The 288,358-nt window shown below is 43.3% G+C and overlaps 1 protein-coding gene and 1 non-coding gene across 2 annotated transcripts; one reads left to right on the top strand and one right to left on the bottom strand.

The window, feature by feature from the left end:
- The first annotated feature begins 166,359 nt into the window (after window positions 1-166,359).
- LOC126154146 (cysteine-rich motor neuron 1 protein-like) lies at window positions 166,360-282,577 on the top strand. Its single transcript, XM_049916117.1, has 15 exons — window positions 166,360-166,430; window positions 167,356-167,542; window positions 176,386-176,607; window positions 198,579-198,855; window positions 207,296-207,474; window positions 218,263-218,449; window positions 236,989-237,201; window positions 248,883-249,074; window positions 255,700-255,885; window positions 257,661-257,774; window positions 263,322-263,498; window positions 265,195-265,353; window positions 273,691-274,101; window positions 274,328-274,510; window positions 279,823-282,577. The coding sequence occupies exons 1-15, from the start codon at window positions 166,360-166,362 to the stop codon at window positions 280,179-280,181; spliced, it is 3,117 nt and encodes a 1,038-aa protein (XP_049772074.1). The 3' UTR covers window positions 280,182-282,577.
- On the bottom strand, window positions 240,536-240,609 carry Trnat-ugu (transfer RNA threonine (anticodon UGU)). The gene has a single exon. It is a non-coding gene; the product is annotated as a tRNA-Thr (tRNA).
- Window positions 282,578-288,358: the final 5,781 nt, after the last annotated feature.

The following is a 288,358-nucleotide window of genomic DNA, read 5'->3' as shown; positions in this document are numbered from 1 at the left end:
AAAACCACGAATTGCTTTGAGGGCTCTGCCCATAATGCCTCAGAGGTTCTCAGTTGGGGAGAGATGTACTGGCCAAGGTAGGGTTTGGGAAGCGTGAAGACAAGCCGTAGAAACTCCCGCCGTGTGCGGTCGGAATTGCCTAGCTGACATGTAAGCCCCGAAAGGCATGCCACGACGGGCAATAAAACGGGGCTTAGAATATCGTCGACTAACTGCTGTGCTGTAAGCGTGCCGGGAATAACAACTAAAGGGGTCGTGTTATAAAAAGAAATGGTATCCCAAACCATAACTCCAGTTGGGCCATATGGCAGAACACATTGAGACTGATATCTCACCGGTGTCTGGCGTATCCCGAGACACGCCTTCGGCTTAGAATCTCATTGGAGTATAACTGTCTTCACTGATGAGTCCGGCTTCGAACTGAGCCCCCTCCCGAGACAGCGACACGTTCTCAAACTGACTGTCGCCCGCCATACGGCGTGAAAACCAGGAGTGATTTCATAATAAGACCCCTTTAGTTCTCATCTGTTTAGTTGTCAAAACCAAGAGTGATTTCACAGCAGGACCCCTTCGGTTGTTATTCGCGACACACTTGCAGCACAGCGGTACGTCGACGATGTTCTAGCCCCCTTTTGTTGCCTTCGTGACGAGCAACCTGGCCTTACATTTCAGAAACAAAGTGCCCGCTCGCACTCGGCTTCAGCTGGGGTCATTACCAATCGATACCGCCAATTGCTCAGAATTTGTCACGATATTCCTCAGGAGCACTACTCTATAAATCAATGAAAAGGCGAATTACTTGCTTGCATAAAGACCAGAGTTTACCAACTCTTTATTGATCTGCTCAATTTGTGAAGCTATTGTTTTTGCGTAAATCATCTAATTTTTCTGAAACTGTAATCATTTGTTAGTCTGTACATCACATCTAGCGATTTCCGTCCTATTAGGATAATTCCTTCATGGTGCATCGTCCTTTTTCTCCTCTCAGAGTGTATTTATTTGCAACATTTATTCGGGAATATAACCCTTTTTTCGTTTCTTTTCTTCGTTGTATCAGGCTTCTGCCTGCTTACATGCGGTCCAGCACGAATTTAGACTACGCCAACGTCTCTACTTAATTACTGCGTCCTCAATTACATTTTTTATTTATTTATACGTCAAGTTCCGTAGGACCAAATTGAGGAGCAAATCTGCAAGGTCATGGAACGTGTCAGTACATGAAATTACAACATAAAAGTAATAAGAGATAAAAATAAAATGTTTATGGAAACGAAAAAAGCCAAGCCATAAATTTAAGTAAACGCAATCAACAATACAACAAGAAACAGCTTAATTTTTCAAGAAAGTCCTCGACAGAATGGAGGGAGTGACCGATGAGGAAACTCCTCAGTTTCGATTTGAAAGCGCTTGGATTACTGCTAAGATTTTGTAATTCGAGCGGTAGCTTACTGAAAACGGATGCAGCACCAGAGTTAAGGAAGTCCGATCCAAATGCAGGTTTGATTTCTGCCGAGTATTAACTGACTGAAAACTGCTTATTCTTGGGAATAAGCTAATATTGTTAACAAGAAATGACAGTAAGGAATGCATATATTGAGAGGCCAATGTCAAAATACCTAGACTGGTGAACAGGCGTCGACAAGAGGTTCGTGAACTTACACCATTTATTGCCCGAACTGGCCGTTTCTGAGCCAAAAATATCCTTTTAGAACGAGAAGATTTACCACAAAATATAATACCATATGACATAAGCGAATGAAAATGAGGAAAGTAGACTAATTCTTGAGTCGAATGATCACTCGCTTCAGTTACCGTTCGAATAATAAAAATGGCAGCATTAAGTCTCTGAACAAGATCTTGAACGTGGGCTTTCCACGACAGGTTACTATCTACCTGAACACCTAGAAATTTGAACTGTTCAGTTTCGCTAATCATATGCCCATTCTGTGAAATTAAAACGTCAGGTTTTGTTGAATTGTTTGTTAGAAACTGTAAAAACTGAGTTTTAATGTGATTTAGCATTACTTTATTTTCTAGGAGCCATGAACTTAGATCATGAACTGAGCTATTTGAAACCGAGCCATTGTTGCACACAACATCCTTTACTACCAAGCTAGTGTCGTCAGCAAACAGAAATAGTTTAGAGATACTCGAAATGCTAGAGGGCATATCATTTATGTAAATAAGGAACAGGAGCGGCCCCAACACTGCATCCTGGGGGCATCCCCCCCCCCCCCCCCACTTGACCGTACCTCACTCAGACCCCACATCACAGCCATTCTCAACATTATGAATAATGTTAAAGTACAAATTAAATGTGCTCTCTTCTTACGTAAAATTTCCAGGCGTCTTGACTGATTTTGAGAACTGCAATTCTCAAAATCAGTCAGATTATGAATAATAACCTTTTGCTGTCTGTTGCTAAAGTAAGAGGTGAACCAATTGTGAGCTATTCCCCATATTCCGTAATTGTCCAACTTCTGGAGCAGTATTTTGTGATCAACATATTCAAACGCCATAGTTAAATCAAAAAATATGCCTAGCCTTCGAAACCTTTTGTTTAACCCATCCAGTACCCCACAGAGAAAAGAGAATATAGCATTTTCAGTTGTTAGATGACTTCTAAAGCCGAAATGTAAATTTGATAGCAAATCGTGTGATATAAAATGATCAATTATCCTTACATGTCCAGCTTCGTAAATAACTTTAGCAAACATTGATGGCATTGAAATAGGTCTAAAATTGTCTACATTATCCCTTTCTCCCTTTTTATAAAGCCGCTTTACTATTGAGTACTTTAATCGTTCAGGAAACATCATTCCTAAACGAAAAATCACAAATGTGGCTAAATACAGGACTAACAAGTGCAGCACAGTATTTAAATATTCTGCTAGGCACTCCATCATAACCATGAGAGTCCTTAGTCTTCAGTGATTTAATTATTCACTCAATCTCCCCCTTGTCTGCATCGCAGAGGAATATTTCAGTCATCAATCTCGGAAAGGCATTTACCAAGAAAGTTACATGATTCCGTGTAGAAACTAAATTTTTATTTAATTCGTCAGCAGTGCTCAGAAAATAATTGTTAAATACTGTACATATATCTGATTTATCAGTAACAGAAATATTTTTACTACGAACTGACTTCATGTCGTCGACGTTGTGCTGCAGACCAAACACTACATGTTAGATGTATTCCACTCTCTCTCTTCCCCTACAGCCTTTACCCTCACATGTCCGTCTGGTAGCATGGAGGTTCCTGATGCGTTAGCACATGTCCTAATATCCGGTCCCTTCTTCTTGTCCGTGTTTTCGAAATGTTCCTTTCTCCACCGATTCTGCTGAAAACCCCCTCATTCTTTATCTTATCACTCCACCTAATTTTCGATATTCTTCTGTAGCACCACATCTTAAAGGCTTCACTTTAATTCCCTTCTGTTCCGCTACTCCCACGTCCACGTTTCAGTACCAGACAGTGCTGTGCTCCAAACGTGTATCCTCATCAATTTCTTCCGCAAATTCCTATGTTTAATACTAGCAGACTTTTCTTGACCAGGAATGCCCGTTTTACCTGTGCTAACCTGATTATTATGACCTCCTTGCTTCATCCGTCATATTTTGTTTTGCTTCCAAGATAGCAGAATTCCTTAACTTCTCCTAATTCTCTCATTCCTAATTTCTACTGCTCCTCATTGCTTCCGTCTACCTTCGGTTTATTCTCAGTCCATACTCTTTATCCATTAAAATGTTCATTTCATTCAACTCGTCCAGTAATTGTTGTTTACTTTCACTGAGGACAGCAATGTCATCGGTGAATCTTGTCATTGATATCCTTTTTCACTTAATTTTAATCCCACTCGGAGACCTTTTCACGTTATTGCTTCTTCAATTTACAGAGTCTGTCTTACACGCTCTTCAATCCGAGGACTTCATTCTTTGTCTTCCTTTCTTGTTCTTCCTTCCTGATTCTTGTACATAGAACATATTTCCCATCTTTCCCTATAGCTTTCTCTTATTTTTCAGAGAATTTTAACATTTTGCGCCATATTACAGACATTTCCGTTTCGGGATGGGAGGAGTAGTTGTGACGACAGGAAAGGCATCGAGCTACCCTCTACCACTAACATGCCGATCTCGCGAAGATACGGGGTAAGGCCAAGAAAAAGAAGCAAGAAGCTATGGGTGACAGACACTACGGGGTAAAATTTAAAAAAATACATAGTTCATCCATGCCGTGAACTGAGGATCTCGGCGCCGGCCGGAGTGGCCGAGCGGTTCTAGGCGCTACAGGCTGGAACCGCGAGACCGCTACGGTCGCAGGTTCGAATCCTGCCTCGGGCATGGATCTGTGTGATGTCCTTAGGTTAGTTAGGTTTAAGTAGTTCTAAGTTCTAGGGGACTGATGACCTCAGTAGTTAAGTCCCATAGTGCTCAGAGCCATTTTTTGAGGATCTCTGCGATTTTTGCCTATTATCGATATCGATACTTAACAGACGGGCAGACTGACAGACGGATAACAAATGTCCAGAAACAATTTTTTCCGTGTGGTAGAATTACAGATTAACAATTTTCTCTATTAGTTGTATTGTAAAACCAACCTTCTCCTCAAATTTCAGGGACTGCAAGTTTTGACAAATGAGTTTACGAGTATCGAAATATGTGACATAAATGGTCGTATCTTTTGATTGTATTGACTTTTAGAAGATTAAATATTTTACACCCGCCATGGGGTCATACAATTTCGTACGTGACTTAAATTTCAACCTGATACGTCCATCTGTTCCTGAAACAATCGGGGTCTTATCGAACAGAGAGACAGAAAGACATCTAACGGCAAACAAATATTTTCTTCGTGTGATACAACATTACAAATTAACAATTTTAGGATTTTTTTCTGTTATTTGTACTGTGAAACCACATTTCTTGCCAAATTTCATGATTCTAAGTCAACGGAAAGTGTCCTGTAGGGTCTAATGATTGATTCTGCGAGTATCAAAATATGTGACATAAATGGCCGCATCTATTGAGTGCACTGACTGAGAAACTTTTCCGTATCGCCAAGGGACCATATGCCTTAGTATGTAACATAAATTTTAATTTGATGCCTGTAGCATTCCTGAGAAATTGTGGTCTTATCAGTCGGACCGAGGTACAACAAAGTGCTACTATAGGTTATTTGAACGCATGGTGACCGTTCTTTCGGACATATCCGAATGAACAGACACCAAGCGGAATCCACAGCTGCGGTAAATATCATGTAAACTGAAGGTGGAGGGGTGGGAGGGGGGGTGGGGGAAGGAGAAAGGAAAGGAAAGGAAACGGAAGGAGCTGTTGATGTGAGCTGCATCGAGACTTTTTGCGGAATCAGTGGCGAGGAATGAAAATGTGGGCCGAATCGGGACTCGAACCCGGGATATCCTAGTTACCAGGCAGTTTCGTTAACCAGTGCACCATCGAGAGACAGTGTTCATCGCAATCGCGCGGACTATGTCGGCACGCCTCTCAGCTGCCTCTCACTCCCACTTAGTGCCACCTATCCGCTGTCTCCGTTCATGTTCTCCACGCTCGCCACTTTTGAGATTCCCGCAGGGGTTAGAATGTAAACGTACATCCGCACTGCAGGTTGTAGATTCATTCCCCATCGAGGCGAATCAATTACATGAATGCTTGGTGTCCGTGCATTTGCGATGAATACTGTATCCGGATGGTGTAGTGGTGAACGCAAGTATCTAGTAAGCAAGAGATCCCTGGTTCGAGTTCCAGTCTGGCATACATTTTCACTCGTCGTCGCTTGTTCTGCGTAATGTCCCGATCCAGCTGACATCACTAGTTCCTTCCCTTTCCTTTCCATCTTTAAATTACATCTATATCTACATATCTACATACATACTCCGCAATCCACCATACGGTGCGTGGCGGAGGGTACCTCGTACCACAACTAGCATCTTCTCTCCCTGTTCCACTCCCAAACAGAACGAGGGAAAAATGACTGCCTATATGCCTCTGTACGAGCCCTAATCTCTCTTATCTTATCTTTGTGGTCTTTCCGCGAAATGTAAGTTGGCGGCAGTAAAATTGTACTGCAGTCAGCCTCAAATGCTGGTTCTCTTAATGTTGTGGTTGGCAGGAGAGCCAACACCGTGTTACTAGAGGAGGCCAAAATGCACGCGTTTTAGCTCACGCAGGCTGGCGTGAGGTCTGGAGCAGGACAAGGAAATTAGAATTTAGAAAAACGGACGTAGCTGGTGGAATACTTAACTTTAATCCATTGATGATGTACGTCGCTCTTGACGGTACATGATTCACAATATCAGTGGTAACTGAATATAGCGCCTTGCAAGGTCGTAGCAAATGACGTAGCTGAAGGCTATGCTAAACTATCGTCTCGGCAAATGAGAGCGTATTTTGTCAGTGAACCATCGCTAGCAAAGTCGGTTGTACAACTGGGGCGACTGCTAGGGAGTCTCTCTAGACCTGCCGTGTGGCGGCGCTCGGTCTGCAATCACTAATAGTGGCGACACGCGGGTCCGACGTATACTAACGGACCGCGGCCGATTTAAAAGCTACCACCTAACAAGTATGGTGTCTGACGGTGACACCACACTTAATTTCCTCACTAGCGATTCACGAAAAGGACGCCTCCTTTCCTCCAGAGGCTTCTACCCGAGTTCCTGAAGCATTTCCGTAACGCTCGCGTGATGATCAAACCTACCAGTAACAAATGTAGCAGCCCGCCTCTGAATTGCTTCTATGCCCTCCCTCAATCCGACCTGATAGGGATCCCAAACGCTCGAGCAGTACTCAAGAAACGGTCGTATTAGTGTTTTATAAGCGGTCTCCTTTACAGATGAACCACATCTTCCCAAAATTGTACCAATGAACCGAAGACGACTATCCGCCTTCCCTACAACTGCCATTACATGCTTGTCCCACTTCATATCGCTCTGCAATGTTACGCCCAAATATTTAATCGACGTGACTGTGTCAAGCGCTATACTACTAATGGAGTATTCACACATTACCCTATAAGGGTTCGGTGTTTACCAGTTGAGGTACGGAACGTGAAAAAGATCAGTTCTAAAAAAAAAAAGGAAGACAACGAAGAACAAGTGTTTTTGCATATAGCTCTATGTCAACTGAGAAATATGTCTGCGTACCTGTTTGCCAACTATGTCTTTGGCGCTGTAGCGTTTAGCTACTGACAAGGGAACCTCCCCATCGCACCCCCCTCAGATTTAATTATAAGTTGGCACAGTGGATAGGCCATGAAAAACTGAACAGAGATCAATCGAGAAAACAGGAAGAAGTTGTGTGGAACTATGAAAAAATAAGCAAAATATACAACCTGAGTAGTACATGTGCAACATAGGCAACATCAAGGTGAGGGTGAGCTTAGGAGCGCCGTGGTCCCGTGGTTAGCGTGAGCAGATGCGGATTGAGAGGTCGTTGGTTCAAGTCCACCCTCGAGCGAAAAGTTTAAATTTTTATTTTCGGTTTATGTCACAAACTCTTATGTTTTCAACGCGCCAAGTGTACAAGTTAGGTGGGTCGGCAACATATTCCTGTCATGTGACGCATATGCCGTCACCAGTGTCGTATAGAATATATCAGACGTGTTTTCCTGTGGAGAAATCGGTTGACCTATGACCTTGCGATCAAATGTTTTCGGTTCCCATTGAAGAGGCACGTCCTTTCGTCTACTAATCGCACGGTTTTGCGGTGCGGTCGCAAAACACAGACACTAAACTTATTACAGTCAATGAACGAACGGACAGATCATAACTTTACGAAAATAAAGAAAGTAAACTTATCACTCGAGGGAAGACTTGAACCAAGGACCTCTCGTTCCGCAGCTGCTCACGCTAACCACGGCGCTCCTGAGCTCACGTTATCCTTGATGTTGCCTATCTTGCGAGGGGACTACTCAGTTTTTATATTTTGTTTATTTTTTCATAGTTCCACACAACTTCTTCCTGTTTTCTCGATTGATCTGTGTTCAGTTTTTAAGGCCTATCCACTGTGCCAATTTATAACTAAATCTGAGGGGGGTGCAATGGGGAGGTTCCCTTGCGAGTGACGAGTAACGTGCGAACAGGAGGGCGACTCGCAACACGTAGTAGGCTAAGTGGCGGCGTGCTCCGGGGCGCATTATACATCACAGCTCATTTCTGTGAACGAAAGCAGGCAATGTAAATGCAAGAGCGGGCGGCGAGGCGTCAGAGCGCCCGCCGCATGCCGAACACCTGCAGCAGGCCACACGGGCAGCTGCCGCGCCGCCGACACACTGACACAGCTTCTGGAGGAGGCCGCGGCTCAGCCGGCCGCCCCGGCGTGCTGAGCGTGGCCACCCAAGCGATGTGAGTTATGGGCAACCAGCAGAATTTATCTCTGTTCCACAAATTACAGACGTTTACAGGACTCAGAGAGCTGGTGTCTAGTTTTCTCAAACAGCTACACTTTAAGAGTGACCCGAGACTGGTGTCTACACGGACTGTGACAAAGAGATTATGCTCAAGCCGGACATAGCACCGAGCTACGCTAGCGTAGCACGATAAGCCAACGTGCGAGTGTCACTCCAAAATAAATGCACACTATTTTTTTTAAAATCCATCTTTTATTCTACATGTTTGCAAATTTTACAGTTTGTATATACATCTTTTAGAAACAACATTTCCATTTCTCCACATAATTTCCATCGCTCTCAACTGTCTTACGCCATCTTGGAACCAGTACCTGTATACCCGCACGGTAAAATTCTGGACCAACTACACTCCTGGAAATGAAAAAAGAACACATTGACACCGGTGTGTCAGACCCACCATACTTGCTCCGGACACTGCGAGAGGGCTGTACAAGCAATGATCACACGCACGGCACAGCGGACACACCAGGAACCGCGGTGTTGGCCGTCGAATGGCGCTAGCTGCGCAGCATTTGTGCACCGCCGCCGTCAGTGTCAGCCAGTTTGCCGTGGCATACGGAGCTCCATCGCAGTCTTTAACACTGGTAGCATGCCGCGACAGCGTGGACGTGAACCGTATGTGCAGTTGACGGACTTTGAGCGAGGGCGTATAGTGGGCATGCGGGAGGCCGGGTGGACGTACCGCCGAATTGCTCAACACGTGGGGCGTGAGGTCTCCACAGTACATCGATGTTGTCGCCAGTGGTCGGCGGAAGGTGCACGTGCCCGTCGACCTGGGACCGGACCGCAGCGACGCACGGATGCACGCCAAGACCGTAGGATCCTACGCAGTGCCGTAGGGGACCGCACCGCCACTTCCCAGCAAATTAGGGACACTGTTGCTCCTGGGGTATCGGCGAGGACCATCCGCAACCGTCTCCATGAAGCTGGGCTACGGTCCCGCACACCGTTAGGCCGTCTTCCGCTCACGCCCCAACATCGTGCAGCCCGCCTCCAGTGGTGTCGCGACAGGCGTGAATGGAGGGACGAATGGAGACGTGTCGTCTTCAGCGATGAGAGTCGCTTCTGCCTTGGTGCCAATGATGGTCGTATGCGTGTTTGGCGCCGTGCAGGTGAGCGCCACAATCAGGACTGCATACGACCGAGGCACACAGGGCCAACACCCGGCATCATGGTGTGAGGAGCGATCTCCTACACTGGCCGTACACCACTGGTGATCGTCGAGGGGACACTGAATAGTGCAACGGTACATCCAAACCGTCATCGAACCCATCGTTCTACCCTTCCTAGACCGGCAAGGGAACTTGCTGTTTCAACAGGACAATGCACGTCCGCATGTATCCCGTGCCACCCAACGTGCTCTAGAAGGTGTAAGTCAACTACCCTGGCCAGCAAGATCTCCGGATCTGTCCCCCATTGAGCATGTTTGGGACTGGATGAAGCGTCGTCTCACGCGGTCTGCACGTCCAGCACGAACGCTGGTCCAACTGAGGCACCAGGTGGAAATGGCATGGCAAGCCGTTCCACAGGACTACATCCAGCTTCTCTACGATCGTCTCCATGGGAGAATAGCAGCCTGCATTGCTGCGAAAGGTGGATATACACTGTACTAGTGCCGACATTGTGCATGCTCTGTTGCCTGTGTCTATGTGCCTGTGGTTCTGTCAGTGTGATCATGTGATGTATCTGACCCCAGTAATGTGTCAATAAAGTTTCCCCTTCCTGGGACAATGAATTCACGGTGTTCTTATTTCAATTTCCAGGAGTGTAGTTGGAGCCACTGTTTGGCAGCGTGCACAAGTCCTCATCATCTTCAAACCTTGTTCCACGAAGAGAGTCTTTCAGTTTCTCAAAGAGATGATAGTCACATGGAGCCAGTGTAATATTTCTGGCTTATTCAGCCATAATATTACGCTCCAGGAAGCTGTTCCCAGGGCAGTGGAGATGCAAGAAGCATAGAGATGACGCAATGTGGGATGAGGTACCGGTGACAGATGTTAGATTCGGTACCATTCCCGTGAGAAAGATCGCCCGAATGATGCTGCTGCTCTGTGACTGGCTGCTGTGATCGGCGGTAGGGCGCCAAAACGTTAAACTTTAGTTGCTATTATTAATTAAACCTGTCATCCAAATTACTTCATTTTTTAAATAAACATCTCTCAACAGCCAGCTATCAATCAGTCACTTCAAAATTATTAAAATCAAAGTATTACTAAAACAAAAGACTGACGATATTACTGCCGATGCATTTCGGTGGCGTTCGGGTCACGCCTTGCTGGCTTGGCGTGCGAAGTGTCTCGGGCAGGCCGGCTCTCCAGTTCTGACCGTTCCATTAGACAGACATGTTGTCTGTTATAGCAGTATTTGTTTCATGCAGTTTTATTTACTACAGTTCCTACCGTCGCTAGGTACAGATATGTTGTCTGTAATAGTAGTATTTGATTCATGTAATTTTATTCTCCAGGTGTGACGGTTCCAGTAGACAGACATGTTGTCTGTGGCAGGATGTATTTCATGTTATTTTAGCCAGATATAATGTCTGTGGAAAGATATGTTCAATACGTTGTGATCAAGAATAGTTTCTCGTGTCTGTATCAATAAAAACACGAGTGGCATCCCAAATGAGTTACAGCTTATTCGTAGCAGCAGTTCCTTGCGAAGTTAATTTCAGCCTCAAGAAAAAGAATCCACGACCTGTGTGCTGTTTTCTGCACTGGGGACGTCATCATCATGAATACAGCAGGTTAGTGAAGTGTACAAGAACTTATGTATTCCACACAGGGCAGTGGAAACAACTAGGCACCTCACGTGTACTGCATGCACAGTACAGATGGGCTCAGTGACACGTCATCTTCTATCTCACTTTTATTCCTTTTTCTTGCCGTACCAGGTCAGGACTGTAAGGAGAGTGTTTCAGTGTTGTCCATCCGAGTTTTGTGATCGCTTCCATGGTTTTTTGATTGACATGTGGTCGTGCATTGTTGTGCAACAGCAAAACATCCTGCTTTTGCCGATGTGGTCGAACACGAGTCGAGCTTGAGGTTTCTTCAGTGTCGTCACATATGCACCAGAATTTATGGTGGTTCTACTTGGCATGATGTCCACAAGCAAGAGTCCTTCGAAATCGGGAAACACCATATCCATAACTTTTCCAGCAGAAGAGATGGTTCTGAATTTTGTTTTCTTGGGTGAATTTGCATGATGCCACTCCACTGATTGCCTCTTCGTCTCTGGTGAAAAATGAGAGCCATGTTTCATCACCTGTCACAATTCTTCCAAGAAATTCATCTCCACCATTCTCGTACTGTTCCAAAAGTTCGCTGCATACCGTTTTTCTTGTTTCTTTGTGAGCCACTATAGCCGGCCGGAGTGGCCGAGCGGTTCTAGGCGCTACAGTCTGGAACCGCGCGACTGCTACGCTCACAGGTTCGAATCCTGCCTCGGGCATGGATGTGTGTAATGTCTTTAGGTTAGTTAGGTTTAATCAGTTCTAAGTTCTAGGCGACTGATGACCTCAGAAGTTAAGTCGCATAGTGCTCAGAGCCATTTGAAGCATAGACTTCTAGGACTTGTGGAGGGGAGTGAGTACATAATATTTTGAATGGGAACCCATGTCCGGAACGTTCTTGAGAGTTTCAATTCAGGTGAGTAACGCGTTCACGTCTGTTTTAGGACTTGAATTAGGCTTGACACAGTACAATTATTAGTTAACAATTCGAAAGGAAACGTACCATTTATCGCTTAAGCACATTTGTTTGTTTTAGCACTAAAACATTACCTGTTTACGTTATTCCTAAACAAAAAAGAACCATACATATTGTACGCACAGAACTATTACATTACAACGGCATCTCGATGTAGCGACCACATACGTTGTTACAGACATTGTACCTACGAAGCATGTTCCGGTACACTCTCTCCATCCCACGTGATGTCTCTTCAGTTTCTAGTGGAGCGTCCAGAACTTGTACCAGCAGATCTCCCCCAGCCTCTACAGGAGTATCGAAAAATTAAACTTTGCGTACGGCCCCATAAGTAGTAGTCCAGAGGAGTTAAATCCGGTGATCCCGACTGCCACGCGGTTGGACCACCTTGGCCTACCCATCGTTCACCGAACCGTCTATTGATATATCTCCGAACCGCACGTGAGGAGTAAGGTGGTGCATCATCCTTCTGAAAGCAATTCGTTTTCTAGGACGATCAAATATATAGGACCATTTAGTCAGTGTTGAAGGACGTAAGGTCCAATCACATGACCGCCCAGAATACCTGCCCACTCGTTACTACCAAACCAGTGCCGAATCCCTGAACATGTATGGCACCATGGTATTCGTCTGCCCAGACATGGTTGTTTCGCGGATTCAGAACATAGCCCCTAGTGAATTGCCATTCATCTGCGAACTGAACTCTGTGAGTAAACAGGGGTGCGTCGAAGCAGCGGTGCAGGAACCACGGTTTGTGGAAAATCCGCAGAACGTTTCAAACGATACTGTGACTAATAGCCATTGCACCAGCAATTGTTTGAGTACTCGTTCACGGGTTCTCTCCAACGTGATGTAATACTTGATCTTCGAATTTGGACGTGCGATGTTGCCTTGTAGCGCCAGGGTCCTGCCTCCTGACAGTGAAGGTACCTGTTTCTCGGAGCCGCTGCGTAGCGTGCGCAAAAAGTTCGTGCCATGGCGTACTACGCTGCGCAAAACGTACGTGATGGAGCCGATTAGCAATTCTGCCCTTACCTCGAGCTTCGCCATACACAAAAAGCATGTCTGTGTACCGAAAACGTGGCCGAGCGGTTCTAGGCGCTACAGTCTGGAACCGCGCGACCGCTATGGTCGCAGGTTCGAATCCTGCCTCGGGCATGGATGTGTGTGATGTCCTTACGTTAGTTAGGTTTAAGTTGTTCTAAGTTCTAGGGGAGTCCCATAGTGCTCAGATCCATTTGAACCATTTTTTTTTTTTTTTTGTACCGAAAACGTGTACAGAACCATGTATGCTGTATAGGAGACGCCATTGCATACCAAGACAAGCAACTCTTAGATTAGATTAGATTAAATTAGATTAGATTAATACTAGTTCCATGGATCATGAATACGATATTTCGTAATGATGTGGAACGAGTCGAATTTTCCAATACATGACATAATTAGGTTAATTTAACAACATACTTAAGTTAATATAACAACTTTATTTTTTGTGTGTTTTTTTATTTTTCTTTATTTTTTTTATTTTTTTATTTTTTAATAATTTTTTTTCTTAATTTATATCTAAAAATTCCTCTATGGAGTAGAAGGAGTTGTCATTCAGAAATTCTTTTAATTTCTTCTTAAATACTTGTTGGTTATCTGTCAGACTTTTGATACTATTTGGTAAGTGACCAAAGACTTTAGTGCCAGTATAATTCACCCCTTTCTGTGCCAAAGTTAGATTTAATCTTGAATAGTGAAGATCGTCCTTTCTCCTAGTATTGTAGTTATGCACACTGCTATTACTTTTGAATTGGGTTTGGTTGTTAATAACAAATTTCATAAGAGAGTATATATACTGAGAAGCTACTGTGAATATCCCTAGATCCTTAAATAAATGTCTGCAGGATGATCTTGGGTGGACTCCAGCTATTATTCTGATTACACGCTTTTGTGCAATAAATACTTTATTCCTCAGTGATGAATTACCCCAAAATATGATGCCATATGAAAGCAATGAGTGAAAATAGGCGTAGTAAGCTAATTTACTAAGATGTTTATCACCAAAATTTGCAATGACCCTTATTGCATAAGTAGCTGAACTCAAACGTTTCAGCAGATCATCAATGTGTTTCTTCCAATTTAATCTCTCATCAATGGACATACCTAAAAATTTGGAACATTCTACCTTAGCTATATGCTTCTGATTAAGGTCTATATTTATTAATGGCGTCATACCATTCACTGTACGGAACTGTATGTACTGCGTCTTATCAAAATTCAGTGAGAGTCCGTTTACAAGGAACCACTTAGTAATTTTCTGAAAGACAGTATTGACAATTTCATCAGATAATTCTTGTTTCTCAGGTGTGATTACTATACTTGTATCATCAGCAAAGAGAACTAACTTTGCCTCTTCATGAATATAGAATGGCAAGTCATTAATATATAATAAGAACAACAAAGGACCCAAGACTGACCCTTGTGGAACCCCATTCTTGATAGTTCCCCAGTTTGAGGAATGTGCTGATCTTTGCATGTTACGAGAACTACTTATTTCAACTTTCTGCACTCTTCCAGTTAGGTACGAATTAAACCATTTGTGCACTGTCCCACTCATACCACAATACTTGAGCTTGTCTAGCAGAATTTCATGATTTACACAATCAAAAGCCTTTGAGAGATCACAAAAAATCCCAATGGGTGGTTTTCGGTTATTCAGATCATTCAAAATTTGACTGGTGAAAGCATATATGGCATTTTCTGTTGAAAAACCTTTCTGGAAACCAAACTGACATTTTGTTAGTACTTCATTTTTACAGATATGTGAAGCTACTCTTGAATACATTACTTTCTCAAAAATTTTGGATAAAGCTGTTAGAAGGGAGATTGGACGGTAATTGTTGACATCAGATCTATCCCCCTTTTTATGCAAAGGTATAACAATAGCATATTTCAGTCTATCAGGGAAAATGCCCTGTTCCAGAGAGCTATTACACAGGTGGCTGAGAATCTTACTTATCTGTCTCTGAGACTTTTGTCTTTTCCTCAGCAGACGTGATCGCCGCATTACACATCTGAAATGAAACCGTAGTAGAACGGAAACGGTACAAGTCCTAGACGTTTGTAACGAGAATTTCCCAATACTGTATATCTATACTAATAATAAAAGTGTAAAGCTGTCCTGTCTATTCTTTTGAACACGCTAATCTCCAACACTGCTAGACGACGTTTCATAGTGTTCTCAAGAGTAACTTGAGCACAGCTTGGGGCAACATGTAGGCTTTATTTCATCAAAATCAGATCATAAGGGAAAAATATCTTAATTCAGGGTTTTGATAATCTGCTCAACTTAGTAGTTCAGATGTTTAATGGCGACGGCATAGTACACCAAAGAACCAATATCAGGAATTGTTACTTTCGTAGTACACCAAAGTATCAATAGATGCGCTTCAGCTTTTTACCTCGATGACAGAAATATTTTCGAACCTTTAAGTCAGTGTAGACTAAAGCACCTCGTCTTAATATTTCAACTACAAACTAAACTTGAAATTATTTGGCTAGATTTTGCTTTGTTTATTGAAAAATTTTAAGCAATTTAATTGCTTCTTTCAATAGATTTCATTTATGTTTGACTTTTTGACTAGTCAAAACGAATTTACTGACAAAGTGATCCTATAAGGGTTCTGTTTTAACCGACTGAGATACGAAACGCTAAAAAGCAACGGTATGAAAACGCCCTTCATTATCTTCCGTTGCGAAACACGGGCGTATAGCTAGTAGGTAAATAAATCCGTTCTAAACCCATTCCATTTTTTGTTTTGACGTGTGATAAGGAAAAGTACCTGTAAGAAAAGTATTGAACTCATCGGCAAATAGACGGCCGCGGTGGCCGAGCGGTTCTAGGTGCTTCAGTCCGGTACCGCGAGACTTCTACGGTCGCAGGTTCGAATCCTGCCTCAGGCATGGACGTGTTTCATGTCCTTAAGTTAGTTTTTAAGTAGTTCTAAGTTCTAGGGGACTGAAGACCTCCGATGTTAAGTCCCATAGTGCTCAGAGCCATTTGAAACATTCATCGGCAAATCATATTAAGATATGTGGTGCAGATAGTGGAAAGCATAGCATGCGACACCAGTGTACTGAACTGCTGCAAGGGGACCCTAGAGCAGCATCGGCAGGGCGGGGAGGTAACAAAGAGGCGAGGAGAACAGAACAGAGAGGCAGGAATGTTGGACGGTGAATGATGTGTCAGTACTAGAGAGAATGCTGAGGGCACGAGGTAGGTGTGACTCTTGGGTAAGGAAGTTATTAAGGAAGTTATTGAAAAAGTGTTATTTTAACAAAATGAGGAACGGGGTGAGATAATATGGTGCAACCAATGTTAAGCTGTACGATAACAGTTCAGGCCAAAAACAAATTAAAAATAATAATTAATAGAATAAATAATTGTAATTTGTTTAATCGATTACCTATGAATCAACTTCAAAAGAAGATCTTCGCACTGAAGCTGATCTCGCCAACATTTTAAAGGTAACTCAGAGCAGATTATATGCGTGTGTGACAAATTCTTCCATGATAAATCCTTGGGAATTTCAGTGATCAGAATTAAAACTGTGCATGTCGCAGATTCTCTCGATAACATTTGATTGCAGTGGACTAAATAATATGAACAGACACAAAGATCCGCTACACAAATAGACATTTAAAATTAACTCTGTAAAATTTATAAGCAGTTTAATGAAGTAACATCACGCTATATAAGGCTTCACATGCCAGTATTTTAATAGACAGAAACAATATAAAAAGTTTCTAATAAAATGTCACACTACATCTGATGTCCCACCGCAGGATACCGAAAACTCATAGAATGATAAAAAATTGCAACATTTTAAAGGGAAGTTATTGATGTCAGGAGAAGTATTCCGTCTAAAGCTATGTAACAAAATAGTTCTATTTTAAAATAACAGCTGGTTGCGCCTCTGTGAAATGTCATTGACCAAAAAATCTTTTCTATCTTCAAAAATAGTATGCACAGCCTGACCACTAGGTCAGTCACGCCTCAGCGCACACGAATTGTTTACGAAGTGGACCTTTAAGAATCCGATGGGCGGATGTGAGTGTCTCTGTTGATCCATTCTGGACGTGGGGCGGCGGGACGTGAGTGTCGTCGACTGTCCATTATGCACACCGGTGGAGGCGACTGCAAGCTGGGAAGCACTTTTTAGTGCTAAGAACGTTGGACGCCTGTGCCTGCAGGTGCATCTGACGATATTACATATTTTCCGAAGTGGCTTTGGCTACTTTGCAGACGACTAGCACCTAGCCATCGCGTGAAAGATTTGCGTGATTGATTAGAATACGTCATCGTGGAGGTCAGTCCTCTGAGTGGTCCGAAAACCAGCGAGATACCTTTCCTGTAATTCCAAATAAAGTGTAGGCCAGAACATTAACACCATTTTGCTTAAAAGCGTGTTGATCCGCCTTTGGAATGCAATACTACAGCGATTCTATGTAGAATGGGTTCGATGAGTCCTTTGTAGGGTTCCGGAGGTAATGGGCGCCTGATTCTTACACACACATCAAACGACTTTCGACGTGGTGTAACCAGAAGTGATTCAGGTGACATGTTACCTGTTGGGTCTTACCCACTCGTCTCGTATAGGACGTCTAAGGGATGATGCGTTCCTGGAATGATATACAACAATTCAAGCAAGAAACAGTAGTAGTTTTATTTCTACGACAAAGTTGACAGTACTTACGTGTACAAAGGGGTCGCAATCGATGGGCGACATGCAACATAAATCCGAGTCCTTGAGATACAACTGTATATATATATATATATATATATATATATATATATATATATATATATATATAAGGGAATTTCAGTAAAAAGAAATAAATCAGTTTATATTTGGAAATTTATTTTAACATTGATCATTGAAATTTCAGCTTATTAAACTTGAGTCGCAACTAAGCTGGTGCCTTATTTAGGATTGTGAAAATGTGAGATTGTAATCTTACGGAACACATCAAATATGGAGCCAAGATTGGGAGACTGCATACAACACTGCATTCATAAAATAACACACGAAGAACGTTGAAACATATGCAAGAGGAAATTAACCACAACCAACCGATTCAATTTTCACCCGAAGAAATTACGTTCGTAGCACAATCCTGTCCGTCATGTAATTACCAAACACTGGTATACTAAATTCATACTAACTCTCTGTGAAATCTTCCCAAAAAGAATAGCTGAGGGCTACTTTGATGATTACACCACATGCTTCACGTGGTCAACTTGGTTTACACAAAGCGTGTAACTCCACAATAATTTTGATAATTAAAATAAATTAGATCGAAAAGCAATTTACAAAAGAAAAAACCACGGACTGGTTACTAACGTCTTACTACTAACCTGATGGGTCGAACAATTATATAAGCACGTGGTAGTGGTCTCACAAAGTACACCCCACGTGGGTTGAACATAAAGAAAAGTTGCTATATTGAAAAATATTGTCAAGACGAGATGTTATAATCTCACGCACACTCGCATTTAAGATTGATGATCTTAGTTAGAGTTACTGATCAACACGTGGTTCCACTTTACTCACAAAGTAGTGACAAAGCAACTACTGGAAAATATTCTGAACTTCACACTCGAAATACACTGCGTTGCAATTTAAGATAACATTAGATATTTTAGAGCTAAACCTGAAATAGAGGTGATTAAATTTTCAGTTAGGCTGAACTTAAGAAATCCATTGTCCTACGGACTTAGCAGACACGCGCTTAGCCGGAGATCTTACCACTTCAGACGCTCGCCACGGACAGACTGCCCTGGTCCCTTTCTGAGGGTGGCTCACAAATACAAACGGAAGTGGCCAGAGGGGCAGCTTCCTATACCAACATGACAAGGGACAGACAGGACCATACTAAGGATAGAAACCTCTTTGCTTTTAGAAAGCGTAGCTACCTGTTCCGACGTTGGTCCTACTGTTCTCTAGCAGACAGGCTTGTCTGCTACCCTCAAGCATGCAACTAGAAATACATTTGCTCATTCATCCTCTCACACAGAAGGGAAGGGGGATGACAGTATCTTATCATATACAGTATATAAAAGAAAGCGGATGTAGGTTCCGTATGAGACTGTGTGACATGAATTACATATAAACTGTGTTTTAAAGTGTAGTAGTGTGACAGATCGTTCTTGTTTATGTGTAAAAGTAACACGTTCCACTACTCAGTCTCCTCCCAGTTAGTCAGAAACGTCACAGTAAATTTTAGAAGAGGAATTTATGCCGTAAATGACAACAGATTTAAGAAATTAACATGAAAGGAATCCAACAGAGACCTTTCAATGTAACCATCGTTGCTGCGGAGGAAACACTCGTGGCTGCATCAGCGTTTTAATCAGATTTATCACAGATGGTCACCTGCCCTGATTTACATCGTGGGCTAGCCTCCGACCACGTTCTGTGATGAGGCGTCTACTCGTGATTTCACGGTCCTTCAGTCTACTAGTGGTTTCAGCGTCCTTTCCATAGACTCTCACGACAACAACACACGAACAGGCGACCGGCTTCACTATTTCCGAGGTGTCGGTTGCTAGGCCCCGATCCAAGTCCCTTAAGTTACTTGATTTCCCCATTTCCTGTCTGTATCTCCGCCAGAATCATTACCCATTCGTTTCTACTCTGCTCATACACTTCCGTTGCCACTTTACTTGCTGGCAATGGAACCACTGCTTTCAACTTCTTGGTGTGCAGTGGTCGTAATGTCTTGGCTCAACAGCGTAGATCCATCGAGTACATCCTTGATCTCCATACCGCACGTGAGTTCATTCTCAGTTGGACACGAATGTAGAAAGAAGTAAATTCACCTTAGCGTTGTTGAGAAACCAACACAGTATCCTTTTGAATTTATGGAAACCACAGAAAACGTTAACCTGTGTGGTCCGACGGTGATTTGACCCCCATTCTCTGGTGACCGCCCTCCTTCGGACACAGTGGTGTGTTGTTCCCCACGCAACAGCTCTGAGGCCGCAGTTATGCGCCTGCGGCCGAGTGCAGCTGGCTATAGGGAGGGGCTCCCGCCGAGGTAGCGGCCCTGGCCGTTCTCTATCGCCGAGACAACAAAGGGCACCGAGCCGTCTCTCCTCGGCCATCATTTACAACGGCCGCCTCGCTGATGGTGCTGAAAAAAGCCCTACACACAACAAGATTGATGGCCGGCATTCCCGAAAAGCAATTTGTGCAAACCTACTCAGCGTCATTCAAGAGACTGCGTGCCACTCTGCGCTTCTATTCTGCCTCGTAGCCGAGTTGAAGGGACACTGGCTTTCGCCATCTATCATCGTGCTCGTTAGGGCTTCGATTTTCGTATCACGTGCTGGAGATACTCTCTAATTCCTGCCCTGGGCGGCTCCACACTGGGACACCGCACAATAAGGACGTTTGCTCAAACTGTTTGGCTAACATATCTTCGTAGACTGGATATCTATAGTAACCCATCCCAGAATTCACAGTGAGTGATTTTACAGGAACAAGGAAAACCTAAACCATTTACTAACTCACTTTACACCGAAATACGTATCACTTTGTTAATCGTTGGTAAGTTTGCGTGTTCTGATCCACGTCTTGCTTTCTCTTCATTAAAAAAATGAAAATAAAAATTGTACAAGGCGATTTTCTTTTCTAGAAGGATTCTTTGACTCTCCAGCGAAGTGTGCGCTGTTATCAAACTTCAGGGCACATTCTACATATCCTCTATAATACGGACAATACATTTCTCTGCAATATTCTTTGTTAAGAACTATTTGAAAAAGTTAACGCAGAACAGGGAATCAGCGATCATAAAGCGGTTACGGCATCGATGATTTCAGCCGTAAATAGGAATATTAAAAAGGGTAGGAAGATTTTTCTGTTTACAAAAAGTGACAAAAAGCAGATTTCAGAGTACCTGTTGGCTCAACACAAAAGTTTTGTCTCAAGTACAGATAGTGTTGAGGATCAGTGGACAAAGTTCAAAACCGTCGTACATTATGCGTTAGATGAGTATGTGCCAAGCAAGATCGTAAGAGATGGAAAAGAGCCGCCGTGGTACAACAACCGAGTTAGAAAACTGCTGCGGAAGCAAAGGGAACTTCACAGCAAACATAAACATAGCCAAAGCCTTGCAGACAAACAAAAATTACGCGAAGCGAAATGTAGTGTGAGGAGGGCTATGCGAGAGGCGTTCAATGAATTCGAAAGTAAAGTTCTATGTACTGACTTGGCAGAAAATCCTAAGAAATTTTGGTCTTATGTCAAAGCGGTAGGTGGATCAAAACAAAATGTCCAGACACTCTGTGACCAAAATGGTACTGAAACAGAGGATGACAGACTAAAGACCGAAATACTAAATGTCTTTTTCCAAAGTTGTTTCACAGAGGAAGATTGCACTGTAGTTCCTTCTCTAGATGTCGCACAGATGACAAAACGGTAGATATCGAAATAGACGACAGAGGGATAGAGAAACAATTAAAATCGCTCAAAAGAGGAAAGGCCTCTGGACCTGATGGGATACCAGTTCAATTTTACACAGAGTACGCGAAGGAACTTGCCCCCCTTCTTGCAGCGGTGTACCGTAGGTCTAGAAGAGCGTAGCGTTCCAAAGGATTGGAAAAGAGCACAGGTCATTCCCGTTTTCAAGAAGGGACGTCGAACAGATGTGCAGAACTATAGACCTATATCTCTAACGTCGATCAGTTGTAGAATTTTGGAACACGTATTGTGTTCGAGTATAATGACTTTTCTGGAGACAAGAAATCTACTCTGTAGGAATCAGCATGGGTTTCGAAAAAGACGGTCATGTGAAACCCAGCTCGCGCTATTCGTCCACGAGACTCAGAGGGCCATAGACACGGGTTCACAGGTAGATGCCGTGTTTCTTGACTTCCGCAAGGCGTTCGATACACTTCCCCACAGTCGTTTAATGAACAAAGTAAGAGCATATGGACTATCAGACCAACTGTGTGATTGGATTGAGGAGTTCCTAGATAACAGGACGCAGCATGTTATTCTCAATGGAGAGAAGCCTTCGAAGTAAGAGTGATTTCAGGTGTGCCGCAGGGGAGTGTCATAGGACCGTTGCTATTCACAATATACATAAATGACCTGGTGGATGACATCGGAAGTTCACTGAGGCTTTTTGCAGATGATGCTGTGGTGTATCGAGAGGTTGTAATAATGGAAAATTGTACTGAAATGCAGGACGATCTGCAGCGAATTGACGCATGGTGCAGGGAATGGCAATTGAATCTCAATGTAGACAAGTGTAATGTGCTGCGAATACACAGAAAGATAGATCCTTTATCATTTAGCTACAAAATAGCAGATCAGCAACTGGAAGCAGTTAATACCATAAATTATCTGGGAGTACGCATTAGGAGTGATTTAAAATGGAATGATCATATAATGTTGATTGTCGGTAAAGCAGATGCCAGACTGAGATTCATTGGAAGAATCCTAAGGAAATGCAATCCGAAAACAAAGGAAGTAGGTACAGTACGCTTGTTCGCCCACTGCTTGAATATTGCTCACCAGTGTGGGATCCGTACCAGATAGGGTTGATACAAGAAATAGAGAAGATCCAACGGAGAGCAGCGCGCTTCGTTACAGGATCATTTAGTAATCGCGAAAGCGTTACGGAGATGATAGATAAACTCCAGTGGAAGACTCTGCAGGAGAGACGCTCAGTAGCTCGGTACGGGCTTTTGTCAAAGTTTCGAGAAGATACCTTCACCGAAGAGTCAAGCAGTATATTGCTCCCTCATACGTATATCTCGCGAAGAGACCATGAGGATAAAATCAGAGAGATTAGAGCCCACACAGAGGCATACCGACAATCCTTCTTTCCACGAACAATACGAGACTGGAATAGAAGGGAGAACCGATAGAGGTACTGAAGGTACCCTCCGCCACACACCGTCAGGTGGCTTGCGGAGTATGGATGTAGATGTAGATGGAGCGCTAGTTCCACGAAGCTTGCTGGAGTACTCTGTACTTTTGGAAATCAGGAGAGATAGGCAGCTGTGACGGACAGCCGTAAGTCGCGCTGGAACTTTCCCCGTCCGGCACACAGTTTCACTATGCCTGGAAGTTACGTGACGTCGCACGTTCCACTGCAGAATCAAAGACGCATTCTGAAAACAATCCCCTACCTAAGCAATTTCGCCGCAGTATTTTTCCTTCCACAAGCTCTAGACCCGCATCGTATGAAGGAGAACTTCTGTGAACCTTGGAAAGGACGAGAGGGGTACTGGTTAAAGTAAAGCTGTGATGACGGATCGTCAGTCGTGTCTGGATAACTCAGTAGGTGCTAGAATTGCCTGCAAAAAGCAAGATTTCAGCTTCGAGTCCCGGTCTGGCATATAGTTACAATCTACCAGGACGTTTCATACCTTCGCTTGTTGTACGTACACCTTAATACGTGTAACGCTTGTTCTTACTCAGCCAAGAGACTCTCCCAGTCTTCTTTGTTTACATCTTCATCCTTCTCTGAAAGACATAATAAATTGTATGGTGGCCAACATCTTTACTTAACGCTCGTTTTGATTAGGACAAAACACTCGCGCAGTTCTCACAGGTTTTCTTCAGGCAACTTCCAGCAGTCGATGTATGTCTCAAAAAGTCATGACACTGAACTGCATAAACTGGATTTTATTAGTACTGCCGATTTCCTACCAGATGAAGGCTTACGGCCGAAACCGGTAGTACTAATAAAATCTAGTTAATACAGTTCAGTATTGCAGTTCTCTTTCTTTACTTCTTCATCAAACCTCTGGAAATCATAATAAACTGTAAGAGGGACTGCTTACTAAGACAGGGCTTCCCAACGTGTGGTCCGCGGACCCCTTAGGGGTCCACCGGCTCTTTCTAAGGGGTCCGTGGCCACCCTTCACCAAATCGTGTAAAATAATGAGTAAAATTATTGAATAAAAATGTGAAAATAAAATTCATCACTTTTTTTCGTGTGAAAAACCTGTGTACTTTTACTTCAGGTCGTATTCCCAAGCAGCCTTTGCGGTTCCTAAGTGAGAACGCATACACAGTTTAGTGCCGGATAATGCGGCTACTCTGATCGACTGTTTCCCAACAATACGGGGTCGTTTGTGCGCCGGCTCACGGCGGTAGATGCACTGAAACCTTTTACGCATGCGCGGAGCGAGGTTTGTCGACCAGTCACAGCGCTCGCTGGCACGTATGCGGCCCCAGACATAATTAAATGTTAAAATTGCTTTGTCAGTGCACTACCTATTTCATAAGTCGATTTTTGACCTTCAAGTTGTTTTCATTCATCTCTAAACCAAAGACTATTGATAATTCGAGTGGGGCAGGGGGTGTCATTGGGAACATGGAACTTGCATTAAGAAGCTTTCAGATTCCATGGGTTTCGCTCTGAAATTTAAAGTTACTGTGCTCTTGACTGGCTAGGGGTCCGCCATGGATTTTCGACTGAAGAAGGGGTCCACCAGCTGAAAAGGTTGGGAAGCCCTGTACTAAGATTTTCTCCTATTGCACTCAGGGACGAAGCATGGAAAGATGCGCCATAAGTTTTGTTTATCTCTGCGGATGCGATACCAAAGGTCCGCCGCGAAAACTGTTACTGCCATTTTCTTTGTAGGTTTTCGCCAAATAATAGGCTGTTTTTCGAATGGATAACAGTGCAGATTTTTCACAACTTTCGTCGGCTGTCTCCTGCGAGCTAAATAGGCCCAAATCGCGCTTCAGTTCTTTGCACATGCGTGTTGTTCCCTGTTCGTCTACCACTTTCCAACAGTAGCACGGTGCAGAATGTAAACTATGTTTTTAATAAGCAACCTCATTCATGGCTAAACAGCACACTCCGTATCGTACAAATGAATGTAAACCAACTGCATGATTCAGACTCCTAGTATCATTATAGTAGCCGATTTTAAAATCCCGTGAAAGTATGCACACTAGAGACTGCCAAAGCATCTTCCAGCATTTTTTACTGCTTTTGTTGTTGTGACACAGACGCAAGTGTGTGTTTTTGGCTACGTACTACGCATTTAAGTGCTATATTGCATTTTGGAGATGTTAGTTCTTTAGTTACAACACTTTATGCTGAGTAAAATTCTACATATTTTTAAAACTAGTTGTATAAAGTGTGGACCGCTAAGCCATACTTCTTCGGTCGTGCACCACCTTGTACCTTGAAACGGAAGAAAATCTTCTACCATGGAAGACGCGATATTTGCAAAATAACAGAGTTTATTTAATGTCTTAACAATGATGCCTGCCTTGAAAATGGTAGTTTGTATTTCTTTCCAAAAGCTTCTATTTCAAAAGGTATTTAACTTGTACCTGCTTCTTGATAATACTCCGCCGGCCGCGGTGGTCTAGCGGTTCTGGCGCTGCAGTCCGGAACCGCGGGACTGCTACGGTCGCAGGTTCGAATCCTGCCTCGGGCATGGGTGTGTGTGATGTCCTTAGGTTAGTTAGGTTTAAGTAGTTCTAAGTTCTAGGGGACTTATGACCTAAGATGTTGAGTCCCATAGTGCTCAGAGCCATTTGAACCATTTGATAATACTCCCACTTAATTTGATTTCACTTTATTGTTATTGGTGAGTAAGACGGTAACAATGTAACACATAGGTTATTAAATACAGTAATGACAAGATTTTCTCGATTGGAACACTTTTTAAATTTCCATGGAATATTTTTTCCTAGTACCTTGGAGCAGTTTTGCACATTTGGAAAAAAGTTATTTTTTCGGAGTAACTTTTGTAATTTCATAAAAAGACTGCAGCACACATAAAGGAAATGTTTTCATTTCAAAACGGAATAGGAAAATGTATTAAATTTCTATTACGGTGCTGGCTAGAGGCAAAAGTCTGAAAAGTGCTCCAAAGTACAACTCTCTTCCACTGTTCGAATCAAGGTGCAGTTTTCCGTGGTTCATATGAGTTCTCAAATTATTCCTGGAAATACATTAAATGTATTCGCAGTTGCCTACCTGAGGTAGAGATGTGAGGTAGAGTTGTATCACTACAAACTATGTTGTCGATGGTTTGTTAAACTCTTAATGTTACGATATCCTTGTACTTAGTCCGTAGCTACTGCATTTCTACGTAATGAGAAGGTCACGTGGCTGCAATTTTGGATAGGCCGTGAACGTTTTAGTGTTCTGCAGTTTTCCTGTGGTGTTTCTACAAACTGGGCACCGAAGACTCTTGCGTGAGGTTGAAACGATCCTTTCGTCCGTCCACTTAGCTTCTGTGGTCTCGCCCGAATTTCACCTCCCTGCAGCGGCCACGAGCCGTACGGTCTTAGCGACGTGCGCAAATGACTTATTGCTCCGCAGTTTTACTTTGAAACGTTTATTGGTGGATTCTGTTTAATTATTTCTACTGTTACATTCATCAAATCAGTCTAAGGATCGCCAGGCTGCTTTTACCCCGAGACAGGTTAAACTTCACCTCATCCCAAAGCCAATAATTAAAGTCCTGAAGCTGCCTTCTTTCAGAAAGATTCCGAGAACCGGCGACTGCTTCCCGCTGGCTCGTAGTAAATCTTGCCAATAAGCTTCACAACAATAAAACAGGGATACAGCCCGGAGTTAATAAGGAAGAACTCACAAAAACACTATTCTCAAAGCTCAAGGAAACGAATGGAACTTATTGGCTTCAGTTAAACCTCACCAAACCCAGCTTCTGTCACTGAACATCACTTCAGCTAGCTTCCGTATTCACAATCTTCTTACAGGCGCACAGGCGCACGACCACAGTGTTCGCCTAGATGATCGGGAAGTTCAATTAGAATTTTACCCAGGTGCACAGGAATGCACTTTCGAGTTCTTCGTCGATCACCAAGGGTCATTGACTTCCGACCTCAGGAATATAATGTGAAATACGACCTTCGTCCCAGAGTGCACAATATTTGCTTCCTGTGCTCTCGTTCTCGGGAGTTCCAAAACCGATCTACGAAATTTTGTCAATATCTGTGCCTTGCAGCCAGTCACGCTCAGCAGCCTCACGGAGACAGTTTCATTAGCCATTTGCCGAACGCGCTTCTAACACTCCACAGCAAAATGCAAGTTCTTGCCAGGCCTTTCCGAAAGTTTATTTCCAACAGGTGCCGTGAAAAATCTGGCATCCCTCTGCCAGTAGGCGTTCGTTACAACTCCACACTGTAGCGTTATGAAGATAATATCAAACTTTGTGATTGGAGTGACGAGTTCCTTCCAAGCAGAACACAGCATGGCTCATTTTTAATCTTCAGACGTAAAAGTAAGAGCGTACCCCAAGAAAGTACTGTAGGAAAATTACTGTTCACCTAGCACAAAAAGTCGGAAGCTCCACAAGACAGTCCGCAGATAATATTAATGTGTATAGGTAACTCATACCGCTAGAGAATTCTAGCGAAATGCACGAAGATAAGCATAGGATCGTTGCTTTGTGCAGGGCGTGGTAATCGGATCACGTTAAAAAAAATGTAAAGTCCACGAGATATGCAGGAGAAATGAAGTTTGGAAGGTAGGAAAAGAAGTACTGGCGGAAATATAGCTGTCTGAGGTCGAATCGTGAGTTACGTTGGGATAGTTCAGTCGGCGAAAGCACTTACCCGCGAAAGGAGAAGGTCCCAGGTTCGAGTCTCGGTCCGGTACACAGTTTTAATTTGCCTGGAAGTTTCGCCCTGTGGACAATCCGCTGTAGACAGAAAATTCATTCTCTAAACGTAACGTTTCGAGCATAAATAGGCCGAAACCTCAGTTACTGTGTGGTTACACAATTGTCGATCGATCTGTGGAAGCAGTGATATCCATTAAATATCTGAGAGTACGCGTGCGGAACGGCTTCATGAAACTAATCGCAGGAGAAGAACACGTCAGACTGCGATTTATTGCGAGATTCATTAGAAGGAATTTTAGTACATCCACGCTAGAGGTAGCTTACAGAATCGTCGTACCCCGTTAGATAAATATTGCTTGCCATTCTGCGACCCTCGCCAGACAGGGTTGATAGATGAAGTGGAGAAGATCCAAAGAAGAGCAGTGTGTTTCGTCATAGGTTTGCAAGTCCAGTGGCTTACGCTACAAGAGAGGCGTTGTGCATTACGACGTGGTTTATTGTTAAAATTACGACAGCCTACGTTCCTAGACGAGTCAGACAACTTAGCTCTTCCTCCTACGTACATTTGGTGAAAACATCGTCACGGCAGAATTATATAATCGACCTCGTACAGAGGCTTACCAACAATCGTTCTTCCCGTGTATCTTCCACGACTGGAATAGGAAAAACGGGTGGGGGGAGTTGAATACCCTAGCCGGTTGCCCTCGAGCCCTCCTTCTAGGCTCCACCACAATATATTCAGGATATTAAGGGAAAGATAGATTCATCGTCTCCAGGCTGGAGAAAGCTACCTTTCTCCCAGACACAGGAAATGAGCTCAGGGCTATACAACAGCTACAGGACTGGCTTATAGACCATGCTAGGCAATGAGATCCTACAAGGTTGAAATTTTATAAGAGATTAGAAGTATTTATGACTCGGGCTCTATGACTCTATGGCAATATTCTTATGGACTGAACGTTTCAGCACAAGCTTCAGTTCACATCTACGTCTCCGCTGGCTACCTTACAATATGTGATCGAAGGTATTTTGTGTATTAAAGTTACTTTCCTCTGTCCCTGTTCCAGTCGCGAATGGTTCGCGAGAAGCAGTAAGCCTCCGTGTGAACTCGAATCTAATTTTACCTTTAATGTATCTTCGCGAGATATACCTAAGAAGACGGAGTATATTGGTTGACTCTTCTAGGATCGTACGGTCTCGTAATTCCAACGGTAAACTGCACCGTGATGCTGAACGCCTCTCTTGCACCGTCTTCCATTGCAGGTAACACATACTATATGATTCAGTAACGAAACGCACTGCTCTTCTTTGGATCTTCTCTGTTTTCTCTATCAATCCTATCCGGTACGGATCGCGCAATGACAAACAATACTCAAGTAATGGTCGAACGAATGTTTTGTGAGCTACCCTACTTTGATGAAAGACTACATTTCCTGAGAATTGTTCCAATGAATCTCTGTCTGGCATCCGCCTTACTCGCGATTAATTCTACATGGTCGTTCCACTTCAAATCGCTCCGTACTCACATTCCTAGATATTTCATGGAAGTAAGTCTCTTAACAGATGTCCTGTCAGGGTCGCTTCTTCTTGTCAGTGTTTCCCATATCCTCCTTCCTCTCCGATTCTGTGCAGAACCTCATGATTCCTACCTAATTTTCAACATTCTTCTGTAGCACCACATCTCAAATGCTTCGGTTCTCTTCTTTTCCGGTCTTTCCACAGTGTATGTTTCACTACCATACAATGTTGTGCTCCTAACGTACATTCGCAGAAATTTCTTCCTCAAATTTACGCTGACATGTGTTACTTGTAGACTTTTCTGGGCCAGGAACGCCTTTTTGCCATAGCTAGTTTGCTTTTGATTTCCTCCTTGCTCATTGGCTATTTTTGACCATCAATCCTGGTGTTAAGTTTCTCGCTGCTCTCATTTCTTCTGCTACTTCTCATTACTTTCGTCTATTTCCGATTTCGTCTCAGCCGATATTCTGTACTCATTAGACGGTTAATTCCATTCAGCAGATCCTGTAATTCTTCGTCACTTTCACTCAGGATAGCAGTGTCATCAGTGAATCTTATCATTGATAACCTTTCACCTAGAATTTTAATTCCACTCTTGGAACTTTCTTTTATTTCCATCATTACTTGTTCAATGCATAGTCTGAACAGTAGGGGCAAAACACTACATCCCTCTCTTACATTTTTTTGGTAGGAGCGCTTCATCCTTCGTCTTCCAATCGTATTATTACCTCTTGGATCTTGCATATGTTGTATATTATACCCCTAGAACGTTATGAGACGCCAACACACCAGCTACACTAAGGGCGCGATAGGTAGGCCGCCGGGCCCCAAGTACTAATCGTTAAAAGCCTGCACCAATTGGAACACTCCGTGTTGAATACGGTCTGTTTCAGATTGCTGTCAAAGTCGGCGATCCAACAGTTGTGACGCTATAGCCGCGTGATGGAGTGTTGTCGGTTTCAGTATGCATGCGAATGGCTTTGGTTGATAATAGCATTTGTACTCGTATTTAAATCCACTACTGAATAAGAGGCAGCATCATGAAAGTTTGATAAATAATTTAATTGTCAGTATCCACTGCACTGAATAATTTATTGTTGCTTGCTACAAATAATTAACGGATCCGAAGATGACAGTCTGTGTAATGCACATTCAGAAATCCCTTTTACTTTTATGTCAACATTTATGCCATAGCAGCTGAATGTTACGAGTGGTGCACATCCGTTTGTTATCAAGTAGGGCCTACTGGAGGTCAAACAGTAAATAATTCCCCCTCGCACATCCTCTAAGCCTGCAGTCGTCGCGCTGATTACCCCTCTGCCCTTGAGGTAAGCGGCTCATGGCCGAATTCACCGACGGAGGTTAAAATTAAGCACATCTTAAAATATTAATGTCTCTGTAGGTGTTTTCGCTCGTTACGGAGCAGGAGAACAACACTCTCGAGAAGCTCTTAACGTAAGTTGACATTTGTTGATTCGACTGTTAGTTGTCAGATGCATACTATTAAGAAATACTGCAGAGATCCGGGGGCCACACGAATACTTGTTTCGGGCTGCGTGCGACCCGCAGTTTCACGACCATTTCTATAAAGGAATACCTCTACCAAATATTCCCGGAATTCATACAGGTGTTCTCCGTTCAAAAGCAATCCTGTCTGAGCATCAGAGACGCCTGCGTGCTTCTTAGTGTTCTCAGTTAAGAGTACTTTAGACCTAATAACTCGTGTAGGTTCTGACTGATTAACAAGTTACGTTGTTTCCACCGCTAATTTTTATCGGTGGCGTTTCTAAGCGAGTGATGTGGTAGATTCCTTACTGCAACCAGTGGAAGTGTGTGGCAGTTCCTGTATCGGATAGCATCTCCACAGAGAGTCTGAACGGCTCAGAACAAAGGAGCAGCAGCCGGGTAGGTTACTGGAGGAGGCTGGCTCGGCGCGCGCGCCGCCAGGCAGACAGAGCTCGTGCCCGCGGCCGCGTGGGAACGTGCCCGCCGGCCCCAGATAAACGTGATGAATACGACGGCTGCGGCTGGCCGCGCGCCGGAATAAAACAGCCGCTATTTCCATGCCGAGTGGCGGACGCCCTGCCGTGACGTCACGCCCTGCACTTGCTGCCGCCGCCGCCGCTGCTGCTGCGGCTGGCTGGCTGGCTTCACTAGACGCCGCTGCGAGATCTCCCTCACCTTGTCGTCCTTTTTCTGGTGGTTTGGAACGTTTCCTGCGAAAAATTTAATCTTCTATATTATATTTCATTCAGTTACAGGGGGCCCTCACTAATTCCGACTCCACCAATTCGGAAAACACGACAATTCGTTTATTTTTTATTCATAATTTTTTTGTCGCAAAGCGAAAGGCTGCCTTACTCTGCCGTACATAATTCGTGCCAACCTCATTTACTGTAAAACTGTGAACGCATCTCCACCCTTCCTGTTCGCTTCCCTCGTGGCGGATGATGAGAAACGTACGTGTCATTGTTCGTCACAAACGCGTAACAAAGTCAGCGCTTGCTGACTGAGAAAGAAAAATGGAAGAGGCACAAATAGTTTCCAGCTAATAAGAACGTACAGACAACAGACAAATGTTTAATCTGTCAAACGTAAGGGAAAATGTGGACAAACTTATCAACTTTACCGACATTAATCCGAATTACTAAAATTGTTACCTTGCACTAAAAGAAATGCGACAACAAAACAGTGCCAACCAAAAATAAGTTCCTTCTTTAAACTATTATCAATAGATATTGGGCATGAAGTTATTGCCATGGCAACAACAATACGTAGTAATGTTTCTTTGCTGTGGACTCATATCATTGTAGATCTATAAGACAGCAGCAAATAACTGGTAAACTCAGATTCACACATCGGTGAAAAATAAGATAATTACTAGAGCTAGCTAATAAAAACAAACAAAAAACGTCCTTAAAGAACTGGGATCGCCAAATTAACGGGACCGACATGGGATTAGGAAGGTCACGCAAACGCGGTTCAAAAATGGCTCTGAGCACAATGGGACTTTACATCTGAGGTCATCAGTCCCCTAGACTTAGAACTACTTAAACCTAACTAACCTAAGGCCATCACACACATCCATACCCGAGGCAGGATTCGAACCTGCGACCGTAGCGGTCGCGCGGTTCCAGACTGTAGCGCCTAGAACCGCTCGGCCACCAAGGCCGGCCACAAACGCGGGGTTTCGGAGGAAGAGAAAAAAGAAAGGAAGGAAGATTAGGGTTCAACGTCCCATCGACGTCGAGGTCATTAGAGATGGAATACAAGCTCAAACTATTTCAAGGATGGATAAAGAAGTCAAATGCTCCCTTTTAAAGTGGCCATCCCGGTATCTGCCTGGAGCGACGTGAGGAAATCACTGAAACCCTAAATCTGGGTGACCGGACGCGAACTTGAACCGCCACCCTCCCGAACACGAGTCCAGTGTGCCAACCGCTTCGCCACTTCGCTCGGTAGAAAAAGAACAGACATGGACGTAGTAACTGAAAGAGACTCACTCGTCGCGCATGAAGTACTACTGGGATAAAAGGATTGTCAACAAGCGTTGCTTCCTAAGCAACCCACTCTCGGAAAGAAAGCATTTCATTCCCCACCACACCGAAATATTGATGGTCTTCATCTATGTTGGTTTTATAAGACAACGAAAAAATCTCTGGTTCCTAATTCGAGGGATCATGAAGATTCACGAAAAGCGTTCGCAATGGTGGGAATGTGCGAACAAGACTGTGCCGGGGCATACACCAATTAGTTTGTCTGCAAGTGTCAGTGCGGGTGGAGGTATTGGGCCTAGTGGTTGTGTGTGCGTGTGCGTGCGTGTGTGTGTGTGGTTTATTGGGGCTCAATTAAGATATCGGCATCCTTCTAAAATAAGTAGAAAAGAGAATGTAGTAAAAGCGTCTAAAATATTAGAAAGCAATAGAGGACAATCTGAATTAAAACTGTACTCACTGCGAGTTGAGTGTGTTTTGTGAATAAAGGCGCCTACATCGCTTTATGCACTGATGGTCAAAGTCCGCAGCTTGTGGTCGTGCGGTAGCGTTCTCGCTTCCCACGACCGGGTTCCCGGGTTCGATTCCCGGCGGGGTCAGGGATTTTCTCTGCCTCGTGATGACTGGGTGTTGTGTGCTGTCCTTAGGTTAGTTAGGTTTAAGTAGTTCTAAGTTCTAGGGGACTGATGACCATAGATGTTAAGTCCCATAGTGCTCAGAGCCATTTGAACCATTTTTGAACTGATGGTCAAAACCTAAGGATGAAACTACCTTTCGTGTAACAAAAATGGTTCAAATGGCTCTGAGCACTATGGGACTCAACATCTTAGGTCATAAGTTCCCTAGAACTTAGAACTACTTAAACCTAACTAACCTAAGGACATCACACACACCCATGCCCGAGGCAGGATTCGAACCTGCGACCGTAGCAGTCCCGCGGTTCCGGACTGCAGCGCCAGAACCGCTAGACCACCGCGGCCGGCTTTCGTGTAACATGTCACTGCCAAGTAACAAAGTTCAATGAAACTTCAGCTATACACAAAAAGAACTGCTACATTGTAGTACAGACGGTAACTGAAAGAAATAAGCAATGAAGAGGAACAGATGGTTCAAATGGCTCTGAGCACTATGCGACTTAACTGCTAAGGTCATCAGTCCCCTAGAACTTAGAACTACTTAAACCTAACTAACCTAAGGACATCACACACATCCATGCCCGAGGCAGCATTCGAACCTGCGGCCGTAGCGGTCGTGCGGGTCCAGACTGTAGCGCCTAGAACCGCTCGGCCACTCCGGCCGGCGACGAACAGATATTGCACTTTATATGCAAAGACAATAATTATAGTGGAGTCACTGCGATTTGTGATAGACCCCTGTACATTACAAATGGCGGGAGATTGTTTTTAATAGGATCTGAGATCACCACGGACTTGCTCCCGCGCTAGCCTCAAAGATGGTAGGGAATTTGTGTGTTAGGGCGTTCAATTCCTCCACCAGTGCGGTTGACAGCTGCTTGAATGGCCATTAAAACACGTGGAGGTGTTGCAATATGTCTGCCCAGTGCATCTCACACGTACTTTATGGGATTTGTGTCGGGGGAACGGGTAGGCCAGTTCATTTGCCGAATATCCTCTCGTTCCAAGAACTTCTCCACGTGCGCAGTTCGGTGCGGTCGCGCATCTTCAGCCATGAAAATGAAGTCATGGCCGAATGCATCACTGAAAAGATGCACAAGGGGGAGGAGCAGAGTGCCACTATAACAATGACCTGTTAGTGTACCGTGTTCAAAGATTTGGAGATCACTACACTCAAGCAACATTATGCCTCCTCACACCATTACACCTGGAGCACCAAAACGATCGTGTCATTATATGAGGGTATGTCAGAACCGCCGATCACGATCGTTTTCGTGGTCAAGGTTGTGTGGTATGGGGAGACATTATGCTGCATGGGCCAATTGATTTGAACACGGCACGCTCACATGTCAACGTTATTTTGACACTGTACTACATCCCCATATGCGTCGATTCAGGGCTGAATTCAGCATGGACTTCATTTTTACGGTTGCCAGTGTGGGATCGCGTGTAACCTCGTAGGTTGAAGAGCTGTTGGAAAGAGGACATCCTGTAAAAGGACTGGCCTGCCCTTTCACACGACTTAAATACCGTCAAACATGTGTGGGATGCGTTGGGCAGACGTGTCGCAGCGCGTTCACGTGTACCATCGACCATCCATTAGTTGTCAACAGCGCTGGCGAGGAAAGGAACCTTGTGGCCAGCATGGAAGGACGTTGCAGAGTATGTACTGCCATCCGAGGTGATCCGACACCGTACTAAGAACCGTTTCCTGGCTTTTGTAATCTCCAGGGGAGCATCATAAATCACGTCCATTTCATTGTAATTATTGTCATTTGTGAAACGTCCTGGCAGATTAAAACTGTGTGCCGGACCGAGACTCGAACTCGGGACCTTTGCCTTTCGCGGGCAAGTGCTCTACCAACTGAGCTACCCAAGCACAACTCACGACCCGTCCTCACAATTTTACTTCCGCCAGTACCTCGTCTCCTACCTTCCAAACCTGTCATTTGTGTTCATTCTGGTTGCGTATTTCTTGCTGTTACCTTGTGAACTGTATTTTAGAAGTTCTTTTTATGTACGGTCCAAGTTTCATTGAGCTATGTTACTTGGCAGTGACACATCACGCGAAAGTTGCTTTCGTCCCTAAGTTTTGCACTATCCTTTCTGTTACGTAGTTTGGCTTACTGCCGTCATCATATCAAAACATAGAACTTGTAAAACACGGTTCAGCGTCGTTACGGATAAAAACAAAAAGTGAGCGTCCTTCTAACGCAAGTGTAGGGCACACAGCTATCCTAGGCACCAACGTCTTTGACGTCGGACCCTGAGCGAACGCTGTCTGTTGCCGCTGATGAGTTAGTGTGGCGCCTCAGTGTCCCACTTGGCTCTCGCAGAGGGCGCTGCCGGTGGTCCCTGGGAGGAAGCGGACCGCGGCGCTCCTGGCGAGAAGTTAATTTCGAGCGACGTGTAGACCGGCAAGTGCTGGAACACAGTGGCAATAAAGGCCGGCGGTCGTTACCGGCAGTGGCGGTGCATCGCCGGTCCGGGCCAACGCCAGCTCCGCAGCAGACGTAACGCGCGGCAAAGGCGGCCGTCATAAACTTGTACCGCCTCATCTCTTCGCAATACGTGGTCAGCGCCGATCAACTCGTATTGCCAGGCAGTTTATTCGTTCGTAAAAACATCCTCAAGTCGGGACGGTACGATCGACATCAATTCCTCTGATCAAAAATTTCAACCCCTTATTTTATTATTATTAATTATTTTATGGCATTCATTGGACCACTCTAGTCAAAAATACAAAGTTGTAAACAAGTTGTTACACAGGGATACAATTTGGCTCAACAACAACTTAATACACTCCTGGAAATGGAAAAAAGAACACATTGACACCGGTGTGTCAGACCCACTATACTTGCTCCGGACACTGCGAGAGGGCTGTACAAGCAATGATCACACGCACGGCACAGCGGACACACCAGGAACCGCGGTGTTGGCCGTCGAATGGCGCTAGCTGCGCAGCATTTGTGCACCGCCGCCGTCAGTGTCAGCCAGTTTGCCGTGGCATACGGAGCTCCATCGCAGTCTTTAACACTGGTAGCATGCCGCGACAGCGTGGACGTGAACCGTATGTGCAGTTGACGGACTTTGAGCGAGGGCGTATAGTGGGCATGCGGGAGGCCGCGTGGACGTACCGCCGAATTGCTCAACACGTGGGGCGTGAGGTCTCCACAGTACATCGATGTTGTCGCCAGTGGTCGGCGGAAGGTGCACGTGCCCGTCGACCTGGGACCGGACCGCAGCGACGCACGGATGCACGCCAAGACCGTAGGATCCTACGCAGTGCCGTAGGGGACCGCACCGCCACTTCCCAGCAAATTAGGGACACTGTTGCTCCTGGGGTATCGGCGAGGACCATTCGCAACCGTCTCCATGAAGCTGGGCTACGGTCCCGCACACCGTTAGGCCGTCTTCCGCTCACGCCCCAACATCGTGCAGCCCGCCGCCAGTGCTGTCGCGACAGGCGTGAATGGAGGGACGAATGGAGACGTGTCGTCTTCAGCGATGAGAGTCGCTTCTGCCTTGGTGCCAATGATGGTCGTATGCGTGTTTGGCGCCGTGCAGGTGAGCGCCACAATCAGGACTGCATACGACCGAGGCACACAGGGCCAACACCCGGCATCATGGTGTGGGGAGCGATCTCCTACACTGGCCGTACACCACTGGTGATCGTCGAGGGGACACTGAATAGTGCACGGTACATCCAAACCGTCATCGAACCCATCGTTCTACCATTCCTAGACCGGCAAGGGAACTTGCTGTTCCAACAGGACAATGCACGTCCGCATGTATCCCGTGCCACCCAACGTGCTCTAGAAGGTGTAAGTCAACTACCCTGGCAAGCAAGATCTCCGGATCTGTCCCCCATTGAGCATGTTTGGGACTGGATGAAGCGTCGTCTCACGCGGTCTGCACGTCCAGCACGAACGCTGGTCCAACTGAGGCGCCAGGTGGAAATGGCATGGCAAGCCGTTCCACAGGACTACATCCAGCATCTCTACGATCGTCTCCATGGGAGAATAGCAGCCTGCATTGCTGCGAAAGGTGGATATACACTGTACTAGTGCCGACATTGTGCATGCTCTGTTGCCTGTGTCTATGTGCCTGTGGTTCTGTCAGTGTGATCATGTGATGTATCTGACCCCAGGAATGTGTCAATAAAGTTTCCCCTTCCTGGGACAATGAATTCACGGTGTTCTTATTTCAATTTCCAGGAGTGTATGATATTTAGGTAATATAAATATTAGAGTCTATTCTTATATGAAACGTGTTTTGCTCTTCTATCTGCCCAATATTTCAACATTCTTTCAGATATTTTCTTTCTTTCTTCATCTGAGACCACTCTTCCTGTACTCCTTTTATTGATTTTCATTTGTAGTTTGGTTTGCGGGTTTTACAGTATTCTGGTATTCCCTGTCTTGTTTTTTTAGGTCATCTACTGTAATTTGGAGTTTTTTTTATCTACCTTAATTTCTGTGCTCCATTTAATGTCACTCTTGCTATTCCACAATTTTTGTATTATTTTTTTACTAATTCTGTTTTCTGGAGTTCTCAACAGATGTCCAACGAATGAGATGCGTTTCTTCGTGATCGTGCCCCTTATTTTAATAAGATTAAATTATTTTATTAGATGATTAGCCGTACATTCAGAGAGAACGGTCTGAAAAAGAAGTGTTTCACACATTAACTGAACACATACTGGATGGTTTCAAATGGAGCCACTCTGAACGATATGTTGTTAATTTTGGTGGTAAGGTAAAATGCAATTACTTTCTGCATACAGGCATACTGCTATTTGACAGAGAGTACACTTCCATCGGCGTTTGTGAGGTTCCTTCTTTGTGCTACAATGTACACTGGGCATTGAGGTGCCATATATTGATAGATGCTTTGCTTCTGTTGTATGTTTCCCAACTCTAACAACACTTTTGGTTCCGATTATGTTATTGGACGTCCAGAACTTTCTGATACGTCTGCAGAGCTATTTGTTCTTGCATTCTAACCACAAGCTGATACTAAGAGAAATCTGCTGGTTGCATACCTTCACTGCCAATTTTCAATTTTTCTTTCACACCAACTTCCTATGAGAAATCGACAAAGTTGATTTCACTTTCATCCTGTGTCCATAATGGGGAAGCGGCATGTTGTCATTATCATCCCTAGCATTTTCAAAATCAACTTCGCTCTCACTCTCTCAAGTAATACAAGTTAACACCGATTTTCTCGTTCGAAAATCGAGATCATTGTCTTCATCTAAAACATCATCCCCACTTTCACTACTATTGCCAATCGCTGAATCGGTATCAGAAGAAATTCCTTCCAAAACAGAACGCCAGAATTTCCTTTTCCTTTATTCTGCGAGAGGACATCGTGTGAAACTGGAAACACAACAACCTTTCACAGCTACTCTAGTTGCCATTAGAGACGCAGTGGTTTCAAAAGGAAACACCACAATAACGACGAAAATAAATATATAAATTTAACTATCATCCAGATAGACTGAGTATTAATTTGAAGGGCAATTTGCTGTACCTACTCCATGCACAAAACATGCTTTATAAAGGAAGAGGAAAGACAATCGTGCACCGGCAGTGTCGAAACATGATGATAAACATAAAGTCGTAATTTAGTTTCTTAATGTTGTAAATGACATTTCGAGCATTGATACTTCATCTTTAAGTTCGTGTATACAACACACTAGTTTGTCTCAGTCCGAGCAGTGTTGCTATGTAGTTCGACGGAATGCATTAAAATTACTAATAAGTGAAAGCTTCCTGAGGCAAAATTTACTATAAATATATATTCTGATTTACTTTAAACAGTGTATATACCACACACTAAATTATTCACTTATATTTCGTAATTTCATTTCAAAATATCAGTCACCAGACGGATACAAGCACGTGTATTATGATGTATCTAAAAGTGAGGTACTGTAGACTACATGAATCTGAAGATGGTTACTAAACATCGATTCACACCATGCAATATTAATAATCTAAACAGTAACTGGCTTTTGATGTCCATCCTGTTTTTATGACACATATTTTTGTACATCTTTAACAACAAAATATTTTTAACAATGCTTAATGTTAAATTGGTGCTTAATTTCGTAGCGTATTTGTTTTACATGTTAGTATTCCGCATGCTATGCGTTTATTTTTCCGTTATCATTTTTATTTGTAGTTCACTGTTGCTATTTGAGTTTACATATTGTTATTTTGTCATTAGGATGTAATGAGTGGAGCTGAGGAGACTAGGAAATTGAATGCCAAGTGTAGAAACTTCCACTGGGGGCCGAACCGCACAATTACCCTGGGCTCGGTGTGGGGCGGCGGTGGGGTGAGTGGACTGCTGTAGCCTGTTGTAAGGTTGTGAACTACCGAGAGCTACGGCGGGGACGACGCCTCTCCATCGTTTCTAGTTCCCCAGTTCAATACATACATACATACATACATACATACATACATACATGTCAAAAAAATGCATTACCGCTGTTGGAAGTCGTCCGCCAAAAATGTTAGATTCTACTAATAACGCAATACTTTTCAGAAGGACAATATCACAGCGTCGGGAAGAAGTGTTTTCCGGTTCACTCCTCACCCTTCATATGCGATCTTCTGATATTTCAAAAAATATTGTTGTCAGAACATAAATACGTAAACATCAGTACGCTGTTTTGCGATTATTTTTCAAAATGGTGCGGAAGTATTCTTGGATTCCACCGCTTGAATTGTGTGTGAACACAGCGTAAAATTTTTATGTGTAGTAACTTTTTAAAAATTCTTTGACATGTGTAGATAATAAATCATACACTGTGATGTCTAATTTGCAATTGTGGCTAGTGAAATTAAAGACAATACAATGTGAAAATACAATTTTTGTCAGTTTAATTTTACTCACTGACAGCTTGCGCCGGAAGCTGCTTTTCTAATAAGCAGAAACAGAAAATAACGTGGATAGAAGAGCCACAATTCTCAGTGATTATGCAAATACACCTGACAGTGTACTTTTCTGCGACATTACACAAACTGCTAACTTATTTTCATTGCGAAACAAGAGTTATTTATTTTTTGTTCCCTGGAGCTTGAAACCGGGGCCGTCAGCTGCAAAAAACGTTTCACGGAGTAAAAAGGCTCTTCCCTTATCAAGTCTCTTCCACTCAGGTGCATTAATTGTATTAATTTATTTGTAACTAATTTCGAACCAACTACCGTTACATGTGCAGCACCGTAGTACTATTACCTTCCTGATATATCACCACAAGTACGTCTTGCTTATGTCAACCAGCAACGTCTAGTGGGTTAACTATAAGGCTAGTCTTACAGAGTTACAATCTCTCGGTATTTCTTTGCTTGACTGACTAATGGGGTATTTCCAGGTGTTCAGCCCAGTTGTTGACGGAATCAACTAGAAACAATAACACCTAAAAGCACATCATTAATCACTCACGCCGAGGAGACCTGAGAGAGTGTAGCACTTTAATATTAATGTTATTACCACACTACAGGACGCAGGTGGACATTGACATGATGTAGTTGTGGCGATACACAGGTTGGTCAGAAACAGTCTGAAAAGCTCGTGAGGGTGTAATAGCATAGGTTGTGCGGAGAAATAATTGTTAGGAAAAATCCGATATGTTGCACCGTTCCTGAGTTAATTAGTATTGAGTTAGCCAATCAGGCCGTTGCGCGCGCAAATTCAAGCGGCTCACCAGATAAAATTATTGTCGTTTCTTCTCATATCGTAGATGACAGCGCACGAGACTGCTCAGCTTTTGTCTCCGGTTCAGTCCTTACTACCGCCCCAAGTCCAATTTTTGTGTCGCCTTCTTGTTCGGCTTTAGGAAACCAAATGAAGAACACGTTTGGCGATACCGTCTCTGGCGGGACGTTTGAATTTACGAGCGCGACGGTCTGATTGCGTAACTTCAGTGTTAATTAACTCGGAAACGGCGCAACATTTCGAATGTTCTGTGAACTGTTTTTGTCAGCTCAATCTACCCTGCAATACCCTTACAAGCTTTCCAGGCTGGTCTTGTTTTTAATTATTCATTTGGTTCCTCACTCGTACGAATAGAGCAGGCTGTGATGCAACCCACTGAAGAGTCGCTGTTCTATTCAGTCAATTATCATACAAGCTGATAGTGGGGCGAATGAGGGGGTTCCAATTGGAAATAAACAGGAGCTTACCAGTTCTGGCATACGCCTTCCAACCAAGGGAAACCTGCCGAAAACTTTGATCGGAACCGGGGTACTGGAACCATATTAACCGTGGGATTAGAACTAAAAGTTGTGTGTGTGTGTGTGTGTGTGTGTGTGTGTGTGTGTGTAAAGTGTGTAAATGTAAAGTGTGTAAATGTAAAGTGTGTAAAAAGTCAATACTCAAAACTATTGAAATTATGATAAAAATTATAACAATTAAAAAATCAGGAATGATGAGGTGTTTCAAAGGCATAGCTGTATAAAGGTTTTGGAAACACCTCATTCTTGACCCTTTAATTGTTATAGTTTTTATGATAATTTGAATGGTTATTGAGTGCTGAGTGTTATTGTTATTCAGAATTTCTTTGAGCTGTTTTTGCTCTCTCCAGACAGCTGTTTGTGTATATATGTATGTATGTTTCTAGTTAGTGATTTCCCTCACGAGAAAGTTATGTGCGTGTATTTTCAGATATTGGAGGCGTGAATTTGAAATTGTTTGCGACCACCCTGTATAGCATTGTTGACAGTGGTAAAGTGCCTGCGGTTTAGCCGTGCTTCTAAATCGATTTCAGCTAAATGAAAACCCTAAACAGATGAGTGAAAGAAGAAGAGTAGAGGTTAGCCTTTGTTCTCCACAGCAAAAGAATTTTTTTATCTTTCTTATGTTCATACGAAAATCTGCGTCGAGATATTAGCAATGCTTGTGGAATTATTTTTTCCCTTTTTTTCATTTCAATCGCAAGGTTAATCCAGAAGATTTGTATGCAAATTGACTAGCCATCCGTATATGAGGAAACTTACGATTTTCCAGAACTGTGCCGGTAGTCGAGTTTCGCGGCGAGCGCACGAGGGATTTCAGCGGTATTCCAGGAAGCGGGGTCGCCGGTTAATTAAACTTGTCAATGGACGCGGCATTACCGCCTTATGAAGAGCCGCGGAATTCCGGCTATCTGGCCTCTCCTGTCCCCGGCAGCGCGCGGAGACAAACTTGTTCCCTCGGCGGACTCGGCCCGCGTCACTTGCTGGCGCTGGATAAATATTGTGTAGATACAACAAACTTTGTCGCCTCAAAGTTGAGCGGTGGCGCGCGGCCGCTTTCTCCGGCTGCGGCGGCGGCGCGCTGAATTATTAGCGTTGTAATCTGGGAGCCCGACCCGGGAGCGTTTATTACGGCGCGAGAAATGTGCGCCCGCCGCGGCACGGCGCTTCGTGTCGCATCGCTTCCGCTACATTTGTGGGCCGTTAACTGCGGCGCCAGCAGTAACCGCCGAGCACCTCCGCAACACGGGGCCAAGGATGCGCCGTCTTCCGCGGAAGCACCACGGGGATTATTATACCTTTCATTACGTCCCTGGAAAGGTGCCGCTGGAAACGCTCATCTCAGGTCACATTCTCTGGTGGATGTTCTCTTCCAGGAAATGAACCAGCCGTCGAAGCATTACGAATATATTAATGATTACTAATTACAGTGGTGAGCGACCATTGTCCATTTGGAGTGAGAATAGCAACACTTACGTCCGTTAGAAATGTGTTACGACATAAGGTTTACGACATGTGTAAAATTATGTACCTTTTTCAGTTCGAGTCAATTCTGTTACTTTATTTCTGTGCTAGCTGCCTACCCAGCGTTGTCCGGTTACGTATTTATTTCAATCTTCTATTTAGGCCATCTCCTAATCAACGCTCTCCCTATCCATTACCTCCTCTCCCCATTACCTCTCCCCTCTCTTTGTTCGCCTCATCCAATGCACACTCTCTGTTCATCTCCTCTCCTTGTCCATCTCCTCTTTCTAGTTTGCTTGCCCATATCCACCTCCCCCTCCCCCCATTTCTTTGTCCACTTCCTCCAAGCCCCCTGTCTACTGCCCCTCTCTCTGCCCACTTGTTGCTTTCTCCTCACACATTCCATCTGATCCATCTGATCCTCCCCCTCGGTCCATTTCAGCCTCTCCCTCCTCTGTCCATCTCCTCCTTCCCTCTTTCTGTCCATCTCTCCTTCCTCCTCTCCGCCCATCACCTCCTTCGCCTCCTCTCTCCACATAATCACCATCACCCCACCCCAATAGGAGGTTGCTGTTACTTACCTCCAAGTATGCGTTTCCGGACAGTAAATAATATGTACACCAAGTTTGGAGCTTTGCCCGCCTAATCACTTGTCACGTATGTTTCACACATATTCAACATATTTCATTCATATCTGTACGGTCGGCCGGTGTGGCCGAGCGGTTCTAGGCGCTTCAGTCTGGAACCGCGCGACCGCTACGGTGGCAGGTTCGAATGCTGCCTCGGGCATGGATGTGTGTGACGTCCTTAGGTTAGTTAGGTTTAAGTAGTTCTAAGTTCTAGGGGACTGATGACCTCAGCTGTTAAGTCCCATAGTGCTCAGAGCTATTTGAACCATTTGAACCATATCTGTACACTCAGCGGTTTCGTTTTCACTCAGCTCACTGTTAATTATATTATATTTCCTGAACTATCTGCCGTACTGGCACTGCTACGACTTCATCATGACTGGCAACGGGTTATACACAATGCTGGTGACTACTTTGAAGATCAGTAAAACTTTGAAACACGTATCTATTTTGTACGAGCTGTAAATAAATAGCTGCCACTATTAAAGTTGCAACCATCGTAATATTAGGATTCTGATGTAGTTTTATATGGGTACGACGGGTTGAACCTAGAGAGATCTGAAGAATATCGTCTTTGATTGAAAGGCAAGGTCCATGGTTCATGGGGGGATGTGACAATCAGAAGGCAAGATAAACGATAAGTTGTGTAATCTCTCGCGACGATTATGTCGTCAATAGCTGAAAGAAGTTGTGTTTATCAGACCACAGATCAGAAAATTATTGGTCAATGAGACCTTTGATGCTAAACTCACGAGCGTAGAGTTACACGCTTGTACTTTTTCAAAACTATTGTTTGTGGTTTGCAACGTAACAACGAAGTATATGAAAATTCCTGGAATATTAAAACTGCGTGCCGTACTCGAATTAGAGTCCGGGACCTTTGCCTTTCAGGGTAAATGCTCTGCCAACTGAGCGACCTCAGCACCAATCCCGACCCGTCATCACAGCTTAAATTCTGCCAGTACCTCATCTCCTACCCCCGCATTATCCCTCCTTCCAGAAGGACTAGTTCAGCAAGTTTCGTAGGAGAACTTCTGCGAAGTGTGGGATGTAAGTGATGAGATACTGGTATAATTAAAGCTGTGAGGACAGTTAGTCAGTCATGCCCGGGTAGCTCAGTTCGTACAGCACTTGCCAGTGAAAGGCAAAACTCCCGGGTTCGAGTCCTAGTCATTCACAAAGCATTAATCTGCCAGGATGTTTCATATCAGCGCACACTCCGGTGCAGAGTGAAAATTCATTCTAGAAACAAACTTTTTTGATAAAATTGCATATTGTTAATAGGCGATACTGTGCAGTATACCGTATGTCTCGTTCTGAAAAAAGTGTAATAGTGCATCAGTGCCAGTATTCAATAATTCGCTGACGTTGACGGGTATAGCCGTTGTGCTTGCTTAACTTTCCGAGAAGCGTTCAGATCGCAGCACACTTATAACTGGTTGCAATGATACAAGCTGTAGAATATTTTGCCGATTATTTGACAAACAATGAAATAAACGAGTAAAAACAGCTTGAAAATTAAAGTGAGCTCAGAGTGCGTCGTAGAATCTCTCGCATTTTCAGTACACATGGAAACGATCTGGCGGAGAATTCCAACTGCTCTCCTACTTTTCAGATTGTCTGCTGACACTACGGCTGTGAAACTTCCTGACAGATTAGAACTATTTGCCACTTAGAACCCGGAACCTGGCTTTCGAGGGCACTGCTCTTACCGACTGAGTCACTCATGCCCGCCTCATGAGCTCCCGTCACAGCCAGTGCCTCATCCCAACCTCGGTCCGACACACAGTTTTAATCTGTGAGGAAGTATCAGATCAGGGTGTACACAGCTGCACAGTGAGAGATTCATTGTGTAATATTATTATGTTCATGACGAACCACGGAGACATTTTCTGTACGACTTACGAAAAGTTTCCGCTTGAAGTGATCGGCATCTTGCCTTTTTTATGTGAGTAAATTCCAGGTAATAAGATGTCCTGTCGTACTGCCTGCTATTAAACTCACAACGTGACGCAGATGGGTCGCCGACTACACACAGCTTTGACGGCTTTCAATCCAATCCCTCGGCAATTCACGATTCTTGTGCTCTATACAGCGAACAATAAACGTCCGTAAAAGTCTCACAGAAGAAAATGGCCCAGTCCAGTCTTTCACTTCACAATCCTCGGACAATAGTGCCTTCAGGCACATCACTCAGCTGACCACGTGGTCAGCGAAATCAGTACTTGTCAAGCTGCTGGCTAATACGCCACTTCAGACGGTGTCTCTAGGACGCCTGACCCAGTCTAGCTATTGCGGCCATTCCGTCTCACAGCTGTGCCTCTCATAAACGTCCCCCGGTTGGTATCAGACATGTCGTGGCTCGTACAACGTATGGACGGACTGTGACGTCCTTCTAAATCTTCATCTACAGAGATTTCTGCGAGTCGCCTTCTCTGTGGTTGTTGCATACGTATAGACAACTTTCAACTCATATTCTGCCTTATACACAGAAACATCGCCGATCTGTTGTCGGGGAACTAGAACGGATCTGAGGCATCGCACCTACCATGTTCTAAATGTTCCCACTGACGTTTTCAGCATAGTCTGATGTATGATTCTAGCGTCCTCTGTTTTTGATTGTTTTTTTTCATTAAAAGGTGGATAGCATAATTTTCGTTTTAGTCACTACTGAATTCCCCTTCCATTCTTCGTGTTTTTTTATCCCAGTCCTTGTATTCCACTGCCATAAATACAGAAACCGATTAACCTGCTCTATGACCTTCCTGTTCATTAATATAATCGTGCATTATTTTATTCTTCACGTAACTGATCTTTAGACCAACTTTCAAATCGGCTCCTTTAAGTTCCTCCATTACTTGCTGAACACTGAATGCACTAGAGAGAGGCAAACAATAAAATATCACCAGCGAACGAAGGTGGGAAAAGTATGATCCGTTGAAACAAATTCTTCAAATTTATAGATGTGACAAATCCCTAACGAGCTGCTGAAAAGAGGTTGTCATATGGAATCTTCTAGCCTGTGTCTACACTCCGTCAGTCGTTATTATTTCGAAAAAGATAATAAGTGACTCTGCATGTTTTCGTTTCACCTGTGCATTTAGGGTTAGTTAAATGTAATTGGACCAACTAAGAGGAGAGTTTATCCAGCAAAGCAAGAAAAAAGATTCGTACTAACATACGCCCGTTTTTAGTTTTTACGCGGCGTTTTCGGATACGCGTTTGCATAAAAAAAAAATTGAAGAAAGAAGTCCATACCCAAAGAGCTTTAAAGTATTAGATTATTTGATTAATCTTGCTTACATTGACTTAGCGAGATAATCTGGTCAGCTGAATAAGCGATAAGAAATATATCAGCAATTACTGACATTCTGATAGAAACAGCATACAAACACCAGTTTGAATGAGGATCTAGGTGATTCTTGTTTGGAGAAATGGAAGTGGAATACCAACAGGGGAGCTCAGTTTCTGCCCTCCCCCTTGCCCCCATAATTCATACACGTTTTTTTTATTCTACAATGAAGTATGAAAGTATATATTCACGCCTGAGTACTATATAGACAATGGATGGTATCGATATTCAGCAGCGCCGTGTTTCAGAACATCTACAAGCGAAAAACTTCTTTAGAGAAGCGAGTTGCAGATCTCACTGGCAGAGGAAATGGACGGTCTACTGGATTTATATCCGACGCGTCGCTGTGCTCCGGGCACCCACTCGTTTTAGAAAGACCGCTCGTGCCTTTACTGTGCGGGATTTATTAAACATCAGGCATGTTTCCAAGGCTATAGCTTTGGCTTAAAGCGTAACGCTAAACTCGTCGGGCAATAAAAAAGTCAAATTTAGCTGCAATATGCCGGTCGTTTGCTACAGGTAAAAGAGTTTAATGGTGACGTGAAAGAGTGTATATAAATTTTATAAGCCATATAGTCGCAAAATCGCTTGCTTTCGCTGGAACTCGCTGACCACTCTATCGAATACCTAACAAACAATTTTTAGAATGCACCAAGTGCCATAAACAAAAGATTACCATCAGTTTGCACTGCTGGACGAGCCCTCTTCGTTGGGTTGGCCGTTACATCATTCATATTTTGACGGCAGTCGTTAGCTGGCAACCGATATCGCTTCATTGTAGTTTTATTTCTATCCCGTGGCGAGATTTACACGAAGATATAACATACCTGTTAGAAATGAACATCACAATTTTTTCCCATCTGCAGGTTTTCAAACTGTGCTTTGATTGAAACTATACGGCTTATCATATCCCGGAGAGCAGTTCCGAAGTTGCATTTGGTAGGAAGTAAAAATTTTTAGCAGGTGATGAATGAACGGCCGTCCAGCAGAAGCGAACGCCTGCTCAATAGGCTGTATGCGAAAGCGATCGGTAAGGCGGGTTGCCGGACTAGTAACATCGGCTTGCATAATGTGTAAGGGATGGTCTGAGCGCGCGCACGCGCGATTCTTATTTTTCCGTTGAATTTGTATTGATTTACTGGCCACAGATGTAAAATTTGACAGAGCCCCTAAAATAATGCTTTTTGTGTCAAGTTTAAAAAAAATTAGGTTGATTATGAAGTGAGGATGGTAGTGTGAAAAAAGACCATTCTTTATAAACTAATGGACCACTGCACTAGCAAACGACAATCTCTGTTTATGCACAGTCCGAACCAAGTCCGAAGAAGCAGCTTTAAGTGTAGGAGTCGAATATTCTGTAGAAGATTGTGGAAGAAAAAAATGCGATAAGTGTACCTCAAAGATGTGATGATAACTGACAGTATCGATATATCTTCTCTGCTGCCATAGGAGCTAACTTAACGAAGTGCAGTGGTGCAGGATTCGAAGAATATACGTATGCTGCACTGGAAGTATTATTCATTGGTCCATCAAGAGACTGAGGTATGACAACAGGCTAATATTCTGGTTCAGAATCATTAACGCCCCTTAGTAATTCATGCAGCACTGTTGACGACGATCCACCGTCGGATGGGCAAGAAAAGCTGTTAAAAAAGTAGCTGGCACCATGAGTCACCCTCTCACTTGACTTCACTACGCATCCATAGCAACAGGAACACAATTACGCGCTGCACAAGCATTCATTACAATCCACAAGAAATAGATACGCACTTCACAGAACAGAGAAAGAGAAAAAAATGTTATTAGTACCTTGTCTGAGATAGAAATGCGGAGATTTTATTTTGTACCCATGACGAGAGTGAGACGAACCGTTAAGCATGTGTCTGATACACATTGTTGGAACTAACTTCATCATACGAAATTATCATACAGCTAGCACAGACGTCTGACTGCATCTTCTTTAATACCTGAGATGAAACTGCTCATCTGCCATCTGTCGTGACAATCGTAAATTTGTACAAGACCAAGGCTGTAAACCGGTTTTCCTTCTAATCGCAACGAACCGCCTTAACGAATCAGTCGAGCCTAGAAACGAAGAACATCGACAAAAACGTCTATTTCTATTAGTCCATAAAATAAATGCTTTGTTCTTATTGTTAAATTAGTAGTTAGTTTCACAGACGTGTTTCACTTTTTATAAGAAAGACTTTAGAGAAATTTTAGTTTTTGCTTTGCCCATTCAGACGATATCTGTCTTTCTTCTCATGTTGTCACAGATGCCATGTAGATAAACAATTTTTTGCAACAACTACCGTCACAGATCTCGTGTTATACATTTCAGGTGATGCCAGATCACCAGTACGGTTTTTTACATCACTAAATGCGAAAAATCACGAAAAACGGACATTTTGACATGAATATGGCCAAATTTTAGTAGGTGAAGTGTAATTACACCTTTCAACGTGGAACTACTTGAGATGAAATACAGATATTCTCAGGGCCAGCAAGAAATAGCGAAAATTCCAGCGAAGATACTTCTCGTATAAAAGGAAAAACACATCCAGTAATTTAAATACCAATGTTGCTGCAAGAATAAGGCATTTAAATTAATGGAAACTGTGGGACATCTATTACGGAAATCTGTGGCTACTTTTATTCAAATATAAAATTTTAGATTAAACTTTCGTTTCAATAACTATTACTTATAGCTTGATTGTATTTACAACCGTGAATAAAATTATCCATTAGTAACGTTACAGATGTACTGAAACATGCTTGGACAGTAAAAAGAATCACCACTGAAGTCCCTGTGCTGCTGCCTGGGAAGGCAATTTTCGTGCATACGTCTTCTGAAAGCCTGGAGCTACTTATGAATATTCCTGTAGTTGTTTGTCTAATCAGCGGACAAACATTCGCATATTCTATCTACAAACACGGTCGCTATTACAACTTCTAAACGGAACGATGAATTAAAGACGTTTAGTTTATTCAAACACAAAATTATTTACATAACAAGCTGTTTCCAGCCATGCGTTGCTGTGGCTCAGACTCGTTAAATGGCAAGCAAAGAGGAAGCACATGTTTGTAATATGTATGGAAATTACATATAAGTCACATTTCCTCCCCCCCCCCCCCCCCCTCACAGTCCGTCTCCCGCCTCCTCCTTCCCACCCTCTCTGTCCATCTCCTTGCCTCCTCAGCTCTCTCTCTCTCTCTCTCTCTCTCTTTTCTCTCTCTCTCTCTCTCTCTCTCCCTCTCTCTCTCTCTCTCTCTCTCTCTCTCTCTCTCTCTCTCTCTCTCTCTCTCCCTCCCTCCCTCTTTTTTCAGCCCACCACCTCCTCCCCCTTTCTATCTCCATCTTCTCCTCTCCGCTCTCTCCATCTCCCCCTACCCCTTCCTCCTTCCGTCCTCCTTTCAGCTTCGTATGTCCATTTCGTGACACACTTTTTCCCTCTTTGCCCATCTCTCTGGCCTTGAGTCTTGTTTCTTATTTTTGCAAACTCAGATTCTGTTGTATTGTAACCATAAGACGACAAGCCATAAAACCAGAGCAGAAGTGAATCGAAGCATTTCAGATGTGCTACTACAGAAAAATCCTGAAAATTTGGTGGACTGATAAGGTAAGGAACGAGGAGGTTCTGCGTGGAATCGGATTGGAAAGGAATATATGGAAAACACTGACAAGAAGAAGGGACTGGATGATAGGACGTCCATTAAGACTTCAGGGAATAACTTCTGTGGTACTCGATGGACATGTAGAGGGTAAAAACTGCAGAAGCAAACAGAGATTGGAATATATAAAATAAATAATTGAGATCGTAGGTTGTAATCAGATCAGAAGGTTGGCACAGGAGAGGATTTCGTGGCGGGCCGCATCATACCAGTCAGAAGACTGATCGCAAAAAAAAAATTATTTTCATATTTTTGGTAACAATGTTCACCTTCATATATAAAATATAAATATATATATTACATATAATAAGAATATATAGTCTGTGTCCGATACAACTTTTATTATTGTGTAGAAATTTGAAGAAAGTCAATCAGGAAATTTTTGAAATTTTCAGTAATAAGTTTCCCCTATATACAGTGAACCGCCAAAGAGACTGGTATAGGCTAGCGTATTCAGATACAGAGATATGTAAACAGGCAGAATAAGGCGCTGCGTTCGGCAACTCCTATATAAGATAAGTGTGCGTATCGCAGTTGTTAGATCGGTTACTGCTGCTACAATGGCAGGTTATCAAGATTGAAGTAAGATTGAACGTGGTGTTATAGTCGGCGAACGAGCGATGGGACACAGCATCTCCAAGGTGGCGATGAATTGGAGATTTTCCAGTAAGACCATTTCACGAGTGTACCGTGAATATCAGGGATCCGGTAAAACAACAAATCTGCGACATCGCTGCGGCACGAAAAAGAGACCAGCGACGACTGAAGAGAATCGTTGAACGTGACAGAAATGCAACACTTCCGCAAATTGCTGCAGATTTCAATGCTGGGCCATCAACAAGTGTTAGCATGCGAACTATTCAAGGAAACATCATCGATATGGGCTTTCGGAGCCGAACTCCCACTCGTGTACCCTTGGTGACTGTACGACACAAAGCTTTGCGCCTCGCCTGGTCCTGTCAACACCGACACTAGACTGTTGATGACTGGAAACATGTTGTCTGGTCGGAAAAGTCTTGTTTGAAATTGTATGGAGCGAATAGACGTTACGGGTATGGAGACATCCTCATGAATCCATGGATCCTGTGTGTTAGCAGGGGACTGTTTAAGCTGGTGGAGGCTCTGTAATGGTGTGGGGCGTGTGCGATAGCAGTGGTATGGGACCCCTGATACGTCTAGATACGACTCTGACAGGTGACATGTACGTAAGCATCCTGTCGGATCACCTGCAGCGATTCATGTCCATTGTGCATTCCGATGGACCTAGGAAATTCCAAGAAGACAATGCGACACCCCACACGTGCAGAAATACTGCAGAGTGGCTCCAGGAACATTCTTCTGATTTAAACACTTCCGCTGGCCACCAGACTCCCGTGACATGAACATTGTTGAGCATATCCGAGACGCCTTGCAACATGTTCCGAAGAGATCTCCACCTCCTCGTACTCTTACGGATTTATGGACAGTCCTGCAGGATTGAAGGTGTCATTTCCCTCCAGTACTACTTCAGGCATTAGTCGAGTCCATGCCACGTCATGTTGTGGTACTTCTGCGTGGTCGCGGTGGGGCGGGGGGGGGGGGGCGCTACACGATATTTTTTTTAGGCAAGTGTATCAGTTTCTTTGGCTCTTCAGTTTGTATTACATATTTTAATGTATAATATATATTAAAAATCAGGCATATAAAACACGTGCGTATTCGAATGCAGTGCTGCGTCAAAATTTGAAAGTTGTCGGTGAAAAACTTTCGGACATTGAAGGTGTTCAACAAAGAAACTTTTTAATTTTTGTTTATATAGATTTATGCAGAAAATTACCACATCAACTAACAGTTTTTAATTCTATTTGGAATCGATCGCATGTAATGAAATGGCAGCCGTATTTTATTTCCCACAAAGTTAGACTACTGAAGGTCACGCTCGCATTTCTTTGTTAGTGACTAGTAACGCTGCTCTCCTTCCGGATATGATTCGCGATCGACCGGAAACCCGAGATGGTGGGCGACGTGTTTCGAGTCTTGCGTTTCGGCGCGGAGACGGCAGCCGACTCGTTAGCGACGCCTGCGGCAGGCGGCAGAGAGCAGGGAGCTCTAGCTGGCTGCCACTCCTCCTCCGCCTTCCTCCGGGAATTTCCATGAAATAAGTAGATTGCGGAACAAGCGGCTTCCATCCAGTAAGCTGTGCGGGGCGGCGCGGGCTTATCTCTGATCCAGTTTATGCAGCGCGGACAAACACCGCAACAGTCTCTCATAACACGCGCCAGGCCTCGCGCCGCCCTGTCATCTCGCCGGGATGTGATTCGCCGAGATAAGTTTTGACGCTCATCCCCCCTGCAACCACTGCCGCTGCAGCCGGGATGGGCGCGGGGACGGCTCTCGAAGGCGTGTCGATAGCTCGCAGCGGAGCCGTCCCTGCTATATAAAAGGGAAGCGTGTCTCGACTAACGCCGAGCGGCAGCGCGTTTCTTTAACGACAGCGTCGGTATCCGTCGACGGCTCTGTGTCGCTTCCGGCGTTTCTCTCACAAGTTTTGATAACCTCTCTCAGGCTTGGACTATCTTCTCCACAGTACGGCGGTTCCGACGTTTGTCTTTACGATGGATCTTTGCTTCGCCTCGAAACATGGGGAAATCCCCTTTTCACATTTTGAGTAAACTTAAGAAGCGTTCTCTCTGTTGTCCTACTTATAGTTTTATATCCTATGGGCGAATACTTTCTATTTTATAGCCGTATTTCGTAAGTGAAAATGTGTGCTCTTCTTTATCCAAATATGCAATTCCTTCTGATATCTGACATTTCACTGGTACACATAAATATGTAACTTCATGAAATCTCTCACACAAACTTTGTGTGTCGACAGTAAGAAACATGTTAGTCTCGCTGACTTTAAGATTTTTATAGGCTGCTATGACAAATCCAACAGGCAGAATATACTGGTGTGGCAAGTCATGAGAAAAATATGCATAAATAGAGATGGCGGCAGTATCACGCACACAATGTGTAAAAAGGCAGTCCAGTGGCGGCGTTGCCATTTTTACTCAGGTAATTCATCTGAAAAAGTTTCCGATATGATTATGGCCGCAAGACAGGAATTAACAGACTCTGAACGCATTTCATTTCACAAATCGTTAAGGAATTCAATATTCTGCGATTCACAATCTCAAGAGTGTGCCGAGAATACCAAATTTCAGGCACTACCTCTCACCATGGACAACACAGTGGTCGACGGAGTTCGCTTAACGACCAATAGTAAAAGCGTTCGTGTACAACTAGCAGAGCTGAGAGACAAGCAACGCTATGTAACATAACCCCAGAAATCAATGTACGATGTACGACGAGAGTATCCTTTAGCACAGAGAGGCGAAATTTTTCGTAAATGGGCAGACGACCGATGCCACTTCCTTTGCTAACAGCACGAAGAGGAGGAGGAGGGGGGGGGAGGAGGGGGAGTTTAGTGTGTAACGTCACACCGACAACTAGATCATTAGAGACGGAGGACAAGCTCGCATTAGGGAAGGACGGGGAAGGAATTCGGCCGTACCCTTTCAACGGAACCATCCTGGCATTGACCTGAAGTGATTTAGGGAATCACGGAAAACCTAAAACAGGATGGGCGGACGCGAGTTTGAACCGTCGTCCTCCCGAGTGCGAGTCCAGTTTGCTGACCATTGCGTCACCTCCCTCGGTGTAGCAGCACGACTTCGCCTGCAGCGCATTTCTTTGGCTCGTGACAATATCGGTTGCACTCTAGGCGACTAGAAAACCGTGGTCTTATCAGATGAGTCCGATTTCAGTTGGTAAGAGCTGACAATAGAGGTGGAGTGTGGCGCAGACCTCACGAAGCCATGGGCCCTGGTTAACAAGACACTGTGCAAGCTGGTAGTGGCTCCAAAATTGTGTGGGCTGTGTTTACATGGAATCGCCTAGGTCCTCTGGTCCAAATGAATATGTCATTGACTGGAAATGATTATATTCTGTTACTTCGAGACCATTTGGAGCCATTCGTGGACTTCATGTTCCCAAACATCGATGGGATTTTATGCATGACAATGCGGCATGTTACTGGGCTACATTTCGCGATTGGTTTGAAGAACATTCTACACAACAAGACCCAATGATCTGATCACCCAGATCACCCGACATGAATCCCATCGAACATTAATGGGACGTAATCGAGAGGTCACATGAAGAAGCAACATGAATCAATTTTTCTGCTGGGGACAACTTTTTGGGTCCATGCCACGTCGAGTTGCTGCACTGCGCCGAGCAAAAGGAGGTCCGACTTTTGTCACCATGACTTTTATAACATAAAATAGGCCTAAGATGACTCTTTTCGCTTTCCAAATGGTTCAAATGGCTCTGAGCACTATGGGACTTTCCGCACAATTTTGAAAAATAATCGCAAAACAGCGTACTGCTACGTAAGGTTCAAATGGCTCTGAGCACTATGGGACTTAACATCGAAGGTCATCAGTCCCCTAGAACTTAGAACTACTTAAAGCTAACTAACCTAAGGACATCACACACATCCATACCCGAGGCAGGATTCGAACCTGCGACCGTACCGGTCTCTCGGTTCCAGACTGTAGCGCCTAGAACCGCTCGGCCATTTTCGCTTTCCACCAAGACTTTATAGTTTACTGGTACTGTACTCATTTGTGCGTTTTTTCGTTTACATTGAGCGTGATATCTACTTTAGTTTTGAAACTGATACTAGAATCCATGCAGACATTTAGTCAAAGCAATTTTTTTGTTAAAAATAGAATAACGTGAAACAAAGAGGAATGGTGTATTCGCTGAAAAAAAAACAAGTAGCCAAACAGTGAATACGGTACAAATGAATTGTATCAAACAGTCCCAACTCATGTTCATTCACTACTTTCGTCGAGGTGGTGCTCGTGAAATAAATTCTGAAGCACCTGCAAGTTTAACGTCCGTAGCGTTAGTGAACGTACATTACTAAAAAAAAAGTAGCAGATGTAGCAGCAAAAGGAACTCAGAAGTCCGAAAACGAGATTGAGAGGAAGTGTAAATTGACAAAACAGGAATGGCTCGACGAGAAATGCTGCAGAAGCATATATGACTACGGGAAAAACAGGTTATAAGAAAAGAGAAGCTGGTCTACGAGTAAACTTATGTAAGGAACTGCGACTGTTTACGACAATAAAAGTTCAAATAAAACAATTATCTACGTCAGTCACTCTTTTTATTTCCTCTAAAGACGCGTTTCCATACTTAACACTCTCATCTTCAGGTGGAACAATGATATTATGCTACATTTTTGCTAGCTGGATGCAGCCAGTTGTTTGTTGTGGTTTCATTTTCCTTCAAAAATTGTAGCACGCACTTGTTACCATATTATGGCACTAAGATTATAAATTTTAGACGGTGATAGAATTACTTATAACCTGTTCCATTGCACGGAACCCTGTGATTCGTCATAAATATAAATTTTTTAACTTAATTTGTCTCACAGAACACGAACCAATAACATAAACAAACCAAAGATTATAACGATGTAAAGATATAGCGCCTTGCGTCAGAGATCATTCGTTACTAATTTGCACTGTAGACCATAGATACATATAACAGTTACAAAATTGTTTCATTCTGTACAACAACTTGTTAAAAGTATTACTATTGCACTTACATAGCAGTAAAGACACAAATAAAAATAAAATAAAAACGCAAAAATATAAAAAAACTTGCATTCTACGTATTAACATAATCTAATTTTTACTGTCTCTGTACAGAGATTTGGGAATTATATTTTATTAAGCTCACACAGGAAGTGGAACGAGTTATAGCGCATCATCTAGTCTACGTGCGAAGCTCTTAAATAAGCTCATTGCAGCTGTCTCAAATTTTTCATTTAGTTTGTCTTGACCATGTTTTCTATTGTGAATGAAAATTTCCAATTCTTCATAAAGACTGAGTTTGTGGCCTTTGTTTATTTTGTGAAGTATTATTAGATTCTCATCTATGTTATTAGAGAAACGTTTTGTGTCCTGAATGACTGCAACTATAGCAGATTTATTGGTTGCATTGTACCTAAAACAATTAATGTGTTCGTTGAACCTAGTTCGCAAGCTCCATCCAGTGTGATCAGCATGTTGTACAGGGCACTGGTTGCATTTTATCATATATAAATCTGGGCTGCAGAATTTATTTTTAGTGGCTTTTGTATTATTTGGCAATCTATTACCTAATTTATCGTTGGTGGAGAAAGTACCTCTTATATTATATGATTTTAGTACATCAGCATTTTTTTTCTGAAATGGTACCAAAGTAGGGAAGACATACTGTCCTGGTGTCTGCCAGTTCCTATTTCTTATTTACGTGTCTTTCTATTCGTTCCTAACCTTCTTAGATATTTTTTTCTACGAGTTTAAGTTGAAAACCATTTGCAACTAGTATCTGTTTGAGACTTCAATTTCATTTTGGAGCATTTCATTACTTAATGGAATTTTGTGTGCTCTGTGCAACATGGACCTATAAGCTGCTAATTTGTGTATGTGCAACTGGAATGAAGAAGCATGGATGTTTACATCTATAATTGTCGGTTTCCTGTAAATGCTGAGCAAATGTTCACTGTTTTTTCTTGGAATGTTGAGGTCCAAAAAATTTATTGAGTTCTGACTTCCATATTCACAAGTGAACTGAATGTTCTTGTACATACTGTTGAATGCTTGAATTATTGCCTCGCCGGCCGGTGTGGCCGTGCGGTTCTAGGCGCTACAGTCTGGAACCGAGCGACCGCTTCGGTCGAAGGTTCGAATCCTGCCTCGGGCATGGATATGTGTGATGTCCTTAGGTTAGTTAGGTTTAATTAGTTCTAAGTTCTAAGCGACTGATGACCTCAGAAGTTAAGTCGCATAGTGCTCAGAGCTATTTGAACCATTTTGAACCAATTATTGCCTCGAGACTTTGTTTTCCTCTGTTATTAGTAATGGTTCATTAACATATATTTTGTAAAACTTAATGTCTTGCATACATAGGCTGTTACTATTGAATAATTTTTGCTCAAGCTGGTTAGCGTGAAACGTCCCCTTAGAAAAATTATACAAGACTGTGCTTAAACTGACACACAATATTTTTAGCGCAACGCAATCTGAATATCAAAAATCCATACAAAAGAATGGCCCTGACTAACATTAAACTATACCTTTCACAAATCACTTACCTCACAAAAATCTTCATTACTCGAACTACTGCAATACAGCAAGCGCCACTACTGCCAGCTAAATAAAAATTCAAACTACTGAAGGCACTAACTACTGATAGGCATAGTTAGCAAATGAAAGATTTTAATAGAGAACAAACAATGTATTTACCTTAATAATCATAATATATATGCCATCCAGTCTTACAAATTTCAAGTCTCCGCCATTTCTCTCCCCACATCCACCACTGCTGGCGGCTCACCTCCAACTGCGCAACGCTACGCGCTGTTCACATCCAGCTGCCGCTGCCCAACACTACAATGGCAGACAACAATGCAAACTAGCCACAGACTGCACACAGCACAGCCAGTGATTTTCATACAGAGCGCTACGTAACATTGCCAATAAGAAAATATAAACAGCCTACTTACAAGCGGATATGTTAACTATGATCCCTGAAATGCTGGAACCCATTGATAGACCATATAGCTGCTTTATACTTTATTATTGAATGCGAAATAGTTGTAATTAAGTGGCACTACAAGAAAACTAATGAATTATGCTATTTCGGCTACCGATAGCTTTTTTGTGTTTAATAACCTCCACTGCTTTATCTATGGTTATGTTTGTATACAAACTGGGGTCATCTAGTAGTAACATTTGGCACTTGTCAGGAACAGGAATCATGTGCTAAACTATAACTGTTTTCAACAGAGTGGTTTACTTCAAACATGCAAATGGTTCAAATGGCTCTGAGCACTATGCGACTTAACTTCTGAGGTCATCAGTCGCCTAGAACTTAGAACTAATTAAACCTAACCTACCTAAGGACATCACACACACCCATGCCGGAGGCAAGATTCGAACCTGCGACCGTAGCGGTCGCTCGGTTCCAGACTGTAGCGCCTAGTACTGCACGGCCACTCCGGCCGGCTACTTCAAACATACAATTGTTCATCAGAATCTCATTTAGTTTGTGTGTCAGCTTATAGCCTGGACTGTTTCTAGAGTTAAAAAAGGGCCTCACAGGACAGTCTTCCTTGTGAATCTTTTACTGTGACCTTAGTTTTGGTGGTTTTGTGTTCATGAGTATGCATCTATATTTCTCCTTCTCAGTTATTAAGAAGACAGTTTCCTTTAAGGGTGCCTTGAGCATGGCTTCATATTTGTCTGTTGGGTCTTCCTTTATCTATTCAGTATTGTTTCTGTTAAAGAATTATAATAGCTTCTCAATATAGGTTTGTTCATGAATGTCTGCTTTTGTTGTTATTGCTTTATATTCTGTTAGTTTGCTGTTTATGGTTTTGATTGTTTTACTGTCACTGTTAGATTTAAAAGTACTGCATTTTGTACCACTGAGTTCTCTTTCTAATAAACCATTTACCTTGTGTGCTATTTCAATGGCTACTACTACATCCTTGCTGTGTGTGTTGCTAAGTGGCTCTTCTGAGATGTATTTCAAGCCTTTCTACAGTAAACTTAATACTTTTTCATCAAATACTATCTCAGTTTTTTAGTTTATTTTATTTTTATTTGTCTTTACTGTCCTGTAACTGCAATAGTAATACTTTTAACAAGTTGTAAAGAATGAAATAATTTTATAACTGTGGTCCACAATGTAAGTTAGTAATGAATGATCTCTGAGGCAAGGAAATGTACCCTTACATTGCTACAGTCTTTGATTTGTTTATGTTATTGGTTCGTGTTCTGTGAGACAAATTAAGTTAAAAATTTATATTTGTGACGAACCACAGGGTTCTGTGCTCTAGTGCATATTATAACTAACTCTATCACCGTTTAAAATTTATAACCTTAGTGACATATTACTCTAAAAAGTGCCTGTCATAAGTTTTTGAAGCAAAATGAAACCACCGCAAATAATTGGTTGAATCCAGCTAGCAAAAATTTAGCACAATATCATTGTTGCACCTGAAGATGAGAGTCTAAACTCTCGAAACGGGTCTTTGGATGAAATAAAAAGAATGACTGACACAAATAATTGTTTTACTTGAAACTTATTAGTTGTACGAATTTCAAAAGTTATTATGCCAAACCAGTATTAAGTAATGAAGGGAAAGCAGTAAGATTAAATATAGAGAGGGTCTATACAAGGGCAATGATCTTGAAACCAATGTTATAGGAAGGGAAGAGGGACTAAAGGATGATGTGGGGGGTATGAGACTGCAATAAGAATCTGACAGAGCGCTGAAAGATCTAAGTCGAAACAAAGCCCTAAAGTAGACGACATTCCGTCAAAATCATTAAACTCGTATGAGGCAGGTGAAATACCCTCAATCTGCAAGAAAAATATAATAATCCTATCCCAAAGAGAAAAAGTTTCTGATAGGTGTGAATATTACTGAACAGTCAGTTTAACAAGCCATGGTTGCAAAATAATGATACTTATTATTTACATACGAATGGAAAAACTCGTATAAGGCGACCTCGGGAAAGACGAGTTTAGACTCGATGCCATAATGACCCTACGATTTATCTTAGATGGGCTGGAAAAAGGCAGACCTACAATTATGTTAATTGGTGATTTTTGAGAGAGCTTTTGATAATCTTCTCTAGAAAACACTTCGAAATTCTGAAGGTGTCAGGGGTAAAATAAATGGAGTGAAAAGTTATCTACAGCATGAACAGAAACCAGAATTCTGTTATAAGCGTCGAAGAACAGAAATGAGAACTGTGATTGAGAAAGGAATAAAATAGAGTTTAGCGTATGGCCGATGTCATTTAACAGCCTTGACTAATATGGAACGTTGTTCTCCCTCGTGTTTAATACGTCATTGTTTACATATTAAAATAAGAGATATGCATTTGTACACGAAACAAAGAGTGACAAAGTAAATTTACGCAAATAGAAGTATGCACTTAAAAATGATAAACTTCCGAAATCACCTGATGGAGGTGTAAATGACAGCGACGAATGGTGGTGCCCTTTATGCGGGTCTATAAATTCGGATGCTCCTCGAGCCCTTGTTTCAATTGGAGTTTTACCTCCAAAGGTGTCTTCCGCAGTTCGAGACGAAACGTCAAGACTGTTTTACATAAGGATCATGGTCTCTCAGCCCGGAACTGTTAACTGAAGTAAACAACGGCCGTGAAAGCCAATGTTGCACGTTTGGTGACTTTTCGACATATTTGTGCTACGTACGTTAAGAGCGATCATGACAATATAACAAGTATTTTTCAGAACAGATAATGCGTGCTCATATTTGACAGTCTCAAAAGTCACTGAACCTCGAAGTGTAACTTGGCTGTACACAGTATAATGCGCCTGTTTAGTGCTTAATATTCAAGTCTTCTAACCAGACGTTGATCAATTCTTTGAAGTTAAGTTGCATCGAATCGCGCCTCCACATCTAAAATTCTAAGTTATTACTTAGCTGATTATCTCGTTGGTGGCCTCGTTGTTTTCTGTAGGACAAAGTGATTGTTGTGGAAACATTAACTGCTGAAATATTGGCATATTGTAATGGCCACCAATGGCTACTGAATGAAATAAAGTTCCTGAACTTCGAAATAAATTTGTTCAACAATATTTCACATTCGGAACTAGCAACAAAAAGTACATCTATCTTCAGCAGCTCTACAAAATCACCCCATTTACTATGACTCTTTCCCCTAAATGGTCCATTTACAATTACGCTCCCGCAAAGACCGAGTACAACGAAGAAAAACAGAGATGACGCACATAAACCAAAGAGTTTACATCCTTGAGAGTAACAATCGCTGATACGTCTTTTAAAATAATAAATAAAATAAATTTTAGAATTTTAGGTAAAATGCTTCAACATTAATTTAGAAAGTTAGAATATGAATATTTAAGTATGAAATAACTAATTTTATAAACATGTATTTATTAGGGATGGCAGTTATTGCTGAAACAATCAGTTTCGGGTTGTATCGGTTTTCGTCAACGGCAGTTTAACCTGACTGTTAAAACCGCACAAAATAATCGGTTTCTGAAATGACCGATTTTCTGTTTTTTATTCCTATAATTTTCTGTAATAAATGGAGAAATCGAACAAAGACTGAAAAATTTTGTCTCCCTCAGTTTCAAGATAGATAGAGCCGTAGTATTAAATGAAATATGCAAATAAAAGAAACCTTAGTCTCCAACGTTCGTTGCTTTTCTCTAAAAGTGATAAGTGGTTGGGAACATCTACATCTACATCTACATCCATACTCCGCAAGCCACCTGACGGTGTGTGGCGGAGGGTACCTTGAGTACCTCTATCGGTTCTCCCTTCTATTCGAGTCTCGTATTGTTCGTGGAAAGAAGGATTGTCGGTTTGCCTCTGTGGGGGCTCTAATCTGTCTGATTTTATCCTCACGGTCTCTTCGCGAGATATACGTAGGAGGGAGCAATATACTGCTTGACTCCTCGGTGAAGGTATGTTCTCGAAACTTCAACAAAAGCCCGTACCGAGTTACTGAGCGTCTCTCCTGCAGAGTCTTCCACTGGAGTTTCTCTATCATCTCCATAACGCTTTCGCGATTACTAAATGATCCTGTAACGAAGCGCGCTGCTCTCCGTTGGATCTTCTCCATCTCTTCTATCAACCCTATCTGGTACGGATCCCACACTGGTGAGCAATATTCAAGCAGTGGGCGAACAAGTGTACTGTAACCTACTTCCTTTGTTTTTGGATTGCATTTCCTTAGGATTCTTCCAATGAATCTCAGTCTGGCATCCGCTTTACCGACATCAACTTTATATGATCATTCCATTTTAAATCACTCCTAATGCGTACTCCCAGATAATTTATGGAATTAACTGCTTCTGTTGCTGACCTACTATATTGTAGCTAAATTATAAGGGATCTTTCTTTCAATGTATTCGCAGCACATTACACTTGTCTACATTGAGATTCAATTGCCATTCCCTGCACCATGCGTCAATTCGCTGCAGATCCTCCTGCATTTCAGTACAATTTTCCATTGTTACAACCTCCCGATATGCCACAGCAACGTCCGCAAAAAGCCTCAGTGAACTTCCGATGTTATCCACAAGATCATTTATATATATTGTGAAAAGCAACGGTCCTACGACACTCCTCTGCGGCACACCTGAAATCACTCTTACTTCGGAAGACTTCTCTCCATTGAGAATGACATGCTGCGTTCTGTCATCTAGGAACTCTTCAATCCAATCACACAATTGGTCTGATAGTCCATATGCTCTTACTTTGTTCATTTAACGACTGTTGGGAACTGTATCGAAGCCTTGCGGAAGTCAAGAAACACGGCATCTACCTGGGAGCCCGTGTCTATGGCCATCTGAGTCTCGTGGACGAATAGCGCGAGCTGGTTTTCACAAGATCGTCTTTTTCGAAACCCATGCTGATTCCTACAGAGCAGATTTCTAGTCTCCAGAAAAGTCATTATACTCGAACATAATACGTGTTCCAAAATTCTACAACTGATCGACGTTAGAGATATAGGTCTATAGTTCTGCACATCTGTTCGCTGTCCCTTCTTGAAAACGGGGATGACCTGAGTAATAGAAAAAATCACTAATATTCTCATATTGATTCTAATTTTTTCAAATTTTGCTCAAACATTATGTTTTAATCGAGGAACATACTATTATTTCGGCATTACGAATAGTCAGTGCTAAAGAGTGAAAAGTGGGGTTGAAGAACTATTTGTGAGTTAATTTAGTAGTTTTCAAGAGCGACAAGCAGATAAAGGCATATTATTTAGACACAGACAGTAGATGAACTACTTTCTGTTTTCATCGTTAACTATGAATGATTGTTAAGTTTTCTCCTCGTATGACGTCGCAAGTTTGTTGTGGCTCCCCGCGTTTTTAATATTTTAAATCAAATGGAGCATTGTACCTCATTGTTACCGCACTTCGTAAAATACTTACAGACTAAGGATGGTGGCATTCTGTAATACCACTGATGTTCTACGACGAAAGCGAGAAACTAGCATGTAAACCAGATGGGGTAAGTCTTGCACACTGCATCTATATGCGTACCATCTAATAAGCGACGCCAAATGGTGACACATATTTTAATGCCGCGCTTTTGTTGCTCGTTTCAGTCGTCATTATTATTAAAATAGCACTCATCACTTTTCTCATTTTGTATTATAAAGCAATGGAATTTTTGCGAATAAATATTGCTCGTTTTTTTTTCAGTATAGGCTTATTCAAAACCAAAAGTTTCAGCACTGCTGCTATGGCTAATTGATATTTCTTTTCTATTAAAATACCTGTTATAACCGAAGCCAAACAAATACCTAAAACTACCGGTTCTTGAGCACTAAAATACCGGTATCGGTTTAAACCGATCGGTTTTTCCCGTCCCTAGCCTACCGAGCGAGGTGGCGCAGTGGTTAGCACACTGGACTCGCATTCGGGAGGACGACGGTTGAATCCCGCGTCCGGCCATCCTGATTTAGGTTTCCGTGATTTCCCTAAATCGCTCCAGGCAAATGCCGGGATGGTTCCTTCAAAGGGCACGGCCGATTTCCTTCCCTAACCCGATGAGACCGATGACCTCGCTGTCTGGTCTCCTTCCCCAAAACTTCCCATCCCATCCCATCCCATCCCTAGCATTTATATGAAATCATTTTTGTATAATGGAAGATAACGATACCCTCTGGTATCATACGATTCTTATTGTACCATTGGCTTGATTGCATTGCAACAGTCATGTAGCCAACTCTGCAGCCGCTGCAGCAGCTTCAAGGTGTTTGCTTTGCCGGGTAATGCATGCCGAGCAGCGCTTGCACGAGTGTGGCCGCTTCCTGCTGGTCATTTCTAAATACGTTTCAGCGGCACACCCACTACGTCCTCCGACGCACCCACCCAGTGTTGTGCAGGGCCGGTGAGGCCGCGTTGTGTCACGGGAGGCCTCTTCCTGCAAGAGCGGCCGACAGAGGCGCCACGCCACGCCACACCACACGTCATCGGCTATTCGCCGGCGCAGCCTGCTTAGTATTCATAGTCATCATTTCGCAGGTGAGGCTAAGTCACGTATAGGTGTTTACACAAAGGGGGGCCGGCCGGCCGGCGGCATCGGCCGTCGCCGAACATTGCAAATTAAGCAGAGCGGCGGGGGCGCTGCAGCGGCGGCGTGCATTATTCATCGGTGCCGGGGCGCGCCCTATTGCGGGCAATTTGCATGGGCCGCGCCGGCTGCCTGCGGCCGCCTCTGCCCGCTGGTCGCCGGCCGCCACCGCCACGGCGCCCTCTGCCGTCTCCTCGGGGGTACAGAGGCGGGCGAGGCCGCTCTCGGCAGACCGGCTGAATGCGGTACCTGCTCCTTTCACTCGCAGAGCGGCACATTCGCTGCTTCTGTACGTAATCTGTACTTAAAAGGGTGGTGGCGTAGGGCGTATTGTTCATAGACAACGTCTTCGCCACACGTCGATGACAGCTCAGTTCGGCAAGAGAAAGAAAGAGGGATTAGGGTTTAACATCACGTTGAAGACGAAACTATCAGATGATGATGACAGAACTTGGGCTCTCCACAACGAGTTCTTTAGCGCCCATAGTGACATCTGGTGAGGTGACTACACTAAAGAGCCAAAGAAACTGGTAAAGGCATGCAAATTCAAATACAGAGATACAGGGTGGCGCACGAAATGTGTTACCATTTTGTTTTTGAATATAAACATTATTGTCAATACAATCTGAAAGGAACTTATACCACAATGAAGAGCCGTCCATGGAGATTTGTTCTAACTCAGCACATGCTCAATATGTCCACCATTTCGTTTCCTAACTTCCTTCAAACGAACACTGAAGTTAGTGATTACCCTACGGCACATGTCTTCCCTAATTTCACTGCAAGCTTGAAGAATAAGTCTTCTCAGTTCCATTAAATACCACAGCTTCCTGCTACTGCCTTGCCCTTCAACACGCAGAGGTTCATGCAAGATGGAGCAAGGCCACATACTGCAAACACTGTGTTGGAGTTTTTCCACGAGCATTTCGACATGCGGATCATTTCTCTCAGGTTTCCAGGTCGCTTCAATGATGGACAAAATTGGCCCCCCAATAGTCCAGACCTCCATCCATGTGACTTTTTTCTTTAGAGGTATCTAAAGGAAAAAAATTTCCCCAAACGTCCACGTGATTTAATGGAGCTCAGAAGACTTATTCTATAAGCTTGCAGTGAAATTACGAAAGACATGTGCCGTAGGGTACTTACTAACTTCAGTGTTCGTTTGAAGGAAGTTAGGAAACGAAATGGTGGACATATTGAGCATGTGAGCATTGAGCAGGCAGAATACGGTGCTGCAGTCGGCAACGCCTATAGAAGACAACAAGCGACTGGCGCAGTTATTAGATCAGTTACTACTGCTACAGTTGCAAGTGAGTTTGAACGTGGTGTTATAGTCGGCGCACGAGCAATGGGACACAGCATCTCTGAGGTAATATTAAAGTGGGAATTTTCCCGTACCACCATTTCCGACTGTATCGCGAATATCAGGAATCCTGTAAGAAAAAAAAATGGCTCTGAGCACTATGGGACTTCACATCTGAGGTCATCAGTGCCCTAGAACTTATAACTACTTAAACCTAACTAACCTAAGGACATCACACACATCCATGCCCGAGGCAGGATTCGAACCTGCGACCGTAGCGGTCGCGCGGTTCCAGACTGTAGCGCCTAGGCCCGCTCGGCCACACCGGCCGGCAATCCTGTAAGACATCAAACCTCAGACATCGCTGCGGCCGGAAAAAATCCTGCAAGAACGGGACCAACGACGACTCAAGAGGATCGTTCAACGTGACAGAAGTGCATACCTTCCACAAATTGCTGCAGATTTCAGTGCCGGTCAGCGTGCGAACCATTCAACGAAACATCATAGATATGGGCTTTCGGGGCCCAAGGCCCACTTGTGTACCCTTAATAACTGCACGACACAAAGCTTTACGCCTCGCCTGGGCCCGTTAACACCGACATTGGACTGTTGATGAGTGGAAACATGTTGCCTGGTCGGACTAGCCTCGTTTTAAACTATATCGAGCAGACACTTCATGTCAGCAGGGGACTGTTCAAGGTGGTGGAAGCTCTGTAATTGTGTGGGGCGTGTGCAGTCGGAGTGATATGGGATCCCTGATACGTCTAGATACGACTCTGACAGTTGACACGTACGTAAGCCTCCTGTCTGGTCACCTGTATCCATTCATGACCATTGTGCACACCGACGGACTTGGGCAATTCCAGCAGGACAATGCGACACACCACACGTCCATAATTGCTGCAGAGTGGCTCCAAGAACACTTTTCTGAGTTTAAACACTTCAGCTGGCCACCAGACTCCCCAGACATGAACATTATTGAGCATGTCTGGGATGCCTTGCAACGTGCTGCTCAGAAGAGATCTCCACCCCCTTACACTCTTACGAATTTATGGACAACCCTGTAGGATTCATGGTGTCAATTCCCTCCAGCACTACTTCAGACATTAGTCAAGTCCATTCCACATCATGCTACGGCCCTTCTGCGTGCTCGCGGGGGCCTTACACGATGTTACGTTGCTGTAGCAGTTTCTTTGACTCTTCAGAGTAATAAAACTGTGGGAACAAATTGTGAAGTAAAAAAATGTAAGTAGATCAAATATTTCCTGAAACTTCATTTGTAAAAAACACACTTGCACACACAGAAAAATTATTTCCATGGGACGGTTCTTAAAAATCTGGTATAAAAGGAGGAAAGTGTGATTTTAGGCTCTTTCTATCCTGTCGTATACCAGACACTAGTCACCGATTCAAGTGATTCAATCAGGAATCACAAATTTACTTTGAAAGATCTTGCGAATTAATGAGGGAACTATTGTGGAGTTCACTTGTCTTGATCCTTCAAAAGGGCATCAGTTATTTGTTGGTCCTACAGTTTTTACCTGTGATAGATCACTCTAGTGCAACGGAAGCTATTCACTGATGTCTTAAGAAATGTCCTATCACCCTGTCCCTTCTTCTTGTCAGCGTTTTCCATATGTTAATTTCTTTTCCGATTCTGCGCAGAATATCCACATTCCTTATCAGTGCATCAAACTCTCAACATTGTTCTACAGCACCTCGTCTCAAGCGCTTCGATTCTCTTTTTCCGGTTTTCTCGCTGCCATACAATGCTGTGCTCGAATTCTTAAGTAGACTTCTCTTGGCCAGGAATGCTCTCTTTGCCCATACTAATCTGCTTTTTATGTCATCCTTACTTCGTCTATCGTCTGTTGTTTTGCTTCTGAGGTGTCAGGATTCCTTAAATTCATCACTTCTCGGTCCCCAGTTTTGATGTTAACTTTATCACTTATCGCATTTCTGCTGCTCATAATTACTTCCGTCCTTCTTCGGTTTGCTCTTAATCCATATTGTGAATTCATTAGATTGTTCGTTCCATTCAGCACCTTCTGTAATTCTTCTTCATCTTCAAAGGTGATGGAAATGTCATCAGCGAATCTTATTACCATCGATAATCTTTGACGTTGAATTTTAATCCCACTCTAGAACCTTCCTTTTCATTCCGTCATTGCTTCTTCGATGTATAGAGTGGGTAGTAGGGGTGAAAGACAGCATGCCTGCCTTAAAACCCTTTTTAAACAGAGCACTTCATGTTTGGTCTTCCATTCTCATTGTTCCTTCCTCGTTCTTCTACAGGGTGTTACAAAAAGGTACGGCCAAACTTTCAGGAAACATTCCTCACACACAAAGAAAGAAAATATGTTAGGTGGACATGTGCCCGGAAACGCTTACTTTCTACAGGGTGTTTCAAAAATGACCGGTATATTTGAAACGGCAATAAAAACTAAACGAGCAGCGATAGAAATACACCGTTTGTTGCAATATGCTTGGTACAACAGTACATTTTCAGGCAGACAAACTTTCGAAATTACAGTAGTTACAATTTTCAACAACAGATGGCGCTGCGGTCTGGGAAACTCTATAGTACGATATTTTCCACATATCCACCATGCGTAGCAATAATATGGCGTAGTCTCTGAATGAAATTACCCGAAACCTTTGACAACGTGTCTGGCGGAATGGCTTCACATGCAGATGAGATGTACTGCTTCAGCTGTTCAATTGTTTCTGGATTCTGGCGGTACACCTGGTCTTTCAAGTGTCCCCACAGAAAGAAGTCACAGGGGTTCATGTCTGGCGAATAGGGAGGTCAATCCACGCCGCCTCCTGTATGTTTCGGATAGCCCAAAGCAATCACACGATCATCGAAATATTCATTCAGGAAATTAAAGACGTCGGCCGTGCGATGTGGCCGGGCACCATCTTGCATAAACCACGAGGTGTTCGCAGTGTCGTCTAAGGCAGTTTGTACCGCCACAAATTCACGAAGAATGTCCAGATAGCGTGATGCAGTAATCGTTTCGGATCTGAAAAACGGGCCAATGATTCCTTTGGAAGAAATGGCGGCCCAGACCAGTACTTTTTGAGGATGCAGGGACGATGGGACTGCAACATGGGGCTTTTCGGTTCCCCATATGCGCCAGTTCTGTTTATTGACGAAGCCGTCCAGGTAAAAATAAGCTTCGTCAGTAAACCAATGCTGCCCACATGCATATCGCCGTCATCAATCCTGTGCACTATATCGTTAGCGAATGTCTCTCGTGCAGCAATGGTAGCGGCGCTGAGGGGTTGCCGCGTTTGAATTTTGTGTGGATAGAGGTGTAAACTCTGGCGCATGAGACGATACGTGGACGTTGGCGTCATTTGGACCGCAGCTGCAACACGGCGAACGGAAACCCGAGGCCGCTGTTGGATCACCTGCTGCACTAGCTGCGCGTTGCCCTCTGTGGTTGCCGTACGCAGTCGCCCTACCTTTCCAGCACGTTCATCCGTCACGTTCCCAGTCCGTTGAAATTTTTCAAACAGATCCTTTATTGTATCGCTTTTCGGTCCGTTGGTTACATTAAACCTCCGTTGAAAACTTCGTCTTGTTGCAACAACACTGTGTTCTAGGCGGTGGAATTCCAACACCAGAAAAATCCTCTGTTCTAAGGAATAAACCATGTTGTCTACAGCACACTTGCACGTTGTGAACAGCACACGCTTACAGCAGAAAGACGACGTACAGAATGGCGCACCCACAGACTGCGTTGTCTTCTATATCTTTCACATCACTTGCAGCTCCATCTGTTGTTGAAAATTGTAACTACTGTAATTTCGAAAGTTTGTCCGCCTGAAAATGTACTGTTGTCCCAAGCATATTGCAACAAACGGTGTATTTCTATCGCTGCTCGTTTAGTTTTTATTGCCGTTTCAAATATACCGGTCATTTTTGAAACACCCTGTATGTTAGAGCTCATTTTATTATTTCTCTTCAAATCACATTAATCATGGAATGGTAACACACCGCAACAGAACGTACCAGCGTGACTTCAAACACTTTCTTACAGGAAATGTTCAAAATGTCCTCCGTTAGCGAGGATACATGCATCCACCCTCCGTCGCATGGAATCCCTGATGCTCTGATGCAGCCCTGGAGAATGGCGTATTGTATCACAGCCGTCCACAATACGAGCACGAAGAGTCTCTACATTTGGTACCGTGGTTGCGTAGACAAGAGCTTTCAAATGCCCCCATAAATGAAAGTCAAGAGGGTTGAGGTCAGGAGAGCGTGGAGGCCATGGAATTAGTCCGCCTCTACCAATCCATCGGTCACCGAATCTGTTGTTGAGAAGCGTACGAACATTTCGACTGAAATGTGCAGGAGCTCCATCGTGCATGAACCACATGTTGTGTCGTACTTGTAAAGGCACATGTTCTAGCAGCACAGATAGAATATCCCGTATGAAATCATGGCGGTGAATCGAGGAAGCACAGTACATACTGACGAAACTAAAATGAGCTCTAACATGGAAATTAAGCGTTTCCGGACACATGTCCACATAACATCTTTTCTTTATTTGTGTGTGAGGAATGTTTCCTGAAAGTTTGGCCGTACCTTTTTGTAACACCCTGTATATGCTGTACATCATCCGCCTTTCACAACAACTTATTTCTATATTTCTCACCATTTAGAAAATCTTACACCATTTTACATTGTTGAAAACTTTTTCCACATCGACAAACTCTATGGCCTGACGGCCACGAGCCACTATAGAGAGAAAAGACCATTGTGTCCGACGTATAGCTCTGGCGTATCATACTGCATCTGCAGCAGCAATCTGAGGATCAGTTGGCACGACAGTGACACGACGAACTGTTACATATCGGTTACTTCAAGGATAACTTCGTACCAGACGCCCTGTAGTGTGCATTTCACTGACCCCAAACCCCCGCCATTTGCGACTTCATTGGTGTCAAGCGAGAGCTCATCGGAGTGTGTGGCGGAGGTCTGTGGTGTTTTCTGGTTTCGCCTCGGTACCAGTGATGACGCCGAAGTGTTGGTTAGACAGAGGCCAACTGACGGCCTGCGAACAACCTGTCTGCTTGCCAGTCACTTTGGACCTACACCAGGAGTTATGGTCTGGGGTTGATACCGTATATCCGCAGGAGCACTCTCGTGGTTATCCCCCACAGCCTGTCTACAAATATGTTCGTCAGTCTGGTGGTTCAATCTGTTGTGTTGCCATTCATGAACAGCATTCGAGGGGGTGTTTTCCAACAGGATAACGTTCCCCCATATGCCGCTGTTGTAACCCAGCACGCTATACAGTGTGTTGATATGTTGCCTTGGCCTGTTCGATCACCAAATCTGTCTCCAATCGAGCACATATGGGTCGTCATCGGACGACAAGTCCAGCGTCATCCAAAAACAGCGTTACCCGACCGTGTGGAAGAAGCGTGGAACTCCATTTCACAAACTGACATCCGGCCCTTGTAAACACAATGCATGCACTTTGTATACTTGCATTCAGCATACTGGCGGTTACTCCGGTTCTTAGCGTACCAGCGTTTCACATTTGCAATGGCCTATCTCGCGCTTACATTAACCTGTGATCTTACAAAGTTAATCACTAAACTATGTTACCTACGCATGTATATTCCCATAATTTGCTCTACATTCTTTTTTTGTGTTGCTGCTTCTTCCATAAGTGTATGTTACAAAAGAACGAGATCTTATTTTTTTCCGTCTGGCTTCCTAACAAGCGTATTGCTGGAGATATACTGTACATTATTACCTACAACTATTCACGTCACTGCAGGCTAGTCAGACCGGCAGGCTAGATAGTGCTGTCCGAACTAAATGCGACAGGATAGCACTTGTCACGTATTATTCCTGAGTCGATGTGCACATAAAGCGAAGCATAGAGCGTACCCGTACTATCGTATTTGACTGTACTCAAGACAGCTTGGCTTCTGCTACATATGGAATAAAATTCATTGAGATACCAAAAATCGCGGAAGAACAACTTGTGTAATGTTTACCTCAAGTTTAGTCTTATGTCCAACATAGTATAGTTGAATTACGGGAGTAAGTCAAAAATTATCCGGACTTTTCATAAAACACTTTATTTACTTAAAAATACAATTTGTTTTACAATTTATTTTCCAATGTCGTCTTGCTTCTTTGAAATGCACTTTGTCCAGAGGTCGACAAGCTTGTATATTCTTGCCGAAAAGAAGATTTTCGGTTGATTGCAAAGCGTCTTGCACCTCTGTGTCTGAGGAAACTTAATGACCTCGCAAAGCGTCTTTCAGTGGCCCAAACAAAACGACGTCTGGCTGAGCCGTGTCTGGACTGTAAGGTGGATGTTGCAGCGTCTCGAAACCCAGTTTCTGGATGGTTTCAGGAGCGACGCGAGCAGTGTGATGACGGACGTTATCGTGCAACAGCAACTCGTTGTTTGCTGCGATTTGATGCTTTAAGTTTGTTACGTCAACAATGCACAGCAATAGACGTTGTTGATAGTTTACATCTTCTTCATGTAATCCCCCGCTATAGGCCCCATTGTGTCCCAAAACACGATATGCATAACCTTTCCCACCCATGCTGCTGATTTGAATTTTTGCTTCACTGATGATTCCAGATGCTTCCACTCCATACTCCGGCGTTTTAATTCTGGCTCATAGTGATAGACCCACGTTTCATCACAGGTCACCATTCTTTCCAAAAATGACTCGCCTTCTCTGTTGCAACGGTCATGTACGCGTTTGCAGATCTCAAGACGTTTGAATTTTTGTTACTCACTAGGTTGTCATGGCGCCCATCGGGAACAAACTATACGGAAGCCAATTTCATCATGGATGATTGTATAGGCGGAACCATGACTGATGTTCAACGTAGACGGTACTCCATCGATAGTAACCAGCCTATTAGTCAAAACCATCAACTGAGCTTGTCTCATTTTGTCGGCCGTTGTGGATGTAGACGGGCGCCTTGCTTCCGTCAAATTTGTCCGGCTGCTTTTGAACTTCTCAGTCCACTCGAAGACACTTTATTGTGGCAATGTACTGCGCCTGTACTGTGCTGTTAGTCTACGATGAATTTCAGCCCCTTTCATTGCTTCTGACCAAAGAAATTGTTATCACTGCCGGTTGTTCTTCCTTCGTGCAAACTGCTAGCGGAGCGGACATGTTTACGCTGCCATTACCGTCTCACTTTTCTTGGAACGAAGGTCAAGGGGGGTACATGTCACCCCAGTAGTACCAACTGTAAGCACGCATCCACGGAAAGGTCTGACTACCGCCAAAGATTTTTTTTATTATTACTATTTTACGAAAGTCCGGATAATTGTTGATTTAAGCTCGTAGAAAACAAAAGTGCATGAGACACAAGGGAAGAGGACTGGTGGATCGCTCGCGGCAAAGGCGGAGTGTGGTAGCGCGCCGTGCGGCAGTGCACGACCGATAGCGCAGCGACCGCGGCAGCGGCTGCCCTGCCTATAAATCTCGGCCGGACAGTGCTAATCGCCGGCAGCCACACGCGATCCTCTGGGAAGCCACCCGATCCCGGCAGACCACTCCGCTCTCCCCGCTTCACGGCCAGCGGTTTGCTCTCGCAGCCCAAGGGCACCGCAGGCTCCCGTAGGGTTCGACACAGACACGAGTTTGTCGATAACGACCGGAGGCTGAGATGTAGCTAAACCGCACACGGGACTAAGATCCACCGGTTGGTTCTAATTAAAGTGCACCTACTCACAGGGGTCCAGTGTGGGCTGTAATTATAGTACTGCAGCGAAACTTCGTAGATATTCTAACGCGGTACCGTTTTACGCTCGAAAAAAAATTAGTTCCAGCTCTGGCCACCAGGTGCAAATCGCGCTGTGAATGTAAGAAAGACGAGTAAAAATGTTTCCATATGTAATGTATTAACAGCTGGACAGGGGGGACAAAATATCAAACAAATGGGAGAGGTATAATGTTGATTTTACTATTAACCGCTACTTCCACAATTTGTTCGATGTGAACACCGGAGCTTTCGACGAGATGACTCGTCCGTAAAACGTCGTGATCAACAGTTGCTCGTAGCAGTTCCGTTAGAATCTGAGCAACATGTCCCTGTAATCTGGCCTTCAGAGCAGCTAAAAACCGAACGTGCCCCTAATAAACGCGTTCTTTTACATATCCTCAGAGCCAAGAGTCACATGGATTCGGATCAGGTGATCTTGAAGGCCATGCATCTGGCAAACCTCTGGAGATAACATGCTCGTAGTAGGTTAGATTAATCTTGCACGAAAAAGATGTTTCCACACAGCTGCGCTCTTCAAATGCAGGAATCACATGCTGCACAATGAGGTCTCGATAACATTCAGACGTTACAGGACACCTGACAGGTCCTCTGGGTTCAAATGGCTCTGAGCACTATGGGACTTAACATCAGAGGTCATCAGTCCCTTAGAACTTAGAACTACTTTAACCTAACTAACCTAAGGTCATCACACACACCCATGCCCGAGGCAGGATTCGAACCTGCGACCGTAGCGGTCGCGCGGTTCCGGCCTGAAGCGCCTACAACCGCTCGGCCACCTCGGCCGGCAGGTCCTCTGGATATATTCTCTTCAAAGAAGAGCGGATCGATCATAAAGGTGCTTGTGAACCCACACCACACAGTCCCATGCGGCGAACGCAATGGCTCTTCGTGCAAAACACGTGGTTTAATAGCAGCCCAAGTTCGGCAGTTCTGTGTATTCACTGTACCCTGTAGTGTAAAATGTGCCTCGGCACTCCTTAGAATATTGGCCGGCAATATGTCACCAACTTCGATCCGTGTCAGAAAACAAGCAGCAAATTCAGAACGTTGATGCGAATCGTGGAGTTTCAACTGCTGCACTGTCTGGATCTTGTATGGATACCATTGTAAAATAGAGGCAAAACTTACCATACTGTTGACCATAGGATGGTAAATTCAGATGGACAATTCTCGTGACACTGCACGAGCACTAGCACTGGCCGGGGCACCTGCTGCATGGTCAGTTACAGCAACAGCAACCCCGTTAACAACATCTGGTTGGATAGGACGCCTCCCGCTTCCAAGGGCCACACCAAACTCACTCCTGTTTTCGAATTTCTTTACGCCTTCAGTTGTCGATACTCTGTCAATGCAGCATTGTTATTGGTCTCGTTCACATAAAACAGTTACACTAACAGCGCTGGGTCTCTCTTCTCGATAGCCATATTGCTCATTCACGTTATCACACCGTGGATCTCATACTCTTATAAAAATAGCCTACAGTGCCAGATTTGCACCTGGTGGCCACAATTAGAGCAAATTTGTTTTACAGCGTAAATCCGTTCCGCATGAACGCTTTAGCCTGTCTACCAAGTTTCTCTACCCTTCGATAATTGCAGCCCACGCTGGACCTCCATGAGCCGCTGCACTTTAATTCTAACCACCTGGTAGGTATGCTTATCTGAAACTAGCGAGTACTCGTTTTGCGTTGCAATGCCCCTCAAGAAACCGTTTGTCGGCATAACTGATTCGACAGAGAAAATAATACTTTCTGGCGAATATTACTAATTCACTTGGAGAAACGAAAGAAAATACGTGTGATACCTAATGCCACCTGAAAAATAGAATCTCACGATTAACAACACATGTATTGCCACACACAAATTGAAATATCCCATTTTGTATCGCGTGATCAAAAGGTCAGTATAAATTTGAAAACTTAATAAACCACGGAATAATGTAGATAGAGAGGTAAAAATTGACACACATCCTTGGAATGACATGGGGTTTTATTAGAACTAAAGAAAATGTTATCGAGCCTTTTTTCTTCGAGGAAATGCGTGATTCTGGTTTTGTAACTGCTACCGTGACGAGTGAGAGGTACGCCGATATGTTACAGAATCGCATCATCCCCAGCCTGGCTGATAAACACCTGTTGGAACGTACGATGTTTATGCAGGATGGCACTCCACCTCATATTGCTAGACGCGTGAAAGATCTCTTGCGCGCGTCGATTGGTGATGATCGCGTGTTCAGCCGTCACTTTCGTCATGCTTGGCCTCCCAGGTCCCCAGACCTCAGTCCGAGCGATTATTGGCTCTGGGGTTACCTGAAGTCGCAAGTGTATCGTGATCGACCGACATCTCTAGGGATGCTGAAAGACAACATCCGACGCCAATGCCTCACCATAACTCCGGACATGCTTTACAGTGCTGTTCACAACATTATTCCTCGACTACAGCTATTGTTGAGGAATGATAGTGGACATATTGAGCATTTCCTGTAAAGAACATCATCTTTGCTTTGTCTTACTTTGTTATGCCAATTATTGCTATTCTCATCAAATGAAGCGCCATCTGTCGGACATTTTTTGAACTTTGTATTTTTTTGGTTCTAATAAAACCCCATGTCATTCCAAGCATGTGTGTCAATTTGTACCTCCTCTCTATATACATTATTCCGTGATTTATTCGGTTTTCAAATTTATACTTTTTTGATCACCCACTATTTCATTCAGTTCAACTGTGTCATGCTTCACATTTATACACCCAAAATAAACGAACTGCCGCTAAACGCTTGCGCGCCACCTATTGTAAAAAGCCTACGCGAACATGCGCACAATCATCTGACAAAACTTTCATTGTTGAGACGATTCCAACACTACATACTGTAAGAAGAGTGTATTAATTCACAAATCTTCGCGCGCGTGCGCACAAATCACTAAAGTTTCATCGTAGTCAGATTAATGGTATAGGAACGCGTATGCAAGAAACAAAGAAACAATAATTAGCACAAGCACCTGCTAATTATGTAGATTCTCAAGTCCACAACTCCCTTGGATATGCCTATCTTGTAGTCGTTGGTTGTCCGTGATTGCAGGTCCATGGATTCATTTTTTGTCTGAGGTGCTTGATAACTTCTTAAATGACAAACAAAAACTTAGTACAATGTTTGTCTTCTAGGCTTAAAAAATAACACACGTGAGTTACACTGAACTAACTCTCTGCGTCATTGTTGCCAGCTTCACACAAGGCAAAAACAATACAGCCTCACCTTGAAAATATGACCATCTGCATCTGCTAAAGCACTTTCTTGCTGCACCCGTCAACATCGTACCCCATTTCAGGCGAGACTCTTTTTTACCGCTTGTCATGTCATTCCCATAGCGCCAAACAATCCCTACGTCAGAAGTACGACGTGTCTCATCATTCAAATTTCATATAATTTTAAGTTACGCTATTTTAATCGTTTACTGCATCTCAGTGATATTCACAGTACTTCCCAAATTATTGGTTCTGTTCGCACGTAAATCGTGCCTGTAACATATTGACTGAGCCATGTTGAAAGTGAAATGAAGGGCTAAACACATACAAAAACAGCCTTCACAAGAATAACGACAAAATAAAATGAAACAATGCCATTTTATCGGGTTATTACAAAAATCAGATTGGATTATATCTAATCAAGTTACTACAACAGTTATCACTGTATCTTTATTGATGTTTTGGTTAGGTAATAGTAATTGTTCAAATGTGTGTGAATTTCTAAGGGACCAAACTGCGGAGGTCATCGGTCCCTAGTCTTACACACTACTTAAACTAACTTAGACTACCTTATGCTAAGAAAAACACACATACACCCTTGCCGGAGGGAGGACTCGAACCTCCGGCGGGAGGGGCCGAATAATAATTGAAGATTGTCTTTTAAGTCAAACTAGTTATCAGAATCGAGTTATTTCACCCTTTTGTTTCAACTGAAAAACCGTCACTTCTCCAAACATAATTTCTCAAAAACTGTCAAATGCGTATGAGACAAGCACTGCTCCCATTACGCTTTTTCAAAATATCCCTCAAACGAGAGCGCGTCGTCTACATACTTTGACTACGTCTTTAGTCTGGGCTCATCTCGGCCGCGGCTTAAGTTTTGAATAAAAGTCGTCAGCAGTGGCGGCCGAAGTCTTCCGGCATAAGAAGTCACCCTCGCTCATCCCACGGCCTTGTAAAAGGCGTCGGAGGAGAGGATAGTGTCCTGGCACTTCTTTGCCCTTGGGATGGGAAATTGCCCTTACAGTACTTCACAAGTAACGGGTAAGGCGAACTCTAGATTGCGGTTTATTGGTAGAATCCTGAAGCTATGCAGTCCTTCAACAAAGGAAATAGCATACAATACGATAGTTCGTCCTGTCTTACAGTATTCTTCGTCTCTATGGGACCCTTACCAGTTGGGTAAGATTCAAGAGATTGAGAAGGTCCAAAGAAGAGCGGCAAGATTCGTGACTGGTACTTTTAGCCATCGCGATGGCGTTACAAATCTCATAGAAAGTTTGAAGTGGGACACACTTGCAGATAGATGACGCGCTAAACAGAAGGGGCTGCTCACTAAATTCCGAAATCCAATTTTCACCGAGGATGTAGAGTATATATTATTACCACCAACTTTCAAATCGCGTAATGATCATCATTCAAAGATATAGAAAATAAGAGCTCATACTGAGGCGCTCAGACAGTCGTTTTTCCCTCGCGCGATCCGCGAGTGAAGCAGAGGGGGGGATGGGGGGGGGGATATGACTTAAGCGCGAATTGTGCCCTCCGCCACACACCGCTTGGTGGCTAGCGGAGTATAGATGTAGATGTACAGGCGGAAGAATGAGCGATGATCAACGGCATGAAGATGCAGAACGCAACGGAAACCACTGCATTAAAGACACACAATGTAGGTACACAGGGCATGTGGCTGTAATTTAGAAAGTAGCGTAAGGCACTCTCCCACACGCAATAAGTGACTGGAAGGCAAAGGTTAAGATGGGGGCGATACTTTTCTTTAAACGCATTACGCTCTTATTTTTTAAAAACGAAATCCCCAGTAAAAGCAAATAATATTCAAAACCCTTATTCAATCGCTTTAAGATGACATAATTTTAAACAGTAAAGCCGGCCGCGGTGGCCGTGCGGTTCTGGCGCTGCAGTCCGGAACCGCGGGACTGCTACGGTCGCAGGTTCGAATCCTCCCTCGGGCATGGGTGTGTGTGATGTCCTTAGGTTAGTTAGGTTTAAGTAATTCTAAGTTCTAGGGGACTTATGACCTAAGGTGTTGAGTCCCATAGTGCTCAGAGCCATTTGAACCATTTAAACAGTAAAATTGGTATACCTCAACAACTTCCTCAGCAATTACAAAGTGCATCTACGAAAATTTATGAAAAGGCACCGTAATTGTCTCTCACTGCGACGCTTAAGTTTCAAATTTGGCTCAAAGGTGCCCTGCGACGTCACCCTGGGGTTCGGCGATTCCTGTAAATATAAATGTCGTGTGACTAGGGCCTCCCGTCGGGTAGACCGTTCGCCTGGTGCAAGTCTTTCGATTTGACGCCACTTCGGCGACTCGCGCGTCGATGGGGATGAAATGATCATGATTATGACAACACCCAGTCCCTAAGCGGAGAAAATTTCCGACCCAGCCGGGAATCGAACCCGGGCCCTTAGGATTGACATTCTGTCGCGCTGACCACTGAGCTACCGGTGGCGGACTCGGCGATGCACCAAACTGCAAGGAAGGAAAACTCCATCAAAATAGAAATAATTGCCTAGCCCTCAGGCGCTAGAGCAGCTGCTAGGCTGAATCGGTGTCAAAATTTCTGACAGGTACATTTGTAACGTGCTCAAGAAAGGCGCGTGGGCGGCACGAAGCGTGTTGCCGAAGTGAGCAGTAGAGGGAAACTTCGTGTTTTTATTCATGCACGTGTCAATGCTGGACCCTCCCGTGATCACGCCAGAAGAGGGTACGAGAAAGGTGGGATGAAAACCATAAAAACACTTTACTACTTCGGATCACGTAAAAATTTCGTCGAATGGTTTTGAACGGCCCCTAGTGGTTGCATCCTGTATGGCACACCAAAAATTACTCTCACGCAGTACTCCAAAGGGTTTAGATCACATTCAGTGGGTTGCAACCCTGCAATGTTCTTAGAATGGGATTGAAACGCCCAAGGGTAGCACCAGCGGCCAAATTGCTCACTACACTGCGAACTGTAGTTTTCGACTGCGAATAGTGTGGGAAACAACGGTCAAAGGGAAGTGATCGTTGTTTCATCGACGCCCTTTATGCCTCCCCCTAGGGCCTTTTCATGTCGATTCTGAGCGGCGGTGCGTCTGAAATGTTTTCCTCGGCCATCCATACGAAAACTGCGCGATTTCAACGCTGGATGTCGGGGTTCTGACCTCCATCGCTGAGCCGTCAGTGGTTGAAATAAGGGTAAGTGGAGACGTGACGATCTTCCCGAGGGGCGACACGTCCACGGTGGGTTTCGGCAGAATTGTGAAATTTGGTGCCAGCGTAAAATCATGAACCCACCTTACAGCTCACGTGAACTTCCTCGCTGTGCACATTTTTTCACATGCGTCGAACCTTGCCGTTTGAAGCATCGCCAATACGGAGGGTGCCGTCGCAGGAAGCCAGGCTGTTGCACCATTGCAGAAGAAGGTTGAAGGCACCTTTGAGCCAAATGTGAAACTTATACGTCGCACAGGGAGACAGTTATGGTGTTTTGAAAAAGTAAGCCTTTAATTTCCTTGCTTAGTGTAGTTCAGACGCCAGAGCTGGGAATCTTTACTGAAAGCAATTAGACAGTTACATGACCTTTAATTATGGACTTCTAGTTGTGAAGTTTAATTCCGTTTCGCGGTTCAAAGCGAGCTGGCAATCCTTATTTAGACCGATTCTATATTTATCAGACTGTAAGGAATTAGTGCCAGCCCGCCAATTTCCGATTAAATCTGTGGAATAGAGCAATGTATAGTACAAGCTGAACAATCCGCCATTTTGAGTCCAAGGTTGAAGGCGCTCGTTTAAACTATACGGAAAACTTACACTTTTTAATATGCTCTTAAGGCCATCAAATATACATTCCCTGCGCAGATAATATTAGTGTAGTAAATGTATCGGCTTACGTTTGACTTTAAGAGGCAAGAAAATGAAGCTAGATCATTAGACGAGTATTCCGAGATATGGTACTCGTACATTCGCTTACATTCCATGTAAGTCATATGTTGCTGTTGTAAATATTTACCAAATACAGTTATAATGCGTTACCAGAATCGTATTTTCTGGTTTATATATGGAACATCCACTTAACTTTACGGTAAGTAAGAGCTGAATTCGTAAAGAATTACGGAATAATGTTAAAATGGAACATAACAGGCATAGAAAATTCATGTCATCACAAGAGGGAATTGCATGAGTACCCAAAGTACATTAGTGCTCTCAGTTTTATTTTCTATTGCAAAAGCTTTGAAAGAAATCCGTCAGAAGTTATTTAAAAAGTAAAAGATCTGGGTAAATGACAATCTGTTTGGTAAATCTAGGAATAAAACTAAATCAGCCTGGAAAGTTATTAAAAGAGTACTGGAAGCTTCGTTAGATAATCACAGTAATATCAAACTGACTGAAAAAGCAAGAAACTAGCTGACACCTCAATAGCGGCTAACACTACGAGATTAACCGTTACTTCTCAAACATAGCTGTACATTTGATAAATACGCATCACGTCAATTAGCCAGCCTGTAAGACACTAATATACACGAAAATTCATGTAAAGATGTTGTTTACGCATTCAGTGACAGCTGAGGAACTATTTAACATCATAAAGCTTTCACCAAATAAGTATTCAGCACGTGTCCAATCTTTGCGCCTTGAATTTAAAAGCCACCTTTATGCCGATATATGTCTGAAGGAAACCGATAAAGCTTAGAGCGATCATGTCTGCTACTACGTAAGCAGTTTGGAGCTGTACACCCAACCATTTGACGCTGTGGAACAATAAAATTAAGCAAAATTTGCTGATTCACTTTTCTACGCCACGCGAAGCATACAACACTGTCCTCGGATTGGGTTTCAAAATGGCGGATTGTTCAGCTCGGTACCTGCAGTGTTTTACTGTGGAGTAGTACGTCGTGAAATTTGTCTCGCACGTAGCACATCACTAAAAGGAAGAGTACTCTGGCCACAAACGCGAGTTTGATTTCACGCGACACCACGGAAGCTTCGAGGACGGACGAAAGGAACGTTCCAAACGAACGTTAATGCTACCTTTCAAAGTTACTGTGACGAGTCCGTATGGGGTTTGTGTCGTATTTGTGCTGTTACGATAAAGATGGTACTCTGAGAGATTGTGGCGGAGAATTGTGGGGGCATTGTGGGGGCGCGTACGAGAGGAGAAGGCAGGCAGCGCGGCGCGCTCAGGGCTATGCTGAGCCAGCGACGGGCGCTTTCATTACGTCGACGTCTGCGGTCGCACGGCCGCGCGCTGCTGCCACAGCCGCGTGCCGCTGGAGCGCTAGTGGCTGCCGGGACTCCGTATGGAACGAGGCGCTCGTCAGTCACGACGAGGCACACAATCCGGTATTACGTATGCAGATGTGCATCATATAGCCACTGAAATTCTCTTCAAATACGCCGTAGTAGTGACCGTGTGGTATCCTCTATTCATCCCGCCTTACAGCTGACTGTGTTTCATTGCATTGTTCAGGTCTTTTCAGGTACTAATTTTAAAAAAATACCGTAAACAAATTTGTGTATTCATGACGCTATAGCAAAAACGTTTTTATTTTAGATGTAAAAGTTTATTTCACTTCTTTCAAGTTGCGAACGAAGCCGAGTAATCATCACGGAAGAAACATGGTAAAGTGTACCAGTAAAATATTTTCATTCTTCGAATGTTAATACCTAGAAAACAACGTGTATGTATCTCCCTTACAACTGCAAATATTGAAATACTCGCATCTGCACATTACACCGTCTAGAACAGCAAGAAACAGAGCGATAAACAACTCAGTGAGAGTGGATTCATAGGAAGTTATAATCGCCTCTCTCTTAACATTTGAAGGCTATGGCTTTGTGTCGTATACAGACTGGGCTACCAGTATACACTGAGACAAAAGCCATGTGCTAGCGATATCCACATATACACTACTGGCCATTAAAATTGCTACACCAAGAAGAAATGCAGATGATAAACGGGTATTCATTCGACAAATATGTTATACTAGAACTGGCATGTGATTACATTTTCATGCAATTTGGGTGCATAGATCTTGAGCAATCAGTACCCAGAACAACCACCTCTGGCCATAATAACGGCCTTGATACGCCTGGGCATTGAGTCAAACAGAGCTTGGATGGCGTGTACAGGGACAGCTGCCCATGCAGCTTCAACACGATACCACAGTTTATCAAGAGTAGTGACTGGCGTATTGTGACGAGCCAGTTCAAAGTGCCGTCAATGCGAACAGGAGGAGACCGAGACGTGTAACCAATACCCCATACCATCACGCCGAGTGATACGCCAGTAGGATGATGACGAATACACGCTTCCTATGTGCTTTCACCGCGATGTCACCAAACACGGATGCGACCATCATGATGCTGTAAACAGAACCTGGATTCATCCGAAAAAATGACGTTTCGCCATTCGTGCATCCAGGTTCGTCGTTGAGTGCACCATCGCAGGCGCTCCTGTCTGTGATGCAGCGTCAAGGGTAACCGCAGCCACGGTCTCCGAGCTGATAGTCCATGCTGCTGCAAACGTCGTCGAACTGTTCGTGCAGGTGTTTGTTCTCTTGCAAACGTCCCCATCTGTTGACTCAGGGATCGAGACGTGGTTGCACGATCCGTTACAGCCAATGCGGACAAGATGCGTGTCATCTCGACTGCTAGTGATGCGAGGCCGTTGGGATCCAGCACGGCGTTCCGTATTACCCTCCTGAACATACCGATTCCATATTCTGCTAACAGTCATTGGATCTCGACCAACGCGAGCAACAATGTCGCGATACGATAAATCGCAATCGCGATAGGCTACAATCCGACCTTTATCAAAGTCGGAAACGCGATGGTACGCATTTCCCCTCCTTACACGAGGCATCACAACAATGTTTCACCAGGTAACGCCGGTCAGCTGCTGTTTGTGTATGATAAATCGGTTGGAAACTTTCCTCATGTCAGCACGTTGTAGGTGTCGCCAACGGCGCCAACCTCGTGTGAATGCTCTGAAAAGCTAATCATTTGCATATCACAGCATCTTCGTCCTGTCGGTTACATTTCGCGTCTTTAGCACTTCATCTTCATGGTGTAGCAATTTTAATGGCCAGTAGTGTACATATGGCAGTAGGGGGACGTACACGAGGTACGAAAGGGTGGTGCTTTGGCGGAGCTGTCATTTTGTACTTAGGTGATTCATACGAAAAGATGTGACGGGATTATGGTCGCACGACACGAATTAACAGACTTTGCAAGCGGAATGGTAGTTGGAGCTAGGCGCATGGGACATTATATATCGGAAATCGTTAGGGAATTCAATATTCCGAGATACACAGTGTCAACAGTGTGTCAACATAGTGGCCGACGGCCTTCACTTAACGACAGAGAGCAGTGTCGTTTGCTTAGATTTGTCAGTGCTAACGGACAAGCAACACTGCTCGAAATAGCCACAGAAATTAATGTTGGACGTACGATGAATTTATACATTACGACAGTGCGTTAACCGGCTATTGCAGCAGATGACCCACTGCGAGTGCGTCTCCTGAGTTCGTGACCATATCGGTTGGATTCTAGACGACTGGAAAACCGTGGCCTCTTCAGACGAGTCCCGATTTCAGTTGGTAAGAGCTGACGGTAGGGTTCGAGTGTGGGGCAGACCACACGATGCCATGGACCCCATGTTGTCAATAAGGCACTGTGCAGACTGGTGGAGGCTCCATAAGCTTGTGAGCTGTGTTTACATGGAATGAACTGGGTCCTCTGATCCAAATGATCCGATCAGTGACGGTAAATGGTTACTTTCGGTTACTTGGAGACCATTTACAGTCATTCGTGGACTTCATGTTCCCAAACAACGACAAAATTTTTATAGATGTCAATGCACCACGTCATCGGGCCACAATTGGTTTGAAGAAAATTCTGGGCAATTCAAGGGAATGATGTGGCCACCCAGATCGCCCAACACGACTCTCATCGAACATTCATGGGACATAATTGAAAGGTCAGTTTGTGCACAACATCCTGCACCGGCAACACTTTCACAATTATGGACAGCTGTACAGGCAGTATGGCTAATTATTTTTGCTGGTGACTCCTAGCGACATGTTGAGTTCATGGTATTTCGAAGTGCTGCACAGCGCTGGGCAATAGGAGGTCCGACACGATGTTAGGAAGTATCCCGCAACTTTTGTCACTTCAGTGTAAGTCTAGCTCTGGTAAAAAATGGTTCAAATGGCTCTGAGCACTATGGGACTCAACTTCGGAGGTCATTAGTCCCCTAGAACTTAGAACTAGTTAAACTTAACTAACCTAAGGACATGACACACATCCATGCCCGAGGCAGGATTCGAACCTGCGACCGTAGCGATCTCGCGGTTCCAGACTGCAGCGCCTAGATCCGCACGGCCACTTCGGCCGGCTAGCTCTGGTAAAACACTGTGCCCGAGTGGCGCAGTGGTCAACACAATACTTCGTTGTTGCTGTGTCCACCATCCAAGAAATATTTTATCCTACAGTGAGCGTTAGTAACACAGTGGCGCAGTGGTGTCTTATGTGTCCTTCGATCTTTTGAGGATACTTAGTTCCTCCTTTACTAGACACATTGTTCTCACTGGGTGGCCTAACAAGTTTCTTTTCCTACTCTTGGTTAACGTTATTAACTACCTTTCGTTGTCCTCTCTTTCTGGCAGATTCCTTAATTGTCTTTGCAGTTGACAACTATCTTCCTTCAGATCCACATTTCGATAGCACCTAAGATCTCTCCTATTCGCTGTGTTCATATTTTACTATCTCGTAAAACAGCACTCAACACGAAATATTTCACCGGCACTCTCCTTAGCTATTTATCCAAGAGCCCACAGAAAAAATTACGACTGGATAATGAAATACAGCGACTATGCTACAAGCTGCAAACCAGGAGAACCAGAATGAGGAAATGAGCTGAAACACAGTGGACACAAAGGGACTCTCAGAAGTTTCTTTGGAAAAATGGTGATTTTCTAAGTGGCGGATACGGATTATTTTATTCTAGCTAAGAGCACAATGGTCAACACACACAGTTTCGCCATGATCGTTCGGCCACGAGTGATGACGCGAACCTGCTGTCTTTAGCCGGCTGCGGTGGCCGAGGGGTTCTAGGCGCTTCAGTCTGGAACAGCACGACCGCTACGGTCGCAGGTTCGAATTCAGCCTCGGGCGTAGATGTGTGTGTTGTCCTTAGGTTAGTTAGGTTTAAGTGGTTCTAAATTCTAGGGAACTGATGACCTCAGATGTTAAGTACCATAGTGTTCAGAGCCATTTGAACCTTTTTTTTTTTTTATTTAACCAGGCACCAGCGCGACCACGAGAGGTTGGAGGCTGGTACTCGCACAAGAACTTAAATTCGAACCGTTAGAGACACCAGCTAGAGATAGCAGTTAGAGCCACTGAATTTTCTGTAATGTGCTACGGATCTTCATTGATAACCTTAGTTTCAAAGAGACTTTCCTTGACAGATGTATCATACCCTACGGATAACTCAAGGGGTAGCTGTTTTCAGATTGGCCATTGTACATAGGTGCCTCGTTAGACTAAACAGCTAAGTCAGTAAAATTTCGTTGCGCATTTTTACAAAGCACTCACAAAGTCGGACACAGCGATCTGAGTCGTCTTAAGTCAATGTAAGAATCACTCGGACACCACTAGTGCAGTAACCTTACTTTCAAATAAGAACTCTCATTCAGTGGTCTTATATGACAATCAAGTTCTTTGTTTTCTAAGATTATATACCTTATTTTGTGGCTCAGTTTACCAGTAATCTCTGTATACCATCCGCCCTAACTTGTCGATTAGCTGCCGTTTCATACTTTCCTTTTCTGATGCCGCACAACTGCAGAGTTATTCGTAGTTACACGTACCGCACCATCAAGTACGTTGTGTACCTTGGCAAAATAATTATTTTCAAGTATCACTTACGACTGTTTATTTCCCCACTGCATCTATCACTGATATTTATTCTTTTATCAGTACTGCGACTTGTTGATCGAGTAAGTGTCACGGCCGTTTGTGTGTGGTGGCGACTGTCTGGTATTTGGATGTCAGATAACTTACATTCACAGCCTAATATGTTCACAGGTCAATAGTTGTGTACATAGCCATTATTTAAGAGTACATATTTCTCGCGAAGATATTGTCATCGTTCAAACAAGTCGGCGTCCGTGCACTCCTCGGTACAATGCGCTGAAGAACAGATATGAGACAATCCTTTTCACTGTATTAGTGTGCAAATATTTTTTGTGAGTTTGTTGTTATCCTCAAAAACGCGTTTTCCCGTGGCACGATTGAGCTGTATCTCCCTGAAAAAGAATTTTTACGGGTTTTACATTTTATATTTAGGCTGAGCACTGGAGTGTTTCCCTCCGTCTCAGTAAAGCACAACACGGCAAAGTGCTGCCCTGAACTCAAAGCATACAATTCACTCGTCCAAACTTTATAACATTATAATCATATCTTTGAGCTCTAGCAGATAGTATCCTATAGACTTTGACGATGAATATATTACTTGCGCATGTCAATTGGCGCCACCGAAAGTTCAGAGCTGTTTGGCTTGTGAGCGTTAACTGTATTCGTGCGCCACACACTGTGGAAAATTCTCTCTTACATGTGGAATAATACAACTGTATTTTACTAGGAACTGCTACGTTTAGCCTGCAAAAATATATCTGACGTTCCGCAAGAAAGTTTTGTAGACCCTCTGCTGTTCCTAATCTATATAAACGACTTAGGAGACAACCTGATCAGCCATCTTAGATAGTTTGCGGGTTCAAAAATGGTTCAAATGGCTCTGAGCACTATGCGACTTAACTTCTAAGGTCATCAATCCCCTAGAACTTAGAACTACTTAAACCTAACTAACCTAAGGACATAACATACATCCATGCCCGAGGCAGGACTCGAACCTGCGACCGTAGCAGTCGCGCGGTTCCAGACTGTAGCGCCTAGAACCGCTCGGCCACCCCGGCCGGCAGTTTGCGGGTGACGCAGTCGTTTATCATCTAGTAAAGTCATCATAAGATCATACCCAATTGCACAATGATTTATATGAGATATCTCTATGATGGGAAAAATGGCAATAGACCATAAATAATGAAAAGTGTTAAATTTCAATTACATGATAAATCACACAGATATGAAGGCTGTCAGTCCAACTACATACCTAGGAATTACAATTATGAACAAGTTAAACTGGAACGATCACATAGATAGTCATGTGGGGAAGGCAAATCAAAGGTTCCATTTCATTGGCAGAACACTTGGAAGATGCAACAGATATGCTAAAGAGACTGTCTACGCTTGTCCGTCCCCTGCCAGACTACAGCTGTGCAATTTGGGACCGTTACCAGTTTGAATTGATGAAGGACATAAAAAAATTTTCAAAGAAGGGCAGCTCGTTTAGTACTATCACCAAAATAGGGGGGGGGGGGGGGGGGGGAGTGTCACGGAAAACAAGGCAGTTTTCGTTACAGCAAGATCGTTTCATGAAATGTCACTCTCCAACGTTCTCCTCCGTATACGGAAATATTTTGTTGACAGCCAACTAAATAGGGAAAAATGATCATTGTTGCAAAATAAAAGAAATTAGAGCTCACGCGGAAAAATTTAAAATGTTCGTTTTTCCCGCGTTCGGTTAGAAGTTGGAACGATAGATAAACAGTGTGAAAATGGTTCGATGAACCCTCTGCCAGGCACTTAAGAGTGAATTGCATAGCAGTTATGCAGAATGGCGGAACATGTAAAAGTTTTCATATTCATTATAATTTTGATGGGAAGTACTTCCTGCATTGCAGCTGTGGTATACCATTACCGTATGCGGAGAAGACCAGGCGCATGCTGCTCAAGGTCTTTCTAGAGGGACCAGTCCCGCAATGCAGTCATGGCAAGGGATAGGACCCACGTTTCAATTCTTGGGAGGGAAGGAAGGGGAGTGAAATCACAACTTGTTAATGTGTGGTTAGCACATCGCTTTGGCATAACATCCAAGAAACTGCAATTCAGAGGTGTTCCAAAAAGAATATATATGCTACAAAGCATCATGTTGTCAAAACTATCGATCGCGCTCCACGGCTCGGTTATTGGAGGAACGAAAACATCGTTTAGTTTATATTCATTGCTGCTAGATCTCATTTGACTTCTGTTTGCTTGGTTACCGTCACGTGTTGCAAAATGGCTACTCCACAACAGAAATAATTTTGTTTTCTCGAGTTTGCGAAGTGTACCTCCGTGATTACAGTGCAAAGACGTTTGAGGCTGAGATACCAAACTGATGCTCCGAGTGTATGGAACGTTCGCAGATGGTATCGACGGTTTGTAGACACAAGATGTGCATGTAGAGGAAAGAGTCCTGGCCGACGTTGTGTTTTCGACGTAAATGTCGCACGGATTCATACCGCTTTCAAACTTTGTCCTGAAAAATCAACTCGTCGCGCCAGCTGACGTTACAACTGCCTACAGCAACAGTCTATCGTGTTTTCTGACGTCGACTGGTTATGAAGCCGTAAAAGTCACAATTTACGTGTGGCATTTCCTGACATCTTCAGAACGCCATTGACAGTGATAAAAATTTCGCACAACGCATCGTATTCAATGATGAAGCGACTTTCCACCTTAATGAGAAAGTAAACAAACACAGTGTTCGAATATGGCGCCTATGCACAAAATGAACATGTACCAGATTCACCAAAGCCATCTGTTTCGGCCCATTCTTCTTTGATGGAAACAACGATAATGGTCAGCAGTGTCTTTTTATTTTACAAAACTAGTTGTTCCAAGGCTGAACGAAGACAACTTCACTTTTTAACAGAACGGGGCACCCACGCACTGGAGTCGTCAGGTGGGTGAATATCCGAATGAGATTCTACCGAGCCGTTGGAACGGTCGTAAAACCGCCGGCGACTTAGCACTTCTCAGCTGTCCTCCACAGTCACCAGATTTGACGCACTGTCTTCTTCGGTGGGATTTCATCAAGGAAAACGTCTACGCGCCGGTACTACCACAGAACCTAGAAGAGTTGAAGAACCGGATGCTTACTACCATAACACCAGTGACATAGGACATGGTTCCCGAATATAGGAGGAATTTTAGCATCGATATGATTCTGTTCGTGTAGCAGGTGGAGGACATGTTGAAAATCTGCAATCTAAAGATATTCGTACACACGCGTCCCAAACTGCATAGTTGCATGTCTTACAATTTAAAAAATACATGTGTTCGAAATAGAGATATTCTTTTTGAAACTCCCTGTATATTGTTTGACACGCATTCGTTCGAAAGCTTGAAAGAACGTATTTTATGCAATGAATTTCAGATTCTCACAATTTTGGCTGCGTTATATTTTATACGATGTAAAACGAAAGTGTGTATTCACCATTACCAGTATTTCGCTCAGCACCAACACTGTGAATACAGGTCTGGGAAGAACGCCAATGTTAGCGTGTAAACAAGAGGAGTGGTGTTTCTTTCAGTCGTTTCCACCTACGTTCAGGAAATCAGTGTTTCTGTTACTGTTTGTTTGTTGTCCTATCGCTCTTCCATCACTCAGCTTCCTTTCTTTGTTCCGCCTGTGAAGTTAGCTGACGTGTCGGATTTGTTGTTGTTAACAGGTACGGGCAGCCTGGAAACGTTCACCTTTACCTGTTAGTTGTTGTCTTTTTTTGTGTGTGTCATCGGCCTTCTGACTGTTTTGATGCGGCCCGCCACGAATTCCTCTCCTGTGCCAACCTCTTCATCTTAGAGTAACACTTGCAACCTACGTCTTCAATTATTTTTTGGATGTATTCCAATCGCTGCCTTCTTCTTCAGTTTTTATTCTTTACAGCTCCCTCTAGTACCATGGAAGTTATTCCCTGATGATTTAACAGATGTCCCATCATCATGTCCCTCCCTCTTTCAGTGTTTTCCATATACTTTCCTCTCCAATTCTGTGCAGAACCTACTCATTCCTTACCTTACCAGTCCATCTAATATTCAACATTCGTCTGTAGCACTACATCTCAAATACTTCGATCCTCTTATGTTCCGGTTTTCTCATAGTTCATGTTTCATTGCCATACCTGGTAGTTTGTTACCGTAAATCCACGAACGTAGGCAGTCCCTCACACAAGCACATGAAACATATCCTGTAACTTATAAACTTGGATGTCATTTTCAAGAGTCTTAGTCTTCACACCACGTCACTCTTCGAAAGATAGCTGTGAGAGTTAGAAACAGATATATGTAGAACATCAACAACGCTTCAACTGCAATGTGTTCTTCTTTTTTATGGGGGGGGGGGGAGTGTCGTACCCCCATGACACTCTTCCACTCCCCGCCCACCCCCTCCCACCTACCCCCTTCCCTTGGATCCTCGCCTGGTACTGGAAAGAAAAAAATTTGGAAATTTTTGGTAAGTTCCTATGGGACCAAACTGGTAAGGTCATCGGTCCCTAGGCTTATACACTACTTAATCTAACTTAAACTAACTTACGCTAAGGACAACACACACACCCATGCGCAAGGGAGGACTCGAACCTCCGACGGGGGTAGCCGCGCGAACCGTGCCAAGGCGCCTTACACCGCACGGCTACCCCGGGCGGCGTACTGGAAGCGGTAAAGTGAAGTATTTAAGGATTTGCTTTAACAGCGGTTTTCTTTTCACTCAAATAGCAGCATAAAATTTAGAAAAATAACTCGATAACTAGCATCGAACATTAGATCATCTCATCGACTCATAAATCGAGCCAGTCAAGCGCAGTTTCTTTTTTTATATGAACATTTCTTAAATATCAAGTCGTGCTCCGCTCCCCCCAACACACACCCCACCACCGGACCCCCACACCCCTGAACGACAGACGTCCCGCACCTCCTGCGGACTCGGTGTTGTCTAGGATCCCTGAACAACCCCTTCTCTCCCACGGGGCGACACTCGCTGCGGTTTATCTTTGGCTGCACCCTCAGAGCTAATTCAGCTTTTTTTATTTTATTTTGGAGAGAGACGTGATACGTGTGGTGCGGGGACAAAGCGCGTCGGCGCTATCTGGCTGACAAATTACGGCTGTCGCTGTCGCCAGCGCGGGCTGGCGCGCCAGTTTTATTGCGGCGGCGCAGCTGGCGCGCACCTCCGATAGCAGATAGCCGCCCGTCGCTTTATAACTCATTCCACAGCCGCCTGGCGCCTCCATAGGACTGCCTCCTTGTTCACAGCAGCCGACCTGCCTCACACGGCACGCCACCGGCGGTAAATAAAGAAAACAATTCTCTCACGCTGCACCACTAAATAATGACCATCTCATGAAACGTCCCTTATGCTAGAAGTAACAGGTACGGTCAGGCAGCGAGAGATTATAATTTTATAGTCACTTATGTAGAATTAATAACAGGATCACAAAAAAACTCTGAACCCAGCTTTATCGGTCCAATCCGAAACAGGAATATATGAAGACTTACAACAAATCCGATTTCGCGAAGGAAGTATTTGAAGTTGCGATTTCATAGATTTACTGTAGCTGCACTGATTGACATACAGTTACAAAACGCAAAATTGATACAAAAAAACTCAGGAAGTTTGCAGCAGCGCTTCAGATTCCTGCCACGACAGTGCGCAGTGACGAGTGGGGCAAGATGGCGACAGGCGCTGAGAAAGCGTATACAGGGTGAGTCACCTAACGTTACCGCAGGATATATTTCGTAAACCACATCAAATACTGACGAACCGATTCCACAGACCGAACGTGAGGAGAGGGGCTAGTGTAATTGTATAATACAAACCATACAAAAATGCACGGAAGTATGTTTTTTAACACAAACCTACGCTTTTTTAAATGGAACCACGTTAGTTTTGTTAGCACATCTGAACATATAAACAAATACGTAATCAGTGCCGTTTGTTGCATTGTAAAATGTTAATTACATCCGGAGATATTGTAACCTAAAGTTGACGCTTGAAACCTCCGACAGCTGCAACATACATCGCGTTTCTACAGAATGATCTGCCAACGTTGCTGGAAAATGTCCCACGGGAAACGCGTCGACGTATGTGGTATCAGCATGATGGTGCACCTGCACATTCCGCAATTAACACTAGGCTGACCCTTGACAGGATGTTCGACGGGCGTTTCATAGGACGTGGAGGCCGCATAAATTGGCCAGCCCGTTCTCCTGATCTTTCACCTCTGGACTTCTTTCTGTGGGGTACGTTAAAGGAGAATGTGTACCGTGATGTGCCTACAACCCCAGAGGATATGAAACAACGTATTGTGGCATCCTGCAGCGACATTACACCAGATGTACTGCAGCGTGTACGACATTCATTACGCCAGAGATTGCAATTGTGTGCAGCAAATGATGGCCACCACATTGAACATCTATTGGACTGACATGTCGGGACACACTCTATTCCATTCCGTAATTGAAAACGGAAACCACGTGTGTACGTGTACCTCACCCCTCATCGTAATGTACAATGTGTGTCAGTGAAAAAGACCAATAAAAAGGTGTTAGCATGTGGACGTAATGTGCTGTTCCAGTCTCTTCTGTACCTAAGGTCCATCACCGTTCCCTTTGGATCCCTACGTAATTCGGTGTTCTCCGATACACACGATCGAACAGCGGAGGAGTGGTACTCCAGCGTCAACTTTAGGTTACAATATCTCCGGATGTAATTAACATTTTACAATGCAACAAACGGCAATGGTTACGTATTTGTTTATATGTTCAGATGTGCTAACAAAACTAACGGGGTTCCGTTTAAAAAAACGTAGGTTTGTGCTAAAAAACATACTTCCGTGCATTTTTGTATGGTTTGTATTAACCAATTACACTAGCCCCTCTCCTCACGTTCGGTCTGTGGAATCGATGTCAGTATTTGATGTGGTTTACGAAACATATCCAGCGGTAATGTTAGGTGACTCACCCTGTATTGTGCTTGAAGTGCATTCACGTGAGTCTGCTGCAACAGAGCAACGACTCTTCACAACGAGGTTTGCCGAAGTTTCATTGTCAGGCAACTGCAATCGGCGACAGTATGCTCACTTTAAAGTTCCAAGAGAAATTAACGTGTCGGCCTACAGTGAGTGAAGAAACAGTTGACCGCGTGCGAGCGAACTTCACAGGTAGCCCACAGAAGTCGAGGAACAGAGAAAGTGGAGAACTGAACATGCTACAATAGACCGTTTGGAAGATCTTAAGAAAACGAGTGAAGCAGAAGCCACCGCTTGCAACTGGTTAAAACTCTGACTCCCGAAGACAAAGTCAGACGCTCTGCACTTTCAGCAGAGTTGGAGCAGCTTCTCGAAGAGGATGGGTTTTGTGAGACACTCATCTTCAGTGATGAGGCAATATCTTTTGTAAATGACAGTGAACATGCACAATGTGCGGATATGGCGGACAGAGAATCCCCACACTACAGTGCAACACATTCGAGATTCGCCGGAAGTTAATGTGTTCTGTGCAGTCACACGCTTTAAAGTTAACAGTCCCTCGTTCTTCTGCAAACAGACCGTTGCAGGACACATTGTAATATCTCTTTATATTCGATGAATTATTCTGATACAATTCTACCCTTGAATGACGTTTACTAATTTTCTATCTTCATACTGGCAGAATCCATGCGCAAAGTAGTTTCATACAATAGCTATGCCATGAGCGCATAATTATTCTTTGTAGTACTCTCTCTGGTGGTTGTTAGAAAAAAGCTTCCGAGATTGTCTTCGTGCCGATTAGCCTGAGCATTGTTGGAAGAATTGTAATCTGAATATTGAGATTTATGACAAAAGATAACTGATACGAAATTGTACGATTAAAAGGGAAATATATATATATTGCTCCTGGATACAAAAGGTGTGTAACAATTTACATTATTTGACATTTGAGAATTAATTATATTCATCGATATATTGCGTAGTTGTTAATCAGCAGGGAACTTCCGAAAGACTGGATACGAACCTGCATTTAATACTCCAAGAGCTCCATTACTTCTTCGGAAGGTTAAACTTCATCAAAGCCAAATATCCGCTTGATCTGAGGTTTCCCCACTGATTATACAACGCTCCCAAAAATACGAGGCATTTTATTTGTACAGATTAGCAGACTGCCGCAAAGCACGAGCCTGCAGAGAAGAAGAATCATCGCCTGATTTCATTCTAACAAGTAAAATTTCTGAATCATTTTGAGTGACTGAGTTATGACTGTGTTTCCTATTATGAATGATTGATTGCTCGAACGAATTGAGAACTACATAACTACATAATTACATAGACAGGAGGAAAAACTACAACGTTTACGTTAACATGCTGGAAAACTGGCTCATGTCTCAACAGTGCGGATTTCATCTACCAACAGGATAGTGTTCCACCCCACTACCATCATAATGTTCGTGAGTTCTTAAGCAGGAAATTGAAAAACCACTGGATCGGTCACAGTGGGGTTTATGGTCCGCAATTCATGTCATGGCCTCCACGATCTTACGATCTAACCACCTGCGATCTTTTTGTGTGGGGTTGTGAGAAGGATTCCGTGTTTGTGTCTTGTCTACCGACAAATCTACCAGAACTGCGTGCGAACTCGGGTCACTAGTTTTTTTGAACAGATTGATAGGGAAATGTTGCGTCCAACGTGGGAAGAACTTGATTATCGACTTGATAGCAGAATCAGTAGGTGGGCACATATGGAGCACTTGAAATATTTTTCTGGAATACAGAATGGGGAATTAAAGGGAAAGGATGAGCGGGAAACTTGTGATTACCAGCCATACAAGGCATTTTGGTAATGCAATGGCGAAAGTTGAAAATTTGTGGCGCACCTGGACTCGATGCCGGAGTTACCGCTCCTCGAGAACGGTCGTCTTTACCGTCTCGGCCATCCAGACACGCTTTCCGTCCGACCCAAATTCTCAGCATATCTCACGCTGTAATGCAGCATCTTTCTCCCTTTAACCCCCTATTCGCAAAATATTGATTCCTGTAGGAGTTCGGACGATATTAGTGCATCCACACTGAAAGAGATTGATTGGTTGATTCAGCCTGCCGCTGTGACCGAGCGGTTCTAGGCACGAAGTCCGGAACTGCGCGACTGCTACGGTCGCTGGCCTGGCCTGGATGTGTGTGATGTCCTTAGGTTGGTTAGGTTTAAGTAGTTCTAAGTTCTAGGGCACTGATCACATCAGATTGTTAAGTCCCATAGTGCTCAGAGCCATCTGAACTTTTTTTTTGTTTTTTTTTGTTTTGTTTTGTTTTTATTGGAGGAGGGGACCAAACAGCGAGGTCATCGGTCCCATCGGATTAGGAAAGGATGGGGAAGGAAGTCGGCCGTGCCCTTTCAAAGGAACCATACCGGAATTTGCCTGAAGCTATTTAGGGAAATCAAGGAAAACCTAAATTAGAATGGCCAGACGCGAGTTTGAACCGTCGTCCTCCCGAATCCGTGTCCAGTGTGCCAACCACTGCTCCACTGAAACAGGCGTCGCGCTCTTAGAGAAAGGTATATATCTGAGTGGAGTCTGTTTTGTGTGACTTGTAATATGACAGAAAGAAGGTTTGATTTTTAGTTTGTATGTGCAAAGTCGTGTGACTATGTTAAATAATTCTCAGCCACAGCAAATCTATGAAATAGCTTCAATTATCGCTTGTACATAACTGGGCATTAAAATTTCAGCTCTAGCGATGATTGCAAACAACAAAATTTTATTTATTATATCAAACGACTCTGTCCTTGCTGGGCGTCGAGATGCGGGTACTTCATTCCATGCTGTTTCAACTCTATACCAGAAGTCATAAACTGCAGTGTCTGACGACTGGTGACATGCCAGTCTCTCTACGTCTACCAGATGTTTTAAATGGGTGAGACATATACAAAACGTGCTGCTCAAGACAACAGCCGAACACCCTACATTTCAATGTACGTTCCAACAGCACGGGTAACATGGAGTCTTCAGTTAATTTGCTGAAAGAAAATAAGATGCAGCTGCCGGCCGTAACACATCAGAAATGTAACGCCCGATGTCGAAATTTCCCGACAGTGGCTCTACGAAACATACCATAGCACCAGATTCTGGGCCTGTATGACGCCGACGAAAGCAATCTGGCAACGTTCGCTCTCCTCGGAACCTCCACAAATGTATACGTCCATTGTGATGCTCTCCACATTACCGAGAGTCGTCTGAATAAAGTCCAGATATTGTGTATTGCTAAACTCATTGATCGTATCGCCAGATAAAACGCAGCCTCGATAAGTCACAATTCAATCGCTGTCGAATTTCGACATGTGCTGGTAGATGTTTCTGCTTCTTATTTTGAGGTATCATACGATCTTCTCACAAACAACGTTCAAATAAAGTTTCTGAAAGAGGAACACGCTTCGTAATTTTTTCGTATAGTGGGCGAGTCAGCTGCCCCTACCGCTGGCGTTTTGTGCAACCCGCAATGTTATACCAGACCACGCGCGAAAATTTCATATTGTCCCTACAGAAAAAATGAACAGGGCCTTTATTGCAGAAAATTTAATGTGGTTAACTTTTGTACAGCTTTCGCTGGAAGCCACGGTTTTCGAGTTATTCGAGAAAAACAAATAAAATGATCTTAAAACGTACCTCCACCCCTACACTCATCCATCACCAGTCGAGATTTCTAGTATGTTGTTCGTGCAAGCGTGGAGAGCGATCTCGCACGCGTTTTACGCAACGCGGGAAATCCCTGCAAGTGAAACCCAAGCATGTGAATGAAGCTCGCAGATCGCCAAAGGTTGTCCATTGATAAATGCGTCATGTGGCGCTGCTAAGGGTATTCTACGGCTTCCACATCGCTGGCTACAGTACTGAGAAAAGAACGATAGAAAAAACAGCGAATGGGCGAAGAGATATCCAAAGGATTAGAAGTGGCATTTACGTTAAAAAGCGCTCCCTAGTTGGGCACAACAAAAGGTAGTGGGCTTGTGTCACAATTTTGCCTAAAATTTTAACCTACTTCTGGTTCTCCGCTATGGAAAGTACCAAGGTTGATGAATCCAGTTGAAAGCTACCACAATAGAGAAAGCGGTGGCATATTGCTAATTCTGCGTTTACATTCGCTAAAGGTATGGAAATGCTGGTAACATGTTACGCTCATTTGAGTTGAACCAATGTTTATCCCATTAGTTCTGGATGAACACATCTTATCTGTAGAATTGGTACTACGCCAATAGCGATTATTTGTACTATGTACTGATGGTGGCAGTGATCCTCGTTTGTTATTTCTCTCAGTCTGACCAACTAAAAGGAGACTTGTCTGTAAGCTGACTGCAGATTTGACAAACGCGGTTTTTCAAGTTGTTTACGATCTGTACTTCGGAAAAAGAATGTTTTTGCGGTATACAATGAAGTTTCTTTGTGCCTTCTAGGCTAATGCCTACTTTTCTTCAGATTTAATTTGTTTCATAGACAGGAATTTCTTCCGCTGATGTGGCAGTTCATTTGTTTTACATGACTCAGTGATTGAAACGTAATATATCGTGTATTTATTTTTCTTTTTGTTTCAGGTGAGGTGCCACAAATTTGAACATAAGATCGGCAGACGCCTTGTAAGTAATACAGTGCATATTTTTTGGAGTAGGTGTAAGTCTTGAACAGGATCCAACCACAATACCAGCTTGTATAGTCTCGAGTATTATTTTGAATATTAATCAGAGTGCAGCCAATTGTTTACCATTTATAGGTCTTTTTCTATGATAAATGACCAGCACCTTACTCTTAGCTTGCGGAGTACAGAAGTAGATGGTGGAACTTTAACAGCGGCAACCTTTTGTTTACAACTTACATAAAATTGACAAATGCGTCACGTGGCGATGCCAAGAGTATTCTACGACTTCCACATCGCTGGCAACCGGTTAAACACAATGCTGGTCACTACTTTGAAGAACAGTAAAACTTTGAAACTTGTACCTATTTTGCATAAGTTGTATACACACTCGGGAGATAAAAAAACCGACGCACGACGAAGGAATTATCCGAATGAGACAGAAACCGGTAGATGTGACGTAGTTGTTCAGACAAACAAATAATCATAATTTTAGAAAAACTGGATGATTTATTCAAGGGAAATAGCATCACAAATTTAGCTTCCGCCAAATCCTACCTTGGCGGACAAGGTCGCCATATGTGTCTCCAATTGAGAATGTTTGGAGCATTATAGGCAGTGCCCGCCAACCATCTCGGGATTTTGATGATTTAACGCGCCAATTGGACAGAATTTGCCTCTATTTTCTCAAGCCGACACCCAACAACTCTATCAATTGGTACCAATCCGAATAACTGCTTGCACAAGGGCCAGCGTTACACGAACACGTTATAGACTAGCTCCACTTCTGAATAAATCGTGCTATTTTTCTGAAATTTTAATCATTACAAGCTGTATAACTCTCGGCTTGGGTGGAAGGGTGTTATCTTACTGGAATGTAAGTGCTCTAGAGTGTTGTTGCAACTATTAAGGCTCTAACGCTCGTAGATGTCATTGTGGAAAATCTACAACAGTGGATCAATACGCTACTGGCCATTAAAATTGCTGCACCACGAAGATGTCCTATAGACGCGAAATTTAACCGCCAGGAATAAGATGCTGTGATATGCAAATGATTAGCTTTTCAGAGCATTCACACAAGGTTGGCGTCGGTGACGACACATACAACGTGCTGACAGGAAAGTTTCCAACCGATTTCTCATACACCAAACAGCAGTTGACCGGTGTTGCCTGGTGAAACGTTGTTGTGATGTCTCGTGTAAGCAGGAGAAATGCGTACCATCACGTTTCCGACTTTGATAAAGGTCAGATTGTAGCCTATCGCGATTGCGGTTTATCGTATCGCGACTTTGCTGCTCGCGTTGGTCGAGATCCAATGACTGTTAGCAGAATATGGAATCGGTATGTTCAGGAGGGTAATACGGAACGCCGTGCTGGATCCCAACGGCCTTGTATCACTAGCAGTCGAGATGACAGGCATCTTATCTGCATGGCTGTAACGGATCGTGCAACCACGTCTCGATCCCTGAGTCAACAGATGGGGACGTTTGCAAGATAACAAACACCTGCACGAACAGTTCGACGACGTTTGCAGCAGCATGGACTATCAGCTCGGAGACCATGGCTGCGGTTACCCTTGACGCTGCATCACAGACAGGAGCGCCTGGGATGGTGTACTCAACGACGAACCTGGGTGCACGAATGGCAAAACGTCAATTTTTCGGATGAAAGCAGTTTCTGTTTACAGCACGATGATGGTCGCATCCGTGTTTGGCGACATCGCGGTGAACGCACATTGGAAGCGCGTATTCGTCATCGTCATACTGGCGTATCACCTGGCGTGATGGTATGGGGTGCCATTGTTTACACGTCTCGGTCACGTCTTGTTCGCATTGCTGGCACTTTGAACAGTGGACGTTACATTCAGATGTGTTACGACCCGTGGCTCTACCCTTCATTCGATCCCTGCGAAACTCTACATTTCAGCAGGATAATGCACGACCGCATGTTGCAAGTCTTGTACGGGCCTTTCTGGATACAGAAAATGTTCGACTGCTGCCCTGGCCAGCACATTCTCCAGATCCATCACCTATTGAAAACGTCTGGTCAATGGCGGCCGAGCAACTGGCTCCTCACAATACGCCAGTCACTACTCTTGATGAACTGTGGTATCGTGTTGAAGCTGCATGGGCAGCTGTACCTGTACACGCCATCCAAGCTCTGTTTGACTCAATGCCCAAGCGTGTCAAGGCCGTTATGACGGGCAGAGATGGTTGTTCTGGGTACTGATTTATCAGGATCTACGCACCCAAATTGTGTGAAAATGTAATCACATGTCATTTCTAGTATAATATATTTGTCCAATGAATACCCGTTTATCATCTGCATTTCTTCTTGGTGTAGTAATTTTAATGGCCAGTCGTATAAAAAGGTATTACAATAATTCAATTGTTGCGGCTTTCCCCTCTTGAAAATTTGCCTAGCTTTCGTAAATGTCACACAAAACGCGATGAGCACTCCACGAAGCTGGCAGGGCGTGGGCGTAATATTTACTTTCACGGTGGCGTCATCCGTGAGTCATTCCCAGCCGTAGAGCGGGCGTGACGGCAGCCTACGCCACGGCGCCCAGCAGCCGGCGCACTAATCGTTACGTCACAGCGAGGTGAGCGGGCCGCGGGCGCGCCCTCCGCCGCGGAATATTTACGCGCTGAGTCAGGCGGGGCCGCCTGCTCTGTATGCGCGGCGCGGCCGCAGGGCCGGGTGCTGACGTGCGGGACCGGCACCCCGCGCGAATGCAGACGCCGCTAATGAGGCAGCGCCCTCCTTGTCCCAGGTCACAGCTGACTCTCTTTGCTTCCGGCGCCAACCCTACACACGTAATAATCGTCTCTTTCCTCCCGCAGTCGTACACTCCTCCACCATCGTCGACCACGCGTTCCAGGCGACTATATTGCAGGCGATTTCGTTACCCGTCATGATTTCCTCAAGATCGGTTAAGGAATCAGGCCAACTCCCTACGCTATCTTCTTGAGCCCAGGTCTGATCGCTCTCAGAATAGCTCCATGTTAGATTACATTTCTCTAACACAGGGCTGGCCAAACTGCGTGCGTACCCAATGTGCGGACCAAATATAGGCCAAAACTGTCTCGGCTTTGTCGGTCCTTCTCGGAAATAGCGCGACATTTCTTTCAGCATTGCGGTGCGGCATTTTTCGCTCGCCATGAGTCTCTTCAGCTCGGCAGAATTGGTGATGTCAGCCCTGCTTACCCTTCGCTATTTGCTCGCAGTATAAAGGGCGCTCACAGGTTCAGTGACTGTTTGCACAAAAAAGGCAGATGATCGATCTACCGTCACAAGCGTTTAACAACGAGTGTGAATGAAGACGAAAGGGATGAGAATTCTAAATATCTACTAGGCAGTCGCATAATCGAAATATACTGCAAATTTGCTGTGAAACGACACTATAACACCATGCAGAAAGAATTTAAAGATTTAGGGTGTGAAAGAACAAAAAAATACAACGTTCGACAGACGGGATTCATTGTCCTGTACATCATGAAGCACTTCGTGCTAAATTTGCAGGCATGGAGAACATGAAGAATCTCACACACTGTGAGCTGCAGCAGTTTTCGATAGAAATGAACAGAAGAGTATGGAGACTTTACATATTACTGCAAAGTGCGTTTGATAAATCAAGGGTCATGTTGGAAAGATTTTTCGATTTAGAACCCTCTATGGCTGAATTTGTGAAGGTAAAAGGAATGCAGGGAGGAAAACTAGAAATTGGGAATGGATTTGAGACTTCGCATTGAAGTGGACTTGACGGCACACCGCCCACAGTAAGACATTGAAAAGTGAGAAACGGCTTCTTCTGTTTTGATGGGGACTCTTTTAACAAGCACCCTTCTAGAAGGGAAGAATTCTGACAAAAATCATTGTCGAGTCCTCTACTCTCACTGCCAAAACAAAAAAAAAGAAAACGAGAGGCTTTTTGACAACGTCTGCCGCCGGCCAGTGTGGCCGAGCGGTTGTAGGCGCTTCAGTGTGGAACTGCGCGACCGCTACGGTCGCAGGTTCGAATCCTGCCGCGGGCATGGATGTGTGTGATGTCCTTAGGTTAGTTAGGTTTAAGTAGTTCTAGGTTCTAGGGGACTGATGACCTAAGATGTTATGTCCCATAGTGCACAGAGCCATTTGAACCATTTGACAACGTCTGCCGTTTCAGCTGAAAGCTCCCCTCTGCAGGTACAGATGTAGCTGATTGATCTGCCATGTAGTTCCCGTTTTAAAGACAAGTTCTTTTACGTTAAGACTGTCCAGGACGTCTACATTGGTTTCCTCCGGTAAACTTTCCGCCTGTCCATAATGAGGTTCCAAAAGTGCTACAACATTTCGATCAACGTGTATGAAAGACCTTTTCTCGAGTATGTAACTAAGTAAGTCACGATTACGTGAGTGCGAAAACCTGTGAGACTGTCTGCGTCTGACGGTACGCTGACAGTTCGTACCAGATAAAAAATCTATCCTGTCTTCAGTGCACCATGCAATAATTAAATAATACTGAAAATTTGTTTTTTGTGATCTGTGTAGTTGAGAAATTGAAACAAAGTCGTATCCAATGTGACTGCGTTGCCATCTAAATACGGCGCGCCGGCCGGGGCGGCCGAGCGGTTCTAGGCGCTACAGTCTGGAACCACTCGACCGCTACGGTCGCAGGTTCGAATCCTGCCTCGGGCATGGATGTGTGTGATGTCCTTAGATTAGTTAGGTTTAAGTAGTTCTAAGTTGTAGGGGACCTAAGTTCTAGGGGACTGATGACCTTAGAAGTTAAGTCCCATAGTGCTCATAGCCATTTGAACCATATTTTAAATACGGCGCGTTCGCAGTTTCCTCCTCTCATCCGTCCTCAAGCTCAGACAGTGTGGCAAACGCCCTGGGAAGTGTGTAGCTAGGCTGAACATTACGACACGCAAGTCAAGGCATAGATCGCGACCCTTATTCTTAGCCACCTCTGCTCTAACAGTTGCAAACAGCTTCCGTACAGAAGCACTTCCTTACTGAGAATATTGTTCTGCAGTGCATTTAAAAAGTTTGTAAAAAATAATGACTCCAAATTCGGGGATAAAATGTGTTGATAATATTACAGTAAACAATGATATTGTTCAAAATAGGACTGTTGAGCGTCGAAACACTTGTGCCAACGAGTTTCCCGCTCTTCGAAGGCACCCTGAAAGTCCTTCAATTGTGGCACAATAATAGTGTGCTTCCGGGTATTCTGCCGAGTTGTTGTTTCCATTTCATACACAACATTTCAACGACCGACCCAGTCGTCTTCATCGACGTATTAGCTAAGAGAAGACCTGCCCGATCCCAGGGCCAAAGTGTATAAAGAGCCCACCTCCGTGACCGAGGTCGCTAACGCGTGGCTGTGTGGTGGCGCTCGACCCAGAAGTAAGCCGGTTCGAATCCTGGTTCGAATCTTGGAGGTGGATGAGATTTCCATTGCCAGTATTTCACCGGCAAAGAGGAGAGAGGCGGTGGCGTAAGGTTTCTGCTCGGCCTTTGCGCCAATGTCCTGGGTTCAACTCCAAACCTCTCCGCAGTGTCACATGGAGTGAGAGCATGAGATACTATGGATGATGATCTGTCCGTCGGATGGGGACGTAAGCTCGGCGGCCCGCTTGCTGCTTTTCGAGAGGAGCAGGCTGTTTGCCGGCACCGGGTTTCTCCCTCTCCCTTCTCTCATAATCTCCAGCACGAAGATGACACTAAGCTACACACACACCTCCATTACAGTCACATACACTTAACGGATACACTTACGCCCATAGTTCTCACACTTCGCGAAAGAAAGGTGCCTGCGGGCGCAGAAGGCAGTGACAACCTTTCAAATTAAGCGGCTGAACGTGTAAAGAAAACTTACGCGTACTGACCAGTCATCACAAAGAAACATTCTGAAGACTCTGACCCATACAGCTCGAACATTTCCAAACGAGAGCTTCGCCGAAGAATTACGCGTATGGATATTGTTCTGAAGAAATGGGTGTACGTATGATCAAAGTGAGGGTGCGATGCAGTCAAAATCAAGAATATATGATGATGGTATCTGTTCTTTCGGACATATCCGAAAAAACGAAAACCATTTTCATATATAATAAGGCTCACCGGCCATTCGACCATCTTCTTCTGTGCATATGCACAAACAATGCCGGAACTCACGGGAATCGGCAGAAGAGCCGCGAGTAATAATAAAATGGTTCAAATGGCTCTGAGCACTATGGGACTTAACTTCTGAGGTCATCAGTTCCCTAGAACTTAGAACTACTTAAACCTAACTAACTTAAGGACATCACACACATCCATGCACGAGGCAGGATTCGAACCTGTGACCGTAGCGGTCGCGCAGTTCCAGACTGTAGCGCCTAGAACCGCTCGGCCGCACCGCCCGGCCGCGAGTAATGAGTATGATGGGCAGGGGCGCAACGAATATAGTGCGGGACAATATGTTGCGAATGTGGGTCTCGCGGAAGACGTGCCAGAAATAAGTCCGTGCAGTCGCACTATCCTCTGTGTCCTTGGTGGCTCAGATGGATAGAGCGTCTGCCATGTAAGCAGGAGATCCCGGTTTCAAGTCCCGGACGAGGCACACATTTTCGACTGTCCCCGTTGACTTATATCAACGCCTGTATGCAGCTAGGGGTATTCATTTGATTGTAAAATCAAGAATGCCTGAGAAAGAGGTTGGGACTGAGACCTGAAGAAGAGAAGCAAAAAATCGTTTATCTACCTTACGCTGTCCTAATATACGGAAAAATCGGTAGACTTCCACGGGCAAATGGCATCCAGTATATTTCTGTCCCTTTGCTAAGATAAATAGTATTCTTTGTAATGTTACAGACGCTCTAGGTCTCCCAAAGCCGAGTGTGTATCGCATTCCATGCGAATGTAGCATGTCTCATGTGGGACAGATTATCAGAACAGTCAAAGAGAGATGCAAGGAACGTCAGCGACATATCCAACTAAAACAACCTAGCAAATAACCTGTCACCGAACACTGCCTCGAATACAGTCATGAAGTAAAATGCGATGAGACCAGTATCGTGTTGCAAACGCCATGTTTCTGGGACAGCGTAATTAAGTAATCTATCGACATGTGATGTCAGGACACATAGCAAATACGGGGGACGATCTCAGTATAGATACGCTTGGCGTCCGACACTCAGTTCATTAAAATGTCGTCGGCCATCACATGCACCAGAGTTGGAAAACCCCGATAGAATGTCATACCTTCCACGGAATATAATATCACAACAAAAGGCATAGTGAGCGTTGGGAATCGATCTCGGCTGCAAATAGCGGCATGAGACGAACAAATAGTTCACAGTCTGGTCTAGTCAGCGAGTACACTTAACAGCAAACCTCGCAGCACCTGCAGAGGACGGGTGGGTCGGCCTTTCGAAATGCAGGGTCTTTATAAATGAATATCGGGGTTCTAACGCTTTATAATATTTATTACATTAACCTTACAGTTATAAATGATATCTCAAATAAAAGAGCAGCTCAAACAATTGTGTTTGACACCAGTGCGCATGCGCAGCGTGCAATTTTTCCGTCGCAATCCCGGCGCAAAGTTTATGGGCCTTTCGTTTTTGGTGAATCTACTGTAACTGGCACTTCTTACCTTGATACACTAGAGCAATAGCTCTTCCCTCAGTTGGAAGGAGATGAGCCAGAGAACTTCATTTACCAGCAAGATGGTGCGCCACCTCACTGGCATAGCGAAGTACGCGATTGGTTGAACTTCACTGTACCCAAGCGCTGGATAGACCTCAAGGGACCCTATGACAGGGCTTGCTTCGCATGGCCTCCATGTGCACCCGACCTAACGCCATGCGATTTTTTCCTTTGGGGCCTCATCAAGGATCGTATGTACGTGCCTCCGCTACCAGCAGACCTCCCTGAATTAAGAAACTGGATTGAAGCAGCTGTTGCTACAATCACTGAAGACACACTTTTCAACATTTAGGGAGAACTCGGCTATAGACTTGATGTGTGCCGTGTGACAAATGGTGCTCACACTGGTAAAATTATTTAAGTTGCTCTTTCATTTGACATACCATTTATAACTGTAAGTTTAATATAATAAATATTATAAAGCGTTAAAACCCCGATATTCATTTATAAACACCCGGTATTGTGCATAAATGGAAACAACAACTCCGCGGATCACCCGGAAGCATTCGATTAATCAGCCACACTGAGAAAACTTGAGAGATGTGACAGAATAGTTCGCGAACACTCCGCGGCCATGTTTAGCCCACGCAGCTCATCAGGCCTCAGTTCTGCTGACTGTATCCGAGAGCGGAGACAGAGGCATGCGCAACTCGAGCTCAGCTCCCACCGGTCTCCGTTACGTGCGAGCGGCGGTCGGACGGTCGTGAATCCTGTTGGCTCTCCGACACTTTCTCGTGGAGTCCGTACCGCGACACGTCAGCGCCGGCTTGAGAGAGAGACAGCTGATGGCGCATTCTACTACGCCGCTTGATTATTACATAGGAACAGTTGAAACACGTTAAGGAACACTGCCAATTGCTACGGAACAAACAACCATTGCTACGGAACTCCCGACCAATGATAGTAAAAGCAAATGTAGAGGGCGGGACGTGTTAACTGCCACGAATCGCTCTGTACGCATTCGAGAATTCATGCAGCACAGAGCTTGGCGAAGATTGTTGAGAAACCGATTACTGCGACAGTCCGGGTGGTACAGCAATATGTCTGCAAGACATCATTTGAGTGTTTATGATCGTGGAAGAGCAGTTGGAGGGCTCGAAGCCGGCTAAAGTGTTACTACAGTGGCCAAAGTAATGGGAGTGTCCAAAAGTGTCATCTCGCTTTTAAAAAATGACACAGAAGTTGGGAACGGTATGCAAAGGCATACCGGTGGTTGTAGAAGGGTCATCACGCCGCAAAGGGATCGATAAATAGATCCAGTGTCGAAAAGGAACTGATGTACTCCTAGGCAGATCGCTGCAGATCTTGCAACCGCTGCAGGTACTCATGCCTCTGACAGATCAATTTCGTGCAGATTAAATGAGGCTGGTTTGTATGCTCGGGCCGCGCGGGATTAGCCGAGCGGTCTGAGGCGCTGCAGTCATGGACTGTGCCGCTGATCCCGGCGGAGGTTCGAGTCCTCCCTCTGGCATGGGTGTGTGTGTTTGCCCTTAGGATAATTTAGGTTAAGTAGTGTGTAAGCTTAGGGACTGATGACCTTAGTAGTTAAGTCCCATAAGATTTTTCACACACATTTGAACATTTTTGTATGCTCGGAAGCCTGTTAAATGTAGCCCACTTCACCGACCGGAGTGGCCGAGCGGTTCTAGGCTCTGCAGTCTGGAAACGCGTGACCGCTACGGTCGCAGGTTCTAATCCTGCCTCGGGCTTGGATGTGTGTGTTGTCCTTAGGTTAGTTAGGTTTAACTAGTTCTAAGTTCTAGAGGACTAATGACCTCAGAAGTTAAGTACCATAGTGCTCTGAGCCATTTGAATCATTTTTTGTTCCCCACTTCAACAACGTCGTCATCGAGAAAGAGTTCGTTGGTGTAGAGAGAATGTTGGTTGGGGTCAGCAACAGTGATCCAGAGTGATGTTCTCCGACTAATTCCATTTCACTGTGACAAGTCATTCTGGCCACCAGTTAGTGTGGAGAGAGAGGGAAAAACATAACTCACCACAGAATGTTCATGAACGCCATCGTTATGCCTAGGAGGTATGGCGTGAGCATGCATTATGCGCCATGGCCGCTACAGAGCTTTACTCGAGGTGCCAATACAGAAAAGCGATACTGCAGGGCAATTATTCTGGATCATGTCCGTTTGTTTAGGGGTGCGACCTCAGCTCCCACCGGTCTCCGTTACGTGCGCACGGCGGTCGGACGGTCGTGAATTCTGTTGGCTCTCCGACACTTTCTCGTGGAGTCCGTACCGCGACACGTCAGCGCCGGCATGAGAGAGAGACAGCTGATGGCACATTCTACTACGCCGCTTGATTATTACAAAGGAACAGCTGAAACTCGTTACGGAACACTGCCAATTGGTACGGAACAATCAACCATTGCTACGGAACTCCCGACCAATGATAGTAATAACAAATGTAGAGGGCGGGACGTGTTAACTGCCACGAATCGCTCTGTACGCATTCGAGAATTCATACGGCACAGAGCTTGGCGAAGATTGTTGAGAAACCGATTACTGCGATATTCCGTGCGGTACAGAAATAGTTTGCAAGGCATTATTTGAGTGTTTATGATCGTGGAAGAGCAGCTGGAGGGGTCGAAGCCGGTTAAAGTGTTACTACTGTGGCCACAGTAACGGTAGTGTCCAAAAGTGTCATCTCGTTTTAAAAAATGACACTGAAGTTGGAAGCGCTACGCAAAAGCAAACCGATGTTTGTAGAAGGGTCATCAAGCCGCAAGAGGATCGATAAATAGATCCAGTGTCGAAAAGGAACTGATGTCGTACTCCTAGGCAGATCGCTGCAGATCTTGCAACCGCTGCAGGTACTCATGCCTCTGCCAGGTCAATTTCTCGCTGATTAAATGAGGCTGGTTTGTATGCTCGGAAGCCTGTTAAATGTACTCCACTTCAACAACGTCGTCGTCGAGGAAGAGTTATTTGGTGTAGGGAGAATGTTGGTTGGGGTCAGCAACAGTGATCCAGAGTGATGTTCTCCGACTAATCCCATTTCACTGTGACAAGTCATTCTGGCCACCAGTTAGTGTGGAGAGAGGGGGGAAAACATAACTCACCACAGAATGTTCATGAACGTCATCGTTATAGCCTAGGAGTTATGGCTTGAGCAGGCATTATGCGCAATGGCCGCTGCATAGCTTTGCTCAAGGTGCTGCTACAGAAAAGCGATATTGCAGGGCAATTATTCTGGATCAGGTCCGTTTGTTTAGGGGTGCGGCAGGTCCCGACTTCCTGGTTATGCCTACCCCAAAGTACCGCTGAGGTGTTGGTCACACTGGAAAACGAACGTACTCCCAGCACTAAACCATATGCACCATGCCTGGGATACTCTTTGCAGATGTGTTTCTCAAAGAATATCTCCTCCATGGACCTTGGAAGAACTGAAAACCACGCTGACAGAGAAGTGGGGCAATACCCCCTAAGCACTCCTGAACAGTTTGGTAGCTAGCATGAATAACACTTACAAAATATGTACTAGTGCCCGAGAAGGGCATATTACCTACCGAGAGTCCCTTATCGACCTTTCTGTTAGGAATCTGATATGTATCAAACATGAACATTATTTATATCTGTTATCCCGCTTCCCCAAGTGGTGAAATCTGTATAATTTTTCGTTATAAATTTACCAGTCCACCTCTATTACACATGCAACGGGTTTGGTGTCGTCCATCAATGCCTGTGATTATTCCTGCCCAACAATGTCTCTGTTCCTTAGCAATTGTCAATCAATGTATGACGGTCTCTGTAATTCAGTTTCTCATTATTTCATTTGAGGTCAGATCCGTTACCATCAGTGGACATAGGTCGCTATTTAAACCTGGAAGGTTTCTTCACGACGAAAGCAAGTTGTTAGTAATAAAAAAATGACCGATATATATACATTTCCGTGTGTAGTTCGCAAGCCAGCGTATGGCCCAGGGTGTGGCGGACGCTCCTTCTTATACCACTGTAATTTTCCCGTTTCCTGATTCATTAGTGGATCACGCATGCTAGCAGTAATTTCTTTGATTTTATAGTCATGGTCGTTTTGCAAAACAAGAAGTGGAACATCGGTTTTACATTCTCCGATTTTAAGTTTTTCGCGATTCTACACCATAAATTCGTAGTCCCTGTGAAAAACCCGTAAGATAAGTGCTAAAGATACCCCGATTTTACATTTCTTCCTAGTAAGGTCTACTTCAATTCTAGGTTCTTACTCGATGTCTCGCTTGACTTCGTCCCATTTTCTTCATATTGACATTTCATGTAACTGAACGTGTTACACGTGGCACAAAAGATAGATGTTTTGCTCCACAAGTGGTGGCGGAGGGAATATTTTAGGGCATTGTGGAGAGGGGAGATGTGAGTGAGGAAATGCTGAAATAATCTACGATGGGTGTTGCCGAAGCAACTTGCAACATTTAGCTCCACCGCGCAACTGTGATACAACTACTGCCAGGTTGCAGTCGACGCAAAGTGTTCCAGACTGAGCTAATACGCGACGAAGGCTACCAACCGCCACCTTTTCTTGTGCCACTTATAGCTCATTCTCATATTTTTGCATGCATTTCTGTTGTAATGTATTCAGCGACAGTATCAATAGTCAACCTTTGAAATTCAAACACTGAGTCTCGAATAATATGCTCAATCATAATCGAGGAAAAGCCGCCCATTTCCGGTTACTGAACTCTTATTGGCTGGTGACTTGTTAAGTCACCCAATATCCAGTGCAGCCACCACACCACACTACCACACATAAAATGAGCTCGTCTACTGGATGTGTGGACAGGAAGAATGGCCCTTCAGCGACGGAAGAGCTAGTAGGCATGAAAGCACTTTGTGAAGTGCTGATAATATACCATTTGCACAGATGATGTGCTATGACAGAGATTTCACACGGAAATAGAACAATGATTTTGCAACAGCACATTTTAAAGACTTTTGTGTTCAAATCTGACATGACACAGTTGCAACAACTACCTACACTACTCATGTATATACTTTGCACCACACACACCACACATTGTAGATCGTAAAGATTGGCAGCAGTGATAGAGGGCACGAAGTGAAGCTGTAGCACCTGAGCTTTCTTTCACATTTACATTTTACACAGTGTACCAAAATTCACTAAGTTGACCTATAATAAGGTTGTAACGTTCTAAGAAAAGCATTAACCAATAACAGCAGTGGTAACAAAGTATATGATTAAGCAGATGTCTGCATTTATGCTTATCGCTTAACCACTTAGCTGTTGTGATGTTTCTGGTTTCATTCAACACGTTCATAAATTTTTGCTGTCTTCTGGGTGAGCACAAAGGATGCTCTCTAGAGACCGTGTGTTTTGAATGTATAATTTGTAGTTGTTGCATGTTGTAAAACATGCTTGATTACCTTGTAACCACATACCAATTTCAATTTTTAATGAGTTTTTACATGCTGTTACACATCTGTGATTTATAAGAACTGATGAAATTTATTACCACAAATTATTATGTAAACATTGTATTGTATATTTAATTTCCTTCACTTAGGCAGATTTTATACAAAGTATTGGAGAGGACTGTGATTTTTCGTCACATATGCCAATTATATGTGTTTTTGCTAATATTTTAGGGGTTTTAACATTTTCCTCGATTCTGCATTTTCCTCAATTTTTTCGTTTTTAAGACTGGGCCGCATGAAAACGTAAAATAGGGGTTTCTCTGAATTTTGAAGGAGGGTTCGATGTTACTGCCAACACATCGCTATGCAATATTACTTCATTTTCTGCCAGTATTTCGTATTTATTTTAGAGAGAATACTGGAGCTGTGTGCTTGCTAAAGTAGCCTTGTGCGCTCCTCACTGGGGCGGTGAGTCGCCAGAAACGTCTCTATGGCCTTTTTTTTCTTGGCAGACGGCCGCGTCTAAATCTCATTACGTGAAGGGCGCCCCCTTTGGGAATATGGACACTTTTCACTGAAGTCAAGATAGCAACACGCTCTGAGGCTTTCGAATGCTGTCCTGGTGTATGCATCCCCTGCAGTCAGCGAACACCACAGCCGCCCTACAGTCCCCAGAGATCCCAGAGAATAACAGCATGATAGTCTTACCGCTCTGCGTTAACATCAACGATCAAGACGTGACACACCATTTGTCCAGTGTGGGGGAGTTAATTGCATTCATTCTTAAAATCTGGTTCAGCCAACAGAATTGCATCGCTCTGGACAGTGTTCTTTTGCAAAGGGTGACCAATCGCGAAGACAATGCTTCGCCCTAGTAACAATTTTGTGTTTAAAAATGTGCATCTTCTACGCAAAAGTAGGGAAGTTTTATGTACTTTCACCTACTTTTTCATGAATTTCGGAGTAATTCTCGTCCCCCCCCCCCTTCACAGTCACAACAGCATGGAGTCGTCCCCTCCATGTGGAGTTGTTTTGAAAGGGGAGTTGGCTAGGAGCAAATAAGTAAGGAAATTCGGCGACCGGTTAACGTCTGGAGATGTAATTTAGAAGGATCGCATCCAGACGATAACCTGGTACAGTTTGGCACACTTCAGTATTTTGTGTTTAAAAATGTGCATCTTCTATGAAAAAGTAGGGAAGAATTATGTACTTTCACCTACTTTTTCATGAATTTAGGAGCAATACTCCTCCCCCTCCCCCCCTCCCCCTCACATTCACAACAGCATAGAGTCGCCCTTCCATGTACAGTTTTTTTGAAGGGGCAGTTGGCAAGCAGCAAGTAAGTAAGTAAGGAAATTCGGCGACCGGCTAACGTCTGGAGAAGTAATTTAGATGGATCGCATCCAAACGGTAACCTGGTACTGTTCGGCACACTTCGGTATTCGTGAGGAAACGAAAACTCGCAATCTGCGCTAGTGCGATCCATAATTACTTGATTCCTTGCGCGTTTTTATCTAGTAGGCCTATGATCTGAGATCGAGACGCTGCTTTGTTTGATTATATTGTTTATTACTATAGGCGTGATTGCTATCTTCAGGTTGTATCAGATGGTGTTGATGTCCACATGACATCAATCTCTCAGTTGCTGTCACACTATTGTATAAAATTGCTCCTTTGATGTTGCAGCTATAGTAGGTGTAAAACTTTTGCAGTTGTCAATACAGCCATCAATACAGCACTCACGAAACGTCACTATGCAATAAACTTCCATAATTCGACGACTACACAAATAACTGCTCCAACAAAAGTTTTACGTCTGCTATAGCTCCAACAACATCAAAGGAGCAAACGTATGTGACAGTAACTGAGACATCGGTATAATACAGATATCAAGACCACCTGATGTAACATGGAGATGACAATCACGCCGAAACAGGCCTACAGTAATAAACAATATAATCAAACACAGCAGCGTCTTGTCTCATAACATAATATATAATGTCGTTATATGACGTATACGTCTCAGCGGGCTCAGATAAGTACAGATTGTGTGTTTTTAATACGCAAATTGTGTTGCTGATTAGATTTATTGTAAACTGTACTTTGGTGTTCTTAAACTTCGAACTTGCGTGCTGCACAGATAAAGTCCTTGGTGCTTTAATCTCAATGCAATCTTCCAGATAAATTTTAATACCTTCCACAGTGTTTACGTCATTCTTGGTCATATAATTAAATATTCAGATAAATTTGTTCTCTGTCAATTTGTTTTCAGTTTCGTGAAGCATATAGAGCAAATAAACTGTTATTCGCAGCCTTGACTTAAATTTAAAGACCCTATAACTTGGTCTACGACTTTTTCGATGCGTTAAAAATAATTATAACCTGTTGTGTGCGCATTTGGCTAACACGACTGTGTCGGTGTTGTGCACAGTGGCCAAGGATAATCCAAACCGATTACCTTCAGTAGAACCTGCGATTTGGACTGTTGCTTTTTATTTTCACATAAAATATAATCCTTAAACTTCCATTACGATACCAAGGATAATTTACTGACTACTTTGTGAAAGCAACGAGCATTCACTCGCTAGCCTTTTATTACTATGATTTGGCTTTATTAATTAGGGAGAGTTGAATCCACTGCCTCTACCAGTATAAGGTAATCGCGGGTTGCTATTAATTCACAACTTAACGATCAGTCTAGGACTTTCAAGATAACACGTTTGCCGACTTTCATGGAACATACGCTCTCGAAATTTCATCAGCAAACCGTTATGCATAACGGCTCACTTGTACCGTCTACTCCCAAGTCTGTTGAACATCTTCGTAAAGCTCCCGTTCTTAAGAATAAATCCTGTGCTTCTGCTATTGAATCTCAGCCTGTCATCAGCTTTTCCTCCGTTTACTTTAGTGAGGGCGTTCACTTCATATCACTCCGGATACTTGCTACTACGTAATTTACGGTAGAGTTCTCAAACAGTAACGCGTCTATTCTCCTATTTATGTATAATACATTACATTTTTTACGTTCGAGGTCAACTTCCATGTATGTCGTTCACCACGTTACACAAATCATCTGCAAGTCTTCCTGCATTTCACTATGGTCTTCTGTCATTGCTACGTTACTGTAGACAACAGTATCTTCTAAGAACAGTCCCATGGAGTTTCCGACATCCACTACACTATCTACAGGTTGTAAACAATGGCGGCCATATAACACTCCCTTGAGGTACTCCCAAATTTACCTTTATGTCTTTCTATTTCGTCACGTAAGAGCAGCGTTTGAGATCTACCATACCAGGAATTCCTGAATCCGTCACAAATCTGGTCCGCCACTCGATAAGCTTGTATTTTGTTTCACTGACATCACGGTTGCATTTCTTTGCATCCTGGGAAAGCCTCCTTCACGTCCGTCAAACTTCGTCGTGAGAAGTTCATGGTGGTGTAATATTTGTCCTTTCGAGTATTATCGTCGTCATTTCTGCCATCTGTCGCCAATTTCTACATAGTAAAGAAGGATTTCATAATTCAGTGAGTTTTTGAAACTGAGAACGGAGTGTTGAAGAATTTCAGTCTATGTCATGCGGGTCATGGAAATTTGTCTAAATCTGGTGAGACGGTTGTTTCGTTGGCAAACCAAAGAAGATATATGAATTTCCAGTTTGCTGTGTTAATAATGGGACAGCAACTAGTGTTAATCTGTTTGATGTAGAAAACAGCAAAAGTTCTGGAAGTCAGTTTTATTTAATTGATGACTAGTCACCGGTCACCTTAACATATCTTCAGATTATCCAAACAGACAAAATGTTGTGTGTTGCGTATTTGTCCTGTCAGTGTAGACTGAAAGACTTGAGTTCGCTGTAAGTGTGTGTACAATCATAATATGATTTGCATGCAATTACGGAATATACCATTTTGTCTGTTTGAATGATCTTAAGATCTGTTCAGGTCATCAATTAAACAAAACTTGGGCTGTTTTCCACATAGAACATAAAAGACGTGTCTTTTAGTAATTGCAGTGACGAAGACATTCGAAATATGATTTCGCTCGCACATTGCCTTTGAAGCAATCTGTTAATCTTATGACGGGTAAGCCGGTTAGAGTCCTGCTGGTGGTTGAAATTTTCACTGTCAGTATCTGTCGGGCAAAGAGAAGAGAAACGGTAGCCGTGAGGTTCCTGAGCGTTACTTTCTGGGTTCGATTCCAAGCCTCTCCACAGTGTCTCATGAAGTGAGGGTATGTGACACTGTTGATGGTGATCTGCCCGTCGTCTAGGGACCGTCTTGGCGACCCCCTTCGTGCTTGTCGAGAGGAGGAGACTCTGTGCGGCACCGAGTTTCACCCTCTTCCTTCTCTCATCATTATATAATATTAACATAAAACTACACTACACGCACATCCATTTCACTCACCTACACTCCACATACAAATATACGACACAGTTCTTACAAATCCGCAAGTTAAGGGGCCAGTGTGCACGGACGCCGAACAAACACCCTTTGCACTCGGTGGTCGAGCCCACCTGTGGGATATCCCAGCCTACTACGCGATACGACGTTTAACATTTACTGATGGCTATGCCTTTCCTTTTATTTCTATGAACAGTGCGCTTCCTCAAGAATCGTAAATGACTTAGCATTTATCAACCTGGCCCCGCAAGAAATACGGCCCTGCAATGAACTTGTGACGTCACACTAGTCGCCTTCTCCGTCATACTTCACTAACGATCGGCGCCGTGCTGGGCCCACGGGAAATAAGTACGTCATTTAAAAAGTATCCACTATAGGTCTTAACGTTGTCGTGTGTCATCGACAGAATGCATTCATTTAAATGCACAGTTAAGAGTTATTAATCTCTTCTGAACTAGTTACTCGATCTCCGACCTGACGGCTGCTGGCACTCATAAGACCTGCAGTGTCTCATGCTGCGACGAGGCCTGTCTTTCTCACGAGTCTCGTTACCAACCAACCGAACCACCCCTCAGCCGGAGGTGAATGACACTGTGGCACAGCTTGCTGTGTTCATGGCGAGGTCGAGTCGCCGACGGGGAGTGTGCGACACGGATGTGCGAATACTCGAGGTCCACGGTGCGCCGTGGGGCAGAGTTGGAACAGACTGCTCTAGCAAGTGGGAGGCGAAAGCCATCAACACAAGCAGTTTGCTGGACGGACGCTGGCACATTCAATAACTGCGGGACGCAGCTAGGCTTGGCTCGGTGATCTCAGTGGAACCGATGTTACACCAAAGTTCCGTCACCGGTTTACGCACCGTGGCATTTTGCGGGATAACACTAATGAATAATGCAGAGGTGCTTAGTAGGCATGAAAATGCAGATTTGAAGTAATCAGTTAGCTGCTGGTGTGATTTTGTCCGAGCATCCTATGAATTTCATAAATGTGTGATAGACTCTGCAGACTGCTTCACAATAGTTCGCACAAATTAAGCTCGACGCAGTGTAGCATTTTTGTCCAACATATAAGTGAAAGTGTGGGTATTATTCCTAATCTAATGCCGCGCCGACGCAGTGGCGTGACTCTCAAAGTAGCATCAAGGGAGTCCAAAGATGGACCTTCACGAATTCGTATTCAACTACCAAGGTACTGAATTAATGAATAACCACTCCTGTTGCTAATATCTTCTTTGCTTTGGTCTACGACCGGCTTCTCGGCTTTTATATTGAAGCCATTTGAGATACATTAGAAAATGAAACCATTTTAGATCCACTGGAAAATGAAGCAATTTTCAAAACCATTAGACAATGGATTCAATATAAAAGTGGAAACCGGTCGTGTACTGGAATAAAGAAGCTTTTAGCAACTGGAGCGGTTATTCATTAATTCAGTATACAATTGAGGTGCAACCGCGCTCTCCAAAGACGAAGAAAATAATACCAAGGTAATAATTTTTTTAATGTAGGGCACTGTAGCCGTCTGTTGAAATATAACGTACATTTTCCACCTCAGCTGTTGTTTACGTGTATCAACTTTGCTTAATCAAGCACAATTAGCCAGTTTATTACGACATGTTGACATGCGCCCTACACACCTGAGAATGGTTTGTAATGCCGAAATTGTCCAATTTTACCTAATTAAATAGAGTAAATATGTGCGAATAACATCCTAGATGGAACCTGTACAATGTCTTTCATTAACAATGGTATTAGCGCAGTTAATGAAGGATACCTTATGGTATTACAGAGTATTGTTAGTGAGAGATACCTTATGGTAACGCAGGGCGCACTTGGTAAGAGATATCTTACGGTGTTAAAGAGCAGCTTCATATGTCCTTGGAATATTGGTCTGGTAGTGTTACTATAAGCCAAATCCGCCACTTCCAGCAGACGCGAATCCAGTGTTCGTTTCTAGGAAAACGAGGTGTCACTATTTGTACTATCTTCCCCATCTCTCTCCATCCTGAAAGTATTGTTTGTGGCCATCTACACTTTTAACGTACCACAGATGGCTACAATTTCAGTAATAATAACAATAAAATTTACATAATGTTTAATATAATTACAACAGTTTGTTTACATCAGTAATTAGACATCGATTTAGCATCACACCCAAGGAATCGCTCTTGACAGAAATATGGCGTTTGAAAAGCATATGTCAGAAAGTTTGAAAAAAAACATGTCACACAATAAATAGTAAACGAAATGAATTTTCATTGCGTAGCGTCTAGTGCGCTGATAAATGATGTTTGAAAGTCGGGAGACGAGGTACTGGCGGAAGTAAAGCTGCGAGGACGGGACACGGGTGCCCGGGAAGCTCAATTGGTAATTTGCTCGAAAAAGCAAAGATCACGGGCTTGAGTCCCGGTCTGGCCCATAGTTTTAATCTGCCAGAAAGTTTCAGTACTAAACGGCCATTAATTTGACAGCTTTATAATCTACGTGGTATAAAGTTGACGTATTTGACTTAGTACTACGACCATTAACACAGTTCTGAAGATTATGGATATGTGAGCGTGTGAACGAGGGCAGGCCGTTTATTTTAGTTAGTTTGGGAAGTAGTTTTTTCTTTCTTCTCTCTCTCTCTCTCTCTCTCTCACTCTCTCTCTCTCTCTGTCTGTCTGTCTTCGCTTGCTCAACATCCTTTGGTTCATCAGTTCTACCTGTGGGCTTACAAACAGGGTCGAATTTGTTGTTGATAGCAGATACGGATGGTCTTGGAATGGGTCGCTAGGACGTTTTTTGCAATTTGTTGGCCTTCATTGCGTGCCCCCTCAGCCATCTCAATAGTGATGTCAGTTACGACGATAAGAACGTAAGGATAACACAATAACCCGTCTCCGAGCTAAGAAAATCCCCGACACGGCTGGGAATCGAACCCGAGCCCCATCGCTTAGCAACCCGCAAACTGATCTTGCAGCTACCGAGGCAGACCGGCAGGATGTTAAGCCAATACACGCGGGCAGGCCCCCAGACAAGCACCTCAAAAGTGTCCTGTTTTAAATGTAATTTATAATTCATAGAATTCGTTGCCATTTCGAGACTCGGTTTTCATGGCACTCTCTTCTCCGAAAGATAACTGAGAATTTGGAAAGCGATATGCTCGTATGTAGGAATATAAACACTTCTGCTCAAGTGTGTGTTGCATCCCCCTCTCCCTCACTTCTGGATCCACGCCTGATCTCCAGTGGAACGTAGATAATTTTATTTGTTTATTTTTGGCCTTCACCTTAGATACTCCATTTAGTCACCTACAGTTACACTATTTAGCGTTCAACAGATATGCTACTCATCCATCAACAATTACAAATACGAATAGATGTTTTCCGAAAATATATAAACGTAGAAATTACAGAAAATAACAAGACACTATTTCTTCATTATTAGCAAAAATAGGAAGCTTCTGAATTTCTCAATATAAAAGTAGTAATTAAATTTTTGTTCACAAAAAATGTTTACCAGTAGGTTCGTACAGTCATAGATCTTTGAGTTACTATAATGTTAATTCCAATACGCCACCTACAAATTAAAATTTTGTTAATTAATCACTGAAATGGGTATTACACCTTCTGTTGGCCAGTGACTAGATTTTAAAATTGCTAACTAAATCAAGACTTATTAGACATTACGGAATGCCTTGTCATTCCGTAGTAGAAGAACAGCAATGCTTGTAGGGAGTGATACTCTGATCTTTCTCATTTCTGCGGGAAATTGTTCTGTATGTTGCTAGAACTAGGGGCAAGCAAAGATTATATCATTAAGCCTGGAATAGTCGCACTCTAATTATATTCCACATCTCCTCCTAAACTACTTTACCGATTTGAATCAAACATAGTACACGTATCATTTATTGTCTGGAAAGAATTACTGTGGGGGTAAGAACCACCCATCAGAGGGGAGGTGGTGGGTGTGAAAAAACAGTGTAGCCCATGACGCGTGAATACCAACACTTTAGTCACCCACCATTTGAGAATGAGATGACTTTTAGACTTGCAACAAACTACGCACATAATTTCAAACTTTTACGAAACTTTTTCTCTCTGACAACCCGCAAAACATATTGAAAAAATTTATTGCTTATTACATTTTCGACGTTCATGCAGTAAAACTGCCTCATGAAGCATAAAACTGTCGCGTGAAGCATGACGTTTTAATTTATTACTTCTTCACTGCTAATTGTACCCGTGACATTTTCCAAATATCATTCACGTATAGCACTAAATGTACCATAAAATTTACATCACTATACGACGCTTAGTTGAGGAGATATGGCGAGATAAACAATGAGATGAATGAAAGACTACGGCATCACGCAAGACGTTTAAATTTATTACTTGGTTGCTACTAACTCTATTCGCAATACATCCCGCTGACAGTAACCACTTACGTTGCTAACGTACCTACGAAACTGTGTGTCGCTCAAAAATATATCGTTGTACGACACAAAGTTTAGGAGATATAACGTCGAATAATGAGATGAATAAAAAGTGCGGCGTCATGTATGACGTTTTAATTTATTACTTCTTTAATACTAACTCTATTCAGAACACATTTTGGAGACTGTAGTCGCAAATAATACTGGATGTACCTGCAAAATTGTATCACTGTACAGCACATAGTTCAGGAGATACTACGTCATAAACATTGAGCTGCGCCCAAATAAAACTGCAGGGCGAAATTTATTAAACGTACAGGTGAACTATATGTTCAAATACGTGTGAAAATTGTTAAATACACTACTGACCATTAAAACTGCTACACAAAGAAGAAATGCAGATGATAAACGGGTATTCATTCGACAAATATATTATACTAGAACTGACATGTGATAACATTTTCACGCAATTTGGGTGCATAGATCCTGAGAAATCAGTACCCAGAACAACCACCTCTGGCAGTAATAACGGCCTTGATACGCCTGGGCATTGAGTCAAACACAGCTTGGATGGCGTGTACAGGTACAGCTGTCCATGCAGCTTCAACACGATACCACAGTTCATCAAGAGTAGTGGCTGGCGTATTGTGACGAGCCAGTTGCTCGGCCACCATTGACCAGACGTTTTTAATTGGTGACAGATCTGGAGAATGTGCTGGCCAGGGCAGCAGTCGAACATTTTCTGTATCCAGAAACGCCCGTGCAGGACCTGCAACATGCGGTCGTGCATTATCCCGCTGAAATGTAAGGTTTCGCACGGGTCGAATGAAGGGTAGAGCCACGGGTCGTAACACATCTGAAATGTAACGTCCACTGTTCAAAGTGCCGTCAATGCGAACAAGAGATGACCGAGACGTGTAACCAATGGCATCCCACACCATCACGCCGGGTGATACGCCAATATCGCGATGACGAATACACGTTTCCAATGTGCGTTCACCGCGATGTAGCCAAACACGGATGCGACCATCATGATGCTGTAAACAGAACCTGGATTCATCCGAAAATGTGACATTTTGCCATTCGTGCACCCAGGTTCGTCGTTGAGTACACCATCGGAGGCGCTCCTGTCTGTAATGCAGCGTGAAGGGTAACCGCAGCCATGGTCTCCGAGCTGATAGTCCATGCTGCTGCAAACGTCGTCGAACTGTTCGTGGAGATGGTTGTTGTCTTACAAACGTCCCCATCTGTTGACTCAGGGATCGAGACGTGGCTGCACGATTCGTTACAGCCATGCAGAGAAGATGCCTGTCATCTCGATTGCTAGTGATACGAGGCCGTTGGGATCCAGCACGGCGTTCCGTATTACCCTCCTGAACCCACCGATTCCATATTCTGCTAACAGTCACTGGATCTCGCCAACGCGAGCAGCAATGTCGCGATACGACAAACCGCAATCGCGATAGGCTACAATTCGACCTTTTTCAAAGTCGGAAACGTGATGGTACGGATTTCTCCTGCTTACACGAGGCATCACAATAACGTTTCACCAGGCAACGCCGGCAACTGCTGTTTGGTGTATGAGAAATCGGTTGGAAAGTTTCCTCATGTCAGCACGTTGTAGGTGTCGCCTCCGGCGCCAACCTTGTGTGAATGCTCTGGTAAGGTAATCATTTGCATATCACAGCATCTTCTTCCTGTCGGTTAAATTTCGCGTCCGTACCACGTAATCTTCGTGGTGTAGCAATTTTAATGGTCAGTTGTGTATATATGAAATATATTTGACATGTGCGTATGCCGGCAAAGCCACGTGTAAGAAGCTCTTCCTAATCCCTGGAACGATTTCAGCCAAATTTGGTATACATATTAGTTACAATCTGGAAAGAAATGCTGTGGGGGTAAGAGTCACCGGCGTCGTATTGGGGTGAGCGTGATAACGTGGAGAGAGAAAGGAGGAGGAGGAGATGGACGGACAGTGAAGGAGGGGGTAGGAGAGAAGCACAGACAGGAGGAGTAGGAGTGGGAGACAGACAGAGAGAGAGGACGGGGAAGAGGAGAAGACGGACAGAGAAAGGAAAGAGAATATGGACAGAGGCAGAGGGAGGAAAAGACAGAGAGAGAGGGGGGAGGAGATCGACAGATAGGGGAAGGAAATGGACAGGAGACGGACACAGAAAGGAAAAGGGAGGAGATTGACAGGGTGATGGGGGAAGGAGATGGATAGAGAGTGAGGGAAGGAAGAGACTAACAGAGGAGGTGAGGAGGAGCTAGAGGGGAGAAGGAACAGATGGATAGAGCAGAGGAGCAGACTGACAGGGAGACGGACAGAGAGTGGGAACGTAGGAGATGGACAGAGAAAGAGGAAAGGAAGAGATGGACTCTCAGAAGGCTGGAATAAATACAAATCCGGGCAACGCCAGGTACTTAGCCAGTGTTCTTTAGAAAATTGTGAAACTTACTTATTGGACGCCCCTCGTATCTCCAACATCCGAATTATTGCAATCACAATGCCTAGTAGAAAAAAAACTGCGGTTTGGACAGGTACTTTTTATCTCCATAACGGACGAGATAAATTTAATCCTAATCAGGTGCGACGCGAGACGAGTAATTGTGGCGACAATGGAGGGAATTGAGTTGCTAAGTGTCTTACATTGGGGAATCCAGCGAAGAGCCCCTTGCGACGCTTCTGGGCCGGCGCTGGCGCGTGCTGCGCCGTTGTAATTTGGGCAGCAGCGGCAGACGGCGGCCCATCACGGCCAGCCATTCAGCCGGCGTGATTGCCGCCCGGCTCGACGAAACACCGCCGGCGCGAGCGGGAGAGGGAGCTGCGCGGCCCACAGCCTACGGCCGGCAGCCCGGCCCAGTCCGGCGCCGGGATTGGATTTTTTCCCTCTCGCACTCTCGCTGCGAATGATTAGCCGTGCGCGCACACAGCCAGGATTGCAGTTACTGAAAGGAAATTGTCCCCCGGGCCCGCTCTGCGCTGCTGCTGCGACTGATAAATCCCGAGCACCGGCCGGCTCTGCACCTCCCGGCTCCGACACTTCAAAAGAAGAGCTTCCGGTTAATAAATCCGATTCAGATTGAGGTGTGGTAATTATTTTTCTTTGTCGCGCCGCCGCGGACTCGCCTTTTCCCCGCCCGACGGGTTGTTCCCGCCTCTGGCGCTGGACGGGACACGCCGGGAGAGCAGCCCAACTCTCTCTCCCAACTTTTTTTTTCGTTTTCTTTTTTTAAAAAAAAGGACGGCAGCTCTTTGCTTTCATTCTCGCTTTGCGGAGAGCTCCGCGCCCCGTGTTTGCACAGTTGTCGCGCTGCACGGATGCGCTACTGGTTCGACCACGCGAGTGTGTGTCCGTCACCAGTCGAGAGCGGGCGACGAAACGAGACAACCTACCGAGGCTGACCGCTTCCAACTACCTTGTGAATGAAAGTGAAACAGTAATGGTACAAAAAATTACGTCAGTTTCCCCTTAACATTATAGTAAAAGGTTTAGCAATTGAAAACTGATACTTTTTTAAAATTTACTTGCTTGTATGGTTAAAGAGACATTAATGGCGATTGACAGCCGTTCGAAATTTATTCGAACTAAATTCGCTGAGCACGAATATCTTCGCATCAGCTGTGTTGGGTATGGATATACTACCTATTAGTGACATACACAATTCGTGCCGGACCGGGACTCGAACCCCGATTTCCTGCTTCTCGTAAGTGCTCAGCGATCCGTGTACGCCTCTGGACCAAACTAAACTTCCATATGTCGTACTGTCTATATCCCTGTACATTCTCAAATGGCTCTAAGCACTATGGGACTTAACATCTGAGGTCATTAGTCCCCTAGACTTAGAACTACTTAAAAGTAAGGACATCACTCACATCGATGCCCGAGGCAGGATTCGAACCTGCGACTGTAGCAGCAGCGCGGTTCTGGACTGACGCGCCTAGAACCGCTCGGCCACCGCGGCCCGCTCCCTATACATTCTCCTACATTCATGGGTCTCGAGTCCTCATAGTCTTGTTCTCACTGACGCGGAATACAGAGTAGAGCTGTGAGAAATATGTAATGAATAGGTAGAGATGTAGACAGTGTGACATATGGAAGTTTGGATCGGAACCCAATTTCGATCTTGATATCGCCCGTGTTTATGTCAAGAAGCATTTCATCATGTCCTGTATCCTACCCAAGAAGTATTTCGTCCGTGTTTACGTAATGTCCTGTGTCTTACCCAAGAAGCATTTCGTCCGTGTTTACATTATGTCCTGGCGAACGGCCTTGCCGCAGTGGTAACACCGGTTCCCGTCAGATCATCGAAGTTAAGAGGTGTCGGACTGGGTCAGCACTTGGATTGGTAACCATCTGGTCTGCGAACACTGTTGGCAAGCAGAGTCCACTCAGCCCTTGTGAAGCAAAGTGAGGAGCTACTTGATTGAGAAGTAGCGGCTCCTGTCTCGTCAACTGACTTACGGCCGAAAGAGCGGTGTGCTGACCACATGCCCCTCCATATCCATTGACGCTTGTAGGCTGAGGATGACACGGCGGGCGGTCGGTACCGTTGAGTCTTCCAAGGCCTGTTCGGACCACGTTTAGTTTTTAGTTTTACATCATGTCCTATGCCTTACCCAAGAAGCAAAAAGCATTTCGTCCGTGTTTGCGTCATATCCCCTGTCGGACCCAAGAAGCATTTCAGGACTACATGTTAATCTGGCAGTGAGGGTAGAAATAAAAAGAAATCCAGTAAATAAATTATTCACTGGTACACATAAATCAAATTTTATATAAAAAAACTAAAAATTATGTCGATATAAACACAAAAATTTAAAACTTAATAAGGGAGCAATATCACAATTTCTTAAATTTTTCACCTTTGATATAGGGGTATTACATCGATGTTACGAGATGATTAGAGGTGGAGAAACTATGATTTCATTACCGTTTTTTGACCTGGAGGCTTGTTGCTTGGCAATAGAAGCAAATCGCTGACAATTTGCCTAGGGCTCCAGCTAGTTTGGTACTAAGACCTGACACATCTTCCCTCTCATGAAGCGGCATTACCCCTTAGATAGTGAGCTGGTACTGCCAGCAGTATGCACTCATTGCCATAGTGGTTGATGACACAGATAATTCATAATATAATGTATTAGTTGTAGATTCTGTGTGGAACGAGCTTCCTTGTGTCAAATCATGAATTTAACAATTCAGTGTAAGTGAGAATCATTCAGATAATTTGTTAAAAATGACAAGAAAGTATCAAGTGAATTTAGCACGATAATTCTGAACCACTCCAAGAAGTAAATTTATTTCACATAATTGCCAAATCTATTCTGCAATGTTACAAATTCTCAATTAGACAAGTGACAGGAAGAATGCGATAGCTCAACCGATGTGTTCGTTGAGCAGGCTGGTAGAGAAAGCTCGCACATCGAATACGCGGCTGCGCCAGTTGCTACTGTATTGACTAGATGCTGAAATATATTAAATATAGGCAATGAAGTTCGAAATTCTGAGAAAAATAGGGATAAGCTATAGAGAGAGAATGGCAATATACGAGGGTTGGAACTTCAATAGTGGCAACTATTTATTCACAACCGATACAAAAGAGTTACGTGTTTGCACCTGTTACTGTCCTTCAATGTAGTCATCAGCGTTGTGCAGAACCCGTTGCCAGCGATGTGGGAGGCGTAGTATACCATTAGCAGAGCCTGTTCTGTTGATGGTGCGAATGGAGCGGTCTACTGCCTGTCGGATCTCTGGAACAGTTCTGAAGCGATAGCCACGAAGTGGTTCCTTCATCTTCGGAATAAAATCAAAGTTACAAGGACTTAAGTCCGGGCAGTATGGTGGATGGTACAGTACTTCCCAGTCCCATTGACCGAACAGGCAGCCACAGCGTGCGCTGTATGCGCCCGCGCACTGTCGTGCAAAATTGTCGTTGGGTTGCGCAGAAAGTGTCGCCGCTTCTTTCGCAAAGCTAGTCGCAGGTGATGCTCCAAAAATGAACAATAATACTGTGCACTGACGGTCTGCCGCGGAGAACGTAATGCCTTAGGATAACACCATCATAGCGTACACGAGAATCACCATAACCTTAGACCGCTCCATTCGCACCATCAGCTGTATACTGCGCCTTCCACATCGCTGGCAATGGGTTCTACACAATGCTGGTGACTGCCTTAAAGGACAGTAACATGTGCAAACATGTAACTCTTTTGTATCGGTTGTGAATAAATACACTCCTGGAAATTGAAATAAGAACACCGTGAATTCATTGTCCCAGGAAGGGGAAACTTTATTGACACATTCCTGGGGTCAGATACATCACATGAGCACACTGACAGAACCACAGGCACATAGACACAGGCAACAGAGCATGCACAATGTCGGCACTAGTACAGTGTATATCCATCTTTCGCAGCAATGCAGGCTGCTATTCTCCCATGGAGACGATCGTAGAGATGCTGGATGTAGTCCTGTGGAACGGCTTGCCATGCCATTTCCACCTGGCGCCTCAGTTGGACCAGCGTTCGTGCTGGACGTGCAGACCGCGTGAGACGACGCTTCATCCAGTCCCAAACATGCTCAATGGGGGACAGATCCGAAGATCTTGCTGGCCAGGGTAGTTGACTTACACCTTCTAGAGCACGTTGGGTGGCACGGGATACATGCGGACGTGCATTGTCCTGTTGGAACAGCAAGTTCCCTTGCCGGTCTAGGAATGGTAGAACGATGGGTTCGATGACGGTTTGGATGTACCGTACACTATTCAGTGTCCCCTCGACGATCACCAGTGGTGTACGGCCAGTGTAGGAGATCGCTCCCCACACCATGATGACGGGTGTTGGCCCTGTGTGCCTCCGTCGTATGCAGTCCTGATTGTGGCGCTCACCTGCACGGCGCCAAACACGCATACGACCATCATTGGCACCAAGGCAGAAGCGACTCTCATCGCTGAAGACGACACGTCTCCATTCGTCCCTCCATTCACGCCTGTCGCGACACCACTGGAGGCGGGCTGCACGATGTTGGGGCGTGAGCGGAAGACGGCCTAACGGTGTGCGGGACCGTAGCCCAGCTTCATGGAGACGGTTGCGAATGGTCCTCGCCGATACCCCAGGAGCAACAATGTCCCTAATTTGCTGGGAAGTGGCGGTGCGGTCCCCTACGGCACTGCGTAGGATCCTACGGTCTTGGCGTGCATCCGTGCGTCGCTGCGGTCCGGTCCCAGGTCGACGGGCACGTGCACCTTCCGCCGACCACTGGCGACAACATCGATGTACTGTGGAGACCTCACGCCCCACGTGTTGAGCAATTCGGCGGTACGTCCACCCGGCCTCCCGCATGCCCACTATACGCCCTCGCTCAAAGTCCGTCAACTGCACATATGGTTCACGTCCACGCTGTCGCGGCATGCTACCAGTGTTAAAGACTGCGATGGAGCTCCGTATGCCACAGCAAACTGGCTGACACTGACGGCGGCGGTGCACAAATGCTGCGCAGCTAGCGCCATTCGACGGCCAACACCGCGGTTCCTGGTGTGTCCGCTGTGCCGTGCGTGTGATCATTGCTTGTACAGCCCTCTCGCAGTGTCCGGAGCAAGTATGGTGGGTCTGACACACCGGTGTCAATGTGTTCTTTTTTCCATTTCCAGGAGTGTAGTTGCCACTATTTAAATTCCAACCCCCGTACAATGCGTGTAAGAGCCAAGAGGGAATAATGAGAGTGGACTACCAAGAACGAAGTGCTCGGATTAAAAAGGGTGTAAGACAGGGATGTAGTCTTTCACGCCTTCTGTTCAATCTGTACATTGAAGAAGCAATGATGGAAATAAAAGAAAAGTTCAGGAGTGGAATTAATATTCAAGGTGAAAGGATATCAATGATACGAATCGCTGATGACATTGGTATCCGGAGTGAAAGTGAAGAAGAATTACATGATATGCTGAACGGAATGAACACCCTAGTGTGTACAGAATATGGAATGAGAGTAAATCGAAGAAAGACAAAAGTAATGAGAAGTATCAGAAATGAGAACAGGTAGAAACTTAACATCAGGACTGATGGTCACGAAGTAGATGAAGTTAAGGAATTCAGCAACCTAGGCAGTAAAATAACCAATGGCGGACGGAGCAAGGTGGACATCAAAAGCAGACTATCAAAGGCAAAAGAGAAAGCTACTAGTGTCAGACATAGGCCTTAATTTGAGGAAGAAATTTCTGAGAACGTATTTTTGGAGTACAGCGTTGTATGGTAGTGAAACATGGACTGTGGGAAAACCGGAACAGAAGAGAATTGAAGCATTTGAGACGCGGTGCTACAGATGAATGTTGAAAATTAGGTGGAATGATGAGGTAAGAAATGAGGAGGTTCTGCGCAGAATCGGGGAGGAAAGGAATGTGTAGAAAACAGTTATAAGGAGATGGGACAGAATGATAAGACATATGTTAAGACATGAGGGGATGACTTCCATGGTACTAGAGGGAAGTGTAGAGGGCAAAAACTGTAGAGTAAGACAGAGATTGGATAACATCTAGCAAATAACTGAGGACGTAGGTTGCAACTACTACTCCGAGATGAAGAGGTTGGCACAGGAGAGGAATTCGTGGTGGGCCGCACCAAACCAGTCAGAAGACTGATGACCCCACAAAAAAAGGCAATGAGTTTTAGTCTTATTCCTATGATTCGGATCTAAAGCGTGGTTGTGAATAGTATCCAGATGCCCCAGTTTGTTCTCAAACGTCACAAATAACTAGCAGGGACAGTTATTTGGGCAGTTTCTCTTTTCATTATATGTCACAGATACATCTGTTTTTCTGTCTTAAGCGTAATGCATACTAAAAAGTTTCTTCAGTGGAACAGTTTCACCTTTTAGCGTAACCAGATGCTATTAACATTATGAGTAAATAACATTCTCTTTAATATTACACACTTCGGGAGGACGACGGTTCAATCCCGTCTCCAGCCATCCTGATTTAGGTTTTCCGTGATTTCCCTAAATCGTTTCAGGCAAATGCCGGGATGGTTCCTTTGAAAGGGCACGGCCGATTTCCTTCCCAATCCTTCCCTAACCCAAGCTTGCGCTCCGTCTCTAATGACCCCGTTGTCGGCGGGACGTTAAACACTACCCACCACCACCACCACCACTAATATTACACACTTAAAATTAGTATTTCTTAAGAATCTTGTCATTGGCATCACCTCTAACAAATGCCCACAAAGTAATTTCATAATCTACGAGTAACATATGGTTTCAAAGCAGAAACGCGAACTGTGGAAGGAAATCTAACACAATAACCGAAAAATAAGACTCCAAAAGCCACGAAGAAAATGAACGCAAGGAACACAAAATGCTCATGGTAACGTCTCGAATATGTCATCCTTAAACAAAACTGTCATGCAGTCTTCTCCTTTCATGTTATCACAGACTGTAATTCAACTTGCCCTGCACTCATTCATTTTCTCCATTTTCTACATGGCTTTTTGGGTCCTGGTTTTCGGCAACTTTTCAGAACTTCCATGCAACAGTTTGTTTTTCTGATTTGAAACTACGTGTTACTCGTGGCTTACTTTGGGGGTGTTTGCAATTGGTAATCAATATTGTGTTGTTTTTTCATTTGTGTTACTATGCTTTAGTTATACTTGTAGTAATCTGCGTGACAATGCGCAAAACGAAACCACGAGCTCACGCACAAATTAAATTTTAAAGAAAATTTTGCCTGAAATAGTAGATTACACACTTCAATAATCTTCACACCACAGTGCTTCATAAGAATATGTCACAATGGTCGCACCTACGCAATTGTGTGAGACAAAATGCAAACAAAAAAATAAATAAGTAGAAGAATGCGCTCGATATATCGGCTTTGCTTTTACACAGCACTAGATTTACCACTCTACCACAAATACATACAACACCAAAGCAGCTCAAGTGGAAAGCAACACTTTCTGCAGGGAATGTCCACTCCTACCGTGTTGCCGTTTCGTACAGATGATCTTTGTGTTATTTCATTTCAGTGCTTACAAAGTCAAGTCGAAAGTAAACACGGGGTAGCCGAAAAAGCTGCTGATTGGCAGTGCAAACGAACCAGGAAGTGAATGTTTTGAACAGGCCGTAATCCTCCTTCAGAAAGTCACAACTCCTATCCATTGTGGAGCATCCTTCGTTACGGCTGAGTCATGCGCCAGTCTAATCTGCAGTTCGGTGATGTGATGGAATGATTCTAGCTTCTTATGTTTAAGGTCCAAGTTCGATTCACACATCTGGCAACTATTTTCAAAAAGCACGAACAGACCCCTTTTACCTACAGTAACGTAAACTAAACAATGTAGTGTTACACAGTGATTCAAATTCCGCTGGTGAAGAAGAATTCAATAATTAGCGTCTCTTCTTGTGTAATCAACAACGACGATATGAGTGAGGTGTGATTTCCAGTGAACACAGAACGTGTCGGCGCGTTATTTCCAGTTCAGGCATGCGCACATCTCACTACTGATGAAATAAACAAATATTTCATGTCTGTTCCTGGCTGGAAGAAGACAGTAATAGGTTCGAATCCCAATAAGTCAAAAGTATTTTGTGGGGTCATTTTGGTTTGTCATCCGATTGCTGGCGAAAAATTCGAAATCTATCATCTGGGAGTCGTTAGCTACAATTCAGGTGCTGTGATCAAACACCCATCTAACACTAACTTTACATCAAGTCAGTTCGAGTTCAAATATGCGCGCAATTTTGTTATTTGTGATTCAAATCATATTTAAGACCTTTCATGTTTAATTAACAGGACAGTGGTTGCTAGGTGGGAATCCCGAGTCCTGGTCCAGTGGAAAAATTTCTTCGTGTAATTTCAAGTTGAAATTTGCTGTTTGAAACTTCATTTATTATAATAGATTTGAGTTCGTAAGCGTTGCATCTGGATTGATAGCCATACACTGCATTGTTCCCTATTGGTCTCTGGTAGTAACGGTTTTGGGTAGTCGAACGACTGTAACGAAGAGAGGCAGAGAGAGAGAGAGAGAGAGAGAGAGAGAGAGAGTAGAGGACCTGCAAGAGATATGATGTTAATGTGGGTTACATACAAATCAGGCGGAACGTAATTCAAGTCCTTCGAATAGTTTTGAGCACGATAGTACATAAGATGCGTCGTCAAATTAACTAAACGGCTAGGAGTATGCATGTACACAAGATTCCCAGCAGGCATGGGTCAGTATTCAGGAATAAGGCAGGGACGATCATTCAAAGCAAAAAAGTCTGGCAAACATGAGCTCTAAAATGCTTACCTTAAGAGCTAAGAGCGCTACTGAGAAAAACATCTCTTGTACTGAATAACTGCTCATTAGCTCGAAAAGATATACGTTTGAGAGCCCATGTTTACTAGATAATTTTTTCTTGTTTTGGTCCAAAGTATGCAAAGCAAAGAGTTTGCAATAGAAGAGATTTTTTTCACAATATTGAGGACGAAGAATTGCTGGTAGCTCTTAAAATGTGCATTTTAGAGCCCATATATTTTTTGCGTCGAATGCTCATTTCTATCAAATTATTGAATGTTGACCATTGTTCCTAGGACAGCTTGTATAGTTGACATAAGCTGTACGTAGCCTCTCCTCGAACTCTTAGTGTTACAGACTCGCGTCCTTTACATGTGCCTTAAAAGGAGAAAACAATTTTCTGTAAAGCTATGATTCCCATATTACTGTCATTTTTGGAAAGTGCAAGATACGAACATTATGAAACTGAGTATTAACTAAGATACGTTTAAAAAGACAGACTTACACAATAGCAAACGAAAAACTTCTTCAAGACGAACATAAAAGAAGTAAAAGCAGGGTTCAAATGTAAAACAACTAGAACCAGTGCAATATGCGTATGTGAGAGGGCGTATCGTAGAACGTTATACCGACCAATAGTGGCACTCTTTACCGGGCAACGGGATGTTTACGTTGCTCCTGGCGGCGTCGACGCGCATCTGACAGGGCGGCACACCACCTCACTGTGGACAAAAGGACCGATTCCAGCGTACGAGGACCCTCGGGGTGCAGTTAAGCCGTGACTTAGTGTGCGGGTAGTTTCTAGGAATACTGTGCGCAAATTTCAGATTTTTGTATGGTTACAACATTTACTGGAAGCAGTTCTCATACATCCTTGTATTTCATTCGTACTACCTTCAGAATTTGAAAGAGTATTCCAGTAATGTTAAAAGCTTTCTCTAAACGCACATACACTGTTGACGTAGCTTTGCCTTTCTTGAACCTATATTCTAAAATCAGTATTGCCTCACGTGTTCCTACATTTCTCCGGAGCTTAAACTGATCTTCCCCGAGATCGGATTCTGCTAGATTTTCCGTTCTACTCACTAATCGTGTATAATGTATAAGAGAGGTCAAGCGACATCAAACACTCTCAGACCAAAGAACGACGCACCTCGAAGGAATATCCGAATGGGACGGAAATCGGTAGATCTAGACCTAAAGACAAACAAATGATTATAATTTCAGAGAAACTGAGTAATTTATTCAAGAGAAAGTCCTCCTCTGATCATTATGCAAGCAGTTATTCGGCTAGACATTGACAGATGGACTTGCTGAGGGATATCGTGCCAAATTCTGTCCACCTGGTGCGTTAGATCGTCGAACTCACGAACCCGTTTTGGGGGGGGGGGGGAGGGGCTGCCTATAATGCTCCGAACTTTCTCAGTTGGCACAGATCTGGCACTCTTTCTGGCAAAAGTAGTGTTTAGCAAGGACGAAGATAAGCCGTAGAGGCCGGCCGGAGTGGCCGTGCGGTTCTAGGCGCTACAGTCTGGAGCCGAGCGACCGCTACGGTCGCAGGTTCGAATCCTGCCTCGGGCATGGATGTGTGTGATGTCCTTAGATTAGTTAGGTTTAATTAGTTCTAAGTTCTAGGCGACTGATGACCTCAGCAGTTAAGTCGCATAGTGCTCAGAGCCATTTGAACCATTTGATAAGCCGTAGAAGTTATTGTCGTGTGCGGAGAGGCATTTTCTTGCAGAAATGTAAGCCCAAGATGATGGTTATGAAGGGCAACAAGACGGGGCGTAGAATGCCATCGACGCACGGCTGTGTTGTACGGGTGCCGCAGATCACAACCAAAAGGGTCTTGCTCTGAAAATAAATGGCACACTAGACCATGATTCCTGGTTGTCGGACCACATGGCAGCAGACAGGTTGGCATCCTACCACTGTCTGGTGTGTCTGCAGAGTCGTCTTCGGCCTGAAATCTCAGACTCCATGGCAAGCCATCTGGGCTTATATTTCAGCAAGATAATGTGGTGTCACCGCCAGACACCACACTTGCTAGGTGGTAGCTTTTAAATCGGCCGCGGTCCATTAGTATACGTCGGACCCGCGTGTCGCCACTGTCAGTAATTGCAGACCGAGCGCCGCCACACGGCAGGTCTAGAGACAGATCCTAGCACTCAGCCCAGTTGTACAGCCGACGGTGATAGCCATGGTTCACTGACAATTACGCTGTCATTTGCCGATACGATAGTTAGCATAGCCTTCAGCTACATTTGCTACGACCTAGCAAGGCGCCGTATTCAATTGATATTGAGATTCTATTAAAGTATCATCAAGAGCGATGTTCTACAAATGTGGATTAAAGTTAAGTATTCCAGAAGCTACGTACTTTTCTTTATAGCATTCATTACGTATCCTGTTTCAGACCTCACGCCAGCCTGCGTGAGTTAAGCGCGTGCCTTTCGGCTTCCTCTCATTGTGTCTAGGCTGTCTTGTCTAGACACAACAGATAACACCCACCAGCACACGGCGAGCATATCTACTGCTTGTCTTCGTGGTTGCAAATCCTACCTTGACCAGCAAAGTAGCCAGATCTCTCCCCAACTGAGAACGTTTGGAGTATTATGGTAAGGGCCCTGTATCGATCTCGGGATTTTGAAGATTTAGCCCTTCAGTTGGAAAGAATTTGGCACGATATCCCTCAGGAGGACACCCAACAACTCTATCAATCAGTGCCAAGTCGAATAGCTGCTTGCATCAGGGCCAGAGGTGAATCAGCGCATTACTGACGTGCTCAGTTTGTGAAGCTCTTTTTCGTGAATAAATAATCTTACTTTACTGAAATTTTAGTGATTTGTTTGCCTGTACTTGTAGGTAATATCTGCCAAATTCCGTCCCATGCGGATCATTACTTCGTGGTGCGTCGTTTTCTTGTCTTAGAGTGAATTTGCTTCTCTTGATAATCGATATACTGGCAAGTTCTGTTCGTGCCACGAATCGCCCTTTGGCGCCACGCGATTGTTGGTAGGTGAAATGGCGCTGCGGTAGCTAGTGTGGAGGAATAACCGTGGGGCGCGGCCAGCCAGGTGGCTCGAGTCACACCCAGCAGTGAATCAGCTGCCGCAGCCACTGTCACCGATTACTTGGCAGCGCCAGCGCCAGCCACGCAGCGGCGCGCACCATGAATATGGATGGCGCCACCACCCCGGCCTCCAGCCTCCAGGTTGCCCTCTGCAAAAAGGACCGTCGAAACCGTACAGTACAACAGCGCTGCACTTCGCGTGCTTGATGGAAGCTCCAAGCGTGTTTGCGGTAACCCTTCGTAGTAATTCCATAACTTTGTAAAATCTCATTATCGAATACAGTGTCTGCGACAATGGAATCGTATTCGTGAGGGGCGACGTTCACATCTTCTGACATCTGTAATCCGCTGTATTCCTGCGCATTTTAAATTACTGAATTCTCTGTTCCCGTTATTATTAATTTTTCATACAGTCACATACGTAGTATATGTAACATATACTCGAGCGCGACGGCTCTACGGATATACAAACGGCGCGGATATACAAATATCGTTCGAACACCTATGGAATCACGAATTTGCAAGTAGGAGTTGTAATATACGAGGGACGCTGCAATACAGTGAGCAGTAAGTTCAGAGTTTGGTCGGACGGAGGCATGTCGGTATGGCCGAGACTGCTAGGACAACTGTTGTAGAAAAGTAGAACATCCGGGTTCGGGTCCTGGTCTAGCATAAATTTTCAACTGGTGGCTTTGCAATAACGCAAGGCCCTATGAGGTGGGATTCATTATTTTCCTCCATACTCTTTTCCCTTTCTTCCTCCTCATCCCCTCTCGTCTATTTCAGAAATATATATATGAGGACTATTCGGGGGCCGAGCGGTTCTAGGCACTTCAGTCTGGAACCGCGTGACAGCTACTGTCGCAGGTTCGAATCCTGCCTCGGGCATGGATGTCTGTGATGTCCTTAGGTTAGTTAGGTTTAAGTACACTATTGGCCACTAAAATTGCTACACCAATAAGAAATGCACATGATAAACGGGTATTCATTCGTCAAATATATTATACTAGGGGACATGTGATTTCATTTTCACGCAATTTGAGTGCACAGATCCTGAGAAATCAGTACCCAAAACAACCACCTCTGGCCGTAAAAACGGCCTTGATACGCCTGGGCATTGAGTCAAACACAGCTTGGATGGCGTGTACAGGTACAGCTGCCCATGCAGCTTCAACACGATACAACAGTTCATCAAGAGTAGTGACTGGCGTATTCTGACGAGCCAGTTTCTCGGCCACCATAGACCAGTCGTTTTTAATTGGTTTGAGATCTGGAGAATGTGCTGGCCAGGGCAGCAGTCGAACATTTTCTCTATACAGAAAGGCCCGTACAGGACCTGCAACATGCGGTCGTACATTATCCTGCTGAAATGTAGTGTTTCGCAGGGATCGAATGAAGGATAGAGCCACGCCACGGGTCGTAACACATCTGAAATGTAACATCCACTGTTCAAAGTGCCGTCAATGCGAACAAGAGGTGACGGAGACGTGTAACCAATGGCACCCCATACCATCACACCGGGTGATACGCCAGTATGGCGATGACGAATACATGCTTCCAATGTGCGTTCACCTCGATGTCGCCAAACGCGGATGCGACCATCGTGATGCTGTAAACCGAAGGATTCATCCGAAAAAATGACATTTTGCCATTCGTGCACCCAGGTTCGTCGTTGAGTACACCATCGCAGGCGCAGGCGCTGTCTGTGATGCAGCGTCAAGGGTAACTGCAGCCATGGTCTCCGAGCTGATAGTCCATGCTGCTGCAAACTTCGTCGAACTGTTCGTGGAGATGGTTGTTGTCTTACAAACGTCCCCATCTGTTGACTCGGGGATCGAGACGTGGCTGCACGATTCGTTACAGCCATGCAGATAAGATGCCTGTCATCTCGATTGCTAGTGATACGAGGCCGTTGGGATCCAGCACGGCGTTCCGTATTACCCTCCTGAACCCACCGATTCCATATTCTGCTAACAGTCATTGGATCTCGACCAACGCGAGCAGCAAAGTCGCGATATGATAAATGGCAATCGCGATAGGCTACAATCCGACCTTTATAAAAGTCGGAAACGTGATGGTACGCATTTCTCCTCCTTACACGAGGCATGACAACAACGTTTCACCAGGCAACGCCGGTCAACTGCTGTTTGTGTATGAGAAATCGGTTGGAAACTTTCCTCATGTCAGCACGTTGTAGGTGTCGCCACCGGCGCCAACCTTGTGGAATGCTCTGAAAAGCTAATCATTTGCATATCACAGCATCTTCTTCCTATCGGTTAAATTTCGCGTCTGTAGCACGTCATCTTCGTCGTGTAGCAATTTTAATGGCCAGTAGTGTAGTTCTAAGTTCTAGGGGACTGATGACCTCAGATGTTAAGTCCCATACAGCTCAGAGCCATTCGAACGACAATGAAAATCCGATGATGCTTTGCACAGATGTGTTGGGCAGTCTAGTATGCCCGTCGATCGAGTCACGTCACTCTTTACAGTTCTGAGCAATCAGTAAAGATGGTAGGACAGTAGTGTCTCCCTCCAAATAGGGGTGCACTCTGAATTGTTTCACCTGATTTCGTGCAACCACACATACCGTGGTGTATTTCCTTCTTGACAGTTCTCTACCGCATACTTCAGGGACAATGAGGAAGCCCCTGTAGCGTCTTCGATGGCTAGTGTACGATCACCCACCATACATCCCGGACTTGGCACCTTGCAATGTTCATCTCTGCCCACATGAACCGCTGGATGTGAAGACAACGTTTTGGCTCAGACAATGAACTGCAGATCAGCGTAGAGAAGTGACGGAAAGCACAGGCGGCTGCCTTCAATGACGAGGATATTTGAAAATTGGTATAACGCTACGACAAATGTCTAAGAGACTATGTAGAGAAAAAGCTGGAAGTTGTAGCAAACTGTTGCAAATAACACAGTTCTGATTTTCGCTATGGTGTACATTTCACAACCGATCTGACCTTACTTTCCAAATAGCCCTCGCGTACAGTAATTAAGCAAAGTTACACTTAAATTTGTTATCCAGATTATGACTTTGAATGTGCTGATGACATCTGTGAATGTACTTTTCGTGAGAACTCTGCTAATTGAAAAACACAATTAATTGAACTTAATACTATTGTTCGTCATGTGTGATACCTAGTGAACTAATCAATATATTTGGACAAAGTGACATCAGCACTTTGTTGGCGATCATGTGCATAGAAGTGAAGATTTGGATTAACTAAAGAGTATTATCCAAGAACTAAAACTTGCCTCCGTAGATATTGGCTTGGAAATGAAGTTAATTAAAAGAAAAATTCTAAGCCCAGACAATTAACCATTTACAGTAGAAAACCAGTCTACAGTAGCTTTGACGAATTTATCTATCTTGGGTACAGCATTACACTAGGCATAAACAATCACAAGTTAGAAATTCCCCGCGGAATAGAACTGCGTTGGGCAGCATTTCAGAAACTGATGTTTATCCTGACCAATAACCTTAAAGCAATGGTCTATAATACAAAGAAACTGGTATAGGCGTGCGTATTCAAATACAGTGTTATGTAAACAGGCGCTAAGGTCGGCAACGCCTTTATAAGACAACAAGTGTCTGGCGTAGTTGGCAGATCGGTTACTGCTGCTACAATGGCAGGTTATCAAGATTTGAGTGAGTTTGAACGTAGTGTTATAGTTGGCGCAAGAAGAGATTGGACACAGCATCTCAGAGGTATTTCACGAGTGTACCGTGAATACCATGAATCCGGTAAAACATCAAATCTCCGATATCGCTGCGGCGGGAAAAAGGTCCTCCAAGAACGGGACCGAAGACGACGGAAGAGAATCGTTCAACGTGACGGAAGTGCAACACTTCCGCAAATTTCTGCAGGTTTCAGTGCTGCGCCATCAACAAGTGTCAGCGTGCGAACTATTCAACGAACCATCACCGATATGGGTTTTCGGAGCCGAAGGCCCACTCGTGTACCCTTGATAACTGCACGACAGAAAGCATTACGCCTCTCCTGGGTCCGTCAACACCGACATTGGACTGCTGATGACAAAACATGTTGACTGGTCGGACGAGTCTCGTTTTAGATTGTATCGGGCAGATGAACGTGTACGGGTATGGAGACAACCTCATGAATCCATGGACCCTGTATGTCAGCAGGGGACTGTTCAAGCTGGTGGAGGCTCTGTAATGGTGTGGAGCGTGTGCAGTTGCAGTGATATGGGACCCCTGATATGCCTAGATACGACTCTGACAGGTGATACGTACGTAAGCATTCTGTCTGATCACCTGCGTCCATTCATGGCCATTGTGTATTCCGACGGAGTTGGGCAATTCCAGCAGGACAATGCGACACCCCACAATTCCAAAATGCTGCAGAGAGGCTCCAGGAACACTCTTCTGAGTTTAAACTTTTCCGATGGCCACCAAACTCTCCAGAAATGAACATTATTGAGCATATCTGGGATGCCTTACAACGTGCTGTTCAGAAGAGATCTTCACTCTCTTGAACTCTTCTGGATCTATGGACAGCCCTGCAGGATTCGTGATGTCAGTTCCCTCCAGCACTACTTCAGAAATCAGTCGAGTCCATGCCACGTCGTGTTGCGGTGCTTCTGCGTGCTCGCGGGGTGGGGGGTCTACACGATATTAGGTAAGTGTACCAGTTTCTTTGGCTCTTCAGTGATATGCAGACTACCAGATACAACCTACGGTCTGGGAACTATGACTGAGGCAAGTTCTCGCGAACTAAAGTGCACACGACGTGTGATGGAGTTAACTGCAGGCATGGCACCGACATTTAAATTTATTTTACATTATTATAACTTAATCAGAAGTCAGCCTTTGGTTTAAGATTCATTTAAAGGATATTAGAAGGAGAACGAAGGTAAAAGACGTCTTGAGACAACTGTAAGTCTGAAGCGACAGAGTGCTGGAGACGTACCTCTACAAACCCACAGCAAGTCAACCCCCAGATTTTTTTACTGGGGACCATGGGATCAGGAGACAGCAGTGGAAGATCGCAAAAGAGATGGCTTGATGAGGTGAAGCTGGTGGCTGGAACGTGATGGTACCAGGTGGTTCAAAATCGAAGACAGTGAAAACATTTGAAAGAGGACTATGTTCAGCAGTGGACTGAGATAGGTTGAAGAAGAAAAGACATGCCATTAAAGAGGGTAGTAGTCCAACACTTTAAATTAAATGAGACTAATTGTTGTTGTTGTTGTGGTCTTCAGTCCTGAGACTGGTTTGATGCAGCTCTCCATGCTACTCTATCCTGTGCAAGCTTCTTCATCTCCCAGTACCTACTGCAACCTACATCCTTCTGAATCTGCTTAGTGTATTCATCTCTTGGTCTCCCCCTGCGATTTTTACCCTCCACGCTGCCCTCCAATACTAAATTGGTGATCCCTTGATGCCTTTATGGTTCAAATGGCTCTAAGCGCTATGGGACTTAACATCTGAGGTCATCAGTCCCTTAGACTTAGTACGACTTAAACCTAAATAACCTAAGGACGTCACACACATCAATGCCCTAGGCAGGATTCGAACCTGCGACTGTAGCAGCAGCACGGTTCCGGACTGAAGCACCAAGAACCTACAGTCTTTATTTTCTGTGCCAGAGCTTCCCTATGTATTTATTAGATTCCGATCTTTACCGCTGAACTTTTGTTGCCTCCATTTTTATGAACAACTTGACATACTTCATTATTAGATTCAATCATTAATTAAGATTCTGCATAATTTATAACAATGTAAAATAAATTTAAGTGTGGGTACCTTGCTTGCAATTAAGAAAATCCTAGTGCAATGCATAAAATGGTACTATAAACGTTTTTTAAATTCTTAGTCCACAACATATTTCATTAAACACATTCCTGTCTCGTATAGTCTATTCTGAATAGTAAAATCTAAGCTAATCATTTTTCAAAATATTTGTAGTTCCGAAAATGAAGAATCTTTTCGCCGGTCTCTAAATAGTCGAACGCCACCCAGAATCCTCAGTCTAGGCTTAGATAAGCCACGCTAAGATGTATGTGCCGCTATCCCGTAAAAAGTCCGCGGTCGGAAAACACACAAGCAAAGCCTGTGTTGACAGAGTCCACGCTAACATTTCTTTAAAAAAAGTGCGCGTGAAAGTCGGCTGCTAGTAGGCTTACACTAACATCATGTGACAAAGTCTGCGACCGACAAGTAACCGCGTAACATCAAGGTAACTGTCCCCAGCGCGCTAGCAAATATGTAATATCTCCGCGTAATTCTCGCGAGTAAAGATTATACTCGGAAAGCAAACTCGAAATAACTAACTGCTCCATGAATATTACGCACTGGACATTTTAATCATGGTTTTGATTTTCTACACGACAAAAACATATGCACTGTGTCAATTTTTCACTGTTTTCATTTATTATTGTCTCACTTCACTGAGACGATGTTATCAAGATTACGTTTGATGAAAGAAGTGTACGACGTGCAAATGTGAAACAGGGCTTTATCGCTGCAGAATTTACAGCACTAATAAACGTTGGAAGAACCTCTTAATTGAAACAACTACATTTTGTACGTCTTTTGTACGATCCTAGAAAACAGTTTTTAGCTATTTCACCGAAACATCGAGCTACGAGACAACGAGGACAAACCAGACAGGGGTCCTTTACATTCCCCGTCCGGTCATTCTATTTTATACACTACATTTTACTATCCTACTGAACATCGGTAGCAAAGGTCTTGTATTATTGGGCACACAGTGATGCGATGACAGGTGGAACACACAGCAGTTTCAAGTGGTCGGTAACGACTAACTTCGGTAATTGACACCAGGTCTCAGAATCCGTGTTCTCAGTTGTTAAAAAAAATGAAAAGTCCGCCGCCGGTAGCTGAGTGGTCAGCGCGACAGAATGTTAATTCTCAGGGCCCGGGTTCGATTCCCGGCTGGGTCGGAGATTTTCTCCGCTCAGGGACTGGATGTTGTTTTGTCCTAATCATTATCATGTCATCCCCATCGACGCGCAAGTCGCCGAAGTAGCGTCAAATCGAAAGACTTGCACCCGGCGAACGGTCTACCTGACGGGAGGCCCTAGTCACACGACATTTACATTTTAATGAATGAAAAAACACCACCAGGATCACTATTTCTGTTATTATTTATCTCTTCAGCAGATCATCTTCAGACCAAAACTGGGGAGGCCGGCCGGGGTGGACGTGCGGTTCTGGGCGCTACAGTCTGGAACCGAGCGACCGCTACGGTCGCAGGTTCGAATCCTGCCTCGGGCATGGATGTGTGTGATGTCCTTAGGTTAGTTAGGTTTAATTAGTTCTAAGTTCTAGGCGACTGATGATCTCAGAAGTTAAGTCGCATAGTGCTCAGAGCCATTTGAACCATTTGAACCAAAACTGGGAAAAGAAAAACAAAAATGAGGCGACAATATAAAAATTACATTAGTTGGTATTACGGTACCATCAAAGTTACTGCAAATCACCTCAACATCATTAAACATATACACTCCTGACGTCGCAATGTGTAGTTTGTCAACAATGGAATGAGTGACACAAACCTGAAATAAAAAAATGGCTCTGAGCACTATGGGACTTAACTTCTGAAGTCATCAGTCCCCTAGAACTTAGAACTACTTAAACCTAATTAACCTAAGGACACCACACACATCCATGCTCGAGGCACGATTCGAACCTGCGACCGTAGCGGTCGAGCGGTACCAGACTGTAGCGCCTAGAACCGCTCGGCCACACCGGCCGGCCTGAAATAAAAAAATTAAGGATGTCGCGGGGGAAAAATACTATACGCAGTCACTTGACATGTACACGAGTTGTCTCGTGCGCTAACGCAGTGCAAAGGACGTTGTTCCATCATAAAAACTAATTAATAAAATTAAACGACGAAATTCACGTAGTCAACGGCTGGCTAGAGTCGGAAGAATATCTGTCCAGAGTGAATACTGAAGCAGAGAAAACAAACAAGGAATAATCGAGCACGCACCATATCAAATGGCGCGGTCTGAAGTCTTCTTGTTCTAACAGGCATTAGCAGTACGCGACTGTGCGCGTATTTAAGCTCAGAACTCCGCCAGAGGGCGCGTTCACTGTACCCTCGACTTTACGCCGTCTGTGGAGCCGCGATTAACTGGGTATAGCCGTCTGTGGAGCCGGGAGTAACTGTATCTACTTGCCAGCCGCAGTATCTCGAACTCCATGTCTACACCGGGGCTTAGCGTGGAATGCGAATCACTGTCGAATACAAAATCCGTGGTTACCCTAAATCAGTTTCCCATTCCGGAATGTTTTGCTCAATAAGTCCAAGACCGATGACATTCATATGTAAGTGTGCTAAGACACTGGTGTGTTAAGAAGAAACATAGTACGGGTTTGTACTCGTACAGTCGCTTGTGGACACTTGTAATCGAGCTTAAACTCAGAAGAGCGTTCCTGGAGCCACTCTGAAGCAATTCTGGATGTGTACGGTGTCGCATTGTCCAGCAGGAATTGCCAAAGTCCGTCGGAATGCACACTGCTATTGAAATGTGTGGCTCATGAGAAGCTGCTCGCCCATTGTATCCCATTCTTATTAAATCTCTACGCACAGTGCTGGTAGAACTTAAAAATTTCCTTTTCTATTCTTACGTATTTAAACAATACGGAAGTCGTATGAGCTCTCTATACAAGAATAGTTATGAAGTACAACGTTATCTTCGCCGTACAAAGACTAAACATAACTTTCTTATACATGGTTTCACTGAAACACTATTTCCTTGCTAGGTAACACGTTCCATCAGGTTATTTTGATCTCATACACTGAAGAGCCAAATAAACTGGTACACTTGCTTAATATCGTGTAGGGCCCCCGAGAGCACGCAGAAGTGCCGCAACACGATGTGGCATGGACTCGACTAATGTCTGACCTAGTGCTGGAGGGAATTGACACCATGCATCCTACAGTACGAGGGAGTGGAGATTTCTTCTGAACAGCAAGTTGCAAGGCATCCCAGATATGCTCAATAATGTTCATGTCTGGAGAGTTTGGTAGCCAAAGGAAAGCTTTGAACTCAGAAGAGCGTTCCTGGAGCCACTCTGAAGCAATTCTGGATGTGTACGGTGTCGCATTGTCCTGCAGGAATTGCCCAAGTCCGTCGGAATGCACACTGGCCGTGAATGGATGCAAGTGATCAGACAGGATGCCTATTCTGGAATTGCACAAGTCTATCGGAATGCACAATGGACATGAGCGGATGCAGGTGATTAGACAGGAAGCTTACGTACGTGTCACCTATCAAAGTCGTATCTAGACGTATCACTCCAACTGCACACACTCCACACCATTACAGAACCTCCACCAGCTTGAACAGTCCCCGGCTGACATGCAGAGTCCATGGATTCATGAGGTTGTCTCCATACCGGTACACGTCCATCCACTCGATACAATTTGAAACGAGACTCGTCCGACCAGGCAACATGTTTCCAGTCATCAACAGTCCAACGTCGGTGTTGACGGGCCCAAACGAGGCGTAAAGCTTTGTGTCGTGCGGTCATCAAGGGTACACGAGTGGGCCTTCGGCTCCGAAAACCCATATCGATTATGTTTCGTTGAATGGCTCGCCCGCTGATATTTGTTGAAGGCCTAGCATTGAAATCTGCAAATTTGCGGAAGGGTTGCACTTCTGTCACGTCGAACGATTCTCTTCAGTCTTCGTTGGTCCTGTTCTTGCAGGATCTTTTTACGGCCGCAGCGATGTCGGAAATTTGATGTTTTACGGCATTCCTGGTATTCACGGTACACTCGTGAAATAACCGTACGGGAAAATCCGCACTTAATCGCTACCTCGGAGATGTTTGTCCAATCGCTCGTGCGCCAACTATAAAACTACGTTCAAACTAACTTAAATCTTGATAAAGTGCCATTGTAGCAGCAGTAACCGATTTACCAACTACGCCAGACACTTGTCTTATATAGGCGTTGCCGACCACAGCGCCATATTCTGCCCGTTTACATATTGTATCTCTGTATTTGAATACTCCTGGCTATACCAGTTTCTTTGGTGCTCCAGTGTCTGTCTATATAGTCACAGCTTCTTGTGGCCAAAAAATGGTTCAAATGACTCCAAGCACTATGGGACTTAACCTCTGAGGTCATCAGTCCGCTAGAACTTAGAACTACTTAAACCTAAGTAACCTAAGGACATCACACACATCCATGCCCAAGGCAGGCTTCGGACCTGCGACCGTAGCAGCAGCGCGGTTCCGGACTGAAGCTCCTAGAACCGCTCGGCCACAGGGGCCGGCTCTTGTGGCCAAGAGATATTTCTAAACACTGAATTGAGACGTTTTAGCTCTGCATATGTCCAGAAAATTGAGTTCTTCGTAACACACACTCAACTGAACATACACCCCATATTTAAATTATTTTCATTTCAAAGTACAGCTTGAATCTGCGTATGAATACTCTGCTGAACGAAGAAAATTCTCGTGAGCTGCGGAAAATCGTCGCATCTGGATAATGCTGCAGACTCACAAAGGCTCTTTATCATTTAAAAAAGTAGGTATGCCCCATATCTAATTGTATTATATCAGCGAGAACAGTAGTCATTCCGTTAACTTCTCTACTTTTTTTTCCTCTTGCGTTTTTACACTTTACTGTTTCTGGACACATGTCAACATCTCCAGTTCGTCTTCCCCGCCGCGAGACACGATTCTATTGGGAGTGGCACAGTGGTAACACCACAACTGCAACCACAGGTAAATCGAACTTTATGTAAATACTCTGGGTTCCACAAGGTAGAGGAAAATTTAAAAAAAAAAACAGTAAGACTGCGAAAAAGGAAGTTATTGTCACGACTATCGAGTATACTTTTCCACAGCAGGGCTGCATAAAACAATCGCATTGCAGATCTGCGGCACTGTAAGCCTCTTGTATTATACGTGTGTCTACAGAATCAGTGTAGCGCTGGTACTGTAGCTGTGGGAAAGTGAGACCTTGGCGAATGGTCTCGAGACTTAAGGGACGATCTACGATGGAGAGCTATTAGCATATTGGCGTTAGGTATAAGGGGCAGTCAAATGAAAACGAGGCAGATTTGGAAAAAATGAGTGAACTCTTTATTATTTGAAAAGTAACCGCCATAGCTGTTACTAAATTTATCCCAGTATGAGACAAGACGGTCAATGCCTTCATGGAAAAAGGCTGCAGTTGCCTACGTAACTACGTTTCTACCCAGGCATGCACCTCTTCGTCCGAAGCAACCTAGCAGCTGCGATTGTCGTTCTTTCGGCCTCCAAAAATATGGAAATCGCATGGAGAGAAATCAGGACTGTATGGATGTTTTGTGTAAAGGCTTCCCAGTGAAACTTCTGCAGGGTAGTCGAAACGACATTGGCAACATGTCGGCCTGTTGCAGAAGTTTCGCTGGGAAGCCCTCAAACATCTTTCACATAGTCCCGATCTCTCCCCATGCGATTTCCATATTTTTGGACCACTGAAGAGGAGGAGAGATAAGTGTTTAACTTACCGATGACAACGAGGTCATGAGAGACGGAGCACTGAAGAAAGGCATTCGTTGCCGTCTTTTTGCTTCCCACGAAGCCTGGGTACAATCATGGTTCCGGAGGCAACCACAAGCAGTTTGCCGGCCGGGGTGGCCGAGCGGTTCTAGGCGCTACAGTCTGGAACCGCGTGACCGCTGCGGTCGCAGGTTCGAGTCCTGCCTCGGGCATGGATGTGTGTGATGTCCTTAGGTTAGTTAGGTTTAAGTAGTTCTAAGTTCTAGGGAACTGATGACCTTAGAAGTTAAGTCCCATAGTGCTCAGAGCCATTTGAACCATTTGAACCACAAGCAGTTTTCCGTGAAGGCATTGACCGTCATGTTTCATATGGGATAAATATATTAACAGCTATGGTGATTGATTTTTAAATAAGAACGTTTATTTACTTTTTCCCAATCTGTCTTGTTTTTATTTGAGTACCCCTTATAAAACTTAGATTCAGCTTGCCGGATACGTCTGTTGTTCTAGACAGCGACAGTAATTTCTAACTATTGGTTAAACGCAAGAAAGATACAGCAAAAGACGCCCTTCGATGACCAAAATTAGAGTTAACCAGAACTGTGTCTCCATCTGAACAATGGTATGTTCTTGCTGAAACCAGCGGAAGCGTTTCTACTGTTAGCCGTTCTTGACAAGGGTAGTTGGCAGCGAATCGTCAAAATCGATACTGAACTACTGATCAAGTATTAGTCTCCAACAATCTGATGGCATTCATTCTTTAGCGTGCAAGACATTATATAGCTTTTTCGTTTGAGAAATCCGAAACCTGCTATCATCCATGAAATAACTGTGAATGGGACGTGATCACTGTATTTTCCACACATAAAAATTTATTCATCCTGGATATTATTAGGACCAATCTGCAGTATCTGAACTAGATTTTCACTTGAGGCGCCTCCTAGACTTTTTTTTCTATGTAAAGTGCTCCACCGATTGTATAAGAAATAAGTGTATGTAGACATCGTCTTTAGATAACGGGATAGAGTGTTGGAGTGCCTCCCAAAGAATGGCTGTGCGTTTTAAAAGTGTTTCACATAGTTGAAGATTCAAATTATAGAAAACGGGAATGTATGTAGCTGCACAGATACCAACCAATAATAACCCTAAAATAATCTAGAATATATATCATAATAATATAAATAAAATAAATATAAACCATAAAAATATCATATAGATATCATAAATCACAAAAAAAATCAGATAAAGTAATCTAGAATATATATCTTAACATCTACAACACATTTCTGCTCCGCAAGCTCACTTACGGTGTGTGGTGGAGGGAAATTTGTGTATCACTGTCACTTCCCTCTTGTCCTATTCCAGTGGAGAATTGTCCACGGGAAGAACAATTGCCCATAAGCCTCCGGGTTGAGCTCGAATCTACCAGATTTTACCTTCATGATTTTTTTCGTGAGGTACACGAAATAGGAAGCAATACATAGACTGACTTCTAGGAATGTACCCTCACTGAATTTTAATAGTAAACCACGTAGTGATGCACGGCGTAGATGTGGCGAACATGTGCAGACAAACAAATGATTACAAGTGGCATTTGTTGCAGGATTCTCGAACATATTCTCAGTTCGAATATAATTAATTTCCTTGAGACAGAGAATTTGCCGTCCACGCATCAGCACGGCTTTAGAAAGCATCGCTCCTACGAAACGCAACTCGCCCTTTTTTCACATGATATCTTGCGAACCATGGATGAAGGATATCAGAGGGATGCCATATTCCTTGACTTCCGGAAAGCGTTTGACTCGGTGCCCCACTGCAGACTCCTAACTAAGGTACGAGCATATGGGATTGGTTCCCAAATATGTGAGTGGCTCGAAGACTTCTTAAGTAATAGAACCCAGTACGTTGTCCTCGACGGTGAGTGTTCATCGGAGGTGAGGGTATCATCTGCAGTGCCCCAGGGAAGTGTGGTAGGCCCGCTGTTGTTTTCTATCTATATAAATAATCTTTTGGATAGGGTGGATAGCAATGTGCGGCTGTTGGCTGATGATGCTGTGGTGTACGAGGTGTCGTCGTTGAGTGACTGTAGAAGGATACAAGATGACTTGGACACGATTTGTGAGTGGTGTAAAGAATGGCAGCTAACTCTAAATATAGATAAATGTAAATTAATGTAGATGAATAGGAAAAAGAATACGGTAATGTTTGAATACTCCATTAGTAGTGTAGCGCTTGACACAGTCACGTCGATTAAATATTTGGGCGTAACATTGCAGAGCGATATGAAGTGGGACAAGCATATAATGGCAGTTATGGGGAAGGCGGATAGTCGTCTTCGGTTCATTGGTAGAATTTTGGGAAGATGTGGTTTATCGGTGAAGGAGATCGCTTATAAAACACTAATACGACCTATTCTTGAGTACTGCTCGAGCGTTTGGGATCCCTATCAGGTCGGATTGAGAGAGGACATAGAAGCAATTCAGAGGCGGGCTGCTAGATTTGTTGCTGGTAGGTTTGATCATCACGCGAGTGTTACGGAAATGCTTCAGGAAGACGGCCAGGGTGGCCGTGCGGTTCTGGGCGCTACAGTCTGGAGCCGAGCGACCGCTACGGTCGCAGGTTCGAATCCTGCCTCGGGCATGGATGTGTGTGATGTCCTTAGGTTAGTTAGGTTTAATTATTTCTAAGTTCTAGGCGACTGATGACCTCAGAAGTTAAGTCGCATAGTGCTCAGAGCCATTTGAACCATTTTGCTTCAGGAACTCGGCGTGGGAGTCTCTAGAGGAAAGGAGGCGTTCTTTTCGTGTATGGCTACTGAGGGAATTTAGAGAACCAGCATTTGAGGCTGACTGCAGTACAATTTTACTGCCGCCAACTTCGCGGAAAGACCACAAAGATAAGATAAGAGAGATTAGGGCTCGTACAGAGGCATATAGGCAGTCATTTTTCCCTCGTTCTGTTTGGGAGTGGAACAGGGAGAGAAGATGCTATTTGTGGTACGAGTACCCTCCGCCACGCACCGTATAGTGGATTGCGGAGTATGTATGTAGATGTAGATGTAGACAATTCCAGAAAAATTGGATGATTTATTCACGGAAAAAAGCTTCACTAGTTAAGCAAGTCAATAACGCGTTGGTCCACCTCTGCCCCCTATGCAAGCATTTATTCGGCTCGGTACTGAATGTCCTACTGAGCGATATCATACGCAAGTCTGTCCAGCTGGCGTGTTAGATCGTCAAAATCTCGATCTGGTTGGAAGGTCCTGCCCATAATACTCGAAACGTTCTCACTGGGGAGAGATCCAGCGACCTTGCTGGCCAAGGCAGGGATTGGCGAGCACGAATACAAGCAGTGAAAACACTTGCCGTGCGCGTCCGGGCATTATCTTGCTGAAATCTAAGGCCAGTATGACTTGCCGAGAAGGGCAACAAAACGGGGCGTAGAATATCGTCGACGTACCGCTGTGCTGTATGGATGCAGCGGATGACAGCCAAACGGGTCCTGCTATGGAGAGAAATGACACACCAGACCATCACTCCTGGCCGTCGGGCCGAATGGCGGGCGACAGTGTGGCTGGTTTTCCACAGCTATCTGGGTCGTATCTGGTCATAGGGGCTCAGTTCGAAGCAGGATTCATCACTTACATCGATTCTACTCCAGTCAATGAGATTCCAGGTCGACGACGTGTGTGGAGGCGCCTCAGACAGCAGTGCGATAGAAACCTGACAGTCGCCAACAGCCGGCCGAGGTGGCCGAGCGGTTCTAGGCGCTACAGTCTGGTACCGCGCGACCGCTATGGTCGCAGGTTCGAATCCTGACTCGGGCATGGATGTGTGTGATGTCCTTAGGTTTGTTAGGTTTAAGTAGTTCTAAGTTCTAGGGGACTCATGACCTCAGCATTTAAGTCCCATAGTGCTCAGAGCCATTTGATTTTTTGTCGCCAACAGCCAAGAGTGATGGTCTGGTACACCATGTCATTTCACAGCAGGACCCCTTTGGTTGTCATCCGCGGCACCCTTTCAGCACAGCGGTACGTCGACGATATTCTACGCCCCGTTTTGTTGCCCTTCAAAGCAAGCCATGCTGGGCTTACATGTCAGCAAGATAATGCCCGCCCGTACACTGATTGTTTTCGAGCTTCTCAATCCCTACCTTGACCAGCAAGGTCAACGGATCTCTCACCAATTGAGAACGTTTGGAGTCTTATGGACAGGTCCCTCCAAGCAGCTCGGCACTTTGATAACCTAACGCTCCAATTGGACAGAACTTGGCATCGATATACCTCATGAGGAAATCCAACAGCTCTGTCAATAAATGTCTAGTCAAATAATACCTTGTGAGAGGGCCATTTTTTTAAAAAAAGTGCATGGAACACGTGAGGCAGTACTGACCTTACGAGTTATCTTAGAAGAAAGATTAAGGAAAGGCAAACCCACGCTTTTAGCATTTGTAGACTTAGAGAAAGCTTTTGATAATGTTGACTGGAATGCTCTCTTTCAAATTCTAAAGGTGGCAGGGGTAAAATACAGGGGGCGAAAGGCTATTTACAATTTGTAGAGAAACCAGGGGAATGAAAGAGAAGCAGTGGTTGGGAAGGGAGTGAGACAGGGTTGTAGCGTCTCCACGATGTTATTCAATCTGTATATTGAGCAAGCAGTAAAGGAAACAAAAGAAAAGTTTGAACTAGGAATTAAAATCCATGGAGAAGAAATAAAAACTTTGAGGTTCGCCGATGGCATTGTAATTCTGTCAGAGACAGCAAAGGACCTGGAAGAGCAGTTGAACGGAATGGACAGTGTCTTGAAACGAGGATATAAGATGAACATCAACAAAAGCAAAACGAGGATAATGGAATGTAGTCGAATTAAGTCGGGTGACGCTGAGGGACTTACATTAGGAAATGAGGCACTTAAAGCAGTAAAGGAGTTTTGCTCTTTGGGGAGCAAAATAACTGATGTGGGTCGAAGTAGAGAGGATATAAGATGTAGACTGGCAATGGCAAGGAAAGCATTTCTGAAGGAGAGAAATTTGTTAACATCGAATATACACTCCTGGAAATTGAAATAAGAACACCGTGAATTCATTGTCCCAGGAAGGGGAAACTTTATTGACACATTCCTGGCGTCAGATACATCACATGATCACACTGACAGAACCACAGGCACATAGACACAGGCAACAGAGCATGCACAATGTCGGCACTAGTACAGTGTATATCCACCTTTCGCAGCAATGCAGGCTGCTATTCTCCCATGGAGACGATCGTAGAGATGCTGGATGTAGTCCTGTGGAACGGCTTGCCATGCCATTTCCACCTGGCGCCTCAGTTGGACCAGCGTTCGTGCTGGACGTGCAGACCGCGTGAGACGACGCTTCATCCAGTCCCAAACATGCTCAATGGGGGACAGATCCGGAGATCTTGCTGGCCAGAGAAGTTGACTTATACCTTCTAGAGCACGTTGGGTGGCACGGGATACATGCGGACGTGCATTGTCCTGTTGGAACAGCAAGTTCCCTTGCCGGTCTAGGAATGGTAGAACGATGGGTTCGATGACGGTTTGGATGTACCGTGCACTATTCAGTGTCCCCTCGACGATCACCAGTGGTGTACGGCCAGTGTAGGAGATCGCTCCCCACACCATGATGCCGGGTGTTGGCCCTGTGTGCCTCGGTCGTATGCAGTCCTGATTGTGGCGCTCACCTGCACGGCGCCAAACACGCATACGACCATCATTGGCACCAAGGCACAAGCGACTCTCATCGCTGAAGACGACACGTCTCCATTCGTCTCTCCATTCACGCCTGTCGCGACACCACTGGAGGCGGGCTGCACGATGTTGGGGCGTGAGCGGAAGACGGCCTAACGGTGTGCGGGACCGTAGCCCAGCTTCATGGAGACGGTTGCGAATGGTGCTCGCCGATACCCCAGGAGCAACAGTGTCCCTAATTTGCTGGGAAGTGGCGGTGCGGTCCCCTACGGCACTGCGTAGGATCCTACGGTCCTGGCGTGCATCCGTGCGTCGCTGCGGTCCGGTCCCAGGTCGACGGGCACGTGCACCTTCCGCCGACCACTGGCGACAACATCGATGTACTGTGGAGACCTCACGCCCCACGTGTTGAGCAATTCGGCGGTACGTCCACCCGGCCTCCCGCATGCCCACTATACGCCCTCGCTCAAAGTCCGTCAACTGCACATACGGTTCACGTCCACGCTGTCGCGGCATGCTACCAGTGTTAAAGACTGCGATGGAGCTCCGTATGCCACGGCAAACTGGCTGACACTGACGGCGGCGGTGCACAAATGCTGCGCAGCTAGCGCCATTCGACGGCCAACACCGCGGTTCCTGGTGTGTCCGCTGTGCCGTGCGTGTGATCATTGCTTGTACAGCCCTCTCGCAGTGTCCGGAGCAAGTATGGTGGGTCTGACACACCGGTGTCAATGTGTTCTTTTTTCCATTTCCAGGAGTGTAGATTTAAGTGTCGGGAAGTCGTTTCTGAAAGTATTTGTATGGAGTGTAGCCATGTATGGAAGTGAAACGTGGACGATAAATAGTTTGGACAAGAAGAGAATAGAAGCTTTCGAAAAGTCATGCTACAGAAGAATGCTGAAGATTAGATGGGTAGAGCGGATAAGTAATGAGGAGGTATTGAATAGAATTGGGGAGGAGTTTGTGGCACAACTTGACAAGAAGGAGGCACCGGTTGGTAGGACATGTTCTGAGGCATCAAGGGATCACAAATTTAGCATTGGATGGCAACGTGGAGGGCAAAACTCGTAGAGGGAGACCAAGAGATGAATACAGTAAGTAGATTCAGAAGGATGTAGGTTGCAGTAAGTACTGGGAGATGAAGAAGCTTGCACAGGATAGAGTAGCACGGAGAGCTGCATCAAACCAGTCTCAGGACTGAAGACAACAACAACAACAACAACAACATGAGAAATGAGACATCCCATTTCTCGAAGTTATTTATGTTTAATTTGTCTTCAAACGCCGTCCTCACTCGAAGCAAATTAACATGAAAGCATTAAAATATGGTTTATCTCATTCTGTTTATACATCCTGAAAATGAGTTTGAAAAATTGAAACTTCTATGAGGTGAACAAATAGACTTGTAGTTAAGTACTTGGAGGTGGTGTTTCATTGTTCTTGTCAGTTGTGGACTGAGACCGGTTATGAAGAATTCTAGACAACAGCCGCCCCCAAGGTAGTTGCGCCATATGGCTGCGATGGCGTTTAATGGCCGGAATGCACTGTGCAGCGCGCCCGCCGTCGGCGGTGAGCGCGAGCAGGGCAGGACAATGGCCGGCCGCCCACTCGTGCGCGGACCGACACGCCGGCCTTCGACACGGCCGTTCACCGCGCCGCCCGCGCCGGGTAAACCTCCACCTGTTTGCGCTGCACGCATCCCATAACAGCTCCGGCAAACAGCGCGGCCGCCGCTCTGGTTACCACCTCCCCGAGAGATCAGCTGGTCGCGCCGCGCCGCGCTGCAGCAAACGCCGGGGCGCCGCCTGGCGAAAGCCGCCTCCACTTCAGCACCGCACTTCACGCGGGCCCCAGACACACAGTGGCTCGCTCTGTACAGTATTCCTCTAAAGCTCTCGCTATCGCAGTTTTTTTTTCCAAGTGGGTCTCTCTCCGCAGCTGAGAGTGAAAGTTCCGGGTTCGGTAGAAGGACTTAAGAATGTCCAATGTTTACGAATCACTGATGCTGATTTCGATTTCTTCGTCGACGTCTGAACGTAAATGACTGATATTTATTTATTTATTTATTTTGACTCAATGGTCTTCTGACTGTTTCGATGCGGCCCGCCACGAATTCCTCTCCTGTACTAACGTCTTCATCTCAGAGTAGCACTCCGTCGACCGGGGTGGCCGAGCGGTTCTAAGCGCTACAGTCTGGAACTGCGCGACCGCTACGGTCGCAGGTTCGAATCCTGCCTCGGGCATGGATGTGTGTGCTGTCCTTAGGTTAGTTAGGTTTAAGTAGTTCTAAGTTCTAGGGGACTGATGACCTCAGAAGTTAAGTCCCATAGTACTCAGAGCCATTTGAACCATCAGAGTAGCAATTGCAACCTACGTCCTCAATTGTTTGCTTGATGTATGACAATCTCTGTCTTCTTCTACAGTTTTATCATATAATTTATTCCGTTATGCCTCAACAGATGTCCTACCATCCTGTCCCTTCTTTTCGTCAGTGTATTCGATATATTTCTTTCCTCACCGATTCTGCGGAGAACCACCTCATTCCTTATCTCATCAGCCTACCCAATTTTCACATTCTTCTGTAGCACCATATCTCAACTACATCGACCCTCTTCTTTTCCAGTTTTCCCACAGTCCATGTTTCACTACGATACGATGCTGTGCTCCAAGCGTATGTTCTCAGAAATTTCTCCCTCAAATTAAGGTCTATTTTTGATTTTAGTAATCTCCTCTTTGCCAGGAATGCCTTTTTTGTCAGTGCTAGCCTGCTGTTTACCTCCTTCTTGCTCCGTCCACCATGGGTTACTTTGGTGCCTAAGAAGCAGAATTCCTTAACTACATCTGCGTCGTCATTACCAAATCTGATGTTAAATTCCTCGATATTCCCATTTTTGCTACTTCTCATTTCTTTCGTCTCCCCTAATATTTCACACACATTTCATTTTTTCCCTTCGATTTACTTGTTATCCATATTCTGTACTCGTTATGCTCTTCATTCCATTCAACAAGTCTTCTTCACTTTCACTGACAGTAGTAATGTCATCAGCGAATCTTATCACTGATATTCTTTCACCTTGAATTTTAGTCCTATTCTTGAACCTTTCTTATATTTCCAATTATGCATCTTCCATTTATAGATTGAATAGCAGAGGCAGAAGACTACATCATTGTCTTATAACAACCGACCGCAAAACATCGATTTTAAATTATGAAGATGTAGAATGGAGTAAAAAGCAACATAAAGATACATCTAATATCATATTTATTATCAATAAATACAGCCATATTTAACATTACAAGTCTCACAGACTGCAGTGAGTTTGTGTTACTTTTCAGTAACTCCAGTAATGATCCAGGAATAAGATTATTTTTGCTGTGCTGTGTGTGTGTGTGTGTGTGTGTGTGTGTGTGTGTGTGTGTTTGAGGGAGGGTGGGTGGGTGCTGGGTTAAGGGCGCTCAGCGATGAGGTTATCGGCGCCCAGACGATATAAGTGGTAACGAATGTGGGTGAAACGGAGGAAAGAGATAAAAAGCAGTCTGAAATAAATATCACTCACTCTAACCCCACATTTAACTATCACATAATTCTCCCTATTTGTGTAGTGCGTATCGTAACATCGTAAAATGTTGGAAAACAAAATAATGTATCAACAACCCGCAGACATCGCTCGTCAGCGAATACGACGTTCCTACACTGTCGCGACATTTCATAATCATCTCATAGGCCCCGTCAAAAAGAAAGGGAGTTGAAAGCGTATGTCATTCGTAATCGTTATTTTTCAAAATCACAAACGAAAAGAGTAAAATCATTCGAAGACTGACAGAACACAAACATCAGAAAAACATTAACTGTGGATATGTTGATTTCCTTCCTGTAAGTACTTTGTTTACGTGTATCAAATGTAATCTTACGCATCATAAACGAAAAATGCACTTACATAATTAGAAACGTCATTTTAGTAATTAAAAAAAACATTCCAAATAATAAGAGCGCACTCTGCTCGACTCAACAAAAGCATGAATTTAATAAACAAGGAAAGGCATGAGCCCACAATTAGCTACTACAATAGCTAAAGTTCTTGCCGTACCTCGATCAAAAATATTGTTCCTCCACCAGCAATTACATTTACCAAGTTGCAAAAGTGTCGTTCTGCTGTCGTTATGACAGGAACATTCGCATTAAGATGTGGAGAAAATTATTCCTAGTGGTAACACGTAGCCTATACCCCTGCCCCCTACATTAAAGGTCGATATTGTGTCTTTAAAATAGATGCTGCAATGTTTCAAACACTACAATAATAATACTGAAATACAGTTTTCTGAGCACTCCAAATTCGATATTCTACAAATATCGATGATCGTCGAATACCCGTATCAGGACTGTGACGATACTTCACTAACGTTGTGAAGTTGCATGGATTAAAAGCTACTGAAATTAGAAGTAGCCGCTTCGCAATTAATAGTTTCACAAATGGTCTGCTTCTCAATGACGCCTTAGAATAGAGGTGAGTTTCCAGACACTGATCGTTCAGTTTATTTAATATGTGGACCCTATTTAGTCTATTTTCCGCCAGCTTCCTAGCCTATACCTGTCTTCTCTTTGCTGTATATTAAACCTTTGATCGTTCGCGAAATTAAAACCACAACGAAAATCTGATGAAGCTTTAGGCAGATGTGATACGCCGTGTCTCTAGTATACCTGTCTATCGAGTCACGATGCACTTTTCAGTTCTGACCCAAGGAAGTCGTGTCTCCTGCCAAGTGTGAAATCCTGCTGAGGGATTTCGCCCACAGGACTTAACTGTCACGCTTTTCCCTCTTCATAGCAACTCTCGACCGCATACTGCGGCTGCAGCGTTTTGGAAGGGTAGTGTTTGATTACCAACCTTACAGCCCGTACTTGGCCTCCGTTGATTTTCATCTCTTCGCTCACATGAACCGCTGGCTATGAAGACGGCATTTTGGCACAGAGAACGACGTGCAGATCAGCGCAGGGAGTTGACGAAAATCATAGGCTGGTCCCTTCTTTGATGAGGGTACGGGGAAGTTGGTACCGTGCTACGACAAATCACAACTCACCGCCCTGTAATTTACTGAAATTGCGCGATCTGTGAGAAGCCTTCTAGTGCCACATATCTCCGGAAACCTGTCAAAGACCTGTTGATTCCATGTGGCGCAGAACTGCTGCTGAATTGCCTTTCGAAGGTGAACCAAGACGCTGTTAAACAGGTGTCCGTAATTCTTTTGCCTCGTCAGTGTGTTTCATTAGGAGTGCATGTGAGCGAGATATTGGCAATGAAAAAATTATTCGATTACAGAAGAATCAACAAAAGCTAATGGTGTCTCTGAAAGTGTAAATTAACGAAGCTCAGTACAAGCTCGTCCACTTCCATCTCCTGGCTATGGTTGTTAAGCCTGACTGTATTTTTGTGATGTCGAATTTCGGAGGAAAGCTCAGCTTGTATATAAAAATTAGAGATTTCATGACGAGAGGTTTCGTTTACAAAGCCTGTAGCACACCGCGTGTTCAAATAGATGCCGCGATTGCCGGCGGCGGACAACAAATGGGGGCGGCTTTCAACATCGAAGCTGTATTTGGAGCAACTTAAGAAAGCTAAGAAGAATTCACATGAAGTTGTCACCACTGATAATTCCCAATTCCATCATTATGCCCGAGAAACAAAGCAAAAATCAAAACAATGGGTTGCTTCCCACGAATCTGTTCATAGAAGGCGAAGATAGAAACCACTTTTTGAGGCGCCAAGGGCGTTATAGACGATGACTAGACATATGTAACTTTATAATGTAGGCAGCCACAGCCGTTGACATTCATGGTAAATTGAACTTCAATAAAACCGCAAACAGCTTTTAATTGATGGCTTATTCTCCACCGCTTTCGCTACACTAAAGCAGCATCTTCAGGTACTTAGTAGAGTCATAGAATCCAAATGATTCTAAGCACTATGGGACTTAACATCTGAGATCATCAGTCCCCTAGACTTAGAACTACTTAAACCTAACTAACCTAAGCACATCACACACATCCATGCCCGAGACAGGATTCGAATCTGCGACCGTAGCAGCAGCGCTGTTCCGGACTGAAGCCCCTAGAACCGCTCGGCATAGAATCCAGCCCTATGAAGAGGGAAAGTAGTCAACAAATAATAACCGGCAGAGCATTGGAGATAATAGTGCAGGGGATAAGGCACAAAAACTGGTAAGAAACGAGAACGAACATCAGATAATATGGGACCCCTTTTATAAGGCAAACCCTGTAGCTGCTTGTCGCGAGGGTTTTCCTTTATCAATTATCTGACGTTCATTCCCCATCTCCTGCACTATGAGTCCCAGTGCTCTGCCGGATATTATTTGTTGATTCCCCTCTTCACGGGGATGGATTCTGGACTACGAACGTTGGGGGCTTCTCCATGTGCTAATCTTTGTGGCATTACTAGCTATCTGATGATGTTGCTTTAAGACAGCAAAACCGGTCGTGAATAAGTCATGAATTAACAACTATTTGCGGTTTTATTTAAATTCAATTTACCATGACGACTACACAATACTAAAGTGTGATACTGGACAATTTCAGCAAGAAACTAAAGGCATCGCGGCGTCATTTGAGGAAGAAGGAAGTGCTGTTTACCATGTAAAACATGGCTCTGAGCACTATGCGACTTAACTCCTGAGGTCATCAGTCGCCTAGAACTTAGAACTAATTAAACCTAACTAACCTAAGGACATCACACACATCCATGCCCGAGGCAGGATTCGAACCTGCGACCGTAGCGGTCACGCGGTTCCAGACTGAAGCGCCTTTAACCGCACGGCCACCCCGGCCGGCGTTTACCATGTAAACGTACCAGCATATTCATATGGAGATTTATTATTCTTATTATCAGGCCTTCAGCATGAGTACACTATTTACCCATTGACAATTACAATGTTTAGTCTCTTTTTAGGCATCAACAATTAAGAAAATTGGAGTATGTTTAAACACAGACATGAACGAATTACACTGAAGTAACTGCGATGGTACATAAGATTTCTTCACTTTTTAACAAAAACGAAAAAACTTTTTAATTTGTAAACAGAAACGTAATACTTTCATTTTTTATGCAAAAAATGTTTACAAGCAGGTTTGTAAAGTCATTGCTGTCTGAAGTAAAAGTTATGTTATAATTAGCCAATAAAATGGTGACTGCACTTTTCCTGTAATCCTATGGCCAAATTTTAAAATTCCTAACTGAAATAGATCTTATCATGCGTATAAATGCCTTATCATTCTTTATTATAAGACCAGTAACGTTTGTCGAGAATGGTACTCGAAGCTTTCTAAATTCTTGTAGAAGTTGTTTTCTATGTTGCTGGAACATGGAACAAGCGGAGATTAAATGATTAATATCTCCAACCTCTGAATTGATGCACTCACTAATGTCTGACTTCCTTAGTTTTAAGCGATACAAATGAGCAGCGAAACTACCAGAGTGAATCTCACCAGAGTGATTATAAAGATAGATCTCCGGTATACACACATTTTCTGAGACCAAGATAAGTGAATTACGCGTGCCAACGATAGCGCACGCTAGACCCTCCCATCAGGCATCATGTACCACAAGTGGATCACTCTCGACTCTACCAATCATGCTACCAGCAATACAATAACGTATGATGCATTACCTATCAGCCAGCCGCAACGAATAGCTCTGAATACAATTTTGTGCGATCCTTCAACGAGTGAGCTTCCTGAACAAATGAGATATCATATAATTTCAGATTAATTTAGTGTAAAATCGTTTCATGTGTCCTCTCGCAGATTTAAGAATAAAAGGTTAGTATATTACTTTCTCCCAGACAGCGACATGCGCTCTATTATTTATCCATCCTGTTGTTTGTTGTTGTGGTCTTCAGTCCTGAGACTGGTTTGATGCAGCTCTCCATGCTAATCTATCCTGTGCAAGATCCTTCATCTCCCAGTACCTACTGCAACCTACATCCTTCTGAATCTGCTTAATGTATTCATCTCTTGGTCTCCCTCTACGATTTTTGCCCTCCACGCTGCCCTCCAATGCTAAATTTGTGATCCCTTGATGCCTCAGGACATGTCCTTCCAACCGATCCCTTCTTCTAGTCAAGTTGTGCCACAAACTTCTCTTCTCCCCAATCCTATTCAATACCTCCTCATTAGTTACGTGATCTACCCACCTAATCTTCAACATTCTTCTGTAGCACCACATTTCTATTCTCTTCTTGTCCAAACTATTTATTGTCCATGTTTCATTTCCATACATGGCTACACTCCATACAAATACTTTCAGAAACGACTTCATGACACTTTAATTTATACTCGATGTTAACAAGTTTCTCTTATTCAGAAACGCTTTCCTTGCCATTCCCAGTCTACGTTTTATATCCTCTCTACTTCGACCATCATCAGTTATTTTGCTCCCCAAATAGCAAAACTCCTTTACTACTTTAAGTGTCTCATTTCCTAATATAATTCCCTCAGCATCACCCGACTTAATTCGACTACATTTCATTATCCTCGTTTTGCTTTTGTTGATGTTCATCTTATATCCTCCTTTCAAGACACTGTCCATTCCGTTCAACTGCTCTTCCAAATCCTTTGCTGTCTCTGGCAGAATTACAATGTCATCAGCGAACCTCAAAGTTTTTATTTCTTCTCCCTGGATTTTAATATCTACTCCGAATTTTTCTTTTGTTTCCTTTACTGCTTGCTCAATATAGAGATTAAATAACATCGGGGAGAAGCTACAACCCTGTTTCACTCCCTTCCCAACCACTGCTTCCCTTTCATGTCCCTCGACTCTTATAACTGCCATCTGGTTTCTGTACAAATTGTAAATAGCCTTTCGCTCCCTATATTTTACCCCTGCTACCTTTAGAATTTGAAAGAGAGTATTCCAGTCAACATTGTCAAAAGCTTTCTGTAAGCTAGAAACGTAGGTTTGCCTTTCCTAAATCTTTCTTCTAAGATAAGTCGCAAGGTCAGTATTGCCTCACGTGTTCCAACATTTCTACGGAATCCAAACTGATCTTCCCCGAGGTCGGCTTTTACCAGTTTTTCCATTCGTCTGTAAATAATTCGCGTTAGTATTTTGCAGCTGTGACTTATTAAACTGATAGTTCGGTAATTTTCACATCTGTCAACACCTGCTTTCTTTGAGATTGGAATTATTATATTCTTCTTTAAGTCTGAGGGTATTTCACCTGTCTCGTACATCTTGCTGACCAGATGGTAGAGTTTTGTCAGGACTGGCTCTCCCAAGGCCGTCAGTAGTTCTAATGGAATGTTGTCTACTCCCTGGGCCTTGTTTCGACTCAGGTCTTTCAGTGCTCTGTCAAACTCTTCACGCAGTATCGTATCTCCTATTTCATCTTCATCTATGTCCTCTTCCATTTCCATAATATTGTCCTCAAGTACATCGCCCTTGTATAGACCCTCTATATACTCCTTCCACCTTTCTTCTTTCCCCTCTTTGCTTAGAATTGGGTTTCCATCTGAGCTCTTGATATTCATACAAGTGGCTCTCTTTTCTCCAAAGGTCTCTTTAATTTTCCTGTAGGCTGTATCTATCTTACCCCTAGTGAGATAAGCCTCTACATCCTTACATTTGTCCTCTAGCCATACCTGCTTAGCCATTTTGCACTTCCTGTCGATCTCATTTTTGAGACGTTTGTATTCCTATTTGCCTGCTTCATTTACTGCTTTTTTATATGTTCTCCTTTCATCAATTAAATTCAATATTTCTTCTGTTACCCAAGGATTTCTACTAGCCCTCGTCTTTTTACCTACTTGATCCTCTGCTGCCTTCACTACTTCATCCCTCAGAGCTACCCATTCATCTTCTACTGTATTTCTTTCCCCCATTCCTGACGATTGTTTCCTTATACTGTCCCTGAAACTTTGTACAACCTCCGGTTTAGTCAGTTTATCCAGGTCCCATCTCCTTAAATTCCCACCTTTTTGCAATTTCTTCAGTTTTAATCTACAGTTCATAACCAATAGATTGTGGTCAGAGTCCACATCTGCCCTTGGAAATGTCCTACAATTTAAAACCTGGTTCCTAAATCTCTGTCTTACCATTATATAATCTATCTGATATCTTTTAGTATCTCCAGGATTCTTCCAAGTATACAACCTTCTTTTATGATTCTTGAACCAAGTGTTAGCTATGAATAAGTTATGCTCTGTGCAAAATTCTACCAGACGGCTTCCTCTTTCATTTCTTAGCCCCAATCCATATTCACCTACTATGTTTCCTTCTCTCCCTTTTCCTACTGTCGAATTCCAGTCAACCACAACTATTAAATTTTCGTCTCCCTTCACTACCTGAATAATTTCTTTTATCTCATCATACATTTCTTCAATTTCTTCGTCATTTGCAGAGCTAGTTGGCATATAAACTTGTACTACTGTAGTAGGCATGGGCTTCGTGTCTATCTGGGCCACTATAATACGTTCACTATGCTGTTTGTAGTAGCTTACCCGCACTCCTATTTTTTTATTCATTATTAAACCTACTCCTGCATCACCCCTATTTGATTTTGTATTTATAACCCTGTATTCACCTGACCAAAGTCTTGTTCCTCCTGCCACCGAACTTCACTAATTCCCACTATATCTAACTTTAAACTATCCATTTCCCTTTTTAAATTTTCCAACCTACCTGCGCGATTAAGGGATCTGAGATTCCACGCTCCGATCCGTAGAATGCCAGTTTTCTTTCTCCTGGTAACAACGTCCTCTTGAGTAGTCCCCGCCCGGAGATCCGAATGGGGGACTATTTTACCTCCGGAATATTTTACCCAAGAGGACGCCATCATCATTTAACCATACATTAAAGCTGCATGCCCTCGGGAAAAATAACGGCTGCAGTTTCCCCTTGCTTTCAACCGTTCGCAGTACCACAACAGCAAGGCCGTTTTGGTTAGTGTTACACGGCCAGATCAGTCAATCATCCAGACTGTTGCCTCTGCAACAGCTATCCTACTAACTATAATATTTCCCAACTATTTCTAGTCTATATCAGGGCTCTCTCTCTGTCTCTCTCTATCTGTATCTCTCTCTCCCTCTCCCTCTCTCTCTCTCTCTCTCTCTCTCTCTCTCTCTCTCTCTCTCTCTCTCAGGTCCATCAGTTCTTTAGTGGAAGTGCAGAAGGAACGTTGCCGTTCCATTTTTATTTTAAAGTTTTAAATGTCCTTTTTTTCTTTTTATCTTCACCTATCATACTGTTTATTTATTTATTGTAACTTTAAATGAAGGAAACCACTCTATGTATTTGTAATCATCTCTAGAGCGTATTTTAAAATGCTTTTAAAATTTTTCATCCATAAATATGTTTTGTATTTTCTCATTAATTTTTGTAAATGCTCTAAGCTGAAGAGCAGGATATTGTACCGCTGGAAAATCGCCCCGCGCCCATATAGGGCGAGGGCGACGAAGTAACAATAAATAAAGAAAAAAAATTAATGCGTGCAGTGCTCCAGGGCGAGAAACAGGATTCGTAGAGCCGCCGTGAACTTGTCAAACACATCCATAATACTTTCCTTTATTCACACTTGATGTTTCCCATTCCTCTTTCCATTGGGACATGACTTCCAGTTTCCTTGATGTAAAAAGTCATTGGATGATAATTGGATATCAATGTAAGCTACGAATATAGCAGCTTCCTTTATCTGGAGTTACAGCCAAAAAAAAAAAAAAAAAAGTGTGTGTGAAATCTTATGGGACTTAACTGCTAAAGTCATCAGTCCCTAAGCTTACACACTACTTAACCTAAATTATCCTAAGGACAAACACACACACCTATGCCCGAGGGAGGACTCGAACCTCCGCCGGGATCAGCCGCATAGTCCATGACTGCAGCGCCTTACACCGTTCGGCGGAGTTACAGCCGCAATAGTGCAAGAACTGCGTCACGAATTGCAGCTGCAGCCTGTACTCTTACCCTTCCAAACATCATCATTAAAGTTCTTTGCCTCTGAAAAAAAAAGTTTAGAAAGCTTCGAGACGCGTAAGATATACAAATGAAAAATATTTTACTTATATTCATCATCTCGTTGTTGTTGGCTCTAACTCTTGTTCTGTCTAGGGGTCCATTCTTGAGGCTGTAATTTTGATTTAACGGATTCCTGAAGACGAAATAACTGATGAAAATTTGCCTGATGCTATGAATATCTTTTTATTTTATCCCATTCTTCTATACCACACTGACTTAACAATCTCTATTTTTCACACCACAAATTACGTGATTAGAGCACACTAATCACAGGCATGACCACTACTACTTAACATTCTTTGGTATTCACAATATTTCAAAGAGTTTACAAAGCAAAAGAGTTTACAAACTTCCTGGACCAAAAAAGAGTCTTTGCCTTATAAATTAATCCAGAAATAAATTTAACAATTAGCGTTAGATCGTGCAATTTATAATATGAATTTTAAGTATGTCAGAAATTTCGTAATCTCAATTATTTTTAAAAGAAGAGTAATTTTAACCGTATACCCTCCAGGATAGCCGAGAGCGCTAACGCACTGCTTCCTGGACTCGTGTAGGCGCGCCAGCCCCAGATCGAATCTGCCCGGCAGATTAATGACGACGGCCGGAGTGCCGGCCAGCCTGGATGTAGTTTTTAGGCGGTTTTCCACACCCTACTAGGTGAATACCGGGCTGGTTCCCACGTCCCGCCTCAGTTACACGACTCGCAGACATTTGAAACACATTCACACGATTTCCACTAGACGCAGACAGCTGGGGTACACTAATTCCGTCCTGGGGGGTATGGGGCGGCGGCAGGAAGGGCATCTAGCCACCCCTTCAAATTAACCATGCCAAATCCGTACTTAACCGTGCCGACCCTGCCCCAATGCGGGATACAGGCAGTATCAAAAGAAGAAAGTAATTTTAACCGTACATACCGAGTGTATCAAATTAATTTTTTTATACATTTCAGCCCGCAACATAAAGCATCATATACAAAATCATAAGAAGTTCATTCAGCTTGACAGTTGATATAATGTTCACCTATACATGAATCGATAGTATACATGGTATCGGTTATTTCTATAAAAATGGTAATTTTAAAGGAGGGTGGCACATTATAAGCCCAACTACTCCTTTATTCGCCCGACCTGCAACTGTGCGATTTCTTCTTCGATTCAAACGCGAAGAACTGTTTTGCAAGTAAAAAAAAAAAAAAAAAAAAGTCAGACGAAGAGATCATCACATTTTAGTGAGTTTGACACTATTTTCTGCAGGGGGGGGGGGGGGGAGTGGTTGGGAAGGGGGTGTTATACAGTGAACGAAGCACTGGGGAATAGCGACATCGTTAAAGCAATATTTCTTTTTAAATTTAAATGCCGTTTGCCGACGGGGGTGGCCGACCGGTTCTAGGCGCAACAGTCTGGAACCGCGCGACCGTACGGTCGCAGGTTCGAATCCTGCCCCGGGCATGGATGTGTGTGATGTCCATAGGTTAGTTAGGTTTAAGTAGTTCTAAGTTCTAGGGTACTGATGACCTCAGAAGTTAAGTCCCATAGTGCTCAGAGCCATTTTTTTTTTTAAATGCCGTTTTCATTCCCAGCATTGACATGTACTGAACCGCCCTCGTATCTGCCGCGTTGCTGGGAACACAGGAGTGCCAGTGGACGCTGCGGACGCGACGGAAAGCTCCGTAAAGGCACGTGGGCGAGCGTGAGTGTGACGACCCAGGCTCAGGCTGGAGGGCCAGTAAAAAGAGGAGCGGCGGCCGGCCAGCGGCGAGGTGTGAAGCGGGCGCACGCCAAACAAAGGCTTGGCCGCCGGCCGCAGAGCGGGCGGCACGCTGCTGGGTCCACACGTCACAGCCAGGTCGCAAGTGCTAAGAGTCGCGAATGGTTTTCGGCGACGGTCAACTTCATGCATTTCGTTAGAATGATGTGACTTCGGCGTCAGGTCTGTGTTGCATTTGTTGCACAAATTGAGGAATAAAATTTTGTTGAAACCTCCTGGGACGACGCTAAGTGGAGCACGCCAGTCGACTACGCAACAATGGCGTGACCAATGACAACACTCGAAAGAGCCGGAGCACAAACAACTCGTTGTTGCCAAATGTGTCCAAGAGTAAATGACTGTGCACTACATGGAGTGGCACAGTGGTCCTCTCCTCCTGACAATGCCAGGTAACCACAATTTGAAATATTTAAGCAAGTAATGTAAAGTAGTAAAAACGTGATTTTATTGTTCGAATGGGCGTTATTGTTTTCACTGTACTTTGCGGTTTTTGCACACACACATACAGGCATTTCAAAAATAAATGCTAATTAGTTTCACACACTGCAAAAAGTAAGTACCATACTCACAATATGTTCAGAAGTGAATTTTGTATTACATGGTATATAAAAAAGTGAACTAGAATGTTTCTAAATAAACTTATGTAAAGTCACATTCTACTTTTACGCTCATATTAAATAAATTTTAGGTCATAAATGCATATTTCACTGTTTTTAGATTATGAAAATCTGGACCCTAACAATACATATTGAGAGGTTGTCAAAACATAAAGTTTCTCCAAGATGTCTCTGTGGGATGTTATAAACGTAACACCGGATATAATCCTGTCTACGCACTTCTGTTTTCTGAAAATACTTTCCCTGTAAATTTTGTTTTCATTCTTAAATCGTTTCAGCGTTAATCAGTGTGCTACAAACGCAGCTGATTTAAGGTGCTTCATTAATTCAAGGCTGTGGGATTTCCAATTATGCCTTTGATCTGTCTGTAAGCCGAAAAAACTTGTATTATCTGCGGAAAGGACAGTATTTGTAGTTCGCTGCGAGGCCACTCGGAGCGCTACTGTCGTTCTTTGTTTTCGTAGCGTAATACGGGTATGGCAGTTCTTAGAATTGACAGCTACCGCGCCCATCGTCTCCAGCAGTTGGTCATGTCTGGAACAGTCAGAGGCAGCAAGGCACCTCCCCCCCCCCCCCCCCCCGGGCTTCCAGCGCCGCCTTCCGCCGCAGCCCCGAGTAGGCACTACGGACAGCGCAAGCGCCCCACACTGGAGGGGCCGCTCATCTACATAATGAGCGTCTGTTTATTATCCCACAGCCAGCGAGTGGACCTGCCCGGCTGCGCTTTTATTGGTCCATTAAAGCCCCCAGCGCTGTTTGGAGAAGCCGGGTCCGCTAGGTACGCGCCTAATAGCCCGGGCCTACACATTCTCCCGCGCCACTCTGTTACTGCAGTGTCTTCCCCGCCGGCCTCTAGGCAGTCGTATCGCACATTCCTAACACACGTAACGCACAGGGGTTGAGTATCTGGCTACAGAATTTGCCAGGAGTGTTTCTCAAAATACCAAAGGCGTTTCAGTTTTTGTCTGGAGAGCTAGCGCAGTCGCATTACAGAAAATGGCTCCTTGAAGTAACGGTCGAAGACATTTTAACACACTCATGCTGTAACATCACGAGGAAGAAAAAATGAGAGGGAGGAGGTAGTGGCCTTCCTGAAGGCTCCATTCCGCTATTCTTCTGAAATCGTTTATGAAAACGATACATAACCTAAATCTGCTTGACCTGTCTTGGACTTGAAGCCCAGTCCTCTCTAATATAATCCACTTTCTCAGTATTATAAGAGACTTTACTTATTTTGGTAAAAGATTGTAATAAAAAATTGAAAACCGTACTGACTGGGTGTTGTGTGATGTCCTTAGGTTAGTTAGGTTTAAGTAGTTCTTAAGTTCTAGGGGACTGATGACCATACATGTTAAGTCCCATAGTGCTCAGGGCCATTTGAACCATTTTGAAAACAGTACTCATTTCTCAACATAATATTCATTGAGCTTAATTCATTTCGTCCAGCGAGATTCCTATTGTTGAATTCCGTTAGCAAAAATTGTTTCGGATTCTGTTCAATACCTACAACACAAATAATCTCTTCGACATTTTGCGGCCCTGACAGCAACTGTATAAATATTAATTTTAATAACCAACAGCCTCAGTTGCACCGTTTACGCAGAATTTACCTAGGTTTCAGTCGGGATAACACAACCTCCTTCAGAATAACACTAATTGCCGTTTGTCCATAGTGGACATCGTCAAGCTAAAACTGCAGTTCCAGTACGGCACTCGTGGCTGCCGCATCGCGGTCGCGAAGAGGGGCCGAGGCAGTTTCAGATAAGTTTTTACAGTCTGATGATAATTTATGGATTTGTAGTTTTAGTTTGACGATGTCCACTATGGACAAACGGTAGTTACTGTTATTCTGAAGAAGGTTGGGTTATCCCGATTGAAACCTAGGTAAATTCTAGGTAAACGGTGCAACTGAGGCTGTTGGTTATTAAAATTAAAATTAACAAATAATCTTTTCATTCGACGAAAATGTCTTTCTCCGATCCATTTTTGAGCTTAGGAAACACAAATGACAGCACGAGGCAAGACGCAATATACGAAGTGCTGGGAGCTACTAAGAAACTCCTTTCGTCCACTTATCACAGCAATGACCGATACTCGGGTGTTAAAAAGCAAACGAGGCAGTGTTGAGCAATAAGAGTTATTCACTGCTTAATCGTTCTGAAATAGTAAATTGTGATGATAGCCTGTGAATTTCAAAACCACAGTGCGATACTCGGACGTAGCTAAAGTTTTGTCTGTGGAATGTAATGGTGGAGCCATGTTTCGTCTATTCACATAATAATTCCCTTTTTTTAATGACTTCCCCTGAGAACTTTGTTATGGAGTCAAGAAACCTGGCTTATAATTTCATTCGGAAAACTGAAATACCCATCTCTATGAGATTCAAAACCTCTCGCAGTTACGAATATTAGCGCGGTCGTCGTTCATCACGATGCAGTGAGATGATTTCTTCAGTAGAAACGGAAATCAGATAGATGTTCGAGGCGTACCAAATATGCGATTATCGTATGATGCATTATTTTAATTTAAATGTTAATAAACAGTATGCAGTTGTCGTTCCCCATGAACTTCGTGGACCTCAATATCGCAGATGAAAGTTTTTATCACTACAAAATATTCGATTTTACCATCTGTATGGAAAGGGGCCCCTGATCACTTGAGACCGTTTCCAACAAGCAACTATCCGTATTTGAATCAACCCGTTTCATTTCTTACGATTACCAACAGTCATGACATTTAACAAATTTTCGCACTACTTGTAACTTCCCCACAAAATTAAAATAAATATTATTGGGTTAATGATTCTAATTTTAGTGTAACCTCAGAACAAAATTGGTTCCCATTTATAACCTCCCTACAGAAATTCATTCACATTTAACCTCCACACAAAATTTGTTTCCCATTTAATGTACCCACAAAATCCTTTTCTCATCTAATGTAAGCTGGTAACAGAAAAATTCGTAAACCTCGTAATAAAAAATAAATTCAGTAACCTGGTAAATTTTGGACGACAGCAGTGCTGCGTCATGGCCCTGTAAGATCATTCTGAATAAAAAAGGAAAAATTCTTACCTCAATAAAATTGTCGACTATATCTGCTCTTACAATAAATTTTTCCGGCACAGCTCTGTGCAATGCTGGCCGATAGATTGGTCATTTATGAAAAGAAGCAACTGATTTTTCTTTTGCAACAATCGGGATGATCATGGATTGTAGAAATTAGTAAATTCTTTAAATTGAAATGAATGCTTGTTAGAAATTACTTTATATGACAAAGATTATTATTAGGACATTTTTAAAACATTTACATGGGAGTTCAGATAACATTACCAGATATGCGCGAGGCTGCTTTTTACCTTATACAATAATACTCAGGCTCCGGCATCGCTGCACCGCGACCGACCACCCAACACGATACACCATACCAGACCAGAGCAGACTCCAGACTAACGCAGACTAGCAACAACTTACTGCTACAGCTACACAGTTCCTACTGTCAACACTGCTCTCTGGTCAGCGATTCTCTTATACCTTGCATATCGCAGGCAGCGCATGAGCAATACATCGAAATTACATCTGCTCGGACCTCTTACATAAAATTACATCTGCTCGGACCTCTTACATACTTCGTTGTTCAAGCGAACTTTCGATCCGACGCTGCACAGATATCACGGAATCCAGACAGCTGGAGCCTACAAACAACACAACCGGTCTCCTACCAGCTGCTCTAACGGTCTGGTAACGAAATAATTCAGAAAATTAATCTAAATAAAACTGATCCGTACTTAAAGAAACTTGCTCTGTTGTAGCTTATTCGATGCGTTAATCCCCAACTCTAATTTTTGTATCATGATGCAGTATTTTTCTACGCTCCTCTAGTTACGTTAAGTAACTAATTTCATGCCTGTTCTCAAGTTCCCACTGGTTTAACATTCTTCCTCTCTTTTCATATAATATACGGGAGTGATATCGCTTTCCGAAATTTCGATGACTATACGTAATGGAGTTCATCTGTACATGCCGCAGGAGGACACGGTAACTAGTTGGTTTACAACATTTTTTTTATTTTCACAATAAAGAACAAAAAATTAACTGGCACTGTGAGTTCCATCTTCTCGTGATCACGTCGGCTGAAAGATCGTTTGTCCGTCTCTGTGACGGTGTGCCTGAAGAGGAATTGTACTGCTCACAAAGACAGAAAATCGAGCCATACTCCTTTGTGCTGTTCGTTTCTTGTAATTTCACTAGCATCCTTCGGAATATTTTCTACAGTTACACAAAATTACTCAATACCAGGTGACTGCACTTGTTAACAAATCAATTATTCTCTCTGGAGACTAGGCAGTCTTTATTCCATACCAGGAACGCCACCCAGTGTCTTCAGGTGTACCTGTTACGATTAGTACAAAACGTTGTAGTAGGGGGACAGCACTGATGAAATATATTTTTCTCGCGTGATTCGCCACACTGATGGACCAGCAGCATAACAGTACGATATGCAAGTAACTGATCAAATGAAACAGAGCTACTCTTTGACAATATTTCTGTTTACATTAAGTAGAATTCGGCAGATTCGGTATTCCTAAGGAAGAAATATCTTCACACATCTTAGTCTGAGAGACCTGTGTACGTCCGGGACGCTGAAATGGGCTTCAAAGATCTCAAATGCCAGTGTATTTCTGTACAGCTTCTCCAGCTTACTGCTTAGTTTCAGCAGCCCATAGCGTACAGACGAGCAAGGAAAACAACGCCCATTGTTTCTCTATGGTCACGGAGGTCATCGTAAATTAGGCCTATCGTGTGCCCTCGCGTCGGTGTCAATAGCTGAGGTTAATTTGCTTAATTCCGTTTAAGTCTAATTCTTCGATGGTTAATGGCTTCGCTGTCAACTGTTAAATTCTAATAAAAAACAATTTCTGTCCCTTCCTCCACCAGTCTAAGAAAAACAATCCGTACTATAGAACGGCGATGCCCGCATGTGAGGAAAAGGTTAAGTGTTTGACCCCGTTGGATCTCGTTTGAAGCACACACAAAAAGTAGGGCTATTGGCTTCTAACAAGATCAATTATATGAACGTCACCGAGGAGAAGGAGGTTTTTTTTAGGGGAGGGTGCCGGGAGGGCAGGGTGGGGGAAACACCTCGCTGAAATAAAGTTGGAAGAACGCTGCCAGTGTTTTTCCATGTGTTATTGAAAATAGGTGTGACAGGTTTTTTTCACACTTACTAATGTAAGCAACGGCGAAATTACCGTGGTGTCGCGTAGTACATTTTTCCTGTATGCAGAGTCATTTTAGGTGACGTGTTTTTGAGTCCTTCATTATGTCACTGATAATTAAAATGTACTGCTTCTAGAGAAGCTTTTTGTTTCATGATACGTGATCCATCGGTCCAGACGTTTGTTAATATGCTCAGATGCACTAAGGTGTGACAGTGCTAGTGTTGCTTTTTACAGAATATCGAGCAAGACGATGGATTTCCGGTATCACTTTTTTAAATGTGTTTAATTCCTCTCCGTACTTTCATTTATATTTATTTTTCCGATGCCATGTTGAGTAGTAGCGGGGGAGGGGGGGGGAGTTATATAGCTCTGAATAGCTCTGAATTGGGAAGTTATTCGTAGGATTAATGGGGGACGGCTGCAAAAGTCTGAGATTACTACTAAAGTTGTGTCCCAGGTCGTTAACACGCAATACGCCCAAAGTTACTTGTGCATAACGGTGACTCTCTGTCCAAGGCAACATGCTGCGCCATCTCTACCAAGAAATCCTTAAACCCAGCCACACATTTTGTCTGATACTCCATATGACTGTACTATCGTTGATAAGCGCTGATTTGGTACCGAGTCAAATGCTTTTCTGGCGTGAAGAAATACTGCCTCTACCTGTCATGCCCCCATAGCTCCCAAGACATTGGATGGGAAATCTGCAAGTTGAATTTCGCATGATCGATGTTCACGAAATACATGCTGGTTGACGCGGAGCAGGTCATTCTGTTCGAGGTACTTCTTTAAGTTTGAGCTCAGAATACGTTCTAAGATCCTGCAACAGCTGGATGTCAGTGATGTTAGTTTTGTGAGTCACTTCTGCTACTACATGGTCCAGTCACATTAATGTGATCACCGTCTATATTCGACGTCAACCTTCAATACCCACTCACAGACGGGAAGTGGCAACGCTAGCAGTGGAGGGTATCTAAAGCGTGTCACGGGGGCGCGGAAAAACAGTGCAGTCGTTGTCGTAATGCGGAAACGGAGCGATTTCGCTGACGTCCAAAAGGGTGTGATCATTGGCCTTCGTACCAAGAGTGGAAGCGTTTCCGAAACGGCTAAGTCTGTAAACTGTTCGCGTGCCGCCGTGATTAAAGAATACCGTACATGGCAAATTGGCACTGTCCAAAACTGGCACTAGGCAACTGTGATGCACCACAGGCCGTAGCTGACAGGGATCAACGACGCGGCCAGCCGCTGTGGCCGAGCGGTTCTAGGCACTTCAGACTGGAACCGCGCTGCTGCTATGGTCGTAGGTTCGAATCCTGCCTCGGGCATGAGTGTGTGTGATGTCCTTCGGTTAGTTAGGTTTAAATAGTTCTAAGTCTAGGGGACTGATGACCTCAGATGTTAAGTCCCATAGTGCTTAGAGCCAAACGTGCAGCTGTCGAGCAACTGACCGCCCAAATGAGCCACTGGGCTACTAACAGTGCCTCCTCAACGACCGTTCAGCGAAAGTTGCTGCGCATAGGTCTCTGCAGCAGGCACCCGGTTCATCATTCACGCTGACTGCAGTTCATCGGCGACCAAGGCTGGAATTTGCACGCCAGTACCACAGCTGGACGTCCATTGTGTTGCGACAGGTGGCTTTTCAGATGAATCACATTTTATGCTACATCGGACAGATGGTCGTTGACTTGCATGATGTGAAACGTTTGAAAGCAAAGGCCCTGCAACAATTGTCGGAAGGGTGCAGCCTAGAGCAGGGAGCGTTATGGTCTGCGACATGTTTTTGTACCATTCCCTGAATGATCTCGTCAGTCTGGAAGACACAATGGACCTAACCTCCATGCAGTTTGTTTTCCCGTGGCATTTTCCCTTGGCCCGCCGCCGCGCGGGATCAGCCGACCGGTCTAGTGCGCTGCAGTCATGGACTGTGAGGCTGGTCCCGGTGGAGGTTCGAATCCTCCCTCGGGCATGGGTGTGTGTGTTTGTCCTTAGGATAATTTAGGTTAAGTAGTGTGTAAGCTTAAGGACTGATGACCTTAGCAGTTAAGTCGCATAAGATTTCTCACAATTTGAACATTTTTCCCTTAGCCGGCCGCAGTGGCCGAGCGTTTCTAGACGCTTCAGTATAGAACCGCTACGGCGACCGCGACCGCTACGGCCGGTCGCAGGTTCGAATGCTGCCTCGGGCATGGATGTGTGCGATGTCCTGAGGTTAGTTAGGTTTAAGTACACTCCTGGAAATGGAAAAAAGAACACATTGACACCGGTGTGTCAGACCCACCATACTTGCTCCGGACACTGCGAGAGGGCTGTACAAGCAATGATCACACGCACGGCACAGCGGACACACCAGGAACCGCCGTGTTGGCCGTCGAATGGCGCTAGCTGCGCAGCATTTGTGCACCGCCGCCGTCAGTGTCAGCCAGTTTGCCGTGGCATACGGAGCTCCATCGCAGTCTTTAACACTGGTAGCATGCCGCGACAGCGTGGACGTGAACCGTATGTGCAGTTGACGGACTTTGAGCGAGGGCGTATAGTGGGCATGCGGGAGGCCGGGTGGACGTACCTCCGAATTGCTCAACACGTGGGGCGTGAGGTCTCCACAGTACATCGATGTTGTCGCCAGTGGTCGGCGGAAGGTGCACGTGCCCGTCGACCTGGGACCGGACCGCAGCGACGCACGGATGCACGCCAAGACCGTAGGATCCTACGCAGTGCCGTAGGGGACCGCACCGCCACTTCCCAGCAAATTAGGGACACTGTTGCTCCTGGGGTATCGGCGAGGACCATTCGCAACCGTCTCCATGAAGCTGGGCTACGGTCCCGCACACCGTTAGGCCGTCTTCCGCTCACGCCCCAACATCGTGCAGCCCGCCTCCAGTGGTGTCGCGACAGGCGTGAATGGAGGGACGAATGGAGACGTGTCGTCTTCAGCGATGAGAGTCACTTCTGCCTTGGTGCCAATGATGGTCGTATGCGTGTTTGGCGCCGTGCAGGTGAGCGCCACAATCAGGACTGCATACGACCGAGGCACACAGGGCCAACACCCGGCATCATGGTGTGGGGAGCGATCTCCTACACTGGCCGTACACCACTGGTGATCGTCGAGGGGACACTGAATAGTGCACGGTACATCCAAACCGTCATCGAACCCATCGTTCTGCCATTCCTAGACCGGCAAGGGAACTTGCTGTTCCAACAGGACAATGCACGTCCGCATGTATCCCGTGCCACCCAACGTGCTCTAGAAGGTGTAAGTCAACTACCCTGGCCAGCAAGATCTCCGGATCTGTCCCCCATTGAGCGTGTTTGGGACTGGATGAAGCGTCGTCTCACGCGGTCTGCACGTCCAGCACGAACGCTGGTCCAACTGAGGCGCCAGGTGGAAATGGCATGGCAAGCCGTTCCACAGGACTACATCCAGCATCTCTACGATCGTCTCCATGGGAGAATAGCAGCCTGCATTGCTGCGAAAGGTGGATATACACTGTACTAGTGCCGACATTGTGCATGCTCTGTTGCTTGTGTCTATGTGCCTGTGGTTCTGTCAGTGTGATCAAGTGATGTATCTGACCCCAGGAATGTGTCAATATAGTTTCCCCTTCCTGGGACAATGAATTCACGGTGTTCTTATTTCAATTTCCAGGAGTGTAGTTCTAAGTCTAAAAAATGTTCAAATGTGTGTGAAATCTTATGAGACTTAACTGCTGATATCATCAGTCCCTAAGCTTACACACTACTTAACCTAAATTATCCTAAGGACAAACACACACACCCATGCCCGAGGGAGGACTCGACCCTCCGCCGGTATCAGCCGCACAGTCCATGACTGCAGCGCCACAGACCGCTCGGTTAATCCCGCGCGGCTCTAAGTCTAGGCGACTGATGACCTCAGTGCTTAGAGCTATTTTTGAACCTGCATGATCTCGTCATTCTGGAAGGCACAATGGACCTAAGCTACACGCAGTTTGTTTTCCCATGCCATTTTCCGTTGGCACGATTGCATCTATCCGCAGGACATTGCAACGTGTAGCAGTGTACGCACGTGCACCAGGTTGAGTTTACCGTACTCCCCTGGCCGCTAAACCCCCCAGCTTCAAACCCAACCGAGAATCTGTGGGATCACATCGGTGGAGCTGTTCGCGGCATTGATTCTCAGTCGAGAAATCTAGCGCAGCTGGCCATGCCACTCCAGTTGCCATGGCTCCACATCCCTGTCGGTACCTCACTGACATTCCATCTGTACGTCTCATAGTTGGCCGCCCTGCAAAAGGCAGTTATTCAGGCTTCTGACAGGTGACTGGACAGTGTCTTGTAGAGAGGTCTTGCCCGCGCTTTGTTCCAACCAGTAGCCACAGTTTCTTTGCTCGAGCGATCGTCAGTGTTGGAACATTAAAGGGTTACGGAGGCAGGGGCCTATAAAACAAGCGATCGGGTGTCGGGCTGTGCGTGCCGTGTGGGACGGCCGCATTCCTGGGCGGACAGGGTCCCGGGCCGGGCTCAAATCTGTAGGCGGCCGCGGGTCAAGTGGCTGCCACTGGCGCTGCCGCTGCCGCTGGCGACGGCTTCATCTGCCTGCTGCTGCTGCTGCTGCTGCTGCCGCTGCCCGCCGGCTGTGGACGTGATTTGTGGCTGTCACGGACCAGCGCCCCGCTCCGCCCTGCTCGCATTGACCGCCGGATGCTGCCTCTGCTTCTGCCACGTCTCCGCCCACGTGCGCCCGCGCCCTGCTCTGTATTAAGAACCGTTACGTGACCGCAAGCTTGTCCGTCCGCTGTTTACAATGGGCTATCGATTGCCCTCTGCAACAGCCAGCCTCACATCCAGCCTTGAAAGAAAGAAATTTATTCGCAGTTGCGAAAGTGATTAGCTCTCAGCTGTACAACGACAGTGAAAATTTGTGCCGGACAAGGACTCAAAAGTGGATTTCACACATCACAAACGGTCGTCTCAACCACTTCGCCTATCCGAGCACGCCTTCATCTATATCTATATCTACACGATTACTCTGCAATCCACAATTAAGTGCCTGTCAGGGATTTCATAAAAGCACCTTCAAGCTATTACTCTACCTTTCCACTCTCGAAAAGCGCGCGAGAAAAACGAATACTTAAATCTCCAGAATCGATCCATACTTCCAGACGTCAACCTGTGATGTTTATGTTGGTTCCTATTCACTTCGATCTCACAGGAAACGAGGCCGCTGACGCTGCTGCCAAAGCTGCAGTCCTCGTACATCAGCCCGCTAGTTCTTACATTCCCTCTGATGGTCTTCGTGTGCCGTCTGTCAGCAGGCGGTGTCACTTTCGCATCACCACTGGTCCTCCGTCCATGGAAACAAGCTCCTAGGTATTAAGCCTCTCCCAGCGGCTTGGACGATCTCCTCTCGACCATCTCGCCGTTGTTGTTGTTGAGGTCTTCAGTCCTGAGACTGGTATGATGCAGCTCTCCATGCTACTCTATCCTGTGCTAGCCTCTTCATCTCCCAGTACCTACTGCAGCCTACATCGTTCTGAATCTGCTTAGTGTATTCATCTCTTGGTCTCCCTCTACGATTTTTACCCTCCACGCTGTCCTCCCTTGATGCCTCAGAACATGTCCTACCAACCGAGCCCTTCTTCTAGTCAAGTTGTGCCACAAACTCCTCTTCTCCCCAATTCTATTCAATACCTCCTCATTAGTTATGTGATCTACCCATCTAATCTTCAGCATTCTTCTGTAGCACCACATTTCGAAAGCTTCTATTCTCTTCTTGTCTAAACTATTTATCGTCCATGTTTCACTTCCATACATGGCTACACTCCATACAAATACTTTCAGAAACGATTTCCTGACACCTAAATCTATAATCGATGTTAACAAATTTCACTTCTTACATCGGGTGGATATCAGGTGAATCTGGTGTTAAATGCATTATGGTGATTTACTACCGTGCTCTCCAAAACACTGTAGCACGATTCTGGCCTTGTGGCACGGACAGCCATTGTGCTGGAAGATCACACCCGTGTCTGGAAAGACTCGAAGCATGAAGGGATGCAGGTAGTCCACATTTACATTTCCGGCAGTCTAATCATCCAACTACTGTATTTTAAACAGTTTTTGATGATTCTCTTGTAAAATTATACAGTGAAACCGGTAAAAATAAAACATACTGATTGAGACTTGTGTCTGACCAGATAAACTCAAGCATGATATTGTCCCGAGCAGCCAGCGACGCGCCGCGGTGCATCTATCGAGCAGCCGTTCGCCTTGATGACGGTGTACGTGGACACAACCATCGACTTGCTGTAAAGAGCAACGTGACACATCCGAACAGGCGGCACATTTCCATCGGTCCATTGGCCAATGTCGATGAGCCCGTGCCCACTGCAATCATAACTGACAGTTCTGTTGGGTGAACGTGGTAACAAGAGTCTTCTCTGCGGAGCCCCATGTTCAACGAAGTGTGCTGAGTTGAGTGCTCCGAGACCTGCCTGAACCACCATTGTTCTGTGTCGTCATATCTGTCATAGACCGCTTTCTATCCCGGTTTATAGAGTAGGCCAGCCTCCTACATTCTGCACTGAGGCGTGTACGTCCAACACCTTGTCACCACTCGTGGTTTCACCGTACCTCAACGACATTCTGTAGGTGCTTGCGACTGTAGCACACCAGTTTCGCTGTTTCCTAGATGCTCGCTGCCAGGGACCGCTCCACAATAGTCTTTGACGAAGTCCTTTGTCAGTGCTTTTTCCCATTTTCGGTTCGTAACGTCGCTAGAATGAATCATCATTCTTGTCTGCTCCTTCGATATGTTTTTTTTTTACCATGTCACTTATCAGCATCGCCAACATACGACATTGTCCCGCCATGGGCAATGGTCAAATGGTTTTAGCTCTTCAAAAAATTTCCGTCTCAAGGCGCTGCTGCAGCATGTATGCGACGTAGCGCAGCTCCTATGTGAGTATATAAGCACCGACATGTAGGCAAGGAATTAGGCCGGCAGTGGTGTCTTTCCGACGTGAGTGTAGTAAATGCAGAAACACGAACCATGGCGTCGTTAATACCAAACGTGTCCAAACAGGACCAACGTGCTGTTAGTCTTTTCTCAGCTGCCGAAGGACAAACACCGGTAGACATCCATCAGAGAATGAACAATGTGTATGGGGCAGCATGTCTGTTGAAAACCGCCGTTGTGGAATGGTGCCCCAGTTCCATGTGACAAGGGAAGTAATGCTTCATGATAATGCCCGTCTCCATATCGCAAATGTCGTAACGCGGAAGTTACGCAAACTATGGTCCTGGTCTTTCCCCATTTGATTATCACGCCTTTTTCCTCTTAAAAAAGGTCTTGAAGGGTCAACGATTCCGGGCCGGACGAGGACGTGCAGCAGGCTCTTCCGAACTTCTTCATGCAGCAGGTGGGTTCATCAAACAGGTATCTTCGACCTGGTTCGTCGGTGGGGTGTTTGTCTCAGTTCTCACGGAGATTTTGCCTAATTGGCGTACCAATTCTGGACTGTGCGGCCTTCGAACGGAAACTTTCTGACTGCCCCTTGTACAGCTTGTCCCAGATATATTATGACAAACTTCAAGAGGTTGTAGAGAATGTGTCGAGGAACAAATCGATGATAGAAACCCATGTCCCGATACGTCATCCAACGATGCTACAGAGGATCGAAGTTTCGGGCGCTAGTGACTGCCATTAGCACACACCTTCGGCAGCAAACATGACTTCGCACTGCAGGCGGAACGTCTCGCAATGTTGCTTGTTATTCAGTGATCGCGACTGATTGCCACGATCGCCATGGAGAAGATGGAGCTAGCTGCTGCACAGAAAGGCCTTGTCTCCTAAGAATGCCACGATCTGTTGCCTCGGAGGTTCAAGGTGACGTGGGTTTCCATCTGCAGTTTATTTTTTCCCTGGAACCCTCTAAAATGTCCTATGTTTTTCGGTATAGAGGTGAAAAATAAACTGCAGATGTCTGAAACTGTTATTCACCAAGGCAACAGAACATCGCATGCGTAGCACGCAAGGCTTGTTACACAGTAGCTAGCTCCATCTTCCCCATTGGCGATCGTGGCAAGCAGTAGCGCTCACTGAATAATAAACAACACAGCGAAACATACGGTCCGTCAGCGTACAAAGTCAGGTTTGTTGCCGAAGCGTGGCCTAGTGGCATGCGCCGGCGTTTATAACGTCGACGCTCGTTGGATGACGTTTCCGGACATGGGTTCCTATCCCCGATTTATTCCTCAAGGCTCCCTCTGTAACCGCTCCAAAATTGTCGCAACATTTCTGGGAGTCTCTGTATATGCATTTTACAGTCTTTTTTTAACTGCGTATATACACTGATCAGCCACAACATTATGACCAACGACCTACTGTAGATATAAACTCGTCCAGGCGATAGCAGCGTCACCTGGTGAGCTATGACTGCTGGTCACACACTCGCACGGTGCATGTAGTAATCAGTACTGTCCGTGTGTAGAATGGGGAAGGCGGGAGATCAATCCGAGTTTGACCGAAAGCAGACTGTGATGGCCCAGAGGCTCGGCACGAGCATTTTGGAAACTGCATGACTTGTCGAGTGTTCGAAGAGTGCTGTGTTGAGAGTCCTCAGCACGTAACGAAACCAAGGCGCCGGCCGATGTGGCCGAGCTGCTCTAGGCGCTTCAGTCTGGAACCGCGCGACCGCTACGGTCGCAGGTTCGAATCGTGTCTCAGGCATGGATATGTGTGATGTCCTTAGGTTAGTTAGGCTTAAGTAGTTCTAAGTTCTAGGGGACTGATGACCTCAGATGTTAAGTCCCATAGTGCTCAGAGCCATTTTTTTTTAAACCAAGGCGAAACCGCTTCCAGACGTCATTGGGGTTGGGCGGCCACTCCTCATTACCGATGTCGGACGTTGTAGACTGGGCAGACTGATAAAATAGGACAGGCGGCGAACTGTGGCGGAACTGACATCAGACTAATGCTGGGCAAAGTACAAGTCTGTCTGTACACACAGTGCACAGAATACTTCTGACGATGGACCCCCGCAGCCGACAACCCATGCATGTGCCAATGTTAACACCACGACATCGGCAACTACGACTGAAAAGGACATGTGACTATCGACACTGGACGTTAGCGCAGTGGCATAGCGTTTTATGGTCTGATAAAACCCGAAACCTTCTTCATCATGCCGGTGGGAGAGCGCGAATTCGTCGTCTTCCACGGGTAGAGCTCCTTGACAACTTTACTGCGGGACGGAGACAAGATGGCGGCGGCTCTATTATGCACTGGTGAACATTCATGTGGACGTACTCGGGTCCAGTGGAGCTCGTACAAGGCACCATGTCGGCGAAGGAGTATCCTAAACTGGTTGTATATCACGTACACCCCATCTTGACGATAATGCCTCCCGACAGCAGTGGCATTTTTCAGTAAGATAATGCGCCGTGTCTCAAGACTAGGAGTGTGATGGAGTGGTTTGAGGAATACAGTGGCGAGTTCCAATTGATGTACTGCAGTTGATGTACTGCCCCCCGCCCCCAGCTCGCCATATATGAACCTGATCGAACACATCTGGGATATGATTGAACGTGGTGTCAGAGCCTATCCCCCCTCCCCCCGCAATTTACGGGAGTTACGTGACTTGTGTGTGCAGATTCGGTTCCAGCTCCCTCCAGCGACCTACCAAGGCCTCATTGTTTCCATGCCACGACGCGTCGCCGCTGTTAACCGTGCCAGAGGTGGACACACCAGCCGTTAGGTAGGTGGTCATAATATTCTGACTGATCAGTGTTCGTTGAGATATTACAGGCATAAAATAGCAAAATGTATTAAAGCGATAAAGGCGCTTACTGTGGAGATTACCACGAATGAAACGCCAGATTTAGATACGCATGGGACAAGGAATTCGTAACACTGGCCACTACACAAGGCAGCCTCCGGGAGACCGGTAGCCGCTTTGCCGAACCGCAGCCCCAACCAGTCAGCGCGTGTAACGAGCGCCATCTCAATCCCCGCAGGCAACAATTTTCCGATGCAATTTATTGGCGCGCGCGTAATGTAAATTGTTTAAATTCCCGTTACTCTGCTATGCTCTGGCTCCTCCTTTCCCCTTTTTTTCCGCTCGCGGCGGGCCGTGTCGGCGGTACGCGGCTTCGCTGATGTAATTATTTCACGCTGAGCTGCACGACGCGGAACGGCCATTCGCTTGCTTTATAACTTACAGCTGACAACTCGTGCGAAAATTTCTCTAGAGAATGTCTAGCCGAAAGCTCAGCGTTGGAAGAGGTATTGTTCTAAAGGCAATACCGAGACGATATATTCCAGCTCTAACATTGAAATACGAAGTGAAGTTAATGGCTGACAGTAGCTGTAACAAATCAGCTGAAAATTCGTTTCGTCCCAATAATGAAATATGTTGCAGCGACGAATGAATTTTAAATACGTCTCCAGATCGCGATGAGCCTAACAAGAGAGAATGTAGCGAGGGATGTGGACGTGGTGACTCGCATTGCCAAATTATATCCACTTTCGACCTATTTACACGTCACTGAGCCAAAATTGCGCAAAATTCAGGCAACTGTATTGTGCCCATAATTAAAGAGTTAAGTGATAGTCAAACAATAATTTTCTGAACTTAAGCTAACATGGAGACCACACGGCAACCGGATTAAACAGAACCCTTAAAGAATCACTTTGTTGTCTGTCTATCCTTCCGTCTGACCAGCTGTTGAGAACCTCTTCCCTCAGGAACGGATAGACGTATCAACTTGAATTTTATGTCACATACTATGATCTGTGGTCCCCTGGCAGTGTAAAAAATTTAAGCTTCTACATCAATACAGTCAAAAGATATGGCAATTTATGTCACATATTTAGATATCTTGCCAGTATCTATATCGATAACAAGGAAAAATCTTCGAAATTTTCTATTCTCGGGATGGATAAATTATCTACACTCCACAGTCAGTTCCAAAAGAACGTGTACTCCATAATTTTAAATGTAACGTCCGCAGCGACATCCCTGCTTGTGCTCTCGTATCTGCAATCATTGCGCTTTTGCACAGTGTATCGATAAACAGTGAGAGATTTGAATGTTTTGTTTTGTCGGTTGCGGTTTAAAATGAGTGTAAAATATCTGAAGCGCCACGTGGCAGTGTTCCTTGTAAATCATTCAAAGGCACCAACCTTTTCATACGGACCTGCGGCTAAAGGAAGTCAAAGAGATTCGTTGCAAAGAGGGCCAAACGATGTTTAGAGGTTCGAAACGTGGATGATTTACCGGAGAGAGGGCTAAGGTGTCAAGCTATAATTGTTAATGATGGCGATTGGATTAACTATTAGGTAATTTTGCAATTAGTAATATAATGTGTTTTCATGTAAACATATATTTCTTTCATATAGATAACGCCGTACACTTTCATGCGGAACTGATTGTAGATACATAATTATGTTTGGACGAAATTCGCGATAAAATCGACTTTGAAGTTTTACGAATGTCTGTGACACCGGAAAGCATTTCTTTTTCTCTATTTTTACAGAGGAGTGTGGCTCTGTTGTAAAATGCTCGCTTGCCGTGTGAGTGGCCAGAGTTCGACTCCCTGCAGCGAAAAACTTTTAAACAAACACTCACGATCTACGAACATTTCCATAAGGACTAAAATACATAAGACGAAAAAAATTGTAATGTTTTTTATTAATAATATTTATCAAGAACCTCTTATTAAAGATCGATAATTAGAAATTTGTATTTACAGTGAAAAAGGTTTTTTTTATGTGACGTATAATTAGAAATAAGAAGACGTGCGTTTGTCTTAAAAATGACAATTAGATATGTGTCTATTAGCATATATTTCGTGAAGTTTATATTTAAATTAAGTAGGGATTCGAAAGAAACGAAGTAAAAAAAATGGAAAAATTAATAAGCGGATCGACATTCGAAGCAGCGACTACCAGTCACGAGCGTTGTCGAAATTTTTCCTTCATTGTATATTTCACGCTTCACGGAAATGCTCGTTAAACAAGCACCTCTATTTAAAAATTTGTATCGGTGCGCAAACGTACCTAGGCCACCCATATAGCAGGCGAGCACTCTGGTACAGAGCAACACCGCTACCTCACTTTAGAGTATTAACTTTGCTCGGGAAACTTCTAAGTTGGTTTTCTCGAGATTTTTTTTTTTTTTAGAGTTGCATCTAACTGCTATGGGAAAGTGATATTTGGGATCTGAACTTCACATACCATAAATATTAAAAAAATACAAAAATCCGATTGCCCTTAAGTCTTCTTGTGAGTCAATTGCACACTAATGAATTGATTGTTGGGGTTAGAAGCGAGAATCCCGTGTTACCCTTCTGGGGAAGCTCGTGGTGGAGGTGGTTAGCCGTTGCCTTCTCCCGACCTGTTACGAAGTGTTATGATGGCATCTGCGTCGATGTCTTTGATGACCACTAGAACTTAAGTGTAGTGTTGTTTTGTTATGGGTGGAGCTAATGGAGAGGGTGGAACCTGACGCCAGCAAATAGTCTACTCCTCGTGAATAGTATCAAGGGGATCGCCGAACTTAACGTCCCGTTACGAGAGGGTCACCATCAACAACGACACATGCCATCGTTTCGTGAGGTACTGCGCAGAAGTTTGGAATTTTACTCAGCACATTTGCAAAAAGTATGCCATCATCTCTTCTCCATTTGCCAGCCAAACACTAGAAGTAAACTTTTCTGCAGCTCCACGATTCGAAGCGGCTACCTCCTAGCCTAGCGGCGCAGCACAGGAGTGCGTTAGTTACCTCGGCTACCCTCGATATAGCCATACAGTTTTCAGTACGATAAAGTTACCGCGTGAGTGAATGCCAGGAAACACTTTAGCAGACGGTCCACTGAGTAAACCAGCGCTTGTGACGTTATCTAACATCTCTGGTGAATGGAGTAGGAGTTTAAAGCAGGAATACTAGATGTTATAGTCATTCCACGATATTTTAAAGAAATGTAATCAATGAAGAGCAGTCCATTAAGCAGCACATATACGGCTCGACAAGAGAGAAAAGCAAATGTAGATGCGTTGTCTCCAAAGAGACAATCTTAGAACATACAGCCTGAATCCATCAGCAGTCACTAGCATGTTAAAAGAGATCATCAGTAACTATTAGCAGAGAGCAGATGTAGACCAAAAGTTCTAGAGGTCTCTAATGCACAGAATGACCGCGTGCATCGGACTTCGTCCGTGAAGCGAAAGAAGTATTTTAAGTACTGTATATTTAAATTCGATTGCCAGGATACTGTGCCAAAACCTGTATCCAAAGTAAATAAAGAGAGCGGGTTGTTGTAATATGAGAGAAAGTTAATACTTGGATTTCACTGGATGGATGATATTTAGTTTTCACAATTGCACCGACGACTTTGAAGTGTGATAGACTGCAATCCATAGATAGCAGATGAAAACATATATCCCAGTTGTTTGAAAATAAATATGTTGTTGCACTTCCCTTGGGGAAAGTACCTATATACGAAACAGTGAGTGAATATCTCTAATCAAAATTATCTAGCTAACATCTCCCTCGCTATTGTAATCTTCCATCTGTTGCAATGTGAATTACTGTTGTGTAATAGCTTTTCAGGTTATCTACTCGGTGAACAGATGTCGTACTACGCTTCTTTCTGAAAATAAAGACTGACAGCTCGACAAGAGGGAAATGCGATGGTGGTGCGATTCACAACAGCTTACATACATCACCAGCAGAACTCTCTCGTATTGAATGTTTAAAAGTAAAAGGTTATAATTCAATGTTTACAAGAAATGTTTACTTACATTACATTTTAACATTCTAGTTAACTAGCAACAATTCCTTATTTACATTCTCTCTAAAGTTTTTCAGTGTCAATGCTCATTCCGTCTTAAAATCTCACAACAAAACTATTTTTCCGTGTCCATAATCTCACATATCATTTTCATTATCCTTCCAGAAGGGGACAGCTCATTCCCTTTCTCCATCCTAGTAGCCAGAACATTCTTAAGAATAATTAGTTAACACATCGAAATATCAAAAAATTACGAAATAAAATCCATTTCAATTACTACTTCCCCCTTACCTACATAATTTACAGTAAAACTTTTGTCTGCTATGATAAATTACGTGCCTTTCATGAAGTACAAAAAACAGATCGCTTGTGAACGAAATTCACGTGAACTATATAAGCGAAAAAGTGTTCCCTTATTTACATAGGCAGTTGTACTGATTCTTATGGAATCTAACTGTGCTCTGCTGACAAATATCATGAATAAACGACGAGGAAAATTAAACTAGACTTTATAATTATAATTAAGCGGCAACACTTAACATGAGCAATGAGCACCAGCTCACTGCCACAAATGTTAATCCCTGATCTCAGTTTATACAACTGAGCGCATGACTTCCACTCAAGAGTGCGGCTTCTCTGTTGTCCATCCGAACTTTAGCAGCAGGAGCGACCATATCACACCTGAAACAGCTCACGCCAGTGGACTTACTTTCAGACTTTACCTCTGTAGTATTTCTCTTTTTATCAGGTACGGTTCTCTTCAGTTTATGTTGCGGCAAATTTTCGCTAAGTTCTTCAGTTTACTATTTTCGAACGTAAATGTTCGTACAAATCATTGCAGATTTAATTTTGAACTAAAGTATGTGTAAATGTTGGTTGTGCTTGTGCTGCTGTTGCAACCAAAACCAGCTATTCATATTTTTAATTTATTTTCCTAGTTACAGAATGAAATTAAAATATTTCAAGTAAATATTTCATTTTTATAAAATTAATTTCTATAATTTAAAATTATTGTAATAAGTACACAAAAATATTAAAAACAAAAGGTATTATTTTAAATCAGGCAAAGCAAACCTTTACATTTCTTTATTATTGTATGTTAGTTATATCTGGGAATGTGGTTTGTGTCGAGAATTTTTGGCGGGAATTGTACCATGACAAGAACGGTGAGTGAAAGCATAGGTAGTGTGAAGAAAGGTGCTTATCTGTCTTCGATGTTTTGGAAACGATAGTAATAAATTGTAAACGATAAAGCACCGATAAAGCATGAAAGTTAAAATTATTTCATAAAATCACCAGTTCCAGACGTAGCATACATACAGTAAAAATCCAGGCATCTAAATGAATGACTACAATCAACAATAATCGAGAGCATCAATTCAAAAGATATATAAAATTATGCTGCACTTTCTGTTCTTGAATAAATGTGAAAAACAGTTCACAAAACTCGTTATTTTTAGTCTAAATTGCAATTACAGTTGAAGTCTCAATATATTTAACAGTCGAGAACATGGACTGCAGGAGCGTTATACCCTACACTAACCCACTGGTTACAAATCATACATTTCATTCACACAAATCTGCAATATGAAAACATAATACGAACAAACAGTATTTTCAAAATCAATTTCCACTAAACACGCATAGGCAGTCAATCAGAGAACAAAATCACTTTTTTTTATTTGGGCGAAAAAATTTCATAAAGCAGCTGGGTTTGAGCGTTGTCTTTCTTACCATTCCCTAGGGTAGAATGACTCCATGAATGGTAGCATTTTTTAAAAAATAATAAAGAAAAAATATTTTAACTTGAGCTTGGCACCTATTTTTGTTTTTTTGCCAAAAGATTTCTGTCTTCCGCTACCACCATGTGACTGTCAGAACTGATGATGAAATAACCCTAGAACAATAGGGATACTAAATGATGCATAAGTCAGAACAATTACAAATCTATATCTGATTTTATACAAGCAATACAAAGAAAACCTAGTGAAATGAAAATTTCTCATATTTACTCACCCGAAAGAAGGAAAAGTGTCACGGCTCTCGAAAATAAAAGTTGTATGGCGCTGATGTTATCTCCAACAAGACACTTAAAAGTTGCTGCCCTACAATATTTAGTGCTCTTTGTCACATGTGTAGTACATCATTAATTCAGGATATTACCGGAGGAAAACTGTTACGCCTTACTATAGGTAAAGTGACACTGTATATGTCAACAATTACTGGGCAGCCTCAGTGCATACATCGTTTCCCAAAACTCTGGGGAGTTAATGCACTCGAGCACGTGACAGAGTAGCAATAGGATTCTTAAACAGCCACAGTTCGGATTTCAAAACGTCTCCTCTACCGGGGCTAACATATCACCATGTGCGGTCTCCTGCGGGTTACCGATATCATTTGATTGTATCACTCGAAATATTCTATTTCAAAAATTAAATTTTTATGCAACAGATGGTTCTGCACATAAATGGTTTAATTGGTGGTTAAGAAACAGGACTCGGAAAGTTACTCTAGGATGATAAGTTACTACAGAGATGGACGCGACAAGGTGGCCAGGATAAAAATAGAAAGTTCTTGCATGTATACATTGATGTAAACTTTAGCTGCAAAAACTGCTCAGAAGACCTGCAAAACTCTTTATGATCAACTATGAATCCTGAAAGAGTAACTGCCGACGATTTTGATGTATAAATCAGTAAATTAAAATATTTTTTTTATATTTTCGTTCACTGATGTCTTGTGCGATATTATTCTGGCGTAATTCCCCACTTAGGCAAACAGTATCGATTTCATGAGAGAAAGTAATTAGAAGTATTACTGTTATAGACATCTATTGAAGCAACTGAGCATATTAATCACAGCCGCTCAGTAATTTAATCAGCCAAGAAATTTGTTGCTAACAACTGATTGCAGTTTGAAAATAATAGAGAAATTCACAAGTATCGTACTAGGAAAATAAATGATTTTTACTTCCTTGTAGCGAAAGTTTTGAAATATACAGTTACGGAGACCTTTGGTAGTTTTTCCATAGAAATAAACCACCTGACAGCAGACAACGCAGTGTTTTCACGTGTAGATCAAATATGTTTCTCGTTAACAAGCTCTTCTGTTGCATCGAGGAAATATTGAGGAGAAATAAATAGTCAGTTACAAATCTGTAAATAGCCATCATTTAGCCATGTAAATATTATTTAATTGGAGACGCAGCTTTGGTTCGATTGACGTGTTCATCTCTTTCTTCGTATATGCTACGGCTCAAGTAACTTGGCTAACACGAAGCAGAGAAGGAGAGATTTTTAGGGGTAATAAATACGAGCCTTACAATTTTCGAGGAGCAGGTGGTAGGTGTTGACGATCTGCCACGCATTTATTCGAGACTTCGATTATCAGGTAAGAGAATCCCTTCCCACCAGAAGTTTACTAGGGAAAAAACCCACCGGAACTGATTTAAGCTCAAGTATAAGCAGCTGCAGCGGCTCAACATTTTCCGCTCCTTACGAATGGCCGATAAATTTACTTTGCGAGCCTCATATTCAGAATGTCCGGAAAATCCCTGCTGGCGGAAGCGCTATATTTTACGTCCCCATATAGGGCCGTATCCCGGCCCTCTTTTACCGTCTGGCTTAGGCGTAAAAGTAGGGCTTAGGGCGGCCAGGCGGCTGTCTGGCTCCCCTTTCTTGCGACGGCTGCTCCGGCCGGGAGAGGCGGATGCGGCGAGGAAGGGAACTGGCAAGAAGAGGCAGCCGCCTGCGGTCGGCCGCGCGCCGCCTTCCTCCGGAGACAGCTAATTGGGGCTCTGCTGCACAGTCGGACGCCTCGGGCCCAGAGCGCCGGCCACCCTTCAAGGCGAGGGCGCGCCATGAATATGCACGCGACCGCAGGACACCTCTTGATTGGCATCCACCCGGACCACTGCCTGCGGACCCCTTCTCTCTGCTACACAGTCGGATATCACTTCCCCTCTGTTCTGTCACCGATACAACAACGCGCTAGCATCTGCCCGCAGCGGAAACGCACCAACTATTTCCGTTCCCGATGTGGGCAACACTTAGCTTTCAATTTTAATTGCTAGCCATTATAATTGCAAGACAGTGAAGGTAGCGAAGTGTTAAACTCGCATGAAGTGCACAAGACGCCTGGACTGGTCCGTAACATACACACGGTCCATTCACATTAATATAACCACCGCCTAGGTTCGATGTCAACGTGCACAGACTGCAGGTGGCAACACTGCCAGTAGAGGGTATACCGCGTGGTTATAATAAAACTTCCCCCATTTAACACTTTATAACGTGGAAACTAATTACAGTACGCGGACCAAACTTGGAAGCATTAATGTCAAGGATATGAGGAAGGGAAATAATGCAGAAGCAGTTCAATTGAAACACTTTTAATGTTTCACCAACTGCGATATGCTCGCTTATACAAACAGTGATCCAGTACTGTCAAATGTTTTTTATTCCAGTCTTTGATCACAATATCAATTCTTTAGACGATGACCGGTTTCAGTCCACAATGACCATCCTCAGATCTATAATATACAGATATATACACCTACTGAGTAGCGTGTCTTTCAACATAATGCAGCAATACGTATCACAATATACTATCATGAACCAGGGAAATGTACAGATAAAATACGGTAAAACGTACCTTGTTTACACCATGTCCTAAAGTGATAAGGCCATGATAGCATCGTCGAAACAGGTAAATATAATCAGCTTAGCATTGTCATATAGATCTAAAATAATGTGTAGAATAAGCCGCATCGTCCACACAGTTATTATTCCAACTGGCTACTGAAGTACAGTAGCTACCAGAAATCTGTTTGCCTACATCATCCCTAGATGTCGCTACTGTCGGCTTAGATGTAGTCATCATTTATGCAAAAAACATAATCTGATAAAAACACATTATGTAAATTGTGTAAAATACATGTAGCAGACTTTTAAAATTGATAACTATCATAGAAACTAAATTGTGATACATTAAAAGACGAATATAAAATTAATAAAAGGAAATATATGAATAGAATAGGACTGATCCTTTTTATGGTGAATTTACGGTCAACAATTAATATGCGTATTACATTGTCTGTAGCAACCTATAAATTGCTTACGAAAGATAAAATGTCTATATGACAGCTGAAGAAAGGACAGATCACTGATCAGCGCCCTCTGTTGGGTCGCCCGCCAGGATGTTATTTAGGCGTGCACCGATCTTAAGAACTTAACCACTAGAGGGCTTTACATACAACGTGATATATCTCCCACAGGAAACTTTTAAACAACATATTAACAGTCAATAAATAAAATTATGTAGTCTGGTGACATTCAATGAGTAGGTAGGACATAATCAGTTACAGGATTAGTGCGATTAATGTATGGAAGTAAGGCAAATGCCTACTGTTCTAGACATAAATCATCAAGTAAGGCTAGGTATAAATACGCGGTGCATGAGTTGGTTATCATAGTACGTTATCAAACAAAGCAAAGTAGGCATTGGGCACCCAAGCGGGCTCATGCTTTTTCACTTTGTAAATCTCCAACAAGTCAAGAGTGCGACCCTTCTCTGCCCTGTGTAGAATACGCATACAACTCTCGATATTGCCTAGGGTGTGGCCGGTTTCTGCTAAATGCATTCCCAATGCAGTTTTGTTATGTGCCTGCAAGTGCTCATTGTCTAAAGAATTCATATTGTAATCAAAGACTGAAAAAACAAAATTTGACACTTTTAATGTGCTGCTACCGTACATCACACCATTAATATCGGTACCACTACTGCTACAAAAGGGGCTCTTTTCTCTGCCTCGTGATGACTGGGTGTTCTGTGATGTCCTTAGGTTAGTTAGGTTTAAGTAGTTCTAAGTCTAGGGAACTGATGACCATAGCTGTTAAGTCCCATAGTGCTCAGAGCCATTTGAACCATTTGAACAAAAGGGGCTCAATTTGGCAACCATCAGTGTCCAGAAGAGTCTGAAAGCGCAGGACTGCGTTCTGCACATCAGGTATGCTGGCTGCCTCTCTCGATATACTGCGGTTCAGATCAGCACATGTATGAATGTTCCCCTGGTAAACCCTGTACTTGGAGTAGCCCCACAACCAGGAATCACAGGGGGAGAGATCTGGTAATCGGACCGGCCAAGCATTTGGAAACGATCGGCTAATAATTCGATCGATTCCAAATGTGTTTCGGAGAAGCAGGTGAATTTCACGAGCGATGTGCGATGGGCCCCATCTTGCATGAAAACTGTTGAGTTCAATGAGTCTCTCTCCTTTAGGGTGGGTATACCATGCTGGGGAAGCATATCGCAGTAACGCTGGCGAGTCACACTGCACGTCTTTGGTCCTTGAGCACCAACCTACTCATAAAAGAATGGGCCAATGATGAACGTAGCCGTGAGGCCACACCATACGGTCACACGTTCACCGTAAAGAGGAATTTCATGCACAGTGACTAGAGGTGAAGATACCCACACTCGGCAGTTCTGTGTGTTCACCTCACCCGTCAGAGAAAAATGAGCTTCGTCTGCCCATAGGATGGTCCACGTCGTTGTGCGTTGTGTCGTTGTGCGTCATGTGGTGCAGATTGCTGTACGATTTGGATCTTGTACAAACACCATTGAAGAAAATATACTGATATGGTGTCTGTTCTTTCGGACATGCCCGAAAGATCAGACACCATATCAGTATATAGTTCTGGCAATACCGGCCATGACGTTCTTCTTCTGTGCGGATGCACAGATATTACCCGAACTCTTACGGGACTTCGTAAGGATGTCTTCCACGAGTAATGACTGTGTTGGGGTGGGACACTATGAATGTAGTGTGTGGACATACAAGGTGAGAATGTGGGTCTCGCGGGAGGCGTGCGCGAGATAGTCCCTGCAGTCGCACTATTCTCTGTGTCCTCGGTGGCTCAGATGGATAGAGCGTCTGCCATGTAAGCAGGAGATCCCGGGTTCGAGTCCTGGTCGGGGTACACATTTTCACCTGTCCCCGTTGGTATATATCAATGCCCTTGAGCAGCTGACGGTATTAACATCATTCTAATTCCATTTGAGAATGGTTCGAAGGACCTTAAAAATGGTTCAAATGGCTCTGAGCACTATGGGACTTAACATCTGAGGTCATCAGTCCCCTAGAACTTAGAACTACTTAAACCTAACTAACCTAAAGACATCACACACATCCATGCCCGAGGCAGGATTCGAACCTGCGACGTAGCGGTCGCGCGGTTCCAGACTGAAGCGCCTAGAACCGCTCGGCCACAAAGGTCGGCGAAGCACCTTCCGTATAGTGGACCGCGGGTTGTTCAACTGTCGTGAAACAGCACGCGCACTGCCTGACGATCGGGAATTGCGCGCAGCGTTTTCTGCCATAGCAACAGCGATTTCATCAACCACTTATGATGCAACCGGTCGTCGGCCTGTTCCCGAAGCGAGGCCCGGTTCTCCAGGTAATTCGAGCTTCTTCATTATGCTCCGCACAGCAGGTGGAGAAAGAGAACGCTTCCGTAATCCTTTCAGCCGGCTATATTCTCGAAGTGCAGCTGCAGCATTACTGTTGTTTTGATAACAGAGCTTCACCAATAAGGCCCTGCTCCTTTTGTCCAAGCTCACGTTGACACGTCAACAAGTGCACTGCGACTGGTCAGATGTATGAGACCACGGATCACGATGACTGTTCAAAACACCTGGGGCCACTGTTGGAACTGGACGGTGGCGCCGTGACGCATGGAAATCATGCACTCCATATTCTGTACATTAATGCTACCAAGTTTGGTAGCCGTACGGTATTAGTTTCCGTGTTCTAACGTGTTAAATAGGGAAAGTCTAATTATAACCACTCGGTATAAAGCGTGTCGGAGGGGAACACGGAAAACAGTGCAGTCGCTGTCGTAATGCGGAAATGGAACGATTTATCTGGCATCCAGAAGGGCGTGATCGTGTGCTTTCGGGCTAAGGATGGAAGCATTTTCAAAACGGCTGAGCTTCTAACAGTTCACGTGCAGCCTTGGTTAAGATATACGCGCGTGGCAAAAAGGCGCTATTCGAAACTAGCGCCGAGCCAACTTTGGAGCACGAAGGATCATAGATGACAGGGGTGTGTGATGGCTGCGGAGATTTGTACGGGCGAATAAACGTGCAACTGTTGAGCAACTGACCGGCCAGATGAAACAAGGGGCTACCGCAGTGTCTTCTCTGCGAAGTGTGCAGCGTATGCGCTTCCGCAGCAGACGTCTTGTTCATGCACACGTGCTGACATCTGCTCGTCGGCGACGTAGACCGGAATTTGCACGCCAGTATCGTAACTAGACGTCCACAGAGTGGCCACAGGTAGCCTTTACAGATGACAGATGGTCGTTGGTATGTACGGTGTGAAATGTCTGGAAGCGAACAGCCTGCAACAATCGTCAGTAGGGTCCAGGACGGAGGAAGGCGCGTTACGGTCTATGAAATGATTTCGCGGTATTCCCTGCGTGATCTCGTCGTTACGAAATGCACAATGGATCAACAAATTTACGTGTCTATCCTTGGGGACCATGTCCACACCTTCATGCAGTTTCTTTTTCTTCGGCAAGATGGCATCTACCAGCTGGACGATGCAATGTGTCAAAAAGCTCTGGTCACTAAACTGCCCAGATTTAAACACAATCGTGAACCTGTGGGACCATCTCGAACGGGTTGTCCGTGCCATGGATCAGTTGGCCGCGTCTGCATCCCTGTCAGCACCTCCGAGAATCTCACTGCCTCTATCCTTGCACTTCTCGCGCTGCAAAAGGTCGTTATCCAGGCTTTTGACAGGTGGTCTCTTTAAAGAGACTGGACAGTACAGTTTGTCTATACAAATGGAGGTCTGTAGTCAGGAAAAAAAGAATCTTGTTAGACAGTGATACCCCATGCGATCCTGCCAACGCGACTCCACATGGTGTAGAAGGAAACGTCCGCCAGTTTCGCCTGTAGGGTCAGAAACGACAGCGCATGATGGATGTTCCAGTGCTCTGTCTGAAAGCTCCTAAAAAATGGTTCAAATGGCTCTGAGCACTATGGGACTTAACTCCTGAGGCCATAAGTCCCCCAGAACTTAGAACTACTTAAACCTAACTAACCTACGGACGTCACACACATCCATGCCCGAGGCAGGATTCGAACCTGCGACCGTAGTGGTGGTTCCAGACTGTAACGCCTAGAACCGCTCGGCCACCCCGGCCTGCGAAGGCTCCTAAAAATTACGACACAACGTACCACTGAGTTATCAGATTTTGAGGGAGATATTGGGGAACTATTACTCAGGGAGCTTTTAGGAGCAGCAATGTTTGGCAGTGAGTTTTTGTTCAAAAAATGTTCAAATGTGTGTGAATTCTTAAGGAAGCTAACTGCTGAGGTCATCGGTCCCTACGCCTACACACAACTTAACCTTAGTTAAAGTAACTTACGCTAAGGACAACACACACACACATGCGCGAGGGAGGACTCGAACCTCAGAAGGGGCAGCCGCGCGAACCGTGGCAAGACACCTTAAACCACGCGACTACCCCGTGCGGCGTGAGCTTTTGAATCGTAGTAAAGGGGAGAATTTCTAAAGACCAATAAAAGTTTCTAACAAATAGTTGGATTGGCTGGATGAAGTATTAGAGCTAGCCAGTCAGTAGCAAGGTTATGCTCCGCTCTTATTGTTAGACATTTTGCTACTACACCTGGTATGAAACAATCAGACGTCTACTGGAAAGTGACGTCTTTGTGCAAGAAATGATGAGTAGTTATTCATTCCTGTTCCAGTCTGACCAGGCTGTATCCACGCTCACATCAGCCGCTGCCTCGCGACTCATGAACTCCGTGTGAAAACACAAGTCGCTTTACGCCTAGGCACCAGCCATGCACTGCCCAGTGGTAAAGTGAAGTAACATATGCAAGTTAAAGTCTTCTTGGCAATGTTCCGTTTATTACAAAGCAGCCAGAAAAGCCATCCTAAGATTATCACTAATAACGTTTGTTTTCGTATGGATAGATGTGACGAGTTTCGATTTAAACATTTCACTCAGGCAGTGACAAATTTGAAAAGATTAAATGGCATCTCTTTGGCTGTGATCCAAAACGTATTATTGGTATGGAAATAAAAGCAATCCTGGCAGATGAAGACTGTGTACCGGTCCGAGACTCGTCCTCGGGACCGTTTCCTTCCGCGGGAAAATGCTCTGCTGACTGAACTACTCAAGCAGGGATACTTTAATTATATTCCTGCTGCTGATGCTCCCAATTCTTTTATTTTTATTGACTGCCCGTGTTGCGCTGAAGCACTTTAATTATTATGTCGAAAAATTATAATTCTCCGCGCTAAAATGTATTTATAATTAACGAAAGTAATTAATGTTAATAAGACTCTAAAGCTTGGAAAGCATTACCCGTCGCACATAAATGGTTTGCCCGAAACGTACTTAATGAACAACGCCGCATAAAGTAGATTCGTAAGGAGGGGCGAACGGCATAAACTAGCCAGCAAACTGATGACAAAAAAAGGAAGAGTCAACAAATTGTTAGCTGGGCTCATTCACGAAGCATACAAAGAGAATGGAACATAATGATACTCTCTGTCACATTAAAACTGCGAGCAAGACCAGGACTCGAACCTGGATTCTTTGCCTTACTTTCGCTTCAGTCCGGAACCGCCATGCCTCGGGCATGGATGTGTGTGATGTCCTTAGGTTAGTTAGGTTTAAGTAGTTCTAAGTTCTAGGGGACTGATGACCTCAGATGTCGAGTCCCATAGTGCTCAGAGCCATTTGAACTATTTGCCTTACTTTGACAATGCTGTTATATGTTATCGACTCTCCCTCCTGCCCCCCTCCCCCCCCCCCCCCCGCAAGCACGCACACGCACACACACACACACACACACACACACACACACACACACACACACACACCATTTCACTTATGCCAGTACCTGTGCCGGCCATTGAGGCCGAGCGGTTCTAGGCACTTCAGTCTCGAACCGCGCGACCGTTCCGGTCGCAGGTTCGAATCCTGCCTCGGGCATGGATGTGTGTGATGTCCTTAGGTTAGTTAGGTTTAAGTAGTTCTAAGTTCTAGGGGACTGATGACCTGAGATGTTGAGTCCCATAGTGCTCAGAGCCATTTGAACCATTTTGAACCAGTACCTGTGTCCTACTTTCCAAACTTCACAGTTGACGATGTTGGACATGTACTAATTACTCTAAAATAAATCCATAGAAACTGCATCATTGTCTGCATGCATTCAGTATAGTCGTTCGCTCAATTACCCTTCGTACAAGTCTGCCCGCTGATATTAAACTAGCTCGTGTTCTTCTAGCGATTAAAATGATTGATGTTTACAACCTGATTGGTGTACATCATTAAGTGATATCTTTCAAACTTGGAACATGTAATAAACCATCATTGTAAACGACTGAAAATTAATTTAGGGACAAATGAGAATTGAGTCGACTGAATACGTCGACCGCCGTCACGGTACCAATGAGTGTACTTGTAGCACAGAAGCATAATTACGTTTCGGAAAGCTAAGTCTCTCTTTCCAATATTCTCAGATGATTGGAACGTTTCCAGAGGAGACGTATCACCAGTGTGAAGGTATTCTCGTCTGCTGTACAGTTTCGAACCGAAGCTTAGCCCGCCGCCTGGTTTCAGAACTTGATACGCTGCGATGGCCAAGCGTAATTACGTCCGTGGCTACGTATGGCGTCATCAGAGTGGTGGGAATGAAGCACATAACGACAGCATTCAGACCAGCATGCGCACATGTTAGTAAACCAGAGAGTATTCTCAGGCTACTACACTCTGACCAGATCTCGAATGTGCGTACCTTTCAAGAAACAATACACTGTGCAGTCACATTAATGTGACCAACTGCCAAAAGCCTGAATAACCAGCTTTTGCAGCGCGGAGCCCTGCGAGACATGCAGGGAGAGAGTCATTGATCTTCGTATATCCATAATTGAAACGGATGACTTGGGACGTCAGCTAGTATATGTTAAAAAATGACGAAATTCCTCCAGCTGTATTAAGGTGTTGGTTTCATTGGCAACTAGTTTCGATGTTGTTACAACATTATCTTCAGGCCCATATTTGTTGACAGCAACCGTATGCGTCTAATACTAGTAGTCAGTGGTGAGATAGGCGTGTTCCACGCGGAAGAGTCATTGAGGTTCTGGAAGGATGTGGCGCCGTGCCGACTCCAACTGCCGTGGCCAGCTGCGTTAGGTGTTTCGGATGAGACTCCATCGCGCGAACATCCCGATAGTGGTGGTCTCACAGATTCTCGATTGGGCTTAAATCCAGGGAGTATGGCGGCTAAGGAAGTACGGAAAGCTCATCCTGGTGATCTTCGAACCACGCTGTCAGGTGTGTGAAATATTCCGTGTCGTTCTGGTAGATGCTGTCGTGCCGGGGGAAAACAAGTTACGCCATTCGACCACAAGCCAAATGGAGACCCAAGAAGCGCCGCTTGTCAAACTCTAAACTTGCTCGCGAAAGGTAAAGGTCCCGAGATCTCAGTCCTGCACACAGTTTTATTCTGCCAGGAGTTTCTAACAGGTGCTGCTAAAGCTGTGTGTCCTTCATAGCGATCGCTCAACAAGTGACACTGTTCACGCCCCTTACATGCCCTATCAGACCTGGTAACAACTCTAAACACAAACAACGCTAATGCACACAGTTGGCTGTTCTTCTCATAGAGGACTGCAACTTATTAATTTACATACCCGCCGATGGTGTGCTCATGTACGAAGCTACACTGACGTCCGCCTATTTCTTCTGTGATCAGTTTCTTTGTCAGGTTAGTGTATTTCGCTCTTGGTGCTTTCGTAATTGAGAACGATGCGGTAGGCAGCATTACTTTCCGGAAGCTTTCCTGCTGCCTCAGGTGATATCTTGCGGTTCTGACCCTCTTGTAGCTCATGTGGAAAGCATCCCCCGCGTGGTCGGTGTGGATCCATCAGTGGACGACCCGGTCAGGAGCGGAGCTGATCGAGTTAAGCCTCTCCGGGAGACGAGTTAACGAGTTTCCAGCCGGAAGCCGTTCTCCAGGCCGGGCCGCGCTCGTCAAACTACTCTGTGTACAGCCGGGGGCCTGCAGGCCACGGGCCGTCCTATCGGCGGCACGTCCGTCCATTCAGAGCGCCTCTGCCGGAGATGTTATTAGTGGCCGGAACGTGCCCGCCGCCTCGCAAGGTGCGTGTTTATGGCTGATTGCGCCTCCCCGTAACGGTTACACTGCTTCAAACTTGGCTGCCGCTCGCTCCTCTTTATGGTGGCTTATCGAGAACTTGGAGAAGCTCACAGTCAGATGCAGCAGTATTACTAACTCCTACTGTTTGTCAATTAAACAGCGTAAGTCTTACTCATACATTTCTTTCCAAATAGTCCTCATGAGCGTTCAACTGTATACAAGGTGATCATTGATCTGTCTTTTTTTCAGCTGTCATATAGACATTTTATCTTTCATAGGCAGTTTATAGGTTGCTACAAGCTATGTATTACGTATATTAATTGTTGACCGTAAATTCACCATAAAAAGGGTCATATATGTCCTTTTAATAATTTTATATGGGTAACTGTATTCGTCTTTTAATGTATCACAATTTAGTTTCTATGATAGTTATCAGTGTAAAAGTCAACTACATGTATTTTACCTAATGTGATTTTATCAGGTTATGTTTTTTTGCGTAAATGATGACTGCATCTAAGCCCACAGTAGCAAACAGATTTCTGGTGGCTACTGTACTTCAGTAGCCAGTTGCAATAATGACTGTGTGGACGATGTGGCCTGTTCTACACCTTATTTTAGATCTATGTGACTATGCTGTGCTGATTATATTTATATGTTTTGACAATGCCATTATGGCCTTATCACTTTAGGACATGGTGTAAACAAGGTACGTTTTACCGTATTTTATCTGTACATTTCCCTGGTTCATGAGAGTATATTGTGATACGTATTGCTGCATTATGTTGAAAGACACGCTGCTCAGTAGGTGTATATATCTGTATATAGTAGATCTGAGGATGGTCATTACAGACTGAAACCGGTCATCGTCTAAAGAATTGATATTGTGATCAAAGACTGGAATAAAAAACATTTGTATACGGTGTGTGCTAGGAGCAATGGTCAATACTCAGGGATATAACTGAGACGATCATTCGAAGAAAACATGGGTTCTAAAGTGCATAGCTAAGGGCTAAAGCTAAATGCTTTTTGTTAGGTCACTGCACTACTACTACTAATAATAATAAAAATAATAATAGTAATAATAATAATAATAATAATCAGAACAAACCAACACACAGAAGAAACCCACAAAACCAGCATGGCAACACAGGTTACAGATCAGAATAGAAAAACTGAGAAAAGGCATCGGACAGCTAACACAATTTATAAGAAATGAAATATCAGACAAAAAACGAAAAAGTTTAGGTAAAATCTCACAACAAGAAGCAATAGAGCAATTAGATGAAAAAAAGCAGACATTGCAAGCATTGGCCAAACGACTTAGAAGATACAAAAAAAGTGAAAATAGAAGGAAACAAAACCAAACATTCAACACAAACCAAAAGAGATTTTACCAAACAATGGATAACTCACACATTAAAATAGACAATCCACCAAACATAACAGACATGGAACACTTCTGGAGCAGCATATGGTCAAACCCGGTACAACATAACAGGCATGCACGGTGGATACAAGCAGAAACAGACACATACAAGATAATACCACAAATGCCTGAAGTGATAATTTTGCAACATGAAGTCACCCGAGCAATTAATTCTACACACAATTGGAAAGCCCCTGGAAATGATAAAATAGCAAATTACTGGCTAAAGAAGTTCACCTCAACACATTCACATCTAACTAAATTATTTAACAGTTACATTGCAGACCCATACACATTCCCTGATACACTTGCACATGGAATAACCTATCTGAAACCTAAAGATCAAGCAGACACAGCAAACCCAGCTAAATATCGCCCCATAACATGCCTACCAACAATATACAAAATATTAACTTCAGTAATTACACAGAAATTAATAACACATACAACACAGAACAAAATTATAAATGAAGAACAAAAAGGCTGCTGCAAAGGAGCACGAGGATGTAAAGAGCAACTGATAATAGATACAGAGGTGACATATCAAGCTAAAACTAAACAAAGGTCCCTACACTACGCATACATTGATTACCAAAAAGCCTTTGATAGTGTACCCCACTCATGGTTACTACAGATATTGGAAATATACAAAGTAGATCCTAAATTGATACAGTTTCTAAACACAGTAATGAAAAACTGGAAAACCACACTTAATATCCAAACAAATTCAGATAACATCACATCACAGCCAATATAGATTAAGCGTGGAATATACCAAGGAGACTCATTAAGTCCTTTCTGGTTCTGTCTTGCTCTGAACCCACTATCCAACATGCTAAATAATACAAATTATGGATACAATATTTCTGGAACATACCCACACAAAATCACACATTTGCTATACATGGATGATCTAAAACTACTGGCAGCAACAAATAAACAACTCAACCAATTACTAAAGATAACAGAAGTATTCAGCAATGATATAAATATGGCTTTTGGAACAGACAAATGTAAGAAAAATAGCATAGTCAAGGGAAAACACACTAAACAAGAAGATTACATATTGGATAACCACAGCGACTGCATAGAAGCGATGGAAAAAACAGATGCCTATAAATACCTAGGATACAGACAAAAAATAGGAATAGATAATACAAATATTAAAGAAGAACTAAAAGAAAAATATAGACAAAGACTAACAAAAATACTGAAAACAGAATTGACAGCAAGAAACAAGACAAAAGCTATAAATACTTATGCTATACCAGTATTGACCTACTCATTTGGAGTAGTGAAATGGAGTGACACAGACCTAGAAGCACTCAATACACTTACACGATCACAATGCCACAAATATAGAATACATCACATACATTCAGCAACAGAAAGATTCACATTAAGCAGAAAGGAAGGTGGAAGGGGATTTATAGATATAAAAAACCTACATTATGGACAGGTAGACAATTTAAGAAAATTCTTTCTAGAACGAGCAGAAACTAGCAAAATACACAAAGCAATCACTCATATAAATACATCAGCTACACCATTGCAATTTCATAACCACTTCTACAACCCTTTAGATCACATAACATCACAGATACAAAGAAAGTAAATTGGAAAAAGAAAACACTACACGGCAAGCACCCGTATCATCTAACACAGCCACACAACGATCAAGACGCATCCAACACATGGCTAAGAAACGGCAATATATACAGTGAGACGGAAGGATTCATGATCGCAATACAGGATCAAACAATAAACACCAGATATTACAGCAAGCATATTATTAAAGATCCCAATACCACAACAGATAAATGCAGACTTTGCAAACAACGAATAGAAACAGTAGATCACATCACAAGCGGATGTACAATACTAGCATATACAGAATACCCCAGAAGACATGACAATGTAGCAAAAATAATACATCAACAACTTGCCATAAAACATAAACTAATAAAACAACACGTTCCCACATACAAGTACACACCACAAAATGTACTGGAGAATGATGAATACAAATTATACTGGAACAGAACCATTATAACAGATAAAACAACACCACATAACAAACCTGACATCATACTCACCAATAAAAAGAAGAAATTAACACAACTAATTGAAATATCCATACCCAACACAACAAATATACAGAAGAAAACAGGAGAAAAAATTGAAAAATACATCCAACTGGCTGAGGAAGTCAAGGACATGTGGCATCAGGATAAAGTCGACATTATCCCAATTATACTATCAACTACAGGAGTCATACCTCACAATATTCACCAGTACATCAATGCAATACAGCTACATCCAAACATATATATACAACTACAAAAATCTGTAATTATTGATACATGTTCAATTACCCGAAAGTTCCTAAATGCAATATAACATATACCATACAGTTACAAGGAAGTCACGCTTGACCGAGGTCCGCGTCACGTTCCATTTTTAACCAGACTCAAGTCCGAGAAAAAAAGTCAATGATAATAATAATAATAATGATGATACAGATGATATGGCCCTGTTTGCTGAAACAATGGAAGAAGCACGGGAGCAAATCCTTGAACTAAAGAAACAAGTAGCTAAAATAGGTCTTCACATCTCATTTGAAAAAACTAAGATATTAACAAACATCAAGAACAAAAGATTGAAATAGTAAAAGAATTCAAATATCTCAGAGAATGGATTAGTTGGAATGCTGGGGAAAGCAAAGCAATGGAGTCCAGAAAAAATAAACTTGAAATGATCTTCCAACCAACAAAAAATACATAAAAATACAAAAAATCCCTTTCATGGGGGTCCAAAATTACACACTACAAGATAGTGATTAAGCCAGAAGCACTGTATGCAGCAGAAACACTAAACATGAATTTCAAAGCCCAAATGGAGAAACTTGAGCTAAAGGAAAGAAAAAATTTAAGAAAAATCATAGGATCAAAATTTCAAGAAAATAAGATTAAATACGTCAAAAATGAAACACTCTACAAGAAAATTGAAAAACTTCCGGATACTATGCGAAAAAGGAGGGTAAATTTTTATGGTCATCTTCTGAGAATGAATTCCAACAGACTAACTAAACAAATCTTTGACTTTTTCCGTAGCCGCAAAACGAAACCCAACTGGTTTAAAGAAATTGAAAAAGACCTAGTGGAATTAAAGATTTCAGAAAATTCACTTATTGATCAAACAGCTAAATTAATTACTAAAGATGAAAACATACGGTTCCAAGAGAAATCTACACTGAAGTCCAAATCCTTCATCTCGGAAGAAGAGAGGAAAAGAAGATCAGAAATAATGAAGAAATACTGGGCCCTAAGAAAAGTACAACGCATAAAGAAATGATTGATCTAGCGTATCCCAAAGAGGGTAAAACGAAAGAAGAATAATGATACAGGGTGTTTCAAAAAGAATGACCTGATTGTCGACGGTAACAATTACGAAACCTAGGACGTTCCGGCAAGGAAATACGTGCTGTTTGAATGGGCGTTGCTTGTAGTTCCAAAAAATCACCGCTAGATGTCACTCAGTGCGTCTTCTCAGTTTAGTCAGAACTAAGACAGCGTCCGCTCAACAGAAGGCGTTTTGTGTGCTGCAGCTTGTAAAGAGTGAGTCAGTGATTTCGGTCCACAATGCTTTTCGTCGGCGTTTTGGCATTGATCCGCCTGCACCCAAAAACATTCGTTGTTGGTATCGCCAATCTGAAGAGACAGGATGCTTGTGCAAAGGTGACAGTCCAGATCGACATCGCACTTCTGATGTCAAGATGGAAAGAATTCGCCAAACATTTGAGCGAAGTCCACGAAAGTCTACTCGACTCTTGATGACTCCATTTTCCAGCAGGATGGAGCTCCACCATACTGGCACAACAACGTACGCCAGTTTCTCAGTAATACTTTGCCTCATTGCTGGATAGGGCGCAAGGGATCCCAAACACTGAAAAATGTTCAAATGTGTGTGAAATCTTATGGGACTTAACTGCTAAGGTCATCAGTCCCTAAGCTTACACACTACTTAACCTAAATTATCCATAGGACGAACACACACACCCATGCCCGAGGGAGGACTCGAACCTCCGCCGGGATCAGCCGCACAGTGTATGACTGCAGCGCATTTGACCGCTCGGCTAATCCCGCGCAGCGATCTCAAACATTCTTGGCCTACAAGGTCGCCAGACATGACGCCATGCGATTTTTTCTTGTAGGGATACTGAAGGAAAGTGTGCTCACCTAGCATTTACCTTGTGACATAGAAGCAGTGAAGAACAGAATAACAGCCTCCAAAAGCAGATACATTGTGTAAAGTTTATGACAAATTTAGCTGTCGTCTAGATGTTCTTCGTGCTGGTGCTGATAGATACAGAGCATTTGTAACAGCATAGCTAAAACTTTAAGATTTTGTGTTCTGCAATCTATCCCATGATTGTAGTATGTTTTTATCAATAAATATCGAGTTTTCATTTATGTCATGCTTCTTGAAACACCCTTTAATATTGTGTAGGCCTGCAGTAGTGCATAACTACTGTTGTGCTGTCAATTAGTCCGCTTATCTGTTCGAAATGAATAGAGAAGCAATTTCTGGCCGATTGTGTGAAGCACCTACAACTCGGAGAAGGTATTTTCATGAGATATTTAATCATATGTGATGTGTGTATCTCGATTTTAGTTTCGTAGATGCTTGGCACAAAGTATGTGTGTGATGGGTGGAATGTGCGAGGAACATGATGAGTATACATTTGTTTCGCAAGCTGTATCCTCCACCATGTTGTATTGTGCATTAAAGCTTGAAAAAAAACGTAATGACTAGTAATTACTGTAATCAGTATTACAGTATTATGAAGTTGTGATTATAGGAATGATATTTCAAAAATAATTTAGTTTCATGACGAACCGTAATCAACTCTTCTGTTTTTATCCTTCAGAAAATATCATTTTACCCCTCAGACGGTAATTACCCTCACGTTGGGAACCACTGGACGGCGGTGTAATGGCTCGAAATACACAAAAGAGCCAAAGAAACTGGTACATCTGCCTAAAATTGCGTAGGGCCCCTGCGAGCACGCAGAAGTGCTACAACACGACGTTGCATGGACTCGACTAATGTCTGAAGTAGTGCTGGAGGGAAATGACACCATGAATCCTGCATGGCTCTCCACAAATCCGAGATCTCTTCTGAAGAGCACGTTGAAAGGCGTCCCAAGTATGCTCAATAATGAAACTTCCTGGCAGATTCCATTCTGGAAACATCCCCCAGGCTGTGGCTAAGCCATGTCTCCGCAATATCCTTTCTTTCAAGAGTGCTATTTCTGCAAGGTTCGCAGGAGAGCTTCTGTAAAGTTTGGAAGGTAGGAGACGAGGTACTGGCAGAAGTAAAGCTGTGAGTACCGGGCGTGAGTCGTGCTTCGGTAGCTCAGATGGTAGAGCATTTGCCCGCGAGAGGCAAAGGTCCCGAGTTCGAGTCACGGTCGGGCACACAGTTTTAATCTGCCAGGAAGTTTCATATCAGCGCACACTCCGCTGCAGAGTGAAAATCTCATTCATGCTCATGTGTGGGGAGTCTAGTCGCCAGCGAAAGTGTTTAAACTCAGAAGAGTGTTCCTGGAACCACCCTGTAGCAATTCTGGACGCGTGGGGTGTCGCATTGTCCTGCTGGAATTGCCCAAATCTGTTGTAATGCACAACGGAAATGAATGGATGCAGCTGATCAGACAGGGCGCTTACGTACGTGTCACCTGTCAGTGTTGTATCTAGATGTATCAGGGGTCACACACCACCCCAAATACACACGCCCCACACCACTACAGAGCCTCCGCCAGCTTGAACAGTCCCCTGCTGGCACGCAGGGTCCATGGAATCATGAGGCTGTCTCCATACCAGTACACATCCATCCGTTCGGTACAATTTGAAATGACCAGGCAACATGTTTCCAGTCATCATCAGTCCAATGTTGATGGGCCCAGGTGAGGCGTGAATCTTTGTGTCGTACTGTCATCAAACGTACACAAGTGGATCTTCGCCACAGAAAGCCCATATCGATGATGTTTCGTTGAATGGTTCGCACGCTGACACTTGTTGATGGCCCATCATTGAAATTTGCTGCAATTTACGGAAGGTTTACACTTCTGTCACGCTGAACAAAACTCTTTAGTGGTCATAGTCCCGTTCTTGCAGGATCTTTTTTCCGGCTGTAGTGTTGTCGGGGATTTGATATTTTACCGGATCACTGATGTTCATGGTACACTAGTGAAATGATCGTACGGGAAAAATCTCCACTTCATCGCTACCTCGGAGATGCCCTATCCATCGCTCGTGCGCCGACTATAACACCACGTTAAAACTCACTTGTATCTCGATAACCTGCCATTGTAGCAGCAGTAACCGATCTAACAATTGCACCAGACACTTGTTGTCTTATAAGACCGCAGCGCCGTATTCTGCCCGTTTACATATCTCTGTATTTGAATACGCATACCTATACCAGTTTCTTTGGCGCTTCAGTGTATATTGAGTGAAGCAGTTCTTACCACTTCAGTAAAACTGTGAACCTGTGTCATCTTCGTCCCTCTGATTCCCACGCCACTGCAACTACGCACATTCTCTAGTATTGCTTATGTACTGTTCTCGTCGTGCTGCGCCACTGCAGTACAACTCTAACAGAAGACGGAGCAGGGGTCGGTCGTCGCCTGGTATCCTATAGGACCATAGCGCGACATAATTTACTTCTAGTGTTGGAAGTACTTTGAATTCTTGAATACACACTCTTGTGCTGAAACGTACAGGATATCGTCCGAGCATGTCCGTCCGTTGGAAAAAAAAACAACAAAGAAACAAGAAATACAGAAGAGAGCCGAGGATGAAGAGAAGGCAAGGAGGAGGACATTGTTGGTAGAGCCCGCAGTCGTGTGGCCGGAGAAATGAAGCAGACACAGGAATGCCGGCATACTTCTCGGCCGCGTACGTTGCTCCTGTGAAAAATGCAGTGGGAATTTTAAGCGCGCGCTGGGACAGATTTAATACGGCAGGCCGGCATTGTTTACCCTGCGGTCCGCGTGGGGCGGGGCGCAGATATGGATGTTTGTTCTGGGCGCCGCGGCCGCGGCGGCGCGCGTCCGCGAGTTATGGGGCCTCGCCGGACAGTGGCGCTGCACTGCGCGCACGTGCTGCCACCTGCCACCTGCGTCGCTGCGGTATGTGGAACGCGAAAGCGCGCGTGGTGGGCAACTTCAAAAATGTATGAAAGCCCTTTTCTGGCTACCATTGTTACTTCGGCTGAGAAAAAAAAGAGTTTGCGGACCCAGCGTTAATGGCACGTAAAAAGCATCGCAGGTGGAGAGCGTAGGATGATGGGGTAAGGGAGAGGGTGAGGTGACTGGAGGGAGTGAACAGTTTCTGAGGAAACAAAGGAAATGGAAATACTGCTAGGTGCGGAAGAATACGAATATCTAAGGAAATAAAGTAAAATTCATCATTCAAAAAATAAAACTATCAATGAAACTCGAAATGAAAATGTTCTAACGAAAAGGGGAAAATGTTCTTACTTTTGTCTTACTCTGTACCAACCGTAAAAAGTGAATAAAATTGCTGCTTCCACAAGAGAAAGGAAAAAAAATGGTTCAAACGTCGTATGTGGCGCTAGACCAGAGTCCTTAAAAGAAAGCGGGAGGAAATTGTGGTTTAACGAACCATCGGTGAAAGAACAAGAAAAAGACAAAAATTCAGCTGTGGGCATATCAAAGAAATCGTAGCGGCATTTGCCGAAAGTAACCTAGGTAACCTGGCGACTGGATCTAATGGGATGCTCATGCGATTCCAATCAGAATATACAAAAGAGCTTCCCTCACTTCTAGCAGCAGTCTCCCGTATGTTAATAGAGGAGCGAGGTGTTCCCAGTGATTTCACATTTTCAAGAATGGTCGTCGAACAGACGCACAATACAGTACTATATCATAAACTTAGATTGCTAATATCAGTCTGTTGTAGAATTTTAGAACACGTTTTATACTCGCGTATTAAGATCTTTCTGCAAACCGATTGTCTTCTCTGTAGAAATCACCATGGATTGCACAAACAACAATCGCGTGGCATTCTGTATGCCCACGATACCCAGAGGAGATCGATATAAGAGGAAATCAAATGGAAACAAGACAGACCATATAACCAGCATGGCTCCGGCGTTGGTAAAGCAGGTAGGTATGTGCGTAGAACTTCTCTCTATTGAGAATCAAGAAGGAACAGCGCAAACGTTCACAATTGTGCCATTTGTCTGTTAGACGTACTTGACGTGAGGTCAGAAAGTCGTGTGTAGGTCCGCCATCACCATGGAGGCACAGAAAGAGCAACAGTGAGGCGTAGTGCAGTTCTTGACAGCTGAAGGAGTGTCAGAAAGTGACTTCATATCCGAATGTCTACTGCGTATGGAGAACACAATATGCCACGTGTCAATAAACACTGAAGAGCCAAAGATACTGGTACACCTGCCCAATATCGTGTAGGGCCCGAGCGAACACGCAGAGGTGCCGCAACACGACGTGGCATGGACTCGACTAACGTCTGAGTAGTGCTGGACGGAACTGACACCATGAATCCTGCAGGGCTCTCCATACACCCGAAGAGAGTATGAGGGGGTGGAGATCTCTTCTGAACAACGTGTTGCAAGGCATCCCAGATATGCTCAGTAATGTTCGTGTCTGGGGATGTTGGTGGCCAGCGAAAGTGTTTAAACTCAAAAGAGTGTTACTAGAGCCATTCTGTAACAGTTCTAGACGTGTGGGGTGCCGCATCGTCCTGCTGGAATTGCTCAAGTCCGTCGGAATGCAGAATGGACGCGAATGGATGCAGGTGATCAGACAGCATGCTTACGTACGTGTCACCTGTCAGAGTCGTATCTAGACTTATCACGGGTCCCATACCACTCCAACTGCACACGCTCCACACCATTACAGAGCCTCACCAGCTTGAGCAGTTCCCTACAGACATGCAGGGTCCATGGATTCATGAGGTTGTCTCCATACCTGTAAACGTCCATCCGCTCGATACAATTAGGAACGAGACTCGTTCGACCAGGCAGAATGTTTCCAGTCATGAAAAGTCCAATGCCCGTATTGATGGACCCAGGTTAGGCGTAAAGCTTTGTGTCGTGCACTCATCAAGGGCACACGAGTGGGCCGTCAGCTCCGAAAGCCCGTATCGATTATGTTCGTCGAATGGTTCGCACGCTGATGCTGTCCCAGCATTGAAATCTGCAGCAGTTTGCAGAACGGTTGCTCTTCTTTCACGCTGAACGGTTCGCTTCAGTCGTCGTTGGTCCCGTTCTTGCAGTATGTTTTTCCGGCCGCATCGATGTCGGAGATTTGCTGTTTCGCCGGTTTCTGATATTCACTAAACAGTCGTGAAACGGTCGTACGGGAAAACCCCACCTCATCGATATCTCAGAGATGCTGTGTCCTATCGCTCGTGCGCCGACTGTAACATCACGTTCAAACTCACTTAAATCTTGATAACCTGCCATTGTAGCAGCAGTAATCGATCTCGTTGTCTTATACAGACGTTGCCGACCACAGCGTCGTTTTCTGCCCGTTTATATCTCTCTGTATTTGAATACGCGTGCCTATACCACTTTCTTTGGCGCTTCAGTGTATAAAATTTGAATTTTGTAATGGTGTCTTTCATGTGTGGCGAAAATTCTCATCGCTGCTCCACGATCTCTGCAATACACGGTGAATAGTGTCCTCTGAACGATGCCAGAACAGCATAGTCATTTTCCATCGCTCAGCTTTCGGTTTGCCTGTCACAGGGCCAATTTCGTGGAATTTCGCGAAAAGTTCCATCACCGCTCTCCACAGATGTCACAGAGAGTATAAATGTTAAAATGTGTGTGAAATCTTATGGGACTTAACTGCTAAGGTCGTCAGTCCCTAAGCTTACACACTACTTAACCTGCCTAAGGCCAAACACACGCACCCATGCCCGACGTAGGCCTCGAACCTCCGCCGGGACCAGCTGCACCGTCTATGACTGCAGAGCCTACACCGCTCGGGTAACCCCGCGCGGCTGTCACAAAGAGAGATGTGAGAAATACTCAGCAATCATTTCGTCAGATGCTTCTCGATGGCGTAGTGTGAAATCCTCTGCGAGAAAAACTGGTGCTCCTCTCTCCATGGCATTTTACTGTATGCATCTTTTTGTTGACACTCGCAAATAATGCGACAGGTATAACCTTCTGAAGAAGGACGCTAAGTGCCCTAAACCGATAAAGAAGTTAAATTTCTTTTATGCAACTGGTTGCTTATTATTTCGTTGTATCGTCCAATCTTGTTAGTTTTGGAAACTGAACTAAGGAAAAATTTCTTCATCTTCCTGTGATGTGAAACAAAAGAATAACACTGTTCTGTCAGGATGATGTAAGATTCAGGCTGACGTTATGTAAGGTCTGCACCTTTTAAGAATGAAGGCAAGCCGAGAGAAAAGATTCTTGAATACACTCCTCAGCTGTCCCCATTATGTTGCCTGACGCCTTGTTTTGCGAAGACAACGAGTGAGTCTCATGTTGCCGATGCGCCACTTTTATATTGGTTCAAATGGCTCTGAGCACTATGGGACTTAAACATCTGTGGTCATCAGTCCCCTAGAACTTAGAACTACTTAAACCTAACTAACCTAAGGACATCACACACATCCATGCCCGAGGCAGGATTCGAACCTGCGACCGTAGCAGTCCCGCGGTTCCGGACTGAGTGCCTAGAACCGCTAGACCACCGCGGCCGGCACACTTTTATATTAGTCGACCACAATAGTATTGCACCTGGGAGCGAGGACGCTTGTGTCCGTTTATTGTGAGTTGTTATCGTGTTATTTCAAGAGGAGCACTTGGAAGTATATGCACAACTGTCTTGAAACCACTCCCAATGCGATGCGTTTTCCTTAGTCATCATTGCGCTTGTTAATTATAAAGTCACCGCGTGTTTCCGATAACGACCGCGGCTGGCCAAGTGCAGTAGTATCATGGAGCCGGCCGGAGTGGCCGTGCGGTTCTAGACGCTACAGTTTGGAGCCGAACGACCGCTACGGTCGCAGGTTCGAATCCTACCTCGGGCATGGATGTGTTTGATGTCCTTATGTTAGTTAGGTTTAATTAGTTCTAAGTTCTAGGCAACTGATGACCTCAGAAGTTAAGTCGCATAGTGTTCAGAGCCATTTGAACCATTTTTAGTATCATGGACGGGTAATACGAATGTGACATAAAACATTACAGTCTAACGGCGTCAGCATGTTTTCATTGCACACGAAGATAGGGAATTAAGTGGGAAGTTAGAATGACAGATGATATTATCGGCATATAGAGTACTAAGCCGGGATCAAGAGCATCTGACAGTGAAGTGCTTTTTGTATCCGTATTTATTATACAACTAGAAGTAATGCCTTCTTGAAAGGGTTACCTTCTTGGAAATCGTGTGAATTCTGTGAACCAGAGTTTCCGGTATCAACATGGAAAGGACAGCGAGACGTCTCAAACCGATGAAAAGGCTTTCTGTCGCAAGAGTACGTGTCCTGCGTTGTTTGCCTTTTTGCTTATAACTTATCGCATTGAGCCCACACATCCAGGTGCCGCGTCAGCCCGGAACACCAAGCGGGACGGCGGCGGCCGCCTTCACTCTGCAGGTAAACACAAATCGACGCCTGCCAAACACGGCCTGTGATAAGCGGGGTGCGGCTCCTTGTGGGTTCTGCTCTGGCCTGGATGGCGACGGGACCTAGCCGTATATGTCCTTCTTTCCTTCCTTCCCTGTTTCAGTTTTTTTTTCATATGGCATCCAGGATACATTACTTACATTGAGCAGCAATGGTGTTAACGGTAATACAATATTCATAAATTACAGACAAAATAAATTATATCCATTCGTGGTTAGGAAGGGTTTAGATTAAATCGATAAGATAATATTATCCATGCGAATAAAATGAATTAAAAAAACACTTGGATGAATTACAAATAAAAGAAAAAAGTAATTTTTATAAACAGAATAGATATTCTAAGTTTAAGATTGTAATACAAAGGAAAGTTCTTTAAATATTTGTAAGCAGTTTAGTTGGGTATCTAAAGTTCCTTTTCAGGAGACTGCATCCTCAGAGACTTTGTGTATGCTTGACAGAGTTCCAGCATATTTCCATAGAGGACAGTCTGTGACTGTGTTGTGTGTTTTTTGTCTCTGGTATCCGCAGTCACGTTTGGCACTTTCAGCGGTTCTTCTCTTGCCCTGACATCTTCCGTGCTTGGTGCGTGTGCAATTTAGGGTGGTCCACAACCTCGGGTAGATCTTCAGAGTCAGGGACTGGCTGCGAACCACTCGTCTCGCCATTCTGTTTCTGGCTGGGATTCTTCAGAAGTAAGCCTTTTGCCAAGTCTCCAGGAGGATTTCATACACTTTAGTCGTTGCCTCTGAGTGGCAACACAGCCGTGGTGCGCCGCGCGGGATTAGCCGAGCGGTCTTAGGCGCTGCAGTCATGGACTGTGCGGCTGGTCCCGGCAGAGGTTCGAGTCCTTCCTCGGGCATGGGTGTGTGTGTCTGTCCTTAGGATAATTCAGGTTAAGTAGTGTGGAAGCTTAGGGACTGATGACCTTAGCAGTTAAGTCCCATAAGATTTCAAACACATTTGAACAGCTGTGGTGCAGTGACAGCTCGGTATTTCTGGAACATTTCTTCCCTTCTATTTTCAACGCAACTAGACTTAGTATCTTCAGTGGTTCGATATTAGACAGAATAAGTAGCCGTTGTATGGGCGGGTATTTTACTGTGCCGGATATACTTCTCATGGCCACATTAAGCTGTGTAACAAGCACGTCTGTATGAACTATTCAACCACACTGAGCAGGAATATTCACCGGCAGAATACACATGTGAGACGTCAGTTGTTTTCAGAAATGACATCTTAGCTCCCTAACTTGGTCCAGAGAGTTTGTGCAATATGTTGCTTCTGGTTCTCATTTTTTAGGCTGTTTCAGTTAGGTGTTTTCTTTTAGGGAGCGATCCAGGGTCACACAAGGATATTTTGGGAATGGGTTAAATGAGAGCAACTGATTTCTAAATGCAATTTGCAGTTTATAGCCAGCATGCATGTTACTCAGGTGGGAGGTGGACGATGCAACTTTGTCTCATTTATTTTGAGTCACCGTACATTAAAAAATCTCACCTAGAGTTCGCAAATCCTGAGTGAGAGTCGTTTCTGAAGTTGTAAAATCATTAGGCTGCGTCACCAATGCTATGTCATCAGCATAGATAAATATTCTTTCTCTCGTTTTTGGTAAGTTGGAAAATATAAATTTAATAGTAGTGGACCAATACGGATCATTGTGGTAGTCCGTCATTTAAACTGTACACCTTGCTTATTCGACCATTTAGGTGAAATTGGAGTTTCTTGTTGGACAGCATGTTATTGAGTAGTTGTGCAATTCTTTTACATAGAATTGTTCTTCAGAGCTTTAGAAGGATCCCTTTCCGCCATACTGTATAATATGCTGATGTTAAGTTCATAAAGGTGGTCATTGTTTTCTTCTGATTTTCGAAGCCCTTGCAAGTTGACAATACTAGCATTGATCACTGCAACTGCAGTCTGGTCTGAAGCCAGCCTGTTCTAAAGGAATATGTTTCAAGATAGCTCAAATGGCTCTGAGCACTATGGGACTTAACTTCTGAGGTCATCAGTCCCCTAGAACTTAGAACTACTTAAACCTAATTAACCTAAGGACATCACACACATCGATGCCCAAGGCAGGATTCGAACCTGCGACCTTTCAAGATAGTTGGTGCTATCCTATTGCAGAATATCCTCTCCAACAGTTCAGTAACAGCCGCTGAGGCATCCACTCTACAGTCTTTATTCTTACTTGTGTATTTGCTATGTTGTGCTTTCACACCATTCCCAACATAATTCTTTCCATTTCGCGATTGAAAACTTGATTATTGAATAGTTTGTACATTTACGGTCTAATCACACTGTCGTCGGATTAAAATAAATCTAACCAAATGTTAAAACTGTAAGCACACTTTCCTTTACAGAGCCACAGCCAGATACGACTTCGTTTTTTTTTTTTTTTTTTTTCACGAGAGAAACAAGCAAAAAAAAAAATCGTAGTCGTAATCTCATACCCTTCATACCTATCAGAAAGCCCTAATCTACACATTTGTTAATGTGAGTATCAGAGAGGCGCGCCGGTAGTGGTCCAGCCAACATCATCACTGGACGTTATAAGTAAAGAAATCCAAATTACCGCTATGTTTAAAGTACTTTGTGCTCTATTGTTTGGTCTGCGATATGCCTATTTCGCTACAGTGCGCTTTTCTAGGTGCCTGTGTATGATACGTGACTTCGTTAACCCTTGTTTCTATTCTTATATACACTCCTGGAAATGGAAAAAAGAACACATTGACACCGGTGTGTCAGACCCACCATACTTGCTCCGGACACTGCGAGAGGGCTGTACAAGCAATGATCACACGCACGGCACAGCGGACACACCAGGAACCGCGGTGTTGGCCGTCGAATGGCGCTAGCTGCGCAGCATTTGTGCACCGCCGCCGCCAGTGTCAGCCAGTTTGCCGTGGCATACGGAGCTCCATCGCAGTCTTTAACACTGGTAGCATGCCGCGACAGCGTGGACGTGAACCGTATGTGCAGTTGACGGACTTTGAGCGAGGGCGTATAGTGGGCATGCGGGAGGCCGGGTGGACGTACCGCCGAATTGCTCAACACGTGGGGCGTGAGGTCTCCACAGTACATCGATGTTGTCGCCAGTGGTCGGCGGAAGGTGCACGTGCCCGTCGACCTGGGACCGGACCGCAGCGACGCACGGATGCACGCCAAGACCGTAGGATCCTACGCAGTGCCGTAGGGGACCGCACCGCCACTTCCCAGCAAATTAGGGACACTGTTGCTCCTGGGGTATCGGCGAGGACCATTCGCAACCGTCTCCATGAAGCTGGGCTACGGTCCCGCACACCGTTAGGCCGTCTTCCGCTCACGCCCCAACATCGTGCAGCCCGCCTCCAGTGGTGTCGCGACAGGCGTGAATGGAGGGACGAATGGAGACGTGTCGTCTTCAGCGATGAGAGTCGCTTCTGCCTTGGTGCCAATGATGGTCGTATGCGTGTTTGGCGCCGTGCAGGTGAGCGCCACAATCAGGACTGCATACGACCGAGGCACACAGGGCCAACACCCGGCATCATGGTGTGGGGAGCGATCTCCTACACTGGCCGTACACCACTGGTGATCGTCCAGGGGACACTGAATAGTGCACGGTACATCCAAACCGTCATCGAACCCATCGTTCTACCATTCCTAGACCGGCAAGGGAACTTGCTGTTCCAACAGGACAATGCACGTCCGCATGTATCCCGTGCCACCCAACGTGCTCTAGAAGGTGTAAGTCAACTACCCTGGCCAGCAAGATCTCCGGATCTGTCCCCCATTGAGCATGTTTGGGACTGGATGAAGCGTCGTCTCACGCGGTCTGCACGTCCAGCACGAACGCTGGTCCAACTGAGGCGCCAGGTGGAAATGGCATGGCAAGCCGTTCCACAGGACTACATCCAGCATCTCTACGATCGTCTCCATGGGAGAATAGCAGCCTGCATTGCTGCGAAAGGTGGATATACACTGTACTAGTGTCGACATTGTGCATGCTCTGTTGCCTGTGTCTATGTGCCTGTGGTTCTGTCAGTGTGATCATGTGATGTATATGACCCCAGGAATGTGTCAATAAAGTTTCCCCTTCCTGGGACAATGAATTCACGGTGTTCTTATTTCAATTTCCAGGAGTGTATTATAATTGACAGTATTGGGTGATTATACAGTAGTACTTGCGTCTAGATGTTTTTAACTTCCAAAAAACATCGATTAATGCTGCCATTGTCTAATAATTTGCGAAAGAAGTGAGACAGGGTTGTAGCATATCCTCGATGTTATTCAATCTTTATGTTGAGCAAGCAGTAAAGGAAACAAAAGAAAAATCTGGAAAAGGAATTAAAGTCAAGGGGGGAGAAATAGAAACTTTGAGGTTTGGCGAAGACATTGTAATTCTGTCAGAGACAGCAAACGGCTTAGAAGAGCATTTGAACAGAATGGACAGTGTCTTAAAATGAGGACATAAAATGATCATCAACAAAAGCAAAACGAGGATAATGGAATGAAGTCTAATTAAATCAGGTGATGCTGAGGGAATTAAATTAGGAAATGAGACACTTAAAGTAGGAGATGAGTTTTCCTATTTGAGAAGCAAAATAAATAACGACGGTCGAAGTAGGGAGGATATAAAATGTAGACTGGCAATGGCAAGATAAACGTGTCTGAAGAAGGAAATTTGTTAGCATCAAGTATAGATTTAAGTATAACGAACTCCTTTCTGAAAGTATTTGTATGGAGTGTAGCCACGTATGGAAGTGAAACTTGGATGATTAACAGTTTATACAAAAATGTGGTGCTACAGAAGAATACCAATGATTAGATGGGTTGATCACGTAACTAATGAGGAGGTACTAAATATAATTGGGGAGAAGAGAAATTTGTGGCAGAACGTGACTAAAAGAAGGGATCGGTTGGTAGAACACATTCTGAGGCATCAAGGGATCACCAATTTGGTAATGGAGGGAAGCGTGGGAGGTAAATATCGTAGAGGGCGATTAATAGATGAACACAGCAAGCAGATTCAGAAGGATGTAGGTTGCTGTAGTTAGTCGGGGATGAAGAAGCTTGCACAGGATAGAGTAGTATGGACAGTTACATCAAACCAGTCTTTGGACTGAAGACCACAACACAAAGCACCTTACAGGCGTCGTTCTTGTATGTTTATGGCACCTATACTTTCATATTTCGATCGTTAATGTTGTAGACTCAGGGAAAACAAAATTCCCCAGTCCACACAAACTCAGGAATTTAGAAAATCTAATATCAAGATTGCGATAAAGTTTATGTAAGTCAAACAGGAAGAAATTTCGGAATTAGTTGTCGAGAACACACCAGAAATAGCGAAACAAATATATCCACTTTCTTCAGCCACATGAAAACAGGAAACCACAAAGTAGACCAGATAGAACGAGCAATGTAAATATTACACGTAATAATCTTCAGGAGTTCTGGGAACTGGGGTGATGCAAAACGTTTTTTGATGTGTGTATTTTGTCATTCAATTTCTAACAGTGTGGCTTTATAGTAAAAGAAGTGTCGTAAAACTATTTTCTTTTTATTTCGAACAACATTTTCTGTCCAGAATGAGATTTTCACTCTGCAGCGGAGTGTGCGCTGATATGATTTGAACAGAATATCTGCCAGGAAGTTTCAACATTTTCTGTGTCAAAATTTATGAGCCATAAACAATAGTAATTTTTTTGTTACGAAGAACCCCTGAAATATAGGAAGAACGGATCCTATAATCTGTTTTCAATTTGAAACTTCTCTGTGGTAAGAAGTAAAGTTTCCAAATTCATTACAGACTATTACTGCTTTTTTCTAAGTTATTACCATTTATTTCAGAAGCAGCACAGTACTTCTCCACCACTTAAAAAAACTGTAGGCTACTGTATTAGTCTCAAGTTATGAACGAGATATAAAAATATTTCCATTCAGCGGTAGATAAAGCAAAACAAAATCCATTGCTCTCCTAACTAGATTATTATTTACAGAATTTTTTTTCATTTTCTGGGAGTGGAGAAGTGTTGCTTTGGAAATAAACGATTCACTTTTTGCTGTCAATGGTCTCCTCAATATGATGACTGTAAAAAAAAAAAACACGTCACAATCTCCTACAACCACGTAGCACAATCTCCGCACCTACTGTTAGTTTGAACGCTGCAAGCGACTACTACAGCGCACTACATTAGTATTGCACCTTAATGTACCACTAGCTGTCTCTGTCTTGCAATAGCATAAACCGTTTCGAGCAAAAAGTACTGGTGCTTCAAGCAAAATTAATAAAATGCTGGTTTCAGGCAGAAACCACTGGTATTGGAAGGGTTAAACAACCAGGACGGCCACTAAAGGGGCTGTTCGTTCTGACAGCATTTCTTCCACCGGGGAAATTATCCGGGTTCCTCTACCTTACTTCTTGGTACGAGAATAAGCGGACGGAAGACAGCTACCTCTGGCCCAGATATTTCCCGGACATCTGTGCGCATCGTGAGGGAGGAGTGATACGCGGGCGCATTACAAGCCACAGATGGGCAAAGAGCGGTGTGTGGGCTCCCTGCAGGCCGAGTTAATTACGGTAATTGCTGAAACTCGACGGCACGCCGGCAGCTTCCCCACGCAAGCCAGCCACCGTCTGAGCGCGCGCCAATTACCGAAGTCGAGTTGCAAACTCGATCGCAGCTTGCCTGGCGAGCGGCAACAGGGCGCCTTATGCGGCTATTAATCGCTGTCAGCATCAGGTGCGGGAGCGAGATTAATGAAAGCCGGCGACGACCGCGCCTTGCGCGCGGATCCGCGCTTACGGCACACACTCCAGGAGGTGAGCTGCAGTGGGAGTGTCTGGTTTCCTGCTGTCTTTCTGTGCCGGGCCCTCTACTTCATCACAGTCATCCGCCGCGCTCTACAGGAGCAGGTCTTCCACGAAATTTGGTGCAGATGTAAACCCACCCGTGATATCGTGGAGATCAGTGCATATACGAGGGGGTCATAAAAAAGCGAGGTACACGTAGTCACGGCAGGCCAAGTAACTTTTGTTGAATGCTGCACTATGCTCATTGACACAAATACTGAACACGACAGTAATTTTCAACATAGCCACCAAGTTTCTGCAAACGTCGGTTGGAATGTTCTATTGATCGTTCAATTCCTCGACGAAACAGGGCATATTTTGCGGTTTCACCCCCTGAGATTCCTCACCACACAGCCTTCACTTAGGCGCTTCTTTCTCTATATCCATCGTGTGTGGGTTCTCACGGCTGGCCGGCTGGAGTGGCCGAGCGGTTCTAGGCGCTAAAGTCTGGAACCGCGCGACCGCTACGGTCGCAGGTTCGAATCCTGCCTCGGGCATGGATGTGTGTGATGTCCTTAGGTTAGTTAGGTTTAAGTAGTTCTAAATTCTAGGGGACTGATGACCTCAGAAGTTAAGTCCCATAGTGCTCAGAGCCATTTGAATCATTTTCTCACGGCTGTCATTAGTCCTACCACGAGTTTAACTTGTTTCCTGTTCAAGTTCAGGATCAAAGAACTTCCCATAGTGATGGTTTGGACAGGTTCGAGTCCAAATGGAGTCCCCACTCCTGTCCTGGCCAGCCTGTCAGCGTGTTCACCGCCCTTGATTCCTGCGGGACCCACACCGGGTTAACCCTGTTGCTTTCCAATTATCTCACAAGAGCTTTGTGGCCTTTTACAGAGATTAATGATCTAGTTGCTTGGGACGTGGGATTTCAGAGCCGCTTGGCTCTCTGGACACATGTAGATGCTACAGTCTGATATAGCTATGATAGCACCTACAAAAATTCTCCAGCATGCGTGCACTGACAGTGGATATTTCCGTCTGGAATACCATAGCCAGCTTCCCTAGAGAGATTGCTCTTTCTAGTCTAGGCTGTAAACGAGACTATATCTTCTGCAGTGTTTAATCGTTCGTTCTTCCACTGCACCATGCTTCCAATTGTAACACTGGCAGGTTTATTGAAGTAGCTGGAAGTTATTGTGGCGGTTCCCCGACCATTTCTATATTTACCATATTTTTTATATTGGTGTCGGTTTTTGGACGTCCTAAAGGTGTAATAGGGGCATTACCAGCATGGTCTCCAACCCTGCAGTGGGTGTGCTGCTAGTTCTACCGTAAGCAGGCCAGTCTCTGTATCTAGCCAAGCTCCTTAGCAGCCATCTGTGCCCTTTGTATAACAACTTCTGCTCAAACACTCGATTTAAGAGCTAAGAGTTACATGATACAAGATTTAACACTTTCCAACAAGTCCAAAAACTTGATGTACTATTCATGTTTCGAAAGAATTTATGTACAATTAGGCCAACGTCATGTGAAGCGACCATCTTAAAGTCACGGGGGACTGCTTGTCGAAGCTTTTGGTGGCTTCCACGACACCATTTCTTGAATACAGTGAAGCATTTTTATAATTTATTGGCTTTCGAAAGGTACCCATACAGCCATCTCAACATTGTAAATGTTATACAACAGTTGCTTTTGAGAACTCAGAAGTATACATACGAGGTGCTATCCAAAATTTTCGGGGCTGGTGCTGCCATCATTGAAAACCTTACCTTTGGACTAATAGTCACCACCACCCTCGAAGTAGTTCCCATCCGCACGTACACACTGGTCCCAGCGCTTCTGCCACCGGTCAAACGTTTTCTGGAAGTCCTGTTCTTTGAGGGTGTTCATCACCGCCAGCGATCCTTCTTGAATACTCTCTAGAGTGTCGAACCGACGGACTCTCAACTTGGGAATAGCGCAGAGTCGCAAGGTGCCAAATCTCGCGAGTACGGTGGGTGGGGTACAACCGCCATGTTGCTTTTTGCCAAAAAGGTCCTGGTGAGCAAGGTCGTGTGACAAGGCACGTTGTCGTGATGCAGCAGCCAGTACCCTTGACCCCAAAGTTCGAGCCGTCGTCGCCACACGTTTTCATGGAGCCGTCGCAAAACGTCACAGTAGTACGCGGAATTCACTGTTTGGTGGGGTGGGACGAATTCTTTGTGCACAATTCCCTTGGTATCAAAGAAAGCGATGGTCATGCTCTTCCCTTTGCTCTTCACCTGGGCTCTTCCACTGGGACGATTGTTGCTTTGTCCCTGGGTCATAACCGTAAATCCAGCTCTCGTCGCCAGTGATAACCCGCGACAAGAAGGTTGGATCATCAGATGCAGTCTGATGAAGGTCCGTGCACACTTTAACATGCCGTGCCTTCCATCGTAAAATCGCCACACACCAAACACAGAGTATTACGGAAATCACTGTGGTCACGCAACACGTCCTCCCAGCTGAATGCCACTCCGCACACTGACTCATCAGATATGCAGCTCTCGCCCCTATTCCTACTTCACAGATGGCAGCACCAGTCCCGAAAATTTTGCATTCCACCTCGTATGTTTCAGTACGAAGTTACAAGGGACGTTCAATAAGCAATGCAACGCATTTCTTTCTCGACCAGTTTCGGTCGAAAAGAATGTGAAATTTGTTGTGGAGACTATGGAATAATCTCACTTCAGCCCCTATAGTTTCTCTAAGTTCCGACCGACGACGGCTCTATACTTAGCCTTCAAAATGGCATCTGTAACAGGGATCCGTTCCAAGCAGAGATCTGTCATTGAGTTTCTTCTGGTGGTAAACCAGAGCATCGCAGATATTCAGACGCGCTTGCAGAATTTCTATGGAGACCTGGCAGTGAACAAAAGCACGATAAGTCGTTGGGCGTGGCGTCTGTCACCATCGCAGAAAGGTCGCACAAACCTGTCCGATATCCCGCATGCTGCCAGCCGCACACAACTGTGACTCCACCAATGGTGGAACGTGCGAGCACTCCCATTCGAGATGATCGACTGATCGCAATCAAACATCTCGCTGCTCGGCTGGACGTCTCTGTTGGTATTGCTGACGCACGTCCACCAATTGAGGTATTCAAGGCACGTGCCTGCTAGATTCCTCGCACCTAACAGAAGACCATAAAGAGCAACGAAGGACCACCTATGCGGAATCGCCTGTGCTTTACGAGGCTTACTGAGACAGTTTTTTGTCGAACATCGCCACAGAGGATGAAACATGGGTTCATCACTTCGAACCGGAAATAAAATGCAATTCATGGAGTGCCCCATACCACCTCTCCTACGGAGAAAAAGTTCAAAGCCGCGCCCTCAGCCAGTAAAGTCATGACGACGGACTTCTGGGGTTCTGAAGGGGTTGTTCTGTATGAAGTCGGCTCTCTTGGAGCAACACAGAAGTGTACTGTGTTACCCCCAGCAAACTGAAGAAACGACTTCAACGTGATCGTCGCCACAAAAATGCAAACGAACTTCTCAAAAAATGGTTCAAATGGCTCTGAGCACTATGGGACTTAACATCTGAGGTCATCAGTTCCCTAGAACGTAGAACTACTTAAATCTAACTAACCTAAGGACATCACACACATCCATGCTCGAGGCAGGACTCGAACCTGCGACGTAGCGGTCGCGCGGTTCAAGACTGTAGCGCCTAGAACCGCTCGGCCACCCCGGCCGGCACGAACTTCTCCTTCTCCATGACAAAGCAATGCCTCACTTAAGTCCACGCACCCAAGTGGAGCTCACAAAACTTCATTGGACTGTTCATCCTCATCCAACCTCCACCCCGGATCTCGCACCTTCCGTCTTCCATCTGCTTGGCCCTGTGAAGCATACACTCCGCAGGAAACGTCGATGACGGGGAGAGCAAGAGGTTGGCTCCGACGTTGACCAGAAAAGTGGTCCCATGCGGGCATACATGCCCTTACAGTAAGATGGCGTAAGGCCGTAGCATTGAATGGATTTTACGTTGAAAAATAGGGTGCTGAAGCTACAAGAGTGGGGAATAATATGGAGCATTGGAATCCTGAATAAAACCAACCGCTGGCCAGTGTGGCCGAGCGGTTCTAGGCGCTACAGTCTGGAACCGCGCTACAACTATGGTCGCAGGTTCGAATCCTGCCTCGGGCATGGATGTGTGTGATGTCTTTAGGTTAGTTAGGTTTAAGTAGTTCTAAGTTCTAGGGGACTGATGACCTCAGATGTTAAGTCCCATAGTGCTCAGAGCCATCTGAACCATCTAAAACCAACCAGCTTTCAGAAAAAAATGTGTTGTATTACTTAGTAAACGCCCCTCGTACATAGGTTTAACAAAGGGCAGATTCCGACGTAAAACAAATGTTACACACACAGTATACAGAAACGAGAAAAATACATTGATCCTATACACACTGCTTACAGAAAATATGTATACGGAGTGAGAGAATATGGGTATGGCTCGTTTAATCACTGTAATTAAGTTTAGACTGTAGAAATAAAGGCGCAAGTCTTCACTAGTTATGATGGCAGTCGTAACAGGTGACGGGCGTAATCAAATTCGATAAAAAACAGAAGTGAGTATTTATGAGCTGATACTTTCTATATCAGCTCAGATCTACTTCTAACTAATCGTGTTTGATAAGCTTTTTTCCTTGATTAGATGCAGCGAAAGAGTTATTTGTCTCCGCATGTTAGACCACAGCCGTATCCTATAGATACACAATAGTGGCTGTGTTCATGTACATCCCTTGCACGGCACGTCGAATGCAGGTATGTTGTCATTTTTAAGAGCAAAATAATGTTTTGATAGCTGGCACAGTTTCGCGAAGAAGCGCCCCACCAGCGATTTTGCACAGGAACTGCAGAGCGCCGAACGAGGTCGATAAACGGGGTGGGGGCCGGAGGCGCAGCAATCTCCGACTGCGGTAGGCCGTCGAGTGCCCATTTACGCCGCGCATAATCGATACATCGATGCGAACTGACAGCTCTCCGCGGGCGTCAGCAGATTGGAGCGATTTATCACATAGTCTGGATAGATGCGTGGATTTCTTTTGGATTAAAGCAAGTTTCCGTCAACTGTTTCGTTGTATGCCATAAACAAATCTGCATCGGTCGACCACTGTACTGAATTACTTTACTTGACGTAGTGACGCTTCAACTCGCACCTAGCGAGGTGGCACTATGTTTAAGACAATGAACTTTTGCTCATGAGCGATGGTTTCAAATTTTCGTGCTTTATGTTTTCTACTGTGTCAGTAAACAATTAAAACAATCTTCAAATGGTTCCTTCCTGTACGATCACGGCCCAATTCTCACTCAGCTGTTAATCAGTTAAGCGGTTTTGCCCACGTTTTCCATGTAAATATAGAAGTTTCAGGTCTAGTAAGAATGTGTAATGATACAACGTTGAACCAGGACTGTTCTCTAATGATCTCGATGACAATTATACGTTGAACTGTAAGTCACCAAATTATTCTCGACTTCAGACTTTTCTTCCTGTACAGCCTACCAACACCAAATCCTCCTATACTTGACACATAGTAAGCAAATAATAGCACGGATAGCGTTTGATGTGGTACGCCTATCACTGGCCGCGAGGAGTTACGAATCGCCTATTGTGATTGATTACAACAAGTACAATGGTACGTTTTTTTCTAGTGATCCATTTTTCATTCATTCGTGATTTCTTTTCCCCGTGTTTCCAGTGAAGCACCATCTCCGCGTCAAAAATACAACACAACAAACCAGGACAATACACACTACGAAGGCGGACGGCGCAAACACTTTCTCTTAAGTAGTAATTGTGACATAACGGCTACAGGAATGACGTCTGGTCACAGAAGTAAAGTTATGCTGAACACAGGATTTGAAAAGAACTATGGTCCACTGCGTGATAACATTGGAGAAATAACGTAGTTCCATAACCATGGCGGAAATCACAAATTGCTGCCTTGCACACGCGGGCATTGGATTCCTTCGCCTTCTTTATGTTGTATATTGTTTACTATGTTCCGAGAAAAAAACTACCAGTCTAAATAACAACTATGGATGCCTCTTGTAACCAGACCTCAAATAACGTTTGTGAGTTTGTGTATTCCAAAGTATATAAAAGGAGATCATCAACTGGTTCTGCCGGCCGGGGTGGCCGAGCGGTTCTAGGCGCTACAGTCTGGAACCACATGACCGTTATTGTCGCAGGTTCGAATCCTGCCTCGGGCATGGATGTGTGTGATGTCCTTCGGTTAGTTAGGTTTAAGTAGTTCTAAGTTCTAGGGAACTGATGACCTCAGAAGTTAAGTCCCATAGTGCTCAGAGCCATTTGAACCATCAACTGGTGCTGCCTTATTCAGTCAGAAAGTTGCGAACACACAATTAAACGGTACTTCACCCCATATCTACGTGGGTCACTGATACGCAATTTCGAGTCTAGACAAGGACAAAGTAGAAAAGTATTTTTATAGGAAACGGACGGCATAGGTACGCCTAGCTTGCATGCCAGGTACACGATAGAAATTTCCATCGTTTGTTATTTAAAAGAGCTATTACATGTTTGTTCGTCACGGAGTCACCACGACTTGCAGATTTTTACTCACAGAGGTGTTCAAGTTTACTGTTGTTGCGTTTGCTTGTTCCAGAAAGCGCGTTCGCTGTTGTTTCGACTTTTCTGCGTCTGATGCTACTTTTTCGAAACATTCTTCGGAAATTGCACTTTCATTCTCTTTACACTGTATCGTGGTATCTTTGTATTCCTAGTCGTGCCCTAATCTGTGATATCACGTTTGTTTCAGGCGTGAAATATTTCACTTTCCCCTCCCTACTATATTCCACTAAATAAAGACTTTATGCACTGCGTGCTGTTTTTGAAACATTCCCCGGAATATGCGGTTCCATCCTCTTCACACTGTCTTGTGGGGACTTTTTATTTGTTTTTAGTCACAGCTCAATCACATCAACGTGATTCAGTCGTAAAATAAGTTTTTGTTTCTTCCTAACTAAGAATTACAAATTTTGACTTCTTTTTACTACAGCAAGGCGAAAGAGCTGTAAACATAATCAGACACGATACCATAAAATATGTGATATTTTATTACTATTAGTCGAGGTAAGAACTTCAAGAAAATTTTAACCGACTGAAAGCACAAATCCTGTGGGATCTTTTGGGAAGCTGCAAATTATAGATTCTATCGATAGATCTGCCTCATCAGACCTGTTATTCAGGATATAAGGCGTTCTTCATTTCAACAAGTTTTCTGATTCCTCTATAGGAAGGGGAGGGGGCGGGAGGAGAAGTTTTTTAGGTACACATATTTAATTTTATAAAACTTGCTTTCACTGTGCTTGCCACATTGTGCTCCTGACGCACTTTCCGTCACTGCTAGTGTTCCTATGGTTCAAATGACTCTGAGCACTATGGGACTCAACTTCTAAGGTCATCAGTCCCCTAGAATTCAGAATTACTTAAACCTAACTCGGCCACACCTGCCGGCTACTGTTCCTATCGGATGTTTCCTTTTCCTCTATTTTTCTACAAACGACTTAGTAATGACTAGTTTAGCGCCCGCTGGTTCGCTCGCGTTTGCATAGTATTACACCAAAAATAAATTTGTAAACATATATTAGGCCTAATGGAAAATACATGTGTTAATGAGCCTTTTTCTTCTAGGCAATTCTGACAAAGTCAATTTGTCATGGTCACCGTCAAATAGCTTTGTTTGATTCACTTCATAAATTGCAACATCTAAACTTTTCACCCTAATGAAGGCTTCTAAGGCACGATTTTTCCGAATGTACTTCTGACCAGAAAGCGATTCCGGCACCTGGAGTCCAAAGTTTTCGTTAAATGTCTTTTGCGTTGTTGTGATAATACTTCAATAGAAACATTCGTCACCTAACACATATTTAACCGAAAGATGAAATACCGATTTTCATTAATTTAGCTGTTTTTTAATACAACGAAATATTTTCTTAATAATTTTCATTCCCTATTTCACCCCTTTGGGGTTGCATTTCCAAAAACAGTGACAAACATATACTTTTATTTCTAACAGAGATGCGAAATACAAATTTTCGTGGATTTAGCTTTGAAAAGGCTCTCGTAATGAATAATTTCATAAAACTTTTCATCCCCTATTTCACTCTTTTAGGGGGTTGAATTTCCGAAAACACTGGAGGCGTACTTTTTTAAATTTTAATCTAGAAGTCAAATAACAGTTTTCATAAATGTAGCTCTAAAAATGCTTTAGTAGTTCTTCAATAATGATTTGTTTCCAAAAAAACTTTCGCCTACTACTTTACGCTCTTAGTGGTTGAATTTCCAGAAATGGTGAAACACGAATTTTTTCATTTCTGACCGAGAAGCCAAATACCAATTTTCAAAGATTAAATTTTAAAAATTCCCTCACAATGAACACATTTATAAAACATTTCACCCCTTATTTCACCCGCTTAGGGGTTGAATTTCCAAAACCAGTTAAAAGCTTATATTTTATTTCTAACGGTGAAACCAAATTGAAATTTAATAGATTTAACTTTAATAATGAAATATTTTCGTAAAACATTTTATTTCTTATTTCACTCCCTTAGCGATTGAATTTCCAAAACCACTTAAACACGCGTGTTTTTATCAAATTACTTGCCACTAGGGATGTGGAATGCACTCAACGACTGTGATACGACTTTCAAATTGATGGGAAAGAAAGGGAGACTGATTGCTGCTCTCGATCAATTTGAACGTGTGTTTTTATTTACAACCGAGAAGTCATATACCAGTTTTCAAAACTGTATCTACAAAAATACTTTAGTAGTTGTTTAATTAAAGCACTTCTATTAAAATCGCTCAAAACAACCAGTTTCTGAAATAACCGATTTTCGATTTTTTTTTATTCCTACTGTTTCCTGTAATAAACGTAGAAATCGAACAAATACTGAAGAATTTTGACTCTCTCAATTTCAACATACACAGAATGAAAATATTAAATGAAATAGGCAAATAAAAGAAAAATTTGTCTGTCCACCGTACTCTGCTTTCTTCGTAAAGTGATAAGTGGATGAATACAACAAAAAAATCACCAGTTTTCTCCAACTGATTCCAATTTTTTGAAAGTCGCTCAAAAAACTTGTTGTGATCTAGGATGATACCACTATATGGGCATTATGAATAATCAGTGAAACTGAGATTGAACACCCCGTCGGAGGTTCGAGTCCTCCTTCAGGCATGGATGTGTGTGTTGTCCTTAGCGTAAGTTAGTTTAAGTTAGATTAAGTAGTGAGTAAGCCTTGGGACCGATGACCTCAGCAGTTTGGTTCCATAGTCTTTACCGCAAATTTCCAGTTTGAGATTGAAGAGCTCTGTGTTTCGTGTTAATTAGTTCATTTTCACGGGCTACAGCAGATAAAAACATATCACACTGAAGCGCCGAAGAAACTGGTATGGGCAAGCGTATTCATTTACAGAGATATGTAAACAAGCAGAATACGGCGCTGCGGTCGGCAACAAGGCAAAAAGTGTCAGACTCAGTTGTTAGATTGGTGTCATAGTAGGCGCACGAGTAATGGGACACAGCACCTCCGAGGTATTGATGAAGTGAGGATTTTCTCGTACGGCCATTTGACGGGTGGGCCGTGAATATCAGGGATCCGCTAAAACATCAAATCTCCGACATCGCTGCGGATGGGAAAAGATCCTGCAAGAACGGGGCTACAACGATTGAGGAGGATCGTTCAACATGTCAGAAGTGCAACACTTCCACAAATTGCTGCAGATTTCAATGCTGAGCCATCAACATGTTTCAGCATGTGAACCATTCAACGAAACATTATCGATATGGGCTTTCGGAGCCGAAAGCCCACTCGTGTGCCCTTGCTGACTGCACGACACAAAGCGCTACGCCTCGCCTGGGACCGTCAACACCGACCTTGGACTGTTTATAACTGGAAACATGTTGCCTGGTCGGACAAGTCTCGTATAAAACTATATCGAGCGATGGACATGTACGGGTGTGGAGTATGGAGACAACCTCATGAATCCATGGATCCTGCACGTCAGCAGGAGACTGTTCAAGCTGGTAGAGGCTCTGTAACGGTGTGGGGCGTGTGCAGTTGGAGTGATATTGGACCCCAGATATATTTAGATACGGCAGATGACAGGTGACACGTACATAAGCATCATGTCTGATCACCTGCGTCCATTCATGTCCATTGCGCATTCCGACGGCACACATCCAGAACTGCTGCAGAGTGGCTCAGGAACCCTCTTCTGAGTTTAAACACTTCTGCTGGCCACCAAATTCTCCAGACATGAACGTTATTGAGCATATCTAGGATGCCTTGCAACATGCTGTTCAGAAACGATCTCCACCACCACGTACTCTTACGGATTTGTGGAGAGTCCTGTAGGATTCATAGTGTCAATTCCCTCCAGCACTACTTCGAACATTAGTCGAGTCCATGCCACGTCGTGTTGCGGCACTTCTACGTCCTCGCGCGGATCCTGCACAATATTAGGCAGGTGTACCAGTTTTTTTGGGGTCTTCAGTGAATGTAGACACAGGCAGCAGATGAGCTACTTTCTGTTTTTATTGTGTTCTATGAATGAACTGTTTTTAAGTTTTTAATTTTTACTGTCAACATAATTTCCTTCCACTTTATTATTTCATAGAAGTAACAGGGAAATGTTTAATCTCTTAAGGCATATGTACCATTCTACTTCATTGCTACGTCATTTGGTAAAAATATTTCCAGAGTAGGGTTGGTTCCATTCTACAGTACAATGGATGTCCAACGACGTGAGGAACTACCATACAGACCACACGAGCGAAAGTCTTGCACACTACAAGTACAAGTGTACCTTCAGCCATGAGACAATGAAACAGGGACGTTATTGTCTCAGCTATACTGTACCGATTCTTATGCCATGTTTGTTGCTCTTTTCTGTCGGCATTCTTATTAAAATCGCACTGATCAGAGACGTTTCTATAATAACGTAATATTACAAACCAATGCAAATTTTACGAATAAAAATTACTTCCTTTGTGAAAAGAGTATATTTAAAAACGAAACATTTACGCACTGCTGCAATGGCTAACTGATATTTCGGTTTTTTACATGGTTATTAGTAAAAATAAACAACACCTGTTATAACCGAGGCGAAAGAAAACTGAAGAATACCGATTATTCAAAACTAAAATACCGGTATTTGTTTTAACCGGTCGGTTTTTCCCGTCCTTAGTTGAATCTTGACTGACATGTTCTTTAGCTATCTAATTGGGCTCATGAGCGACTCTTTGTATGGGTTTGTTAGTGCTGTCAATTATTAACTGGGCACAACCAAATAAAGTTTCTATGTTTGCCGCACGAAAGTGGTTTCTAAAGCGTTTCTTCCACGAATAATGGGGTTTAAGAAGCAATATTTATTTTCTAGAAACAAAAGATTGTTTTCCATCCGTCTCAATCCGCGATGTCCAGTTACGAACGTCTGAACGAAACTACGGAAATAAAATGTAGGGTTGCTCAGAAAAAAATCTTTATTCAGTCATACCACAAGAACTCTGACCGACATTTTAGATCCGCTGTCATTTTCCAGCTGTCAAGCTCAACCCCGAAACCGGGAATGCCTCGGCAGGAAGGCGGTAGATACAGCGAAGCAGTCAAGCGTCCCGGAGACGTTCCGGTGCAGAAGTTTTCGCCTAAATAGCGAGCCCATCGTGTTTCGACGAACAGAAGCCGCAGTAACTCGGGAGCGACCCCTAACTTGCGGCGGGCCGTTCGCAGGCTGCACAGGAAACATAAGCAAGTTCTGGGCGACCCCTCCGCCGCAGATATCTGATGCTGAGGCCGGGGCCGCAACTCCGCCGTCGACTTGGCCGTCTTGCGCTGGCAGCCACAACTGCGTCGCGCCAACCCGGCGCACCCGTCACCCCTCTCTTTGTCGCCGTTCTGCCCCCGCCCTTTCCTCGCAGATGTCTGCTGCGCAACTTCTCATTTCACCATGTTTTGTCTGTAGCCGACGCGCTGCAGTTCTGCTAACACTTCCAAGTGACGCATTTACCTAGTTACCCGATGGTAAAAACTGTACCGTTATTCAGTCAGATGTAGAAGAAATATCAGTCTGGTGTCCAGATTGACAGATGGCTCTTTGCCAATGGGAAAGGGAAAGATAATATACTTAACAAAACTTAAAATGTAACAAGTTTGACTCAGTAATCAGTCATCTTATACCAGTGGCAGCTGATCGGAGGATGGAAGGGAGGCCGAGCCTCCTCATATTTCTGTGTTGGTAATAGTGGCAGTAGTAGCAATAATTGTTTTTTACACTAAATCTTTATGCAATTTAGCCATCGAGAGCGAAAGCCATTAGTTTGCGTTACTTCTTCTAAACCACCAGCACTACAGAGCAAGTCAAAGTGCGAAAGCTTAACAACCGTAACCTCAAGGCAGCCGAAGGCGCGAAGCATATGGCGATTGTTTGGTTTGGTTTGTAGGGCGTTCAACTGCGCGGTTATCAGCGCCCGTACAAAGTCCGAGCTTTTACACAGTCCAATTTTTTTTCAAAATCCAATCTAGCCAGTGTCACAAATGATTATGATGATGATGATGAAATGATGGTGACACACCCAATCCCGGCCAGGGAATCGAACCCGGGGCCCCGTGATCGAGAGGTAGCAACGCTAGCCACTAGACCGCGAGCTACAGACAGCATATGGCGAGGAGGCTAGATGCCATTCCAGGGTGGCTGCAAACGCTTGTCAGCCTTACGTCAGTACGAGGAACACCTGAGGACGTACAGGCTGTCCTAATGCACTACAGTGGCAGGGGAGGCCAGCAGTCGTGGTGCCGCCTCTATAGATTTCTCTTAGGTCAGTTGTCCCGTGTGCAGTGAATATGGAGAATCAAATGGTCTGCAAACTAAGGTCCATGGAACTGCCCCCTCCCCCCACTTTCCAACCTCTTTTTACTAATTGTTTGCATGCTGAATGAATTTAGTTTTGCAGCAGAGCTGTTCTTGTTTAATACCAGTAAGAAATTTTTTCTCCGCACTTCAAGGTATCCCTGCCTTTTTTCCATCAGTCTTCCAAACGTACAGCAATTCTCAATAGTATTGTTGGTAAACATATTCCTTCCAACAGTGAAATGAGAACAGAACATAACAGTATCTGCCAATTACGAAAACCATCCGGGACTATTTGAGGTTTTAAATAAAATAATAGTCCAGCTCCTAGTGCAACGATTACCAGAGAAGTCTGTAGTTAAAAAATAGCCTCCTAAACTTTGTTTTTCTTCTGTCTGTTCTTCAAAGTAAGTTTTTGAAGATTAAACTGTTTTCCAACATTCTCCAGAAAAAAAACCAATGCTGCAGAGTTTTGCAACAGTGCTGTCTCAGAATGCAAAGCTTACATGAAAAACTTAACAAATGAAGGAAGAGTATATCCCAGGATCGCTTATCAGCTCTTGCTTGTACCTCGGTGAATACTTGCAAGCCAGGACACATAGTATGACGATGTCATCTAAGGATTCTGGAAGAAGGTCATCGAGTTAATTTTTACAGGTAACAACGCTCAAATGCCCAATCCACCATTTCGTTTGTAAATAAAAGTGAGTGTCATTATTAGCATTAGTAGTCGCGGTAGTAGTAGTAGTCGTCGTCGTCTTCGCCACGTCAGATCATGTGGTGCGATCTCATGGTCTCTGGAGCAGTTAAAGCTGCCCACACAGCGACAACAAGCGTTTCCAAACCACCAATACCTACCTGTTGCAATATGCTGATGACACCGCCTACCTAGGCACTCAAGTCTCTCTTGCCTCCTTCCAAAGTCACTTGGACATAATTTTCGAATGACGTAATACGAGGGAACGTTAAGTAAAGCCATAGAAAATCCTAGCAACCACTTTGGTCACACCATTCAGCGTTTTCATCGTGCAAATTTCCAGCTCTCCATGTACAACCAATCCATCCCTCAGACTAACACAGTACAGTATTTAGGACTAACCCTCGACGGAAAACTAAGGTGGAATGAACCCCTCCTTACCATCCACCACAAAGCCAGAAACCTACTAAAACTACTAACCGGGGGTCTACAACGTTCATTCATTTCCCTCACTTATAAATCCCTTCGGTAGGCAATGGAAACGCAAAGGAGGACGTGACCATGAGACATAGATTGTATACCCAACGAAAGCATAACGTTGTACTAGTCGGGGCGTGGAATGTCAGGAGTTTAAATGCGGTAGGGAAACTATAAAATCTGAAAAAGGAAATGCTGAGGTGCAAACTAGAAATAGTGGGCGTCAGTGAAGTGAAATGTAAAGAAGACAAGGATTTCTGGTCAGATGACTGTGCGGTAATATCAACTGCAGCAGAAAATGGTACAATGGGAATAGGATTCGTTATAAACAGGAAGGTAGGGCAGAGCGCTAGTTACTGTGGACCGTTCAGTGATAGAGCTGTTCTCATCAGATTCGACAGCAATCAAACACCGAAAACGACAGTTCAGATATACATACCGATGTCGCAAGCAGAAGATGAAGAAATAAAGAAAGTTTATGAGGATACTGAACGCGTAATTTAGTACGCGAAGGGAGATGCAAATCTAAAACTCGTGAGATACTGGAATGCGGTTGTTGGGAAAAGAGTAAAAGAAAGGGTTACGGGAGAATATGGACTTGGTAGTAGGAATGGGAGAAGAGAAAGACAAATTGAATTCTGCAATAAATTTCAGTTGGTAATACCAAATACTCTGTTCAAGGATCCCAGAAGAGGATATGTATTCGGAAAAGGACGGAAGGTATAGGAAGATTTCACTTAGATTACATCATGATCAGGCAGAGATTCCTAAATCGGATATTGAATTGTAAGGCGTACCCAGGAGCAGATATAGACTCAGATCACATTTTAGTAATGATGAAGGGCAGGCTGAAGTGTAAGAGACTAGCCGAGAAGAATCAATGCGCAAAGAAGTGGGATTCGGAAGTACAAAAGAATGAAGAGATACGCTTGAAGTTCTCTGAAGCTATACAGTAGATACTGCGTATAGCTCAGAGGTAGTTCAGTTGAAGAGGAATGGACAAGGGCAATCACTGAGAAATATTGGTACAAGGAAGATAACTGCGAGAAAACTACGGGTAACAGAAGAAATGCTTCAGTTGATCGACGAAAGGAGGGAGTAAAAAATTTGAGGGAAATACAGGAATACAGAAATAATTAATCTACATCTACAACTACGTGATTACTCTGCTATTCACAATAAAGTGCCTGGCAGAGGGTTCAATGACCCACCTTCAAGCTGTCTCTCTACCGTTCCACTCTCGAACGGCACGCGGGAAAAACGAGCACTTAAATTTTTCTGTCCGAGCCTTGATTTCTCTGATTTTATCGTGATGATCATTTTTCCCAATGTAGGTGGGTGGCAACAGAATGTTTTCGCAATCGGAGGAGAAAACTAGTGATTGAAATTTCATGATCAGACCCCGTCGCAACGAAAAACGCCTTTGTTTTAATGATTGCCAATCCAATTCACGTATCATGTTGTGACACTATCTCCCCTACTTCACGATAATACAAAACGAGCTGCCCTTCTTTGTACTTTTTCGATGTCATCCGTCAGTCCCACCTGATGCGGATCCCACACTGCACAGCAATACTCCAGAACAGGGCGGACAAGTGTGGTGTAAGCAGTCTCTTTAGTAGACCTGTTGCACCTTCTAAGTGTTCTGCCAATGAATCACAGTCTTTGGTTTGCTCTACCCACAATATTATCTATGCGATCGTTCCAATTTAGGTTATTTGTAATTGTAATACCTAAGTATTTAGTTGAATTTACAGCGTTCAGATTTCTGTGACTTACCGCGTAATCGAAATTTAGCTGATTTCTTTTAGTACTCATGTGAATAACTTCACACTTTTCTTTATTCAGGGTCAATTACCACTTTTCGCACCATACAGATATCTTATCTAAATCATTTTGCAAGTCGTTTTGATCATCTGATGACTTTACAAGACAGTAAATGACAGCATCATCTGTAAACAATCTAAGACGGGTACTCAGATTGTCTCCTATGTCATTCAGGAATGTAAAAAATAGGAAGTGCAGGGAAGTTAAGGCGAAATGACTGTATGAAAAATGTGAAGGAATCGAAAAATAAATGATTGTCGCAATGACTGGCTCAGGATACAAAAAATCTATTAATTTAAAAAAGAATCATCAATATTCTCCAGAAATGTTTTCTTTAAGAAACTTCATTTATGGTCTTCTTTTATAGTTTTAAAATTCTTACCAATTCGTGTAAACTTTAGCTGAAGCGCAACATGTCAAGGTAAGAGGTACCCGTCAGTCTTCTTACAAAAGGAAAACAGACCGTACAGCCTCGTCTGCAACATTGCGCAGAAAACATTAACCTTCGGTGAATCTCTTTCTTGTGCCACCATTTGACGACGATTTAAAGACTCCCACGCTCTGACATTATGGCGATTAACCTTTCCAGATGAATGGAAGTTTGCTTAGTCGCTGAATATCAGCTTGGAGGCGAAATGTTCATCCTCAAGTGCATCGTGCATTGTGACGTAAGATTGTAGACGCTGGTCACAATCTTCTGGTTTTAATTGTTGCACGAGTTGCAGACGGTACGGTCTCAAATGTAACCGCTGTCGCAAAATTTTCCACATATTTAAATCCTCCACATATTTTGGCGCATTATTCGAAGTTCGTTGCTTGCGCGGACCGTCGATATTTGTAGGCTGTGTACGGAACATTCCCTCGCCGTAGCACACTATTCTGTTTAGAGAGACAACTATATATATAGAGTATATGCGCTTGAAGCCTGTGGAACAGTGTGGAGTGCGACGCGTTAAAAGGGATTGCGCGGATGCTGCAGTGAGAGAAAGAAAAGTTTGCACCTTGGGGCCTCTCTTGCGAATTACGGGCCCCGAAGGAACCGTTCGTCTTTAACCTGCGCCGTCTCGCAAATCCTCTTATTCGCGTGCCACGGCTTCTTCAGATGGCGACGACGGCAGCTGCGTCTCTCGTTTCCGCCTCTCCATCCGCACTGCTGCTCCCTGCTGAATGTCTACATCAAACGAGCACCGGAACCTGTTACGATAAAAAATATGTGACGTACTAGTCCCCGAGAGACTGACACGAAGCAGCTGCATGACAGCATCCTCTACATTCTACGGGGGTAAGGCGAAAAGACCTCAAGCTGGCACTGAGGTGCCGTTGCTATTAGTGAAATTTTATTTTTTATGGTTGTAAACATCAGGTGTCAAATCGATCTCCGGATTACTTTTGGAGCACAATTCTTTTTCTTTTTTTTTTCACACTAATGCATTGACCGTGTTTTACTCAGATGAATAACGCCGAATGAGACGACACAGTGGTAAGAGGTTGGGTTCGTGTTTCACAGGCGTGCGGTTCAAACCCACGTCCAGTCACCCAGATTTACGTGTGCCGTGATTCCCTCAAACGAGTTAGGGCGACTGCCAGGAGCCGGCCGATGTGACCGAGCTGTTCTAGGCGCTTCAGTCCGGAACCGCGCGACCGCTATGGTCGCAGGTTCAAATCCTGCCTCGGGTATGGATGTGTGTGATGTCCTAAGGTTAGTTAGGTTCAAGTAGTTCTAAGTTCTAGGAGACTGATGACCTAAATCACATACCAGGTGACTTGACAGTTGCCACAGGCAGTCCCAGTTGAGGCTTTCATTCGTAACTTCTACATCCATGTGAAAGAAATAATCTACATTCTATCCCTGTGTTATTATTATTATTATTATTATTATTATTATTAAAAAATAGAAAACGTGAACTTATAATACATATCGTTTGTTTCTGGAGCCATTTTCAATATGCAAAATATGTCAGTCAGAGAGGTTCTTTTTTTAAAAAAGTAAAAATTGTTCTTCAACTTAAAAAGTCTGGGTTCATATCTTCTACACTAGTTTAACAGTGCCAAATATATTATTACACATGCTCCTATAAGAAAATATTTCCTCAAATGCAGATGATGATGAATAGTAAGGATGCAATTTTTTTTTTTTTTTCAGAGACAGACGTGGGCAGACTGATGGAACTGTTTTTCCTTAAGCATAAATATGCTTCATTATATTTTTTTCACACAAATTTATTTTACTCTTCTGTTATGGCAAGGCACACATATTCTATTAAAGAAGTTGCTGAAATTTAGTTGAATGTATTTACATAATATATTTTCAACTTTTTGTTATAGATTCCATTGATGGATGCAGCGATGGAAACTGTGCAGAAATAGATTGCCCTGCAGACTCTATCCTTAGTACAGATGAAGGGAATGTGACATGCCTGTGTGATCTAGAGAACTGCACACAGCCAACATGTGATGGACGAGAAGCACAGCTTCTCCACAAGGCTGCTGGACTTCCTGGAGACTGCTGTGATGTGTTTGAATGCCCTGCTACTGAAAGTACGTGTTCTTAGCAAAATCTAAAATATTTTTAGTTGGATTTCATAAGGCAGTGAAGATAAAGTGTGTGTGTGTGTGTGTGTGTGTGTGTGTGTGTGTGTGTGTGTGTGTGTGTGTATGTGTGTGTAGAACTCCATTATCAGCCCATTTTATTATCAGCCTTAATGCTCAATCAACAATGAAACCCTACCAGTGGGAAGACACGTACATGCATTACCCATGCAACTTTTCCTGGAGTGGAGTCTGAGTAGTGCTGGGAGAAAGTTATGTGTTACACACTTATTGCCTAGCAGTGTGGAGTGATGTAGTGGGAGTAAGGTATACCTGCTTTGCGATATATGGTCCTATGTTCTTATACTTTATACCAAGCATTGACAATGGGAAAAGTGAAACACAGATATAGTGAACATGTTTCGTATAATCATAACTGAAATAACCCACGTATCTATTCAAATCTACATCTACATCTACATCCATACTCCGCAAGCCACCTGACGGTGTGTGGCGGAGGATACCTCGAGTACCTCTATCGGTTCTCCCTTCTATTCCAGTCTCGTATTGTTCGTGGAAAGAAGGATTGTCGGTATGCCTCTGTGTGGGCTCTAACCTCTCTGATTTTATCCTCATGGTCTCTTCGCGAGATATACGTAGGAGGTACCAATATACAGCTTGACTTCTCGGTGAAGGTGTGTTCTCGAAACTTCAACAAAAGCCCGTACCGAGCTACCGAGCGTCTCTCCTGCAGGGTCTTCCACTGGAGTTTATCTCTCATCTCCGTAACGCTTTCGCGATTACTAAATGATCCTGTAACGAAGCGCGCTGCTCCGTTGGATCTTCTCTATCTCTTCTATCAACCCTATCTGGTACGGATCCCACACTGGTGAGCAGTATTCAAGCAGTGGGCGAACAAGTGTACTGTAAACTACTTCCTTTTGTCCGCAGCTCGTGGTTGTGCGGTAGCGTTCTCGCTTCCAGCGCCCGGGTTCCCGGGTTCGATTCCCTGCGGGGTCAGGGAGTTTTTCTGCCTCGTGATGACTGGGTGTTGTGTGATGTCCTTAGGTTAGTTAGGTTTAAGTAGTTCTAAGTTCTAGGGGACTGATGACCATAGATGTTAAGTCCCATAGTGCTCAGAGCCACTACTTCCATTGTTTTCGGATTGCATTTCCTTACGATTCTTCCAATGAATCTCAGTCTGGCATCTGCTTTACCGACGTTCAACTTTATATGATCATTCCATTTTAAATCACTCCTAATGCGTACTCCCAGATAATTTATGGAATTAACTGCTTCCAGTTGCTGACCTGCTATATTGTAGCTAAATGATAAGGGATCTTTCTTTCTATGTATTCGCAGCACATTACACTTGTCTACATTGAGATTCAATTGCCATTCCCTGCACCATGCGTCAATTCGCTGCAGATCCTCCTGCATTTCAGTACAATTTTCCATTGTTACAACCTCTCGATATACCACAGCATCATCCGCAAAAAGCCTCAGTGAACTTCCGATGTTATCCACAAGGTCATTTATGTATATTGTGAACAGTAACGGTCCTAAGACACTCCCCTGCGGCACACCTGAAATCACTCTTACTTCGGAAGACTTCTCTCCATTGAGAATGACATGCTGCGTTCTGCTATCTAGGAGCTCTTCAATCCAATCACACAGTTGGTCTGATAGTCCATATGCTCTTACTTTGCTCATTAAACGACTGTGCGGAACTGTATCGAACGCCTTGCGGAAGTCAAGAAACACGGCATCTACCTGGGAACCGTGTCTATGGCCCTATGAGTCTCGTGGACGAATAGCGCTAGCTGGGTTTCACACGATCGTCTATTTTGTAACCAATGCTGATTCCTACAGAGTAGATTTCTAGTCTCCAGAAAAGTCATTATACTCGAACATGATACGTGTTCCAAAACTCTACAACTGATCGACGTTAGAGACATAGGTCTATAGTTCTGCACATCTGTTCGACGTCCCTTCTTGAAAACGGGGATGACTTGTGCCCTTTTCTAATCTTTTGGAACGCTACGCTCTTCTAGAGACCTACGGTACACCACTGCAAGAAGGGGGACAAGTTCCTTCCCGTACTCTGTGTAAAATCGAACTGATATCCCATCAGGTCCAGCGGCCTTTCCTCTTTTGAGCGATTTTAATTGTTTCTCTATCCCTCTATCGTCTATTTCGATATCTACGATTTTGATATCTGTGCGACAATCTAGAGAAGGAACTACAGTGCAGTCTTCCTCTGTGAAACAGCTTTGGAAAAAGACATTTAGTATTTCGGCCTTTAGTCTGTCATCCTCTGTTTCAGTACCTTTTTGGTCACAGAGTGTTTAGACATTTTGTTTTGATCCACCTACCGCTTCGACATAAGACCAAAATTTCTTAGGATTTTCTGCCAAGTAGGTACATAGAACTTTACTTTCGAATTCATTGAACGCCTCTCGCATAGCCCTCCTCACACTACATTTCGCTTCTCGTAATTTTTGTTTGTCTGCAAGGCTTTGGCTATATTAATGTTTGCTGTGAAGTTCCCTTTGCTTCCGCAGCAGTTTTCTAACTCGGTTGTTGTACCACGGTGGCTCTTTTCCATCTCTTACGATCTTGCTTGGCACATACTCATCAAATATGTAGTGCTGCACAACAAAATGAAATGTAGTATGTGCTAATGGCAACTACTACACAATACTGCTGTGCAGTGTTTGCCATTAGCAGATGTTATGCTTCATTTTGTTATATATCACAAAACATTAGAATGCATCAAGCACATTCATTATGTCTGTCACTTTTCCCTTCACAAATGCGTGGTATGAAATATAAAACCTGTTGTTGTTATGGTCTTCAGTCCAGAGACTGGTTTGATGCAGCTCTCCACACTACTCTACCCTGTCCAAGTTTCTTCATTTCCAAGAAATTTCTGTACCCTACACCCTTCTGAATCTGCTTAGTGTATTCATCTCTTAGTCTCCCTCTACGATTTTTTCCCTCCACGCTGCCCTCCAGTACTAAATTGGTGATCCCTTGATGCTTCAGAACATGTCCTACCAACCGATCTCTTCTTCTAGACAAGTTGTGCCATAAATTCCCCAATTCTGCTCAGTACTTCATTAGTTACACACGATCTACCCATCTAATATTCAACATTCTTCTGTAGCACCACATTTCGAAAGCTTCTATTCTCTTCTTGTCTAAACTATTTATCGCCCACCTTTCACATCCATACATTTCTACATTCCATACAAATTCTTTGAGAAATGATGACTAACTGAAAACCTCAGCTGCCGACATTTGTTGTTGATATACCTCGATGTGGACAGCTGAAAATGTGTGCCCCGACCGGGAGTCGAACCCGGAATCTCCTGCTTACATGGCAGACGCTCTATCCATCTGAGCCACCGAGGACACAGATGAATAGCGCGACTGCAGGGACTTATCCCTTGCACGCTTCCCGTGAGACTCACATTCCCAGCTGTCCACAATTCTACATATGTATTGTACCTTATAGACATTTGTTATTCATCTGTGTCCTCGGTGGCTCAGATAGATAGAGCGTCTGCCATGTAAGCAGGAGATCCCGGGTTCGAGTCCCGGTCGGGGCACACATTTTCAGCTGTCGACATCGAGGTATATCAACAACACCTGTCGGCAGCTGAGGTTTTCAGTTAGTCATCATTTATTCCAGGGAAAAGCTGCACGGCCATCAACAGTAACTGTTCTTTCGAGAACAAGTTACTATCTTCGTATATATACTTTGAGAAATGACTTCCTGACACTTAAATCTACACTCAATGTTAGCAAATTTCTCTTCTTCAGAAACGCTTTTCTTGCCATTGCCAGTCTACATTTTATATCCTCTCTACTTTGACCATCACCAGCTATTTTTCTCCCCAAATAGCAAAACTCATCTACTACTTTAAGTGTCTCATTCCCTAAGCATCACCTGATTTAGTTAGGCTACATTCCATTATCCTCGTTTTGCTTTTGTTGATGTTCATCTTATAGCCTCCTTTCAAGACACTGTCCTTTCCGTTCAACAGTTCTTCCAGGTCCTTTGCTGTCTCTGACAGAATTACAATGTTGTCAGCAGACCTCAAAGTTTTTTATTTCTTCTCCATGGATTTTAATTCCTAGTCCAAACTCTTCTTTTGTTTCCTTTACTACTTGCTCAATGTATAGATGAATGACATCGGGGATTGGCTACAACCCTGTCTCACTCCCTTCCCAACCACTACTTCCCTTTCATACCCGTCGACTGCCATCTGGTTTCCGTAAAAATTGTAAATAGCCGTTCGCTCCCTGTATTTGTCCCCCGCCATCTTAAGAATTTGGAAGAGACTATTCCAGTTAACATTGTCAAAAGCTTTCTCTAAGCCTACAAATGCTAGAAACTTAGGTTTGCCTTTCCTTAATCTATCTTCTAAGATAAGTGGTAGGGTCAGTATTGCCTCACGTGTTCCAACATTTTTACGGAATCCAAACTGATCTTCCCCAAAGTCGGTTTCTACCACTATTTCCATCCGTCTGTAAAGAATTCTTTTATCTCAGTGGAAGTATATCTTAATTCCATCACACCATTCCACACTGCATTCGAAATGGTAGCAATGTCTTTAAGAATAATAATTTTGAGTAAAAAAATGTATGTGTGAGTTTCTGAGTAAATGGTGGCCAGGCAGACAAATCATCCTTACATCAACAAATAATAAGATGGTACCTTCAGTAAACAGATTGACATGACAGCAGGGTACGTTACTAGCACAGGGACACCAACTGTACGAAACGCAACCCACCAATGTTTCCAAAGAGAAGTACCTTACACTGTTACCATAGCACACTATATGATCAATATAAACTTTATTATATGAATTAAATAGCATTTTCTATCCGCATTTAAATTCAGGCTTAATACACAGTATTTGTTAAGAGTTTTTTTTATGAAGACATTAAGCTAAACATTCTAGTGCAATGACCCTTAATAATTTGCTGAGTCATGGTTCAGTGTTGCATTTGGTATTGTTCATAACAATGAGGTGTGTTTCACACAACATGTCAAAAAGTTACCATTATACCAGTTAGCCCAAAGTCTAATCTGAAAGGTGTGCAGATATCTAATCTGATAGGTGTGTAAATGCTGGCGTTTGGTTTCTTGATAGGGTGTAAATGAAATCTACTGTCACTGTTTCCCTATCAGTAGATAGACTGGATCTCATCTGATAATCAGTTTCCTGGACCGTGGAGACAGCCGCCTTCGTCATGTGTTGCAGGGAATTGTATTGCCTATTGTCCGTTTCATAATAACTGACCACTGACTTTTAGCACATATTCTGGGAACACTGCATTACGAACATCGGTGCGTTGTACCTACTACAGATCTAGATCTACATTTATACTCCGCAAGCCACCCAGCGGTGTGTGGCGGAGGGCTCTTTACTTGCCACTGTCATTACCTCCCTTTCCTGTTCCAGTCGCGTATGGTTCGCGGGAAGCACGACTGCCGGAAAGCCTCCGTGCGCGCTCGAATCTCTCTAATTTTACATTCGTGATCTTCTCGGGAGGTATAAGCAGGGGGAAGCAATATATTCCATATCTCGTCCAGAAACGCACCCTTTCGAAACCTGGACAGCAAGCTACATCGCAATGCAGAGCGCCTATCTTGCAGAGCCTGCCACTTGCGTTTGCTAAAAATCTCCGTAACGCTATCACGCTTACCAAATAATCCTGTGACGAAACGCGCCGCTCTTCTTTGGATCTTCTCTATCTCCTCTGTCAACGTGACCTGGTACGGATCCCACACTGATGAGCAGTACTCAAGTATAGGTCGGATGAGTGTTTTGTAAGCCACCTCCTTTCTTGATGGACTACCTGGCACCCGCCTTACCAACAATTAATTTTATATGATCATTCCACTTCAAATCGTTCCCTACGCATACTCCCAGATATTTTACAGAAGTAACTGCTACCAGTGTTTGTTCCGCTATCATATAATCGTACAATAAAGAATCCTTCTTTCTATGTATTCGCAATACATTACATTTGTCTATGTTAAGGGTCAGTTGCCACTCCCTGCGCCAAGTGCCTATCCGCTGCAGATCTTCCAGCATTTCGCTGCAATTTTCTAATGCTGCAATTTTCTAATGCTGCAATTTCTCTGTATACTACAGCATCATCTGCGAAAAGCCGCAAGGAACTTCCAACACTATCTACTAGGTCATTTATATATATTGTGAATAACAATGGTCCCATAACACTCCCCTGTGGCACGCCAGAGGTTACTTTAACATCTGTAGACGTCGCTCCATGCCGGAATGCTGGAAATGTCTGTTTTTATTTAGTGTATGAATTTTACATCTTACCTGAAATGGGGGCGACATACGGGGAAATATTGAAGAGTGCTTTTTCTAGCTTTATTCGGCTTCTGTCAATTTTTAAGGACGCATATAAATCAGACCGTAATTAGGACAAAAATTTCGTTTGCACAGTTTAAAGTTTCAGCCTTGCTCTATTTACAGGCGGATTTTCATTATATTTCTGATAACTCGTTTCATCGCTACAATGTCAAACGCAAGACGCTGCGATTGAGCCTACAGTTGTAGCTATTGCGACGGAGAAGGCACTGGTGTTAAGATTGAACTTCTGTTGGTTACATCAAATGTCTAATAATAATACTCCGCTTGTTTGTTGCTTAAGAGTTTGTAGAGCAATTGTTTTCGTAGCTGCATCATATGCGAGACTTTGGTGGAGTGTAGTTCTCACACCAGCGCGCCGCCACCGTCGTGAAGCGCCATAAGCGCCTGCTCATCAGCGAAGAACAACTTTGTTGTGGCATTCCAGTACAGTATTGCCGCGTCCAGTTTTTGTTGCGAGTAGAGGTAAATAATGTGATCAATTGCAAATAAATGCTCGATATGCAGGCAGCTCATAATAAATGAACATATGTGTTGCACATTTCAACAGTAAATGGAAAAGTCGATTAGCTCGAATAAATACTGCAACAAAGAACGATGACTTAAATAAAACCGCCCTTAATCGCATTCGCTGCTGGCTGACGTCTCCCTGCTGCTATTGCAGCCGTCTACTTGGATCAGCATCGGTTCTACTGCTATGTTAAGACAGTGGGCTCTTTGTGCATAACCCTTTCCGTTCTTCATAAATGCCCAGATAAGTTCAGTGGCTTTCAATTCGCAGTGCGCTAGAAACAACCACAGAAGTATAAATTCCTTGTTCATTGATCGTAATATACTTTCCAAAAGGTATTCCTTGCCCTGAAGTGCGGTCTTGCGTGTTCCAATTGGCCAGTTTTAGTAAATTCCTCATGTTGTTGTTGTGGTCTTCAGTCCTGAGACTGGTTTGATGCAGCTCTCCATGCTACTCTATCCTGCGCAAGCTTCTTCATCTCCCAGTACGTACTGCAGCCTACATCCTTCTGAATCTCCTTAGTGTATTCATCTCTTGGTCCCCCTCTACAATTTTCACCCTCCACGCTCTCCTCCAATACTAAATTGGTGATCCCTTGATGACTCAGAACATGTCCTACCAACCGATCCCTTCTTCTTGTCAAGTTGTGCCACAAACTCCTCTTCTCTCCAATTCTATTCAATACCTCCTCATTTGTTATGTGATCTACCCATCTAATCTTCAGCATTCTTCTGTTACCACATTTCGAAAGCTTCTATTCTCTTCTTGTCCAAACTATTTATCGTCCATGTTTCACTTCCATACATGGCTACACTCCATACAATTACTTTAAGAAACGACTTCCTGACACTTAAATCTATACTCGATTTTAACAAATTTCTCTTCTTCAGAAACGCTTTCTTGCCATTGCCAGTCTACATTTTATATCCCCTCTACTTCGACCATCATCAGTTATTTTGCTCCCCAAAGAGCAAAACTCCTTTACTACTTTAAGTGTCTTATTTCCTAATCTAATTCCATCAGCATCACCCGACTTAATTCGACTACATTCCATTATCCTCGTTTTGCTTTTGTTGATGTTCATCTTATAGCCTCCTTTAAAGACACTGTCCATTCCGTTCAGCTGCTCTTCCAGGTCCTTTGCTGTCTGTGACAGAATTGTGATGTCGTCAGCAAACCTCAAACTTTTTATTTCTTCTTCATGAATTTTAATTCCTACTCCAAATTTTTCTTTTGTTTCCTTTACTGCTTGCTCAATATACAGATTGAATAACATCGGGGACAGGCTACAACCCTGTCTCACTCCCTTCCCAACCACTGCTTCCCTTTCATGTCCCTCGACTCTTATAACTGCCATCTGGTTTCGCTCTCTGTATTTTACCCCTGCCACGTTCAGAATTTGAAAGAGACTATTCCAGTCAACATTGTCAAAAGCTTTCTCTAAGTCTACAAATTCCTCATATGATGTGGTATTAGATGGAAGCTCTACAGTACTGCTTTCCAACCAATCAGTAATAGAATCTTCTTGCCATTTCGTAGATGGATTTCGTGATACTGGATTAATTATCGTGTGCAACGGAGCCTGATCTTAAAAATGGCAGATCTTTTTGGTAATGTTTCGGGAATGCTCCTAAACCACTCTTCGTGCCGGCCGCGGTGGTCTAGCGGTTCTAGGAGCGCAGTCCGGAACCGCGGGACTGCTACGGTCGCAGGTTCGAATCCTGCCTCGGGCATGGATGTGTGTGATGTCCTTAGATTAGTTAGGTTTAAGTAGTTCTAAGTTCTAGGGGACTGATGATCACAGTAGTTAAGTCCCATAGTGCTCAGAGCCATTTTTGAACCACTCTTCGTGTTGTATAGAATTGATTTCAGAATGACAATCTGCACCTTCCTTTTGTCCACTAAAACATAAGCCAGCGTTTTGCACTAATCCACCTTCGCCCCCTTCGTGCCACATTATAATCCTTTTCCCAGAACCGAACGGTGTTTGAATTCCTTCTTTCCAGCCATTCCACTCTTGAACGCTTGTTCTGTGATAATCGTACACATTTTCTGATGCGTAAGGCGTTTTTTTGTTCCTGCCAATAAAACTTTCTGGGACGACTTGCACCATACCAACTCTCATCAGTGTAGTCCATTCTATCTGAAGCCCAGTTTTCGAACAGCACGCCAAAGCGTTGTTTCACTTATATCAGGAAAAATCTACCACTTCTTCGACTTCTATAGCAAGGCTCCCACTTTTCGAAATAGTTTTCCACAAATAAGTCGGGATTTTTTTTCTTATGACTCCCTGTGTAAACTCGTCAAATACAAACTTCTGCCGCCTGTCAGAACTCGTTTTTGGTGATACAACACATGAAGTTTCTCCACATTTTCTCGCAATTAGCTTCGCTGTACTTTCACAAATACCGAGACATTCAGAAGTTCTCTTTACTGACTGTGATGCGGGACTGCTCGCGCCCTGTTCTCTTTCGGCCTAGTAAGCACGCGCACTGATCACGTTAGACTTTTCACAACTCCGTAAATGATGCTTGGTTTTACACAAGCACAAGGGAACTAATTATGTTACGAGCACTGTCCCACACGAATACTTAACAACAAATGGGAGGACGATTGTTTCCTATCTGACAGGAAGCCACGATGTAAACACTGCAAAGATGAACAACGAAGTGGAAATGCTGTTCAGCGGTCCGGCAACATCGCACACGCGAGCAAGCGGCGCATTGAAATGTCAAAGGAAATAAAGTTGTGATGTTAGCGCTTTATGTATATTTATGCATTAAAAAGTAGAAACTGTGTAAGATAACAACAGAGGTTGCACTTACAATTTTCACTGTGAAAGGTAGCAACAGAGCTTGCGTTTGCAATTTTCGTCTTGTTAACACCTATCGTCATTAGGCGAACTGCAACAACGACTAATTGGAAACGACTAATTGAAAAGCAACGACGATTTGTCTGCAAGTTGAGTATGGTTGTATCTTTAAACTATGGAAAGAAAAATTTTCTCCTAATTGCTGTCTGACTTCTCGACTCCTCAAATTTGACACTCTCCAGAAAATGATGGGAAAAACACGCTTTCTCTTAAATATTACCACGCATGCCGCCCCTTGTTAACTAAAATGCAACATTCATAGACCAAGTAAAAGTAGACATTTCCACGTTTCCGACAATGTGTAACACATCGATTTACGTCATGCACTGTGATCAGAAAATGAGCTCAAAAGTCAGAGATCAATCATTATTAAATGGATAGTGGATAAATGACTTAATTAATGAAGGGAGCGGGAGGAAATCTACAGTCCAATAATTCACACTCAAATAACAACTGGGCTCTCTCTGTCCTCTGTCCTGGAACCTGTTCATTAAGCCTAGTTTACACGACGACATTGGGTTGCGCCATTCGTCGGGTGGAATGAGTTGCACGCAAATGGGTTCATGTGTGATTGTAGAGACGGCGCCACCACTATACACTTCAGTTTCGTCGCTTTGAGGGTCTCTGAGTCGTGTCTGAAATGAAAGTTTTGGCAGCTGCACGTCGCACGAGTTGTGATAGAGTTAAATCTAGTTGAGTGGAATCGCTGCATAAGAAAAAAATAAGAAACGTGTTTCGATTAGTGACTGGTTGAAGAACAGGTCAGCTCGGTTGCTCAGCATCCTTGCTGAAATAATATATAATGGAAGACGCAAGAAGTTCTTTCAGTTATCTTAGAATGTCACCAGACTGTTCACGTTTCTTCTAAATGGAGTTCATTATATGATAAGGAATAAAGATACTGTAATGCACGAATCATTGTTGCCAGAATTGATATTACATATTGTATTGCGTGCATTACAATCGAGAACACTCGCCATGTTATAGGATGCTGTTGTAGTTGGTGATGACGCTTTTTCATAAACAGTAATAATTATTAACATTAACAGCAATAATTATTCGAAGCAGAGCGTATTAAGAAGAGAATGGTTTGCAAACTAATCTCTTGAAGATAGATCTGTACAGTGGCAATATTTCAAAATTCTAACATACGTGCTGCGACGAGTAGATGAATATTGAATAAAGAATGCAGCTTCTTGATTTGTGTAGCCTTCCTTCCCTCCTGTCAACAATATCCCTTAACAACAGTCGACCAACTCAAACAACGGGATTTTAGTCTTGTAGACGAGAGTATTGACACATCTAGAATTACTCGCTTGTATTTTCGTAATTCAGTCGTATATGTGCTCCTAACCCAATAAATTTTTCCCTGCAGCTCAGATACAGTCAAACCATCTATGTTCTGATCGAACATGAAGGTCTCGGAAGCAGCAATATGTTGCTTATTTTTGTAATCGGCATCACTGAAATCCCACAAACACCTATGCAAAGCATAGATATCCAACAAGCTGATATTATTTTCCGTTCCCCGCTTCATATTTCAGTTTGTCTACACTCTACGAACACACATAACCTCAAAACTCATGCACCTAGTGTCGCCAAAGTTGGAACAAGGCGAAAGTGTTTAGTTTCACCAACGAGTTGCGCGGCGCGCATGTGCAGTGGCTGGTAGCATAGTTGCCGGCAGTCTGGTGTCGTGTAAACTAGGTTTTTTAGTATGCTGTGTTCAACCCTTTGTCAGTCCACCTGGGGGCGTCATTTATTGTGAACAGTTTTCTCAGTGCAAAATACATGGTTGTTAATTTGTTTGTTTATTTTTGTTTTATTCATAATATTTTATTTCCTGGCTATGTTCTACTTGTGTGTGGCAGTTTTCTCTTTACTGTTACAGGTACAAACTATCAGTGTTCATGGAATAATGAATGGAAGAAGAATGGCACAGTATGGTCAAAGGATGATTGCACTGTCTGCAGATGTGAAGATGGTATTGTTGTTTGCACTGAAAAAGAAGTATGCCCTGAGATACCTGCTTCATGCCCTGAGAAGCACACACCAAAAGGAAAATGTTGTCCAGTTTGTCTAAGTAAGTGGAGTACGCAGTTCCAGTTTGAGAAGATTTTTCGACACAAGTATCATAGTCCCCCCCCCCCCCCCCCCCCCACCCCCACCATTTTTCCACACAAGCTACTTATTGTTCCCTATCTCCTTCATACAATAGATGCCATTCCTTGGGCACTTGGTAAGATATTTGAAAGTAAATAAAAATTAAATGAGCTTGTAAATGAGTTGTTTCCATTACTGATTATGATACACACTGTGTAAAATTTTGCACTGGAGCCATCCCTCTCAGCTTGACACACCAAGTGGACACTTGTGTCACTTGGGCCTTAAACTGTCCCAGGGAGTATGATACCTCTTACAGTAGGTATTCCTTCTAATGTTAGTTTGTGTTTAACAGGAGACTAAAGTGTCCCCAATTTCACACTTATTGATGGTAATTGCATTTACAACTTCAGACATGTGCACCATCATTTGATGTTTATAAACATCATTGTCATCATCATCATCATCATTGTTATTATTATTAAAATAATAATAAATATTAGTATTATTAATGACAAATGTTACCAAAGAAAACTGTTACTTCTCTCCTGTTTTTAGCTCCTGTCTATTAGCTTTAATTTCCCAGTGTTATACAGCTAGTAGTGAAATAGTCAAACTAGAAAAATAAATAAAGTTTGCTGATAAATATAAATACTTATTATTCTACAAAATTCTCCCTCAACAAACACACTGGTTAATTACAGAGCACCTTTCTTGTTGTAAGTACTCAGTGCCATACAATTAATCCTTCTCACACACAACTGTTTATATAATATTCACTAACAACTGATATTTGATGATCCAACTGTGTAACATACTAATTGGATGTGCTGTTTATGTCATTCTTCAAAGGCCAAAGACATCTACCAGAGTATATATAGCCAGTGAAAGCAACATTAGCATACAACTGTTGCTCACCGAAACTGTCATTACCAAACACTAGAAGTAATATTTAAAATCTATCTGCAGCTGTTGGATTCAATCTTAAACAACATTAAATGCAATCACATAGCTCCCTCAAATTTGCCATTACAGAACCACAGTCTCAAGCAAAAATGATGATCAGAGAACAATTAGAAAAAGACATTCATATCTACACCAAAATTTGTAATCATACTGATTTATGGAGAACATATGAAGCTCATCTGAGCAGTGTTCAGTTACATATACCTCTCATCAAAAAAATATATTTTACATTATGTCATAGCTGTCAAATTCGGGAAAAGTAAGTATAATTTTGCAGAAATCATCTGTCAGAAAATGTATCCAAATAGTAGCAGCCTGGAAACTGTAAATCACCAATCACCTTTGCACAGTTTACACTCAATAAAATTCATATGCTTCTTTATTAACATTTAGAAAGAACAACCAGTGAAACCCCATTAAACCAATCAACAGCCTGTGCTTCTGAGACAGCAGAACTATGTAAAATACTAAGAAGTAGTAGCATGGAAAAAATAAAATGTCTTTGCTCTTGTGTCAAAGGTGGCAGGAAAAGAAAATGATCAAAACCATTTACCGTACATTACAGTCTCTGTGACAAAAGTGCTCTGTTATGCCACACATTCTAAAGCCAGTCATGTCAGCTGTTAATTATATAAGATCACATGCCCTCAGTCCCTTCAATTGAGCCAGTTTATTGATGAGACTGAACAAAGCTCTTACCATATTATACAGCAGTACGCTGAGTTAGCAGTGGAAAAGCTCTGATGCGCTTTTTTTGAGCTCCGAACAACAATCAAAATTTTCTTGAATTAAAGGATTCGTCCTCTAGCTGAGTTGCAAAACAATGATCGGCTCCCTTCATGATTTCCTATGAGAAACCAAAGAAAAGTGAAGCAGAAAGAAGAAACTACATAAGGTTAAAGAATAACTATAAGGCAGAAATTAAATCAGTCAAGTGCAAGGCGAATGATTATTACATTAATAAGTACCAAAATAAATGTAAAGCAGCTTGGACTGTTGTCAAGACTCATCTGCGTAGAAGTAAATATTTTAGCAAAAATAATTCTTGTAACTGGTATTATATCAGATAATTTCAATATATTCTTCAGTAATTCTGGCAATGTGAATAAAACTGCTGCTACAGAACATAGCCATAAACAAGACAATGTCCAAAATTCAAATCATGGAAACTTCTACCTACAGAATTTTGAAAATGTAGTTCCTGTCTTTAAATGGGAAGAAGTAAAAGTAAGCAGTATTACAGCTGCAACAGAAAAATTAAGTTACTCAACATTGGAAGAAATTTATGGTCTCAGCAATTTTGTGATGAAAAGAATTGTGGATGCAATAGCACATCCACTATGTTCTTTTATAAACCAGGTGTTTGTCAATGACTGTTTCCCTTCATCCTTAATAATGACAGTTATTACTCCTGTGCCCAAAAAAGGTGACAAATCTTGTCCTAATAATTACTGCCAAACACATCTTGTACCCATCCTGCCAAAAGTAGTGAAATATTGCATACAGTTCCTAATCAGTGAACATCTGTCTGTGAATAATATTGTTAGTGACTCACAGTATGGCTTCAGGTCTGGCTCGTTAACAGTAAAAGCAGATGAAAATATTGTTTTGTTTATACTATTAACATTTGAATCAAGATTATCTGTTAACACTATTCTCGAGGATCTCAGCAAGGAATTTGACTCTGTCAGCCATTGAATTCTGCTAGGAAAACTATACTGCTAATATTTTAGAGGCTCAGAACTACCTCTGATCATATCCTATCTGAGTGACAGAAAACAAATTATGCAATTCAACTATATTGTTGTTGTTGTGCTCTTCAGTCCTGAGACTGGTTTGATGCAGCTCTCCATGCTACTCTATCCTGCGCAAGCTTCTTCATCTCCCAGTACCTACTGCAACCTACATCCTTCTGAATCTGCTTAGTGTATTCATCTCTTGGTCTCCCCCTACGATTTTTACCCTCCACGCTGCCCTCCAATACATGATGCCTCAGAACATGTCCTACCAACCGATCCCTTCTTCTGGTCAAGTTGTGCCACAAACTTCTCTTCTCCTCAATCCTATTCAATACTTCCTCATTAGTTATGTGATCTACCCATCTAATCTTCAGCATTCTTCTGTAGCACCACATTTCGAAAGCTTCTATTCTCTTCTTGTCCAAACTATTTACCGTCCATGTTTCACTTCCATACATGGCTACACTCCGTACAAATACTTTCAGAAATGACTTCCTGACACTTAAATCTATACTCGATGTTAACAAATTTCTCTTCTTCAGAAACGCTTTCCTTGCCATTGCCAGTCTACATTTTATATCCTCTCTACTTCGACCATCATCAGTTATTTTGCTCCCCAAATAGCAAAACTCCTTTACTACTTTAAGTGTCTCATTTCCTAATCTAATACCCTCAACATCAGCCGACTTAATTCGACTACATTCCATTATCCTCGTTTTACTTTTGTTGATGTTCATCATTCAACTATATGAGGTCAAATGTCTTGGACATCAGGCAGGGTGTGGCACATGGTTCTGTGTATGGGCCTTTACTCTTCGTAATACGTGTAAATGATTTGTCCAGCATTATGTTGTGTAAATCCACACACCACACAGATGACACCACTTTTTTACAGCTGGAAAACTTTTAGGAGCATTAAAGCAGGAAAGTAGGGATGATCTCAGAGCAGCTAGTAATTGGTTGCAAATCAACAGATTGCATATTAATCATGAAAAAACCTGTAACTATTCCCTTTAGCTTATGTATTAGAGATGATGGCAATATGGCAATGACTGTGCTTCATCGCAAATTCTTGGGATCCATCTTGACTCAAAACATGAAACACTCATACCGATTAATCTGTACTAAGTTGACATGTGTTCACATATTTGTAGGATAAACTAAGGTCTCGTGTTAGTGATAAGCTATTGCTCAGTGCATACTATGTCTTTCTCCACACCCACTTAATATACACCATTTTGTTATGGGAGAATTCCCCTGAAGCAAAATAAATTCTTATTTAGGAAAAGAAGGCAATCAGATGCATCTGGGGACTCAGAAATAATGAACCTTGTAGACCATATTTCAAAACAACTAAAAATACCAACTGTTACATCCCTCTTTATACTAAGCTGTTTATATTACTACAATCTGTTCATCAAACTAACATGCGCCTGAAACAGCAAATTGATCTCTTAAGAAAACTCAGGATAGTTACAAATACACTCTAAGACCAAAAAAATGACGTACCATGAAGGAATTATCTGAGTGGGATGGAAATCAATAGATTTGATGCACAAGTACAGACAGAGAAATGGTTACAGTTTTAGAAAAATTGTATTATTTATTCAAGAGAAAAAACTTCAAAAATTGAGCAATTCAGTAATGCAGTGGTCCACCTCTGACCCTTCGTCAAGCAGTTATTCTGCTTGGTACTGACTGATAGAGTTGTTAGATGTTCTCCTGAGGGATACCAGGCAGGGTTCTATCCAATTGGTGCATTAAATCATCAAAATCCTGATCTGTATGGTGGGCCCTGCCCACTATGCACCAAATGTTCTCTACCTGGGAAAAGATCTGTCAACCTTGCTGGCCAAGGTAGGGTTGCCAAGCAAGAAGACAAACAGTAGAGACTCTTGCCATCTGCAAGTGGGCATTAACTTACTGAAATGTAACTCCAGGATGGCTTGCTATGAGGGGCAACAAAATGAAGTGTAGAATATTGTTGACATACCGTTGTAGTGTAAAGTTGTCACAAATCACGACCAAAGAGGTCCTACTATGACAAGAAATGGCAGCCCAGATCATCACTCCTGGTTGTCACCCAATATGGCAGGCAACAGTCATGTTAGTATCCCACTGCTGTCTGGCACATCTCCAGACACATCTTTGCTGATCATCAAGGATCAATTTGAAGTGCAACTTATCATTGAAGACGATTCTACTCCATGCCAAAGACATGTCTGGAGATGCCCCTAACTGTGGGATACCAACCTGACTGTCACGTGCCATATGGCCTGACAACCAGAAGACATGATCTAGGGTGCCATTTCTTTTCATAGCAGGATCCCTTTGGTTGTCATCCACAGCACACTTACAGAACATTGGTACCTCTGCGATGTTCTATGCACCATGTTACTGTCCTTCATGGGCTTATATTTCAGCAAGATAATGCCCGCCCTCATACAGCAAGATTTTCTACTGCTGGTCTTCAGGTTTGCCAATCCTACTTTGGCCAGCAAGGTCATCGGATCTTTCCCCAATTGATAAAGTTTGGAGCGTAATGGGCAGGGCCCTCCAACCAGTTCTAACGTGCCCCAATTGGACAGAATTAAGCACTACATACCTCAGGATGACATCCAACAATTCCATCAATCACTGTCAAGCTGGAGACTGTTTGCATAATGGCCAGAGGCGGACCAACGTGTTATTGAGTTGCTCAGGTTGTGAAGCTCTTTGTGTTAAATAAATCATACAGTTTTTTCTGAAATTAAAACCATTTGTTTGTTTGCACATGTACATCAGCTCTGTCGATTTCCACCACATTCAGATAATTCCTTTGTGGTCAGGCTCTTTTTCTTAAAGCGTACATGGGAGTAAAACTATTTAACATGTTGCTAGTACAGGCACACAGTGGGTCACTGAATATATTTAAAAACACCACACAGAAATTGCTTAGAGAAAAAGCATTTTATACAATAGAAGAATTAAAAATGTGCCCTGAAGATGATCTCAAGCACTAATACAGTTTCATGGTTGGTTGGCTAGCACCATGTTAGTTCGTTCATAGCCTTGTCAGTCGCAGTTTGTGAAGTCCAATGTGTGTGAGTGTGTGTGTGTGTGTGTGTGTGTGTGTGTGTGTGTGTGTGTCTGTGTGTGCGGGCGTGCGCGCGCACTCGAGCGCACGTAGTTCAGGTATTGCGACAATAACAAGCAAATTTGTTGGTTGGTTGGTATGCGGGAGGGGACCAAACAGTGAGGTCATCAGTCCCATCAGATTAGGGGAGGATGAGGAAGGAAGTTAGCCATGCCCTTTCAAAGCAACCATCCTGACATTTGCCTGAAGCAATTTGACGTGGGTTTGAACCATTGTCCTCCCAAATGTGAGTCCAGTGCATTAAGCACTGCACCACCTGACGCAGTATAGTTTCATTTAATCTTAATCTTATGTAAGTGAATTCTGTATGGTAAGTAGCAATCTATATTTTCCTACAGTGTTGAATATATTGCATATATCATGTGTTTTATGATGAACAGTTTTGTACCTTGGTAGACAGTAATGATGTACAATATCACCAAATGTGTTATTTATGTAATTGTAAATGTAAGTGTGGTTGCATTTAATGGTCAAGGATGGATGATAAATAAATAGTTTTATTGAAAGTCATAATGGTACCTTGGTAGACAGTAATGATGTACAATATCACCAAATGTGTTATTTATGTAATTGTAAATGTAAGTGTGTATGTACATCAAAGATGACATCAGTTGCATTTAATGGTCAAGGATGGATGATAAATAAATAGTTTTATTGAAAGTCATAATGGGTGACAATGAAGGTATTGCAAGTGTTAATAACAAGTCCTTACTATTGAGTGATTATGTATAATGTTTCCAATACCATCATTTTGCTTATTTCAGCTGACACACCTGGCTGTGTTGTTCATTCAAAGAGCATGGTCATGAAAAATGGAGAAAAATGGCAAGAGGATCCATGCACAACATGCATTTGCACTGATGGGAAGAAAGAATGTTGGTCTTTTATGTGTGAAATAAAATGCTCAAACCCAAAACATGTAGAAAATGAATGCTGCCCTGTTTGTGAAGGTAATGAAGATCACTTAATATTGTAATATCTTTGAATTAACACTCTTTCCAGGCACCTGAAAAGTGTTATTGTAAATAGTATACCAGTAATTCTTTGGTCCATATCTACCATAAATGGCATATGAGCAAGATGTGGTAAATAATTTAGGAACAAAATTAACAACTCACCAAATAACAGGGCCATTGAGTCATAACAAGCACATAAACAAGGCCGGAAACTCGCTATCTTTCAAATGAATCATTTTTCAAGCTAGAGCACCAGCAAATATAAGAGGATTTGAGCAGGCACATAAACAAGAAGTCCCATTCCTGCATTGTCATATTACAAGACATGACAGTGTCAATTAATGTAGTTTTTTACTGTTAAAAGGATGCAGAGTATCACACAGAACCAGCTTTGAGATATTTTGGTTAGTGTGCTATATTAGTTTATGCAGCAGCATTACTGAACTTTGCAAGATGCTTTATTCGGTTGCTGCCCATGTATGTAAATTTAATATGTCAAGAAGGATCCAGTCTTCGTGTAATAGTAATTAAATCTATGATAAAATGCTGTCATCTTAGAGAAGTAACCCAGATAAAAGATAAATTTGGTAGCCACCTCTGTTAATCACAAATATGTAGCACCTATAAGGTGATGATGCCATGAGTATTACTTCCTAATTTACAGATTAATTTCTTGATTTATAGATGACTGATTACATGGCACTCACTGCTCTGTTCATATAGCTCTGTGGAGTGGCAGGTTTATATTGGTTGTGTTCGACTTTGTTCATTTGTACTTCCAAATTCAGCTAATCAAACTTCTAGCTTAATAACAATGCTGATAAACAAAGCTAAAATTGTTCAGTTCAGATACATGTCTACCATGTGGAATTTTCTCTTGACAAGGAGACTAACTCTCTAAATCAACGGTAAAGTCAAGGTTACAGCAGTAAACATGATGCTGTTCTTTCCATCCCATCACTTGCAACATAGTGTTCCAAGATGTCTCAATTGTACAGTCATACTTTTCTGTAGTCAAATAGGTTGCTTACACTTTTACAAAGTCAAATCTCTGGCAAACACAAGTCACTCATCTAAGGCTAGACACATTTTTAACCCTCATAGTGGAACAAACATCATGTAGAAATAATAACTTCTCTCCAGATTCACAATCAATTGTTTGCATCAAACTCCATCCACTCACTGTTTTCTGACGTATGCCAAGAACAGCGCTTCTCATGTCTATTTGGTCATGGGGGTTGCTGGGTTAAATTGGCCAGTCTCAGGCACATCTGCCTTTCTGGCTTAAACAAGCTCTGTTCAGCAGTATAGAAATGGTCTTTTTTCTTAAAGTAAATCATGAACTGCTTTCTCTTTTGTGAGTCTGTAATATATTTGTTCAAACAGATTTGAAAGGAATCTACCTACAAGATTCAGTTTTGGGAGTGGGTCAGGAATCAAACTTGTCTGATCTGCTCTGCTTATATGAAAACACAGTCTTTAAATTTGTCAAGTATTCATGATTAAAGCACATGTATCAAATGTGCTATTTCAAATTACTGTGGCTTCCTTAAAAATGATACATAGGATGAAAATTTCAATAAATTAGCTTTATATATTTGTATATAAAAGTAACATTAAGATTATAATCTACACACACACACACACACACACACACACACATTCTCTGCTTATCCACATCTTAATGCTTTACTATTTGATATTATTACCTGTTTTATTGTTTTCTATTGAATAGATCACACAAAAATGTATTGCTTGAATTGTTTCAGAAGGTGAACATGCCCACAAAGTATCTCAGTGCCCAACACTTAACTGTTCCCAGTACTGCCCCAATGGTCTTGAAAGAGATAATACCGGATGTCCCATATGCCAGTGCAAACAAGGCAAGTTACAGAGCCATTGTGACAGTCTTATGATAAGAAAACTCAAAGCAGAATATTTTAATAAAACTTTCTATTGATACCAATTATTATTCAGAAAAGAAAATTAATAAATTCAGAGGGGGGGTCTGTTAGAGTCATTTCTGTATAAGAACAATGTATGATTACCATGTCACTCCCCAGTATTTGGGAGACCAACATGAACTTCTTGCTTTCCAAATAACTGAGAAAAAGCTGTGACACATATAAAATAATGATACTTCTGTGAAATCCCAGGGAAAGGAGATATTACAAGCAACATTTCTGTATTGAAAGACATCACATTTCTCCCTGAGTCTCTCAGCTGCACAAAAAGTTTGATGTTTTGCGACTGTTCAGAGGAAGATATACTTTCTCTGGTAACAAAGGCAAAATTAATTTGGAGAAGTCATCCTGGAAAAGTTTGTTAGCAGTAAATTGGTTAATACTGTCTCAAGCATCTAGCAAATAAAATTCACATCCCTGGGTTGTTAAGCAGAATTTAAAAATTTAATTTCATAAAAGCTCTGAAGAAAGATTGAGTAACAGACAATGTGATGAGACAATATGGTAGATGAAAATGATCAAAGAGGTAATAGTGTAAAATAAGGAAAAGAGAAGGAAAATGAAAAGAAAATGAGAACTCCAATGAACATTGGGAAATGAAGAGGCAGAAAAGAGAAAATACTCAGAGTATTGGTGAAGGAAGATAGTAAGTAATAGTTTAAATGGAAGAATGGTGGTAGCATTTATTAGCATAGTTTTTAAGTAACTGAGAACACACTAAATGGTATTTTACCTGTCTTGTGACAGCAGTGACTTGCAGGTAACCTGCATGGTGATACACTCCCAAATGTGTTTTCACCCGCATATTCTTTTCTGCAGTTTCATGACACAATGATTGAATACAGATACCTTGTGTGTCCAGCAATACCAGGTAGTTGTTACAAACCCACTGTCTTTTAGTCAATTTTCTTCATTCTTCATTTGTTATGGTTGTGTATAGCTGTTTGCACTAGCCTTATATAAATACACAACTCACTATCTGTTGGCATGAAATTTCTGGTGCCTGGCCACCTTGTCCTCAGATTTGTATCTGCCTTTTCTTCTTCAACGTTATAATAATTGAGCCCAATCTCAACTCAGCTACTATGCATATTTCCAACTGATAAAGTCCTAGAAGCGAACTTTTTCATTAAGTGGAGTTTATATTTAAATCAAACTTCCAAACAAATGTTGCTGACAAAGATCAGGTTCTGAGTTCCACATCACACGCATTTTTAATTTGTTATTGTTGCAACAGCTTAGATTAGAGAATTTAAAAAAAGAAAACTTGCACAGTAACAAGACTGCTCATATACAAGTCGAAGGCTGCGAAAGGGGACACTAGGAAAGAATGGAGTGAGTGAAATAAATCAAGGAGAAATTTGGGAAAGGGAATTATGATTCACAGAGGAGAAATAAAAACTTTAAGATCTGCCAATGACATTTCTATTCTGTCAGAGATGACAAAGGACTTGAAAGAGCTGTTGTACAGAATGATGTTGATGATGAGGTCCCATTCTCCAAGGAGCATAGGGGACGATGAGGGAGACCTGTACTGCTGTACTAGGCAAGGTCCTAGTGGAGGTGGTTTGCCATTGCCTTCCTACAACCATAATGGGCATGGATGATGATGATGATGATGATGAAGATGAAGATGACACAACAACACCCAGTCATCTCGAGGCAGGAAAAATCCCTAACCCCGCCAGGAATCAAACCCGGTACCCTGTGCGCAGGAAGCGAGAAAACGACCACAAGCTGCAGACTGAACAGAATGACGAGTGCCTTGAAAAGAGGTTACAAGATAAACATTTGAAAAAGTATAATGGAGGGAATGGAATATAGTCAAATTGAATCAGACAATGCTGAGGGAATTAGAGTATGCAATGACACACTAAAAGTAGCAGATGAGTCTCTGACAGAATAAAAATATCATCGGCAGACTTTAAAGGTCGTATTTTTCCTCTGTGAATTATAATTCCCTCTCTCAAATTTCTCCTTGATTTATTTCACTCACTCCATTCTTTACTACTGCTTTTGTCAATTGAAAAAGATACTCAGCCTCACAAAAGAAATCTACATGCCAGTGACAATTATAAGCATTGTGTGCAGTCAAGGGAAATTTGGATCACTGTCATGAACAGTCACAACTCACCCCTAAAGGTATTTGTGTAGGGACAGCCAAACGAATCTAGGAACAGCAGCTTAGCAGCACCGACAAAGGATCATACTTGACTACCACTACAGACAACACAAGGTAGAAAGCTATTATCGAACTATCAACAAGATCTGACCTCACAGAGGAACTGTGTTTGTGAGTAGTAGCCATTCTGTATCAATTTTCTGATGCTCTCAAATTCAGTTTGAAGAAAAGATACACCAAGCAGCCCCTTGTAAAATACCAGATCAATACTGGGGATCATCCACCAATTAGCCAGCACTCAAGTAGAGTGTCACTAGGTGAACAATAGATAATCTGGGAGGAAGTAGAGGAAATGCTGCAAGATGAAATCATTGAACTTTCAGAGAGTCCTTGGTCCTCTCCAGTGGTCCTTGTGAGGAAGAAGAGTGGCACATGGCATTTCTGTATTGACTACTGAAGACTGAACGAAATCAAAAAGAAAGATGTGTATCCATTGATGCACACTGATGACTCCCTGGACTGATTGAAAGAAGCTATGCACTTCTCAACTACTGACATGTAGACAGCCTACTAGTAAATCAGTGTTGATGGGGATGACCAGAAAAAGATTGCCTTTGTAACTCCTGATGGCCTCTAAGAGTTCAAATTCATGCCGTTTGGACTATGCAAGAGTCCAGCCATCTTTGGACATACGACAGACAACCTGCATCAACACCTTAAATGAACGATGTGCCTTTGCTGTCTGTATGACACTGTCATTCTTTCAAAAACATTTGAAGAACATCTAAGCTGACTGACAGCGTTGTTGAAGTGTGTTCAAAGTGAAGGTCTATGCCTGATTCTGAAAAAATGCCTCTTCAGTGCCCAAGAAATAAAAATCTTGGGGCACTTAGTGAATGGCAATGAAGTCTGTCACAGTCCAGAGTAAATAAGAGTAGCTACAGATTTTTTGACTCCTCAGCACATTTGTGACATGAGAAGTTTTCTTAAATATGCTCATACTACTGGCAATTCATAAAGGACTTCTATAACAAGGCATACTACTTGCAAGAACTACTGCAGGGACAAACCAAAATTTTGTGGAACAAGGCACAAGAAAGATCTTCTTGCTTTTAAGGAGGTACTAGCATTGTATCCATTTCTAGCATTCTGTTAAGAGAAAGCCAAGATGGAACTACACACTGATGCTAGAAGTTTTTGGACAGTGTCCATTCTAGCAAAAATTCAGCAATGTGCTGGAAATGTGATAGCTTATGCCTCCAGAGTACCCTCCAAGTCCTAAGAGAATTACTCTAGAAGCAAATGAAGTATCTAGCAGTTGTCTGGTGGCCCATCAACAAGTTCCAGCTATATTATTTGGGAAACCTTTCATAGTTGTGAGGGATAAAATTCTCTATGCTGACTGACTAGCTTGAAGGATCTATTAAGTTGACTGGTGTGGTGGGCACTGAGGCATCAGGAGCACAATGTCACAATGGTATACAAAAATTAATGCATACAAAAGGATGCTGACTGCTTTTCAAGAAATCCTTTGTTATAACACTGCAGTGTGGATGGAATCTCAGTAATTTCTGCATTAAATGATGTTGCTGCTGATCAGAGGGAGATCCAGCATTGCTGAATACCATACAAGCCTTGAAAAATAAGGAACTGACCAAGGCAGGATTACAGTTAATAGATGTAACTTTATGTAAGAGGACCTGTGATCTATGTGGTGGAAATGGTTTTTCATCATCCCAATTATATGGAACTTGGAAGACTCTAGACCAAATCAAATGCAGGTATTACTGGCCAGGTCTCTACCACTTCATTAGACACTACTTGTGCCACTATAGGGAGTGTCAATGACAGGTGCACGTGCTGCAGTTACCTCCGGGGCATCTGGTATCAATCCTGCCTGCAGCAGCAGCATTCCACTGAAGTGGAATTGACCTCCTGGGGAGGTTCTTGAGTCTGACAAATTGGAATAACTGTATAATAGCCTGTACTGATTGCCACACTTGCTACGCTATCACCAAAGCTGTGCCAACTGCTGAAGCTCCAGAAATAGTGAAGTTCCTTGTAGAAGACATTTTCCAGTTGAGACTAGTGCCAGAGATAATTTCACAATGTGACATAAGCCACAGGATGACAACTTCCTACCATTGGCAGATAAATGGCGTGACAAACACTTTAATAAGACATTGGTAGATACGCTCCCAATGTACACTGATGCCAAACAGAAAGATTGGGATACAATGCTGACCATCATGTCATTCTCATACAACACAGCAAAGCAAAACACTGCAGCCTTCATACCATTCTTTCTGCTCCACAGTCATGAGGATGAAATGACAATGAATATATTGTTCCCCTTTCAGCTGGACAATACTCAGGATGACTATGTGAAACACCTCATTACCAGGACTGAAGAAACAAGGCAGCTTGCTTGCTTATGGGGAAAAGCTGAGAACACTATAACTCCGTGCACCAGCCAGTGAGATACAACCTGGGAGACTTGGTATGGATTTTTACAGATGTGTGGAAAGTGGGACTATCAAAAAAGTTACTAATGCATTATTTTGGGCCATACCGTATCCTTCATCACATCAAAAAGACAAAAGAGCATAGATGAAATCCTACTACAGTAACAATGTGCAGATAGATGATGGGAGGTTCAAGGAAACTGAAGAACCACCAGATGATCATGAAGCTTCAATGGTAATTGTTACTTTTAATGCTCATAGTGTAGAAAATGTAGCAAATTGACCAGAACATGAGAATCCACAAGTGCAGTCATACAAATGACCATTAACAAGATTTAGATCCAGGGTGCTGTAGTCAGCTCTAATAAGGACTCCTCGAACAATGTGTCACTGTTTCTCTAGGCGAGGGAGCAATGCCACGAGCTCTGTTGCATGCGGTGTGGTGTAGCCATTAGCATCACTGGTTAGTGTGCTGTGGGTCACCAATTCAAACTTGCCCACCAGCAGTTATTTGTTATTTGATATTTACCATTTCTGGAATGTCTTGAAATATCTTATGTTTGAAATGTCTGTTTAAATACTAACATGCTGGAGTATTGAATATTTGTATAAATAATCACATTCTCCATTCAGGAGATTAGTTCTGTTCTGGCTGTACTTTGCTGTAAGTAATAAATATGCATTCAGTAGTAAGTACTGAACTTCATTTATGACCCTGCCATTGGATTTGTAGTTGACTGTGGTTTAGATGTGACAGTATTTTGTAGTGAACTGCATTTGTGGATAACATAAGACATCCAAACATTTTATGTGAACACTAACCATTCTTATGGCTAACGCATACATTTGATTTATTAACAAATTATTGTTTCATTTTAGTGAAAGAAGTTGAAACTGATACTACTCCTTTGCAACCTGAGGATAATACTGAAGGTAAAGAAGAAGGTGAGGAACATGATTATGAGGAAGAAGATGTTGATGAAGAACAAGAAATGGAGGATGATGATGAATTGTATCCAGTTGAAGAATTGTCTGAAAATATGTGCAAAACACTTTGTAAGTATGGGTTTTATAAGTTTATTGCTGCTGTGATAAAAATCAGGACATGAATAATCTGATCTTGGCATTAAACCTGCATCACAAATAACCTGTGGTATCCTGTAAAATGTAAAAATTATGGTCTGAAATTCTTTTATTGCTATGATCAAGAGTCAACAACTAACTTAAGGATTATTTTAAGATCTCAGTATTAAAAATAATAAATAACAATTACACATGCAGTAGTATTAATTGCCAGAGAGTTTCCTATAAACATAAGTTCATTTGAAACCATCAGATTGGTGGAGGATGACTTTATGTCATCAAGAACTTTGTTGATCCATCAACTTAGCAACCATGAACACAATGTTGTCAGAAAGGGGAATTAACCTTTCTGGTTGTCACTGTCGTATCAACCACGTTACATTGTTCCATACCCCTGACACTTTCTGACTATAGTTGGCCAGCCACAAAGAAATAGTAACCACATATTTTGTTATTCAGGCAGGGCTTAACAACCTACCATTCGATGTGCCCTTTGGTGAGGAACTTTTGCCCAGTATTCTTCCCACATATCCCTAAAGAAGCACTCTGCTATCCATCCAACCAGTGCAGTGTCTTGGTCTATTCTTGAAACACTCTTACTGCCAACCCCTTGCCCAATCATACTCCAATAATCCAATAGTAAGATCTGTCCTGTGTATAAGATAATCGCTCCCTATATTAGTCTTCCAATAAGCAACAGCTAATGAGTAAATGGTAGAAAATTTGTGAATGAAACTAGGTAATCAGCTGATAACAGTGAACACACTTTGCATCATTACATGGGGCCATGACAATCAAATAGCTGTTACCTTAGATAACAGCAATTTTTAACTGCCATTAAGATTAAAATAGTCCATTCTGTTACAGAGTACATTACACATCACAATAATTTGATTTCTTTAGTTGCCTTCTGTCTCATAGCTTGTTGATTCTCCTTCCTCTCTCCCACAGCCTTCTTGTCAACAGAAACAGCCTCTCTGAACTCTTTACCTAGTGATGAGTGTCCAGTGTCCCTCCAAATCATTCCATAGCTCAGCATTCCCCCTATTTCCTCCCTATCCGTCTACCTTTACCCACATTCTCTCTCTCCTGACCCTGTTTATCCACTGTTATTTTATTTTCCAGTTATGTTTCCATTATTTTCTCATGGTGACTTCAAGATTTTCCAATTTACCCTATTTTTGCTTTATTAATTCTTACCGTTATTACTTCACCTTCTTTAGCTACTTGCTCTCATTCTGCCCCTATTTTACAAAAACTTTTTCTCCTTCCTGTCTGCTAAATGGCCTTCTTTCAATTGACACTGTTCCTTTGATCCTACCCCATGTCCTTCCTTCCTCTCTGTTTCCATTCTGCAAAATCTTCTGTCATCTTCCCCTTCCTCCTGTTCTGTTTCATCTGTTTCTGACAAGACCATCACTCTGCTACATCATAAGTGTATGTTTATTTATAGTATAAACTCACTCTCTGCTCCAGGGGAAAACAAAATTTTGATACCCCAGAGGCAATAACAACTTATGAAATACATACACATTAGTTCTCATTTCTTCTCTGATGTGAGTGGTGGTCTGTCTTTTCTGTCCTCGAATTTCCATAATTCTGATAACCATTCCTTCTTCTCAATCTTCTGATATATATACCCAAATTCTAAAAGAAGTTCTTTTGGCAGCTGGACATATTTTTGAAGATGGAATGACGTGGCCTGATGGGTGTCACCAGTGCTACTGCCATGCTGGTTTGGAGATGTGTAATGTCATTAAGTGTCCTGTTATCAAATGTGATAAACCCATCTTCAATCCACCAGAAGACTGCTGCCCACACTGTCAAGGTGAGATAAGGATATTTTGAATATCTTCATTGTTAGCATAACATTTATTGTAGTTTTGCAATGCTGTGTTCTTATTGTGCATAATTTTTCAAAGAGTAGCATTTATCACAAGAATCCAGAAGTAAAAATGCATTTGTTTCATTATGACATGGTTTTTTGCCATACATCCAACTCTGAATTGAAGACTCTGGCATCTCTACATTCAGTCTGTGAACTGAGTTTTCCAAATTTATGGAAGCTATTTTTTTTTTTTTTTCTTTCTTTCTGTCATAGTTTTGCAATGTCACTATGGAATATTATGTTCCAGATTTACATGTAGCTTACGAAGAGGCTTATGAGGATACCACAGTAGTCCATTGTCTGTCAAATTCTCAGGCTGAACATGAACCGAATACATTTTGGATATACTAGGACAAAATCTGCTCCATTATCATCCACTGGCATATCCTCTGGACAGTCTGTGCATGTGATTGTAGAAATAATGGTATAACATATGTGCCTTATGACACATTCAGAAACTGTATGCTGTAATGCATCATCACTTTCACACTTAATTACAATAAGAGGGATCACATTATCTACAGAACTCATGGTTTGGTCCTCTGTGTCTTGTATTGCAATGATACCACTATGCTTAGCTACTGGGCAGTAACAAGATTCCACATAGGCCTTCTTTAATTATTCCTCCTGGCCTCTTTTGAAAGTCCTTGGAAGCCATAGGCTGGCACATAAATCTTTCATTTCTTTGTTATCTTCTTTCAGCATAACTGTGGTGCTGCAGTCTCTTTACCTACAGTTATTTCTCTTTTTATTTTTATTTCATAGTTTAGTAAGAAAAGAAAAATGAGTGCCAGTTCATCTCTGTATCAAAACAGTATGGCAAATTTCTATCATCAGTTGTGATGTTGTACTTCCAACTTTAACGGACTGGAAGAAAAGAATGTCTATTCAGTTTTTGTCACTAGAGATGAAAAGCAATGAAGCAAAGTTTTATTTAATATCTGATTCATTGTGATATTAGAAATAAGCACTGACTCAGTTGGTCAATAATGAAAAAAAAAGTAGCTATGACCTCTTTAATGAACTGTCCAAGCACCTGGCTCAGGTGATTTACTGAAACCCTTACCCACCCAACTCACCTATGAAAAGCTGGGTGACTTTCCTGTAACTATCATCCCCCTACCCCCATAACAGTCTCAATAGATACAATGTATCAGCTTCCACCATGACCTACCTTTCCAGACTGATGACAAGTTACGTGCCAACTTGGAGTGACAGGGTGGGCATTTTGTCTGTCATGTCTAGTGATGAGCAAAGGACAATAGGATTGATACCGGGGCCATCATTTGGCCTCTGAAGGCAACTCGTTGTCTGAAAAGGTCAAGGTGATGGTGTATCAGTGCAGCGTGAAATCGTATGTTCAACATCCCATGTAGTGCTTCAAATGCCTGAGATTTGGGCACATATTATTGAGTTGTAACACCAGGTCCACCTGTAGGGACTGTGGAGATCAGTTGCACATAAATGCTCCTTGTGCCCCTCCATCTGTGGTAAGACCCATTCATCCTGTTCACTTGACTGCTCTGTCTTCCAAAGAAAAAAGAAAATCCAAGAACACAAGACTCTTGACTGGCTCATGTATCAGCAGGCCAAGAAGAAATACGATCATTTTCATCCTGTATGTATGACAATGACATTTGCTGTGGCTATAACAAGACAATCCTCTCTAGCAACAGTACCCTCGCCCTTCGTGCCTTCTTCACCAGCCTCTCAGGGATGCTTGACTACACCCACTCCCCTGGTGGTTGGTGGCCCTCCACCTACTGTTTCTCCCGCACCCACTTTGGTATCATCAACTCCCCACCCACCAGGGTTGTTGTTCCCCAAACCACAGCCGGAGAAGCAACAACCTCCCCTGACATCTCTCATGTGGAAGGGGTCCCTTGGGATGCTCATCTCCCAGGACTCTGCTGATCTGCAACTGGGTACCAGCTAGAAGCTGAAGTAGCTACAGGTTTCTGGTTGTGGGACTTCATGTTCCTCCTCTGTCCCTGAAACTGGGACAGACAAGCCCTCACAGACATTGAAATCATTGGCAAAAACATCAAGACCCCCAAGGTGAACGAGTTTCTTGTGGTCCCCATGTCACAGAACCTTGTGTGTTTCACCTCTGAACCTAATACAGTGTTCCTGATGGCTCTTGTGGCACCACCTATTTCGGAACTGTATCTTATGTGTTTTCCCTGATTTCTGCTTTGCCCTCCAGGAAACTTGGTTCCCAGCATTGCAACCCTCTATCCTCCATGGCTACTGGGGCTATTTGAAGAATCAAAATGACTATGGCAGATTGTTGAGCAAAGTTTGCAATTATGTGTGGACTTTACTGTGAACACATGTCACTCAGTATGACTTTGGAGGCTGTGGCTGTTCGTGTCAGGATATTTATAGATTTTATCATCTGTAACGTGCATCTTACTCCCTGTGATCAAGTGTCTCGGACAGCATTGATTTCTCAGTTCCCTCTGCCCATTCTCATTTTGGGTAAGTTGAAAGCCTACTACTCTTTGTGGGATGGAACTACAAACACTGGCATCAGTAAAGCTATTGAAACTTTGCTCGCAGAGCTTAATCTTTGTCTCTTGAATGCCAGTGCCCCCGCACGTCAGTGTGGCATATGGCTCATGTTCAGCCATTGAATTTTCCATCTGCAGCCCTGGTCTTCTCCTCTCCATCCATTGGAGAGTCCATGGTGACCTTTGTGATAATTTTCCAGTCGCCCTCTGCCTCCCTCAGCATCACTGACTTGGATGACCACCCAGATGTGCTCTCAACAATGCTGAGTGTGATCCCTTTGCCTCTGCTGTTGTGCTTAGCACCCCACCAGCCGGAGGTATCAGTACAGCTGTCCAGAGCACAACCGCAGCCGTTGTGTCAGCAGCTAACTTAGTGATTCCCTATTCCTTGCTTGTGACCCCCCACCAATCAGACTTCAGAAATCTCTGTGGCCATCAGAGATCACAGATGGGCTCTCTAAAACCAGAAGCGACATCTGTCTATGAAGCACCTCATTGCCTTTAAACAGTTCCATGTCCGGATCCGCACCTACGTAATAAAACGACAAAAACTACCATTTGACCACATACCCCTTCTTCACAGGTTTGGGCAAAGGTTAAATGTCTCTATAGACACCAGCCCCCACAGTTGTACCAAGTACCTCTCTGAATGGTGTTGTCTACACTGACCCAGATGCTGTCACCAAACATTTTGCTCTCTGTTATGCTCGAGCTTCTGTGTCTGAGAATTATCAGCCTGCATTTCATGGCCTCAATTAGTGGATGGAGCAAAATCACTTAGCATTTAATACACCTCACATAGAGCCATTTAATTGTCTGTTCAATGAGTGGGAAATCCTCAGTACCCTACGCCTTTGCCCTGACTTGGCTACAAGGTCAGACCACATTCACCAATCAGTGGATTGCCAAGGTCATATCCTTGCCATCTTCAATCGTATCAGGAGCAAAGGTGAGTTCCCATTTATATGGTGAAAAAGTGTGATTGTCCCAGTACTGAAACCAGGTAAACACCCCTTGAGATGAAGAGCTATTGCCCAAATAGTCTCAATAAATATTTTCTGCAAGTTGTTCGAAAGACAGCTGGTGGTTGTGTTGGTACCTTGAGTCTCGAGGTTGTTTGGCTCTGTCCCAGGGTGGTTTTCCTCAAGGCTGTTCTACTGCTGACAATTTTAGTCTGCTTGGAGTCTGTGAGCTGATCAGCTTTTGCCTTGTGTCAACACACAGTCACTGTCTTTTGTTATTAGCAGAAGGGTTATGACACCATGAGGCACTGTCAAATCCTTGTTACCCTTTTTTAGTCCAGAACTTCTTGATGCAATTGTACTTCCTGGGTTCAGGTTGGTGCTTCCCACAGTATCCCCCATATATAAGAGAATGGGATCATGCAGGGCTCAGTTCTGAGTGTGTCCCTTTCTCTAGTGGCTATCAATGGCCTAGCTGCAACTGTGGCGTCACATTGTCACCCTCTCTGTACAATGTTGATTTTTGCGTTTGCTATTGCTCCTCCACTGTGGGTATTGCTGAAGGCTGATTGCAGGATGCCATATGAAAGTTGCAGCCCTGGCTTCTTACCATGGTTTTGGGTTTTCAGCCACCAAGAAATGCATTCCACACTTCTGTCACCACTGTATTGTCCATCCACAACCAGTACTGTACCTCAACAGCCAACTTCTCAATGTGATGGAGTTTTATCACTTTTTGGGACCTGGTTGATATGGCTTCACCATCTTTGCCACTTTAAATGAAAGTGCTTGTCATGCTCTAATACTCTTTGCTGCCTCAGACACCAGCTGGGGTGCAGACCACTCCATGCTGTTGCAGCTTTACAGAGCTTGATCTTGTCTGATCTTGATTATGAAAATCTGACAAATGGATCAGAATCACCTTCGGCTTTTTAGATGGTGAACTCAGTACACCATTATGGGGTTCTACTTGTGACAGGTGCCTTTCTGATCAGCCCAATAAACAGCCTGCTCACAGAGACTGGGGTCCCTCCACTACAGATCAGGTACCAGCAACTGCTGCTCAATATGGGTACACATTCACTGCTTCCTTGAGCACCTGAAGTATCATGTCATTTCTCCTGTTAGGGAGATCCACCACCCACAAAAGAACCCCAGGACTAGAATCCCAGTCACAGTTGGTGTGTCCAACTTCTCCTATTGTCGCCTCTGTCTCAATCCACCCTTTGGACTGAATGACTTTGTTGATCCCATGGTCTTTCTCCACCTGTTTCTGGCCACACTTGATTTATTTCCATGTTCAGAAGTGGTATACATTGATGGCTCTATGGTGGACAGACAAACCAGTTTTTCCTATATGCATGCAAGATGCTAAATGAATGCCGTGTGATCTATGCAGAATTGGTGACCATTGCTAAAGCCCTCAGTCAAATGTGTCCATGCACCAGCAAGATATTCTCAATAGGCAGTGACTCCCTGAATAGTCTTCAAGCTATCGACCAGTGCTAGCCTCAATACCCATTGGTAGTGGCTGTCCTGGATCTCCTCTCTTACCTTCATCAAGCTGGACAGTCATTTGCCTTTGTCTGGAACCCAGTTTATGTTGGTATCCCAGGAAACAAACATGTTGACTGGTTGGCCAAGTTGGCTACCAGGATGCTGACTTGGAGATGGGTATACCAGAACCAAAACTTCAGTAGACCCTAAGCCATCAGTTGCTAGAGCCCTGGAACACAGATTGGTGTGTCCTGGTTTCTCCAAACAAACCATCAATAAACAGGACCAACAACAATAAACAATAAACAGGACCAAAACCATGCAGCAATCTTCCCTTTGTGTTTCTCACAGCAAATCTACCATTCTCCAACAGCTTTGCTTTGGCCATACTTGATTGACCCATGGCTACGTCCTCTGATGTTAGGGTCCACCCCATTGTTGATGTGTCTGCCTGGCAGTGGCCCACATCCTACTAGAGAGCCTTAATTTGGCCGCCTTATAGCAAAGCATTAAACTTGCTGACATGCTGCCTCTGGTGCTAGCGGACAGCATCAAAGCAGCTGATCAAGTTTTACGCTTACCTGTAAAGTTGGTTCCTATTCCCCTCTGTGAAGCTGGGCACATTTACCTTCTTGGCTGCTGGAGGGATTGGAAGGATGCCCCAGTACCTGCTCTGACCCATGTGTCCCAGGGCTGCCCTTGGTTGGTGGCCAGCCTAGCTCCTGCCCTTCCCACCTTTTGTAATTATTCTTATTGTTTTACATCTTTTGTTGGTTTACTGTCTGTCATCATTGTTCATTTTCCTGAAGTGTTATCATCTTATGATACTGCAATGTCTGTGGTGCATCTGCTCATGATAAACGGAAAATACAGGTTTCAGTCCCTGTCCGGTACAAATTTTCATTGTTGTCATTCCATTATACAGCTGATGGTTGTCCATATTTGCAACTGCAAATACATTTCATGTATGTTATCATCTTGTCCACATGCTAGTTTTCTTGTGGTAATAGAGTGAGAATCTTACATTGCATAAGATGTCCCAGGGGCTTCCAGCTGCTTTCTGGGTGGAGCGACTCACTCACCTACATCCTCTTACCCCTCTCATACATCTGCTTGCTCCTGTCTCTTGGTTTTGTGGATTCTCAGTTAAATCAGATTCCTCAGTATTTGTCATCTGTGTCCTTCCTCTCGAAAGACATTCTGGCTTGATACATATAATATGGAGGGGCTGATAGCCTCATAGTTTGGCCCCTTTAACCGCAGCAATCCAATCCAATCCAATCCAAATTATGTTAATAATTACATTCAATAGATTATGGTATTTTCACTCAGTAGTTCATATGTTGCACTTAATCATAACCACCATATTTACTGATCTATGTATAGAAGTTATAAAGTAAAAACATTGCCTTAGTAAATAAGGCTTCATAGCTATATAAAATTGTGTCTTGTCTTCAATAGACTTTATGCTTGTGGAAAGCTTATTGATCAGCTGAAGGCCCATGTGAAATGGTCCCTTTTGATGAAGTTGTGTATAAGCATGTAACACATACGTGTTTCAGTTTATCATAGTGTAACATTTGTGAATGTCACTGTTTTTCTGTAGACTGCATTCCATAGGTACTATGTAGTTTTTTAAAGAATTTTACAGTCTCAGAACAATGTTAAGATTTCAAACTTTCTGAAAAAGGATATGCAAGAGTCTCTAGTTTTGCTTCCATTAATGGTCCTCATGATTATCTTCTGCCAAGAGCAGCTGGAGAATTATCCCAGAATTATGCAGTAATGGGATTGATGGGGTTAAAGGGACCAAACTGTGAGGCCATATCTTACATGAGCCTGTATGTATGAGCAGTATGCACTTTCTACTGTTTTCTGACTTGTGGCACATTCAGAGCAAAGTAGCTAGTGTGATACTTGTTTTAGCATTTACCTGATCAATATGTATATTCCATTTCAGATTATCTTATAACCATAGATCCAAGAATTTGAATTCAGTGTTAGTTTCCATTGATTACTTATTTGTTGTTACTAGTGGTTGAGAGGGGTTTATGTTTTGTGTGGTGCAGAAGTTAATGGAAACAGTGGTTTTACTGTTGACAGTTAGTCTGTTGTTTATAGATCATTTGCTGAGTTGTTCAATAGCAAAATTCACACCTTTATGTACTGTGCTGTATTATTCCCTTCTGGAGTACAGCTGACATCTTCAAATTAATATACAGGAGGAGTAGCAGAGGTCTCAGTACTTAGCCCTGAGGCACACCTTACTTAACTGTTATACAGCATTGTGCATGTAAAACAGGTCCCGAGTACAGACTGCTTTCCAATTACACACAAATTGTTGCTCACCACTAGCAGATACAACAATAGTATTAGCTTATTTGTTATTTCTTCATTATCTAAATGTTACATTTTAAACTGTTTGTTGTTGTATCTCCTCATGGCAGGCAACAGTTTGTGCATAACTAATGAGCAGGCTGTACTCGGGGCTTTGTTTTTCTTGCACCACCCTGTACTTTCAGATAGAATTTCAGTTAATGATTTCAGTTGCTTGTCTTTGTAGATAGCTTTGACCTTTTGTAAGTGATTTCTTATGAAAGATGCACTACATTTGTTTGTCAGTCCTCATTTAAACCCGTATTGAGATATACTCACTATATCTTTTTTGTTAATGAGGCCCACTGTGGCATATCACTTGTTCTAAATAAAAGCTATCAATGGAATGTCTGTTGCTGGGTTAAGTAATATTTATAAAACTTCATGACATGACCACTCTCATAAAGGATCTCAGAAGATTTGTCCTTTCAGCTAGCTATGCTTGCAATGAGGTGGTTTTTCTTTCTTGTAAAGAAAAATCTTTCTTCATGGGCATATGGATGCTCTTTTGAAAAGTGTAGTATGTGGTAGTTCGCTTTTTATTGATTTTAAGTCAATAAATTACAGCCTGTAAGACTGCACTTTAGTCTCTTCAGTCTTATTTTCACTGTTCATTTTGTTCCCTCCTTTACCTTTTCAACTCATATTTCAGTTATTCCTCTAATCTAACATTTTTCATCCATATCTTTAAATATCATAAGTTTGTTGGCAACATCCTTCATATAAATTGTATAACACTTAATATACATTGTAACATAAGAGATATGAATTGCATAAGACTCAATACATCTGAATACTATAAGATATAGTAATTAACCATAAAAATTTTGTGCATACATGAGTATCTGAACTGTTTCTATAAACTGGAGAACGCATGTTTGATGTGGTTAATATGGGATTATAAAATTTAGTCCATTGAACACTTTCAGATAATGCAGAGGAACAACCACAGCATCAACCAACTACTGGATGCTTCTCTGTTGATGGTTTATTCCACTTGGAAGGAGAAATCTGGTCACTGAATACATGCACAAGATGTCTTTGCCACTCTGGTCAGGTTATGTGCAAAGCTGAAGAGTGCCCACCAACACCATGTTTGCAGCCTGTCTTTCACAGTGACAGATGCTGTCCATCCTGTCCTAATTTCACATTACCGTCAGTGGAAGATAAAGAAGCGTGTGTCACACACAGAAGAGCTCATGGTGAATCATGGAGAGAACACAGTTGCAGCAGCTGTATCTGCAATGATGGAAAGACAGAATGCTTCTCTGAAAAATGTCCTGAAACACAATGTGAGATATCAGTATTGATTAAAAACCAGTGCTGTCCAGTTTGTCTTGGTGAGTTTTCTTTCATTTAATTGACTCTGCAAGCTTTGATCTCCAAATCTTTCTATAAGTTTTCTTCACCTATCCATTCATTTTAACAATTACGTGAAAATTCTGTATGTTGCTTTTGTCTCACACTCTTTAGATTTTCTACAGAAAAACTATCTCGAGCTGTAAAACTGAGATCAGTTATATTATGTAGTCATCTATTTTAAGCCAATTACTTTAATTCCTACAGATAAAGGCATATCAAGCAGCTGCGCTGTTGGAAACATAACATATAAATCTGGAGAGAAGTGGGATGAAGATGACTGTAACAAATGTGAATGCCTGAATGGAGAAAGGTTTTGCATTAGACAGACCTGCTCAGAGAAATGCCCTAACATGGTTGCAAGATCAGACTGCTGTTCTACATGTGAAGGTAAAAAAACAAATTAATGTTCTATATATTATTGCCCTAAATAAAGTATCAAAGATTTTCATTTATACTTCAGCATTATTCTTGTTTGTTATCTAGATATATAGAAATGGAATTTTATTCCTCTATGATACAATTATATTTGCTTTTGTGTGGGTAAGAGTGTTTGCTGGCCGGCCGGTGTGGCCGTGCGGTTCTAGGCGCTTCAGTCTGGAACCGCGTGACTGCTACGGTCGCAGGTTCGAATCCTGCCTTGGGCATGGATGTGTGTGATGTCCTTAGGTTAGCTAGGTTTAAGTAGTTCTAAGTTCTGGGGGACTGATGACCACAGATGTTAAGTCCCATAGTGCTCAGAGGCATTTGAACCATTTTAGTGTTTGCTGTTGTAAGAAGGCAGTCATATTTTCATGGTGCACCTTACATTTTGGGTGTGTCATATTTTCCTACTTTCTTGCCTTGTCCTGGCTACTCTGGTATTATTACTATTCTACTTGAATCGCAGCAGGTTTGTAAGTAACATATGCCAGTTCATTTTCTATTTGCATTAACCTCCTTGATGTTGAAACTGTGTCACTGAGCATCTCAGGTTCAGCTTTCTACTAACAGTTTATTTTAATTAGTTCATGTGAAATTTCAAATAAAACCAGTAGCCACATGTATTAGTTTATAATCTGCATTTATTCAGGAGAAGAGTAATGCCAGTTCAGAATAACAAAACATAGCACAGTAGCTGACATCATTGCATCACACTTATCATAGGAAAGCACATCAGAAAACACATCAGCTCAACATTTCAGCAATAAACAAAATGCCTGTCAGTGCCACAGCTTCAAAAAATGGCTGGCACTCTGCAAATTTCAAATAAATTTTGACCTCCTTACACAGTTGATTAAAAGTGACCAATATTTGTGATACAAATGTATCAGATTTCTAAGATTGTCATGAATAAATTTCATAGTTTTATAGTGTATGCTATTTATGGAATTACAATTTATAGTGTTTATATTTTAAACATCACTTTTTTCTTTAGAGTGACTTTTCAAGTGTTGTTTATTAAGTTAAATTTATAAAAGTCTAAAATGAATTCAGGTGTGATCAAGAATACCAATAAGGTTGTGAAGCTACTGATCTGATTCTCACAGTCTCTCCTTGGCAGCACCACTTTTGATCACCACAATGCTGGAAGTATAAATGAGTGCAAAATAGTGTTTGCTCAAAATTTTACATACCATCACCATTTAGATTGTGTTAAAACACACATTTATTCTTCACAAAGTTTGATTAATAGGAATTGGAACAGTTTATCAACTATGAAAATTATACTAGCACACTGAACCAGACCAGCACATACAATTACAGTCGCAAAGTTAACTGTTCTATTGAGGCACAAAAACAGTTCAAATTCCTATGAAAAAGTCACAATTCACACTTAGCACAATCCCGTAGTAATTTATCAGAGAAAAACACACTGTGGTTGTTCAATTAAGTCAATATGTATCCTGTCCAACAATCACTAATTTTGATGACAATAGCTTTCCATGCCAGTTGTAAATCATAACACAGTTTAGTAAAGACATTCATTAATTTATGTTATAGAAATCACTCAGAAGTTATTAAACATCAAGGGTCTTGAGTTGCTCAGTTTCTAGTGTGCACATTTCTGCATACAGAACCACTTGTAATGCAACTGACACAGTTCATACTCATAACCTTTCAAACTGTTTCTGAAATTTTAAAAAGAATTGCTACACCAACTGGCAAAGCTGGACAGTTTTTACCATGAAAAACTGCAGAGATACAATAATAAAATCCTATGCTAAGTTTGTGAACCATATTTAAAACTGTTTAGCAGGCAAGACCCTAAGAAACATATTAATATTATTTATTTTATGACCTGCCTCACAAACATAAGTCTGATTCGGCACAGAGTTGTAAGAGAGCTCAAATAGCGAAAGTTACTTGGACCCAACAAACGTCGAAGCATTCTCAAATCAGCTAGAACTGAGATGCAGAACATCATGCTGCCTTAAGAGCTAGAGAGACAGAACAGACAGAAGCCCATCACATTTTAGACACTTAGCATCACATGTCTCGTATGGCTTCTGAGACATTTGAAGATCCACAATGACAACTTCATTTACATGCTGTACAAAGGAGTTATCATGTTTTTACATATAGAACATGGAAGCCTTTTATAAGGCTGTATTTGATTATGAGCCATTAACTGACTATGTAAAATGTAAAACATTGATTAGTCATCTTAAGGAGAATTCACCTATATATCAGCATAATGTACATTTATACATACACACATACATATCTACATCACTATATACCCACTATATACTATATACCACTGTCTTCCTTACTCACCATCACAACAAAACTACTAGTATTTTGGCACAGAAGCCATTAATGGCTAGATACTTACAAAACAGTATTGAAATTATAGCAGAATTAGAGTAAAGAAAAAAAAACCTAGTTATCATCAGGAACTGAAATATGGCAGAACCACCGTGTTATGCCACAAGGCATATTTTGAAAATGTGAATTATGATGCAATTTAAATGTTTCATATTTTGATAAAATTGCTATCCAGTGAGACTGGCAAGGAATAAAATGCATTCTTGATCCTCTGTAACGTAAGCTTCCCAATGAACACTAAATTTTGAAAAGGTTGTTACTTTCAATAAGTGAATATATTTGCAAATTACATTTTTAATTTAATTTCTGTTGTTTAATATCCTGTAGTTACGACAGCTTTCTAGTTTCCCCCAAACATTGTGGTCATTATCAAACTGGATTGAGTGCTATTGTTATTTAAATTGTTTTGCAATCTATTGGTTTGGATTATTGCAAATTTCAAACATGATTGTGATTATGGTTTGTCAACAAACATTGTTCTATTTGCTACACATAAGACTATAATACAAATTTTGTGACCTTGGATAAGCACAGATATTCCACATAGTTTTTTGAAGACTGACATTTCAATTACAAGCATATTCACTGAAAAAGGAGTGTGAAAACTTAGAGTGAAGATTTCAGTACCCAACAACATATTCTGGAAGATTCAATACCTCCCTAGATTACTTATTGGACTGACTGATACCATGACTAAACCGTTGTTTGCTACATTGAGCCAGCTGAACACACAGTGCCTGCAGTTCAGCAGGTAGTCTGGAGTGAGAGGTAGCATCAGTTGGGATGGGTACAGGAGTAAAGAGATGAGAGGTGGGAGGGAGGATTGAGGAAGAGCAGCTGGCAGCTCAGGTGGAGGCAACAGGTGTCCAATACAGGTTGGTTGGTTGGTTGGTTTGGGGAAGGAGACCAGACAGCATGGTCATCGGTCTCATCGGATTAGGGAAGGATTGGGAAGGAAGTCAGCCATGCCCTTTCAGAGGAACCATCCCGGCATTTGCCTGGAGTGATTTAGGCAAATCACGGAAAACCTAAATCAGGATGGCCGGACGTGGGATTGAACCGTCGTCCAATACAGGAGTGTGGGAGAGAGAGGAAGCAGGTGCACAGAGTAGGAATGCAACACACGGGCACCAGAGCTGAAGACATTGTGTAGTGCATGATTGCAATGACATGGAAAAGTGGATTGGGAGAAGATGCAGCACAGAGGACTGTTGGATAGAGGGTATGATGCAGTGTGTTCACAGAGACTGAGGCCGGGAGGATTAAGGGAACAAAGGATGTGTTCAAAGGATAACTCCAGTCATTGTGAGTTCATCACAATGTGGTGTTACAAGTGTGTGTGTGTGTGTGTGTGTGTGTGTGTGTGTGTGTGTGTGTGTGTTTTAAAGGAAATATACTTATATACTTATTAAAAGAAAGAGTGAGATACATTTTACCTGAACATTTCACTGAGAGAGAGGTAGTGTCACATTTGTTGAGTGACAAAGCAAAAGTGTAAATGAATTTCTCATAAATATTTGGATCATTTACAAAAGAATACAGCAGAGTTATGCACACCTATTTGTCACTGCAAACGAGATGTGAATCCATCATTTCAGGTCAGAAATGGAAGATTAGAATAGCGTTCAGATCAGTGGGTGGCATTCAGTGGCGCTGCACTATAAAAAGTCTGAGTTGATCGAATCTGGCAGTGTTTTATGGCTATAAAAATTATTTTTCTCATTGACTACATTTCAGATGGTAATAACTGGCAAATAATATGGACTAACACAACAAATACTGTGAAAAGATGCCTGTATTCCAAAGGAAAAAAATCTCTCATCAGGAGTATGAACCTGTTAACGAAGGTTCTTTGGCAAAGGGAAAATTAAAGTATCTGTTTTGTGACTTGGACTACCCTTCACATTCATCAGATTTTACACCTTAGGACTTCCATGCAATTCTGCATTTAAAGATATGGCATCTGTAAATGCATATTTTGCACACCCTGCAGAATCACACCTCAGGCCTATCATGAGGAATGCTGATAAACTAAAAACCCAAACTAATGATGAAGCAAAGCCTCTGTAATATGCCATAATTTAAAATGTTTAAATTTAGCCACTCGTTATGTCGTGTTTATTTATTTATGGATTAAATACAAAATTACAGAAGAAACCTGTAAAAAATGTTTATTTTTAGTATAATCTACTCTCTAGAAAAACACAACTCAAAGTCTAGTGACCTGAAAGGTGACTCTACCAAAACATAACTGCAGCTTCGATCTGGGAACAAAATGTCATACATTTCCATACCACAAATTTTGATCATCCCAAGAATATTCCTGGGCATTAGTAATTTTCCTTTCCATTGTATTACTGCCTACTTCCACACTTGATAATCACATCCTACTTGCAGATGGTGAAGGAACACTTAAGCCTTTTGACCATTGCTTAGAAGTGGTTCTATACTTTCACGAACTCTACTGACTCACTGAATATTTTCATTTCCAGAAAAGGAAACCTTGCTGCTAAAGATACAGATTGAATTCAGTTGAATTCTACATGTGTTGGCAATGATTCATCTCTTGTGTTTTAGTTATACAGAGGTGTTTTAATTGCCCATTACACTTTTTAGATTTAAATTTTCAGCTTTCAAAATTCAGTTCTATAAGGTTCACTTATTAATATTTAGTGTCATAAAAGTTCCTATAATACAAACAGTTAATGTTTTTTATTGTTGTTTTGTTGTTGCCCCAGGAGAATCTTTTTTAGCCTTGGAGTTCCAAATATCATACACTTGTCTAAAGCATGAAGCTACCTTAATAGTAATTTAATGTCAGTGCAGTTTATCTTATTTATTCTGTTATTCTGGCCAAACTCACAAAAATAATATTGTTAATTCTTTCACAGATCATGCGTCTGGAAGAGCACCTGCAGAAGGACCATTATTTGATGAGAGAACATACAGCATTATTATTGGACTACTATTTTTCCTGGTTGCTGTAATGGCATTCTACCTAATGTGGCAGTGTTACAGAAAGAAGCAATACAAACTGGGCAGTCTGAAATCGTGTCCCAGTTCTGCATATAATAATTATGTGCACAGAGATTCTTTTGCACCACCTCGCTACACTAGTGGGGACAGGCAGTCTAAATGTGAACCTTGTCATTACAAATATGTCCCTACTTATGACACTACACAGTTTAGTGACTTTGTAAAATCACCATCATTTGGAGCAACAGAAAAGACTGCATTGGCTCCTGTATGAATGACTAATGACTGAAGTAAAAAATGAATCACCTTTTTTGTTTCTACAAAAAAGAATAAAAGATAGTTTCACTATCAAGTGTTATAGTTCCTCGGTTTCCATCCACAAAAAGACATCACTCCAAACACTTCTCATAAACTGCTTTGAAAGACTTGCATGCTACAATCTTTATAAAACAGCAAGAAGATTATGTAAGAGTGGTTTGAGAGTCAAGTGCATTCTGGGGAAACTGAAATCTGATAGAATAATACAAGTGAACAATATGCAAGACACTATGTCTTCAGGTTTTACAAGGAATATAGTATTAAAGGTGTATGAAAGAGCTTGTTTTCTGCTTCCATTACTGTGTAAAATCTTCTATGAAAGTTTGGTTTTACTGTTAAAAATGTAAGAGGTTATAACATGATTTTTTTCTTGTATCCAGTAAAGGAAAGTAACTCTGTTACAGTGATACAAATGCAAATTAAAAAGAAATGATATACATGAGGATGTTTCCTACTACTTAAAAATGCTTAAGAGTTAAAGCAATGTGTGTAAGAAATTGTCAGCAGTAAGAGAAGAAGTATTAAGTACTTATATGTGTATTTTTATGAAGAAATTAAGGTAAATTTTATAGCATTACAATATGAGCAAGTGATTGTGCTCTCTGAAGAGTTGCTGCATCCGAGCACTGAACTATTTTCAAAGAATTGAAATGGCACATAATGCAACTAATCTTTATGATTACTCATTTGTCCTTTTGGCAAGTCATGTGCAGATTTGAAAAAACAAACACACTGAACTTTTAATTTACTGGTAATAAATTTTGAAAGCAAAAAATGCAATTATTTTCTAAGGAGAGAAATACACTGGCTAAAAGTTTTAACTCATAGTTCTACATTGACTATAATGTGGCAAGCTGAAGAAGTATACTGAGTTTAATACTGCTTAAATAGTTATTACGTAAAATCAGATTACAGCTTTCCTACTAAGAAAAAGACTGCTGTTCTATGTATCCAGAGTATGCATACAAATACACATTTGAAGTTTCCTTCAATGAGTTATATTGATCTCATACATTTGTAATGGCGTTAATACCTTCATTTATGTAAAATGAATGTAGAAAATTTATGATGGATTTCAGAAGAAATCTCTGTATGTCAAGCATAATTTTTAATTATTTTATTTAAAATCACAGCTATACTGTGAACATTTCTCCATGACAGTAAGGATGCCTGTGCTGACATACAGTGCTCTTCTCTTCATTTATAAGGTGTGAAGTTTACTAAATGAAATGAAATGTGACAAAATTTCATTATTTAACATTCCCTGCTTACTGTCAATATTGTGGGCTTCCAGATGTATGCCATCTATAGCTTAAACTTAAACATTTTTTCACAGCTGTTGTATTATTTGCTGCCAATGTGTGTAACTTCTGTCACTAAAATTTTAGCCTACGAGGTCAAAACTATTCTTCAGTATATATGAAACTGTGATATACATTTAAAGGAATAGAGTCTCTTATATTGACACCATCTTCACTTGAAATGTGAATGTTAGGAATTCTAAAAAAGTAATTATTTGCCATCAAATAACAAATCTATTGGTAAGAACAATGTTTAAGAAACATTTGAAGTGACACTTTTCTCAGACGAATAGCCTAATAAATTGATTTCAAGAACTAAATGTTGAGGAACTTATTGTTTCTTTTTCTGGAATGATGCAATACAGATGAGGACATATGTATGATTCAGCACAGACATTATAGGAAATATCAACTGAAAGTTATGTTTTTAGTAATATGTTGATGTCGAAATTTAATATTTTTGTAATGAACTCTACATAGTAAAAATATACATTTATATTGCTACTATATGACACTATCATGACCAATAGCTGACACTGATATTACTGTATTTAGTTTCACCAAAGCATAATAGCTGAAACTCAGTATTCTCACATTTTATTATTTATGCTACTACAGAAATTTAATTTCATATAAGGTACACAACATATTTTATTACATATTATTTTCACTTGTGCTGCACACTTTAGGTAAAGTGCTTACATGAACATAGATATGTCTGCTGACTTGGGTGAAATACTATGAAAATCATTACTCCAGCCTCAATGTGCCTTTAAGTGAGGCAATAAATTTGCAAGTGACATCTGTTTTGTGTTTTTGTCACTGACTGTTTCGTGTTACATATATTCAGTGTTAAGAATAATCTGCGTGAATAAACAACATCTACACGTACCACAACCATGAATTTCCTCGGAAAATTTAAATAAGTCACTTTTGTTTTCTTTCGGTGCATCAATGAGTACTTAAAGATAATCATGTATGAAACACTGTCTTGTCTTAAGAGAGCAAGATGTACTGTTTGAAACTTTTTAAATAAATGTGCACTGGATTATTTTGTTGGTTGTTACTCAGCTAACCACATTTTCTGCTTGTGTATTTCTATTTGTATGTTAGTTTTCCTAGTGTATATTCCTGTTTCGCGATTGGTTTTATATGATTTGAATGTGCTACAGCTCAGAATTGTGTTCAGATCAGAAATGCCACTTGTCATTCATGCCATAGATTTCTCAAGAAATCATGTGAGCAATATGATAAGCCCAGGATGATGTGTTCTGCACAGTGTGTTAATGCAAAACTTCAAAAACTACCTAGCTATAAGATCATTCGCATGTGACTGACACACTGCCCCTCACATGCCATTGTTTGCGTGTGAATGTTTTCGGCAACAAGTTACTTGCACAGATAACTACCAGAAACATCCAATGTGACCGAAACAGTATCCATCTTATCCCAATAAATTCCAATGTGTTCTCTAGGCCTTCTTTTGGGGTAAATTAATCCAAAACACATTTATAGATGAAACAGCTTCCAGCACAACAAAATACTGAAGCTTAGACAAAATAGAGGAAATAAAATACTTTTAGTTTTGTCCATCAAAATGCTCGGTGCTTCTTGATTATAAAACATGAACTTCAGATACCCATAAAGGAAAATGACAGGAGAGATGAAATTTCAGCAACCTTGTGCATATCAGAATATCACATGGAATGGAATAAACACATATTAATGGACACGAGCTAATAGTATACTACTGTAAAACCCCTAAGAAGAAATGGGAAGTTGCTGTAAATGCAAAGAGATGGAGTTAAGTCCCGGGCCCTTCAAATTAAGGAATGTTGTGTCAGACAGGTTATTGAATGCTGTGCTATATGTGTGAACCAGAAAATACACATGTTTGTAGTATTGACAGATTACTGGCCACCAGATGGAAGTATCATAGCTTTGATAAGGCAACTAGAAACAGTTTTAATATGGTTATGGACACTTAATGCGAAATAATTCGTTGAGATTTTAGAGTTGATTTTCTCTCAGATGGTACTGACAGAGGACATCTAGCATTGTTGATGTCCAGCTTTGGATTACGATCTAGAGTAAAATTCCCTATGATGACTGAAGGACATAGTGCAAATTTTATGGGAAAATTGTTTTCACTTCCAACAACCTGCAATGGTTTAGCTGTAAAATCAATAGTCAGTCGTCTATCTAATCATGATTGTCAACTTTAACAATTAAATATACTAATGGTACAAATCGTAGAAGAAAAGTTTTTATTGCAGAATCATAAACAATGACTTGATCACAGTGGTTAAAGAGAAATTGTGAGGTGAATCCTAGGGAGAAATTTGAAAGCAGATAGCGCTGGAAAATAATTTAACTCCTTCTTAAACTTCTTCATGAAACACTTTGAGTCTTGTTGTTTCCTAACAAATAAGGATGATACTGAACAGAAGAGAGAATGAGGGTCGGACTGTTGTTGTTGTTGTTGTTGTTGTTGTGGTCTTCAGTCCTGAGACTGATTTGATGCAGCTCTCCATGCTACTCTATCCTGACAAGCTTCTTCATCTCCCAGTACCTACCGCAACCTACATCTTTCAGAATTTGCTTAGTGTCTTCATCTGTTGGTATCCCTCTACGATTTTTACCCTCCACGCTGCCCTCCAATACTAAATTGGTGATCCCTTGATGCCTCAGAACATGTCCTAACAACCGATCCCTTCTTCTAGTCAAGTTGTGCCACAAACTCCTCTTCTCCCCAATTCTATTTAATACCTCCTCATTAGTTATGTGATCTACCCATCTAATCTTCAGGCATTCTTCTGTAGCACCACATTTCGAAAGCTTCTAGTCTCTTCTTGTCCAAACTACACTCCTGGAAATTGAAATAAGAACACCTTGAATTCATTGTCCCAGGAAGGGGAAACTTTATTGACACATTCCTGGGGTCAGATACATCACATGATCACACTGACAGAACCACAGGCACATAGACACAGGCAACAGATCATGCACAATGTCAGCACTAGTACAGTGTATATCCACCTTTCCCAGCAATGCAGGCTGCTATTCTCCCATGGAGACTATCGTAGAGATGCTGGATGTAGTCCTGTGGAACGGCTTGCCATCCCATTTCCACCTGGCGCCTCAGTTGGACCAGCGTTCGTGCTGGACGTGCAGACCGCGTGAGACGACGCTTCATCCAGTCCCAAACATGCTCAATGGCGGACAGATCTGGAGATCTTGCTGGCCAGGGTAGTTGACTTACACCTTCTAGAGCACGTTGGGTGGCACGGGATACATGCGGACGTGCATTGTCCTGTTGGAACAGCAAGTTCCCTTGCCGGTCTAGGAATGGTAGAACGATGGGTTCGATGACAGTTTGGATGTACCGTGCACTATTCAGTGTCCCCTCGACGATCACCAGTGGTGTACGGCCAGTGTAGGAGATCGCTCCCCACACCATGATGCCGGGTGTTGGCCCTGTGTGCCTCGGTTGTATGCAGTCCTGATTGTGGCGCTCACCTGCACGGCGCCAAACACGCATGCGACCATCATTGGCACCAAGGCAGAAGCGACTCTCATCGCTGAAGACGACACGTCTCCATTTGTCCCTCCAGTCCCGCCTGTCGCGACACCACTGGAGGCGGGCTGCACGATGTTGGGGCGTGAGCGGAAGACGGCCTAACGGTGTGCGGGACCGTAGCCCAGCTTCATGGAGACGGTTGCGAATGGTCCTCGCCGATACCCCAGGAGCAACAGTGTCCCTAATTTGCTGGGAAGTGGCGGTGCAGTCCCCTACGGCACTGCGTAGGATCCTACGGTCTTGGCGTGCATCCGTGCGTCGCTGCGGTCTGGTCCCAGGTCGACGGGCACGTGCACCTTCCGCCGACCACTGGCGACAACATCAATGTACTGTGGAGACCTCACGCCCCACGTGTTGAGCAATTCGGTGGTACGTCCATCCGGCCTCCCGCATGCCCACTATACGCCCTCGCTCAAAGTCCGTCAACTGCACATACGGTTCACGTCCACACTGTCGCGGCATGCTACCAGTGTTAAAGACTGCGATGGAGCTCCGTATGCCATGGCAAACTGGCTGACACTGACGGCGGCGGTGCACAAATGCTGCGCAGCTAGTGCCATTCGACGGCCAACACCGCGGTTACTGGTGTGTCCGCTGTGCCGTGCGTGTGATCATTGCTTGTACAGCCCTCTCGCAGTGTCCGGAGCAAGTATGGTGGGTCTGACGCACCGGTGTCAATGTGTTCTTTTTTCCATTTCCAGGAGTGTATTTATCATCCATGTTTCACTTCCATACATGGCCACACTCTTTACAAATACTTTCAGAAACGACTTCCTGACACTTAAATCTATACTCAATGTTAACAAATTTCTCTTCTTCAGAAACGCTTTCCTTGCCATTGCCAGTCTACATTTTATATCTTCTCTACTTCGACCATCATCAGTTATTTTGCTGCCCAAATAGCAAAACTCCTTTACTACTTCTTTAAGTGTCTCATTTCCTAATCTAATTCCCTCAGCGTCACCAGATTTAATTCGACTACATTCCATTATATTCAGTTTGCTTTTGTTGATGTTCATCTTATACCCTCCTTTCAAGACACTGCTCTTCCAAGTCCTTTGCTGTCTCTGACAGAATTACAATGTCATCAGCGAACCTCAAAGTTTTTATTTCTTCTCCATGGATTTTAATTCCTACTCCAAATTTTTCTTTTGTTTCCTTTACTGCTTGCTCAATATACAGATTGAATAGCATTGGGGAGAGGCTACAACCCTGTCTCACTCCCTTCCCAACCACTGCATCCCTTTCGTGCTCTCGACTCTTAGAACTGCCATCTGGTTTCTGTACAAATTGTAAATAGCCTTTCACTCCCTGTATTTTGTCTCTACCACCTTCAGAATTTGAAAGAGAGTATTCCAATCAACATTGTCAAAAGCTTTCTCTAAGTCTACAAATGCTATAATTGTAGGTTTGCCTTTTCTTGATCTAGCTTCTAAGATAAGTCGTAGGGTCAGTATTGCCTCACATGTTCCAATATTTCTACGGAATCCAAACTGATCTTCCCCGAGGTCAGCTTCTACCAGTTTTTCCATTCGTCTGTAAAGAATTCACGTTAGTATTTTGCAGCCGTGACTTATTAAACTGGTAGTTCGGTAATTTTCACATCTGTCAACACCTGCTTTCTTTGGGATTGGAATTATTATATTCTTCTTTAAGTCTGAGGGTATTTCGCCTGTCTCATACAGTTTGCTCACCAGATGGTAGAGTTTTGTCAGGACTGGCTCTCCAAAGGCTGTCAGTAGTTCTAAAGGAATGTTGTCTACTCCTGGGGCCTTGTTTCGACTTAGGTCTTTCAGTGCTGTGTCGAACTCATCACGCAGTATCATATCTCCCATTTCATCTTCATCTACATCCCGTTCCATTTCCATAATATTGTTCTCAAGTACATTGCCCTTGTATAGACACTCTATATACTCCTTCCACCTTTCTGCTTTCCCTTCTTTGCTTAGAACTGGGTTTCAATCTGAGTGATTGATATTCATGCAAGTGGTTCTCTTATCTCCAAAGGTCTCTTTAATTTTCCTGTAGGCAGTATCTATCTTACCCCTAGTGAGATAAGCCTCTACATCCTTACATTTGTCCTCTAGCCATGCCTGCTTAGCCATTTTGCACTTCCTGTCGATTACATTTTTGAGACGTTTGTATTCCTTTTTGCCTGCTTCATTTACTGCATTTTTATATTTTCTTCTTTCATCAATTAAATTCAATATTTCTTCTGTCACCCAAGGATTTCTACTAGCCTTCGTCTTTTTACCTACTTGATTCTCTGCTGCATTCACTACTTCATCCCTTAAAGCTACCCATTCTTCTTCTACTGCATTTCTTTCCCCCATTCTTGTCAATTGTTCCCTTATGCTCTCCCTGAAACTCTGTACAACCTCTGGTTTAGTCAGTTTATCCAGGTTCCATCTCCTTAAGTAAATGGTAGGATAACTCTTGAGATTAGAATATCCTGTGCTAGACAGAGTGAGATCTACCTAACTCAGAGAACAAACTGTAGTCCAGGATTTGAAACTCCATTACCATCATTATCGTAAAATCCTACAGCCTGTCATTAAAAAAGATAAACTCATGCAATAATGCCAAAAAATTAAACATTCCAAGAATAACACAAAAACTACCTGAAATTTTATTAAATGAAAAACAAACAGAAACCATGGTGCAAAGTAAATTGAACAACCCTCTGCCCCCCCCCCCCCCCCCAGCCCCTCACCAGAAAATATTTCTGGCAGAAATGATGGCACTTTTACATCATTGGACAACAAATTCAATGATAACTTCCTTACAGTAGCAGTAAACACTGTGTCAAGTAATAAATAAACAAATAAAGATGCTGTTGTGTCCCAGGTACGAACTACCACATGTGGAAAGTCGGATTTAATTACAACTTAGAAGATTTATTTAAAAACAAGGTGAAACATAACTCAGCATAATCACTCATGTCCAGATCAATAGCCTCAGTTCATTTCCCATACATACTATCATAGCAACAGCGTCGCAACAAAGGGGAGACCTGCCCCATACTCCAGGAGGCCCACCAGACAAGTCACCTTCCAGGCCATGATGATGCGACTTAATCGTGTGGGGCTGGATCCTGATTGGCTCAGTCGACTCCAGTGGTATGACTGCTGCATCTCTTGTGGCGCCCCCACTGTGAGCACTTTGAAGTGCGCCGTGTTGCTGCCACTGGAGTGTTGGCACACGGTGCTTGAGAAGGCAGTGGCCGCGTCTTATATGTGGCGACCGGGCTGT

Source organism: Schistocerca cancellata, chromosome 2 (assembly GCF_023864275.1).
Source record: "Schistocerca cancellata isolate TAMUIC-IGC-003103 chromosome 2, iqSchCanc2.1, whole genome shotgun sequence".
Taxonomy (NCBI): domain Eukaryota; kingdom Metazoa; phylum Arthropoda; class Insecta; order Orthoptera; family Acrididae; genus Schistocerca; species Schistocerca cancellata.
This window is presented reverse-complemented; position numbering and strand designations above follow the sequence as displayed.

Bases quoted from the DNA above. Each gene is read 5' to 3' on its own strand.
- LOC126154146 (XM_049916117.1), top strand. From the start codon at position 166,360: ATGTGTCCAAGAGTAAATGACTGTGCACTACATGGAGTGGCACAGTGG. The intron at 257,775-263,321 runs GCAAGTTACAGA...GTTTCATTTTAG, and splicing joins CATATGCCAGTGCAAACAAG to TGAAAGAAGTTGAAACTGAT. The intron at 274,511-279,822 runs GTAAAAAAACAA...ATTCTTTCACAG, and splicing joins CTGCTGTTCTACATGTGAAG to ATCATGCGTCTGGAAGAGCA.